The sequence below is a fragment of the Sorex fumeus genome, unplaced genomic scaffold, assembly GCF_029834395.1.
Source record: "Sorex fumeus unplaced genomic scaffold, SorFum_2.1 ptg000043l, whole genome shotgun sequence".
NCBI classification, from domain to species: domain Eukaryota; kingdom Metazoa; phylum Chordata; class Mammalia; order Eulipotyphla; family Soricidae; genus Sorex; species Sorex fumeus.
In genome coordinates this window covers 39,078,621-39,337,093 of record NW_026606100.1, presented here as the reverse complement: position 1 = coordinate 39,337,093, position 258,473 = coordinate 39,078,621, and the positions used below count along the sequence as shown (strand labels likewise).

At 40.7% G+C, this 258,473-nt stretch overlaps 1 protein-coding gene and 2 non-coding genes across 8 annotated transcripts; 2 read left to right on the top strand and 1 right to left on the bottom strand.

Moving 5' to 3' along the window:
* Positions 1 to 64,495: 64,495 nt before the first annotated feature.
* ADD3 (adducin 3) lies at positions 64,496 to 209,855 on the bottom strand. 6 transcript variants are annotated; one of them, XM_056120488.1, is made up of 15 exons: positions 209,546 to 209,855; positions 104,003 to 104,226; positions 87,560 to 87,698; positions 83,089 to 83,240; positions 81,604 to 81,684; positions 79,934 to 80,083; positions 79,304 to 79,447; positions 79,093 to 79,191; positions 77,389 to 77,571; positions 76,546 to 76,803; positions 74,250 to 74,369; positions 73,291 to 73,377; positions 69,253 to 69,376; positions 67,315 to 67,410; positions 64,496 to 66,723 (listed from the first exon to the last, which is right to left on the bottom strand). In XM_056120488.1, exons 2-15 carry the CDS (start codon positions 104,195 to 104,197, stop codon positions 66,431 to 66,433), a joined length of 2,121 nt encoding a protein of 706 aa, XP_055976463.1. In that variant the 5' UTR covers positions 104,198 to 104,226; positions 209,546 to 209,855; the 3' UTR covers positions 64,496 to 66,430. The 6 variants fall into 6 exon arrangements, with proteins under 6 accessions (XP_055976463.1, XP_055976464.1, XP_055976465.1 ...); XM_056120489.1 differs by lacking the exon at positions 209,546 to 209,855 and adding an exon at positions 207,357 to 207,614; XM_056120490.1 differs by lacking the exon at positions 209,546 to 209,855 and adding an exon at positions 133,693 to 133,771.
* A 9,670-nt stretch (positions 209,856 to 219,525) lies between these two features.
* Positions 219,526 to 219,654, top strand: LOC130029963 (small nucleolar RNA SNORA19). The gene has a single exon (XR_008793412.1). It is a non-coding gene; the product is annotated as a small nucleolar RNA SNORA19 (small nucleolar RNA).
* A 35,436-nt stretch (positions 219,655 to 255,090) lies between these two features.
* LOC130029977 (small nucleolar RNA U13) lies at positions 255,091 to 255,193 on the top strand. Its single transcript, XR_008793424.1, has one exon. It is a non-coding gene; the product is annotated as a small nucleolar RNA U13 (small nucleolar RNA).
* Positions 255,194 to 258,473: the final 3,280 nt, after the last annotated feature.

The window sequence follows — 258,473 nt, the reverse complement described above, 5'->3', positions numbered from 1 at the left end:
CCCCCTAGTCATGCCAACAACAAAAGCGAAGGTGGAGGCAGGGGGAGGGGGAGTCTTGTATTTTTTCGAGTATGACAACCTGGTACTGATGTGACAGGGACAGCCACCATTTGACATTCTAAAGCCAAAGCATTCCCATCAGGGGGTCCTAACAATCATACTCTACCGCCCTCTGGCTCATGTTCAGTCTGGTGACAAATTGTGCATTGTTACTCTCCGCATCCTTTGGCTTCTAAGAGCTGTGAGATAAAAGTTGACCTTCCATTACGAGAACAATTACTGACTTTCGGTTCCAGTCGGAACCACAGGCTGAGTTACTCATGTTTAAAAAAGTCTATAAATATCGGAGGACTCTAGGAAGGTACAGTTTCAAACAGGTTTTATCCGATGTCATTTTGTAAAGGCTGGCACTGTGGGGAACGGCCCTGATCTCCTTTGCTCCAAATGAAAGATTACAGTGAGACACTGAACTAGCCGAGTCAGAGAAAGCCTAGATCTCGCTTTCCTTTCCCCGTGGAGGCCTGGGCCAAATCTGCACACATGCCCTCCGACAACCTCCATGTGTGTCTACACGCCGAACACCTGGAGGAGGGCATACCCTACAGGAGTGCGGGGTCCTCGTGCTTCATTGTTGTTTATTCACCCGTTTCATCTCTCGTAGGTCTATGAGCTTCAGAAAGTCCAGTGGGAATCTTCAAGCTGGGCCACAGATTCGACCCAAGCCAAAATAAACAATGGCTTGAAGAAAATCTACAAAAAAGTGCTGATTTGCACTATTCCCACAGTCAGCCTCAACCCCCACCATCATTCCCATGGAAAACACCACTGCTGGTGCCAGATCGAGTCTCCCCCATCACAGGGCATTGTTTTTTGTTATTATGTGAGTTCTTAGCGTCAGACAATGGCACCACAAGAGACACAGTGGAGGCGAGAGAAATGCCTTTTTGTTTCACATAGTCTGCGCTATTGTGCCCCAGAATCTCACATATAGTTCACTTGCGTATATTCATTTTGGTAACATGTACATGGAATGATGGATGTACCAAGATAAAGGCCATCAAGTGTGAAATCACATTAGTACCATATTGCTCGCTCTCTCCTCCCCCACCGTACCTCAACAAACGGATTTCTCTAATAAAGTTGGCCCCAACAGAAAGCGTGGTATTGCAGGGGTTAGATCATGGGCCAGGCATTCAGGAGGCTGAGTTACAAGCTCAGCTCCATTCCCAATTAGCTTTGCTTCCCAGGAGGAACCATTCAAACCCGTTGTACCTCACTTTCTCTGGGGCTTTGACTTCATAAATAAACAGGCTACTTGGGAAACTTGCTGAGAATTTCTTCAGACAACAGGTAGGAAATGCGAATGCAGCCTTCCTGATAAGAACATGTAAATTCTTGGAAAGAAAAACAGTTTTTTTTTTTTTTTTGCAGAGCCCAGCAAGGCCAGCCACGTTAATCCCAAGAGTCCAAGATGTCTTAGGTGCTCCCAGTCTTCTGTCTCTGGATTTGGCCTGTTTGCTCTGCTGGTAATGTTTTTCCATCAACTTTGTTTGCATATTAAAGCAAGATCACTCTCTCTCTTATTTGTCCCTCTTACCCACCCTCCCCTCCCGACATTCTATACTCTTACATCAAAGGAGTTGTTTTGCCTGTAATTATGTCTTCAGGTACACAGAGGCTGGTTAATTACTGAGAAGGGGATAGAGTGGCCCCCAGACCTCCCCATGCCACGCGTGGGTCCAGGTGAGATGTTCTGGACCACTTGGACTTTCCTGGGCCTCCCACTGCCCTTCCTCCGCTCCCAGGTTCTCCTTCATGGGCCCTTTCTGTGAAAGTTCACCCCTCCCACTCCCAGCTTCGCCTTGGACCCTGCCAGCACCACTGGGTCAGATTCTTCTCTGCTCTTTGACCTCTGGTCTTTGCACTGAGACTTGGTAAACACCGTGAAGAGAGTCTCCGTCTCCTGCACTGTCACTTGAGTTCTGATCCCCAGTACCTTCCTAGCTGAATTTTGTCCTGGGCGCCTCTCCCTTTGGATCGCCCAGCAGTAAGCAGAGGAGCTGGACTGTCCTCTCTTCAAAGGAAGGGGTGGGCTCCTAGCAAAGCCCAGGAGTAGCTGGTGAGGGACCAAGACAGTAGCAGACAGTCCCATGGGACTCTGCACTTCCTCTGACTCCAGGCACGGCCTTAGAAGCGCTGACCAGGCCTCCTCCAACCAGTCCCCTTGCCTTCCCCCCACCCCCCACCCAACAGCTGGTATAGACAGGGGCAGAGGATAAATAGCCTTCCTCTCCATTGGAGCTTCCCCGGGTGTCACCTGCTTGAGAGGCATTATCTCTGCTCTTCTGGACTCTGCCCTCCTTTCTCCTGCACCCCTAGGCTGGCAGGCCCCTCCTCTGTCAGCCAGCTCTTGGGCTTTTCCTCACCAGCCCAGCCCAGCACTTACAGGGTTCATTAGACTATGAGCTCATCAAGGGCAGGGAGCAGGCCTCACTCTCCCTGGCGTCTCTGGCCCCCAGGCAGCGAGCACGAGGCAAGGAACAAATTAGGCCACGCAGGTGTGTGGCAGGAAGGCCCTTTCCCGCCGGACAAAACTGTGCTGGCCCTTCATGGCGTCCTTGCTCCAGTGTGGCAAGAAGTAGCACTTGGTATTGCCTGCCAAACCCTTCCTGAGTCACTCACATTAAAGTTTCAGTACTGAAGTGCTGTCTCTGTGGAGAAGCCAGAAGTCCATTGAGCCAGCTAGTTGAAAAGTTCCTTTGTCCAAAGGTGCGGGCGCTCAAAGGTCCTTGCCCTGGTCCTATGGCCCTATAGTAGTAAGAAGCCCCGATGGAGAATTTTCACAAATCAGGCAATGAAGGTGGTGGCCTGAGACCAAAGTGGGAATCATGTAAATACCACTGCCACCCCCATCCATCCACTCATATCTTCTCATTTAGTTTTTGGTGGCGGAGGGTGAAGGGAAGCACACTTAGCAGTGCTCAGAGATTACTCCTGGCTCTATACTCAGGGATTACTCTGTCAGTGCTCAGGGAACTGTGTGGGGCGCTCAGGATTGAACCTGAGTTGGTCGCATGCAAGGCAATGCCCTACCTGCTGTACTATCACTCTGGCCCTCATGTCTTCCTATTCTTTGTTTTTTTTTTTTTCCTTAAATCTGATTTTTAATTCACTGGTACACTGTGCAATTTTAATTGAAAATTACTATTGCTTAGAAACCAACATTACCCTAAAGATGTTTTACTTAGTTCCAGTGGAGGTTTGTTTTTTAATTTTTAATTTTTTTATTTATTTAAAATATTTTTATTTTAATATTTAATTTTTTTTAAATTTTTGTGCTTGAGTTTCAGTTATACATGCCTTCCTATTCTATGGTATCTTCTAGAGAGGGGATTCCCCCAGACCCCTACTTTTCTTAATGTCTCCATATTGTTTTTTTTTTTCTCCTCTTCCTTTTGTTGTTATTTCTGTGTCTTGGTTCTGGTGCTCATACATACTTGTTTGTGGGGTCCTAGGGTAATGACACCATTGCTAAGGATTGTACTCAGTGGTATGGGGGGTGCTGGAGACTGAACTCTCAGCCCACGGATGCAATGCAGGCACTCTACCACTGGGCCACGTTCCCAGGCTCAATGTCTGTGAATTTAATAATTTTTAATGAATCTAGCCAAAATTCTAAATTCAGGTACATTAAAGGACAAGCAATTGACACAAGCTCAAATATGAGCCTTAAAGATGGCCAACAGTAGACCAGAAAGATAGTATAGTAGGTAGTGCACTTGCCTTTCATGTGGCCGACCTAGGTTCTAATCCAAGTATCCCATATGGTCCCTTGAGCATTACCAGGAGCAGCTTCTGAGTGCAGAGCCAGGAGTAACCCCTGAACATCACTGGGTATAGCTCCGAAACCACAAATGAAAAAACAAACCAAAGATGGCCAACAGGGCTGAAGCCACAGTGAGCAGAGCATCTGCCTTGCATGTGGCTGACCTGGGTTTGATCCCCAGCACCCCATATAGTTCCCTGAGCCTGCCGTAAGTGATTCCTGTAAGCAAAACCAAGAGTAAAAAGTGAGCCCACTGGATGTGGCCCTAAGACTATCTAACTGACCCGTGTCTTAAGCTAAAGGAGTGAAGTTTTAACGGTGAACTATTAGGATTAGGAGTTGGAAAATCAAATTGTAAGCAGACAATGAAGTGTCTTCCTCCTGATCACTACTTGATTCAGCTTAGACTAGTCGCTTAACATCTCAGATCCTCCTCTTTTCTTTATAAAGTGGATCAAAATTTGCCTTTTCAAGGAACTTCAAAAACTAAGGGGCTCTGCACACATTAGGAAAGTATTAGACTTGAAGCACCCTGAAAGATTTTGGGCGGGGAACAGAGAGATAGCACGGTGGGTAAGGCAGATTCCTTGCATGCAGCTGAGCCCTGTATAATCTCTGGTGCACCACAGGATCCCGAGAACATCACAGGGCACAATGAAGGAGGTCCCTAGACACCGCTGGGGTGGGTGGCCCAGTATTCCCTATACCACAGGGCTGAGCTGAATCACACACTTGAGTCCTTGCATTGAATTGTGGGCCCAGTAGTCTGAAAATCTCCAGAAGGATCAAACCCTGGGCCTCCCTAGCAACACTTTTGGGAGATGCCCCACCTAACACACTAACACACACACACACACACACACACACACACACACACACACACTTTCAGAAAAATAAAACCCTTGCAAAACTGTGACCCTAAGAGTGAAAAGCTGAGTATCTGTGGGCAGGATTCTGACTTTTCTCTCATGGAATTCTGGGTCAGTCTTTCGCCATCTGCAGCACCCCTAGCCCCCCAGAGCATCACAAATTCAAGTCCCCCTTGACGTGACTGATCACAGACTGGGGTGTCACTGCCCACAGGGAATTTGAATAAGCCTGAGACAACCAGTCTGACCACCCTGAGCTGATAAAATTCTAACCCAAAACAAAAATACTGGAATATTGGACACAATTGCCCACACTTTATCTCTGGGAAAACCCAACATTTCACTGGACTATTGGAAAACCAAAAATAAAAAGGGAAAATAAAAAAAATAGTTTGGAAAGCCTTATTCCTGTTTTCAAGGATGCCTGGGGACCAGGACCACAAGCTTGTGAAACACTGAACTCAGTAACCTGGGGATGTAGCCCCCAGATACACTAGATCCTCAGGGATGAAGCAGGCCTGAAGGTTGCTTCTAGTCCCAGAGCCAGCCACTCACCTGCTCAGGACTCCTTCACCCACCTCTGTAGCCTATTTTTCCCCCTATTTTTCCTGTCACACCTGCCTGAAGTCTCTAGCTCAGATCTCCTGGGCAAAAAGGTTGATAAAATTGGCCTGTTTACTATGTATAACAAACACATGAGCACATACAGAGTATACATAGTAATTCATTCTGTCACAAGACATAATCTTGCACATGTCAGGGTTATTCTAGGAATAAGGAGAGCAAAGAGTCAAACACCCCGGCACCCGAATTCCGTGGAACGCCTTATCCAGGCACACACAGGGTGCCCAATACATACGGGCAGATCGGTGTAGACATGTAGACGCACACAGGGATAGGTTCCTTCACTCCTAGATAGTCCCATTTTGAGAGTTAGAGTAAGAGTGATTCATACAGACAAACTGTTAAATCCTGTTACACATGACAGAAATAGTTAAAAAGCAAACAGCGAGGAAGGGTTTGCCTTCATGTTGCCCTTTATCTCTTCTTGCTTACATTGGATATCGAATTTTGTTTGCTTCCAACTGACCGCTTGCTAGTTTGCACAGTTGTGAGGCATACTCCATTGTGTATCAGAATAGTTAAATTTTAAAAGTTCATATGTCATTCTAATTTGCAGAGTTCTGAAGATCTCACACATCTATGCGGCTTGCCAAAAAGTCACGTCAAAACAACTGTCGGAAATTATAACCTACCTGGAAAAGTCAGAAACGTAATCAGAGGCTATTTCCATATAACTACACCCTAAAAACTCCCATCCCAGACAGGCAGGCACATGACAATAACATGTTGGCATACAGCTGCAAGAATCTGCCTCAGACTTTTGATACTTAATTGTATCATTGTTAAAGTAGAATTGAGGAGAAAATCCCAAACACAGATGCTAAATTGGAAAATTCACCCTTCACAATCTCGGAAGAAAGTGGGCTCTACTAAATCTTACGCTGAGTTGCACAACTTGTTAGTTTTTAATATACATCTTTGGACATGAATGTATACATGCATGCAATATGGTCTGATATTTTCTGAAATACTTTAAATATACAAATACATCAGGGGTCAAGTAGATAGGTCAGGGGTCAGGGGCACATGGCTTGCAGATCAAGACCTGAGTTCAATCCCCAGAACCATGTGGACTCCTGAGCACTGCAGGGCATAGCTCTGGAGGCCCCTGACACAGCTCGGTCCAGGCAGTGCCGCATTGCTGCATCCTAATCTTAATCATCAGACAGGATTAGTTAAGTATCTCCAGACATGATTGGGGTTAGGGGTGGGGGGTGTCCTTAATCATCATCATTGTTTGGGAGCCCTCTCCCCAATGAAATTAAATATATATATAGTTTTTGCTTTTTGGATCACACCCGGTGATGCTCAGGGGTTACTCCTGGCTCAGGCACTCAGGAATTGCTCCTGGCGGTGCTCAGGGGACCATATGGGATGCTGGGAATCGAACCTGTGTTGGCCATGTTGGCTGCGTGCAAGGCAAATGCCCTACCCGCTGTGCTATCACTCCAGCCCCAAAATTAAATTTTTTTAAAAAAAAAATTGAAAGAACTAAGTCAGAGAATGCTTCTAACATTCCACACTCCGCCTGCTCTCCAAGCACAATTTTATGTCATTCTCTAAACCCTCCGGGAACTCATTAGTGCCTCCCCCATTTTACAGATGAAGAAATGGAGACTGAGGAAAAACAACAAGTACCTTGTCCCAGATGCCCAACTAGCAAGTGGCGGAGCTGGGATGTGCGCTGGTCTCCAGCCTGGGACTGTAGGACACTCCTCTTCCCGATGAGAACACACTTACCTCAACACACTTACCTCACTGGATTCGGTCAGCCACTTGAGGGTTGGGTGGAAGCTTAAGCAGTCTTGCTAATTGGATGTATGTGCATAACAAGGGTTCGCTTTCAAATCCCCAGGAGACTGTACATTTCTGCAGTAAAACAGAATTTTACCTTCTCACACAGTGCACGGCGGCTCCTGCAGTACCTGACAAATTCCCAGCAGAGAAGTACAGTTCCAGACACTGGATTGCCAGGGGTTCTGCCCATTACCTGACTGGGGAGTCAGCGGGAAGTTCAGGTTCAGGCATCAGCTCCCCAGTCTCCCATCACTGCTCACACCACCTCTCCAGCACCCATCCTCCCTTTTCCCCAGGGAGCCGCACTCCTGAGGCAGGGGAGTGGACGCCATGCCACTGAAAACCCTAAGGAAACGCAGTTGGCCAGAGGCTGTGAATGAGCTCGCTGTGTAAGTGCTCTCAGATGAGCTGGTGATCCTAGGGCCCACTTCTCTACCCGAGCCCGTGATTTACTTTTTTTCTTTCTTTTTGAGTCACACCCAGCGATGCTCAGGGGTTACTCCTAGCGCTGCACTCAGGAATTACTCCTGGCAGTGCTAGGGGACCATATGGGATGATGCGGGGGATCAAACCCAGGTCGGTCATGTGCAAGGCAAATGCCTTACCCCCTGTACTATCTCTCTGGCCCCCAAGCCTGTGCTTTAGAACTTCCAGATTTATACAAGGAAAATATTAGTGACCAACGTAAATGGGAATTTCATACAAACAAAGAACAATGTTTTGTATAAGTATGGCTTGTGCACTATTTGGGACTGATTTTTGCTAAAAAGTCTTTGTTCTTCTGGAAGTTCGCCACCTGTTCTGAATTTTATCTGGCTACCTTCATAAAGGAGATTAACCCAGGACAATTAGATTTGGATCTCTGGAGATGCAGTTCCAGGACCTTCATAAAGGTGATGTCTCCTGGGCAGAGATGTTGAGAATTACTGATACAGGGGACTTCACATCTCAGAGGACAAAGGAGAAGAAATTGGGTTTGGCCCAGGGCAGGCAGTTTCTGAGTAGCCTCAGCAGACACAGGAGATAAACCTCATCTACCTAAGGTTCTGAGTTCAGGGTGCTCTGCTGGGCCACAGCCCAGACAAGCCCAAGCAGAGAGAGCGGCGCTGCAGTGTGCAACCAAGGGTGTCTGGTGCATGCTGAGGGCTGCTCTGTGGTGCCAGCACCATCTCCAGAGAGCTCCTGTATTCTCCAGAGACCCAATCCCTTTCCCTCCCTCCATCCTCCAACAGTTAAGGGAACACTCTCAAGTTTCATTTCCCTTATGCATGTGAGTTCAGCAGGCACCCCAGTTTCAACTGCAGCCTGGGAACTCAGAATGCAGTTGACCCGGAAGAGTTACCACAGGGAGGTTAAAGGTTGTGGGTGGAGTCAGGCAGAGATGAATTCAAACTGCTTCTGTCATTTGCATGAACAGGTCTGTGAACATGAGTGAGTTATGTGAGCTCTTCAGACCTCAGGTTCTCATCTGCTCAATGGGAATGATGATGCCTACCTTACAGTGTGCAAACAAAATAATACCTGTGACTCGTTGAGCCCAGTTCTGAGCAGAAATGATGCTGTGAATAAGTAGCTGTAGGGATTTCATTGTTGGCCACTGCAGAGTCTCCTTCTCCCCAACATTGGCAGGGAAAATAGAGCAGGACCCTAGTGGGGTGTGTGTGTGAGGGGGGGGGCAAGCCATGGCCTCAAGTTCCCCAAGAAGTCCCTCTACTAGCTAGACACTAGCTCAAAATCCCCCCACCCACCTTGTTCTCACCTTTCTGGTTTGAGCCCTTGTCCAAAAGTCTCATAAGATAGGATTAGTCATCACATAAAGGGAAGGGCTGAGATTGCACAAAAGGGCTTGACTCCTTGAATCCTTGTTGTGACTTTGTCGCTAACTGGTCATAAGCTAAGGTAGGATATGGTTCCTCTTGGGGCTCTGCTTCATCTTTTTATTGGATACAGGCCGGGTAGTCCCTTCTATCCATGATGCTGTGGCTGCTGGTCATTTGTAGAAATACAGCACTGAATACCATATCCACTCTTCCCAAGGAATAAGGTTTTTTTGTTTTTCTTTTTTTTCCCTCCCGTTTACCCATTCCCCAGACTTGTGAAGTGGAGAATCAGGTTCATGCCCTGGGGAGAGCTTTAAGAGTTGTGGCTTTTCTGATTTCCCGGTTTCTCCTTCAGGGGCAGTCATGCTTTTCTGTTTCTGCTAAAAAGTACACTATCCATTTGCCCCTTTAAATTACGTTTTCCCTTCACAGCATACAAGAACTTCTCTGTTCCTTCTGTCTTTTGCCTCTTTTTTAAGATGGTCTTAGACTCCCCCACACTGGCCATTGCCCAAGTCCATGGTGTAAAAGGGAGAGAAACGAAAAGGGGTTATTTTTGAGGGCGTCATTCAAAAGCTGAAGGCTCTCCCTCCTCCTCGCTCCAAACTGGAGCACCTTGGGTACACCTGTTCTTTTTCTCTTAGGTAATCCTTTCTTAATCCTTTTCAAATTTCACCTGCCACTGAGAGTCCACTGCTGCTGTCATTTTTGAAGGACAAACCTGTTTTTCAAGTGATAATTGCCTTGGCCATCTGTCTCCATTAGCCATACCCCCCTTCCCTCTTCTTTCTCCCCAGTCTAATAAGTGGGATAATAGTGTAATAAAAGAACATCATTGCATTTCTTTCCCTGTGTGTTCAATATCAGGATGGGCCTAAGAGCTGGATGGTGAGAACAGAGAATTCTTCTTTGGACTTCCAGAACGTGTCCTATAGTAGGACTCAGCACTGGAGAAACTGCTGACTTTCACCCATGACAAAGAAAGTCATTTTATTATATGGTCTAAAGAAGAGTTGTGCTGCTTATTTACAAGGCCTGATGTTCACGCCAGTGGCTATTTTGAGAGGACCCCTAACTCCACTGGACTGGAGATTCTGAAGTTCTAATCAAAGCGCTCCTGACATTCTTTTGAAGTCACACAGGAAATCTCTGGGAAACAGTTAAAAAGACTCTCATTCAAAGGAAACTCCGCCTTTATTAATAATATTCTGAGATTTGTTCCTGATTTAGTTTGTGAAAAAAAAAAAAAGAACCAATTGGGCAATATCTTTGGGAAACAATGCCAAAAAAGACTAGGGAGGGGAACTGCAGATAATTCATCACGGAGGACACTGTCAGCCACCTGATTTTTGGCCTGGAAAAACAACAATAGTTTGCTTTTGTTTGAGATTGATGTTTTGTTTTGTTTTTAATTTTTATTTTGGGGGCCACACCCAGAAGTGTTCAGGGCTTAGTCCTGGCTCTGTACTAAGGAATCGCTCATGGCAGGTTCGGGGAACCATATGGGGTGCTGGGGATTGAACCCAGGGTCAGCTGTGTGCAAATAACCTAATGGCTGTACTATCACTACGGCCTGATATTGGTGTATTTATGGTAACTGCTTTGGGTATAAAACTATCTATACTCTCTACTTTCAACTACTAAGATAGAAAATCCTTTGGAAACAGAGTAAAAGTATAGCGTGTAGGGCACTTGCCTTGCATGAGGCCGACCTGGGTTCAATCCCTAGGACCTCATATGGTCCTCTGAAAATACCAGGAGTTATTCCTGATCCCAGAGAGCCAGGAGTAAGCTCTGATCACCACTGGATGTGGCTATAGAAATAAAACAAAATTTAAAAAGATATTACTTCCTTTGATAGGGTTAAGTTTACTGAGATACAGATTTACTCAGGGATCTTTACATAAGATCTTCTACTAGGAAAGAGCTTTGATCACATAAAAATACTGGTGAGTACCATAGAGTTAACTATGCACGCGCTTTGGACCTGTTTGCATTTGGAGGTTCAGTTCAGTCCTCAGCACTGCATGGTCTCCTGAGCACTACTGGGTGTTATCCCTGCAAAGCGAGAAGTAGCCCATGAGAACCAACAGGTATGGCCCCCAAACAAACAAACAAAATGTTGGTGAGTTATGCTAAAAGTTGATCTAATAAATTGTTTTATATTTTTTTTATTTTCTTTGTTGTGGTTAAAAGGTATAAATAAAAATAATCCTTTTATTTTTGTTTTTGCTTTTGTGTTTAAAAAAATGATCCTTATTTTAAAGATTATCTTTATGCTCTTACTAAGCACAACCGAGAAGCTTGTGCATCCTATAAAATGAAGCATAAGAAGACTCTGAAGAGCTTGGGTAAATTAGGACTCAAGAGTGTGTTTGTTCATTCAACTTCACCGTAGTTGCAGTTTTGAATATTATTCTGTACTTGAAACAATAATGCTAACATGCATTACTAATCAATAAGAAAATATGTGTATAGATCTATGGTTGAACACTATATTTGTTCATCAAGTATCCCCCAGTTTAATTTTTATTTTAATAAATAAATTTGTGTCTATTGATGGGAACTTAAAAAAAAAAGACTCTATGAGTACAGAGTGAGCCAGAGAGATAGTATTGGGGTTAAGATGCTTGCCTTGCATGAGGCTGACCCTGGGTTGATACCTGACACTGCATGGTCTGTTAGAACAGCCAAGAGAAGCCACTGAGCACTGCTGAGTGTGTTCCAAAACTCAAAAACAAATATCTAAAGGTGGAGGGAGAAAGGAGACTGGCTTAAGGAACTCAGGACCCAAGGAACGACACAGCTGTGAAGTCCTATGTTTTCCTTTCTATTTTTCATTGAAGTCGAGGACACACTCGGTGATGCTCAGGGGTTACTCCTGGCTCTGCACTTAGAAATTACTCCTGGCAGTGCTAGGGGGACCCTATGGGATGCTGGGGATGGAACCCGGGTCAGCATATGCAAGGCAAATGCCCTACCCGCTATACTATTGTTCTGAGATTTGTTCCTGATTTAGTTTTAATTTTTCTCATTTATCCCAGACTTATAGCTGAAGAAGCCCAGAAACCTAGAAACACTAAGGATAAACAGAAAGGCTCTTTACACGAACCACCTGGGTTTGATCCCTGGCACTGCATATAGTCCCTGGAGCACTGCCAACTGTAGTCCCAAACACCAACAAAAAATAAACAAAAAAGAAATTACCCAATCAGAACAATGGAGAAAAATAGATTGAGGGGGTGGTGGGCAAGCAGAGTCCCAAGAACATGTGGCACATTGAAAACGGTTATTTGTGTCACTGGAGTCCCGGGGGGGGGGGGGGGTGGGGGGGAGAACAAGACAGAAAAAGTACTTGAAGAAATAACGATCAAAAGCTTTCCAAATTTGTTAAGTTAATAAAATATTCTAGAAGCTGTATGAATCCCAAATAGGATAAATTCCTAAAGAAATCTATGCTAAGACATACTATAATTAAATTTCTGGAAACCAAAGAAAAAATTCTTGAAAAATGTTGAAGAAAAATATAGATGTAAACATGATATAACTTTCTTCTAAGCCAAACAAACTTCAGTAGTTAAAACATATTGATAAAGAAGAACAAAATACAAGGACTCAGGCTGCTTTATTTCAAGATCTATAACTCTAACACCACTCACAAAAATTATTTTGGAATATATTAGAGAATTAAGTGTAAGAGATGATAAAGTTCCTGGAAGAAAACATTGGGAAAGATTCCCTTGACAATGATCTTGGCAATGATGTTTTGAATGTGAAAACAAAGCCACAAGCAACAAATGCAAAAATAAACAAGTGAAACTAGGGGCCAGAGAGATAATACAGTGGGTAGGGTGTTTGCTTAGCATGCAGCCAACTCAGGTTCAATCCTGGTACCACATATGGTTCCCTGAGCATCCCAGGAGTGATCCCTGAGCACAGAACTAGCAATAAGCCCTGGATTACTGTCCCCCAAACCAAAACATAAAGAAACAAACAAAACCAAGTGAAACTACAGGTAGATCAAATGAATCAAATGAAAAGATTTCTACACATCAAAGGAAATCAACACATTGAAAAAATGACCAGAGGGATGGGAGGGAAAGCACCCAAATCATAAAATTTGATAAGAAGAAAACATCCAAAATATAAAAAAAACTGAGCCATAGCACAGCAGTAAGGCATTTGCCTTGCATGCAGCCAGCTCAGCCAAGCCAGGTTCGATTCCTTCACCCCTCTGGGAGAGCCCGGCAAGCTACTGAGAGTATTTCGCCCGTATGGTAAAGCCTGGCAAGCTACCCATGACGTAATCAACATGCCAGACACAGTAACAAGAAGTCTCACAATGGAGATGTTACTGGGCCCGCTCGAGTAAATCAATGAACAATGGGAGGACAGTGCTACAGTGCTATACACTAGTCAAAAGGAAAAATGAATAATCCAATTTATATAAATGATAAAAATTATGAGTAGTAAAGATATTAAATGGTTAACAAGTATATGAAAAGGTGTTCAATATCACCAATCCTGAGGATAATATAAACCAAAGTCACAGTGAGATCTCACCTTACACCTCTTAGAATGTCTATTATCAAAACATAGCAAGTGTTGGCAAGGGTGTAGAGAAGAGGAATCCCTGAGCCCTATTGGTGGGAATGTAAATTGTAATACGGAGAGCAACATAAAATTTCCTATACTGGCTTTACTCCCAGCTCCCGGAAGAGAACAGCGTAGCCTCCTGCCCCCGCGCCTGGCTGTCCTCGCTGGGGCCCCTTGGAGGGGAGTGGGTCGAGTTTCCCTCCCCGCCCTGACTTGGGCTCTGGCAGCCAAAGACCTCCAGAACCAGCCACCACCATGCTGAGACCACTCTCCACATGCATGAATGTACCGGCAGAGGAACAAAGGCATGCGGATCCCTGGGCTGAGATCTCCAAGCCTGCTCGAATTGGGGCTGAGCATCCTCCACCCAGATCCTCCAAATTCCAGTAGGCAGGGGTCACACCCACCAACTGGCCCCCTGGCGCCGTGTAATCCCACCAACGGCCAAGACCCAGAGACTACAAAACCCAGCTCCCGGGAGAGAACAGCACAGAGTCTCCTGCCCACCCCCACCGCCCCCCCCCCCCGCCTGGCTGTCTTCACCGGGGCCCCTTGGAGGGGGACGGGTTGAGTTTCCCTCCCCACCCTGAGCAGAGCTCTGGCAGCCGAAGACATCCAGAAGCAGCATCCTACAATATAACCCAGTAATTTCACGTTTACACAATATAACCAAAGAAAATAAAAGCTATCTCTTGTAAAATCAAAACTGTCAGACATTATTAAAATAAAGTGACCAATGAGATAGGTGCGTGTAGCCCAAGTACTAAAGATGTGACCATCCCCCCTGAACTTCTCCCGCCCCCCCCAAAAAAAAAACACTAAACAGCGGCCAAAGTGATATTACAGCAGGTAGGGCATTTGCCTTATATGCTGCAGATCTGTGTTCAATCCCTGGCATCCTGTATGGTCCTCCAAGACCATCAGGAGTCATTACTTAGCTCAGAGCCAGGAGTAAGACCATAGCACTGTTTTGTGTAGCCACAAACACACCCTTGTCCCCCCACCAAGGAAACTGAACAACAACAAAAATAGAATTCTCAAAAATATGAAAAACATGCAGTTTTATAAACCAGTGCTAAAATAAATTTACCCATCCAAGAGAGTTGCATCCGCATTGATTGCAGCATCATTGTCACTAGATAGCATGTAGAAATAGCCTAAGTCAACAGATAAATGGATCAAGAAATGTGAATTGGGGAACAGAGTAATAGTACAGTGGGTAGGACATTTGCCTTGCATGTAATTGATCCAGGATCGATTCCTGGCACCCCATATGATCTTCCAAGCCCTGCCAGGAGTGATCCCTGAGTACAGAGTCAGGAGTAAGCTCTGAGCACCACCAGAATTGGCTCAAAAATGAAGAAACCAAAAGAAATGTTATATATGCGCTCATAACACACGCACACACACACACACACACACACGAAATAGAATAGTATTCAATCACCAAAAAGATGAAAATCCTGCCCTCTGCTGCAGCTTGGATGAAACCTGATGGCATGTGAAATACAGTAGGCAAAGAATGAAAAATGCTATGAGATTTCATTTACATGTAGTGTCTTAGAAAAAAAATACCCTGAACTCATTCAAACATTTGGTTGATGGTTTCCAGTTGTAGCAAGGCGCTGAAGGTGGTCAAAGGAAGCAAAATTCTCATTATGAGAGAATAAATTCCAGGAGTTAATGTATAGCATTGTTACTAGGGCTGGAGCGATAGCACAGCGGTAGGGCGTTTGCCTTGCACGCAGCCAACATGGCCGACCCGAGTTCGATTCCTCCGCCCCTCCCCTCTCGGAGAGCCCGGCAAGCTACCGAGAGTATCTCGCCCGCACGGCAGAGCCTGGCAAGCTACCTGTGATGTATTCAATATGCCAAACACAGTAACAACAAAGTCTCTAATGGAGACGTTACTGGGCCCGCTTGAGCAAATCAATGAACAACGGGAGGACAGTGATACAATGACAGTGATTGTTACTAGAGTCCACAAACACAATATTACATGTAAAAGTCACTGAGATAAGAGATCTTAGGGGCTGGAGAGATAGCACAGTGGGTAGGGCGTTTGACCCGGGTTTGATTCCCTGCATCCCATATGGTCCCCTGAGCACCGCCAGGAGTAACTCCTGAGTGCAGAGCCAGGAGTAACCCCTGTGCATAGCCAGGTGTGACCCAAAAAGCAAAAAAAAAAAAAAAGAGAGATCTTAGAAGAGCTCAACATGTGTACACACACACGCACACATACACAAAAGGTAATTATATGAGGTGATGGTGTGTTAACTAATCTATTTATGGTTATCATATCACACTGTATATCAAACTTTTACATTGTGCCCCTTTTGACTTATACAATACTAAATGTCAATTATATCTCACTGAAGTTTGGAGGAAAACATCCATTGGGCAGGAGAAATGACACAAAGGATTCGAACATAGGCCAGAAGTTATTTCTAAGTATCAGGAATGATCTTCAAATAATTTTGTGACCCCCCCACCCTACCCCTACAAAGACACACATACACACAATTATATTTGTACACTTTCAACATTTTCAAGACGCTATCATTGAGAGAAAGTCAGGTAAAAAGTAGGTTTAACTAAAAAAAAAAAAAGAAAAAACAGATTGGAAGGTGTCTCTCATTCTCTGTCCCTATTCGTAAGTAAAGAATATAAGAATATATGTATGTCAAAATATTCCCATCTTATTCCACTTCTAGAAGGATAGGCACTGACTGAAATAAGAACTGAATTATCTTGTAATGCTGTAAAATTTAAGAAAAGAAAAAAAATGTGTTAGTGTTATATAGAGCTTCCTCTCACACAAATGTTTGGCATCATATATTTATTCAACATAACAAGGATTTCAGTGGTTATTGCTCTATGCCATATTTATTTTAATAATGTTATTAAATAATAATTGAACTGAAAAAACAAAACAAAACAAAACCAGAACAGGCCGGAGTTCTCTCCTCTGAGTTTTAGTTTCTCCTGGAACCCAAAATCTCTTTTTCATGAGATTGGGACAGGAATTTCTAAATTCCTTATCAGAGAGGTTTTATAGCTCATAATTACTGGTTGGGTTATCTAGGTTAGCATCTACTCTCACTAAGCCTGATGGGTTTCTGCACTGCTTTACCATTGTGACCTTCTCAGCTTGGAGTTACTTCTTGTGTGTTGTTGTGTGGTTAGGAACCTACAGTTAGGATGCCTTTGTACATTTATGGTGTGTTATGGAGAGGAGAAGAACCTTCACAGGCAGGGTTCATTCCTGACCCAGGGAGCAAAAATGGTGCTCCTGAGTTCCTGGTATAGGAATTCCCAACTCGTTCTGCTCCCTGGGGTTCCTATCACAGTTGCTCTGCATTGCTTTGCAGAAATTAGGGCCTTACTCTATTCTTTCTCCTTTCCCGACCTCCTCAAGCACAAACTGGCTTTGTGGCAGAGTCAGACGGAGGAGACCCAGCATCTACCCTGAAACAGAATCTAGTGCATGTTGACACGATCACCCTAGGGAGATTTGATTGCAGAAAATAACCTGGGCATCATGGTTTGTGCCCAGTGGGCCCGACAAGGTCATGGGCACTGAGAGGCTGCAGAGAAGATCCTGAGCAGCCACTCAGGATTTCCAATCCCTTTCTCCTCCCCTCCAGCTTTACAACCCTCCAGCCTTCTAGCTCTAATTCCCTTTAATCTTGTTCCTTAATAAGTTACATTTTAAGAATATGTGAATAATGATCACAGAAACACTGAGAAAAAAAATAAGATAAAAATATACCCATCCAGGATGGAGCCGGCCCTTTCCTCCCCACCCCAAAGAAACCCCAAGTCGCCGCCCACGAACGGCCTCTCTGGCTCCTGATCAAGCTGCTTAACGGCCATGATCCCAGAGACTCAGAAACAAATCTTGGAACCCAGCAGCTTTTGGCAGAAATGCATCTGGACCCTGCAGTAGGTTACTGTCGCCGGGCCACCCCAGGGGGGAAGGAGTGCTGTCCCTCCGCCTGCTCCCCCTTGGCGGTTCGGTGGCTGCCATCCTCCAGAGGCCATTGGACAGTCAGGTTTGGGCCCGCAGTGACGAGACACACGGGGCTTCATGGGATGGGGGTGGAGCCAGCCCTTTCCTCCCCGTCCCAACAAGACCCTGAGTCACCGCCCACAAAAGGCCTCTCTGGCTCCTGATCAAGCTGCTTAACGGCCATGATCCAAGAGACTCAGGAACAAATCTTGGAACCCAGTAGGTTTTGGCAAAAAATAGCTCTAGATTTATTTGTTAAAATTTCAAAATTTCAAAATCACGTGGCCACTACTGCAGCCACGTGACATCATATGTTATTCATAACCAGCAATAGAAAACAAGTTGTCTACTGTTGCTTTTTCAGCAGATCTGAGTGTTGGGATAAAATCCCAAATAATAATGGTGGATCTGAAGTAAAAATATTGAATGTAATCAAAGTAGAGAGAGAGAGTAATTTGGAAATCATCTGCCCCACAGGTAGGGGGAGGGTGTGGGGTGGGAGTATACTGGTTTTTTTGGTGGTGGAGAATGGGCACTGGTGAAGGTACGGCTGTTTCATTGTATGACCGAGACTTAAACCCCAAAGCTTTGTAACTTCTCACACAGTGATTCAATAAATAAAATTATAAAAAATGGAAAAAAATACCCATCCAAATCCCAAATCCCAGCTGCCACATTATAATAGATACCATTCAGGCTGATAGATGTGCACACACACACACACACACACACACACACACACACACCTTTCCCCATTTGCACACTCTCTCATCCAAGAAAGCTCAGCGAGGGGCTGGAGCGATAGCACAGTGGGTAGGGCATTTACCTTGCATGTGGTGGACCCAGGTTTGATTCCCAGTTTCTCATGTGCTCACCCGAGCACTGCCAGGAGTAATTCCTGAGTGCAAAGCCAGGAGTAATACCTGTGCATCGCCGGGTGTGACCCAAAAAGAAAAAAAAAAAGCTCAGGTTGGTGGGAGCTAGTTCAAAGGGTTGGATCACATATTTTGTGTGCGGGAGCTCTGGGTTTGTTCTCTGTCACCGCATGCTCTCCTGAGCACCCCTTCCCCCGAGAGCAATCCCCATGCATCCCAAGTATAGTTTGCCCCCCCCAAAGATAAATAAAAAATTAATCACTGGTATGCAGGACATTGTATGTAAGGACCTATCCTACCCAGGCCTCTAATTAAGTTTTGTCTAGAAGAATGTTTGCCTGAGCTACACCATATTTTTAAAAATAAAAATGAGATCATACCGTACATATTTTTTGTAGCCTTTTATCCCCCCCACTCAATAATGAGTCCTGAACATCTTTCCAGGTCAATAAATAGGCTTTTACAGTAGTTTAATGCTGCACATTATTCCATTGTATGACTGTATATAATTTATTTCACCAGCCTCCCCATGGTAGACATTTAAGTTGTTTCTAAATATTTTTGCTGCTGTAAACAATGTTCCGATAAATATCCTGTAGTGAAATCTTTATTCGAGTCTCTAATTATTTCCTTAGGATACATTCCTGAGTCGGGGAACACATTTTTAGGTTATGAAAAGGCTTTGTCAAATTGTCCTGCGGTGAAATTGCTCCCATTAGCCACGTATGGTGGTGCCCCCTCCTCTCCCCATCACATTGAGTCCTCATCACTTGGTGCCATTCTTATTTTCAAGGAGCTGCCAACTAATTCCTGATTAGTTCGTCAGTAATGCCGAGGGTTTTGGCGGATGACACAGGCCCAAACCTTTCCTCGGCAATCTATACTTGAGCGGTGGGTGTCTGAGGAGGCCGGCAGGGGCAGGCTGGCCCCTTTAACATACCTGGCCTTGGGGCTGGAATGAGAGTAATTTACCTTGCATGCAGCCAACCCGAGTTCTATCCCCCTCGCATCCTATATGATTGTCAGAGCCCTCCAGGGATGATCCCTGAGTGCAGAGCAAGGGGTAAACCCTGAGCACCACTGGGTATGGCCCCCAAACAAAACAAACAGGAAAACATGTCTGGCTTTGGGTAACCTCTGCTGCAGGCATTCGGAGATGGGGAGAAGGATCTTTGGAGGCGTCCCCAGCCCATTACATGGGAGGGCGATTTGCTGGAAGTGCACCTTTACCTCTCATCCTGCCACGGTTGGGAAGAAGAGATTCCATTAGAAACAGATGGGCCTATGTCTGCAGGGGTGGGAGGCTGGGGGGTTTGGGGAGGTGGGTGTTAACCCAACAGGAGAGTCTTCCCTCACCCACTTAGATTTCTAGGGGAGCTTGTATTGGGGGCTGTGCCCACTTCTGGGCCTCTCTGATTCCTTCTGTGGAGGAGGCCGCCATGTTTGTGGATTTTGTTTGAGGTTAGGCTGCATTTGGTCTCTGGGAGTGAGAGCACACTCGACTGTGCTCAGGGCCTACTCCTGGCTCTGTACTCAACAGTCACTCCTTGCGGTGCTCAGGGAACCATATGCGGTGCCTGAGGTTGAAACTGGATTAGCCAAGTGCCTGAACCTCTGTACTATCAAGGATGCCTTTGAGTCACAACTAGCACAAAGAGTTGCGTTTTTTTTTTCTTTTTGGGGGCGATGCACAGGGGTTATTCCTGGCTTTGCACTCAGGAATTACTCCTGGCGGTACTCAGGGGACCATATGGGATGCTGGGAATCAAACCCGGGTTAGCCACATGCAAGGCAAATGCCCTACCCGCTGTACTATTGCTCTAGCCTCCAAGAGTTTTGGTTTTTATTTTGTTTGTTTGTACGTTTGTTTTCCAATTTCCCCCCCCACTCTTGGCAGTGCTCAGGGCTTACTCTGGGTTCTGCACTCAGGGGACCATATTGGGTGCTGGGGATTGAACTCAGGTCAGCTGCATGCAAGGCAAATGCCCTACCTACTGGACTATTGCTCTGACCCCAAAAGTTTTGCTCTTGAAGCCAGGGAAATAGGGGTTCTTGGTGTCGGCTCTCCAGCAAGGCATTTCATGTGTGGAATAAAGCCTTCTCCCCCAGATTCATCCCTCTGGGCCAAAGAAGAAGGCTGCCTTCCTGCTGTAACCCAATCTAGGAGGACGGGACAGGGAGAAATGATTAGTGAGAAAGTCCGCATCATCTAGCGGACTTGCATCATCTAGAGGCACACAGCATCTAGCATCTAGCTGGTGCTTTGTGTCACTGTGGTTGTTAGTGCCACAATATGTGCCAGAGGAGACTGCCCCGGATTACCCAGTGGGAATGAGCTCATTTAATCCTAGCAACAACTCTATGGGGTGAGAACTTGTGTTAACCCCATTCTACTGATGAGTAACATAAGACCCAGAGAAGTCGCCAGGTCGCCTGGGTTCCATGGCTGGGAATCAGACCTACAGAGTCTCATTCCAGAGCTCTGGTTCATAGGCTCCAGGTGGAACTGGCAGTGTAATAATCACAGTGACATCAGCCACCAGCAGATGAACTAGGTGTTTGACCCTGGACTGTGAACACAAAATACACTCTCAGGGACTGGACAGAGAGTGCAGGGGTTAAGGTACATGCCTTGTGTGAAGCTGACTCCTGTCCAATCCCAGGTACCATATATTTCCAGAGCACCCGCGGGTGTGGCCCAGTGGGTGTGACCCGCCAGGTGCCCGATGACCAAGATATCCTGATAATCTCTGACCTTTGGGTCTGAAGCAGCACCAATGTGGGGCCCTCACGTGGACTGAGAATCTCTGGGAAGAAACTGCAGGCCTCCTGAGCACTGCTTGGGAGTCTCCTTCTGCTCCCCGACCTCACCCCAATTCAAAGGAATGCATCCTCAATTTTCCTCATTCCAGGGATCACAACCACTAATTTGCAGGTGGGTAAACTGAGGTCCTGACAGGGTCCACGGCTTGTCCCTGGCCCGGGAGAGCCCTATCCATCTGTCACACCTGCTTCTTCAAAGTGGGCTGGCAGGACCATCTCCCCGTTCTAACTACCCAGGACCCTTGGGTAACAAGCCCTTCCCACAGTTCCCAGGCTTATCTCCTAATTAAGCGTTTTGTCAGGGCAAGTGGCTTTTTGTCCCAGCCTCTGTCCTACAGGAGAAAGCAATTTCCTCCGTGTCAGAGTTGCCAATATCTTTTCATTGTGACTTCCTGGTGAGGGGGGTGGGGTGGGAGTGGGGGGGGGGGGGCTGGGTGACACTATCACAACGTGGCCAGGGCGGAGTCCCTGGCCTCCTGCCCCTCCAGCCTTCCCGAGGTCTCTGGTATAGCTTATCAGTTTCTGAAGCCAGCAGGTTTACTTGTTTGCAGAAAAAAGAGGAAAGCGAGAGCTTTGCAGCTCGTGCTCCAGATGGGTGCTAGTTTATAAACCCGGCAGGCAACAGGGTTAACAAATCTGTTCCCCTCACCATCCTGCTCCTCCCGCCCCTCTCACCCCTCCCCCGCCCCCCAGATTTGTGTTCTGAGACCAACCATGACCTCAGCTTACAAGATCCTTTTTGTTTTAAAAAACATTTTTTTTTTTTTGCCTTTTGGGTCACACATAGCGATGCTCAGGGGTCACTCCTGGCTCCGCATTCAGGAATTTCTCCTGGCAGTGCTTGGGGGACCACATGGGATGCCAGGGATCAAACCCGGGTCGGCTCCGTGTAAGGCAAATGTTCTACCCGCTGTGCTCTCACTTCGGCCCCTAAAAAACATTTTTTAAAATTTTATTTATTTTGAGGCTGAAGCAATAGCACAGGGGGTAGGGTGTTTGCCTTGCACGCGGCCAACCCAGGTTCGATTCCCAGCATCCCATATAGTCCCCCGAGCACCACCAGGAGTGATTCCTGAGTGCAGAGCCAGGAGTAACTCCTGAGCATCGCCGGGTGTGACCCAAAAAGCAAAAAAAAAAAAAAAATTATTTTTTGCTTTTTGAGCCACACCCGGCGATGCTCAGGGGTTACTCCTAGCTCTGCACTCAGGAATTACTCCTGGCGGTTCTTGGGGGACCATATGGGATGCCGAGGATTGAACCTAGGTCGGCCTTGTGCAAGGCAAACGCCCTACCCATTGTACTATCACTCCGACCCTCAAGATCCTTTTTAAATCTAAAAAGATACATAATTTTACAAATTTGAAATGATTCAGGGGGCTGGAGCGATAGCACAGCGGTAGGGCGTTTGCCTTGCATGCAGCCAACATGGCCGACCCGAGTTCGATTCCTCCGCCCCTCTCGGAGAGCCCGGCAAGCTACCGAGAGTATCTCGCCCGCAGGGCAGAGCCTGGCAAGGCGCCCATGATGTATTTGATATGCCAAAAACAGTAACAACAAAATCTCCAATGGAGACGTTACTGGGCCCGCTCGAGCCTTATATTACCCCTCTGTCGAATCACTCACTGCACTCCTTCTAGACTTTTCTTCATATATTTGCATTCACCTATGCAAATATAACCATGTTGAATTTTGTAGACATGTACCTTCCATGCACAAAAAAGTGATTTTTTTTCCACATAAAAACATATCTTGCTGTTCTTTCCATCCTTTCGGCTGAGTACATACTCAGAATACTATTCCTTTTAAAAACTGAAGTGACACTAGCTTACAACACCTTGTATGTTTTTGGAATACACAGATTGACATCTCTTTGCATGTGTGTTACTAGACAAAGCCTCCCACCAAAGAGATGAATGGTATTGAGAAAGAAGAATGTGACTCCACACTTTATTTTATTTATGCAAATGGCTGTTTTTATTTTGAAGACAATATATCCAGGGGAAATTCAAAGAGCACAGAGGTGCGAGTCTACCCTGTGTTCTCCTTGCCCATTGTTACATCCTGGGCCTGACCCTGGCAAGCCGAGGTGACTCCTAAGCCAACACAGCTACCAACTTTCCTGCCACCCTTCTGGAGCTAGTCCCTAAACACAACAGGAGCTGGACAATCCATGGTTTAAATACAGCCCTGGCCCCTCCTCTCTTCCCTCCTCCTAACCCCACCCCATAAGTTGTAGAGGGCGGGGAATGAGCGTTGCAGGAAGGAGCTACCAGCCCACGTGGGTCCTTGTCATGCCACAAGCGCTAGAGCGGCTGAAAACACTCATGGCTTTGGCTTAGGAGATAAGTAGAGTCCAGTCTCCAGGACCGACTAGCTTGTAGCCTCACAGAAGTAGCTCGCAGCTTCTGTGTCTTCTCAAGTAAGGAGGCATGAGCACAGCCCAGCAGGGGCCTGGATGCAGAGCCCTAGGCAATGTGAGTGGAAGCAAATACACAAGTCGAGAGGGGGCTGTGGGTTGAAACAGTTGACAGGACACCCAGATAGTGACTCTGCATCCTGTCCTGCCTGGCCTGCATGAGGCCAACTTTCCAGGAAGCAGGGGAGAAGTTAAAGTTTCACTTTTCTGAAATCGGAAAAGCCCTTTGAGCCATCTATTTTCCAAACAGGTTTTTTTCCCCACTAATTAATTAAGAACACATTTGAGTACAGTGGAAGGTGCTTTACCTTGCACACAACTGACCCGGGTTCGACCCCTGGCATCCTATCTAGTCCTGGAGCACAGCCGGGAGTAATTCCTGAGCTCAGAACCAGGAATAAGCACTGAGCATGGCTGGGTGTGGCTCAAAAACACAACCGCAAAATAGTTACAGAAAAAGTTAGTGCTTAAAAAGAAAAAGGGAATATATTTGAGGTCTGGAGAGATGATTCAAAGGACTGGAGTGTGTGTTTTGCATAAGGAAGGTTTGATTCCTGGTACTGTCACCAGCAAGCCAGATTACAGAGTTGAGCACCAGGAGTACACCCCTAAAACCAACCAACCAACCAACCAAACAAACAAACAAAAATCCCAACAAAATACATTTTAGGGGTTGGAAAGATAGTACAGCAGATTGGGTGCTTGCCTTGCATGTGGCCAACACCCGGATTTGATCCCTGACACCCCATATATTTCCTGGGCCCATCAAGTGCGATCCGTGAGTGCAGAGACAGGAGTAAGTCTTGGGCACTTCTGAGTGTGGCCCCCCCCCAAAAAAAAGAGAGAGAGAGGAAAAAACTAAGGGTTATCTATCACCAGGCATTATGCTAGATGCTTGAAATATAGAGAAGAAAGTTTAGATGCGAGAATCTCCCATTCAGCTTGGGATGATGGAAACGTCCCAAATTTGGTGGTGGGAAGGTGTAATGATGGTGGGATTGGTGTTTGAATATTAACTGTAATCAAATATTGTGAACCACCTTATAAAATAAAAAAAAAATTTAAAAAAAGAATCCCCCATTCTATTGGGAAATAAAGCCACAGATACTCATCAGATATTTATTGTGGCATGCAGGATACAAACAAAATAGAAAGAAAAATGCATAGAATCTTCCTCTAGAAAGGAAATGAACGGAGACAGATACTTGGGAGCGGGGCCAGCTAGATCCTCCCTAAGAGGCAGGAATAGTTTTCCACAGACACTTGAGGGCAGTGTTGAAGGATCTGGAGGAATTCACAGGCAACCCAAGGGAAAGAGGTCCGGAGTCAGAAGAAAGAGCCTCTGCACAACGGTGGGGGGTGGGGGTGGGGGTGAAGAGGGGTGGGATGTGGGCAGAGGGCCTGGGGGCTGAGGCTGGGCCAGGTCAGGTTGGCCAGAGAGGTAGAGAGGTACCTGGCACTTGTTCCTGTTCACAGTTGTAACAAACCACCACATATAAGCTGGTTTAAAAATGCATCAACAGGGGCTGGAGCAATAGCACAGCGGGTAAGGCATTTGCCTTGCACTCGGCTGACCCGGGTTCAATTCCCAGCATCCCATATGATCCCCTGAGCACTGCCAGGATTAATTCCTGATTGCATGAGCCAGGAGTAAGCCCTGTGCATCGCTGCATGTGACCCAAGAAGCAAAAACAAACAAATAAAATAGCATCAACTTATTATCTTGCAGGTCTGGAGATCAAGACTCTGGACTGAGACGATCTGAGGAATTAAAAAAAAATTGAACTAAATATATTATTTTCATCTTTAATTTTAAAAAGCTATGTAGGAGAGGCCTTTCAGCTGAAGGATCCTTTTTCTTTGTTCATGCTGCTCCAAACTGCTGACTCTAAGACAAATCCACCAGTCTCCTACCAAGCATTTGCCTGATGTCATTTTTCAGAAAAGGCACGTTTTCCCCTTCTATAGATAAATTTACATCTATTTGTTTTGGCTCCCTTAAATACCATATTGAGCTAAAAGGCGTCCTGAGCACTCTAATGATGAGAAGCTCTGATTGTCTAGGAGCCCGGTGACCAGTTGACTTTATAAGCCACCTCTAACACGTGTTCCAGATCAAAGGGAGGGGCCCTGGCATTGGGTGGAAGATCAGGGCTCAAGCCCTCAGCTCTCTGTACAGACGCACACAAGCGTGTGAGCCTGGGCAGTCACGTATCCTTGTACTCTTGGCTTCATTTCTGTGAACAGAGTAACCATCGCTCTGGCTTCTGACTGTGTTTCTGAGCTCTTCAGTTGTCACAGCCCACAATAAGCTCTGTCACTGGTAAACTACCAATTATGGGGGCTGTATTACTATGTTTTCGTGTCCAGCCATTTATTCTCTTCTGAAGATTCTGCTCCTGTCCCTGTGTAAGTGGGGAAAGATGCTCTCAGCAGACTCTGGCATTTGAAAGGTACCAAGAACCCGGGACCCAGCATTGCTTCTTTTCTCCCCCTCCCTCCTCCCCCGCCCAGGGGCTCCCCATTCCTTGCAGGGCTCTGTGTCCTCAGAGGGCTCCCAGTCAAGACTCCCAGTCACCAAATGGGTGGGGAGGAGGAAGAAGGAAGAAACCATTGCCTGGCGCATTGGTGAGTGTTGAGGTATCATTTGAGTCTGTGGGGAGCAGATTCTTCTAGAAGAAGACATATGACTCGAGACCCCCAGAGTCAGGGCCAGTCCAGGGAGGTGACTCCGTGCTGACTTCAGAGAACGAGAAGGGAGAGGGTACTGCAGGGCAAGCTGCAGCCTGGGCCAAGCGCTGGGGGCTGGGCTGGGGGTTGGGGGTGATAGAGGTGTGGGGGATGGGGTGTCATACAGCAGGTTGCAGGGACCCCATGGATGACACCATAATTCACGGGGAGTTGCCAGCTTCAGCTTGTACTGCCTGGGTTTCCCAAAGCCCATCTTTGTTCTTATCTGGCATGGGGGTCCGGCAGCGGCCTCTCTATCCCCCTCACAACAAAACTGGGGGAGCTCCCTTGTCCAAGTCAAGGTTGGCCAGTGGACCCCGACTCCTTTTCCATTGCGCACCTTTGTCTCCTGGAATCCATCTGCCTTGTAAGCAGCCCACCTGCTGTGTGAAAGAAATTTTCCCTGAAGGCGATTTTGCTATTAAGGGGAAAGGAAAAATAAAAATCCCCGTCTCCCTTTCCACCCCCCAACTCCCTGACATGAGTCCGTGTCATTCGTTCCTGGCTTTGGCAGTTTTATTATGGAAATGACATATTGAAATACAAATTGGGACGTGTACAGTATAATTACTAATACTGCATATTCATTTCCTCCCTTTGTGAGTGGTGAGCCCCCACGAATCTCTCCCCAGCCGTGGCCCTGTGTAGGTGGGTCTGTGTTTCTTTATTTCTGAGGACCAGGCGGAGCTGAGAGGGGAAATGCAGCCAGAGGAAGTACCTGCCTTCCCCCCAGAAAGGCTATTTTTGTGACAATGCTGAGTGGACACCGCAGTCTGGGCTGCTGTGGTCCCAGGGCTTCCCGGCTCTTCCCAAACAAACAGCTCACAGACGGAGTCAGACACGGGAAGTCCCAGCCAGGGAACCTTGCTAAAAAAATTCAACGGAACAATGCAAGCATTTTCAAGGAGATGTGGGCTGATGGTCCAGGCCGGGTGAGGTCATCCTCCAGAACCCTGGCCTCACTTTAGATGCAGGAGGCCACATGATTTGGTCACCGGACCACCTGCAGGACCTGCAATCAGGCACGGCAGCTCTCTGTGACCTGAACCACCTTCCTCAAGGGGCCTCAGGCAGCCCAGGGCGAACACACCTGACGGTGAGCCAGAAAGCTCTGAATTCCAATCTCCCTGCTTTCTTTTAGCAGCTGTGCCACATTGGGCAAAGTGGCTTGGTCCACCTGAAGCTGCAGCGGTCTATAATGCACATCTACTAGCTAGCTTCCATCTCACAGTGGTGTGATAGCGCCAGATGTCTTACTGTGGGGAAGCAGGAAACAAAGAACTTGGATGCACATTGGTTGCACCCAGGATCCTAGCGAGCACCTGGCCTGCCTCCAGCCATTCGCGGTACCCTCTGCAGGAACCCTCCGCCACAGTAAGAAGCTAGCCCTGGCATCCAAGCTGGCTGGATGCAAGTCAGCAGGAGTGACTGTGGACCGGTTTTGAGCCGTGTCTGGAAAGGTGTCTTACTTCTGTTCTGCTGAAGCCTGCCTCTGCCGTAAGAGCAAGCCCAGGCTAGCCTGCTGCGTGATAAGGGCGGAAGTGAAACAGAACTGAGTCAGGCTTATCGTCCCAGTCATATGAGAGAACCCAGCCGCAGGTGACCCACCACTGACATCCTGGACAAGAAAAATCATCTGCCAGTGATTTTTGGCAGACCCCAGAATGAAATACATGCATTTATCTTTCATGACCATATTTTGCAGTGGTTTGTTATACAGCAATAACTAACTGATGCATAGAATAAGCTAGTACTGTACTTTCTCCTCTCTCTAATACTGGCTATACTTCTTGATCTACACTGAAGTTCCCAGGGATACACAGAGAGCAAGATTTTAGAGCAGAGGCCTTGGAGTCAGTGTTCAAATGGTACCTCTGGCGAGTACAGAGATAGGACCCTTAGCAAGTGATTTATGTTCCATTACATGGGAGTAAAAACATCAGTGGCTAGAATTGGGGAACCCCCACAGGAACACTTTAATAGGCTGAGCTGTGTATGTAGGAGGTCCAGGTTCAATCCCTGGTATCACAAGATTACCCCAAGCATTGCCAGAAGAGACCCCCAAGCCCGGAGCTAGGAATTGCTCCTGAGCACTGCTGTGTGTGGCTGAAAACCAAAAAAAATAAATAAATAAACACACAACTAAAATATCTACCATACATGGTTGAATTAAGGATTTATTATAGTAATGGCTGGAGGTCTGGCACTCAACCTCTCTTCTTTCTGCAAGAAATTAAGTATTTTTCACATGAAGTGACCTTTAATATAGTCACTGAAATTATATTTTTTGAATAGATTGTATAATATAGACATTGAAATGATATATTTTTGAATAGGTTGAATCATTGCACTTAATTACCTAATGTTCCATGGAGAAAGCAGAGATCAAAACTCCACTTAAGAACCTGAAGGAATTTTCTCCAGGTCCCTGTAATGATCATATTCCAAGTATCATGGCACCTAGCTAGTGTTTAGAAGCAGTCTCACATATTAGGGTGTTGAATTCCACAATAACTGGGGAACCCTCAGGGTCAGCATTATTCCTGCCATACAGCTTTCAAGGAAACTCTGGTGATCAGTAGTTTTCCCTTTGAGACATAACTGGTAAGTGAGAAGGCTGGAATCCCAAGGACCCACACTGCCCCAAATATGTCAGCTGTTACAGCCCTAAGGGGCAAAAACCAATATCAATACTGGACTATTATCTCTCCTTTTCTGCTTACTGGAAGTGCATTGCTTAAAATGAAATGTCTCAGATCTGGTAAAAACTCACATCTGACTTTGGTTCAGCACTGAGAGTGTGGGATTTTTTGGTCCAGGTGCCTTTTTGCTGGGGACCAATAACTTCCGCTTGTCTTCATCAGTACCAGAAAATTAAAGGACCTAGAATAATTCTCAAGGAGCAGGATGCTTGGCTATCCTGAGTCCTTCAGCAATCACGGGAGGGTCGTCAAACCCAGTCACAAATGAACCATGTCCTGGCTGCAGAACCCTTCAAGACTAAGAGTATTTCTCAGGTAAAAATCATCAACTTCTTTCCGCAAAGAGTGTCAGTAAGGAACAGCCTTTTGTCAGATAAGGTAAAATTGGAGGCTAAAAATGAGCCTGGGGGTGGGACTAAATTCAGGCCCTCCTTTCTAGGAGCTCAGAATCCCAATGCATCCCAGGAAATGCACTTCCAAGAAAGCCATCTTTAGGAAATTGGTCAAAAGTTAAAGAGCTATTTGTCGGGGCTGGAGCGATAGCACAGTGGGTAGGGCGTTAGCCTTGCACACAGCTAACCTGGGTTCGATTCCCAGCATCCCATATGGTTCCCCGAGCACCACCAGGAGTTATTCCTGAGGGTATGAGCCAGGAGTAACCCCTGTGCATAGCTGGGTGTGACCCCCCAAAAAAAGCAGAAAAAAAAAGTTAAAAAAGCTATTTGTATAAAGACACACCCAGTGATGCTTGAGGGCTGTTCTTGGCCCAGTGGTCAGAGGTCTCTGTGTTTGTGGGGTCATACAGTGCTAAGGATTGAACCCCAGCTTCCATCTTGCAAAGATAATTCCAGCTCTTTGAGTTATCTCCCTGTCCCCTGTATAAAAGTATTTATAGTAACATGATTCAAAGTGACGAAAATTAAAAATTGCCCAAATGCCCAATAAAAGAGGATGGCTTTATCAAACTGATGAAATATTATTACTTCACCAACAAAAGAACAATAAAGTTTAAGTAAATGTATTGGAAAGTGTAAATAAAAAACAATATTGGGTAAATGAAGAATGCAACCCTTTGCCAAGTTTTGGTTTTCCCTGTATAAAATATATATAATATATATATATATATATTACTTTTTGGGTCACACTCAGCGATGCTCAGGGGTTATTCCTGGCTCTGCACTCAGGAATTACTCCTGGATGTACTTGGGGGACCATATGGGATGCTGGGGATCGAACCCAGGTTGGCCACGTGCAAGGCAAACGCCCTACCCACTGTGATATCGCTCTGGCCTCTCCCCTGTATAAAATTTTATATGCACAGTGATAATGACTGTAGGCAGACATTAAAACATTTAAATGGTAGTTATCTTAAGAAAAATTTAGGGCATGACTGCAATTTTTGGCCATGCTAGTTTAATGTTCAGTGAAAGAGCCAGAACACTGCAAGAGACACGTCCCTTCTGGGGTTCAGAACATTGCACAGCACACCAATGGTGCAACTGAGTAGAAAATGATTCTTCTCACCACATCTGTGGAACCAGGACACCCCATGATAATTCAACACTCGGATCTGGAGGGTTTTGTTGGTGGGTGACCAATGAATTTGGCATTTCCAGAGACACTGACTTCTGGGACCCCAGAAACACAAGGCCATCCCCAAAGAACACACAAGCCGTGTTGCAGTGCCACTATTTCAGGCAGAGTCAGAACGTGGGGAGGTGGGGGTGGGGGTTGGGAGTTTGCATGTGCAAGGAAGACCTGGTGCCTTTTATCTCACCAGTAACTTGGACATTCCTTTATTGTATGGAAGGCTGGGGCTTAACCTGCATTCAAATTTTTGTTTCAATTTGTCTTTTTTTTAAAATTTTTTATTAGTGAGACATCATGAGGTACAGTTGTAGACTTACAATTTTTTGTGCTTGGGTTTCAATTATACAATGATCAGATACCCATCCCTCCACCGGTGCCCATTTCCAACCACCACGGATCCCAGTATTCCTCCCACCCCGCATCCCTCCCATCCCATCCTGCCTCTGTGGCAGGGCATTCCCTTTTGTTCTCTCTCTCTTATTGGGTGTTGTGGTTTGCAAAAGAGGCAACGGGTGACAATCATGTTTGGTCTATAGTCTACTTTCAGCATGCTTCTCCCATCCTGGGATAATCCTCCCTACGCCCTTTATTTGGTGTTCCCTTCTCTATCTGAGCTCCCTTTTCCCCTAGCATGTGTGGCTGGCCTCCAAGCCATGGAGTGAAATTCCTGGTACTAATCTCGGCCATTCTTGGGTGTTAGTCTCCTATTTCAATTCGTCTTTTGATATAATGTCATAGGATGATGCCGAAGCAGAGCGGAAGGTAATCTGTGTACCCAACATGCTTCCATGAGAAGAAATTTTAGGATCAGCAGGCTCAAAGGCAGCTCAGAACATCTATATCCCTTAAATACTTTTTTGTTTGTTTGGGGCCACAACCAGTAGTGCTCAGGGCTTATGCCTGGCTCTATCCTCTGGGATACTGAGCATACTCGGATACTCCAGGTGGGGTTCTGGGGATCACGTGTGGTTCTGGGGATCAAACTCAGGTCAGCCACATGCAAGGCAAGAGCCTTCTGAGTTGTAGCATCTCTCTGGCCCTCTAATTACTTTCTTTATCCAGAGGCTGGTACTCCACGTTGCACATACTGAGATTTAACTCATCTGTTCTCAAACTCTGGTAAGAGAGGTGCTTTGCTTGGTTCACAAACATGGAGATTCCAGGGCCTTGCCAGCTGATTCTGATTCAGACCGTGAACTGTTTGTCAACAGTTGTCAGGTGATGTCAGGTGACTCTGATTCAAGTGATCCTAAACTAGACTGTAAGAACTGATTGGGAAAACAATCCCATATGTTTTTTCAAAACTTTTGAAAAACAAAGTAAAATGTTTATTGATTGTAGTAAGAAAAATAACTCAATCTGGTAAAGTGAAAGAAAGGGAGAGGGATGGGGGAGAGAGAGAGAGAGAGAAGAGGAGAGGAGAGGAGAAAGAGGAGGAAGAGGAGAGAGAGTGATGGATGATGAAGAGGAGGAAGGTGAGGAGATGAAGAAGGAGGAGGAAACACACATTTAATTCATTTTTAAGTGCAAATCCTAACCTAATCATTGCCATTACTTACATTCTCTGCTACCCCCACCCACACACACTTTATTTAAACACTCTAGTTAACAGAGTTGTTCATGATGGTTTATTATGGCATTCAATATTCCAATACCAATCCTACCACCATTGTCACCTTCCCTCTACCATTGTCTCCGTTTTCCCAACCATTCCTCAAGCCTGTCCCTGTAAACAGTCCACAATGATATATTTTATATTGCTTATTAGCAATAAACAGAATAATAAAAAATATTTCCTTACAAGAAAATGAGTGAAATTTGTCATATCTCATGATGGGGACATAATATCTTTGTCTGAGAGATTACTAAGATGTTGTTACAAGTTAAGCCTTCTGTGTTAATGTTTTTGTTGAGATTGGTTGGCTTCCATGTTATATTCCATCTATATGGTGTGCCACTACTGAATTGTCAATGCTGTAAAGTTTGGAGAAATTCAGAATTTTTACCTGAATCGTACAGCTGAAGCTAATTTTTTAACTGGGCTATGTCTGAGAAATTTTTGCACTACTTGATCTCTTTCGAGATTTATTTAAGAGTCTCTAGAATAAGGTACGGAGATGAGTTTACGTGGCGCTGGAGGTGGTTCGCGGGCCTCCCTTCAAGAGAAAGTAGGAGGGCCTTCACTATTTTTGAAGGAAGGACACCCAGTAGTACTCAGGGGTTACTCCTAATTCTGTGCTCAGGTATAACTCCTGGAGGAACTCCAGGCACCATATGTGGTGCTAGAGATTAAATCCAGGTTGGCCTTGTCAAGGCAAATGCTCTATTGGCTATCTTATCTCCCTGGCCACTGTCTCTTCCCATTTTGATGAAGAAGATGGGAGGGAGGAGGAAGGTCATAAGGACTCAAGATGCTTTGGAAGAGGGGCAGGCAAGCCCTCCTTCCCCAAGGAAGAAGCCAAGACCTGAAAGTCAAAGTCTTGTACCTAAATTGACCTATGCTATCTCATCTACCACTGACCAGAAGACTGTGTATTTTCTGGTTAGGGATGGATTGGGCTGGGTGTGCCTGGGCATTTTTATGCAAGTTTGGGGCTCAGACTGGCACAAACCCAAGAGTGGAATGTGGGTGTCTCTCTGATCCTCTAACTTTTTCAAGGTACTCACAGTTTGAGAAAGAGGGTCAACCAGATAATAGGAAAAGCGTGCAAACTAGCGAGAGAGCAGTGCAAGTCTTATGGTAACCTCGGTAGGAGGGAGTGACTAATCTCAGGGTAGAGAGGGCGGACTCTGAGGGTGATTCCTTGATGAGCGTGCCAAGGGAAGAAGGACGGTGCAAACAGTAATTTCCTCCTCACAGCAAGCCTGCGAAAGGAGATATTATTTCATCTGGGACGTGCACCCATCAGGGCAGCTCAGATCCAGCGTCCTATTAGCAGTGATTGGGACACAGCGCTGTCCAGCTGAAGCATGACGTAGGAGGTCCCCCTGGATCCATTTGGCTGTGATCTTAGGTGAGTCATTTCCCCAGAGTTTCCTCGTCTATGAAAGCAGGGCTGGGTTCCTGAGTGACGCTGCAGGGTCCTGCCCAGCTCGCGCCCTTGTGAAGCCAACCAAGATGCCAAGCAGGGACTCACTGGGCTGGGCAGGAGGTGAGCAGAGCCCTTCCTGAGCCAGAAATATTCCAGCAAATTGCCACAAAGCTACCCAGGAAAAAGGAAGGCTTTTTAAAAAAAATTTTATTAGTGAAACATCATGAGGTACAGTTGTAGACTTACAAATTTTTGAGCTTGGGTTTCAATTATACAATGATCAAATACCCATCCCTCCACCAGTGCCCATTTTCCACCACCACGGATCCCAGTATCCCTCCCACCCCCCCATCCTCCCTGTCCCACCCTGCCTCTGTGGCAGGGCATTCCCTTTTGTTTTCTCTCTCTCCTTTTGGGTGCTGTGATTTGCAGAAGAGGCATTGAGTGGCAATCATGTTCGGTCTATAATCTACTCTCAGCACGCATCTCTCATCCTGGGAGGATCCTCCCAACACCCTTTATTTGGTGCTCCCTTCTAAGGAGGACTTTCTTTCTGGTTTCAGAGTTGCCTCCTAATCTTCCATCTCAGAAACTTTACTGATCCTCAGGGCAGTGTGGGATGCAGACTTACTCATTTGTGGTTAAACAATTTGGGGGTACTGGGGAGATAGTACAAGTGGTTGAAACACAAGTGGTTTAGCACATGCTTAGTATGAGTGAGGCTGTGAGTCTGACCCTCTGGGGTGGTCCTAGCGGCTTCAAGCACTGTATTACCCCAGCACTAATGGAATAAAATACTACTGGTTGGGTATTATTTTTGGCCACTCGAGTTCCCACCTACTTCATGGCTCCACAGTGAACAGGTGGGAGGAGGGCAGAAGGGCAGGTGGTGCGTCTGATGAATCTCTGTGGAGATTCCAAGGCAGATGGAAGGAAATCAGTCCTGGGTGGCATCACTCCCTGGCTCTGCTGTTAGGAAGAGAAGACCATGGCCCCCAACCTCCCAGGGCACCAACAAATCTCTTCCACTACAAAGCCACGCCTCTTCCAGTTCCAGGGACTGGCAGGAGTTGGGCACAGGGAAGGACACAGGGGGCTCACAGGCAAAGCGCGCCAGGGCCTTGGGTGTGGTCTGGAGGTCCAATCTTGAGGTTGCACATGGGCTGAGCTCGTGGGCCGCCGCCCCTGGTGATGCACACCATGTCCAGGTGTGTGTGAGCACCACAAAACATAATGGGGGGGAGCCGGGCAGGCCATAGTGTGCACCCTAAAAATGTATGAGCCACACAGACAGGCCCGTGACACCCTAGTCATGGCAACATCAGAGAGAAGGGGAAGAGAGAAAGGGGATTTTTATAATTGGGGTTGGGGGGGGGCAGGAGAAAGGACACGTGCTCAAGGGTCATGAAGGGTCAGCAGCTCCAGGAACACCTGCCTCCCCCAGGCAGCATCTTGGGTGGGGACATCGGCTGCAGAATCTCAGCCCTTGGCCCAGAATTCCATGTCTCCATCCACAGACAGTCATCCCAGACTCCCCCAGCCAGGCTGGCACCAGGGGACCTCCTGGGAGGCTTTGATACCCAGAATTTGGAGCAAGTATTTCCTAGCTGTGTTTATGGGCGGAAGGGCCATTCATCCTCAGGCAAAAGTGAAAGTTTCACATTAGTCCCCATGCAGCTCCTTGGTCTGGGTGCAAAGCCCTAGTTCTCCCCTCTCCTTTTTATTTTTATTTTTTTATTTGTTAATGAATCGCCATGAGGTACAGTTACAGACCTACAAACTTTCATGCTTACGTCTCAGTCATACAATGATCAAGCACCATCCCTCTACCAGTGCCCATTCTCCACCACCAATATTCCCAGTATCCCTCCCCTCTCCTTTTTTTTTTTTTTTGCTTTTCGGGTCACACCCAGTGATGCACAGGGGTTACTCCTGGTTCCTGCACTCAGGAATTACTCCTGGCAGTGCTCGGGGGACCATATGTGATGCTGGGATTCGAACCCAGGTTGGTCGCGTGCAAGGCATCCGTTTCTCCAGAGTCTGGGGCGCATGAGACTATGGGAGTGAGCAAGGAGAGAAGCTGTGGGGGTAGTGACACTTGGAACCCAGGGACCTTCCCTCACTAGGTACTGCAGCCCCTCAGCTCTGACCCTGACAGGCGCCAGGCCCTTTCCCTCAGCGATCCTCCTCCCACACTAAGTTGGGGGCTAAGATGTTTCAATAGGTCGTTGGTTCCACCTGTCACCTATTACTGCCTTGGATCACAAGTGTTTTCACCTGGGCCTTCAGGGGTAACAATGTGGAGTACTGGGGCTTTGTAGCACCAGGAGATATTTGCATTGTTTGCACCGGGATGTTTCCACCCAGTCTCAAGCCTTCTCAGGTTCAAGGGGTGAGAAAAAACCTTTTTGGAGGTGGGGGTAGTTGGGTGGGGGATGGCCAAAGTACAGGAGCAATCTTTATGCGGTGTGGGGAAAGGAAGTGTGGGGTGTTTGGGGTATACAGATGCACAATAGAACAGCTTCCAACCTCAAACAAGAAGAAAATGCTGCTGTTTACAAGAATACAAGCGGGAGGGAAATAGGCTCATTAAAATCAGCCAAAGAAAGAAATCCTGCACAGACTTCTCTTAGAGGTACTATTTTGTTTTTCAATCAGTGCCATGTCTGCCAGTGCTCAGGGGCTACTCCCAGCTTGGTGCTCAGGGGTCACTCCTGGCAGAGCTCATGGGGCTGTATTCTGTGCTGGGGGGACTTGCTTCCTGCATGCAAAGCTTTCACTCTAGTCATTAGAGCTCTCTCTGATCTGAATGTAGAGTTTTGTTTTCTTTTTTTTTTTCAAGTTTAAAGCAGGGAATGGGGAGATGAAGGGTTCAGGGTGATTATTTTGCATACAGACTAAGCTAATTTGATCCTTGGTACTATAGGGACCCCAAGCACCACCAGGGAGACCCTGAGCCTACAGAACCCAAGCAACTTTTTTTATTTTTTTGCTTTTTGGGTCACACCTGGTAATGCTTAGGGGTTACTCCTGGCTCTGCACTCAGGAATTACTCCTGGCGGTGCTCGGGGGACATATGGGAAGCTGGGAATCGAACCTGGGTAGGCCACATGCAAGGCAAATGCCCTACCCACTGTGCTATCACTCTAGCCCTGACCCGAGTAACTTTATACTCCCAGGCTCTAGCATTGTGTCGCCAGCCCAGTTAGCTGAGAATCACTGGGAGTAGCCCCTGGGCTGCCTGAGCACTGCTTGGGAGCACCCCCACTACTACAGTAAACCTGCAGTAATAGAGAGTAGAGTGGTGACTGCCAGGGGCTGAGCAGGAGAGATGTTGGCCAAAAGGAACTCCAGGAATATATTCATCAAGTATAGGAGGAATAGGAGGAAACTTCCTGGACACCAAATGGACAATAGAGTGACATCACTGGTTAAAAAACGGTCCCTTTCAGGGATATGGTGCGGCCAGCAGGTTAATCTGTACCTGTGAGGTGAGTGCATCAGCATCCTCTTGGCACCTTCAAACTTTCAGATACCCCAAAATTGCTGCTGTGCCATTGGCCAGACCCCAAAAACTTGGGGCAAAGTTTACCAAGAAAGTAAATGGCCAAAAGTTAGGTATGTGGGAGACACACCTACAAACCACCTCTGGCTCAGCTACATAATTGGAGGCATGGCCTCTCTGGTTCCTGGTCGAACTGTTTAATGGCCATGATCCCAGAGACTCAGAAACAAATCTTGAAACCCAGCGGCTTTTGGTAGAAATGCGTCAGGATTGTGCAGTAGGTTACTGTCGCTGGGCCACCCCAGGGGGAAAAGGGTGCTGTCCCTCAACCTGATCCCCCTTAGTTCGGTGGCTGCCATCCTCCAGATGCCATTGGACAGTCAGGTTTGGGCCCGCAGTGACAAGGCATGCGGGGCCTCCTGGGATGGGGGTGGAGCCGGCCCTTCCCTCTCTGCCCCAACAAGACCCCGAGTCACTGGCCATGAACGGCCTCTCTGGCTCCTGATCAAGTTGCTTAACAGCCATCGTCCCAAAGACTCAGGAATGAATCTCGGAACTCAGTAGGTTTTGGCAAGAAATCCCTCTAGATTTAATTGTTAAATTTCGGAGTTTGAAAATCGCGCAACTACTACTACAGCCGTGCAACATCATGTTATTCATAACCAGCAATAGAAAACAAATTGTCTAGTGTTGCCTTTTCAGCAGATCTGAGTGTTGGGGTAAAATCCCAAATAATAATGCTGGGTCTGGAATCAAAATATTGAATATAATCAAAGTAGAGAGAGAGTAATTTGGAAATCATCTGCCCCACAGGTAGGGGGAGGGTGTGGGATGAGGATACACTGGGGTTTTTGGTGGTGGAGAATGGGCACTGGTGAAGGTAACAGGTGTTTCACTGTATGACTGAGACTTAAACCCCAAAGCTTTGTAACTGCTCTCATGGTGATTCAAAAAATAAAATTATAAAAAATGGGAAAAAAAAGTAAGATGGAGTTCATGCACAATTCAATCAGCCTAATCAGTGGCTGAACAAATAGCAGTACTCCTACATTAAAAAAAAAAAAGGGTCCCTCTCACTCCTGATGGAATTGCTGAATGACCATGATCCCAGAGACTCAGGAAAAAAATCTTGGAATCCAGCGGCTTTTGGCAGAAATGCCTCTGGACTCTGAATTAGGATTTCAGCCCTGGGCCACCCCAGGTGGGAAAAGGTGTCAATCCAACGCTCAGGGGCCGCCATCTTCCAGACACCAATGGACAGACAGGTTTGGGCCTGCAGTGAGGAGGTGCGGGGCCTCATGGGATGGGGGTGGGGCTGGCCCTCCCCCTCTTCCCCTCTGCTCCCCACCCCCTACCCCTCATTCTCCCCAAAGGAGCAGAGGAGGCCCCGAGTCACTGCCCATGAACGGCCTCTCTGGCTCCTGATGGAGTTGCTAAACGGCCATGATCCCAGAGACTCAGAAACAAATCTCAGAATCCAGTGGCTTTTGGCAGAAATCCCTCCAGATTTAATTATTAAAATTCCAGAATTCCAAAATTGTGCGACCACTATGGCAGCCTCAAAACATTGTTTATGTATGCTATTCATAATCACCAATAGAAAACAAAGTGTCTAATGTATCTTTTCGGCAGATCTAAGTGTTGGGGGGGAAATCTCAAATAACAATGGTGGGGCTGGTGTTGAAATATAGAATGTCATCAAAGTAGAAAGAGAGTAATGTGGACATCATCTGCCACACAGGTAGGGGGCGGGTGTGGGATGGGGGGGGGGGTATACTGGTGTTGTTGGTGGTGGAAGTGGGCACAGGTGAAGGGACGGGTGTTTTATTATTGTATGACCGAGTATTAACCCGAAAACTTTGTAACTGCTCTCACGGTGATTCAATAAATAAATTTAAAAAGAAAAGGTCCCTTTGCTGGCAGCCTCCTGAGCGTGTCTGCTCACGGTCTTCACTCACACATGCTCTCCAGACAGGACAAGGGCAGCGGCCAGTGCGGGTATGCATGTGAACACCCACTACTCTGTGCACCTTCAAGTACACATCGTGTTGGCCTCAAGAAAGTGCCAAAGAGGGACCGGGAAGACAGTACAGAGGTGAAGGTTTTAGCCTAGCATGAGGCTGAAGTGGAGACCCTGGTTCGAATCCCGGTCCTGCGTATGGTCCTAGAGTACCACCAGATGTAAGCTCTAAGCATTGCCAGGTTTAGCACCAAAGGGAGACAAGGTGCAATGCGGTGGGTGCCTGCCTCCAGAAGCCCAGGGTTCGGGTGCTGGAGAGACGGTACAGCAAGTGGGATGCTCTCCTTGCCTGAGGTCGTCAGGTCTGATCTCCAGCACCCCAGATGGTTCCCATCGCACTGCTAGGAGTGATCCATTGCGTACAGCAGGGTGTGGCTCCAAAAACAAAATAAAAGGAAGAAACAAACAGAAACCCGAGACTTGGGCAACAGAGCTCAGGGCCTGGGGTTGGGGCAGGCGGCAGGCAGGCAGGCAGGCAGGCAGGCGAGGCGGCGCACCTGCTGAAAAAGACTGGGGCTGCTTCCTGGAGGCGGCACTCCCGTTTTCGGAGGACCGCGTCAACCAGGAGGCTGAAAACACTTTTGTCTATAAAATGAAGCCACTCTCCGGACACCGCTGGGATGCGGCGGTAGTTGGTGCCCCCACCCCCGCCAACACTGTGCAGTGCAGCGCGGTGGAGTGAAGCCGCTCTTGCAAGCGGCCAGTGAGTGCGCAGGCGGGCGCGCTGGGGTCCCTGTCCACGCCTGGCGCCCGAGTCCACACTCTAGGCAGGTCAGCCTGTCCTCTCCAGCGGCCGGGGAGGGCCTGCAGTGATACTTAAGAGAGGCTGAGACTTGCCTGCTCCCGGGATTACCTGCCACCCCATCCCCACCCCCGCAGCTGGGTCTCGGCCTGTGTCCGACCGGCCCAAGGGCTCCCAGGATGCCCCGCTTCAGTGTGGCCGAGGGTTTGGGGCTTCTGCCTTTCTGCAGGTCCTTCCTGCACTAACGAAGGAGCGCCTCAGACTTTCTGGCACCTTTGGACGGCTCCGGGGCACCTGAGCTGTCTTCAGTGCCGCCCTGATGCCCTGGTGATATGTGGGGGTGGGAGGCCCTTGGGCGCCACGAGAAAGCGGAGGGAAACACATTTGCTGAGTGGACAGGCCCCGGGGCAGGGCCGGGGCTAGGGGAGCGGAGGAGAGGGGCACAGCCTCCCCCTCCCAGCTCTGGGGTCCTCACAGTTCTCTCCCCTCCTGCAGCTGGGGGCTGTTTCCCAGACACACCTCCCTTCCCCAGGGAATCCGGGGGGCGGTGGATGCAGGAACGGACAGAGGTGTCCCGGGACCCTGTTGCCCAACTTGGATGGGATTTGAAGGGACGGAAGTGGTAGAGATCTTGTAGATCAGTCCATGCGCTAGGGACCCCAGTGGCCCCGCAAGGAGCGCCTTCTGGGGTGCTTGTTTGCCAGTCCTGGTACACAAGCACCGCGTTTGCTCCTCCTTTAGAGGGTGGGGTGCCTGGCTGGGCCTGTACTTCCAGATGACACCCCCCTGGTCCTCACCCCAACTCTGTTCTCAGACTCTGCAGAGTAACACAGTTTCTTCCTCTTCTTTTTCTTTTCCTTCTTTCGAGTTCTGGGCCCTACCTGGCAGTACTCAGGGGTGACTCCTGGTCCTGGGCTGGGCAACAGGGCATCTGCTCTCAGTTGTGCTCAAGAGGCCATTCAGCACTGTGGTCGAACCCAGGCCTTCTGCACCAAAGCATGTGCTGGGTGGGTGGGGCTTTGTCCCAGCCCACTCCAAGTTTTCTTGACCTCCTGCCAGATCCCTGGCTTATGTTTGGTTGATTTGCTTTGGGGCTACACCTAATGGTGCTCAGGATTTACTCCCGGCTCAGTGCTCAGAGATCACTCCTGATGGACTCTGGGGTCTCTATGGGTTGCTGGAATAGAACTGCTCAGCCACCTGCAAGGCACTTAATCCTAGGGACAAGTCTTGGGAAAGTAGTATCAGTATCCCATGTTACAGATGAGAAAACTGCTGTGGAGAGGGCATGTCAGGGTCACTAACCCGAGTTCCACGCGCTCTTAGCCGCGGTGGCAGGCTCCTGCCCCCGCGGGTCTGTCCTTGATTTCAGGGGACTTGGGGCTCTTGTGAGAGTCCTCAATTGGGTCCAGTTCCAGCTTACCAATGACCAGGCTTCAGTTTTGAAGTCTTAAATTTTCTTTTATACTGATCTGTTTGTATCTCTGTGTATATGTTTAATATTTATATCTACTATTCATTCAGATTTTAATTTATGATTTTTTTCCCTCCAGGGCTGGAGATTGAACCCAGGGCCTCACACACACACAGAGTTGGCTTTTCACATCCAGGAAGCCCAGAGGTTGGAGAAGAGAAGCCTTTGGCCTGACTGCTAGGAAATTTTAACTTCTCTGGTCCCAGATCCTTGGGTCTGTGCCAAGACTGGGGGGTAGGGGCAGGTCTGGCCACACCCTCTCCTGAGTGACAATGCTGTCAGGCACCTGGGCACACCTGTCCTCCACACACCACCCCCGCAGCAAATTGTGCTTCCCTGTTGGTGGGTGGCACCAGGAAGGTGTCTGGAAGTGGGATGGGTGAAGAAAGCTCTGGAACGAATTTCTTATATTTTTGTTTACATCAGAATCACTTGTTCGGAAGCCAGCTCTGGGCCCGCTCCCAAGGAATCTGACTGCGTCCCTCTGAGGGAGAAGCCGGCAGTGAGCCGGTCCCTTTGGCAAACTGCAGTAACACAGCGCTGTGATATTCTGCATGTCCCAGGTGGACAGCGTTGGGAGCCAGCGCGGTACAGGCGACGTGAAGCCCACTGCTGAACGTGGCGTCGGGATTTTGGAAAAAGGCCTTGAGTGTTCCTGAGGAAATGGTTCACTGGCCACAACCAGAGTTCTCTGGTCTGGCCTGCTGGCGGGTATGGCCCGGAGATGACCCAAGTGGAGAAGCCCAAGGTAGGGAGGGACTGAGGAAGGAGATGGGACTTCCTAGAACTTCTTCCTGCCTCCTGATGGGGTGACCAGTTCCTGTGTGCCCTTCCCTGCTTCTCCTCCTTGTCTGGGCCTCCCTCTAAAGTGCTCTCTGCTGTGTGAGCTGCTAAGGGTGGAAGGACCGGAGCTGACAGGAGATGACATAGTTGCTGGACAAGTCAAAGGAGAAATGGAATCACAGCCTCTGAAACCCAGGGCTGTGGGGCCTAAGGGGTGGGCAAGCCAGGCGTAGGCGCCTGTATGCATGCCTACGTGTGCAAGTATGATGACATGTGTGTGCGTGCATGACGTGCATTACGCATGTGTGCATGTGCCTGTATGGTGTCTGCCCATGTTTTTGCATGTGTGTGTGATTCCCATAAGAACCCGCGGTGGATGCCGGTTGGGGGCAAGAGAGGTGACTTGAGGGAACCTTGGGAAGGAGGGTGACTCACTGATCCGGTTTGCCAGGATGAGGGGTTCCCTGGCTGCAGGGCTGTCAGCCCTAATGCACGGCCCCCCCCCCAGGGATCACAGGAGGCTCCCTCAGTGGTTCTGTGTGCGGGGTGGGGGGAACCCTTCCAACCCCCGACAGATAAGCCCACCCACACTCTTCCCACCTCATGCAAGGGCTCCGCCCAGCGCCCTCTGCAGCATTGGGGCTTCTGAACTTCTGGGCACTGCGGGCTCTTTCACAAACCTGCACAGGCAACCCTGAGGGCTGGGCCACATCACCTCAAGTTTCAAGTAAACAGATGAGTTACAACCCAGGAGGCCGAGCAGGGGTGACTAACCCAGCTCTTAACTGCACGCGCGGAGCCGAGGCGGTGACAAGCGCCTCGAGAGAAACTGTCCCTAGGCCCCACCATATCCCCGCAAGGCAGGTGGGGTCGCCCCCGCTGGTGTTCTGTTTGTTATAGTGCCGGAGACCAAATCGAGGCCCCACAGAGGCTAGCAAGTGAACGGGCATTCCCAGCCCTGGGATTCCCTGGAGGAGCAGGTCACCTGCTGATACAGTGAGTGGCCGACCTGACGGAGCAAACTCTGCCCTCCCGAAGAGCAAGGCTGCAAGAAGTCCCCCTGCTTGTGCAGGGGGGGCTCCACAAGGCCTGGCACCACACTCGCTTCTCGCAGGAGATCAGCAACCAGACGGAGGCCCCGGCTTGGCCAAGGCACAATGTTTACAGAAAGAAAAACCTAACAACCAAAGGCCAAGCGAGCACCATCTTCAGAGTATATGTTATGTTCTGGATGTCCAGGACCGAGATGCTGGAATCTCCTCGAGCCTGTTTTTCCAGGCGCAAAGGGGCCTTTTTCTGGTTGGAGAAGCTCAGCACTTTGAGAAAGGAGTGAAAGATCAGCTGCATTTCGGGAGCACATTGAATAACAAAGGGACCCTCTGTGTTTCTCTGGCTAATCCTAAAATCTAGAGGTGGCTGTCCCTCGGCTGTTCCTCGCTGTCCCCCGGCCTCACCAGGCTAGCAGGACTGTGGGCGCAGAGTGACTTTCCAGTAAGGCCCTCTGTTTGAGAAGCTTTCATTCGGGCCCAGAGCGAGAAATCCATCTCCTCTCTCTCAGCCCGGGCCTGCGAATATGCACGTCTCAGCAAACAATACTGACCCAAATGAAATGCCACGCGCTCTGGCCCTTTCTGTTCGATTCTATCTGGATTCCTTTGTTTTCGAGCTGCTTGTGGCCTGCTAAATGGATTTCATGACCCCACGAGTGGTTTCCAATGCGAGGCTTAACAAACACCAAGTGCTGGGCCAGGCGGGCCGAGACAGGAGGCAAAGGGTGGGAACCGAGTGTGGCCAGCAGCTCAACTCCTACCCTCCGATGGTCATTGGCATTCACCCTTTATCCTCATCTGCACTCCTCAACCCCCTGGATTGCTTTTATTCTGGAGAATGTAATAAACTTTTCCTCTCCAAGCGGTTCTGTGGTCAGAGAAACCTGGGCAGGGGGTCCGTGCCTAAGCCAGGACTGGCCTGTCCCTGGAGAATGATTGAAGTCAAAGCCCTGAAAAGTCCTGCAGCAAAGACTCAGCAGACTCTATCCCCATGTTTCCCAGGATGTTAACGGGCCCCAGAATCATTTTTCAGGTATAAGTCCCTCCTGCCCTTCCTCGGGGAGCCCCTGGGGATCCCCAGGAGCTACTCTAGGCCTGGTTGCATCCCTTTGTGCTCTGTGGAGCTCATCCTGTGTCTGTGCAGCAAGGAATGCTGTTGTGACTGGGACTTCGGGACAGACGGTTTGCCTACATGTCTCATCCCCGACATGGGGCAGGGGTCAGAGCTGGGCCGAGCCGGCCTCCTGTCTCTCGGGAGGATGGCAGAGCCCTTGGGCCCTTCCATGGTTCCAGAAGGGCTGAAGGCAAAATGGTTGAGCATACCAGGGATCCAAGGTTTAGCCTGAAACACCATCAGTGCCCTAGCCCTCCGGGAGGCCAGGAAGGGGAGATACGAGAGCAAAGACCAAGGAACTCATTCCCTCAGGACCTTTGCAGAGGAATGGGCGTCTGCGACCCTGACGTCCGACTCCTGTAGGCTGGTGAAATCCAAAAAAGCAGCTCTGCCCAACGTAAGCATTTTAGCGAATTGCTAAAATACCAAGGACTCTGGAGAAAGAGCTCAAGGGGCTGACATGCAGACTTTGCATGTAGAAGGCTCATGTTCCGTCCCTGGCACTGCATGGTTCCTTGAGCACAGTCAGGGGCAACTCCTGAGCAGAGCCAAAGTAGCCCCTGAGGACTGTGTGATGTGGCCCCCAAACTGAAGGTAAATAAGACACCACTGACAAGCCTTTGCATACCTATTAGATCAGAGATCCATGGCACAGACCATCCCTAGCCAAACAAGCCACCATTCTCTGCTGGTGGGAATGCAGATGGCCACTTTGAAGGACAGTGGAGCACTTTCTGTGCTCAGAGAGCTCTATGCAAGCACCTTGCATGACCCCCCCAAATGGGTTGAAGACATAAACTCCCACAAAAACCTGCACATGATGTTTGTAGGAGTTTAGTTGTAACAGCCAAAACTTAGAAGCAGCCAAGATGTCCTTCCGTAGTTGAGTGTGTAAACTGTGGTACATCCAGACAATGGAATATTATTTGATGTTGAAAAATAAAAGAGGACCCAGGAGAGAGCTTAGCTGTTGGGGCTGCATGGCTCGTACCCCACAGAAACTCCAAGCACCTCTGAGTGTGACATGGTTTCCAGCACCATCAGTCAGGCAACACTGCAGTGTTGCTCAAACTTTGAATTTAGTAACACTGGAAGTGGCCCCTGCCCCACCCCTGGTCTCCAGGGGAATGTCAGGGAGGCCGCCAAAAAAAAAAAAAAAAAAGAAAAGAAAGGAGAAAAGAGAAAAGGAAAGAAAAGAAAGGTCAGGATTCCAATTCCAAGTATGTGTCTTCCTGGGAAAGGCGAAATTACAAAGACAGAGTTGTCAGCAGTTAGGCTGAAGGGATGAACAGGGGAGCACAGAGGGTGGGTGAGATTTGGGCAACACCCGACAGTGCTCAGGGGCCACTCGTGGAGATGCTCAGGGGACCATATGTCATGCTGGGGATCAAATGGGGTTGGCTGTGTGCAAGACAAGTACCTCAACCCCTGTTCTGTCTCTCCTGTCCAGCAGGGAAGGTCACTAGAATAAGGGAATGAATCTTCATTATACTTTGCTGGTGGATACATTTATACATTTGTCAAAACCCACAGACTGTATGATTTTGTTCAAGGCTGAACAAATTCTGACTGAGGATGTAACTCAGCAGTAGAATACTGGCATGGGTGAAATTCTGAGTTCAGTCCCCACACTGGGGGCAAAAAACAGCTGAACAAACTAACGAAAACAAAGGACTTCCAACACTAAGGATGGTGTCCATGAAGGGACATCACTTGTAGCAAATGTACAACTAATGTATAAATGTACAAATGTTGCCAGTTGGTGGGCGGGGGAAGGTGTTGTAGGGGCAGAGGGCACGAAGGGGCACTTTACTTCCTGTTCAGTTTTCCTGTGGACCTCACCCTACACTAAAACACAAAGCCAGTTTTGATAAGTAACCTCAAACACGTGGACCATAACTGTATTTTCCAGCTAAACATGGAGAGACAATTAATTCAGATGACATAAAGGTTCACCATTTAAAGTATACTGTTCAGGGGCTGGAGTGATAGCACAGCGGGTAGGGCGTTTGCCTTGCACGCAGCTGACCCAGGTTCGATTCCCAGCATCCCATATGGTCCCCCAGGCACCGCCAGGAGTCATTCCTGAGTGCAGAGCCAGGAGTAACCCCTGAGCATAGCCAGGTGTGACCCAAAAAACAATAAATAAATAAATAAATAAATAAAGTATACTGTTCAGGTTTTCAGTTGATTCAAAAACTGTGCAGCCCCTACGGCCATCTATTTCTGGAACGTCTTCCTTAGAAAATGAAGAAACTAAATATCTCGGAGCTACAGTTCTCCATTCCTTTCTTCCTGCTTTCCTCTGCTAATCATGGAGCTAGTTTCGTTTCTCTTGATTGTATACCTAGGAGTGGAATTGCTGGGTTGTATATAGCTGGAGCCCAGTTACTGAAAGTGGTCACACCCTATTACAAGTTACAGCTGTGTGTGCAGGTTTTAGTTCCTCTCCTCTCCCCTCCCTCCCTCCCTCCCTCCCTCCCTCCCTCCCTCCCTCCCTTCCTTCCTTCCTTCCTTCCTTCCTTCCTTCCTTCCTTCCTTCCTTCCTCTCTTTATCTCTCTCCCTCCCATACCCCTCTTTCTCTCCCTCTCTCTTTCATTACTCTCTCTCTCTCTCTCTTTGACCATCTTTCTTTCTTTTCCCTTCTACCAGTGTGAAGTGGTATTTCATATTTTCAGGTTTTGATTTGTATTTCCTTGATGAGAATCTTCCATGTGCTTTCTAGCCAAGTGCATAGGTTCTTTAAAGAAGGGTGTATTCCGATGATTGGCTCACTTTTAAATTGGCTTACTTATCTTTTTATGACTGAATTGCAATAGTACTCAACATATGTACACTAGATAAAACACCTTGATTGATGGGCCATGGATGTGACTCAGTGGTAGAATGCATGCACGAGACCTGGGATCCATCCCCTGCAGAGCAAAAATTTGGGAGAGGGGGGAAACGTGTCTGGTTGATAAGACACATGACTTGCAAAAGTTTTCTTTCATTTGTGGCTTGTCTTTTTAATGTCTTGATGTTGTCCTTGGAACCACAAAAGCTTTTCATTTTGACGATGTCATTTTATTTTTCCCTCGACTTTTTGTGCTTTTGGTATCATATGTAAGAAATCACTGCCAAGTCCAAGGCCAAAAGATGAATGTATCCTTGTGCTTTCTTTAAGGGCTTATACTATAGCTCTCACATTTATATGTTTTCCCATCTTGATTTAAATGCTACAGATGGTTGTAAGTGAGGGGTCCAGTTTCATTCTTTGCTTATTGATTGTCATTTTCTGTAGTACAGTTTGTTGAAAAGAACTTTCCCCACAATTGAATAGCTTTGGCATCTTTGCTGAAAATCAATTGATCACAGATGCGAGGGTTTAATTCTGTAATCACAATTCCATTCCATGGATGAATGCTAGGTTTCGAGTGTTGGTAGTTGCATATCGGGCAGAATATACTGGCTCAGAACTATTTATTTATTAATATCTATTGAATACTTACCATGAGCCAGCATTCTCCTATGCTTTTTCAGGTATCCACTCAAGTAAACTTAACAAAAATCATTTGAATAAACTCTGGCATGGAGAGGTTTTACAGCTGACCTAAAATTGTCCAGCCCAGAGACTGATAGACCTGAATTCCAATATAGGGACTCAAGTTGAATTCTTCCTATATTTTATTTTTTAATCATGATTCATCTGTGATATTTTCATTAGAAATAAAATAGAAAGGGGCTGGAGCGATAGCACAGCGGGTAGGGCATTTGCCTTGCACGTGGCCTACCCGGGTTCGAGTCCCAGCATCCCATACGGTCCCCCGAGCACTGCCAGGAGGAATTCCTTGGTGCATGAACCAGGAGTAACCCCTGTGCATTTGTGTATTGCCAGGTGTGACCCAAAAAGCAAAAAAAAAAAAAAATAGAAAATATTAACATCTATCTTTGCAATTCATCTTTTTAAAATATAGCCACCATGACTAACAAAATTATTCATGATTGGGCTTTAGGCACACAATGTTCCAGCACCGATCTCTCCACCAGTGTCTACTTCCATCCACCAATGTCCCTAGTCCCTCTCCCAACCCCTTCCTCTTCTTTTTAAAATAAATTTATTCAATGGAAAAAACCTGAGTGCCCGAGAACAGATGACTGGTTAAAGAAACTTTGGTACATATACACAATGGAGTACTATGTAGCTATTAGAAAAAATGAAGTCATGAAATTTACATACAAGTGGTACTACATGGAAAGTATCATGCTAAGTGAAATGAGCCAGAAAGAGAGGGATAGACATAGAAATATTACATTCATCTGGGGAACATAAAGTAACAAAATAGAAGACTAACACCCAAGAATAGCTGTGATAAATACCAGGAGGTTCACTCCATGGCTTGGAGGCCAGCCGCACTCTCTAGGGGTAAAGGCAGCTCAGATAGAGAAGGGAGCACCAAATAAAGGGTGCTGGGAAGATGCGCCCAGGATGGGAGATGCATGCTGAAAGCAGACTATAGATCGAACATGATTGCCACCCAATCCCTCTTTTGCAAATCACAGCACCCAAAAGGAGAGAGAGAACAAAAGGGAGTGCTCTGCCACAGAAGCAGGGTGGGATGGGGGGATGGGGGGGTGGGAGGGATACTGGGATTGGTGGGGGTGGAGAATGGGCACTGGTGGTGGGATGAGTACTTGATCATTGTATAACTGAAACCCAAGAACAAAAAATTTGTAAGTCTACAACTCTACCTCATGGTGTTTCACTAATAAATAAAATAAATAAATTTATTCAGATACAATTTACAACTGTGAAATTATCCCAACCTTGCACACAGCTGATCTGGGTTCAATTCCTTCATCCCTCTCGGAGAGCCCGGCAAGCTACTGAGAGTATTCCGCTCGCAGAGCAAAGCCTGGCAAGCTACCCGTGACAGCAACAACAAGTCTCATAATGGAGATGTTACTGGTGTCCACTCAAGAAAATCAATGAACAATGGGTAGACAGTGACAATGATATGTATATGTATATTGTATATATGTATGTTTTAATATGTTCACTGCGAAGTGTGACCACCACCACAATTTTAGAATCTTGATTGCCTAAGAAAGGCTCTACCCATTAATCATAACTTCCCATTTTGTTCCAATCCCATGCTCGAGGTCACCCCGTTTTTCATTGTGGGTCGCTACCCCATACGGGCTGGCATAACTTTTCAAAACTTGTTTTACAATGAATTTCTTTGAATTCTTACCAGTGAATGTTTGATTTGTCTACCTATTTTGTATACTTATCTGCCCAGGGTCATGTCAAAATTTCTTGGATGAAATTTTGAGGTTGCAAATGGAAAAGTTTCTTAGGTTGTGAGTGAAGGAAAAGGTTCCTGCACGAGTAACTGCCAATCTAGTCTTGCTCCAGATTTTCTTATTCTGGACTTTTCATAAAACATGCCTCTGTGACAGCTTTCCCTTGCTTGGAATAATGTTTTCAAGATTAACCAAGTTGTAGTGTCTCTCTGCATGCACTTCATTCCTCATCCTACTAACTCACATGGCACTGAGTAGACACAGTGGATTCGTTGCTCATTGCATGGTCAGCATTCCAGTTGCTTCCACTTTGGGAGATTTGGAGGAAAGCTGCCCTAACCTCCTCAAGTGAGCTTTTGTGTGGCCTTGTGTTTTCAGATCTCCTGGGTTCACACCTAGGTGTGGGGTTATTGGGTCACATGGAGACTCTATGTTTCATTCGTGAGGAGAATTTTGCAAATTTTTCCATAGTGGCTGCACCATGTCCCTCTCCTTTCAGTGAGCTAACATTGATTTGTAGCATCATATGTGTTCCAGATCTACAGCATTCTAATTTCACTACATGAGGATTCCAGTTTCTCCACATTCCCTTGGATACTTGTTGGGAATCTTTGTTTATAAATATCCTAAGGGTGTGAAGTGGTTCAGAGCCCAGTGACTATATTTTAAATAAATACAAATAAACAAACACACCTGTTGTCAGTTGTGTGATCCGAATAGCGGAACAAACGGGCTTACAGCTTGCCAACAAGGAGCTTGAAGAGTAGAGAAAAGATTTTCTTCTGAAACAAAGGTTTTCCAACTCTATCACTCACCTGAGATTTCATAAAGATGACTTTTTATTGAGATAACATTGATTTGTAGCATTGTATGTGCTCCAGGTTTATAGCTTTATGCTTTGGCTTCTGTACCTACTACAAAACACTCACCACCCACCACCATCTTCTGGAGCCCTTTTTACTGTTTTCTGAGGAGCATTTGAAAACCGATTCCCAGAGAGTGGACAGACAGGCTCAGGAATCCACCTTCAGGAAAACTTCCCCAAGTAATTCTGACATGCACCAGGCTTTGGGACTCAGGAATCTCAAAGGGCATTTAGGGGATCTTGCTTGGAGTGCTTCAAGGCGGCCACTGGGTGCCTTTCCACAAGGGCTGTGGGGAGGGGGTGAAGGGCACTGGCTGGAGTTGAGGCAGGCTCTACTCTGTACCCCGTTCCTCTATCCACGCTGGAAGAGCCACCACAATGAAGCTAGAAGCCTGGCAGGTAGAGTGTGTGGTTTGCGGCGAGGTCCTGGGTGAAACATCAGGGACACAGCGGCAAGGAAGTGACTGCGTGGCATGCCTGCGCCCAGCTTCTAAGCCTCATTCAGCCCAGAGTTGCCCACAGTCAGGGAAAATGGCATGTTAGTATTCCTTAGCATTGAGAAGTCATTGCTTTCAGGCTTATTTTAAGCAGCATTTTCAGAGCAAGAAACCATGGTGCAGAGATCTTAGACAAAGTGCCTGGACCATGCGGCAAATCAGTGACAAGGCCAAGACGGAATGTCGCTTCTGCCTTCTAGTTGGGTGCTCTTTCCAACCCAGTGATTCTTCCTTTGGGGCAGGTGTGTGTGTGTGGGGGGGGGAACCCTTAGAGGTTGGGGCAACATCCTGTGAGTCTGTGCTCTGGGTTCATCCGCCATGCTCAGCCCCTGGTCAGTACTCGGTTTTGCTCACAGTTTGACGGGTCCCGTCGGGGTAACATATTAGCTCCATTCTGAGACAAAGGCAATTCACTGCAGAGAGCTGGTTCATCCCAGAGATGGGTCCCTGCTTCACAGACTCCGGGGGGACCGGAAACCATCAAAGTCTGAGGTGGGGAGCCCAGCTTCCTGCTTCAAGCCTCAGTTCCCCACCACCACCACCACCAGTGTGACCACGACAAACAAGGCCAAACCTAACCCGTCCCCTGCCCCAAGTCCCCAAATCATTCTGCTTGTGGTTTATCTCGCACTTCCTGTTGATCGAAGGCTGTTTTATGTCACCTCCTTTTGTCTGTTTGCGGACCACTGGCAACCCTGCCCTGCTTCCCTTGAGAGATAACAGTATTTTTTTTTTTTTCAAAAAAAGAAAGAAAAAGGCAGTGATGATGGAAGGTGGGAAACAGCAGGGGGCTCTGAAAGGTGGGGTCCCCTCCCCACATGCCAGTGTGGCTGCCCCTGGGAACTCTGGCACAGACCCCGTTCACTCACTCACTCACTGCCACAGTGGCGTGCTCGCCAGTTTTCATGCCTGTCCCACGAGTGGCTGTGAGGTTCTGGAAAGCTCAGTATCTAGAACTACCCCACCTTCACCGGGAAGGCATTGGGTCCAGGCCACTGGACCCTTCCCGCCCATTCCATTCGCTGTGGTGGCAATGACTTGGGGTCAATGACATGCTGGGTTCTGGGGCTCCACCACCTGGCCGCGGTGCTTGCCCGGGGACACAGTCCTTTAGTGGTGTTCTTGCATGATTTGGCTGTAACGCCTCCTGAGCTCACCATGGCGCTTGCACATGTGCTGGGCGGGGAGGGGCACCTGCCACACACACACACACACACACACACACACACACAGTCTCCCAGGGCGAGGGGGAGAAGCGACACCTCATGAGCCAGAGGTGCCCTGATTAGTCCGGATCCCTTTGTGACCCACTAATCGGGGTGCTGGCTAGGCCGGTGGTTCCTTTTATGACAAGGGCAGGGGTCGGGGGAGCCTGATAGTGGAGCCTCCGCCAGGCAGGCCACCTGCCCAGCAGCAGAGATGACGGCTTCTGTTTCCTGTGCCTCAACCTACTCTCCTGGGGCTCTCACTGCACTCTCGTGCCCTCTCAGGCCCACACTGCAGCAGCCAGCCTGCAGGGCCCCCATGGTTATACTCCTGCCCAGGTAGGCACTGCCCAGTGAGCAACCAGCCTTGATTAGGAGAAAAGGGAAACATTTCACCCTGATTGCTGACCTTGAAGCCGGGAGGAAGGCTGGGACAGGTGGACAGGAAGTTGTTAGCTTGGTGTTCAGTCCCTCTATCCTGGTGAGCAATGGCCCTGCCCTAGCTAATAGGCTACCCCCTGCCCCCCATGTGCACACACACACACACACACACACACACACACACACACACCCAGACACAAGTGCACACACACGCACACACAAGCATGGGTGGCTCTGGCTTGGGCGGGGCCGTTGACCTTGGTGCTTCCACATGAGCTAAGGCAGGAGGCGGGCCCCGCTGATAACCTCTCAGTATTTGCTTCTCCTCAGAGATGCGACAGCACAGAGAAGGGTGGAGGCCAGATGGGTGTGGTGGGAGCCGCAGTGGGCTGTGAACGCCCAGACACACCCAGAGCAGGGCCCTGCTGCTCCCCATCTTCACCTTCAGCACCAGCCTGGCCTCCACATGTTCCAGTCCAGGCTTCCTCCAAGCATGGCTGGTTGGAAAGATCCTCGGCGGAATTAGATGCTCGTGTTTTCCATCCCTTTTGCCTTTGTTACCCTTTGATCCTTGATTCTGTGATACTAATCTTACTTTTTAGAAAGTAATCCTTAAAAGTAATTCTTACTTTTTAGAAGTAGGCAATTACTGTAGCATGCTCTAGTGTTTTGATAAATTATTTTAGCTCTCGTTTGGTAAAAATTTGTAGTTGTCTTTTGGCTTTTGAATCAACACGTGTATCCCTTTTGCCTTTCTAAAGTTGGTTTCTGTGGTCCTGGTCGACTAGTGGCCTGGTTACAGCCTTCTCACCTCCTCTGACAGCAATCTGGGTTCCTCCAGGCCAGGAGCATGCTCTGTTGCAGGGGATGTGCCTTTGGGGCCAGACGTGCAAGGGCACAGAACCTCAGCAATTCTCAGCAGAAAGTGTGGACCACACAGCCGGGAGACAAGACTCTCTCAAGAGAACTGGAGTGGTCAGATGTTGGGGTGGAGGAGGAGAGGCAGGAAGTCATGGTGCCTTCTCCAGAACCCACCGCTGCCAGTACCCCCAGGCCCCACCGACTGGGTCCTGGCTTGGATTGGGCACTATTTTATAGTGGCAAAAGGCGTGCAGCTACCTTCAGAGGCCAGTGCCCTGGTGACGTGCTGTGAGGGCAGCGCTGGGAGAAATCTATATTTGGAAGCGGGCACAGCTTGGGCGGGTGATTCCCTGGCTTTATCAGGCTCCTACAGTCCAGCATGGCACTGGGGCAGATGGGCTGACCCATCTCCACCCTGTTGGGTTTGGCTCGGTCCCCACCAGGGGGAAGGCCTTGGGCTCGCACACCCCCGTGCTCAGGGTCACCCTACCCTATTGACCCCAGTGGCCTCATGTCACAGCCAGCTGCCATGGGAAGAGCATTGGCTGGCTTTCAGGGTCAGGGGTGAAATGAGGCATGGCACCGATCAGACTGGAAAATGACCTGGCAAAGCCAGGAGATGGGAGGGAAGTCTGAAGAATGAACCCATTTATTCCAGGTGGCTTAGAAATGAATCAAAAAGCTCTATCAGAATTCACTCAACCTAGGGCCAGAGAGATAGTACAGCAAACAGGACATTGGCCTCACACATAGTCAACCTGGGTTCGATCCCTGGCATCCCATATGGTACCCTGAGACTGCCAGGAGTGATCCCTGAGCACAGAACTGGGAGTCAGCCAGGTGTGGCCCTAAAACAAACGAAACAACCTCCAAAAGGAGTTCATTCAACCTGGAGCATTAACCAGTTTTCCTGGGTGGCAAAATAGTCATAGCTTGGACAAACCAAGGTAGCGAAGAGTTGAGGAGGCTTCACTTTTCCTGAGATGGGCAAAGGGACAGCCTGGCTTTAGGCTGGCATGTGCTCTGAGCTTCTCTGACATTTACCAGCGAGGTGACCTTCACAAGTTATACACCCTCAGTGTCCCCTGTCTCTCATCTGTATACAAGAATACCGCTGTGAAAGTAAACACAGCGATGTGTGTGAGATAGAGCAAAAAAGGATCCCCTTTCCGTGTTTTCACCTCATACCATCCACTTGATAGCGATTAATTCCCGTTATTACATCCTGTGGTGATTCCCCACATTCACTGACAGCCCTCTCAAAGCAACAGCATTCACTTAAGCAGACTGAGTCCCATGAACAGATGACGGAAGGAAGTTGGAGCAAGGTCCTGGAAGGCGTTGTGGTTTTTGCCTTGTTCTACACTGAGTACTGCCCACTCCTACAAGTCAGAGCCCCTGTGGGAAGTTAGATGTGCCCCCACGGCAGCCAGTGGCCACTTGCCAACCATGCTGGAAGCTAGGCTTAGGCCCTGACAGGCCTTCAGACTCCTGCCACCTGAGGAGACCCTGGGCATGGTGCTCCTGAATTTCTCATGCAAAGGAACAGCGGTGTGTACTTTTGTATTGATAGATCACTAATAACACACTCTTGCCTTCTAAACATTTCGGGTCTATGCATCCCTCAGATCACTACTACACACTCTTGCCTTCTAAATGTTTTAGGTCTATCACCCCTCAGGAATAGCTCAAATGATATTGTCCTGGAGAATCAACATGAGTCCTCCACCCACCACCTTCCCCGGCACAACTCCACCCTCCAACACTTTCACACTGGAGAAGGGCAAGTTAGATGTCCTCCCCACCCTTCCCCCATTCCCGTCCTTCTTGTTTGAGTACTAGATGTCTAGTCACTATTGTGCAAAGAATTCTGGAAACAGAGGAACGACATTTCAAGTGTGTAACAGTGATAAGGATAAGTCACCTACAGTTTCATCTTTCTCCTAAGATGCATTCTCCTCTAGCAGCAGGAAGTGAAAAAAGAGAACATAACACTACTGAGGCTAACTAACGAAGGTTTTACCGATACTGGGATCCATGTTAGGTATTGGTCATCTTGATAAATTCTTATGGCCACCCTAAGAGTTTATTACATTTTATTTTATACAAAAGAATTCTATTTTATAGAAAAGAATCAAGAATCTGACTCCAGGGATGTCCCTTATTAGACCATCTGACTTTATTATTGGACAAAGGAGAAAAAAAACCATGACAGAAAGGCCCAAAATGGACATTTCAGGGTTTCATTGGCAGTATGCAATTGATACACGTGCCATAGCTACTCAAAGTGACTGAGAAGGAAAGAAAACAAGGTTAAAAAGCAACAGTTTGTTTCACTGGCATCTGCTGTCCTCCAGTTCTAGTTAGTCCTTGGGGAGCAAAGGTAGTGATTTGAGCTCTCAAATTTAATGACAAAGCTTGAACCCCAGCTTTGCCACTTACTGAGTGATCGCAGGTGACTTCCCTGGGCTTGTTTTCTCATCTATAAAATTGGAGAGTCTCGTATCTACCACAGTGGCTTTAATCTAGAATAATAATGTACACACCATTATTACTGACAGCTATGCTCAACTAAATAAGGTTTTGAGTGAAGATCCAATGGGAAATTCATAAAATTAAAAATAAACTCTGCTCCAAGTCAGAATGTAGGTGCTAGGACCACAGTTCCTCTTGTGTGTGTGTATGAAGAAGGGTTTAGGAAGGCAAGCCCAACAGCCAGTCTTCTAGCCTGTGCAGGTCCCCTGGGAACCGTGGGTTCCTAACCCAAACCACAGTGTGGCCTCCACCGGAAGGCCCTCCCACTCTGAACTGGTGCATGCCAATGGGGCTGCCTGGGCAGTGCTTCAGGGGAGGTTCCTTCTCACCTAGAAGTCACCTGCCATGACAGACAGGTTGGAGACTATTTCTCTGGTGTTGTCGAAAGCTCTAATACCCAAATTTCTTACCTGCTGATGTAAAGATTGTTTTAGGGAGTCACCTGGCCTAACATAAGAAAAAGAATTGGAGTCTGAGTCCTGCATCTGCCACTTAGTAGGTGGTAATATAAGGTATGTAATATAAATAACAAGTATCTTAGATCCTTTCTTAGAACTGGTTTCCCCCACCCCTCACCCCCCTTCCACAGAGAAAGTCCTGCTGTGCAGGAGTGGGAATTAAATGAGATGAAGGAATTCAAACAAGCTGTTCAGCTTTACAGATCGATACAGTCATCAATAATGTTAAAGACAGACCAGACTAAGTATGATCCAAAAGTGCTGTTTGGGCTTGGCAAAGAAAGAGAGTCATTTTGATGAGAGGAAACACCCTCTCAGTGGGGCTGAGGTGGATGATGCCTGGAGAACTTTAGCCTCCCTAAAGGCATCTGAGGACATGCAAGGCCTCCGAGGGTGCGCAGGTGAAGGGGGATGAAGGCCAAGTGGCCCGATGCACTGCGGGAGGGCCGGGGTAGGCCCAGTGTTCTCTGGAAAACTGCTGGAGTCAGGAATAAGTGGCTCAGGAGGGAAGACAGATCAGTGCTCTGACAGATGAGAAAGGGTCTTCTCCTAGTGGCAGACTGGAGCAGTGAACTGAGAGATCATCATTTGGGTAAACTCAACAAGACAAATCAGAGAGTGCTTCTGCCACAGTAAAGGCTGCTAGGACGATCTGACGGCTATCCTAGACGTGCCATGTAGAACCCAAGTTGTTTTACTTCACTCCAGTCAGCATCATTTGTTTCAAGAAGGGGAGGAAACATAGGCCAACCTTTTCTAGTCAACCAGGACTCTCGAGGAGCACCACACAACGATTCCCAGTAGGGACCAGAATTATCATTAGAGGACAAATTTTTCTAGGGTGAAATTATGCCTTCAGATAGAAAAAAAGGAATCCGTTTTCAGGAAACATATGGTCATCTTCACAGCCAGTGTTTGGTACGCCTTGGCTCTTGTCCATTAGTCGTTGCCAGTCTTCTTAGGTAGGTTCTGGTGTGAAATATTAATAATCCGCTCCTGCTGCCCGCAGCACCCGCACAGGCTGACTGGCAGAGAGCTGCTTCCACTATGGAAGTCAGGCCAAGTCCAATCCTGTCTCTGCTCCTCCGCACCCCTTCTCCTGACTCGTCTCCAGGACTATTCCTGATGAGGCAGGATGAGCCTAGGTGGCCCGAGCTCCAGGCTCTGTGTTTCCTGAGCATCAAGCCACATCAGTCTCTAGGCCAGCTCTGACTTTGCACCTTACCTCAGCACTGCCTTGTGAGCCGTTTCATGTCCCTCTGCTCTGACACCAGATCCTCATCTGTCGTTCTCCTTACCTCGGACTTCCTGTGCCGAGGAACCGCTAATTTGATTCAGATCACTTAAGCCTGAGGTCCATCTGCCTTAGTCTTACCATTGCCTCACAGGAAGTAGAGGAAGCCCTGCTCTTAAAAGCAGCCCTGTGGTAGGGTACCTGCACAGGTCACTTGCATTCTAATGTCAGCTTTCCTGCTCTGGATTCCTGACCGGGACTCATATGGCCCTGAGGCAGGCCGCTTTGGACCAGATTGAGTTTTTTGGTTGATTGCCATGTTCTCTAGGTTCCATGTTTCACCTGCTGGGCTGGACTTCCAACTAGCTTCCAGCTCAAGCTGTTCCCCCAGTACCTGACTTTGCTCAGTGCGTGGGGAGAATTCCAGAGCCGGCCCTGCCCCGTCTGCCCTGCACCCCGGCAGCTGAACCATGCTCAGCCCATGCCCTCCTGCTCAATATCAACCTAAAGGTCAAACTGAGATATTAACCTAAAGGGCAAACATGAGACCACACCCAAATACAAAATCACTTCAATCCTGATATATAAAAGCATTAGAAAATAGTCTTAAAACAGAATATTCCAATCAGCACATGAGATATTTTAAAGGACTTAACATATAAACGTCTGGGTGGAGGGAGAGCCAGGTCCTCACACCTCCTGCTTACAATGGACAACTAGTTAAATTTGGAATACATTTTTGTCTAAATAGTCTCAAATGACCTTTATTTCAGTTGAAGCCATTGAAGCCCAAATAGGAATCAGGTAGAAAGTAATATTTAACCTTAACTTGTTAGTCCAGTAAACACCTTTGGAAGAGAATGCAGGTGGCTGCCAACTAGTTGGCTATATCTACACTTTCTCTCATAAAACTGAGGAGGGCATCTATTCTGAAGGCAAAGTCTATCAAACCAGTCACCAGTGAAATCCAGCCTCTGCAGTATTACTCAACAGGAAAAGGGTGAGTTATAGAGTGCAACAACGACTTCCTCCATAGCTACCGCTCAATAATAATCTCCAGAAAAAAGCTAGCCTTGTGTGTGTGTGTGTGGGGGGGGGGGGGGGGGGGAGGCGGATTAGCTGAGATCCTGTTAATGAAGAAAATGTTCTAACTTTAAGTGAGGGAGGCATTAGTCTGGCAAATAATTGAAAAAGGCCTCGCAACACTGCAGATCCAGGTGGAGAAAGTCAGTATCAACTTTTTTTGTTTTAAACCTAGAAAATATGATTATTTAAGTCAAGTGTAAGGGTGGAAAATCCAGGGCACCTTACCTTTGTATTTTTTTCATTTGATAACCAGACCATTTCCTCATTCTCCCCTTGCCACCCCATCAGTTAGGCTATAGTTGCCTTAAGAAAGGTAAGGGTTGTGGATATAGCTTAGTGTTATAGCAAAAATTTGCCTTGTGTGTGTAAGGATGGGGAAAGAGGAGATAAAGGAGAAGAAAGAGGAGGAGGAAGAGAAGAAGGAGGTGAAATAGAAGGAGGAGGAGGAGGAGGAAGAGGAGGAAGAGGAAGAAGAGAAGGAAAAAGTTAAAAATTAACTTAAGTTCGGGTTTGAAGATAGCATTGCTCCAAGCTGGGAGTAGCCCCTTACTTAAGCATTGCTCTGTGGTACTGTTCCCCCCACAAAATTTACGAATTTCTTTTAAAAAATCTCAGTTCTCAGTATCAACCAATAGGACATTGTTCGGTCTAAAGAAATATAACTTACACTCTATATTGGTCGGTCAATTGGGCTTTTATTTACTGGCTTTTGAGGGGGCAGTCTAAAATAAGTAGACAACAATAAAAAAAAACTTATATTGCCTCTTCTTTGGGATTTCAAAAGCACATTTAACAACTTTTAGAATTATTTCTTAGAAATATAACATTTTTACCACATGTTCAAATTAGAGAAGTATTATTTTAAGGCATAGATCAAGCAAGTAGTATTTAGTCTTTTTTTTTTTTAATAATTTATTTCTTTATTGAATCACTGTGGGAAAAGTTACAGAGCTTTCGGGTTTAGGTCTCAGTCATGTAAATATCAAACACATTTCCCTTTACCAATACTTATTTTTAACTACAAACCCCAATAGAACCCCACCTCCCACCCCTCCCAATTCCTGTGAGGCAGATGAGTTCTAGTTAATACTCTATCTACTTTGACTAGATACATTGTTTCGATAGAAGATGCACAATTATTGTTTAGAGTTTACGACCCCTCTCCCCCCAATCAGACATGCTGAAACAGCGTTGTGAAATGATTTGCTTTCTACAGCTGGGTTTAAGAATAAAATGATGTCGTGCGGCCGCAGTAGCAGCCGCACGGTTTTGGATTTCTGCTATTTTAATTATTAACCTTGGAAGTATTTCTATTAAAAGTTAGATAATTAAGAGATTGGTTTCTGTGCTCTGGAGTTGTGGCCGTACCGGAGAGCCGCTCATGGGGGGCAGCTGGTGACCTCGATCGGGCGTGAAGGACGGCCCAGAACGCCCCCCTTCCCATGAGGTCCCTGCCGCCCAGAAGTTGAAATTAAAGATATTTTAAGCAAGCTAGCCTGGAGAATAACAAATCCTAAAGTAGTTTCTATAGGAATAAAATAACAGCCAGCTTAATCAATGACTTTCATTTTCACTTCAGTATCAAAATTTACCCAACTAGAAATTATATAGGCCTTAAAATAATTGTGGACTGGATACATACTTTATCTTTATCTTTCTATTAGAGTAATAAAACAAACCTTTTTTATTTTTATTTATTTTATTTTGCAGTGGAACAAATAATCTACCAGGGGGGCAGGAGAGATAGTACAATGGGTAAGGCTCTTGCCTTTTATGTGTCTGACCTGGGTTCGATCCCCAGTACTCCAAATGGTACCCCCAATTCCACCAGGGGTGGTCCCTGAATACAGAGCCAGGAGAAAGTCCCGAGCATAGCTGCGACTCCAGCTGTACTCGAAAGACAAAAACCAAATTAAAAAGTACCGGTTTGTGATTAAGTATAAATGACATTTAAATAATGATAGAATATATGGGTGTGGGTCAGGATTTAGATATCTATACAGCTATAGAATGCAACAGTAAAGAAATTAGCATTTAAAAATTGAGGTAAAGTTAATATAAATGTTATATTAGTTTCAGGTGTACAGTGCATTTGTATATACTGTTAAATGACCACAATGAGTGTAGTTACCATCCATTATTGTATAAACTTATTGTTTTCTTGTGACAAGGACTTTGGATGTACTTTTAACAACCTTCACATATGACAATATACTATATCATGTTTGAATATTACAACCCAAGAGTTACTCATTTTATAACTGGAAACTCGTATCCTTTGACCTTCTTCACCTATTTCACCACATCCTCTCTGTCTCCCCACGGGGAACCACTCATGTGTTTCCAGTATCTGAGTTTAAGAAATCAACATCACACTGGTGGTGGAATTGGTGTTGGAATGAATACGGAATGTCTGAATAACTGAAACAACTGTATTGTGAACAGCTTTGTAAATCATGGTGTTTAAATATGAGAAATTGAAAAAAACCCAACAAACCAGAAATCAACATCACAGGGTTGGTTGTAGACACAGTACAGGGGTTAAGGCACTTGCCTTGCACGCAGCCAAGTTGCATTCAATCCCTGGCACCATCCATGGTCCCCACGAGCTTGCCAGGAATGATCCCTGGGCATAGAGCCAGAAATAAGCTCTAAGCACAGCTGGGTGTGGACCCAAAACCAAACCAAATCAAACCAAACCAAGCCAAAACCAATAGCTTGGTAGTGGTATGGCATACTGTATTCCTAAAAGATTAAAAATATTGTATATCCCAGTGCCTAAAATAAAAAACAAATACAAACAAGAAAAATCAGAATCTGTTTAATTTCAAAGAACACATTAAAAACTCACAGGGCACGTAACAGATTTAAAATTTTAGGAAAAAAATTGATATAGGTTTAATTATGCAGCTTGTTTCTAAATCTTAGTTTGTAGGAAGTGAGAAAACTAAGTTTATATAGCTATCCCTAGGTGATGGTCTGTTGGACTTTGAAGGCAGACTGTGGTCTAGTGGAGAGGTATTAGGCTCTGAGGACCTTTGCTTGAATCTGCCTCATATCTGTTATCTGCCTCTGAGCTGAATGATGTTAGGCAGAACTCTGGAGGACTATAACTTGTAAAGCTACAAGGAATGAGTTAATTAAATATTTATAAATGGTCCTCAACTTTAAACTGCATCTAGTGAAGCGTAATTAGAATAAAGTTCTAAATCTAAGCTCATTTTGAAATGCAAGCCAAGAAAAATAAATTTACTCAATATTGCCCCCTAGTGATAACCTCCCATAATGAAGCCCCTATGAATATAGAATTAGTAACTTGGTTTTTTTTTCTATCAAAAATTCCCCCAGAGTTTATCTTTGTTTAGATTTCTAGAATATGCACTAGGTTTTTCTCCTTGAAGGGCAATCTCCAAGTATATTCCTTTAAGTAAAGTGAACGTAGAAACCATAAAACTTCTATAGGTTATAATAATCTCATATTTAAAAAACAATTTTCTTGAGAATGTCTCTCCTTGGCCCCAATACTGGAAATCAAAAAGAAAAAGAATTAACAGTAACAAATGAAGGGTGCTACCTTGTCATCCAGTTGCCATGGTGAAGATTCCAGGGTTGGTTTTTCACACTAAAAGATGCCATCATTACAATTACTTTGTGGTATTTTCATCCATCTTCTCCCCAGGCCCCCCCCACCCCCAAATCTTCCAAACAAATAGGCAATGCTTTATCCCAAATCTACAATTATGAAAAAATATTTACATTATCCGGACTTCCTTGGTTTCCTTAGTTTGGACAGCAATTTCCAAACTAAGGAAATTGCTTTTCCCTAAAAAAAAAAAAAAAAAAATTTGCAACAACATACACTGGGCTCTGCAGGGTCTAGTATATAGGCAGCACTTGTAACTTTAAAAATCCTAATCTCTGAACTACAGAATTACTAGCACTCTTTCATCTTCTATAGGTCTTAGTGTCTTCATCTATCTACATTGTTGGGATGCTGGGAAAGTCAAATGAGGTCATATAAAAAGCAGTTAGCACAGTCTGATACTGAGAAAACAGAAAAAGGAGATATTATCAAGTATATTCCCTGTCAAAAAATGCTAGCTGTGGGGGTCAGGGAGAAAGCTCAAAGCGCTGGAGCAGATGCTTGGGTTCAGGCCTCTGGCACTACATGGTGCCCCGAGCACTAGAGGAGCTACCATTCCACTTCGAGCTCTGGTTTTAGTAATGGCTCCTCAAAAACAAAACAAAAGAGCTCATTACCGAAGCAAGCATCATATGATTACTTACAGGCACTGAAATTCCCCAAAGGAATCTTTCATACCCTGGGTTTTTCCTGAGACTGCATCTCAACATTTTTGTGTGTGTTTTCATTGGCAGCAGAGTCTCTGCTGGTGATATCTGTATTGGTGAAATGGAATCTGCTAAGACAACAAGAGTTGAGAGCAGTCTAGTGAAAAGAATGATAAGCAATAAAGAAACGTCTTCTAACTTCAGCAACATGGAGGTGTGCACACTGAAAAATGGGAAGAGCGAGCATTCGAAACATCCTGGATTGTTAGGTCTTTTCCACCCCCTAGTGGCCACAAGTAAGATTTGTTTTTAAAAAACTGTTTTGACCGAGATTACAATCTTGAGTCTGAAAAACAGCCAGCTTGCCTGTCTTGATAGGTTTACTGCCCATGTCAGAAAAAGGAGCTAGCGTGGCGTTCTTAACGTTACAATGCTAATATTAACATTACATTAACATTACAATTTGATCCACTTAATTCTCTTTACTCCCCGTGGAAGAAAATACTATGGAAAGACACAAGCAGCAGTACCTTTCAGGCAATGTGAACAGGAATGAAGATGATCACTGTGGACCTTCGGAAGAAATTTTAAAATAGGCATCTTTATGAAAATAGTTTGTCACTATATAGTTATTCAAAAGCCATGGTAATAATTAAAATCCCCAAGACTCTGAATCGATTCTTCTCTGCCTTAGCCCTTCATTTTTATAATGGATAATTATAGTAAACATTTCAACTCAAACATTCTAGAAGCTTCAATTAATAAAATTTCCTCTCTTGAAATCTATTTTTAGGACAAAATGGAAAGATAGTGACAAGAAATCATCATGCGACATATCTTGTTGTAAAATATTCTATGATGAATTACGCTAAGTGGAAAAATATAATTACCTTCACACCATGATACTCAATACAGAAAAAAATATAAGCAAACAAGGGGCTGGGAGGAAATAATTTTTTTGAATGTTAATGTGTAACCCATTTTCTATTCCTTTTTTTGATATTTTATGTGATACTGTTACATAAATAAAAATGAAAGAGAAAGGAAACCAGAAAGTATTCTTCAACATTTTATGTTCTACATAGATAAACCTAAATAGAACTGGAACCGGGAATCAGAACTCAAAATTTTTAGATTTCAGAGATCTAATTTAGATCTCAGAGATCACTATATTCCATATCAAGCTTAAAGGCAGATCACTTTTGAAGAAATATTTTCTCCATTAGCAGTTGAAACAGGAAGCAACTTATATAGCAATTTTTCAACTAATTGGAACATTTATCAGGACATCTCTTATTGAGAAGTTTCAATCTTACTCAAAGTCTCACTGCACTAAAACAGTCTATAAAGTATTGAAACTAATATTAAATATAACCATTGAATTGATACCAAATCCATCTATTTAAAATACTGTTTATTTGTGATTTAACATTAATTAGCATTACATCTAAGAGCAATATCAGATAACATTTATACATTTCCACAGGACACAAGAGGTTCATTGGCTCATTCTTTATGCCAAAGCAAGTAAATAGAGGCATTAGCAAAAGGTGCAAATAGTTCACTGTTGCGTTTAAAAAATATTATGCACATTGCATTCATTTAAGATATATATATTTAAAAAGTTATGGAAAAGCATAGTTCACAGGTTACTGTTTTCACATACGTTGTAATACAACATAAATGATGTAGAACATAGAAAAAACCCTCAAATACAGAATTAAGCAAATGAAAGTTTCCACTAAAAGATTAAAACACTGATTCCAGTAGTTAGTGAGATCAAAAAAGAAATTTCCAGGCTGTTTCAACTTTGCATCATCATACACATAACAAACAGAACCAAACCCAGAACACACTGTAATCAATGTGATTTTTTTTTTAACATGCCAACTCACCCTCCAGAAACACTTTGGATTATTTTTACCCACTGACCATTTTGGATCATTGATTTTACACTGATTTGTCACATCACTTGGGTGAACAGGGGAAAAACTATATTAAGCCTAGTTTTAATTTGTATTTACATTAGAAAGTTTACTGAAACAGAATAAAAAATTGTAAAAATCAGTAAGTGGTAGTTTTCTCACTGGGGGGAGGGGGTTTTAGAACCATTGATCTCTTTTAGTGCTGCCCTCTAAATACTCGTATGTAAAGATAACCGATTCATTTAAAAGTCAGTAGCAATGAAAAAATACAGAGAAGGAGAATTTTAGAAATTTGGGACATTTCTGAACAATTTATATTTTAGAAACTATTGTAAATATGAGTCATTACCAAGACAAAATTCTTGCCACGATACTTTTGTTCCTTCATCTTTTCACCTACTTATTCTTTTCTTTGTTTAGTTACCTCATTAGAGCTTCTTCATGTTAGCAATACTATGAGAAAATACACTTTTAAGATTCAAATACGAATCCAGTGAAACCTTTAAATGCGCTAACCCCCCTTGATACCAAGTTCCTGGATTCTTGAAATATATTTAAGTATACTTAGTACCAAGCAGCCTCAAATATGCTCTACTGTTAAATGATTGGCTAATATGCTTATGACATTTTTTTTATACTGAATGGTATACAAACATCTCAACATACAAAAATCTTTTTTTCCAGAGTTAAACTAAATAACCCATGTTATGTGTACAAAATCCCCTTTGTTGAAAAATAAGGGGCTTTCTAAACTAATATAAAAGGAAGTTTTCAAAAATTATAGTTTACTAAAAATGACCTTTTTTTGGCAAAAAAAATTACTTCATGTGAAGAAATTTTATACTATGAATAAAATTCCAAATTATTTTTTTCTTAAAATTTTTTAAAAAATTATGTGCCAGTGTATACTAATGATATAGATTCTTATCTTAGAAGCTTTTAAAGCATTCTGTTAATGCCCATTGAGACAATGGGACTCTAAAAGGTAAAGTCCATAATCATGATAAAAAATTATAATCTGATTACCAGGTGAAGAAGTATCAAGAAATAAAAATTCTCTCACTTGTTCACCAGTAATTTTTTTCCCAACAAATATTATGGAGAAGGCTTAAGTAATTCAGACAGATATCTGTTTGTGGTGAGTTATAAATATACTTTATGAGGGAGAGCAAATTAAAATAATCATTGTTTAAAAATTCAAAGCCATTTTGGACATATAAAATTAGAGATGAATTTTAAAGTATTTTTCATAATGTTTTTTAAAAAGTAAAACGTTTTCCAGTTCTTAAAAGTCCAGTTTGCTACATACCCCCAATCTGATCTACCACTGTATGTTAACGATCAACTTAAATGTGGTTTTTAAATGTGCAATGTCACACTGTAATAATAATTATTAAAAAAAGATCTTTAGGCTTCAACTTTTTCCTTTTTTTTGTTCTTTTTCAGAAAAGAAGGAGTGCGAAATTTCTTCTTTTTCTTGGATGGTGATTTTGAAGGTGAGCCTTCAGGTGACAGGACTTCTTCAATTTTTTCTGGAGACTTAATGGTAATCTCGATGTTTTCAATGGTCGTGCTTGTAGTTAACCTACTCACTCGTTTAGCAAGGTCATTTTCAACATCGTGCATATCATCCTTGCCATTCACGACCATGACAGGCACTTCCATGGACATGAAGCTCTTGGAAAACAGCTCATGGTTTTCTACAAAAGAGGAGGATTTTTTGAGTGTTAGCATCTTTATTGTACAAAATTAAAATGTTTTAGCAATGTACCAAGGCAATACTTTATTTCTATACAAATAATTGTTCTAATAAACAATGGGTCTATTAGCGTGAAGCTAATTTTCACACAAAGGGGAAGGGGACAAGGCAGTTACAGAGTGAAGGCTAGAGATATACTGTTTGATGACTCGAGAATTAATTGTACTTCTTAAAAGCCAGTATAAACAAGAAAAACTTGATTTTCTTTAATTTGGGAGGGTCATCATTTGGCAATTAAAAGTGAAAAAGATTTCATACTTCTAAATGGAAAACATACAACAGAGCAATTTTTATTTCACAAATTCTTAAGAACTGTACACTGCCAAAATTCGTTAAGTAGTCAACGGAAACACTGTACAAAAATAACACCCTCTTTAATAAAAAGGTATAAAAGTATTGGGAACTTGAAGTAAAATCCATGGCAAACTTACTGTTATGATCAGGTATTAAATTTCTTTATAAGAAAACAATGGCAGAGGGAAAGACTCTCAGGACTTACTCAGAAAATGCTATGGGAAATTACATCAAATACCTTCTAATTTTTCAGGGATATTTTGCGGTGATTGAGTTTGAGACTGAATTTGTGAAACAGATGAAGCGTCATCTGAGAGTAATTCCTGCTCAGCATCTGTTGGATAAGAGTTTGGTTAAAAAGCCATGCAAAAAATAAAGAAGCATTAAGATTTCAGAGAAGTTAGTGCATACATCAAATGCCTGCATACAGAGATGATAGTTTCTAAGCAATGAGCCAAACATGCTGACAGTTATTCTGAATATTGATAATTATGCACTAAGAGAAGGTTAATTTATTAAAATTTCTGACTTATAATAGTAATTTGACATACAGGCTTATGAAAAAGGAAGCTTAGCTAATGGCAGCCAGGCAAACAATATAAATGCATTTAGCTGTTGCTAAGAGTGTGTTAGAAAACCAAAATATATTGAGCAACCTGAAGAATTATAAAACCCTCTCCAATGATGCTCATAAATGAGGCAGAATACTTCACTAAATTTAAAAAAAAACAACGTCCAATTAGTGATTCTTATCAAAGCAGTCTTAGTGAGCTTATTCAGAAAGTCACAATTTAAAAGGGAGGTCATAATGTGAAAAAAAACTATAACGTTATATATATATATAAAATATAAAGGTAATGATTCCAGAGCATAGTATGTTACCTGACATCTTTAGGCTTTCAAAAAAAAAAGTAAACAATTAAAGAGGAATGTTTTACAAAATACAAAAACAGAAAGTTTTCAATCTTACGTTAGAATAAATAAATTCAATAAATCCACATATAACATTTAGTGCATTTATATTAATGAGTCAGGATGGTCCCTTTTTGTGACAAGGCACTAATACTGTGGCACTACAGCTGTTCTCTGGCTGATCTAGATGTCATTACTGTATCTCATCACTTTAGTCATAGATGTCATTCCAAAATTTTTTTTAGGTGGGGGGCAAAAAAGAGATCTTATGTGAAAATAAAAAAAAAACCCCAACCAAAAACAGCGCCCCAAAATATCAAATAACCCCCAACATGTCAGTATTATTAAAATAGAGGATGCAACAATGATGTTCTAAAATGTAGTAGTGACAGTTCTATGTAACAGTTAACATGGACAAAAAGTCTTTAACTCTCGGTTCTATTGTGTTTTGGATAAAAATTTCAACTACAAATTGTAGAAGTTCTAAAGCAAGGACTCTTACCCTATTCTCTTTAGGATCATAAACATGTAGCCTACCACTTAACACTCCTCACATCTTTAAATTAAGCATATATTTATAGATGACATATTTGAAGACTCAAGATTAAGAATTCTGATGTGAAAAGTCAGTTAAAAAAAGGAGCTAGTAATCAAATTACCTAGAGTGTTTTTTTGTTAATATAATCATTACAGTATAATTCATTATAATCCTTATTTAGGATTCTGAAGTCAAGAAAACACACTCTTGCTAGAGTGCCACTACCTGAAGAAAGTAACATCATAATTCAAGCAGCTTGCTTTCTGTTTTGATTTTGAAGTTAAGAATATCAGTACTTTGGACAACCAGGAATAACAAATTATACAAAGCACTAAGTCCACATTCTTGTGAATCTATATTTCATAGTAAAATATTTTTTAAGAAGTCAAACACTATGGAGTGCTTATTAATGTGCCTCCATCTACTTAGCTAGTCATCCTCTACTCATCTGGGGATTTCATTTTACTACAGAAGATTTGCTAGCAATCAGATTACTTTCTGAGAAAAAGAGTTGCCTAGATATTTAGCTAGCTGGTCTGAGGTAGCCTTTACCATTCTAGCAGTATCTACAATCCGGAAAGGACCCAGAGAAGTGACAAAGAGCAATTTATTATAAAAGAAAAATAAATATTATCTTCTTTCAGCCTATTCAAGGTGCTGCAATGCTAGCACTGTGGTTGTCCCAGGTTTATCCCCAATGCATTCTAGCACTTAAAGTTAACTAACCTTCCAGGCCTTGCTGTTTCCGTTCGATTGTCTTCTTATACTCTTCAAGTTCTCTTTCTGTGAGATGACTGAAGGGGTTTGGAGGAGCAGGTGGGGCTTGATCATCATCTTCAAACTGCATGGTCTTACCAATGAAAAAAAGTGACTTATTACCAAAAGCTTTACCTATCTCTGTATCACTGATAGCTGTACTTAAATATGCATCTACAAACAGAGAAATGTAGATATGACATTTACTCTCACCTACTTCACAACAATTTTAAGAAACGATAAAGCAACATGTTTTATTTAAAATAAATCAGGGCCCAGGGATGGTTCAATGGCCAAAGTGCCTGCTTTCGGGGTGTTAGGCCCTGAGTTCCATCCCTGGTGCTACAATGACCCAGCTATAATCTCTGGTGCAAATCAGCTATGTGCAAGCTCCGCAATGATATACCATCCCCCAGTAAGCACCAAGGCTGAGTAAGCACCACGACCAGATGTGCTAGATCTGGTGAGCACCACAACCAAGTGTGTGTATGACTGCCCAGTGATGGCAACAACAGAGGGAAGAATTTTTACAAACTGGAATTGTTTGTCATTTATCTAATGATAATGTTTGTAAAAAAATAGAATATCAGATTAATAATTTCTGACTACTGTCCAACTAAAAAATATTACTGGTGATTTTCTTTGATAATCTCATTTAGGTCAATTCCATTAACTTAAAAAACCCAAGCCAAGTTTTAAAAAGCTTTATATAACAAAGCTTCACTGTCACTGTTCTCGCGTTGTTCATCGATTTGCTCGAGCGGGCCCAGCAACGTCTCCATCATGAGACTTTGTTGTTACTGTGTTCGGCATATCGAATATGTCACAGGTAGCTTGCCAGGCTCTGCTGTGCGGGCGAGATACTCTCGGTAGCTTGCCGGGAACAAAGCTTCATTAAAAAAAAAAAGCTTCATTAAAAAAAACAACAACCCTATAAAAAAGACTTATTTCAAAGTGAAACTATCAGAAGAGCCTTTGTTTTGAGGGGGGCAACAGCTGGTGGTGCATGGGGGCTATTCCTGGTTCTGTGCTTGGGATCAAACCTTGGACTCTCGCAGGGTGTGTATGGACTCAGTCTGTTGAGCTACTTCTGCAGCCTCTCAAAAAAACTTTAAATTTTCTCTTAAAACAAATTTGTAGCTATTTCTCTTGGAAAGGAATTAATGAAACTTTCAGCTAAATCTTAATTGAACCCAGGCATCCGAAAAGGTTATCCCTCCACCAAGCCCCAATAAGATGACAGTGAAGACACAGCAACAAAAATGGTATAAAGTTTTAAGGAAGAAAGAATGGGAGAAGAGACAAGAGAGATAGAGAAACGGCAATGACACATTTTTGGGAGAAGGAAAAAAGATGGAAGAATGAGTAAGAGAAGCGAGAGCTTGGCCTTCAAGGAGGGGTACAAGTAAGAAGGATGCTCATTTTTCTGACAGAGCTCTAACCTCTAATGAGAGGCATCCCTCAGGCACCACAGGTGATAGTGAACAAAAGCTGGAAAGGAGGACAAGTTAAGGGTGACAAATCTGAAGAAATGAAGGTCCCATTTCCTATTCACACAGTCAAACATTTATCTCTTTACCATCTCTGCAGAACAGGTTTATTCTTCAGAACCACTGATTAGGGAAAGCAAAACATAGCTGAGGGCTCCCAGAACAATGACAGGAAACTGATGGATGACAGGAGAGTTCTCTAGATAAATTAAATAGCTACAGAAAAGAATTACAAGAGGCTGGGGGGATAGCTTCAAAGGGCTGGAGAGAATGCTCTGCACGCAGGAGGTCCAGGTTCATCCCCTTATATTGCCAGGAGTGAGCACCAAGTTGGGAGTAGCCACTGAGCACTGCTGGGTGGGGCTCAAACAAAAATGAACAAAACAATAGCCAAAAGCCAAAAAAGAACAGCAGATATTAATGTCTGGGGAGTCTCCGGAGAAATAAACTGGTCCATATCTAATTAATCTGGAATCCCCAAGCTGTGGTCATATCTGGGAACTAGGGCTGGGTTTCAGTGTCCCATTCTTAAGTATAAACAGACTATGATTACCAGATCCTTGGAGAAAGGTTCCAGAATGAAAGAAAATGATTAGAATAAAAAAGAAAAGGGAGCTCAAGGAAAAAGACAGTAAAGGCAGCTCAAAAAAAAAAAAATTAAAAGAAATTCCCTTAAATAAATAAGAGAAAACACTGTGTCTATGAAAGAAAGACCAAGATATTACTATTTTTTGTTACTGCTTGTTTTGGGGATGCACCTGGTGGTGTTTAGGCTTTACTCCTGGCTCTGTTCTCAGGGATCACTTCTGGAAATTCTGTTTAGGAGACTGTATGTGGTCATGTGCAAGGCAAGCACCCTACTCTACCCACTGTAATATCTCTCTGGCCCCAGGATATTACTAATTTTTTTTAAAGAAACACTAAAGAATATCTGAAAAATTAAAGAAAATTAATATCAAACTAGAAATGGAATAGGATTAGAAAATAAAGCCAAGCAAGCTTCCTAGAAAGGTTAAAAAGACAAAGAAGACAGAAAGTAGAAAAGAAAAAAGAACAATAAGAGAGCCTTGATCAAAGAGATCCAACAAAGAGTATTTCTGAACAGAAGAATAAAGAAATTGCAGGTGGGGGTGGGAGTGTTGGTTGGGAATGCTGAAGAAATAGAAAAAAACCCAACAATCCTAATACTGCCGGACGTGACTTTGCAGATTTAAAGGAGTTGCTAAATTAAAAGGGGTTGCTAAGAACAAAGACTAAAAAGAGAACTACTACAAAGTACACTGTCGTGAAATACATTTTAGAAACTTTAGAACAGCAGGGTTGAAAACAAGGCCTGTAGAACAAAAAAGAACACAAATACAAAGGTACATGAAATCACAGTGCCCTCCTCCTTCAAACGGCAGCATGCTTCTTGTGTTCAGTGGGAAAATTATTTCTCAAATCATATAATCCTAGAATTCTACATCCATTATTTGAAGGCAGAACACAGGAATTTCAGAATGCAATCTTTTTTATGTATCCTTTCGAAGAGAACTGCCAGAGAATGTGTTCCATGATAAAGTTGCATTTCCAGTAAGGAGCAGATATAAGCTAGTAAAAGGCCCTGAGAAGCACCAGGAGCCTGAAATTAGACAGTACAACTGGCCTGAAAAATTTGACCAACCCTGATGAACTAGAATTACAGAGGGCTGGAACTGAGAGGGTACCTGTTACCTCTGATCTCATGGAAATAATATTGAGAGACTTTATGCTTTTGTTGAAAAGTCTGAGGCAAAGATAAGACCCCAAATACTAAACCTAATGAAAAAATATCAATAGGGGAAGAAAAATTATGTTGGAAAGAAAATTTAATCCTGGGCTACTAAAAGTTTAGCAGTAATGGTTTAAAGATATAAATACTGAAAAAGCTGATATACAGAAGGAAGAATACAGAAGGAAGGGGCTGGAGTGATAGCACAGCGGGTAGGGCATTTGCCTTGCACGCGGCCAACCCAGGTTCATTTCCCAGCATCCCATATGGTCCCCTGAGCACAGCCAGGAGGAATTTCTGAGTGCAGAGCCAGGAGTAACCCCTGAACATTGCTGGGTGTGACCCAAAAAGCTTGAAAAAAAAAGAAGGAAGTATATGAAACAGGTTACATAAACCCTCATCTTCCATAAAAGTTGTTACCTCTATCTTATCATTAATTCTAAAACGAAGTCTGCCTTCACATTTTTCCATCTATGAAAATGGGCATCATCTTATAATTGATGGCATTCTACAGTTACAACTGTAAGAGTTTTTCTCTCTTTTTTAGTGATAGAACAATGGTATCTTTATATATCTATATATCTATATATGCTTGATCACAAGTCTGATGAAATATAGTTGTGATCCAAACCTGATTAACCAAGGTAGATGGTAGAAGCAACAACAAAACCAGAAACTGATTGAAGGTGACATTTGAACTCTTGTAACTCAACTTAAATTTAAAAATAATACCACGCTTAAATTCAATATATTGTTCCATTAACTTACAGAAGGAGGCTTATCCACAACAATTCCAGCAAGCAACTGAGATTGTGGTCCTGCTGTTTTCAAGTCATATCGGTTTTGTTCTCGAATCTGAATGGCAAGAATAGTAATAAAAATTTCTTGGAGGCAATAAGGCAGGTATTCCTTATTTTCTCTTTCTTTATAGCTTGTTGCTCTTTGACCACCTCAGAGTGAGAGCCATTTTAATTCCTACCTCTCTTCTTTCTGAGATATGAGACCCTAGTGACAAATTGTGTTAACTGAATTATATTTTTCACCAATACAAACCCATTTCCCAGTAACTAGCAGAGTTGGAAGTATTTATTTATAAGCTCAAATTATGCTGAATTAAATTTCAATGTTTTCTGTATTCGAACCCCTATCGTTGGTCTTAATCAGGTTAATCATTAAAGTTAAATATAAAACAGTATGAAAATGTCTCTCATTGTCTGTACACCCAACTGTGTTCATCACAGCTTTATAATTACCCAGTTCTGCAAATAGCCCAGTGTCCAACAACAGATGAGTAGATAAAGAGATTGTAGAATATACACACAATGGAATGTTACTCAGCTATGGGAAAAGATGAAATTGTAATTTGCTGCTATGTGGATGGAACCGGAGGAAGTCACGCTAAGTGAAGTCAGTCAGAAAGAAAATGACAAAAAAAAAAAAAGATGATCTCACAATAGATGTGTAATATGAAGAAACAAAGAAAGGGATTAGATAATCCTCAATGGAAAAAACCCAGAGATATGGCCAATAGAACTGGGATTTGAGGATGTATGAGTGCTAAGCTGGGATGGGGTGGGGAAGTCCCTTGGGATAATGGGGGATGCTGGCAGTGTGGTAGTAGGCATGAGGTAGCAGCACTGCGAATATAAAAAAGTCCCATTGGTACTATTGTTAAAAATAAAAATATATTTAAAAAATGTCTCTCCTGGGCATAGACCAGGTCTTACCTTATTTCTCTTTTCTAGTACTTCATTCGGGTTTGTGTTTAAAGGAACAAATTGATTTGGATCTTCTATTTTGATGGGTGTTCCACTACTAACTTTAGAAGAGTCCTCTGCTTTCATCCACTAAAGAATAAAAAGATTCAAGAATGAAGTTTTTTATTAAGGAAGTACAGTAGGGTTTTTGATAATGGTTTATTGACCCAAAGAGGAAGGAACATACATTGATAATATTTTATTTATTTATTTATTTAGACTTTGGTTTTTGGGCAACACTAGGCAGTGCTCAAGGCTTACTTCTTTCTATGTACTCAGGGATCACTCCTGGTAGGGTTTGGGGGCCCGTATGGGTTACCAGGGATCACACCCTCCCTGGTTGGCTGCATGCAAAACAAGTGCCCTTCCCATCTTCCTCGCCAACATTTAATAAAGAATTTCACTAGTTAGAAAAAGGCTCAGAACAAGAATTTTAAAAACTGCTTATGGTGCCAGAGACATAGTTCAATGGACTGGAGCACATGCTCTGCACACAGGAAGTAGGAGTCTGATTTTCAACATAAAGTCCCTCAGTACAGTGAGGAGTGACCCTTGAGCACAGCGGGGAGGAGATTCTGTGTACTGCTAGGTATTGTTTCAAAACTCAAAGAAAACAAACCCCCACTCCCAAAATAATTCAAAAGAAAAAAATCTACAACCTGCTCTGATTATAAACTCTTTTTCTCTTTGCTTTGTGAGTGAGTGTGTGTGTGTGTGTGTGTGTGTGTGTGTGTGTGTGTGTGTGTGTGTGTATGAGTGTGGCGAGGGTGGGGAGGTCTAGTGTCTCCCAAGAGGTGTTCAAGAGTCCTGGGGAATCCTTTCCAGAGATTCTTAGTCAACAAGCCCAGTGGTCCAACGTAATGGTTCAAGGATGTTCTGCTTCTTGGGACCTATGATGCCAGGCCTCACCCAGGTCACCCAGATGGTTCTTAGAGGGCTCCAGGGCTGCACCAGGTGTGCAGTACCAGGAAGCAAATGTGGTTGCTACATGCAGGATACATACTTTAACATTTGTACTATTTCTCTGCCTCTCTCTGCTTGGTTTTTTAAAAACAATGCTGAAAATATTTTTAGCATAGCACAAAGCATGATCTCACATTAACTCACATCCAAAAGTACTCTGGCACTAAAGTTTCACCCACTGATAATGGCCAAGATATGTCACCAAAAAGGATTAAAGAACTCTCTTTAGAGCTAGAGGAAAACTGTCTGCCACAGAGCAGGGGGAGGGAGGGGTGGGAGGGACATTGGTGGTGGAAAATGTACACCAGTGGAAAGATGGGTGTTCGATCATTTTATGCCTGAAACTCAACCATGAAAGCTTTGTAAGTCTAGCTCATGGTGATACAATAAAAAAAAAATTCTTTCAATTTAGCTTTCCAGAATTTATTTATTTTTTATTTTTTGGTCAATGGAAAACACCAAGTCCTTCATGAGCATTTTATAAAAGACTGAATTTGAGGTAACCTATAACATACCAGAATAGGGATGAAAAATTCTTAATACAATTCTCTTTTATTATACATCAGAACCTTAAAGAAGGCTAATATTCATCAAGATTAATGATGACTGGACATCAATCTGTCAAAATTAAATCTAGGACACTAATGAGTTTAATTATATTCTTCTACTAGAGGAAAAGAAATCTTATAGACAAGGGAAAAACCCACTGATTACTTTGGCATTTCCATATCGAACGTTACTGATTCATATGATAACATGAACTGATTTTAACCATCTGCAGAGTGGTGATAAGCGCTCTAAAACTGAATCAGATCCAAAACAAAATGATGAAAAAGAGAAAATAACTCGTATATCTTGACCTAAAAGAGCTCGCTTAAGGGTGGCTGTGGGCAGTAATTCAAGCAACTTTGGCATCATCGGGCACTAACTTTTTACTTTGAATTCACTGGCACAAGACAAATCACAAAGCAGATAAATGTAGTGAAAAAGAATGGAGCTCTAACTGAGACTACATTAAAATCCCACTTTACCATTTATAAAACTGTTTAAACCCTCACTGCCTCAGTTTCCTCATCTACAGAACAGAGAGAAAAAAGGCACTGTCCCTGGACTAAGAGAATTAAATGTGATAATTCATGAATAAAAGCTATAATCAGGTGTCTAACACAAATACTCCATAAATTATAGTGATAATGTTATTAATATTACACTCTACTTTCACATCATTTTTGACATAGAACATATGTTTATGAGTCAGCAGGTAAAATACTTGGTAGGCAGACCATGTTAAATAGCGACATACTGTGATTTTGGTTCTGGGACTGGTTTCCCCATTTCGAGATTCCTCAGGGACATTCACTTTCATGTATGTATTTGGTGAGTTCAGCCATCTTGTTTTTTCACGCTGCTGTCTCTGTGCCATGTATTTGAGGGGAGAGAGTGGCACTGTATCGTCTTCAAAGGAGAAGGCAGTCACAGTTGCTGGGATTTCCACATCACTCTTGTGTCTGGGCTTTTCTCGAATAAGAGGATGCCTATAAGCATAGCCTGTTCTATACCCCTAAGAGAGAACAACCATATTTTAAGTAATTAAGCCTGTACCAACATAGAATTTTGATTATAACTCTCTTTAAACAATGATTCCAAAGACTCCTTTTTATTGAAAATAAAGGGAAAGACTTCTTTCCAAGTCCCACAATAAGCTCCACCTAACACTAGAGTTGAAATGAAGCAGATTTCAAGATCTGGTTAAAACTGATTCCAGCTGACAATGCAATTTCCACTTATACCACTGTTCCTGACAAAGGTAATTTCAAAACTGCTGACCAGAAATATTTTCCTAGCTATAAACTAGTTTTCCAGAGGCCAAATTAAAGTGTTCATTTCTGTCTTGGTTCCTGGGTCTAAAGGCAATTTACCTTCCAGCCTTTTGTGGAAGAGGCAAAAATCTAACATTAGATGATATTTACATGTTTCACTGTTTGATTCTTTAAAATGTGGGAAAACTACCCTGAATGAATAGCTTTCTATGGTCAAACTCTGCTCCTGGAGGAAAAAGTATGTTCCATAACCAAAGCAAGATGGAAGTATCTACTCTTCAATTTAAAGACTGAAATACAAGATAACATTTCAACTGTTCACCTACCAAATTGTCCAAGGTCCTCATTAGTCCTTCAAACTCAATCTCGCCAACCTTCCATTTTTGATGAGAACCCAAATTCACACCACCTCCTCCAGATGCTGCTACATCGTGAGTGAAAACTTTAAACTTCTGAAGATCCAGTACAAGTAGATTGTCTACTCCACCTGCCCCTGCTAACGCTCGCACCTGTAATCAACAGTAAAACATAGAATTACACATGCTAAGGACTATCATGAGTGCTTTATGTTTTTGTGGAGTGGTTGGGGAAGGGTATGGGCCACACCTGGTGGTACTCAGGGCTTACTTCAGACGCTATGCTCAGGGCTCCACTTTTGGGGGGGCCTGGGAAACCATATGGGCAGCTGGGGATCACATCCGTGGATGGCTGTGTGTAAGGGCACTTGCCCTATCTGCTGTATAACTGCTCTGGCCCCATGAGTGCCTAACTTTTAAAAAGGAAAAACTCCCCTGTGAGCACAGAGCTGGCACCTGATTTGATCCCCAATCCAAAAACCAACAAAGGGACAATTTTAATCCAGCTAATATCCAAGACTCGGTTATTTAGAGTACTAACAACAAAACAAAGCAATACAGTACACCGTGACAGCAGGCAGCTGAAGTGTCTTTTCCATTTGTCTTGTAAAAGATCCCTTCCATTACTGCACTCTTCCTGATGGAAAACACATTTACAGTCATACCTCTGAATATATTTCAAATGACTGAATACTCCTGCCAAATTCAAAAGTTCTTTTCTAGTAATTTTCCCAAGGCTACTCAGTCAATACTTCAGTTGAAAGTTATAATTTTAAAGGACCACAGGCACATACTTGTAAGGATTTTTTTTTCCAGGCAGAAGTCAGCTTGGTATGTTAATTTAATTAGACTTTTCATAGTCTCATGTGAGAAGAGAAGAAAAAAAAAAGAGAAAAAAGAAGTTGGCAATTAAGATAGGTTAGAGATGTAGAAAAAAAATTTTGCCTGCTCTTTTGGGATGATACATCCAATGAACTAAAATCATTATTATTTGCTTTAAGAGAATCTGCTTGGCATTCTTTTTTTTTGGTTTTGTTTTGCTGTTATTTTGGGGGGGGGGGAGGCACATCTGGCAGTGCTCCGGGCTTACTCCTGGCTCTGCACTCAGGGATCACTCCTATACAGGGTGCCAGAGATGGAACCTAGGTTGGCTGAATGCAAGGTGTTTACCCTACCCACTGTTCTACTGTTGTGGTCTCTCGGTCCTGCTTGGCTTTCTTGAAGAGGAAAATTAGGTTGTTAAATACACAGTTTATTTGAAGGAAAAAAGTATTTTAAAAATAGCCAACTCTTTATAGAACCTAGTAAGAATTTTTAAATTAGAATTAAAGACTAATTCTGAACTTACAATTTTTATAAAAGTGACCCTAAAGTAAGTGATCTTCGATGATTGGCAGTGACTTTTGTTTCTCTATTGGCAACATAATGCTCGAAGGTGAAATGGAGAAATGTGCAATTAAATTATCTTTTAAATGTAGACTTGTGAGGAAAATGATACTTTTGAAGCACAGATGTATATAATTGAATCAACATAAATCTGACTAAAATAAAACAGAAGTTCTCTTAAAAGACAAAACAAAAAAACAACCAATGGAATTTTGGAAATAATTTTGCAAACTCCAACTACACAAGCAAAGAGCAAAGTGAAAGTGGAGGCATATTGATTTTTCCTACCTGAATCTCACAGGCAATCTGCGCACTAAAAATATAATGAAAAGCCTCCTCAATTGTTTCTCCAAGTGCTACCACACCGTGATTTCTGAGTACCAGCACCTAAAATAGAATCCCAAAGCAATCGCTTTAAATAACTGGCATAGCTCACACTGTTTTCATGAATAGCAACAGCAGCAAAAATAGCTCCTTAGAGAGGAACTCTACTACATACCTTACAACTTGGGCCCAAAACTTTTTGTAGTTGAATTCTCTCCTCCTGTTCATCAAGTGATCCTTGGTAGTCATAATAGGCAATATCACCCAGGATTAGAGACTCCTGGGATATTGGAAGGATCCCACACTTCATGGATGATACCTATTTGATTGGGTTCATGACAAGATAACATAGTCACTAAAAACACTTTCACAAGAACCTGATTCAGTTTAAGAAGCTTTTGAAATTCCAGTGTATTCACTGTGTTCACCATTACAGCTCACTTCCTACTTTAGATCTTTCAAAAAAGAAAAAACAAAACCAAAACAAACTCACGGGCTTATGAAACAACTCAACCAAATGCTTTACCAAATATGAGAGATGCTATGCTCCCAAGAACTTTATGACCCCCATTATGAAATGGGTTAGTTAAAAAAATGCCATCTTTCTAGTTATTTCCAGAATGGCAGGATTTAGCCCAAATCAAACCTTTTGCCCAGAGTGCATGCAGAAGAGAACATTAAAAAAAAAAAAGATTTGAATGGCAGGGTCTGAAAGAATGTAGACAGTAAAGCATCAGGTAAAGAAAGCCATGATTATAGCATACTGCCTAGAGTCACTCTTGTTTCCCACCCTTCTGTGACTTACAGCTGCTGTGGCGAGGGTATGGATGTGTATCACACACTTAACATCAGGACGTGTTGAATAGATTGCTGCGTGAGGACTGAATCCTGTATGGTCAATTTTCAAATTAGTACTTCCCTGATCAACCACTTCTCCAATTATGTTGACTTTCACCTGAGAAAATCAGAAAGATATTTGATGCACAAATATCAAAGTTTGCCTAGACTCCAGAAGCTAACTCTGGGAGTGGTGAATTCTTAGAGGTAAAGTTCATATAATAAATCTTTAGACTTTATGGGTCTATGTTGCAATTACTCAATAAGCATCTTAGTACAAAAGCAGTAATAAACAATCATAAAGGAATGGTGCAACTTTGTTCCCATAAAACTTCATTATAAAAAATAGGTAATCTCCAACAAAACTTAGCATTTAGTAAGAAACGGAATAAATTAAGCTCATCTCTGAAGGTCTATACAAGCCTGGCATTTACTGAACTGAACTGGAAATTTCCATTTGCTAACTGCACAGCAGTGAGAATACGTGTAGCTCCTATTGTTTTATAGGCCAATGACAGTGGCTCTGAGTACAAGCATGGAAAAGTAAAAGACTAGGTCAATGTTTATACACATTCTAACTCTCTGGTGTTTAAACACATGCATATTTAAACATACATGCTTAAATAAATACATACATGTGTGTGCATGGCACTAGGTATAGCCCAAAAAATAAAAACAATAAAAAATTAGAAAAAAACAAATTCTTGAGTGCACAGGATGGAAAAGCTTTAAGAGTTCCTTCAAAACATGGATAGGTTAACTCAAAAAGCCTAAACAAATTAGTCTCTTCAATACCCTGGGATTTCTTTTATAAAAATTATTAAAAAATTTGTTTGGGGGGGGCACACCTTGTAGTGCTCAGGGCTTATTTCTTGTGTTTTTTAATTTTATTGAATCACCGTGAGATAGTTACAAGCTTTCATGTTTGGATTACAATCACACAATGATCAAACACCCATTCCTTCACCAGTGCACATTTTCCACCACCAATATCCCCGGTATTGAGGGGATATTTCCCACCCTCCTCCTGCCTCCATGGCAGACAATATTCCCCACACTCTTTCTCCACTTTTGGGCATTATGGTTTGCAATGCAGATACTAAGAGGTTATTGTGTTTGGTTCATTATCTACTTTCAGCACACATCTCTCAGGGCTTATTTCTGACTGCACTTAGGGATCAATTCTGGTGGGGCTCAGGGACCATACAGGTGTCAGGGGTCAAATCTGGATTTGCCATGTGCAAGCCTGTACTATCTCTGTACCTGCTATACTATCTCTCCATCCCTACCCTGCTTTTCTTGAACCCTCAAGCTTTTCTTGTAAATCAACAAAATGTTCTCTTTCAATTAGTAAATGTTTTTTCATCCATAACATATCTTGATCTTTTCTGTGTCGACTAAAATTTATTTTGGTTTTGGTGCTCAGGGCTTACTCCTGGTTCTATGCTCAGGGATCACTCTTGATGGTGCTTAGAGGACAGTACAGGGTACTGAGGATTGAATGTGGGTTGGCTACATGTAGGTAATCGCCCTTCCCACTATACTTTCACTTGAATCCCCTGCTAATTAAAATTTAAAGTAACTATCAGAAAAGCATGAGAAAGTGCAGATACAATAACAGAGGAATAACAACTATACCAAATTGGAGGCTGTGGCTTCAGAAAATGAGAGACCTCTGGGAATTATTATAATGTGATCTTGTTCCTTACTTATTCTTACCTGGAATAAAATAAAAGAGAGAAAGAATTACTGTGAGGTGCGATATTTGGAAATGCAAACATAACTGAAAAATATATATTTGATATATATATAAAAATATATATTTGCAATCTGATGGAATACAACAATAAAATTTTCTTCCCTCAACACTCAAGAACTTGATAAAAATTATGATGTATTTATCATTTATTATATTCACCTAACGTGTTATTTGGGGTTTCTAAGATTGCTTACGATCAACTATGTTTTGGGGGGAAGAGGGGTTTGGGCAACACCTGGCAATGCTCAGGGATCACTCCTGGCAGTGCTCAGGGGACTAGCATATGCAGTGTCAGGAACTGACCGGGGTCATTTGCATGAAGGGCAACAATTCCTGTTTGGTCTCTATACGACATTCTTCTTTTTTTGAAGGGGGGTTGGTGAGGAAGTACTTGGCAGTACTCAGGACTTACTCCTAGTGGTGCTCAGGGAACAACACGGGGTGCCACAGAGGGAAGGTGGGCTAGCTACGTGCAAGACAAAGCTCCTGCTTCTACCTCTCCAGTATTCCTCAACTACATTCTTGAGAAAGAAATGCTAATTTTCTTTCAAACCAAAAAATGGTACTAATTATAATCTTGACTTACGGTCACGGTCCACCGATTTGCTCGAGCAGGCCCAGTAACGTCTCCGTCATGAGACTTGTTGTTACTGTGTTTGGCATATCGAATACGTCATGGGTAGCTTGCCAGGCTCTGCCGTGAGGGCGAGATACTCTCGGTAGCTTGCTGGGCTCTCCGAGAGGGGCGGAGGAATCGAACTCGGGTCAGCCATGTTGGCTGCTTGTAAGGCAAACACCCTACCGCTGTGCTATCACTCCAGCCCAATCTTTGACTTACAATATTAAAAATTAAGGGGAAATGGCCAGAGGAAAGAGAACAGAGTTCTCCTCAGAAGGAATTCAATGGAAGTAAAAGGGCAAAACCAAGAAATGTGGGGAAAATGGAAGAATGTAAAGATTCCACATCATATTTTATACTGTTTTTGGCCTCTAAGCATTGTCTAGCACTCAACTGTGTCAAATGGCAGCATAAAACCAAGATGATGATGAATGGGAACAACATATTTAAAAAAATCAAGTCCTGAGAGGAAATTTTCCTGGCCCCTTATCTTTTTTTTCCATTTAATATTTGTATTATTCTTTAAATTTAGATTTATGGTAGAACTTATTGAGGAAAAAATTTTTTGGCAGAATTTTCTCTCCATGTTAGCTGTATCTGAGGTGCAATAGTACTTAAAAGTATTTGAGATAAGGAAAATAGAGGAGCATGAGAACTTGAGTTATGAGGAAAGGTGAGCAAAGGCACAACTGCCTTCTATCTGGAATTTTACAGAAAGGAAGAAAAAAAAAGTCAAAGGACTCACTGAGATATATGTATTTGCCAGGTGTGCCCATCCAAACAAATCCGCAAGCCTGTAGAGGCTGGCAAGTTTACAGCGAGTAAGTTTTTCTCCCTTCACGTATGAGGATGTATCTGCCCCAGGAAGGTCATTGATAGGTGTGACCATGCCAAGACCTGAAAGAGAAAAAATTGTGGAGAGAAAGTCAGGTTGAGTAATCCCTTACCTGAATTGAGCTCCCAGGAAGTGGCAGAGTCTATGGCAAGGCCCCAGCCTTATAAACAACTGAGGAGAAACTTCCCAGCTCACACAATGTTTCATTAATTTATCTTCCTTCCCAGCAGAACACTGAGAGTGAAAATATGTATCAGTTCTATTCTTTACTTGCTTAGAAAATGCTTCCTTGTCGACTTTTTGTCAGGGAGTGCGGATATCTAAAATTCACATCCTTGGAGAAAATGGCCACGTGATCCTCAAAGCGAAAGCATTATTAATACTGATGTTAAAGTTTTGTGATAAAAAAAATCAACAGAAAGTGACTAAGATTTTATTTTAATGTATATTCAAACAAAAAAATTTAAACTGAAAAGAATACAGCCATATAGCAGTCTGACTTTTGCCTCTTCTACTTAACAAAAACTAGGCATGGTCTCTAAAGACACAACGCCAAGTTCAACTAAGTTCAACTTAGTCTCCATTCTTGCTGACTCCTTCACATTCCCCCCCCTCCCCCCCACACACTTTCCTTTTTGTGGGAGAGTCTCCAAAGCCATGCACAGGGACCTGGGGTCCACTGCTGGTAAAACCTGGCCAATCAGGTAAGATGGCTCAAGCTCGGGCCAGGAATGTGATGGTGCTTGAGCCAGTGGCCAGGGTTCCACCCCTAGTGCTGGGCGGAGGGGGAACGTGGTGCCAGGAATCAGGCCCAGGCACTGTGGCATACAGCATGTACTCCTGCTGGCTGTCTCCCGGCTTCCCTCTGCGTCATTTAGAATGAGTGCTACCTCTTTCCTACAATTCTTCTATAGGCTTGGGTAATGTTATCCTTGATCCCTTTTTAATTCCTGCAGTAGTTTTGCCCCCTGCCTTTGACCTAACCTTGGTTCTTTTTTTTTTTTTTTTTTGCTTTTTTGGGTCACACTCAGCGATGCACAGGGGTTACTCCTGGTTTATGCACTCAGGGGACCATATGGGATGCTGGGAATCGAACCCGGGTCGGCCCTGTGCAAGGCAAAGCCCTACTCAGTGTGCTACTGCTCCAGCCCCCCAAACCTTGGTTCTTTCTTTCCTAAAGCTCAGTTTCATACAATGTTACTTTCCCTTTTTTCCTTTCTTTCAGGAGAACATCATATATTCTCAAGCTTCCCATTGTTATTTCTGCGCTGTTCAGACCCTCCGCCCATTCTTTTGCCTGCTGTTTCCAAGGGCCCACAACTTAAAAGGGTCAAGGAATCAGGAAACTAGTTCAAAGATCTGTGTGAAGTCCTGGGTTTGATCCTCAGCAGCTAAAGAAACAAAGAAACGGGGCCAGAGCTATAGTACTATGGGTAGGGTATTTGCCTTGCACACCAGGGTTCAATCCCTGCTACCACATATGGTCCCCCGAGTTCTACTGGGAGTGATCCTGAGTGAAGAGCCAGGAAAGCACACACCAGGAGCATTGCCTGGTGTGCGTCTCCCTCCCTGCCACATGAGAAAAACATAAATAGATCTAGATGAGATTCCCCCCACTCCCTCCCCCCATACTTCCTCCTTCCTTCCTCCTTCCCTCCCCCCTGCCCCCCCCCCCCCCCCGTCCCTCCCCTTCCCTCCTAGGGCCATACCCAGCAGTACTCACTCCTGGGTTCTGTACCCAGGGGATCATATGTGGCGCCAGATCACACCAGGGGTGGATGTTGGGTTAGGCAAGCGCCTTATTCTCCCTGGCCCAAATATTTATCTTCTATTTTCTCCTTATACTTAAAAAATATTGATGGCATTACAATCCCCCACAGGCTTAAATGCTAAGTTCTCTTACCTCTTAACTTTTCTGGGGCCAACAAATGTAAAGCACCACAAGTTCTACTATTTTTTTTCTTCAAAAGGTCTCTCATTTTCCCATACATTTGCCATGTAATCACTATAATAAGTAGAATGCCTAGAGCCCCTCTGTAAATTCATTCTGCATGAAAAATGATCAGGTTAAGTTTCCTACGCCACCACTTTTAACCTCACTATTCCCCTACTCAAAGTTTTTTAGGAGTCCCACACTTGAAGACTTACAAGGGCCAGAAAATTAGTGCAAATGCATAAAAATGAAGTTAAACACTGGGTCTGGTATGCCAGCGGCCCACAAGACAGCACATGTGAAGGGTGCAGGTTCCAACTCATCAATCTGCTATTATCATGTGAGAATCCAGAGATGTTAAAATGTTTAAAAGAAGTCCCAGACTAACACTCTGTAAAATCCAATTTTGAAATGTTACATATTAAGAGAAATACTTTTAACAAGTAAGCCAATCAAAATATTTTAATTTCTTTTTCATATTTCTTGGTTTTTGGGCCACAGCTGGCTCTGTGCTCAGGGGTCATGCCTAGAGGTTTGCAGTGCTGGGATCTGAACCAGGGTAACAACCCAGCCACATGCTAGGTAACAGTCTTAACCTTTGTACTATCTCTCTGTCCCCCAAAACAATATAATTTCTGACAAAATTTCAGTTAGCCAATAACCTACTTCTTTTAATCTCTATCCTTCTAATTATAATTTCCACTTTTTACATAAAATGTAAATGTCCCAGATGACTCATTTCTATTCTGTGGTCTTTGTTTGGGACATCGCTTTCCTGCTGCCATCCTTTACACATTCCTGCCAAGAACCCTAGAGATCACCTTTCTTATCTAGGACACTCAGGTCAGCTCCTCTTACGTCTCTCTTGCCTCCAACTTAAAAATCTTTCAATAGACTCTTGTTTGTCCTTATCCTCTTGTGGGATTCTCTTTTTTGGAGGGGGGGAGGGGTCATACCTGGAGATACTCTGGGGTTACTCCTGCTTCTGTACTCAGGAATTATTCCTGGCGGTGTTAGGGGACATTATGGAATGCCAGGGATTGAATGTGGGCAAGACAAGCATGCTCACTGCTGTATTAACACTGTGGCCCCTGGAATTCTTTAATCAACATATACAGCTTTGAGTGATAGTTTTTTGTGTCCATCTGTGAAGCAGCTCCAGATCATAATCTTTATTTTTGTTGATTAAAGAGGCTGCCAAATTTATTCCTATCTTATATTTAAATTAGATCTTCTACCTTTTCATAGATCTTGGTATGGTGTGTTCCTTTTTGCTATTCAGGTTTCAGACTCACCTCTGATTATCCAATAGAGTCACTTAGATACTCCTATCAAATCATCATATGCCTTTCTCATCAATTAATCTCTTTCTTCTGTACCCATAATCAGCACTTTAGCTTGGGCACTTATGCCTTCAGAACATTAGGTCTCTTTCAAAGATTCTTTAGCTAACGTGCTATGTTCTAAAATACTAGTGCACTTAAGAGCTCTACAAATATTAGAAAATACTGAAATTAACTGAACTCTTAATATTAAACCTAGCCTCCCAAAAGGTGAAGGGACACAATTCTGAAGTGAATCATTATCATCTTTTGGATGCCAGGCAGCCCCTTGTAGTCCCCTTTGAAAATCTGTGTGCATGCACCTATATTACAGTAAGTTCTGTACAAATCTTATAAACTGGTAATGTACTTAAACTCTGTCCTTTTTCTTGGGGGGCGGACGAGAGGGAGATGTTGGATCCCATTTGGTGATGCTCAGGACTTACTCCTGGCTCTATACTCAGGGTTCATTGCTTGCAGGCTTGAGATACCATAAGGGGTGCCAGGGATTAAAACTGGATTGGCAGTGTGCATGGGATAAAGCACCCTATCTGCTGTACTGTCTGGCTGAACTCTGTGTCTCTTGATTCTTGGTATCCTGATGACGATCAGTTCACTAAAATGGTGTTGCAGAATGAATAAAATGTCTCAACACCCTTTTTACATAAAATACTAACTATTGCATGCTTTAACGTTTATTAAGATCAGGAATTCTTCTACAAAGTTTTCTCAGAGCACTGCAGTCAATAATTATTCCAGACCTGAGTTCAGAGCATAGTGACGTTATCAAAAGGTCATTAGGCAATTTTTTATGAGCTGTTTTATAAATCTTTTCTCAATAGCTATCTTGAAGTTTTAATCTTTTGTACATTCATGGCATTTTTCCTCAACTAAAATATAAATTATCTAGGGCAGGAACTATATCTTCTATTTTACAATCCTCATGAAGTCTAGTAAAGTGTCTGGTTGATATAAAAAGTATGAGATCATAACATATTACTCTAAGGAGAAGATGTTATGAATATAACATATGGATTGAACTGAGCAGAATAAGCTGCTAGAGACCATACAGTGTCCAAAGTAGAGATAAAAGTGTAATCTTTTAAACTTTCCAAAACAGACTTACTGAGGGGAGATGAAGTAAGGCCTGAAAAAGAATTGGCCATGATGTAATCTGCAATCTGTTGTAATGCTAATAATCCAGTTGGGTTGTGGCCTTTCTTCATCTGTTCTTGAATAAGGCATTCCAGGTCTTCCCGAAAGGCCTGAAACACACAGAAATAATCACTGAACACATGCATCTCCCTTGAAGCGGAACAACCCAAACAACTTGCTCCAATATAATCTTGACAAGCTTTTATCTAAAGTATTTGAAAACAAAAAAACCCCATAATACAATAAAAACAGTGTAAGAAGCATACTCTCCAGAAGGAAAAAATCATAGGTATTCTTATACTCAAGGAAAATAAAAAATTAGAGCTAAGGAGGTAGCTCAAATAGCTGGTGCAAAAGTCTACTGTGTACAAGGCCCTGGGTTTGATCCCCAGCTCCAGATAGCCTGAGTATTATACTATTAGGTGAAACCCTGGTGGCTCCAAGCACTGTGCCCTCCCGCTCTTGCAAGAAAATGAGATTATAACATCTACAGTAGGCAGGTACAGATAGAGACATCTATTAATATGCAATAAGAACACAGAGTACAGACTGATTAGAAAAGAGACTCATTCCTTGCATCTGATAGCCTTTTTATCTGGTAAGAACAGATCCTTCGTCTAATGACCGATAACTACAGAGTGACTCATGGCAAAAATTTTCACTAAAGTGGACTAACTCAGGGCTTCCTCCATTTTATGATTTCCATAGCAGTCTCTTAACTTTATAAACACTGGAGGCAAACTGATCAGAGTTAACGAATTACTCTTTTCCAGCAACAATATGTTAAAGAAAGAATAATTTCTTCCAGCTTTGGGATCTGTATATTCCTGTTCGGGAATTCTACTATTTTTTTAATTTTTTTTTTTTTGGTGGTGGTGGGGGGATAAGTGTGGGTAATGGGTGGGTGGTGGTAGCAGAACAGTATTTACACAATCAAAATCCTGAACATTAAGAGAAAATCTCTATTCCAGTAATCCTTGAGTCGCTTACATGACTCATCATTTGGAAACCCTTCCCAATCTCTCATAGTAGTTGAAACAGCTAGGTTTGTATTGCTATTACGCTTAACCATTGCTTAATTAAATCCATCATTTGTTTTCCTGTATACAACTATTTTCATTCATTTTAAACATGAAGGCTCTTGCACTGCAAATCATCTAAACTTTTCCCTTCCATTTGGGACTGGGTTACATGTGTAATAAAATGCTGTCAGATATTCAATTCAGTGCTTGACTATTTTACCTAAGAAGAAAAAGGCAGAAAATTGTTTCCCAAACACTCCCTCTCAGTAGGCTGGGTAGAACCAGAACACCTTGGAGATGACTGGGAAAATCTTCCCTGGAAGGGTAACTTTCCTTATAATCACTGATAGAAGTTCAGCTCCTAACACTGAGAAAAGGTCACGTTGAATCCCTGCCTAGATGTTGCCTGCTTAGAGGATGCCTAATAATTCAGAGATGTTCAGAAAAAGGAACTTTCAAAATCCTACAGGAGCTCCTGGTGGAGAAAGGAAAATGTAGTTCTGAGGTTAAGTACTGATAGAACCAGTCCTGACTCATGCTTTAAGTGTTTTTGAGAACTTCAGTTGAAGCATCTGTGATAGAAATTTCATGTAACACCCTGAGTTTAATACAGGGAGGCCATTCTTTGCTGTTGCACCATTGCGGACTACAGTGAAGAAGTATTATCTTGTCACGTGAGCAAAGGCAAATTTTCTTTTTCATTTTTTTTTCTTTTTGGGTCACACCCGGCAATTCACAGGAGTTACTCCTGGCTTGTACTCAGGAATTACTCCTGGCGGTGCTCAGGGGACCATATGGGATGCTGGGAATCGAACCTGGGTTGGGTGTGTGCAAGGCAAATGCACTAGCTGCTGTGCTACCGCTCCAGCCCCAAGGCAAATTTTCAACACCACCACCACTGCTGGTCAGAGATACAGTGGCAGTGGGACTGAGTAGCATTTAGTGTGTCTTCTTCAATGTTTACACAACATACAAGACATCTTGAATACAGAAGCCAATGAAAAACTTGCTCGGGCTGTGGGACACTGAAATTCTTGTAAAAATTAAGGACAGCAGAAATTCCAAGAGGAAGATGTTTTACTTTTTGGTAAATATATCAGGTAGAAGTTTGAGAAATTAAAAAAATACTAGCTGCAACCACCTTCATATTCTAAGTTAATAAAGTTTATACCAGTTAAACATTTTTTTTTTAAAAAAAATTCAAGGCTTGTTAAATGTAAACCACAGCACATTTACAAAAATTCTACATGGCTGTGGGTGGGGTAGAGGGGTACTCTGAGCAGGCACTTGGACACAGATAAACGGTGACAAAAAGTGGACATCCCTTTTTGTGTAAAAGAATTTTTTTTAATCATTGTGAATTACAAAGTTACAAAGTTATTCAAGACTGTGTTTCAGGTATACAATGTTCCAAAGTCAATCACTTCACCAGTGTCCCCTTCTCTCCATCAATGTCCCTAAGTTCCCTCCTTCTCCCCTCAGCCAGCTCTACTTTTTTTTTTCTTTATCTTTTTTCCTGTTACCCCTCCACCTTTGAGGCACTGTGGTTTGCAATACTGTTACTGATAGGGTACGATGCATGTCACTTTACCTCCTTCTAGCACCTGGTCCAGAGTGACCACTTTCTTCTATTACTGTCATAGTGGTCCCTTTCCTAACCTATCCTCCCCACCAGTTCTACCCCAGTGGCAAGCTTCCACCTAGGATAAGTTTTTCTGCTCTTCATTTCTATTGCCTTTAAGCTTTAGTGATTCCCCTATTATGTTTCTTTATAACCTGAATATAAGTGAACAAGTGGACATTCTGATAAAGAATGTGGTGTTGAGATGTTGTATACACGAAATCTTGTCATTAATGATAGTAAATCACGGTGCTTCAAATAAATTAGAACAATAAAAAATTAAAAATTCTAAACATCTGGTTCTATGCACTGTATCTAGTTCATTTAAAAAAGATGATTCAAACCACAAAAACTAGCTTGTAACATCTTCTTCAGTGACACATTGATCAGAAAATCCTGTACACAGATTTTCAAGATCTTCTGAACATAAAATGGTTGTGAACTATATAAAGGTGGATAGATGCCTTCATACAAAAAAAAAAAAGGAATGAGTATTTTACCATGGTTAAGGACAAAAGGAAAAGAATCTTCCAGATATGCTCATTTATCTTTATCTAAACTACAGAAAACTTCTGAACACTTGGCAAAGTTCCATACTACTCTTCTGAAATTTTATCTTCCCTTCAAAACCAAACTCTACTTAAATAGTCCTCAGTTCAAAGCAGCTATAATCAATATTCTTTGATTCAGTTAAAAAAATTAACAAATCCACTATGTACTTTCTCATTATTTACAACAACTCTAAAAATTTGGCATTATTTATTTCATTGATGAACGACTGTCCTAACTTTTTCCAAGAAGTATTTAAGGCAGATACCATAGTTTAAAAATGATACAAAAATATTTAAGAAAAATCAAGCTAATGAAAAAAAAGTAGGAAGAGGTTTAAACAGTGTCAGAAATGAAGATGCAAAGTGCATAACACAACATTATATACATTTCCTAGACATGGGTAAATCTCCCCCTTTCCCCTCCCCCCCAAATAAACATTGGTGCCAGGGGTTAAATTCAGAGACTCGCACATCAGAGATTTGCACATGTGAGGTTACCACTTGATATATGTAAAGTGTCACTGAACTATATCCTGGGCTTGATGAGTCACATTTTATCGAATTCATAGCAACCAACATGAAATAAGATAATCTGTTCCATATGCTGATTTATAATGACTTCAAGATAAAAAACTAATCAGTTGTCCAAGATAATCAGTTATTATAAAAAATAACTGAGAGATTTTTGCTGGGTGAGAAGAAAAAGTTTTATTAGAAAAGTTAAAAAGGAAGAAAGGAATGTAAAAGTTCTTCAAAAATCATCTCTGAGGGAGAGAACAAAAGAGAATGCCCTGCCACAGAGGCAGGGTGGGATGGGAGGGGATGGGGGGTGGGAGGGATACTGGGATCTGTGGTGGTGGGAAATGGGCACTGGTGGAGGGATGGGTATTTGATCATTGTATAATTGAAATCCAAGCACAAAAATTTGTAAGTCTACAGCTGTACCTCATGGTGTCTCACTAATAAAAAAAAAAGAAAAACAAAAAACAAAAAACCATCTCTGAGGGGCCAAAGAGACAGTGTAGCGGTTACAATACTAGCCTTGCTTGTGAACTCTGGTTCAGTCCCAAGCATCACATATGATGTTCTGATCTCTTCCAGGAATGATCCCTGAGCACAACATCAGGAATAAGTCCTGAGTACTGCTGATTGTGGCCCAAACTGTGCCCCTTCCCCAACAGTCAACTAACGGAAAAATTTTTCCCTTTATGGTTAGTGAATATCTTTGATTATTCTATACAAAAAAAGATTGTAAAGGAAATTAAACTTCACCAGACATTTTATTTCAGCTAAGAATATGATTACAAAAAATTAGTACTTTTCATCGTTAATTATTTTTTAATATTTTGAATGCCTTTGAAACACTGTTCAGATACTGACAGTATAGAACAACTTTGACTATTTAAAATTGTTATCAATATAAGAAGTTTATATGAATAATATTTGGTAATCATATTATTTGTTAACAAAATAATTCTTTATAGCTGATTCATCTGAATTTCACTGCGAAGTTTTTCTTTTTTGTTGGGGGGGGTGGTGTGTACCACACATGGTGGTACTGGGGGCTCCTGGTATGTTGCTTGGAGGATATTATGTGGTGTCAGGAATGAAACCCACGACTCCCACATGCAAAGCCTACAATCCAGACCTTTGGTTGAGCATCTCTCTAGAGCCTATGAGTCTCACTACAAAGTGTTGGGTGAGGCCATGATTTTCTCAAGGTTGCCAAGCTAATAACGAAATAAATAAATGCAATGAAGAACGACATCTGGAATTTTCATTTGAGCATAGGCTCTTTCCCTAATTTTATCACAGCTTGGCTATATCACCGAAACCAAATAAACCAATAATGAAGCAGGCATACTGTGATTAGAAACACTGAGTATACCTCCTAGCTAGAGTTGAGGTTGTAATGACAAAGCAAACAAAATTATATATTAACAGATGACCATCAAAGTACCTGCCCTATTAGAACAAGGAATTTTCCTATCAAAACAAAATAAGAAACTAACCTAAAAACAAGACAGCAAGTTCCCATGGTGGGCTTCTGAAGTCAGATTAAGTCAACAATTTTCTAGTGAAGAGCTATACTGAAAGATCAAAAACTGCCTCCCATCTCATACACAAAACCATAGCACAAACTCTATGTTTCTTCTCAGATATAGAAGGTCAAAAAGGAGTGGGGACTGTTATATCTTGAATATATGAACATAGATAAAGAAGGATGTCCATGATGCTTACGACCTTTAAAACAAAAATAGGGAGATAAGTCAAATCTAGAGTGTGTGTCCCAGACGTATTAGGTCTCCAGTTCAATACCCAGCATCACATGGCCTGCCATACATGTACCACCAGGAGTAGCACTGGTAACCCCTAAGTGCCACTTGGCCTGGGCACCCCTATCTCACTAGGTTCAAGCACCAAATCATCAGGCTGACTTATCACTGGAAGTAGTCCTTGAACACTGTTTGACTGTACCACCCCTTGCCCCCACAAAGAAAACCAACGTCTACCTCCCATAGCCTCTGCCATATTGACTTATCCCTTGATGCTTTTTCGTATTCATGACCAAATCTCTCCTTTTCCCTTCCGAAATCCGACATGCCATTTCGTTGGTAAAGAAGTGAACAGCACCTGGCCCAGACAAGGTCAGACCCAGACACCTGAAGAATCTGCCGCCAGTACTCATCAATACACTGGCTCGGCAATTCATATGCTACCTGTCTGAATGCAAGGTTCTGTCCCAATGGAAAACCAGCAAGACCGTTCTACTGTACAAGAAGGGAGACATCCACGATATTGACAACTATCGCCTGATCTGCCTGTTGTCCGTCGTCTACAAGCTGTTCACTTGAGTCATCCTGAATAGGATTGGCAGAACACTAGATGAAGGACAACCATGTGAGCAAGCCGAGTTAATGAGAGTAAAGACTAATTTCGGAGTTATGAACACTGGAATCTGAGTGTCTAAACAGTGCAACTCATTAGCTTATCACTTGAATGAGAAATCCCTTCCATCATACATTGGTATAAATCAATCTACTTTTTAGAAATAAACAAATCTTTGGGGTGGTGTGGGGGAAAAAGGAATGAATCTTCACTAAATGTAATTCAGTTTTAAAAGCAACATTTTAATTAAAAAAATACTGCTGGCAAACTTAGCCTGTCTTCAGATTTTAGTTTGGCTGTCCCCTCAAACACATATTTAAAAAAATACTGCAAAACATATGTCAGATAAAAATCAAAATGCTTCAATTGCATTGAGGGTAAAAGTCAGCCTTATCTTATTTACATCCATTCATTTTATACATTTCTCTCAATATTGAAAAAGTAGTCATTTAAATTTTGAATTCACAAGGAATAATAAACTTGTAAAAATATAGAAAAAACAAGGATTTGAGATTTAAGTACACCAATAGTAAATTTTAAGTAAATACATAGCCATGTATACTACACACCAAAAGTAGAATTAACTTGGAATGCCCGATCTTAAAGCTTCTACATCATTGACCAGAACTTTTAAGACACAGTGGTTATAGACAAAAAAATTTTCTTTGGGTCCACACATGGCAATGCTACTCCTGGCTCAGTAGTCTGGAGTTGCTCCTAACGGTGCTCTGGGGACCATGCAGTATAGAGGATTAAGTCTGGGGCTTCCACATGCAATGCATATACACTCCAGCCCTTTGAGCCATCTCCTCAGCCCAAGAAAAAAGCTTTTTTTCAAAAAAAAATAATAAAAGGGGCTGAAGCGATAGCATAGCGGGTAGGGTGTTTGCCGTGCACGCGTTCGATTCCTCCGTCCCTCTCGGAGAGGTCAGCAAGCTACCAAGAGTATCCCGCCCACACAGCAGGGCTTGGCTGGCTCCCCGTGGCACATATGCCTAAAACAGTAACAACAAGTCTCACAATGGAGACATCACTGGTGCCCGCTTGAGGAAATCGATGAACAACAGGAGGACAGTGCCACAGTGCTAAATAATGAAAAAGAAACTGGTTAAAAGAAACCGACATGATGCATTCATTTCAGTTATTGTGAAAACATACATACTGATTTATCAATAGATTTATCAATGTATCAATATAATTAGCAAAATCAGAAAACTGTTAAAATCTGCAGTATCAAAGATGGATTTTAGATATCCACATCTGGATGTTCTTTTACCTCATAATAATTACTAAAGAGAAACTCAAGAGGAACAGAAAAAAGATTATAGACTTGTGCTCCCAAGGTACCCTGCAATTATGTCACTAGATCTCTTCTAGAGCAGGGATTAGAAGTATAACAAACTTAGAATTTATCAACAAAGAAATGCATTCTTGGGCCAGAGAGATAGAGCACAGGGGTTAAGGTTCTTTCTTGCAGGAGGCTGATCCAGATTTGATATCTGGCACCATATGGTCCACTGACAATGCCAAGAATGATTCCTAAGCAGAGTCGGGAGTAATCCCTGAGCACAGCTGGGTGTGGTACAAGCCTCTCCCCCGCCCCCCCCCCAAAAAAGGCATGTATTCACTGGAAATAGATTACCTCTGTTCCTGCTAAAAGGAGGAAAAAGAAATAAAGCAAAAATTTTGGATGCTTTTTTTCTCTTGTATCTAAGTCTTAATATGAAACTAAAGGTTAGAATAATATATCTTCTTAAGATTGGTATATTAATAAAAACAATTAATGAAGAATACTTCTAAGATAACTAGAAAAATCATGGTAAGTCTGACCCACTGTTCTAATTAAGTAGCCTGTCAACATTTTAGATCTTAATTACGGTGATGGTTTAACATCTACTTTTCCTCCCATCTTCACTTGCCTGTAGCATTAAACTTTGTTTAATAGTACTGCCCCGTTACTGGGAACTGTGAGGGAACTGGGGGGACTGGCTCAGTGGTGAGGCACCTGCTTTGCAGCTATGGGGTACAGGTTCAATATCTGGCACACAGCAGTCAGGAGAGTGTGAGCACTGCAACTAAGAAGTGCAACCCCTGGTGAGCACTGCAACCAAGTGTCTGTGAGTTCAGATCATCGAAGCAGCTGCAACAATGAAGGGAAGGGAAGGAATGCCATGTGCTTGAGCTATCACCAACCTATGTCCTCATTGCCTCATTTTTTTCCAGAGTAACAGTGCACACTTCTCTCAACAGTCTGCACTGTTTCCTGCAGTAATAATCACTTTTATCACTTGTCATCCCGCTGGTCTTCGATTTTCGATTACATGCGGGTGCTAGTAATGTCTCCATTTGTTCCTGTCGCATGCTAGTGTAGCCCAGTGGCATCTGCATGCTCCAGGAACACGAAGAGCCTCAAATCATTCATTCAGGGTCTTAGAAGTCTGACCATCTCATAGGTGGGTGGCCACGCGTCCTTTTGACGTCCCGTGGAATCCAGTCGGTAAGGGCTCTAGTCCAGCAGTCGCTGCCAAATTGCATTACATGTTCAGCCCATCTGATTTTCGACACTCTGGCAAACAAGACAGCATCCCTGATTCTTGATCATTGACGGAGGTCGGAACTCCAGATTCCTTCTCTCACTTGAGTGAAGCATGATACTCCAAGCATAGCTCTTTCGATTCCTCTTTGGGAGACCTGAATAGCATTCCTGTCCTGTTTTCATAGGGCCCAGGTCTCTTAGGCATATGTTAGTGCAGAAAGAATGGTGGAGTCAAAATCATGTGCCTGGAGTTGGAGGTTCTTCATCCTCTTCACAACTTCTTTGACAGTCCTGAAAGCGTTCCACGCCGCTCTCTTCCTCCTGCCGCAGTTCTGTCGCCAAGTCGTTCCTCATGTTGAGTTCTCGACCCAGGTACACATAACTGCTGCATTCGGAGATGTTTGTTTCATTGAGACCAAATGGAACATCAGAGACTAGTTTGTTTCTCATGAACGTTGTTCTGGTGAGATTCAGCTGCAGTCCGATCTTTCCACACTCATGGTCAAAGTCAGCCAGCATTTGTGCTGCTTGGCTAATGTTTGGTGTTATTAGAATGATTTCATCAGTGAAGCGGAGGTGGTGTAGTTGCTGACGGTCTATCTTCACTCCCATTCCTTCCCATTCCAGTCGTTGCATGACGTTCTTGAGGGTGACACTGATGAATTTTAGTGAAATGGTATCACCCTGCTGAACCCCTCTCTTGATGTTGATGATCACTTCCTTGTAGAATGGTGAGATCCTGGTGGTGAATCCGTAAATACAGCTTGTGGAGGATCCTGATGTACTGAGTTTGAACGTACTATTTGGTTAGCGCTTCACTGACCACTTCAGTCTCAACAGAATCAATGACCTTCTTTAAATCGATGAATGTTAGACAGAGTGGCATCTTGAACTCTCGCAAAACCTCAATGAGCTTGGTCACCAGGTGGATATGGTCTATCATGCTGAATCCTTTTCGGAACCTGGCTTGCTCACATGGTTGTCCTTCATCTAGTGTTCTCCCTATTCTATTCAGGATGACTCGAGTGAACAACTTGTAGATGACGGACAGCAGGCAGATTGGGCGATAGTTGCCGATGTCATGAATGTCTCTCTTCTTGTACAACAGAACGGTCCTGCTGGTTTTCCATTGGGATGGAACCTTGCATTCAGACAGGTAGCATGTGAAGAGCCAAGCCAGTGTATTGATGAGTACTGGTGGCAGATTCTTCAGGACTGAAGAACCCTGTTCATTCCATTCTAGGCCATGGGTCCTGATGTGAAGTTCTTCGGGTGACCTTCTTGGTCCTATCTTGGCATTAAAATCACTGACAATGATTTTGTAGAAGGTGTGATCTTCTTTACAGAACTTCTCCAGTTCCATGTAGAACTTCTCAATTTCTTCTTCATCGTAGTTGGATGTTGGTGCATAGACATCGAAGACAGAAACTGCCAGTAGTGAGCCACATTTATTCAAGCATAACTGTTCGATTTGCGTTGTTAGGCATTCGAATGAATCAATGCTCATGGCCAAGTTCGTGTTGACAAGGAAACCGACACCACCGACACCTCTATTTTTGCAAGTTCTGAGGAACAGTTCTTCTCCAGTGTCGAAAATGGCGTGATATGATCAATGCCTTCTCATCTCAGTCAGACCAATGATGCCGTACATGATCTTCTGTGCTAGCACATCCTCGATTGATGCTTCCAATGCCAGCGTATGTGTGTTGAAAGTACAGACTGTCATTTTAGTCCTTCTTTGTTTTGGCAGCCTAGTTTGGCCCTGAGATTTCATCAGTCTCTCCCTGCTCATCCTTCTGCTGTATTGGGGGCTCTTTCAGGGTCAAGGGAATGAGGCCCATTGTTTGATATGACATATTGGATATGCCATGGGTAGCTTGCCAGGCTCTCCCAGAGGGATGGAGGCTTTTAGGGCGGCTTCTAATCACCCTTACAGGTGTTCCCATGGTTCACCTCATATCTGAATCCCATCAAATATGGTGTGGTAAATAATACATAAGTAATAATACATAATAATACCTAAGGTATATATTTCTTTTCCTGAAATCCCCGGTTTTCCATACTAAGCAGAAAAGTTCAGCGGGAGATTTTCTGGACAACTTTTAGTTGTTAATGACTCAAAGCCTACCCAACTATTTATATGTACATTGACCAGTCAGTTATGAATTTACTAAATAATTATTGTGACAGCAAGCTGTTAGTTTTTCAGCATCCTTTAACCTTGGTAAAGCATCACATAATTCCAACAAATTTCATTGGACACTTTAATCTAGGACAAAGAAATAAATTAAAATGTAGGCACTGTCATCCATTTTTATCCTTTTCCTTTTCCTCCCTCCCTCCCTTTCATCCATTTACCCATCTCTAATTTACACACACACACACACACACACACACACACACACACACACACGTTTGAAGAAAACTTATACTTTTAACTGAATTAACTATGTCTCTTGCCAAATTAGGTTTCTCCACTGGCATGTAAGACAACACATTCTTAAATTTAAAAAAGATATGACAATAGGGGTCAGGATAAGGCAAGTTCTCTTCTCTTAATTCCTCCCTGCCCCATATTTTCTTGGCTCAAGGTATTTTGATGTATCTGTCATCTCAATTCAAAGACACTCTGAAAACCTTGGAGACTTTTTGAACTGTATTAATTTCAAGATGAACGAAATAGCGAAAAGTATCCGCATGGATTTTCTCTTTGTTTCGAATAGTCACTTATAGGTAGGGTGTGAAGTTTCCCACCCCATTCCAAATTTTACCAGGTACTGTGATTTACAATAGTATTAACAATGAAGTTTCAAGCATACTCTACCCCCAACACCTGGTATGAATTTTGAGTTTAAATTCTGACATTGCTATTTAACTAATCTATAAAAACTTCAGCAAGTTATTTAATGTCTCTAAATTTCAGCTCACTCATCTGTAAACTAAGAATATTAATACTTCTTTGACTGAGACATTTGAAGATTTAACTTGGATTAGATATATAACAGTGGATTGGAACATTGTAAGTGCTTAATAAAAAAGTATTAAACTTTGATTTTAATTAGTTTTTCTCTTGATTTCTTCCTAAATGAACTCAAAAGAAAGAGAAGGAAAGAAGGAAAGGGAAGGAAGGAAGGAAGGAAGGAAGGAAGGAAGGAAGGAAGGAGAAAGGAAGGCAGGTAGGTAGGCAGGCAGGCAGGCAGGCAGGGAGGCAAGGAGCCAGAGCAATAGTACAGCAGATATGAAGTCTGCCTTGCATGTGGCTAACCTATGTTCAATCCCTGGCACCATGCATGATCCTTCAAGTCCTGTCAAGAGTGATCCCTGAACACAGAGTTTGAAGGAAGCCCTGAGCACTGCCAGGTGTGGCCCCAAAACAAACAAAATTAAGATAGAAGGTCCACAAATTTGTCATTTACAAAAATAAATTATCACTATCACTACCACGCTGTTGTTCATCGATTTGCTCGAGCGGGCCCAGTAACATCTCCATTCGTTCCTGTCACGTGCTAGTGTAGCCCGATGACATATTGGGGGCTCTTTCAGGGTCAGGGGAATGAGGACCATCATTGTTACTGTTTTTGGCATATTGAGTACACCATGGGGAGCTTGCCAGGCTGTGCCGTGCGGGTGGGATATTCTCAGTAGCTTGCAGGGCTCTCCAAGATGGACGGAGGCTTTTGGGGCAGCCGCTAATCACCTTTACAGGTGTTCCCAGTAAGGCATTTATGCAGGCATGATACTCTCAGTTTGCAAGTTTGTCCAAACTTGCAGGCTATCGAATGTAGCCTTCCCACAGGGCAGAGTCTGGCAAACTCCCCGTGGCGTACCAAATATGCCAAATACCAGTAAAAATGATGGGTCTCATTCTCCTAAAGAGCCTTGAATATAATCTCAGGGCTAGGATGAAAGAGACGTTACTGGGGCCTGCTCGAGGCAATCGACGAATAATCGACAATACTCTCAGTAGCCTGCCAGGTTCTCTGAGAGCGAGAATTAGAGAATAAGAGGTAACGCGGCTTCCGGGAAATTGGTTTTATAGTCTCTGGATCTTGGGGCCGTTGATGGGGTTACACAGCAGTTGGTGAGTGTAACTGTCTAGCTACTGGAAGGTGGAGGATCTAGGTGGAGGACGCCCAGTCCCGATCTGAGCAGGCTTGGAGATCTCAGCCCCAGGTCCTGCACACCTGGGTTCCTCTGTCAGTTCCTTCATGCGTGAGGCTGGTTCAAGTATGTGGAGAGTGGTCTCGGCATGGCTTTGGCTGGGTCACGGAGGTCGTCAGCTGCCGGGGCTCTGCTCGGGGTGGAGAGAGAAACTCAACCCACTCTCCTTCAAGGGGCCCTGGTGAGGACAGCCAGGTGCAGGGGCAGGAGACTCGGTCTTGTTTCTCTTCTGGGAGCTTGGTTTTATAATCTTTGGATCCTGGCCATTGATGGGGTTACACGGCAGTTGGTGGGTGCAACTGTCTAGCTACTGGAAGGTGGGGGATCTGGGTGGAGGAGGCCTACCTAATTAATTAAAATAAATTACTAACATGTTTAATATTTATTGGTTCTGGGTTTTGTCTAACAGAGTGAATCCCCAAATTCACAAGATACTACACACTTTTAATTATACTGATACAATTAAACACTTCGAACTAAACACTTCAATTAAACACTTCAAATTTAGGCTGAAAGTGATTTAAAAGAAAAGACTATTAACAAAATAGCTCTTTGAACTTCCCAAACCTGTACAAGAACAAGTAGGCTGATTAAAAGTAGTTGCAAACAAAAAAAAAAACCAAAGAACTTGTCTTCAGTAGAAAACTTACCACTGGGGTTGGGAGGGTGGTTGAGGGACCTTGGGACAAGGGTGAAGGGAAGTGGACACATTGGAGGAGGGTGTGGAGCTGGAACAGTTCATGTATAAAATCTTACAAATAACAGTTTGTAAAACATAGTGCCCCAAACTAAAAAATAACAAAACAATTGCAAATGCCTGCAATCTGGTAAATGTACTCTGCATGGATTTTGTAAGGCAAATAGCCTTAAAAATAGCCAAAGAGCAGGCTATTATTTTAATTTTAATTTTTGTTTTTTGCGCCACACACTTAAGCCTGGCTCTGTTATTAGGAATCACTCCTAGAGGGCTTCGGGGACCATATGTAGTGCTGGGGATAAAACCAGGTTCAGCAACATGCAAGGCAAATGTTTCTCTCTCTCTCTCTCTCTCTCTCAATAATGAAAGCCCTTGCATGGCAATCCAAATTTACTGAACTCTGATGCTAAGTTATACAAAACTGCACCACTTTAATGAAGGCTTTCGGTTTACATTTGGCCATCTCCAAGTTGTTGTAACATTAGGTTGGTCAATTTAAATACTATAGCTCCCTGTTGGGTAGACAGCTCTGTTATTTTTAAATAAATTATGATCATGGAGTGAACGTTCCTTCCTTCGAAAGGTGGGGGTTATTTGCTCTCTCCTTGAATATGGGCTTAATGAGTGAATCATTTCTAACTATTAACTGTGGTGGAATTAATGGAGTGTAATATTTGAAACGGTCATGAAAGTTGCAAGTTTCTCTTTTCTCTCACTCAGGTAATTGCTCTAGGTGGGAATATTCAAACAGCATTAGGTAAAGGTTCGTGAGGCAAGGAACTATATCCTTTAGCTCACAAGTTTTTTTTTTCCCCCCTGGGGGGAGGGTGTTATGGGGAGGCAGGCACAGGGCTTACTCTAGGTTCTTGGTGGAGCCTGAAAGGCGATATAGGGTACTGGGGATTGAACCTGGGTCAGTGGCATGCAAGGCAAGTCATCTGTATCTCTGGCCTAATGTCCACTGGTGTTTTACCACTGGTCTACCCACGTGCAGACAGGCTGAAAAGCCACTGGTCTATTGACTTTTTTAAAACTGCCAGTGTAACCAAGTGTGAAAAGTACTATCTTAAAATGTAGCAGGAAGAAAAATTTATCCACTTTTCCAAGTCTTTGACAAGATTTAAAATATTAGCAAAAATAAAGGGTAAGTTGAAGAGACAGTCCAGGGGTTAAGAGTTTGCATTGCATGTGGCGGAAGCCCAGTTCAATCCTTGGACACTGCATCTGGTTCTCTTGAGGACTACCAGGAACACCACTGGGTTCTCAGGGAAAAATGATCAGTAATCAAATCTTCAATATTTTAGGGGGAGATGGTTTAGGGATATACCTGGAAGTGCTTGAGTGCTATTCCTGGTTCTGTTCTTGGGGGTCACTTCTGGCAGTATTTAGGGGAACATATGATGTTCAGATCAAATCAGGATTAGTCACATAGAAGAAAAGCTCCTTAATCCCTATACTATCTCCCCAGCCCTCTATAAATCTTTTAAACCTTTATTATTCCTCACTATATAAAAAATTATCACTTGGTAAAGGAATTTCAGCATATATGTACACCTTTCCTATTATTTCATTAAATTCCCCAATACATGAATCATATTGACATTTTAAAGTATAAGAAATTAAAGAATATACTCAAGGTTATGCTGCCTTTAGATTAGTATGAAAATTACAAAACAAAACCACAGTAACTTTACAGTTAGAATGAAAAGGTCTTCTATGGAATAATTCTCAAAAAAGTGTCAATATTCACAGCCTTGAAAAAAATTTGAACTTTATCACATCCTGTCAGTTTTAATTGTTACTGGACCAGAGAGACAGTATAGGGGTGAAGGTGACTGCCTTGTGTGCTGCTGATCCTGGTCCAATGTCTGGCACTACATGGGTCCCCCGAGCAATGCCAGAGTGACCACCAAGTACAAGAGTAGACTCCAATACTTATGGGTGTGGCCCCACCCCCCTGCTTTCAATAAAAAAAATTATCTGTTACTATCATATGGCTAATAAGTTAGTTTTTGTGCTCAGGAGTGACTCTTTGCATGCCCAGGAGACCATATGTGGTACCAGGGATGAAACCATGGTCAGCTGCATGCAAGGTAAGCAGCTTACCTATTACACAATCTCTCCAGTCTCCAAAGCAGGTTTTTAGTATACATAGTTTGATATAAGTAATTGAAATTCATGTTTTCAGATATTTTTAAACATAGAAACTCAGGCTTTCACTTGAAAGAACCTGAGTGTTAACTCTTTCAGGTTGACTTCTTTAATTACCTTTGTACTGGAGAAGGATTTCTGGAAAGTTTAGCTTCAGGGACCAGATATAATATAGTGGTTCAAGTCCAAGGATGCACCTGACCTGGCACCACATGACCTTTGAAATATCTCTGAATGTGGTCCCTGAGATCTGATGGTTCCTGGTGCCACAGGGCCCTTGCACTGAACTGCTGACCTGGTTGACAAAGTATTACAGTGAGTGACCCCAGTCTCTTGAGTACCGTTTGGAAGGCACCACCCTCTCCGCAAATTAAAAATAAAGACAGCTTCAAATTTAAGCTATGTTTATATTTTTCAAAGCCTATATGCTTTTATAACTTGTAGTTATTTTTATCTAGACTCTGATATATAGCTTGTGGCTGCTTTTGTCTAGGCTTCTGGTATATAGGAATTACCCAGAATGGAATTCCTATTCAGCTTTGGACTCAATCTCTGTGAATCAACAAGGGCACAAAAAATTTACCCACTCCTGGCAGTGCTCAGGGGACTATATATGGAATGACAGGGATCAAACCCAGGCTTTGCATGCAAAGCAAACGACCTACCCACTGTACTACTGCTTCGGCGCTCTGCACCTTTTTACAATCTCTTCTCTTACTTTCTATCATTTATTATAACAAGGATTCCAGTGAGAAGGAAAAATTATGGCCCCTAATTTCAACTCACAGGACTTTGCAAGATTTGAGTAACTCGTTTTCTCTGCTCCATCATATTGAAATCTTGTCGCAGGTCAGGAGACATGTTCCGCTCCCGAATGTATTCTGGGTCATTTTCATTGATGCGGTCAAAATACCTCTCTTTGTGAGGCATGCTGGGAGGAGGAGGAGTAGTGATCACACTTTGGCTGGCATCTGCACTCATGCTTCAATTCTGCTGATTCCTCTTGTTATCTGTATTAATAAACACAAAGGAGCACATTCACGATAAATTCCTTACAAAAATTTTAATTTTATAAGGATCAAGTACAGCTTTATAACAGCCCTCAGAGTATGAAAGGTAACTTTCATTAAAAAGTAGCTTCTCAAACTGGAGAGATAATACAGGGATTAAGGTGGTTGCCTTGCATGCGGTTGACCCTGGGTTCAACCTCTGGCACTGCACAGGTATCCCGAGTGCTGAGTTCTGGAGTGACCTCTGAACACAGGGTAAGAAACAACCCCTAAGCATTTCCATGTGTGGCCCCAGGACCCTCAAAATAAAATAAAATATATTGTTAACGTCTCAAATACTTTTCATTAAACTGAAAATACGTTAGAAACTGCTAAAAATTTATATTTTCAGAGTGAATAAAAATTATGGCTCAATTATGATTATTAATGGACTTTTTAGAGGAAACAATGCCCAAAATATTTTAAAGTAAAATGCCACATTGAAGACTGGTTTATTTTCACCATTTGTGAGTACTGTGCTTAGGGCTTCTTTTTCCTCTTCCAATTTTATGTTCGACAAACTCAGTCCACATGTAATGATAGACGTATTATACAAAATATAATTATTACTGACACTTAGGATAAATCCCTGATTTTATGCCAGAGAAATAATTCAGTTGTGCTTTGCTACAGCTAAGCACCTAGCCAACTAAAGTGGATCAACAGGACAGTGACTTAGCATCCCCCTCCCCAATCTGTGATGAAGCTGATGAAGTAATCAAGCTCAGCATTTCTCAAATTATTTGTTTTTTTGCTTTTTGGGTCACACCCAGCAATGCACAGGGGTTATTCCTGGCTCTGCACTTAGGAAGTACTCCTGGCGGTGCTCAGGGGACCAAATGGGATGCTGGGAATCGAACCCGGGCTGGCTGCATGCAAGGCAAATGCCCTACCTGCTGTGCTATCGCTCCAGCCCCACTCTCAAATTATTTAGAGTGAAGAATTTTCTTCAATTAATCACCGGCCAGTATTTTTGTTTAATAATAAAAAAATACACTTGGATAGAATAACAATGTTAAATTGCAGCAAGTTCTCAATGTTTAATATCCTATTCTGAATTTGTCACTAACTTGAAACAGTTTGTAGACTGGCAGCAGAGCCTGGTCTGCACGGTACTGATGTAGTAGAGCATCCTGACTACCAACTAAAGTAATACTTCCTCCAACTTTTAGAAGAGGTGATATGGCATAAGCCTGCGCCAAGAAAAAAGGAAGACAACTGTGTACTGAGGAACGTATCTCTTCCAAGGTTTTTTTATTTTTATTTTTTGGTTTTGTTTTGTTTGTAGGACATACCAGGTGGTACTCAGAGCTTACTTCTGGCTCTGCACTCAGGAGTTATTCCTTGTCGAAGATTGAACCCAGGCTGGCCATGGGCAACGCAAATGACCTACCCACTCTACTATTTCTTAGGCCCCTCAGGTATTTTTTGTTTTGTTTATTTTGGGGGCATATCTGGCAGTGCTAGGAGACCACTCCTGCTGGTGGTCAGGGGACCATGTGGTGATGACTGAACTTAGACCTCTTATATGCAATCTATGGGATGTAGTCTCATCTTACTATTATCCAAAAACATAGTGCACAGAGTACCACCAAGTATAAGAAATTTTTTTCTGCCCATATCCTGCTGTAATATAGGCCTTAGAGGTCTAACCAGTTTGGTGTCTAATTTTCGTAGAAGCTGTTTATAACATCCATTTTTGCTCCTTCAAAGAGTTTATTGCAAGCAGATAGGAATTTCAAGGAGAATTAATTTTTTCTTTTTTTAAAAAGGGCAAACTCATCTATATAAGGAACTGTCAAGCTGTCTTTTAATAGCAAAGTACAGACAAAGCAGGTATTCAGTTACTGGAACATGATTTAATCTGGAAATGAATTGTTTTAGTTTACCAAACAAACTAAAGTTTGTTTCTTAAGCCATTTAAAAAGCACAGTACATTAATTGTTGCCTTTAATTGGATTTTATGTTTGCCTCATCTCTGAAATCATTATTTAGTTTAATGGAAAATACATTTAAGTAATAAGTTAGAGCCCAACTGAGTTTTCTGGTGCTTATAAAATAGTTTCATTTAAAAAGTAGAAACATTAATATTAGATGTATCCTGTCATTCTAGCATTGATATAAGACACTAAAAATTGAAAAACTATGAAGAAAAGCTTATAGTTCGAAGAACTCATGATGATAAAAGCATAAGTAGATGAGTAAGGTAAAGATGAACTATCTAACCATTCATTACATCAGGAATAAATTATAAATGTTTAACAACTTATAGTTCACAACATTCCTTATTCTCTCTTTAAAAATACAAAATGTCAATCTGGAGTTTAGTGGATTAAACGACCTGCCCAGAATCACACTGCTTACTTATGTCAATAGTCAAAGTCAATTTGTTCAGTATTCCACTTTACAATGACACACATTCCTTTTAAATATCATGTAACAATGGACTACAAAATTTGTGCACTATTAGTCTGTCTATACTCTGTCCTGAATATTAAACAAATGGATCTTATAGAATCTGTCAAAAAAATGAGAACATGATACCAAAAAGGGAAATAAGATTAAAACATCTCAAATATTCTGTCCTTTAAAAAGTTTATATTTATACTGGCTTTTAAATATATTTCAGTTTTATACATTTAGAGTAGGAATGAGGACTTTAGGGTATAGAAATAAAGTAAAAGCATAGTAGCTGTTCTTCTACAATCAGAAGCCCAACGAAATCTGTAATTTTGTATTGTAGCAGCACTGTCCACCCGTTGTTCATCGATTTGCTCGAGCGGGCACCAGTAACATCTCAGCAAATTGTGAGATTTGTTGTTACTGTCTCTGGCATACCGAATACGTCATGGGGAGCTTGCCAGGCTTTGTAGTGCGGGCGAGATACTCTCAGTAGCTTGCCGGGCTCTCTGAGAGGGGCTGAGGAATCAAACCCGGGTCGGCTGCGTGAAAGGCAAGCGCCTTACCCACTGTGCTATTGCTCCAGCCTGTAATTTTGTACACCAACTACTAATTGAACTGTTACTTCAACCATTGAAAACAATTTAATACATGCCAGATTATCTGAATACAAGTAGAAATTAGAAAAAGGTATGAGAAAACCTTACAACATCATGCCTATCAACATATAAATGGACTATTAAAGTAAGTAAGTAAAAGTAAAGGCCCTCCCGTTGATCATCGATTTGCTCGAGCGGGCCCAATAACATCTCCATTGGAGACTTTGTTGTTACTGTGTTTGGCATATTGAATACGTCACGGGGAGATTGCCAGGCTCTGCCGTGCGGGCGAGATACTCTCGGTAGCTTGCCGGGCTCTCTGAGAGGGGCGGAGGAATCGAACTCGGGTCGGCCATGTTGGCTGCGTGCAAGGCAAACGCCCTACTGCTGTGCTATCACTCTAGCCCTAATGGAGTGATATGGACTATGGAGTGAAATGGACTATTAAAATGCAGTGTATTAGAGTTGGAATGGGTAACCTCCCACCCACTTCTCTCTGCTTCTGGAAATTTTGGCAGCCACATCCATGTTCCACCACTGCCACCATAAACTCATCTAGTGACCTTGTTTCAGAGACTCAAATAAATCTCAAAAGAGATCACCTTGCCACAAAAATTTCTCGGATACTTGTTTCTAGCTGAGACCTATAGGGTACTCTCAAAGGGGGTTGGGTCAGCTCCTGCCTCCACAAAGCTCCCACAGCTCTCTCACACCCCAAAGCCGCAACCTAGTTAAAAAATTTAACTCCAGCCAGACTGCTCAGTTAAGGACTCTGAGTTCTCTAGCACGCAGCCACATTCACAGCCATGTGACAGCTCTAATATCTACAACACCGACATCACAGAAGTAGATGGGTGGGATATAACATAAAAACCAACCAGTTGACTAACAAAAACATTAACGCAGAAAGTTAATTTGAGACTACAGCTTAAGGGTTTATTGTTCCGATGGTGAGATATAGCAATTTTTGTAAACTTTCCTCTTGGAAACATTTTTTGATCATTCACTTAGCCACTCAGGGGTAATAATATAAAAGAAATTATTTTCAGACTGCTGTGGGGGAAGGCTTGAGGAAGGTTGGGAAAATGGAGACAATCGTGGAGGAAAGGTGACAATGGTGGTGGGATTGGGGTTGGAATACTGAATGCCTGTAAACCATCATGAACAACTTTGTAAACCATGGTGTTTCAAAGTAGGGAAAAAATATACAATGTTATGTCAAATTAGAACTCAACAGAGGTAGGGGATATTGATAAGTGTGTATACAGGAAATCTTTCTGGAAGATCATGCTATCTAATAGAAAATACTTAGTAAAGAATTTGATCCAGTACAAATGTAAGTGATTTATATGCTTAGGGGAAATCTTCAAATTAGAATGAAAAAGATAAATGAGTCATCCTGTAGAGTAGTCACAGTAAAATAACTTGATATGAATGTCATGGATTCTCTTTCTTTCATTCAACAATATTTATAGAACAGCTACCTCCTGCTGGGCACAGTACTAGAGGAATGGATAAAATGTTGGGCCAAATCCCTCTGTGGCTTCAAGTCTAATTCATAGATTTCTATAGCCCAGTGAAACAGATTCTACTAATACAGAAGGGAAGCATCCCAGAAGGCTTACATTTTCTCACACCAAAGAAGGTACATGCTCAGGGAAGTGGCAAATACCAGGGAATACAGTTAGCAACAAGAGAAATCTAGCACGTCTTAGAGGATCAGTGCTGCTCAAAAAGATTTAGTGCCTAACGTACAATTATTTTATATAAAAATAAGCTATATTTTATATAAAATACAAGACTTTAATTTTATACTGGTGACTTGAAGCATTTCAATAAACTAATTGAAAATAAAAAGTCAGAAGAGTTTTAAAGAAATGGGTGATTTTCCTGCTAGTCTAGAAGGTAATTAGGAAGGAAATCTTTCTAAAAGATATAATGCAAGTGAAGCATTTCCTATTATTTCTCAGCAGGTAGCTTTACTGTGTGTTTAAAACTGGGCTTCCAAAGTAGAAACTTAAAGAGGTATAAGGAATCACTACTTCTTAATAAACATACCAATTCCCCCCCCCTCCAAAGTTTACTAAAAGGTTTTCTCACAGAATTTTCTAATGAAGTTAAATTGTTTTAAGTAGCATAGGAAATCAAGCCTATGTCACCCAGTAATATAAAACTCAATACATTATTTTTAGGGGAGCTGGGGAAAAAGCAATTTAAGGAAAACTGCAATAATATGAGGACCCTGAAGACAGCAGTTAAGTAGACCTTTACGAATAATTTTTTTTCTACAAACTAGTTTTAGGACTCACATTTTAGGTCCTTGTGCTGGAATAAATTCAAGAGAAACTTAAAAAACTCATAAGCAGCATATGAAAAATGGACTAAGTCTCACTAAGCTGAAGATGATTTTTTTTTTTTAAATCGAGGCACTGGGGTTTACGAAATTATTCACTGAGTTTCAGGAATACAATGTTCCAACACTAATCCTTTCACCACCTTTAGGGCAGGCACTTTATTTTTTCTTTTTAAATTTGTTTTTCACTCCTAATCAGTATCATAGGAAATGTACAAGTTCATTTAAAACACATAAAAATCTTCCACACCTTTGCATCCAGTCTTCTGCTACAGTTCATATTCGAGCCGATTAAAACTTATTATTTATGTTTCATCTTTTTAAGTCTGATCTGACAATGCTCTTCTCTTTTTTAAAATTTAATGTAGCTTCTTGTCATTAGTGCATTAAAACACTACATTGCTGACATCTTTCATCCGACTTCAACATTTCTTTCACAAAGAATACAACAGCATTGTCTATATTAGAAGTCCCTCCCCATTCTAAACTTTATTAAAAAAAACTTCCAGAATAGCCCATCTAGCTATCCTTTGCAATGTTTCAGTTACAAAATATTTCACTTTTCTTCAAAACTGTATATAGATGTAAATATTTTGGTAATTCTTAAAAAGATTTAAATAATCTTTCAGGCTAGCCTTTAAAAAATGGTAGAGAAATTACTTATCCATCACAAAGAAAAAAAGAGCGAACCTTCACCTAAAGTTCATAACTCATTATAAATATCATAATTTATATCTTGTAAATATCAACTTACTTCTATAATACTTCCAAGTGAAAACAAGTATGTGAACAAAAACATGCAAATGAAATATTCATAGCTGGAAATTCCAAAGATGGAAAAACCCCAATGTTCATCCACTGAAGAGGGATCATCAATAAATATGTATATCTATATATAATAAATTATATATGCATAATAGAATTGTTATTGATGAAAAGAAGTACTGATACATCTACAACATGAATGAAAATGAAAAATATGCTACGTGAAAGAAAGCAGACATGAGAGTCATACACGATTACATTTATATGAAATATACAGAATAGGCAAATACATGGAAACAGAAAGAAAAATGGTGGTTTTTGAGGACATCAGTGAAGGGGGAGAGAAATGGAGAATTACAACTTACTGAGTGGGAACTGGGTCTAGGTGCTCAAAAAGTTCCAGGTCTAAAAAGCAGTGATGGCTACACAGAACTGTGAACAACTTATAGCCATGCTGTGCATTTTTAATTTTTTGGGAGGCACACCCAGTGATTCTAAGAGGTTATTCTTGACTTTGTGCTCAGGAGTCACTACTGATGGTGCTCTGGGGGCCATACAGGATGCCGGGGATTAAACCAGGATAGGCTATATGCAAGGCAAAATGCCCTATCTTCTGTACTCTTGTCTTATGGCCCCTATTGTGTATTTTAAAACAATTAACTGGCAAATTTTGTGTACTATGTATATTGCTACAATAAAAAATTAACTCAAAATGGGCTAGCAAGATAGCACAGATGGCGAGACTTTGCATGTGGCTGACCTGGGTTCAATCCCTAGCACCACATAGCAACCCCTGCACACTGACAGGAGTGATCCCACAGCACAGCCAGGAGTAAGCACTGTTGGGCATGGCCCTCGAACAAAAAATTTACTCAAATTACAGTCTTAAAGGTAAAATTATAAAACTTTTAGGGAGAAAAAAAGAAACTAGAGTCAGACAGTTTTACACTTGATACTAAATATATACACTACAAAAGGAAAAATGAAAAATTAGACTTGACTAAGATCCAAAATGTTTGCCGGCAAAACAGTTGAGAATAAAAAGACAAGCTACAAACCATGAGAAAATATTCATAAACCACACATCTGACAAAAGATTTGATGGGTATAAAGAATATAACAAACTCTCAAAATCAAACATTAAAAAGGACTAAATAATCCAATTATAAAAAAGACATTTTACTATAGAGGATGTACATATATATGGTAAAAGAGCATAAGAATGTTTGATGCCACTAATAGAGAAAAATTAAAATCATGAGACATTACCACATTAGTACCAAAATGGCAAACAATGACAACAAAACCTGAATGCTGGAGAAGAGATACTTCATGCACTGTTGGTAGGGACATAAAATGGTACAGCAATTCTTATCAGTTTTGTAATTTTCTTAAAATATTTAATATGAAACTACTATATATTATTTCAGCAATTGTGACTCCTGGTAATTGAACCCAGAAAAAAACATGTTCCACACAAAATATGTAATATAAATGATTTATGGTAGCTTTATTTTTCTGTAGTCAAAACCAGATAAAAATCTAGACATATCCAGAATGATTAGATAAACTGTACTATATCTATATAATGTAATGTTGTAAATATAATTGAAAAGAAATGAATTACTGATATACAAATCTCCAATGGATTATACAGAATGGAAAAATAAAAAGTCAACACAGAGGTTACATATGGCATGGTTCCATTTACATAATATTCGAATGAAAGCATTTCTGAAGTGGGGAACAGATTAGTGGTTGCCAGGGGTTGGGCAGGGAGTGTACTTGGGTGGGGAAAAAAATAGGTATGGTCATCAAAGGCAACAGAAGGGATCTCTGTAGGGATCCCAATGTTTTGTATCTTAACTATGTTGATGGATATATGATCCTATACATATGACAGAATTTCACAGAACTGCACACACCGGAGACTACAAATGAAACTAAACCTGAATAAGGTCAGTGGATTTTATCAATGTCAGTATTCTAACTGTATATCACACTACAGTTTTCTAAGATATTACCATTAGGGGATAAGGGATAAGTGTACAGAGATTTCTCTGTATTAATTCCTCCAACTACATGTGAAACTAAGTAACTCAATAAAAGGGTTTAATGTTTTAAAAGGCCATTCATAATAACAAAAAATATTACTTTTATTTCACCAAAGAATGAGGCAGAGAAAAGCTTACTTTTAGATATTTTATATACTAGGTCTTTGAAAGCACTGCTTAACTGCATCTGAATAAAAATACATATGTGACTGCAAAATATTTTTCAAGATGATCAGTGGACAGCAGATTTGGAATTTCAGCTCTGGTTATAGTAAGTTTATTCAAGTTAAGCTGTGAAGCTTCAGGAGATAAAACATTGCAAAACACAAAGCCTTTGACAGGTATGGTTGAGATTTCTGAACAATTCTTTTTGTTTGTTTTGGGCCATATCCAGCTATACTCAGGACTTACTCCTGGCTCTGTGCTTGGGGTCACTCCTCATGGAGCTTGGGGGACAATATGGGGTACCCGGGAATTCAACCAAGGTGGACTGTGTGCAAAATAAGCACCTGAACCCCTGTACTATAATTCTGGACCTCAGAACTATACTTTATAAGACACAGAGAAAATTCATTTACTCCTCACAATCTTATAAAGTTTCTATTATTATTCTACTATTGAGAAAATAGAAGTCATTAAGAAGCAATATGTCTCCAGAGATACAGTTGATAGCAAACCTGGGATGTAAATCTAGTCCATTTAATCTCCAAAACCCAAGACCTTAGTCTCAGTGCAGGCAGGGGTAGTCTGGAGTTTCTTTTCAAATACTAATCACAAATATTCACTAATCAGATATTCAGTAGCACAGTGTGGTTGGAATAGTTTTATCCTGGCTTAAGGGGTGAAAAGTCCCAGAACTGTCTTAGCTTGGAAAGCAATCATGCATCCTTCCTTCTGCCTTCCAAAATAAGGGATGAAAGGAATTAAGTGGTAAGTTCTAGTTCACTTACTTCTGAACAACAAATCGTCAGCACATTTCCTGCTCGCAGATGTTCTAAACAACTCCGTTTAATTAGTAAATTTAAAAATCACACTTTTGAGTACTTCAGAACAATGTACTGAGGCACAAACCAACAAAAATTTCATTATAGAAAAAAATTGTCTTTAAAATGTTCTTTGAATTGAAAAGGAAATAGAAAATAGATTTAAAAAATTAATGTTATAAAACTGGTTGTCATCACTTTGGGTTTTCCTTTGGAAATGCAGATTAGAAACAAGATATGAAGCATAAACAAAATTCAAGTTTTAAAAACCTTATCCAAATATTTATGCAGAAACTATCCAACATGTATGTTTAAAGAACATTAGGTTCAAGCTACAAATAGATAAAACACTCCAGAACAGAAAGCTTTCAAACATTTTAAAAATAGTAATCCACAAGAAATACATTTTTTATAATTACATATAAATACATGAGACATAACACATTATGACATTTGACTCTACTATGTGGTTAATGCTAATATTTTCTATTTTATTCTATGTCATTTTTAAATGTCAGTCATTCTGGCACCAAAGGAAAAGAAAACAAAAATAAACAAGTGGGGTTGCATCAAACTAAAAAACTGTAGAATCCAAAGGATATCAACAAAGTATAAAGACAATCTATTCAATGAGAAATAGCTGAAAACTATTTATCTAGTAAAGAGTTAATATACAAAATATATAAAAACTAATACAGTACACTCACCCAAAAAAAAAGCACACATAATAAACAATCCTACTTAAAAAAAGCAGAAGATACTGAATAGTTTTCTTTTTTTCCCCTAATTTGTAACTGTGAGATACAGTTACAAAGCTCTCATGTTTGAGTTTCAGTCAGACAATGATCAAACACCCATCCCTCTACCAGCGTATATTCTCCACCACTAATGTCCCCAGTATACTCTCCCCCACCCCCACATTTTGAACCCACCCCTGCCTCCATGGCAGACAATTTTCCCCATACTCTCTCTACTTTTGGCATTATGGTTTGCAATACAGATACTGAAAGGTTATCATGTTTGGTATTTTATCTACTCTCAGCACCCATCTCCCATCCCGAATGATTCCTCCAACCATTATTGTCTTAGTGATCCCTTCTGTATTTCAGTTGCCTTCTCCGCCAGCTCATCAGACAGGTTTCCAACTATGGGACAATATTACTGGCCAATGTGTTTACTCTTCTTGGGTGTCAGTGTGATATTATGTTATTTTGATACTGAATAGATAATTTTCCAAGATGATATAGATGGTCAACAGGTACATGAAAAAAATGATTAATATCATTAATCATCAGGGAAAGACAAAACCTAAGAGAGCTATAACTTCTAGAAATGGCTACCAACAAAATGACAAGGGATAACTAGTGTTGTCATGCAAGCAAGCAGAGAAAGGGGAACCCCTAAAAACTGGAGGGGAGGGGGCTGGAGCGATAGCACAGCGGGTAGGGCGTTTGCCTTGCACGCAGCCAACATGGCCGACCCAGGTTCGATTCCCAGCATCCCATATGGTCCCCGAGCACCTCCAGGAGTAATTCCTGAGTGCATGAGCCAGGAGTAACCCCTGACCATCGCTGGGTGTGACCCAAAAAGCAAAACAAAACAAAACAAAAAAAAAAACAAAACTGGAGGGGATATAAATTGCTGTAATCATTATGGAAAATAGCATAGAGATTTCTCATGAAATTAAAACTAACATATGTTCAGTATCTCCACTTCTGGATATTATTAAGAAAATGAAAACATTTAACTCAAAAAGATAAATGCACCCCCATATTCCATTCTGCATTTATTAAAATCGTCAGATATAAAAATCTAAAACTGTTATCAGTTTTAGATGATGTTATCTGTTTTAGATATATATATCAAGGGATATTGAACACTCTATGTAATTAACAACTCTATATAAAGTAAAAAAAGTAAAGGCCCTCCCGTTGATCATCGATTTGCTCGAGCGGGCCCAGTAACGTCTCCATTGGAGACTTTGTTGCTACTGTGTTTGGCATATTGAATACGTCACGGGGAGCTTGCCAGACTCTGCCATGCGGGCGAGATACTCTCGGTGGCTTGCTGGGCTCTTCGAGAGGGGCGGAGGAATCGAACTTGGGTTGGCCATGTTGGCTGCGTGCAAGGCAACGCCCTACCGCTGTGCTATCGCTCCATATACAAATATTAAATAGCTATAAAATGGATAAAATCTTATCTTTCTGTGACAACATGGAAAACACTGCAAGTATTACGCTAAGTGAAATATTTCAGAGGAAGAAAATACCACACGATCTAGCATAAGGAATCTTAAAACCAGTCCCTCCACACTAAACTCATAGTTCCAAACAGTAGACTGAGAAATTGCCAGAGGCAGAGGATAGAGATGAGGAAAACAGGAGAAGAGGATCAGAAGGTAAAAACTTTCAGTTATAAAATAAATTGTAAAGATGCACTTACACAGCATGTCAACTAAAATCATCTAAAAACTATATTTGAAAACTATTAAGAGTAGACCTTACTATGATCATGGGCTAGAGATACAGCGCTTACCTGAGTCTAACCCAGGTTAGATCTCTGGCACCACATATGGTTCCCTGAACCCTGAGAGGAGTGATTCCTGGCCACAGAGGCAGGAGTAAGCCCTGACAACAGCTGGGCATTTCCCTCACTAGCTCCCCTCACCCCCCAGAAAATATTCTCAGCACAGAACTAGTGAGATAGTTCAAAAGGCTTTAGAACTTACTTTGCATTGTCAGAGTCCTGGGTTTAATCCCTGGCACCACAAGTTTCCCTGAACACTGAGCCAGAAGAAAAGCCTTGTAATTATGGATGGTGACATACTTCAACTAGACTTATATGATGACACTTTTGCAACACACACAAATAATGAATCATCATACCTAAATTATTATATGACATAAAATAACATTAATGTATATCAATGATACTTTAATTAAAAATGCTGGTAAAACTGACTGAAGATCTCCTAATGGATTGTTATGTAGTTTGACAGACTTCACAATCTGATGCAGAAACATTACCCATGGTCATCAACAGAAAGCTTGTTGTGGTAGAAAGGGTGAAGGGAGGGAAGTGGGGTGCATAGTTATAAACCAGCTAAGTGGAAGGGAATAAGAAACGATTTCCTGATTTTTAAAAAGGAAATATTTATGACAGGTCATAGCAATAAGATTCTTGTGCTTGTAAGATAATTAAATTTTCTTCCATTTGGACATTTAAAAAGAACCATTTGTAGTGCTGTCATGTTACCTCCCACCCCCATTTTTCTTACTTTTTTCTAATTCTAGGTCAATTTTCTTGATCCCTGTTTATGTCTGTGGCCCCAACAATGACAGAGCACTCCGTAAGTGGTGGCTGAATTGAACTGTTTTATTTTATCACAATGCTTCCAAATCAATCTGGTTTGTATTACTTCTAGGCTGGAAATGGTAAAAACAATCTTATAAAAAGTTATTACTTACTAAAAATTTAATTTAGTTCTTGGCAGTTTAACAGTTTTTTCTAGAACACAAGCAAAAGGACTGTACTTTCAAGTACTAAGCCTATTGTTCCATATTTAAAACAATAACCAAAGATATGTCAAGACTTCAAAGTAGCATATTTGGTCAAAAAACAACAACAAATGCTGGCTTATTAAGTTACTATAATATTGTGAAAGTATTTAAAGCCTTAGAAAACAACCCCAACTCACATCCTTTGATCAACCAGTGAAATTTTATTCATTTTAAAATACTAAATGATACAAACCACTTTCAACTGCTAGTCGAGATTTTATATACAACTAAAATGGGAATTGATAGAGCTGGAAAATTGAATAGAAGTGGATGAAAGTTAAAAATAAAAACTGGCATTGTATGTACTGATTAACACAAATGACATTTTCTAAGTGCCCAGGAAGATTTAATCATAGCACAAAGCACTGACATCTTATTGCCATAATGACTACAGATTACCTAAGAGATGTCTTAGAATATTTCAGGCTGAATTCAAGGATTTGATTTTATAGGTGACTGGATACTGTATTCAGATGTGTTTGGTAATTTTGCTAAAGCCATACTGTTCCAAGTGTCATATATTATTATAAAATGATAAATGACATTTACTAGCATTACCAAATCATTCACAATTGCTCTTATGACAAAATTTACTTTTAATGAATTATAAGAAACCCAGGTCCATCACACATAACTCATAAGATTATTTGTAAATACTATTGATTAAAATAGTCTATAAGGCTAAAATTATCATCTCTTAAAATCTGAGTATTATGATATAACTGTTAGCACAGAAGCTATATGCAAATGAGTTGGCTTTAAAGTGATGTCTTCCTTGACCTAAATAAAAAAAATGTCTAACACATAGTCTTATATAACTAGATTTTTGTTGTTATTTTTGGGCACTGGGATGTAAAACATGTACTCTAATCCTTGAAGAAATCACCCCAATCCTAGGCTTAAATTTGAAACACTAAATTAACTTAGCACCGTTTTGAGAGTTAGAAGCCTTTATTTATGACAATCAACTCCCAGAAAAAAGATTACTAGAATATGCTTAATCATAGATAAAAAATTCAGATTACTAAATATTCTTCATGAATAAATTATCTATGACAATAGTTTCTCATAGGTATGGAGAGTTGTCAAAAAATATGTAATGGCTTAAAGGACTATCTTTTCCTACAAGTATATGTAGTTATTACAACCGTGACTATTGTCTTTATCTACTGGGATGTGCAGAAATATAGTTGAGAATCACAATATTCAGCACCAAAATAGAAATGGCAAATATTCTTTTTTTCCCCACCCACTGCTCCAGCCAGGCAAATATTCTTTTTTTTATCATTTTTTTTATTAGTGAAACACCATGAAGTACACTTATAGACTTATAAATTTTTGTGCTTGGGTTTCAGTTATACAATGATCAAGTACCCATCCCTCCACCAGTGCCCATCCTCCCCCACCACGGGTCCTAGCATCCCTCCCATCCCCCCCCCCCCCCCCCCCGTCCCACCCTGCCGCTGTGGCAGGGCATTTCCCCCTGTTCTCTCTCTCTTCTTTTGGGTCAGGTAAATATTCTTAAAGTAATCAAACTGTCTTATATAATTATCAAACAGAACAGGTGTAAATATAAAAACTTAACTCTCTGGTCTATTCCCAGAATTGAAGTGTGTGTGTGTGTGTGTGTGTGTGTGTGTGTGTGTGCTTAAGTGTGCATGTGTGCATGTGTGGATGTTCTAAGGGTCTTGAGACACAGGTGTCTGCCAGTATGCCAGGCACCTACTTTATTGCTGAGCCACACTCGCAGTTCCAAAACTTTGTTTTATGAATACAAACAACATTGCAAATTATGATAAACTATTTTAGAAAATGTGAAAAAATACATCCTGTGCGTATGCAACTGAAAAATAGTAGACTATAATTATAATCTATAGAATCCTAAATATTGGGGTACAAAAAATACAATAATTTCAAGCAGGTACATGCTAAATATTCAGTTGGATAAACCAAAGACTAAAAACTTTCACTTGTGGACCAAGTATGGGATGAACCCAATCTCTTTTTCACCAAAGTACCAATATTTGATGAAGAATGATTTACTGATCACATTCCCTATTAAAAGAAATAAAGGGCCTAGACTTCTGTATTTGAAAAGTGGGAAGGAAGCAAGTCAGTTACTTGTTTGGACACTCATGCAAGTGAAAATAATATTCATTGGTAACTTGAAAACAATTCATTATAAATATATCAAATTGGGGCTGGAGTAATAGCACAGCGGGTAGGGTATTTACCTTGCACGCGGCAGACCTGGGTTTAATTCTCAGCATCCCATATGGTCCCCCGAACACTGCCAGGAGTAATTCCTGAGGGCATGAGTCAGGAATAACCCCTGTGCATTGATGGGTGTGACCCCCCCCCCAAAAATAATAAATCAAATTTACCAATTATAATGCCATGCAAGAAGTAGAGTTACAAGTTAAAAAATAAAGTTCAGAAGTGTATTTTAAGTTGAAACTCAATGATTATTTAGAGTTAAATGCCAATTGTTCTCCATATGAATTATTTTGAAAAGCAAAAGTGAAACTTTAAAGAATGAATATTGTCTCATTAAATGAATTAGAAAAATATCAATTGTAGAGAGCCAATCCCTCAAGTATCCTGCAGAATCCAAAACACATGTTTTCAAGGCCTTTACCCTTTCTTATACTAAATAGAACATATATATATATACATATATGTATGTATACACACACACACACACACACACACACACACACACACACTCCCTTCAGTTATTTGTCTGCAACATGCCTTTGGAAGTGATTGGAGAAAAAAAATATCAAAAGAAAGACCATTTTTCCCCAAAGAGAAATTTGACAGACTAATGGATTGATTATATGAATGCACTTCTCAGACATTTAATTTCTAGTATTAAGTCCCCCGCTATCAGTGAAATTAAAAAAATACTGAGATCTAGGAAACGATCCAGAACTTGACAGCTCATGATAAATGAGAGGTTTTAAAAGTGGAATCACAGGAGATTATAATTTTTTTTTCTTTTTGGGTCACATCTGGTGATGTACAGTGGATACTTCTGGTTCTGCACTCAGGAATCACCCCTGGCGGTGTGGTGCTCAGGGGACCATATGGGATGCTGGGAATCAAACCCAGGTCGGCCGCGTGAAAGACAAATTCCCTACCTGCTGTGCTATTGCTCTAGCCCCAGGAGATTATAATTTTTGAAGAAAAATTCATTGCTCTCAAATTTTGAGATAGGTTAAATCTTTAGCTAGTTTGATAGCATAGCGGTAGGGCATTTGCCTTGCACGCAGCCAACATGGCCGACCCGAGTTCGATTCCTCCGCCCCTCTCGGAGAGCCTGGCAAGCTACTGAGAGTATTTCGCCCGCACGGCAGAGCCTGGCAAGCTCCCCGTATCATATTCAATATGCCAAACACAGTAACAACAAAGTCTCCAATGGAGACGTTACTGGGCCCGCTCGAGCAAATCGATGATCAACGGGAGGGCCTTTAACTTTTACCTTTAGTTTGTCTCTAGTCTCAAGTAAAGGGCTTCCCCCCCCCCCCCAAAGCAACTCTTATATATTAAAATCCATTTATTCGTGTGACTCTGAGCTTTAAAAAATGCTTTTAACATTTTCTGGAGAGCAATGTTTGAGGTCAAATTCACTCTCACCTATCACTACATCTACTCTAAAAACCTCAGGTTCCTAAGTTTCTTCCTGAGTATCAGAATACAAGCAATAAGGGAATTGTAACTCACCCAAATTCCAAGCTTATTTCTACCTACTTCTCATGGATTTTGAACCAAAGAAATTTCAGTTTCTCTGATAGATGTAAATAATTCTACAAAGCTCATTACTTTATAAAGTGCTGAGTTGGCAAAATAAAATTTCACCCAACTAATTAGTCTAGGAAACTGATTTATTACCATGGCCGACCCTTTTATTTATTTTTATTTTTATTTTATTATTTTTTATTTAGATTTTTATTAGTGAAACACCATGAGGTACAGTTGCAGATTTTTGTGCTTGTTTTTCAGTTATACAATGATCAAATACCCATATCCCTCCAACAGTGCCCATTCTCCACCACCACTGATCCCAGTATCTCTTCCATCCCCCGCCCCCCCCCCCCCCCGTCTCCCCCACCCCACCCCACCCCGCCTCTGTGGCAGGGCATTTACCCTTGTTCTCTCTCTCCTTTTGGGTGCTGTGGTTTGCAAAAGAGGCATTGAGTGGCAATCATGTTCAACGGCCGACCCTTTTAATATGCCATTCCTAATGTGATTACTATAATAAGTGAGACAAAACATATGAGGCAGGACCAAAGAAATAGTAAAGTGGGCAGGGCGCTTGCCTTGTATCAGACCCAGAGATGATCCCCAGCATCAGAAGTGATCCCTGAGCACAGAGCTCAGGCAGTAAGCCCTGAGCACCACTGTGTGTGACATCCCTTCCAACCCCATATATATGGCAAAGTGTCTTATTTTAAAATATGCAGGAAAATGAGAGCTCTCAAAGGTCTGGAGAGCATGCTTTGCAAACCTTAGTCGGGGGTTTCATTCCCCCAGTACTTCTGGAAGCACCCTGCCCTTCCCAACAGCACTGTAGGTCATAGTATAAGGTAAAACTAAATTAAGTTTCCAGAAAAAATGTACCCAAAACATTATAAAACACAAGATCTGAGTAAATACTAAGAGTTAACTTTTTGATCTATTATTTCAGATAATCCAGCGAAGTATTTTTGGCTTTTAGAGCTATAACTTTTAAGAAACAGACGCAAAAGTAAATCTAAAAGCTGCTGGCAACTCAATGCATTATGATAGAAGTCTGATTTGGAAGAGTTCCTGTCTCAAGATTTTGGCTGGTAACGATTTCAAGATCACCACAACCGCATCTGTTTTCTTCATGGAAAGTGTGATAGAGAGTGATGAAAATAGAACTTATTAAGCACAAAAACTTATTGTGCTTTAATAAATGATATTTTGTTTATTGAAAGATATTTGGTTAGAACCTACCATTTTAGAAATCTCTTAATTTTCAAAACTAGAAACCCATGAAAAAGATGTCTGTTAATCTCAGATTTACAAAAATAATCTATTTTTGTGAAATTATTTCTTAACATATGAATTAACTTTTATATCCAAAGTTTGATATATTAAATATTGGGCAGAATATTATCCCTTAAATTCATGTCATTACATCAGAAAATAACTTTATTTGATAACATATTAATTGGTCATACTGAATTAGGACATGCCCTAGGTTCAATATGTATTTATTTAATTAAAAGGGAGAGAGATGTGGAAACAGAGACACAGAAGAGATACAAGAAGGGAAGAAGTTAAGTGACCATGAAGGGGAAAACTCAACTGATGCAGCTGCCAGCCTAGTAATACTAGCATCACTGGAAACGATCAAAGGCAAGGAGAAGGGCAGAGCTCTCAGAAAAAAGCCAATCCTACTGACACACCCTCTTTTTGTCTTTCTGGTTTCAAGAATTGAAAGAATAAAAAAAAATTTTTTTTCAGCCAGTCATTTCATGGTGCTTTGTTATGGCAGTCCTAGGAAACTAATACATATCTGTTTCAATAGACTTTCCATCCCTATAATATACATCACAGGAGGTATTTTGCATTCATAACAATGTGGACTGATAGCACAATTTTACTTAATCAAAGTCAGCTCTCCAGAAATAACAAATCTTCAAAATAGCAACACGAATTACATCTGATATACTTAAGGCAATGCAACACAGATCTCTTATACAATGCCACTGATTCTGGCAAATTCATTAGACTGGGAAACATTGTTTCCAAGAAAATTTAAAGCAAAAAGGTAGGAATGTTCTTGTCACATAAAACTCTGAACAAAATTTGTTAAAAAAATCTCCTTAAAGATGAGAAAAATGAATGCCAACCATAAATGCAAACAGCACTAGGTCTTACAGGTCCCATCAGAGCTGAAAACAGATACAGTATTTATCAGATTTTAAAAAAATAGTGCGATCTGATGGCATATCTTTTTATGTAAGCAGGAGTAGATTTAAAACAAATCACTCCTAGGGCATATGGGGGACCAAATATGGTGCTACGGATCAAATCTCGGGCACTTGCAGGGAAAGTGCATTAACTCTTGCACTATGTCTCGGCCCCTATATTTCTGTCTTTTGCCCTTCTGTCAAATTAAGGATCACGAAGTATAAACCTACAGATTTAGCATCATGCTGGGCCCTGGGCCCAGGAATTAGGATAAAATAATAAAGTACGTTCAAAGCTCAGTATAAAGGTTTTTTTGTTTATCTATTTTGGTATTGGGGCCACACTAGGGTGTGCTTGGGTATTACTCCTTGGTTTGTGCTCAGGGATCACTCTTGGTGGGGTTAGGGAGTAATGTGCCGTGCTGGGAGCAAGGTTAGTATTGTTGCTGTTCTCACTCTGTTTGATTATCATTTCATTACTGCCTTTTAAATGATGCTTAGTCAAGCTCTGTTAAACTCTGAGTGAGAAACAAAGGGAATGGACAGTAATGAATGATGACAAATCCCTGACTTCTGATTACAAAACCGAGATTACCAGGCAGTCGAGGGAAAAAGTAAAGGTGGAATAAAATTGACATAAGGACGTGTAGTAGAGGATCTTGGACACTTTGGCGGTGGTGGCAATAGCTTTGTATATTAAAACCATATCAAAACCATAAACTGTATTACCTAAACTATAAAAAAATTTAAAGGGGCTGAAAGATTGTACAGCAGTGCCCAGCACTAGACGGCCTCCTAAACATCACCAAATATAGCCTTGGAGGCCCTGAGCACAGCTTGGCGGTGCTGCACACCGTGTTCTTGGGCCCTTGAATGGCTGAGTATCACTGGTGCCCAAGTACACGTGGGAGCTGCCCCATTAAAATAAAGGTCAATTACTTACTTTTCTAAGAAAAGCTTATTCTAAAAGAGATTGACTTGGGGCTGAGGGTACAGAGGGTACGGCATTTGCCGTGCACACGGCCAACCTGATTCCCAGCATCCCATATGATTCCTGAGCACCTCCAGGAGTAATTCCTGAGTGCATGAGTCAGGAGTAACCCCTGCGCATCGCCGGGTGTGACCCAAAGAAAAAAAAAGAGAGATTGACTGATAAGTCTGCAATTTTATCCTTAAGACTTTTCACTGCAAGCATTTGACAAGATCCAGCACCTGTTGGTGATGAAAACCCTTGCCAAAATGGGTACAGAGGGGACTTTCCCCAATATAGTTAAAGCCATCTACCACAAGCCTACAGTAAGCATCATCCTCCATGGGGGAAAAACTGAGAGCCTTCCCTCTAAGATCAGGGATGAGACAAGGATGCCCACTCTCTCTCCACTGCTGTTCAATATAGTACTTGCAACAGTGGTTCGGCAAGAAAAAGATATTAAGGGCATTCAGGTAGGAAAGGAAGAAATCAAGCTCTCACTATTCACAGATGATATGATACTATACTTAGAGAACCCTATAACCTCTACCCACAAACTCCTAGAAACAATAGACTTGTATAGTAAAGTTGCAGGCTATAAAATCAATACCTGAAAGTCCATGTCTTTCCTATACGCAAACAGTGAGAGAGAAGAAAATGACATGGAAAAAACAATCCCGTTCACAATTGTGCACCAGAAAATCAAGTACCTAGGAATCAGCTTAACTAAGGAAGTAAAGGACCTGTACAAAGAAAACTACAAAACACTACTTCAGGAAATAAAAGAGGACATGAGAAAATGAAAAGATATCACTTACTCATGGATCGGGAGAATTAACATTGTCAAAATAGCAATACTTCCCAAAGCATTGTACAAATTCAATGAAACCCCTATAACGATACCCATGACATTATTCAAAGAAATGGAGCAAACACTCCTGAAATTCATATGGAACAATAAGCCCCCATGAATAGCTAAAGCAATTCTTGGGAAGAAGAAAATGAGAGGAATCAACCTCCCTAATTTCAAACTCTACTACAAAGCAGTAATAATTAAAACAGCATGGTACTGGAACAAAGGCACATCTGCAGACCAATGGAACAGGGTTGAATATACTGACATCTCCCCTCAAACATATGATCATCTAATCTTTGATAAGGGAGCAAGAAATGTGAAGTGGAGTAAGGAAGCCTCTTTAACAAATTGTGCTGGCAAAACTGGACGGCTACATGCAAAAAAATGGGCTCAGATCTCTGTCTAACACCACGTACAAAAGTAAGATCAAAATGAATTAAAGACCTCAACATCAGACCGGAATCCATAAGGTACACTGAAGACAAAGTTGGCAAAACCCTCCATGACATTGAAGCTAATGGTTTCTTCAAAGATGTCACAACACTGGCTGAGCAAGTGAAAGCAGAGATAGATGGGACTATCTTAAACTAAGAAGCTTCTGCACCTCAACAGAAACAGTGACCAAAGTACAAAGACAGTCTACAGAACGGGAAAGGATATTCGCCCAATACACATCCGACAAGCGGTTGATATCAAGGATATATAAAGTACTGGTTGAACTCCACAAGAAGAAAACATCCAACCCCATCAAAAAATGGGGTAATGAAACGAACAGAAAATTTCTCAAAGAAGAAATCCGAATGGCAAAAAGCACACGAGAAAATACTCTACATCATTAATCATCAGGGAGATGCAGATCAAAACCACAATGAGATATCATCTCACACCACAGAGACTGGCCCACATCCACAAGAACAAAAGCAATAGGATGTGGCGAGAAAGGGACCCTCCTTCACTGCTGGTGGGAATGCCGACTGGCTCAGCCCTTTTGGAAAACAGTATGGACGATTCTCAAAAAATTAGAAATTGAGTTCCCATTTGACCCAGCAGTACCACTCCTGGGAATATATTCCAGAGAAGTAAAAAAGAATAATCGAAGTGACATCTGCACTTGTTTGTTCATTGCCGCACTGTTTACAATAGCCAGAATCAGGAAAAAACCTGAGTGCCTGAGAACAGATGACTGGTTAAAGAAACTTTGGTACATCTATACAATGGAGTACTATGTAGCAATTAGAAAAAAAAATGAAGTCATGAAAATTACATACAAGTGGTACTACATGGAAAGTATCATGCTAAGTGAAATGAGTCAGAAAGAGAGGGACAGAGAAAGATTGCATTCATCTGGGTAACATAAAGTAACAAAATGGAGGAGACTAATACCCAAGAATACCCAAGATAAGTACCAGGAGGTTTACTCCATGGCTTGGAGGCCAGCCACACATGCTAGGGGAAAAGGCAGTTCAGATAGAGAAGGGAGCACCAAATAAAATCACCATTGAATGACTGCCACTCAATGCCTCTTTTGCAAACCACAGCACCAGAAAGGAGAGAGAGAACAAAGGGGAATGCCCTGCCACAGAGGCAGGGTGGGGTGGGCAGAATAGTGGATGGGAGAGATACTGGGATCCGTGGTGGTGGAAAATGGGCACTGGTGGAGGGATGGGTACTTGATCATTGTATAATTGAAACCCAAGCACAAAAATCTGTAAGTCTACAACTGTACCTCATGGTGTTTCACTAATAATAATTAAAAAAAGAAAAAAAAAGACTTCACTGCATGTGAAAAACAGAATGGTTATATGATTTATCAATGTAAGGAAAGAGCCATATTCCGACGTACTTTAACCTAATTAAAATACTGTATATTAAGTTAAAAATAATTTTTATTATTAAACTATTAAAAATTATTAAAAATACACCCAATGCCTCAAAGCTCAAGGGCTTTGCAGATATATATTCAGGGTTAACATTAAGTGGGATGGGGATGCAGCTACATGATTGCATGTGTGAGGCCCTGGGCTCTACCCCTGCACTGCTCCCAGGCCACAGCCCTTCACACTCATCTGCAAAATACACAAATCAGAATTTTTATGTGTTTTCATAAAAACTTAAAACAATTTTTTAATGAGAATGCCTCTCTTAAAAGCTCCCATGGTAGTTCATGAGAAGAATAAATCTTATGACCTAGCAATTTGTGTCTACTTATCCAAATCTGAAGGGTTCACTTAAATTGTTTACTATACATTTAAATCCAAACTTGAAGTAAGGTTCTTGTGTTTCAGAGGCTCACACAGACTAGAGATTTGTAGTTTAGTTCCATAGTGCCTATTTGGCTGAACTTAAAGCTGACATCAAACACTTTACTGTCAAATAAAAAGCTATCTTCACGGAATTTAGTAACTTAAGTAGCTCTCCAGAGTTTGATAAATATTTCATGTCTACTTTTGATCTCTAGTGTCAAGGAAAAGTTCTATAGAGTTGTAAAGTGCTGGAGAGTGTTATTTTAAACATTTAAAAGGGAGTATGGATAATACAACCCTTGAGGTTCTTGCTTACAACTGAGAAGCTTAGTCACCTGCTAAAGAAGGATGAAAAGAATGAGAGAGCGAGAGTGCAAGAGCGAAAGAGAGAGAGAGAGAGAGAGAAGATACGAACAGAGACAAACTAAAAGACAGCCTAGGGATTCTGAAAATAGGATAGATTAGATATACATAGATTTAGAGGAAAATGATGACTTCCGAACAAAACCTATTTCCTTAGTGTCTTGCTCACCATCTTCCCCTTTTCCTTTCCTTCTAAAAGATTCATAATCAATTAGCCAATAAGAATTCAATGTTTGAGGGTATACAGGCAGCTTAAGGGGGTGGGGGAGCAGAGGAAGAGGGGAGAGAGCATACACAGATTAGCATTTGTCTTGTCTTATATGTGACTGACCCTGGCTTAACCCTTGAGCACAGAACCAGAAAAGCCTTTAGTTCAGTCAGGTGTGAACTCCCCCCCGCCCTCCACCTTCCAAACTAATTAATTTAAGAAACAGGTCAATCAATGTCTTACCCCTTGTACACTGGTGAAGGGTGTTGGAATATTATGTGACTGAAATCCAATCATGAACAACTTTGTAACTGTGTATCTCACTGTGATTCAATTAAAAATACAAATCAATGTCTTATTCTTAGTAAGGATTAGAGAGAACTAAAACATGACCACAAGGAAATATAACTAATTGTAAAAACTAGTTTATGACAACTTCCAAATGAAAAAGAAATTTATGATATTCAAAAATTGAGGACTGAGGCTATACAGAATTCTGAATTAAGATAAAAGGAAAATTTCAATGAAGGTCTGAATTTCATGTATAAACTAAAGTGATCTGATAAGACGATCTTCTGACTCTGAAATTTTATTGCACTCTTATCAGATAATTATAGTAGTGACTTGATATTAACTCATCACTCCTTGCATTTTCTTATTCCAAGTTATTATGAAAGCAACTGCTTTAATTTCTTCTATAAACTCTATTACTATGAGAGAACTTGAGTTTGAAGCGTTTTTCCTTCTATATAAGTTTTTTGGTGTGGATTCCAAAAGTTAAAACAGGCTTTTAAAAATTACAGTTGAACAAAGGTTGTAATAGTATTAATGTTAATGCTTTTGCTTATAAAATGCTATTGCAACTCCATCAAAGTGTCCTAGAACCTCCACCACTCTCTGATACCACTTTCATTTAAAAGTACTGATTAATTTAAAATTGTACCAATACTACTGTTTTATACTTGCACTGTTACATCATCATGCCCACCATCAGGGTGCCTAGATCCCTCCAACCATTATCCCAAAGCTCTCACCACATCCCCACTTATCTGCTGCAGATAATCAGATTACAGTTCTATTGATCAGATTTCAATGTCTGTTTACTGAGGGTTGCTAATCCCTTTTTTCTTTATACTCCACTATTTGTTTTGGGGTCACACCTCACAGTGCTCAAGTGCTATACCCAGCTCTTTGCTTGGGGTCACTCCTAGTGGTACCTGGGTACCATGCAACGTCAGGGATCAAAACTGAATCTTTTGCATGCAAAAATGTGCTTCTATCTATTGAGCTAAATATCTGGCCCTAAACAGGCTTTTGAAAACCGACATTTTTAAATACCTAATAAGTGTACTGGATATCATTTAAATTTATTCATGTCTGTAAATAATAAATAACCTAAACCTGTACCAATAATCTAAAATCACCATTATTAAAGTAAGTTTTTCTTTTGTGTTCTTTTAAACTGTCATGGCTTTCATGCACAGTAGTTATTGATGGTCAAATGTATTCTAAGTACCAGCCAACTTTTTTTTTTTAGGTTCACACTCAAAACAAAGCAAATATTGGCTTAGTTATGACACTTGTTGTTCTAATACATTAATAGCCTATTGTTCACTGTGGTTGTCTCAACAAGATAATACATTGAAAAACAGCGTTTCCTGATAGGAAGTAAATTCCCACTGTGTGTCATAGGACCCTAGCCAAAAGCTGGGCTCCAGAGAAACAGCAGTCCCTCTGGGATTGTGTAACTGACCTGAGTAACAATTAGATTTTTCCTTCCTTTCTCTCTCTGTCTCTCTCCTTTAAAATGTCTTGCTGTCTTAGCTCAAATATAATCTATTTGACTGATTTTGCTGTCATGCTATCATAGGACTGGTTTTCTAAAACAGTCAAATGTTTTAGACAACGTGTATTCAACATCCTGTAGACAGCAGTATCCTGTATATTTCTAACTATGGAGAATTTCCTTAGTTGTAAATACCACAATGGATAGTAACTTGACAAAGAAGATCTCAGGATATGTCAGCAAGACAGAGTGTGGTCACTTTCAAGGTTAGCTTCATACATCCAATTTAGTTTAATAATTACATTGGAAGAGGCACACTAACCTCAACAGGCTTTTGTATCTCATAGAAGAGAAAATTGAAGCTTAATTCAGGTATTACTTAATTTTCTTTAGAATTTGATTAGTAAGAAACTGATGTTATTAGCAGATCCACACACAGAATAGCAAGTGTATGTGACACTGTCCTAAGATGACATTAAGAAACCTCTCTCCCCCTTTTTTTGTTGCTAGGGACTAAACTCTGAAGCGGCCCCTGCATATGCAAGGCAAATGCTGTCTCTGAACTACATCCTCACCCAATATTTAAAATACTTTCATCTTTCTGATGAAAAAAAAAAGCAAATTTCAAGAATTTCTCTTTGCCCTGCTTCACTTAACAGAGGATATGAAAAGCTCTAACAATGAAAGAAATTGAAACAGTTGTCATTTTCGTGGACTGCACAATGTCTCAGTCATTTGGGTATTCCCACCATGAATGCAATGCTTGGCTCCAAGGAGATTCCTGGCAGTATACGTCTCTGAACTGAACCAGAAGTCAAATAACTGATATGAAAACTAACATGGTATATCAGTAGTATAATTATCTGGCATTTAAAAAAAATCTGAATACAGAATAATAGCGATAGCACAGCGGGTAGGGCGTCTGCCTTGCACGCAGCCAACATGGCCGACCCGAGTTCGATTCCTCCGCCCCTCTCTGAGAGCCCGGCAAGCTACCGAGAGTATTCGATATGCCAGACACAGTAACAACAAAGTCTCCAATGGAGACGTTACTGGGCCCGCTCGAGCAAATCTTAAGTTTTAGAAAAGTACTCTAGGGTCCAGCTTTCTGTCAAGAAGTTAGGATGCACAACACATACATGCATGAGCACCAATAAACATGCACCAGGCCAATAAAATGTCTTTTTTCTTTATTGTTGTGGTAACCACACCCCATCGTGCCGTGAGGCAACAGGAATGCAAGCCTGGGATGGAACCCAGGACTTCACATACATAAGGCATGTGCTCTACCACCTGAGCCGCAACCACAGCCCAAGAAAACATCTTTTTTGTCTTTCTGTTGTAGTAACAAAATTCAAATAATGAAGTTTTCCACTATTTGGCTTTCAGGACAGCTGGCATTTGACAGAACTACAAGAACAAAATTGTGAAACAGTAACGCTAAACATCCTATGTGTAATGCAATACAATTTCCTGCTTCTGTTTCTTTATAACTTTATTGTGTAGATAGAGAACTTTTGCTTAGCAGAATAATGGTTCATTTCTATAGCTGCTTACTCAGTGAAAAATCAGAAAACTTTTAACTATGTCAAGCAAAACCAATTTTAGCATTTAAGGAAACAAAAACATCAATTAGAGGGGGCTAGTTTATGAAAACAACCTAAACAAGGCAGCTGAAACCACATAAGGATCAGGGAGATAATAGAGAGGTTAAGGCTCTTGCCTTGCACACAGCCAACTCAGGTTCAATTCCCAGCATTGCATAATGGTCAATCCCCCAGTAATGCCAGATGTGACCAAAAAACTGGGGAGGGGTGGGGTGGGGTGGGGAGGGAAAAATGCCATAGAATCACCCTGAATTGCTGAATTCATTAAAAAAAAAAATCCTAAGGGTACATCTGAAAACCACCACCTCACTCGAAAAGCTCAAGTATTTAAGATAAAAGGATTTACTTTTTACTTCTCGGTTTTGTATCTCTTTATTTATTTTTTTGGGGGGGAGGGGGGACCATCTGGCAATGCTCAGGGGTTACTCCTGGCTCTACTTTCACGAATCACTCCTGACAGTACTCAGGAGACCGTATGTGGATAGAACCTGGGTCTGCTACATCCAAGACAGGTGCCTTACCGGCTGTACTATCGCTCTGACCTGATGGGTTCTGTACTTCTATAACATATATATTTTTTTTCAAGAAAAGGAAAGTTTATGTAAAATAAGTATAATATTCAGGTGCATATGCTACCTGAGCCCATGTGCTGCTGTGCCCATGTGGGGAGCACATATGGCACTCGCATCTCCCCTCTCAAGATGTGTACTTTTATGCTTTCATATTTAATGCTGGGATGAGTGTAGAGGCTCTCTCCATCCTTGGAGCAGCCCACGTTCTCTCTTGAGCAAGCTACTTTCCACTCTCATTTTCCTGTCCCTCTTCCCCTTCAAAAACCTCCAAATAAAATCTGTTTTACTTCAAAAAAAGTATAATATTCAACTACTCTACTAATACATTATTAACTTTTCAAATAGTTTAGACTAGATAGAAGGTTAAATAAATTTATAGGTCATATGATATAACATGATATATACATGTTTCAAATTTAAACAGAAATTTCATATAGTTCAGATTATACAGTTTAATATTCTAGCAAAAAATACTATGTAAATATTATACCTGGAAAGGACATTTAAACATATCTATTCCGATCTCTCATTTATAGATTTCAAAAGATTTCAAAAGTAAGGATGATCAAGATGTGTCCAATCTGAAATTACCAAACTTTGAATCCAATGTTATTTCATTGATCTGCTGAAAAATGACTCCCAGATTAAGTGCAACACTATTTGGTGGTGGTAGGAGGGGTTGTCATATCTGAATGCTCAAGACTTCCTCCTGGCTCTGTGCTCAGGGAACCACAGTAATGCTGGGATGGAATTTGGGTCAGTCAGCAAGGGTACTATCTTTCTAGCCTAGTGCAACATTATTTTCTTAGATTTCAAAGAACAGTAGAGATCATCCGCAGAGTGAATTGAAACAAATATTTTTAAAAAATTAGCAGAATGGCATTAGTGGTGTCAATATATATGTTTACTAGACTGTGAAGCAAAACATTTTTTAAAAAACCTGAAAATCACTTACTCAAGGCTATTTCATTATACAGTGAATGTAACCAAGTCTTTGTCAACCAACTGGTCCACAATGCTTGTAGATGAAGAAAGACTGCAAACCACTAGTCTACTGGTTTGGTTACTACTACCAGTCCATGGATGGTGTATCAAACCTGTGCTTGATATTATTTTATACTTGTGTTTGGATAGGAGCGTGTCCACAGGTATAAAATGGTTGAAAATTGCAGGTGAGGCTGGTATTTGAGAAAAGTTCAACATTATTTTTTTTTTGCTTTTTGGGTCACACCCAGTGATGCACAGGGGTACTCCTGGCTCATGCACTCAGGAATTACTCCTGGCAGTGCTCAGGAGACCATATGGGATGCTGGGATTCGAACCCGGGTTGGCTGCATGCAAGGCAAACACCCTACCCGCTGTGCTATTGCTCCAGACCCAAGTTCAACATATAAGAGTCACTTAGTTTCAATGTAAAATTGTATTTCTTGTCCAGGGGGCAAGAAATTGATATTCTATCAAAGCTTAATGTTTGTTATTTTTTCTAAAGTTCAATACATTTCTTTTATAATATTTGGAATATGCATGTCTTTACTTAGAGAAAGAGGATACGCTAAACCACAAACATCTTTTAAGAACTAACCCAAATTTCTAGTATTATAGGTAAAGAAACTAATATCCAAAGTCACTAATTCTCACACTAGAATCAAGTGACTAGAATCAAGAATTGCCATTTTTTCATAAAATGCCACGTATTTACTTTATTCTTACTTTATTTTTTATGATGCTAGAAATAGGTAAACACAAGTACTGGCAATTTACAGAAAAGGAAGTTAGAGCAAGGAAACGGGAGGAAGTCTAAGTTAAAAAAAAGAATGACACAACTTCAGCCACAAACTTTACAAATCTGTCATTTTCAACACTCACCTTTGATTTCAACTGAGACAAGAGGTTCAGCTTGGCTGCACCAAGCAGGTGTGTGTATTCACAATGAACACACACATAGGAAGACAACAGTCAGTACACACATCACAAAGCAGAGCCTCTCTCTTCACATGTCCACTTCAGCCAGTGCACAGTTAAATACTTCATAGGAATTTTAAGTCTTAGCTACAAACAGAATCCCGGTATGTGAGGAAGGAAAAAAGTCAGAACCTATAATGCAAAGAAAATTGCTGAACATGGACCTCATTGAACAGTAAATTCTCTTATAGTTCAACTTACCATTCATGTCACAAACTCAAGAAAGAACACAGAGGCACAGACAAGGCACGGAACACAACTTGGAGCTGCAGCCTTCCCCAACTCTTCTGACAAATACCCAATAGCAGCAGGACAAAGCATCATTATAACAGAAATAAAAGGCTCTTTAGAGACTGCCTTTTTTTTTTAATTCAATGAAGCCACTCTTACACACAAAGTTCACGCCATGATGTCTCAAAATACAGTGTGCCAGATTATGTTATTAATGAGTCCAATAAACTCAGCACAAAATGTAACATTGAGCATTTTTATGTCAAATAATTAGCACATTTGGGAAACTACAAGTACTTTCTTTCGTTTAAAGTTAATGTCACTCCCTATACAATGCAAAAACAATTTAGTAAATGGCTTAAGGGCAAAAAGCAGATTAACAAGTGCACAGATAGTGATAATTTTGGTTGAGTGATAAGGCCACAGGCTCCTCACCCAGAATACTGCATGCAGAATACTACTAGCAGCTGGCACAAAATTAACCATCTATCTTATCTGTGCTTCCCCCCTAAGCTGTAAGCTATCAGTATTAACAATAGACAATCCATTACTTACAAAAATAAATTGGAGCTGCTGTTCATTTCTTAAGCTGTTTTTTGTGTGGCAATTCTGATGCAATGCTGTCCTAAAAATGAACTTTGTTTTAAACAGCTAGATAGCCACGCTCCGTGTGGTTAGAGCAAGGGTGGAGCCCATTCTGGGGGAAGCAACACACCCAGTCAGACTTCAGAGAGCGCAAACTGCACGTTAATATGCCACAACATTTTTCAGGGCGTCAGAATCTAAATCAACCAGTTAGTTACCTCCTCAAGAAACAGGGGAAAAGTTCATGTCTGTAGATCAGTTTTACTGCCCATGAAATAAAATACGGGCGTTTCTTTTTCGTGGAGAAAGTAAAGATATAGCGCATGGGAGATCCCCCACAGCTCAATCAACAGAATGTTAGGTGGAAGCGAATTACTATAAAGGAAGTCCAACCATGCCAACTTCTAAGTTTAGCAAGAGCAGCTTCTGCATATCTCAAGGTGTTCACTGTAGAACTTGACTTTGGCCTGCATAACCAGAATTGGTACCTGAATGTTGACATAAGGATTGCTACCTTTCTTCAGAGGGTTCTAGCTCTCTTGCAACACAAGAACAGAAAGAATATTTTGATATTAACTAATCAAAAGTTGCCTTAAAAAACAGAGATATAATTTAGTTTGCTTTGGTAGAACACAGAAATGAACTATGAAGGTTGCTTTAATGAAAATTAATATGCATGCTACACTTTCAAAAAATGCAATTACGTTCTTTCTCAAATAATTTCCTAAGAGATTAATTTTTTTATCATTCCTCATAAGATATTCAGTAGGATGTATACATTCTACCTAAAAACTTTAGTTACTGAAAGTGCTACCAGAAATCTAATTATTGTTCAAAGTTATTTTAATCAATACTACTTTACATGCATATTCAGAGAGAAGCATTACTTCTAAATGAACTATAACTCATAAAATAAAATACTAAGTTTCTCAGTGAAGTTCTAAAACATGTAAAACATAAGTTGTATAATCCTTTACATAGACTTTTAAATAAACAATGGAAAAGGATTGGGAGACCAGAAAAATAATGTTTTTCATGACACATGTCACACTACCCTTGCCAACTGCTACTCTCTCATACCAGCACTATAAATCAGTCTGGAATACTGAACAATAAATATTTTGAGAGATGGTATAGTAAAAAATGTGCTCTTTTAGACGTCCAAGGAAGGAAGTCCTGACTGATTTGCCTTTTGTTAAATTATGAGGTTACTCTTATAGTATTCCATGTTAGTCCATTCCAAAAATATTCATTTTGTAGTCTATGTGACTGACTTAATTATTTTTAAGCCATATATGTGATTATGTTTCACCTGCTGCCTTCCCTTGCTGGTCCAATTGCCAAAGACTAAAAAATCTCAAAAGTCACAGTTTGGGTATTATAAAAGAAGACCGCCATCTTGATACTTTTTGTATCTGCATTGCTGGAAATGTCTGTTTTCAAGTCAAACTTCACTTTCACAGCTGCAAAGGAAATGACAAGAAAAGAAAAACACAGCCAATATATATCAGCAATTAATTCCATCCACAACTGCCCAGCTGTTTGTGCATGGAAGAATCAGTCTGTTTCCTTTTGGGGCTTTCACCACTGAAAATTGATACTGCATATTCAGGGACACAAGCTGTTTGTAACATGTCAGGAATGTGCACAAGATCACACAGAGTTGAAGATACAAAATGAAATCCAGATCTAGTTTTCTTGGGAGTTGCCAGTATTATTTCGTAACTTAAAAGAAAAAAACAAAACAAAAAACTGTAAAACACATAGCAAAATACATTAAAAAATATTCTCCCTTCTGAATATCAACCTTCCAATAAAGAGAAAAAATCTGGCAATGACATCAGATTTAGTATCAAGAATAGACACTGATTTTCTGGCATAGACAAGGTGTGACATTCTTAGGAATCTACATGTCCCCAGTATGCTGAATCCAGCCAATACTTTTTTGCACTCATGGTTGCTTGTCCAATGTGGAGTTGGTCCCTTACAAAACCCTTACGGGGCTGGAGATGTGGCTTTGTGATGGAGTGAACGCATTGCATATGAAAGACCTGCATTCAATTCCAGACATTGTGGTAAAAAATATTCTTATAAATGTTAAAGTTATTCAGAACCAATGCTTCCACCAGAGCCATGCAGAAAAGTAAGTTTTTCTTTGTCAGTTCAGGTATTATCGGCACTCATACAAACCTGCCTATTTCAAAGATCCACGTAAATTTACAGATCTAATCTAGAGTATGTTTCTCAACCTTTATCCAGCTGTGTCCCCCTCTTGACTTTGCTTTCTTTCTGAGGCCCCTCCCCTACTAGTTGGTCGCTCAGTCTTGTGCAATTTACTTTATTTTCACCTGCAGCTTGCTTGGGGTCCACAGGGATGGGTTAGATTGAGAAACTATCGTTCCAAGGCAACTATCTTGAATTTTGTTTCCCCTTCTCATCATTTATTCTATTTAAAAGAAAATTCAGTACTCTCTACTGAGTACCTATGGCTTAACAAGTACCTATGGTTTATATACAGCCAGAAAGTTTTCTTCCATTCCTTTCTAACCTCCAATGCCAATTTTATTTCAAATATTTCATTCAGTGTCGGTATAATGACATTTCACTATGTTGTATTTTCAATTCTTTGTATGCAAAATAACTTGTGCTTTGTTATGTAAAGTAACTTGATTAATTGTTAATATGAAAGTTAAAGAGAAACATGACTTTTTGAACAAATAATTCAAAACATATTTTAGCTCTTTCTGTGTTTTTATATTTGAAATGAGTTCCATGATTGATTTCATTGTTCTAAAGGCCGCAGCTTTCTGTCTTGCTGCATAAAAGATCATGTACTTCTAATGCTTTCACATTCTTAAATACAACTTGGATGGGATATTCATTCTGGGCACCACTAGGGGCTGAGGCTTAACCAATAAGACAAGATAAATTGCTCTGAATGAGGGCAAGAGTTATCCCATAAGAATGAAGAGGCTCTCAAGTGCCAGACCTCAAATCAGAACAATGAGAAGCTGTTTCCAACTGAAAGCCTATTAAAGCACAAAGTATAATTTGTTAAAGAAATATAAGGCATATCAAATGTATGACAGACTGAAGACAAAGTGAAAAACCAAAGAAAGCTTTTTTCCTTAAAAATAAATCAAGGCTATGTCTGGAGTGAGAGAAGAGAGGAAAATTTTACTTTTTGACTGATGGTGACACTTCTAGAAACAGGGTATAACTATTAGTAATTCAGTCACTTGGTTGGCAAGTTTCATCTCTGTGGGAGATTTAGACTTGCTTGAAATATCAAAGGAAAGAAACTGCCCTTTTAAAAAAGGTAGCCTAAGAATAGAAAAGGCTGGTTTGGGCAGTTTAAAATCAGGTAATTAAACTCAGGACAATCTAACTAGAATCTAATAAATGGGGTGACACTCCTGTAAGTGGAGATTGTCAATATGAAATTGTTGACTAGTTTTGAAAACTGACTTCCTCTCAATGATATAATACATATATATAATTTATAAAACACCTCAAATAAACACCAAATTTGAATTTTCAGTGAGCACCATATTAGTACTACCTAGATTCTATTATTAACACAGTATTTGCTTATTTTCATCTACCCATTCCTCTGTTCATCCATAAATCTCTCTCTTTTTTGTTGGAAGCACACCTGGTGATGCTCAGGGCTTACTTCTGGCTCTGTGTTCAGGAATCACTTCTGGTTGGTGGTGCTTGGGGAATGTTCTGGAATGCCAGATACTGATTCCAGGTTAGGACGTATTAATAATCTTTTTATTGCATTTTAAAGTATTTTCCCTAAATATACATAAGTACATACATATGTGCATGTATATATATATGTGTGTGTGTATATATATATATATATATATATATATACCTATCTCACTGCTTAGAGTTCAATATTATTTACTGAGACTTTTTTTCTACAAATGTGAAATTTACATACAATGAAGTACAGAAGTATAAGTACATAACCCAAGCTCATATTAAGACATACAACATTACTTGCATCCAGAAATTTCCCTCAGGTTACTTTCCAGGGAAATCTCAGGCAACCTCCTTTTCCACATCCCCAGAGGCAATCACTATTTTTTTTATTTTAAAAGTGATTTTAGGGCTGGACAGATAGTCCAGAGGGGTTAAGGCACTTACCCTGCATGAAGCTGCTCCTGGTTTGATTGGCAGCACCACCACAATATTTAGTTTACAGAATACAAAAGCGGGGTATTTCCTTAGCACTACTGAGAGTGTGACCTTGCAAGCCCCCCATCCACCAAAAACAATTCCATATAGCTATATCTTTGCTATTTCTGCATTATAACGTTATCCACTACATAATGTAACTATTTTTGTAACTAAATGGTCAGATATGAAATAAATGGAAAGAATTTAAGAAGAAATCACAATGTTATATTGTGAACTATATACTCGATTATAGTACCTATCTAAGAACTATAGACTCAATTGCTTCAATCCCTTTACTTCTTTAGTGAAGGAAACAAAACTTGGAATATTTTGCCGATCAGCATCAGTTATTCAGCCTGTCACTAATTTATTGGCTGCGCCTAGTTTAAAATTCTTAAAGTTTGACATTTCACTTTAGGATGAGAGAACATGATCTCTGGACTAGTCTGGTTCAAAGGGACTCCTCTATTTAAAGACTGTGCAGCCTAAACAAGTCTATTTTTGTTTTAAAAATTCCTTGAAACCAGATTTCTCATTTCAATAAGAAAAAAAAATCTTGATTCATCAAGTTATACAAATTAAGAGAAAACCCTTTGGGACTGAGGGGAGTTTTCAAGGGTCGGGAATATATGCCTTCTAAGCTCAAGGACATGTGTTTGGTCCCAAGCACTGCTTTGTGTTGCCCCTGCAAGCACCCTGAGCATGCAAAGATGGCTGGGGGTGGGCGCAGAGGCTTGCAACGAACTGTCAAGTCCAGTTTCTGATTACCAGTTTCTGTACTATCACTAGGAGTGACTACCAGACCCCTTGAAGAGGGAGCTTTCCCTCCACCCCCAACTAAAAAAAGAGATAACCTCTGCAACGTTCCAGGCATGTAGTAAGTGATCAAAGAAAAGAAACACAGAAGTTGAGGGAAAACTGACAGTAGGAGGCAAAGTTCAAGATAAGCACATTCATATGTTGCTTCTAAGCTTTCATGCTTCCCCCACCCTCTATCCTTGCTTCTCATTGTACAAAGAAAGTAACAGCACATAAAGCAGAATTTTCACTCACCATTAGAGACAGGTTTTTTTCACAGTGACTCTATCTTAATACATCTATCTCTCCCCACATTTTTATAAATAGCTCCTTTCATTGAACATAATTTTTCCTTTTATCCAACAAATGAGAATTCAGGACCCAGTTCAAACCTATCCTATATGTCTGATTCTTTTTGAACCAATTTCAAGCTCCTTCATCTAGGTCTCCAGGAGGCTTTAAGTAACAGCATTTTAGAAGTACTCATTAGCTAGATGTGTCCATGGGTTTTCCTTACTTGCACAGACATAGGTAACATGCATGCATACATACATACATACATATAGGTCACTCTGCATGCCAATCCTTGATATAGAGCCTAGGGCACTGCAAATATCTGCGAGATTCTGCTGAATGTACCCAGCAGAATGACAAATATACCCAGGTAATGGGCATTCAATTATGATCACAGTAGCAAAATAATATAAAACACAGACAACAGTCACCATAAAAGAAAAGCAAAGTACCCCCAAATTGGAGGTCTAAAAGACGATTGATCACAGGGTTTATCACAAGAAAGAAAAATATTAAAAAGAGATGAACAGCCGACAATATGCAAGTTTTTATGATTTAAAAAAGTAACTCCTGCCAAATATTTAAAGGAGCCACTGGAATAATTCAGATTCTTATGTATCTTATGTATTTATCCATCCATGAACCTCCCACAATCCTACTGGCAGTACTATTATTTTCCTTTAAGATGAGAAAAGTGCTAAGCAACAAAAGGTCAGAGTGGCAATGGAGATAAAAAGTAAAGCGATTTCCCCCCCGTTACAAGTGATTTTCAAAAAAAGGCCAAATTTATAGTGTGAGGAGACCTGTGTTATAGAAAACTCAGGCAGTCATAGGGTAACCAAATAGTACTGAGAGAATAGCCAAGGGAGCAAAACTCAAGGGGAGGAAAAAAAGAGACCTGAAAAAACGACAAACCAAAGCTGAGGTGTTAAGAGTTGAGTGAATGTTATGTAGGACTTCAAAGAATAGTCTGCCAATTTAGACTAAGAAACCTCTGTCAGAAATAGTCCTAGCATACAGGAACACTCAAAAGTGCTCTTCCTGTCTCAGATCTTTGTTCTCAGAAGCAACTATACAACCTGGATATAACACCATAATCAGGTTTTTCATGCATCAGAAGGTAATGGGCCCCTTCTTAGTTGGTGAAACACAACTTTTGTCTTACAAGCATCTCTGGCCACATTCTGTGATTTCCCACTTGAGAGCAGTCTTGGTTTTGCCACCCTTGCAAAGACAGCCTGATGAATAAAAGCTCCTGTAAGTTTACTGTGCCATATGAGGCCTCAAGCTCCAATATTAAAAACGACACGACATGACACGATCCTCCCATTGTTCATCGATTTGCTTGAGTGGGCCCAGTAACGTCTCCATCATGAGACTTGTTGTTACTGTGTTTGGCATATTGAATACGTCATGGGTAGCTTGCCAGGCTCTGCCGAATACTAAATGACAAACAAAAATACCCAAGCCATTAGAGCTCACTATCTTGTTCCCAATTTCTGTTGTGTTGTAACAGATGTATTAAAGAACCAGAAAGAAAACAGTGCATAATTGCACCAAGGAAATTATACTGAGGAATCATCTTAAAAGTAGGTATTGGGGGGCCCAAGTGATAGTATAGCAGGTAAGGAACCTGGGTTCAATCCCTGGCACCACATATTGTAGCCCCATCCTCGCCAGGAGTGATCCCTCTGCACATAACCAGGACTAAGTTCTGAGTACTACTGGGGGTGGTCATAAAACAAAAACAAAGTAGCTATTGGGGGATGGGGTGATAAGCGAAGGACTACAGCACATGATTTGCATGCAGGAGGCCTGAATTTAATCCATGGCAAATCATGATCTTTTGTGCACCACCCAGAGCAATCCCTGGGCTCAGTCAGGAGTAGCCTCTGACCTCAACTGGGTGTGGCTCATAGCACACCCTCCCTTCCTCCCCACCCCTGCCTTTAATTAGGAATTGAGACAGATATATAATCCTGGCAGAAATATATGCAAACATGAAGTATTTTATAAAAACTTGTACTCTGACACATGACTTTACTTTAAATAGAAGTATCACAGATTGAACATAGCACAAAAGGAAATTGAAACTCACTAATTAATAGTTTACAGTGGTTTGTATAATCTAAGCTACAGGAACCTACAATCCATTTGCAAATCATACATTTTTGTGTCATGTGCTTTTGTTTTCACTCTAATCTTTCAACTTGTACCCCAAGAAAAGAAACTCAAAAGCCATTTCTTGGAACAATCCTTGTTTGTACACTATAATGACTTAGAAATAATTAAGATGATTTATCAGGAAGTCAATCACAGGGTAATCTGCCACAACATCATCATAGAAAGAGGCAAAAACAATGTTCTAAATTAATGCCTAAGTCAGTAACAAAGACAAGTCAACTTGGCATAGATATAATACAAAGACCCAAGTCCTTAATGTTGTTACATGGTAGGCTTCTTTCATTTAAAAACTTTTTTCATTTTTGTTTTTTGGGCCACACGTGGCAGTGCTTAATGCTTACTCCTAAGGGGCTCAGAAGACCATATAGGATACTGGTCACTGAACCTGGGTTGGCCATGTACTAGGCAAGCGCCCTACCTGAAGTACTATCTCTCCAGCCCCAAAACAAGGTGAATCCAATGAGAGAAAAATGCAAATGATTACAAGCAATGTGTGAAAGGCATCTAATTCTAAACTTATAGACCAAGAAAAATGTTGATGAACAGGAAAAAAGTAACATTTATAGATTAGAAAACTGGACTACTCTAAGAAAGGTAAAAAGGATACCATGTAAAATTGTTGAGAATAGGTCGACTTGACTAAGTTCATACTGATGTGAAAAGGCCATAATGTTAATTAAGATTGAAATTTTGCATTTTAGTATATTTCTGTATGAAAATATAAGTGAAAAATCCCACAGTCCATGTAGATCATCATTTACTCTTTAGTTTTTCTTTTTCTTTCTTTTTAAATCCCCACCCTCCCCTCAGGTTTGTTGTTATTTGTTTCTGTCTGGGGGCCACACTCAGCTGTACTCAGGGATTAATCCTGGTGAAGTGTTCAGAGATTACTCAGGTGGTGTTTGAGGTTGAAACTGGGTCAGCCTATAAGGCAAGCATTTTACCAGCTATAGGATTTCTCAGGCTCCAAAAGCTCATCATTTAACTACACGAGTATATGGCAATCTGAGTGTAAAAACATCTAAAACATAGAAATTATGACAGGATTACTTATGTGAATTTTTTATTCTAAATATTCCAAGTTCTTTTTAACAGTAAGTTCCCTACATTTAAGAGACAATCAACTTTTTAGCAGCACATACATAGAATAGTCTCTGTACTTTAAGGTGTTCATACCTTGTACTATAATTAAATTCTGAGGGGGGGGGGGGGAGAAAACAAACCCCTGCTTTTCAAAAGGGCTAAACTGACAGGTTTAATCCTGGTGCAGAAATTCCTTAACAAGCATGACCCTTTAGACAGTGTGTAAGTAATTTCCTCAGAATATTGAGAATATGCAAACAAAAAAAAAAAACCTTGTAAAAATTTCCTGAGCCTTTTGGAGATGACTACAGCAAGGGCAAAAACACTGGGTGGAAGAAGGAAAAGGAGGAACTAACAAATCTCCTTGACAGAGACAAAAAGCCAAGAATAAAAGAGAAGAGGAGGAGCAAGAAACTGGCAGCGTAAGAGGTTGGGCACACGAGGGCAGTTCTGTGGTTCTGAGTAGAACACTAGGAGCCAGAGAACAGTTTTGGTTTTGGTTAGCTGAAAGTTTTCGGATCTCAAGGTGGCCACCGCCTCAGAGCTTATAGGAAAGCCAGATATGAGCTGGTGGTGACCAGGGCAACTGCAGTCTCATGGGAAGGGGGGGCGGTACTGGCTCAACTTTCATGCCTTACTGAGGTCACAAGTTGCCCCCCACAAGTGGCTCTCCGGCACAGCCATAACACCAGACGCACAGAAACCAATCTCATAATTATCTGGTTCTTTGCAGAAATCCAAAATCGCGGCTGCGTGACATTATATGATTCTCATAACCAGCTATAGAAAACAAGTATTTCACAATGCCTTTTCAGCAATTCTGATTGTTGGGGGGAGGGGTGGTGAATTCTAAACAAAAATGGTGCATCTTTTGTCGAAATAATGAATGTAATCAATGTAGAGAAGAGTTAAGTAGAAATCATCTGCCTCACAGGCATTGGGAGGGATGGGGGGGGGTATACTGGGGTTCTTGGTGGTGAAAAATGAGTACTGGTGAAGGGAAAGGTGTTTGATCATTGTATAACCGAGACAAACCTGAAAGCTTAGTAACTTTTCCCACAGTGATTCAATAAATAAATATAAGAAGAAGAAAATGTGAGGATAAAAAACAAGAGGTGCTTCTTCCTATGCAGAGGAAGTTTATCTATATAAAACGATTGGCTATTACTTAAAAAAAAAAACCTCAACAAAATGCATTACTTAATATAAGAAAATTAAGAATTGAGAACTTCAAAAAAAATTAAGTCTGTAAAGTTCAGAGTTTCATTATTTACTGCCATGACTTTTTATCCTGTGCATAATGCCACCTTTCAAACTACAGAACCCCATAAACTGTATCGCAAGAATTAGAGGGTATGTGAAAGGCGGTATGCCTGTTTTGTTTTTTCTTTCTTTTTGGGTCACACCCGGCGATGCACAGGGGTTACTCCTGGCTCATGCACTCAGGAGTTACTCCTTGTGGTGCTCAGGGAACCTTATGGGATGCTGGGAATCGAACCCAGGTCATCCACGTGCAAGGCAAACGCCCTACCCTCTGTGCTATTGCTCCAGCCCCAAGGTAGGCCTTTAAAAAAAAAAAAAAAACCTGCCTTTCAATTTGGCAGCTTACAGAAACAATTCTCAACTGCTGAGTTTTTAAAACTTACCCCAAGATAAGCAAGACTGACTGACTCCTATGGGCTATTTCCAAATTGCCAAGTCATTAATCTAAAACAGCTTTAAAGCCCTCTAAACTGATTCCTGCTGGTCCAATACAAAAAAAAATCTTTTAATTAAAAGAGGAGGGAGAAGGGGGGAAAGAAGGCCCAAACCTGAACCTATTAAGCTTGAAACAAAAATATTGGAAACAGAAAGCAATAGTACTCATCTAGAATATTTTTCAATCATGTCACTAGAAACGACAGAAAGAACTTTGGAAAAGCCTCCAGCCAGAAACAAATTACTTCCTTAAATTTCAAATTCAACAAGTATTTATTACCATTGTTTCGCCCTCAGAAACAAAGTTTTTAAAATATGAGAGGTTTGCTTTCTGCAGATAATTTTACTACATTATGAAATCTGTTAATGCTTATAAGCACTAATACCTTCCTAGAGGAACTGGATAAAGGGCACTGTACATTCAACAAGTCTTTGCCAACACAGAAGTCAAGATATTCCTGATAAACAAGTAAGCACCAAGACAAACCAGAGTTATTAGTACATTCAGAACAGGGTAAAAAGCTGCAGCACATTGGCTGGGTCATTATTTAAAAACAGTAATTTGTAGTCAGGGTTCAAAGAGAAATCCAAACATGCAAAACTCAAGAATACAAAGACATGGTTTATTAAGAAATGCTCATACTCTCATTTCAGTTTACAATTTACAAAAACTATGAAGATATTTAATTATTTCACAAAGCAATATAAATAATTTACAAGTTATGAAAGAACTCCCAAATAGTCATTTTACCAGGGTAAGTAAGAACATACGTAAAATGTGAAAACTTCCTGGTCTTCTGAAAATGATGAGCTCAATGTTGGTGGGGGTGGCTGGCGGGGGGGAATAGAAATCACTCAATTAGAAACCAAGTTTTCTTCAAGCTACAGTTGTAAGGGAAGACAGAGGGGTTTTTTCCCCACAGCAATGAGTTGTCATAGGCATCCCTCCATCTCCCCGTCCCCCCCCCCCCCCCCCCCCACTCACACCTACAGTTTACCAACTTCCACATACACAAATAAAGCCCAAATCCTTAGGGGTGATACCCTCAGATAAGATTTTTTTATTTTTTTAAAAAAAGAGGGAAGAACAAAAGTAAAGAGAAGAGGGTTGAAGAAAAAAAATCTTTTATGCGCCCAGGATGGGGGGTGGGGGTAGGGTGGGTCAGAAGGGAAACTGGGGATATTGGTGGTGGGAAATGTACACTGGTGAAGGGACAGGAGTTGAAACATTGTAAGACTGAAACCCAATCATGAACAACTTTGCTATTGTGTGTTTCATTGTGATTTAATTTTAAAAACTCTTTTATGTCTTTTTCATAATGCTCAGTGGGGAAAAAGTCACTCCTGAGAATTCATAACAATAGGTTTACCCTTCCAAGAATTTGGGATTTGAATTTACCCACCAGCATCATCCAGAAAAAACTCCAAGCCAAGTGAGTTCTACAAAGCGGTCTTATGTGCTAACACTCCCAAACAGCTGGTCAAAGAAAAACAAACTCTGTGGAGAAAGGTGCTGTCAAAGCAGGCAGCCTATAACTCCCACAGATAAAATCCTGCCCAATTCAAAATTACAAAGCATATATGTATACAAATATGTACATATGTATACAAATCACATAAAGTAAGAGTGAGCAGGGACAACAGAGTAGAATTTGGTATTTCTTTCCCAAGAACTGCAGACAATGGAACATTGAGAAAAGACCAGAAAGTTTGAAGTACTACTGAATAATTGAAAAAAACTTAGTGAATGCATTAAAAAGTAGACTAGACCCAAGTGGGAAATGGATTAAATGGAATACAGATTTGAGAAAACTAGCCAGAGAAAGCTTAGAAACAGAAAAAAGGAATATGTAAAGGGGAGGTCAAAAGACACTGAATAAAGAAGCCCAACACACTGGTGTCACTAAAGAGAACAGGGAAGATGTCATTCATAATCAAGGCAATAATGGCAAAAATAGAAAATTTTAAAACTGTCTAGAGACAAATCATCTACAAAATACAGTAAGATTAGCAAGAGACTTCAAAACAAAGACTATCTTATTTTCAAAGAGCTGAGAAAATAAATTATCAGCCTAGAATAGTATACCAAAGCATATTTCAAGAGTATGTAAAATAAAACAAAATTTAAGACTTCTGTAAACCTAGTAAAGGAAATTGCAAAAAATGAAATTCAGAGAGAAATCATAAGTGGAAAAAGTGAGAGAAAAGGAAAACTCAAAGAAATTTGTGAGCAACTAATTTTTAACATCTAAAATAAAATAATAGCAATAACATATTATGGGTTAGTAAAGGGCTGGAGCGAACAGCAGGTAGGGCGTTTGCCTTGCACGTGGCCGACCTGGGTTCAATTCCTCTAACCCTCTCGGAGAGCCCAGCAAGCTACCAAGAGTATCCCGCCCACACAGCAGAGTCTGGCAAGCTCCCCATGGCATATTTGATATGCCAAAAACAATAACAAGTCTCACAATGGAGACATTACCGGTGCCCACTAGAGCAAATCGATGAACAACGGGAGGGCAGTGCTACAGACAGTGGGTTAGTAAAAAACAAAACTCAATCCTGATAAATAATATATAAAATGGAACTAAAGAGTAATAGTTAATTTTTTTTTAAATTAGTGAATCACCGTGAGGTACAGTTACATACTTACAAACTTTCGTGCTTATATTTCAGTCATACAATGATGGAGTACCCATCCCTCCACCAGTGCCCATTCTCCACCACCAATGATCCCAGTAACCCTCCCACCACCCCCACGCCATATCCCCTCACCCTACCCCGCCTCTGTGGCAGGGCATTCCCTTTTGTTCTCTCTTTTCTTTTGGGTGTTGTAGTTTGTAACTGAGGCATTGAGTGGCCATTGTGTTTGATCTATAGTCTACATTTGGCATGCATCTCCCAAGCTGAGTGAGTGCGGGTCCTCCAAACACCCTTTACTTGGTGTTAGTTAAATGTTTTAAGATCCTTATATTGTTTATAAGGGAAGAGAAGACTACTTTTTAGCTTGATAAACTCTACCTAATCAAAGATTTTTCAAAATACATTAAACAACAACAACAACAAAAACCCAGGGCTGGAGCAATAGTATAAATTTGTGCCTTGCACAAATTCTGGTTCAATAACTGGCACCATATATAGTTCCACAAGTTTCTCCAGAAGTCACTTCTGAGCACAGAGCCCTAAACACCACTGGTTGTGGCTTGTCACCCCAAAGATACACCCCCCCAACACATCCTTATAAACAGGGCAGATAGCTCAGAGGGTTGGATCACATGTTTTGCATGCAGGCACCCTGGTTCCATCCCTGGCACTGCTGGTCTCCAGAACTGCAACGCAAAGGAGTGGTTCCTGAGCACTACCAGGTGTAAAAGGTGGAGGAGGAGGAAGAAAAATGACAAGATAATCAAAGGATGAGACGACAACAAAGAGAAAACAAAAAAGGGCATAAAATCCCTAATGCACAGCAAAGAATCAGGAGTCCCATACACAGGCTCCTCCCCACTCCCCGCCTTTCACATTTTCTGTAAAGGTAAAGGTAAAAGGTAAAGGCCCTCCCGTTGATCGTCGATTTGCTCGAGCGGGCCCAATAACGTCTCCATTGGAGACTTTGCTGTTACTGTGTCTGGCATATCGAATACTCTCAGTAGCTTGCCGGGCTCTCCGAGAGGGGCGGAGGAATCGAACTCGGGTCGGCCATGTTGGCCGCGTGTAAGGCGAATGCCTTACCCGCTGTGCTATCGCTCCAGCTCCACATTTTCTGTAGGGTGATGGTTCTCTGTTGGGAATATCTGTTAAACAAATTTGCCTTATTATGAGAATATTCTGGAGTCTTAATGACATAGGGACTACACTACTGTCATTTTTAATTTTGTCAAATGATCACCATCCAAGAACATGACAGAAAATGTGATATGGGAATATGTCTGCTGGCAGAATACAATTTTTCAAAGTTACTGAAAAGCAAATAGGGGATTTATAGAAAAAGAATGGAAGATTTAGTTTCATTCACTAACTAAAGTTGCTTATCACTCTGAAAAGTCCTGTGGGTACCCTTCATACTGTGAAATATATACAGTACTAAGGTTTGTATTCTCAATAGAAAACTTGTAGGAGTCAGCAAAATTAGGTTCTAGTTCCAGTTCCAACAACTGATTCTAATTTATTTAGGGTTTGGGCCAACTACTTAACTCTTTCTGGATCTTGTTTCCTCAAGTGGAAATGAACGACTGAGTTAGATATCCTTAAAACTTCATACAATGTTAACATTCTATGATGAGTTTACTGGAAAGCATTTTTCAGACTCACATGGATGATATTACTCATAGAAAAATAATAGGAACACCTAAGAAAAAGTGCATACGGCAAGTCCTCAATTTTTCATTCAACAATATTTGATGAAAAAAAAAGATTCCTGACTGAGGCCAATGTCTATCTGTGTTCAGTTTTTATGTTCAGAGCCCCCATCCCCCCGCCCACCACGCCTGTTCTCCAGCTTCCTCCAGAGACATGCACAGACACATGCTCACTAGGTACTAGGTTCACTGGTTGTCTAAATTGTCCCAGTTTGAATGAGACTGTGAATGCCTCCTGCAACATCCAGGGTTAGCTAATGACTTGTGTACTGAGCAGACTGAAAATGAGACTCCAGGCCCCCAAAACTCTAGAAAATGAGTAAATGGATGAACACAAATTATTTTATTTAACATTATGTTAGTGGTCTTTATTTAGAAGTCTGTAAATGTTTTCTGATCAGAAATATGTCATAAGAATTTAACTCTTATTTATCACGGTCACTGTCCTCCTGTTGTTCATCGATTTGCTCGAGCGGGCCCAGTAACATTGTGAGACTTGTTACTGTGTATGGCATATCAAATATGCCACGGGGAGCTTGCCAGGCTCTGCCGTGTGGGCCAGATACTCTCTTATTTATATTAGCCTATAATATAGGTAAAACAGGTTTGTCATTTCACTTCAAGTTAGTTGCCAAGAACCTACCAAGAAGGTTAACTACAGACTTATTGTAACTAATTCATCATCAGCCAGGCCATTTGTCACAATGGGCCTCCATGCAAATCCACAAGTGCATGGATTTTATCTGTGTATTACAACATCGATGTGTACTACAGTAAGAGTTACCCTGCATGAAGTACAGTACCAACTTTGTTTCACTACTTACAAAAAAAAGTACTTCTAGTAGATTTTCTTAGATTACGCTCCCAAAGGAAGGCTTTGTAGACTGTACTACACTAATAAAGGTGAGCATCACTGAATAAACTAATCCATAAAACCCTGTCCACTACTTACAATTTCAGACCATTCGTATTTGCCAGTACTACTGTGATTTCTGTTTGCAGCTCTGTTGAATGGATCTCACTCTCTGGAACTGTAGCTTCATCTTTCTAAATCACACAGCTCAATCAGCTTTCTTTCTTTTCACCATACACCTATAAAATGGGTGTTTTGGAGTAAGAAGCATTAATACAATTAGATGACTGTATTTTGTCTTAGCAGAGGCTCAGGCTCTGTGAATGTCCAAATTCTAGTGACAAGAATTTGAGGTCCATCTAGTCCAAGTTTCTCCTTTCACTTATTAAGTCACTACTCGAAAGCTATCCAATATTTTACCATTCGAGCAAAGCCGCCACTCAAGAAAGAATGCTCAAATGGAATTTTTTTTTTTTTTTTTTTTTTGCTTTTTGGGTCACACCCAGCGATGCACAGGGGTTACACCTGGCTCTGTGCTCAGGAACCACCCCTGGCAGTGCTCAGGAGACCATATGGGATGCTGGGAATCAAACCCAGGTAAGCCACATGCAAGGCAAACGCCCTACCTGCTGTGCAATCACTCCAGCCCAAATGGGAATAAATTCTTGTGATAGGAACATGTTGTCATTCTCTATCATCAATGAAATATTCCACTTCAGGTAGGGTGAGTTTATAGAAAAACGTTTTCAAGCTATCTGTGAAGATGTCAATGAATTTGAGCCAAGGGAGTTATTCAAAGAGCTGGTGTAGGCTTTTGATGCAGAAGCCCCAACTTCAATCCTGCCTGGTTCTCTGAGCACTGCAAGGGGTAGGACCCCTGCTGCCCACCCAAAGTAATAAACTTGTGCAAATGTGAACAATCTATTATTGTGTTAGGCTTCAACAGATATTAGTATATGAAATTCCAAGAAAGAAAGGAGGTCCTCACCATATTTTTCCAGTGCCAATTGAAGATTTTAAGGATAGTGAAAGAAGTAACACCCTGAAATTATTGTGAAGCTTCAAGAGAGAATAAATTGGTAGCAGAATGGTCAGAATATAGAACAAGCATTTGACTTGTTTTTTTGGTAAAGGAAGTGGGTGGTTTATAAAAGAAATAAAACTTCAATAATAACATTAGTTTAAAATATCCAAATGCCTTTGGGACTTCCATTTAAAATATTCAGAAGGCTTCCCCTTGTTATTCAGTTTTTTATAGCAAATATACCCTGTATTTAATTCACACTCTGCCTATAACCTAGTATTTAACCATTGTTAACATTTTCATCTGGGCATGTATCCAACTTGTTGCTCCATGGAACACTGGAATAAGCTTTAATATATCTTTAAATTAAAAAAATTAAATGAACAGGAGGGAAAGCAAACAGATTTTTCACACAAAGTACAGGATACAGCTGCAATCTGTCAAGCTTATAGGACTATCTCCTTAGACAACAGCAGTTTCAGGACTCTTCTTAGTTGAAAAGGAAGTAGCAATCTAAAAAATATAAACGTTCCCAAGCCCCAATTCTAGTCCTTTCGTTAATATTTTTGGAACATATTCATCAGGCCTATGCAAAAAGAAAAAGCCAAATAATAAAACCATTTCAAATAGTTTTCATGAAGTGTAAGTCAATGGATGACAAGTATTTTGAGAGTTTACAGAATAACCTTAAAATTCATGATGTCTCCAAATAAAATAGGTTGGTTGCAATTTTTTGAAGAAACTTTCAGATTATAGCAAGAATGTGAAAATCAACTTTTAAGAAATTCATACTTGTAAAAATGAACATTTCAATATCTCATCATTTTCATTAGTTTATGTTTCCACTGTAACAAATATTACTTAAAAATAGAGAATATCTTTTTTTTTTAAAACTTCCATGAGCTTCTAGGTGAGTTCATAAACAAGATACCTATCCCAGGCCAAGACAACAGAGATGGAAAGAGAGCACTTCCATTGTAAGAGTCAGCCAAGCAAAAAAGCAGTGAAAGTTTGGGAGCAAACTGTGCAAAAACAAAGACATATTTAGGGACCAATGGTAATTAACAGGAATATGACAGATACTTTTTAGGAAAACTTTTAATACTTAAAAGTGCCAGTTAGCATATGAGAGGTAGAGTAAAGAAGTTCAGGTGAATTGGTAGATCATATTTCAACTAGCAAGTCTACCTATATATATATGAGCAACTCAAAACAAAGTAGTGGTATGCTCAGATGGGTGTGTTTAGAGAAGAGGGGAAGTGGTGAACATTTAAACCAAGAAAACACTATAGAATTACTTTCAAATTAACACCCCTTCAAACACCTCATTTTTCCAGCTTACTTTTTAAATCAATCAAGAGGAGAGTAGCCATGTCGCCACAGTTGTTACAAAGAAATACCTCTATGGGTCAGATAGAAACACAAACCAGCTAACTCTCAAACAGGAAGCCCACCATCTTGTCAATCAGATGGTACACATTAAAAACAAAATGAGTTGTATGGAAAAAGCAATAAAATAACACATGGAATAAAGAAGAAAATTCTTTCTAGATCTTGCCCCCTCCCACAGCAGGCTTCACAAGATATGAACAGCTGGTATATTTCCTTTTCACAGGAAAAGGATGACTTCTTCACATTAAAATGGAAATGACAAAAATGGACTGCATTACACAGAAAAAAAGGTGTTTCCTGAAGGAAGGAGACAGAATACTGCCTTTATTAATACACACGAGAACCAAAATACATGCATACAGAAAGCGAAAGAAAACTTTCTGAGCGATAAAGGGGAAAATAAATCTAGGAAATGTTTTGTGGTAAGAATTATCTTCAGTGGGATCATCACTTTTGTCCCAGTATGTTATCTAAGTGAAAATACAACTAAGGAGTTTGATAGGAACCTATTTGTATTATATATTTTAAATTAGGATCTGGTTTAGCCTTTTCTACATCTGAGAAAAATTACATTTCACCACTAATATTGCCAGCTCTGTATCACTAACATTGTCAGCTCAGATAGTACAGATTATTTTAAAGAACTGATGTCTGAATGGTTTATTCTTTAAAGTAAGTTGTACTGATTCTAAAGAAAACAATATATTCCTGGAGTGTCAACTGAGAACTAGATATTGTTCTATATGTTGTGGAATAGTAGAGAACAACTCACGCTCTCAAGGAACTTTGATTATTTACGAATGTGAAGGATTTAAAAAAAATTATTTGTATCATGTTTTACTCACTAGGGCAGTGACTTTAAAACTTCACTACAAATGAGAATTCTGTGAAGTGCTTAAAAGAAATATACCTCAGTACTTGGGTCAGGGATGTAGCTCAATGATAGAGTGCATGCTTTACATGTATAAGGCCCTGAGTTCCATCCCTTGCACTCCCTCCCACAAAGAAGTTCTAAACCCAGGTAGGAGGAAAGGCCCAAGCATCAACATTTTTAAGTTCCCTAGGTAATTCCAAAGACAGTCATAACTGACTGCTACTGAACTGTAACAATGATTCTAATGGTTCTAAATTTTAGATCTCTGAAAGTATAGAGAAAAAAAAAGGGAATCCTTGTAGATTTCTCTTTGTTCTCCAATCCTACCAACTAGGAGAAAGAAGTTTCCATTAGATAGAAGGGCTATGAGGCTTGTCATTTCTGCCTCCTGCTTGAATATCTGGAATACATTAAAATGAGGGCAGAATAGTTATCCAGGGAAATGCTGACACAAATAAAACTTATACAGGTACTTCTATAATATGATAATCATAGCATATAGTTGTTATGGGGGGGAAGATAATATAGCAGGTAAGGAGGCTCTTGTCTTGTATGCATGCAGTTGGCCTGGGTTCAATACCTGATTCCACATATGGTCGCCCTAGCACCATCAGGAGCAAAGAGCCAGGAGTAAGTCCCGAACACTGCCAATGTGTGACCTAATGCCCCCTTTCTAAGATTACAGATGTTTTTCTTTAAATTAATTTATTTTGAAAATTTAACACTACAACATCACACCAGGATTCCAATCATCAGATAATGATTAGGCACCATTACTCAAATATATGTTTGGAAAAAACAAATAATCCCAAATCAAGATGATTTAGTTTGTCAATGGTAAGAATATAGGCAAAGCCACTGAAAATGCTGCAATCCGTTGTTGGTGGTGAAGAGGTGTGGCATATGTGTATATCTGAACCACAGAGCCAAGAACACCATAAGCAGGAGACCTAAACTACAATAACTAAACTTAAAAAATGAGCCTGTCCAGGAGGCAAGCAGTGGGGTGGTGGGGAATCTGGGGATATTGGTGAAGGGAAGTTCACACTGGTGGTGGGATTGGTGTTGGAATATTATTTGCTTGAAACTCAATTATAAACAATTTTGTAAATCATGGTATCCTAATAAAAAATTAATTAAAAAGAAAAGTATGTAATCCAAATGTTCATATCATTAATAATATTGTAGAATTAAAGGGAAAAGAAGTAAAACAAAAAACAAATAAGAGTCCTTTGTAAAGCAAATTATACTAACTGAATTATACATTTCTAATGTTAATTTAAAAACCAATGCAACTAGTGAAAAAAAAATAAAACAAATTATTCCCTAAAAGACCTTCTTTTAAAATATTTCATGAAAAATTAAAAGTTGAGGACTCTCCAGGTAGTACAACGGGCAGAGCATTTGCCTTGAATGATTCTGATCCAGGTTGGATCCCTGGCACCCCATACAGTCCCCAGAGCTCTGCCAGTGAGCACAAAGTCTGAAGTAAGCCATGAGCACCAAGTTTGGCCCCAAAACCAAAAAAGAGAAAAGTTGGTATCAATGGGTACAGCTCATACATTGCATGCAGAAGGTCTAGGTTGGATTCAAGGCACCATATATGGTACCCACAAGCACTGTCAGGAGTGATCCCAGAGCATCAAGACAGTATCCCTGAATATTACTGGTTAAGGTCCAAACAACCAAAAACTAAAAGCTGTTCTACAAAACTGCAGAGTTCCCATTCTGAACCTGCACAGATCTTTTTAGTGAATATTCTGATATCTTAAAAGCTGTACTAGAAAGTCTGTCATTCATTAATTCACAAACATTTGTGGCCTTCCAGTTCATTACAGTCAAAGCCCTCTGCCCATTAGATTATAGCCAAATCCCCAGGCAAGTTTTCAAGACAATTTTCTTTAATTTATGAATAAAGTAGTGAAAGCTCTAATATCAAAACCCAGAAACACTTTTTGGTTAAGGGGCTGAAAGGAAAAATGATTTCCTGCATCTTTCCAAAGAACTAATTTTTCAGAGCAACTATTAGGGAAAATTACTTGCAATTATTTTTGGGTAAGTAACAACAATGTCATATTCCATGCAGAGAAAAATCAGTTGTCTTAATACCTGACTAAAAAAGTATAGATTGGGGCTGAGGAATTACTAAAGGGAGAATTGGGAATGTGAGTATCTAAGTATCACAGATTTTTTTTTTTTTAAGAAAAACACGGAATCATTACTTTCACCCCACCTCTTATCAACAAAAGGCATCAAAATTTTTGCAACCAAAGGAACTCTTGAGGAAATCACTGGAAACTGTTAATAACCTAGTGTTTCCTTATACCACTGACCACAGGAATCCAAACAACTTTCTAATAAAGATATGAGTTTAGAAGGAACCAAAAGCAATTTATCATCCCAAAGCTATAATAATTGTCCAAATAATCCCCGTGGAAACTGAAGATCAATTGGAAAGCATTCTACATCTGGCTATATAAAACGGGTACATCTATGAAACATGGATTATAAAGTAACATCGTTAAATTTCATTTACTGGAGGTCTGGAGTAGTGTTCTTGGAATTTGTGCCAGAAGCAATAGTCAGGGAATCTATTCAGTGTTGACTAAATGAAAAAAAAATTATCTGTCCATTTCCTATTTCTGTGTAAATTTTTAGCCAGAGCACATTAACACTCCAAACCACAAAGTTAATCTTCCATTTTGCACTCTAAATTCTGAATTTTGCACAAAAATAAGATTTTTTTGTCCCAATGTAAGAGAAATGTATTTTACTTCCAAAAAATCAGGTCTTCTAATTGTAACGGGGAAAAGCCCTTCACTGCAGGTTGTTCTCATCAAGATAATATTATGCCCAATATTTATTTTTAAAAAGGTCAAGACTAATTTTCAAAATCATTGCTAATTCTTATTTTCACTTTCCTGACTTTTTATCTATTGAGGGCGTGGAGACCTCAAGCAGTGCTCAGAGGGACTAGGGATGGCTCCTCAAGACACTAGACTAATCAACGTTTGGGCCAATGATGTAGTGCTGTTTGGGCCCAGATGTGGCAAGTGCCACTAGGGTAACCCCAGTGTCACTTGGGGTATACCAAGTTCACCATGGCAACGCTTGAGGACCTTGTTTTGTCTGGGATCAAACTATAAGCCAGACTTGTGCTTCAGTCCTTGGAGCTTTTCACTTCCCAATCTGCCAGACCAACACTTCTCTGGTATGGTTTGTTTCAAGGTCACACACAGAAGTGCCCAGGGACTGCTCCCAGCTCTGTGCATAGGAGACCATGTGGGGTCAGGGACTGAACCCAAACTTCTCAAATTTCTAAACATGTGCCCAGCCCATTGAGCTATGACTTCAGCCAACTTTCCTGTTTTTAATAAATATTATAGTTTATGCCTGAAACGGATCAATAGAGGAATTTTTCAATTTACTTACAAAACATACCATTCAATCCAGCACTAGAAAGTTTGTGAATGCAAAATAGGATCAATTCTGGTAAGCAGTTTTATTCATGGAACTCAGCGTTTGCAATTTATTACAACCCTTTCTGAATTCTTCAGCTGGAGTATTAGGGCTTCCCTTCCAAGTTTAAACCTTGGATCTGGGCTGTGGTTATACCACAAGTCAATTCATTAAATAACATGTTATTATGTGATTTTGGATTAAAGTGTCTTCTGATTTACAAAAAAAAAAAGTTGTTTATAATTCAATAGTCTTCAGCCATAAACTCACATATATTCAATGGGTACTACAGAACATTTATGGAGGCCAAAAGATTTCATAATGGTTAGAATAAATTTACATTGTTTGTTGTACTGTTTACTGTTTCATTACATTAGGAAAATTGACATGATGGATTTCTATGAAATCAAAGAAAACATACCGTGCTAATATCATGTTCAAAATAACTCTATAAAATTATACTTCTAATACAAAAACTAACATCCACCAAGGGCATGAAAATATTAACAAGATTAGAACTGGAATGCAAGTCCTTTTTATTCTTATGCAGGCATGCTGCCATAATTTGTTCACTTAAAACCTTTAGTTTACCCATTTTTTATTCTTATTTTTGGTTCTAAGGCCACATCCAGTGCCATAAAGGGGTTACTCCTGGCCCTGCATTCAGGAATCACTCCTGGCGGTGCTCAGGGAACCAAATGGGGTTCCAGGGATTGAAACTGGGTAGCTGTGTGCAAGGCAAATGCCTTTACCCATGAACTATCTCTTTGCCCCTAGTTTATCCAGTTTTTAATGTCTTTTTCTCAGATTTCTAATACAAATAATAACAATGTTATCAATGTTTTTTGGTTTTTTGGGGGGGGAGGGGTCATACCCAGCTATGTACAGGAGTTACTCCTGGCTCATACACTCTGGAATTACTCCTGGCGGTGCTCAGAGGACCATATGGGATGCTGAGAATCGAACCCAGGTCGGCTGCATGCAAGGCAAATGCCCTACCTGCTGTGCTATCTCTTCAGGCCCTCAATGTTGAAAATATTTCTAAAGACTTTAAGACTTAGATAACATCATCTCCTCAATAGCAAATTTAACATCATTTAACATCGTCATAGATTCTTTAAAACAATTAATTTTAAGAAACAATGTACTGCAGGCTTAAAAATAACTTGCTTTGTTATGCTGATCAGCCAACAATGTATTCTTGGCCAAAACATTGTATGGAGTTTGTGTGTTCTCCCCATTTCTTTAAAAAAAAATGGTTTTTGGACTACACACTTGGTGTTCTGGGCTTACTCCTGGCTCTATTCTCAGGGATTACTCCTGGTAAGATCAGGACTAACCTAGAGAGTGCTTGGTGTCAAACAGAGCAGACCACACACAAGGAAAGCACCCACTCCTTATACCATCTGTCTGGCCCCATGCTCTCTTCATTTCTGAGTGGATTTTCTCCAAGTATATACATTTCCTTCCATATTCCAAAGATATCTTAAAATGCAAAAATTGTGTAAGTCTTCAATGTTTAAATTGTACATTTTAATTGTACAGCCTTCCATGCAGCTGACCCTGGTTCAATCTCAAGCACCACATGATCCCCTAAGCATTAATGGGAGTGAGTCCCAAGAACAGAGACAGGAAGAGTCTGCAAGCACAGTAGGTCCAACCCTCTTCCTCCCAAAATAATCTCATACAGAAAATAGCACTGTAGCACTGTCCTCCCGTTGTTCATCGATTTGCTCGAGCAGGCCCAGTAATATCTCCATTGTGAGACTTGTTGTTACTGTGTTTGGCATATCGAATATGTCATGGGTAGCTTGCCAGGCTTTGCTGTGCGGGCAAGATACTCTTGGTAGCTTGCCAGGCTCTCCGAGAGGGGCAGATACAGAAAATAAATGTTAAAAAATAAACTGTGCCAAGTCTGAGTGGACACAGGTGTGAGTACAGCCTGTGATAGAAGGGCTCCCTGAGATGCTGGAGGAAATTCTAGAATGAACAATGGAATCAAATTAATATCAAATACTAGAGGTGTTTGGGGTGTATAATTGGATGATGTTTTTGTGTCCAGAGATATGCTGAGCACCTAAGGGTAACTTGTTTATATTACTTAGCTTATAGTAAAACTGGTTCCTTTATACATCATTTCATTTAAAGTTAGTTTCCAAGAACCTAACAATGGTAACAGGTAAGAACTTACCATGTAATAAGCAGGTTCTCAAAGTTTTGTTTAAGGTATGTCAGGATTGTTCTTTTCCACTAATGTTATAATAAAATGATGTAAAATGAAACAATGTTATCCACAGGCCAGTGTATTATGAAATTTAGAAACTCTTGTACCCGACATTTTATTTTATTGTGTTAAGGTACATATAAAATGCATCTTCACCATTTTTTTAAGAGTACAAGTCAATGACATTAGATACATTGATAATACTACAAAAACAATCACCACCATCCATCTCCACAGCTTTTTCATCTTGTAAAACTGAAACCTCTACTCATTAAATATTAGCTCCCTTTTGCCCTCTGCTTCTCAACCCCAGGCAACCAATATACTACTTGTCTCCATGATTTTTCTACTTTTAAGTAGCTCATAAAAAAGAATCACAAAGCATTTATCTTTTTATTATGGGCTTACTTCACTTAGCATAATGTCCACAAGATTCATCCATGTTGTAGCATATGTCAACATATATCTGATAATATTCTATTTCATGCATATTCCATATTTTTCTTATTGATTCATTTCATAGACACTTCGACAACTCATATTTCTGATTAACTCTACCAAATATGAAACACTATACTTGGTGTTTAGTCCAAAACATGCATATTTTAAAGCTAGCTAATGTTTGGGATAGTTTTTCTGAATGAAGGATAACAGTAATAAGCAGCTAAATGATCTATGTAATGACACTGACTTAACCACAATTTTTTATATTCAAGCAATGCCAACATAATTCAGACTATCTTGCCAAGAAGTGCAGTCACTCAATCAAATGTTGTGAATACATCTGCCTAGATGTTTTATCATCATAGCTTATTCCTGTTTTTCATTTGCCCCTCCCCCAGCTTGACGGCTTGTCAATCAAGCAAGATTTCATCATTATAGTAGCTAATGTTATTGGGAAAGTACTACACATTTAAGTATTTACCTGGGGTTAACTTGAAAAAATTTGCTCTTAAAGACGGTTTTCTTCCAAAGTAATTGATAATTCTACAATAATGAACCTAGAACTTTTAATTCTAAACCCAATATTTCACTCATTTCACACAGTGTTATTAGCTAAGTAGTGCTAAACTATTTTGTGACTAAAAAGGTAAAGGTAAAGGCCCTCCCGTTGATCGTCGATTTGCTCGAGCGGGCCCAGTAACGTCTCCATTGGAGACTTTGTTGTTACTGTGTCTGGCATATCGAATACTCTCGGTAGCTTGCCGGGCTCTCCGAGAGGGGCAGAGGAATCGAACTCGGGTCGGCCATGTTGGCCGCTTGTAAGGCAAACGCCCTACCCGCTGTGCTATCGCTCCAGCCCTTGTGACTAAAAGAGAACTTATATTACATATTTGATTTTTTCATATTTATATAATACTCAATTTATATAATATTCTCTAGACAAGTTTTAATTAGTTTTCAGGTATTGTTTCATTATCTCCTCAGCATATATTCACATTTGAAATTTCTGTTTTATATTGCATATTCTGTTGCACATCTTACTTTTCTAAATTATCCATAATATAACAAACATTTCAGTCTAAGTATTTATAGAATGTCATTCTTCAACTGCTATTGTTTACTAGTTTTCCCCTTTTCCAAGTATTTTTGTTATGTATTTGTTTTGCAGAGTACTTAGGGCTTACTCCTAACTCTATACTTACAAATCACTCCAGGTTGTGCTTAGGGGACCACATGGGGTGCCAGGTATCAACTAAGGTTGACTGAATGTTAGGCAAATGCCCTATCTGCTGAGCTACTATCAATTTGGCTCTGAATATTAAATTTTCCTCGTAGCCATTACCAACACTGCTGCAACAGACATTCTTAAATACATATACTGTCACTGTCCTCCCGTTGTTCATCGACTTGCTCAAGCGGGCCCAGTAACATCTCCATCGTGAGACTTGTTACTGTGTTTGGCAATACGCCACGGGTAGCTTGCCAGGCTTTGCCGTGCAGGCTAGATACTCTGGGTAGCTTGCCAGGCTCTCCGGGAGGGGCGGAGGAACCGAATTTGGGTCAGCCATGTTGGCTGCATGCAAGGCAAATGCCCTACCCGCTGTGCTATCACTCCAGCCCAAATATATATATACACATAAAAATTTATGTAAGAGAAATAAGCTATAAAGTAAACTAGAAAATATGTTCATCAGTTTTATTTTCTTATATTGCATGCAGAGCTAATATGATCCTTTTTTCTTCTTCTCACTTTACCCAGATGATATCTTGAAGTTCTTTGCAAATGGCAAGATTTTGCATTTCTTATAGTTGAATATTATTTCATTGTGTGCAACCACAATCTCTTTACTCAGTCATCTGTCGATGGGCACATGTTGGCGGTTTCCTTATCTCAGCTATTGTGAATATTGCTGCAATAAACACTGGGGTGGATATAAATTTTAAGTTGGTATTTTCATATTCTTTGGAATCCCAGAAGTGGAAATGACGGATCACATAGCAGCTCTATTTTTAGTTTTTGAGAAAGTTCCATTTTATTTTTCAAAAAGGTTGTAGCAATTTACAAGAGAAAATCTTTTTTAAGTTGAAAACAAAGAAAACAATCAAATTATAAAAAAATTTTTAAAAGAATAATTCAACTATATCTTGTGATATAATCATCAGTGTTTTAAGTTTATACATAGAAAAAGAAGTATTGGGTATTAGAACATATGTATAAAATTGTAAGCAGTGATACTAAGAAATGCAGATATGAAATGTACTAGAAATGCAGATATGAAATGTGTCTGAATACCCAACTATGACATAACAGACTCCAGATAATCCTTTCTCATAGTAACAACCAAACATGAGAAATGCTTAGTGAGAAGTAGAAAGCAGGTGATATCCCATTGTCATTTGCCACAGAAATTAAATACGCATATTATGACTAAGCAGAAACTTGCATTAAACGCACCATTTTAAAGTTAATCTAAAAGCATTCTTTCTTTATTGCTACTAAAGATGCAGAAAGAAACAGTATGGTAAAACAGGTGAGTTTATCCTCCCCACCCCCATTCCTATCCTGCAATGATTTTACAATCTCAGCCATCTGGAACATATTTACTTTCTACTAGAAAGTTGCATTTGCTCACTAAAAAAAAGTAAAAACCCCGTCTTTTCTATTGAATTTGCAACACTACAATTCCTAAATATTACTGCTAAATAATTTTTCATGTTCCAAACGAGATATCTGATTCAGTTCAGAAGAGATTCTTAGATTTCTTGAAGGCCTTACTATATGGTATATACTTCCTTATAAGATGGTCATTCTGTTTTGCGTTTTTAAAAGGAAGGTGATGGTGGGAGCTACAGCAAGCAGTACTCTGGGGTTACTCTTGCTCTAGTGCTTGAGGGGTCAAGTAGTGCCAGATACTGTATCAACCCGTAACATAGTTGCTTTTGCACTATATTTGAACACTGGTTTCTTTAAGGTCTATAGAAATCCCTCATTTGTCTCCAAATTCTTCAATTAGCACCTGGGTCCCAGGACCTGCCCATGGGCCTAGGATGTCTATCTCTCTATATATTTATTTTTCTGTCTGTCTGTCTATCTATCGAGAGTGTTAATCTATCTATCTATATCTATATCTTTATATATACAGAGAGAGAGAGAGAGAGAGAGAGAGAGAGAGAGAGTTCACTCACTCAGGAACTGCTCCTGGAGGTGCGGGGGCGGGAGGCATACTGGATACCAAGGATCCAACCAGAATCGGTTTGCAAGGCAAACACCCTACCTGCTATACTATCACTCCAGCCCTTTGCTGAGGGAATTTAACTCATACAATCCCTTTCATTTGAATCACTGTCACTTTCTTTACGTGTGTGTGTTGTGTGTGTGTGTATACACACACATATAAAATCTGTGAATGGAACTGTCAGATATACATACATACATATGCACATATGTATCTGAAATGACTTTTAAGCTTAAAAGACACTTATTTGTGTCTTTATAATAAGCTATTTTTCAGAATAACATGTATATGGTTGTACAGAAAAGCCTAAACTTAAATTTAGCTAAGGAAGATAATGTATTAACCCAAACATCTGGTACCATTCAGTGAATTTTATTACTCATTTTCCAGGTAGGGAAGAAGTTGTGACCTCTTTTAGAGGTAATCTCTCTTTAACAACACACTATGCATTTTAAACTATTTTTAAACATATATGTCTACACGACAAACTACACAAGAACTTACAAAAGGAGTTTACTCTTCTCCCAACTTTGAATCCTCCAGAAGAAACTGTCTTAATCACTTTGATTTCCAAATATCTTCTCACCCACTTTTACTAAAACTGCAGAATGCATAATCCACATCTGTCTTTGTTCCATGTAACATCATACTTTAGAGTCTAATCTGTTTTCAGACTAGTTCCTTTTCTATTTCTAAGAAGGTATCTCACTTCTTTTCTGTAAAACTTTGTTCTAAGACTTTCCTACTACTTCTTTTTCCTACTTTCTTATAAGACCTATAAAAAGTAGTATAACAAATGATTCTCTCAAAATTAAAAATAGAGGAAACCAAAATAGCAGACTATGGAGAGCCTGTATTTACCTCTGCCCTCTACCACAGCAAATCTACACTAAAATTTGGATAATCTGCAAAGAAATTGGCCTGAACTTCCAATGAACAAAGCTTCCACAGCAGAGGGCAGAAGGAGAGCGCTCAGATAGATTGGAGACAGAGTCTCCCTTGCCAAGAAAAGAAAGCCCATCAGAGGGAAATAAGCTGTAATCAAGAAGAGACCTTTAAAAGTTCTTTTGTCCTACACTGGAATAACAACACTTGGAATAAGTGTATTCCAAGAAACTAGGGTATGAAAATGGTCAGAATTTCTGGCAGCACCATTTTGGTGACATCTCAAAAATCTAACTGGTAGACACCATCTGGCTCTTAATCTCCACAGTAACAAAACCCGAGGGCAAATTCCTGAGGACAGTTCCACCTATCTATCCCTAGCAAATAGTTTGGCTATGTGGAGGCAGAGAGACAACGTCAAGAGCACTTTCTTGGAAGTCGGGTAGGGGTAGGGGGAAGATAGCTGAAAGGGTTGGAGTGTATGCTTTGCATGCAGGAGCTCTATTTGCTCCCTGGAACCACATAATAGCTCACCCCAGCACAACTCTGCTGGGAGTAGCCCCTAAGCATAGCAGGTTGTGGTCCAGCACATACACACAAAACAAAGAGAACTTCCTTCAGTCCCAGCCACTGCCAATCAACATTTGACTGCTAACAAGTAAGCAGCATTCCTTTGGAAAGAAAGCACTTTATGGACCACCCAAAGCAAAGCCACCTAGTCAGGGAGCAACCCTTCCTGCCGTGCTCTCTGCCAGGTCCAGAGTTCATGCTGCATTACCTGCTGGAACTGAGGCCCCAGCATCCCTTATAGCTGCCCAATTGCTAGTTCTCCTGCCACTAATAAGGTCTGTAAGACTCCAGCAGCCTGGTGATGTAAGGGCGATCCTAAATTCCTGCTAAAACTCAGGATACAACCTCCCAGGCACTTGTGTTTGCACACCCCTGGATGCCACCCAGGCCTCATGAACTTAGCATACAAGTGTCCCTAAGTACTCATTATTTTGAACCCCTGGTCACCGTTAAGGCCCATTTGGACAGGTCCTATATCCCTGCCCAGGCCCATGTAGAGCACTGGACATACACCAATGGATCGCAACAACAGCTTGGAAAGAACTCAATACAACAGAGCTATATAAATTACTCAAAGAAGACTTAAAAAAACAGAAACAAAAAAACAGTTCTAATGATGCTCTCTAAAAGATGAGATAAAGAGAACATCTCTAATAAGAAATTTTGAGAAAAGTCCAGACAAATATTGAACTTAAATATACATTAGAGGATTCAACAACAGAAAAAGAACCCAAAAAATGAGTCAGTAAGCACACACTGTAAGTAATAAAAACTATTCAAGAAGACAAGCAGAAGAATTTTTAAAAAAGAATGTAACATAACAGTTACAGAGAACTGTATAGGGTCCCACTTAAGAAAATCGGCAGATTTCTCTTCAAACACTGTACAGGTCAGAAGGAAACGGCTTACAGCATTTTCCAACTTTTTTACACCTGTGAACTGGCACCTACCCTGCATGCCGGTAATCAAAATGTTCAACCTTTCTATATCTGTAGGCTGGCATCAATCTGTGGAGCAGCAGTGGAAGACCAGTGATGTATGTACAAAGTGTGGAATGGAAAAAACCCTCAAACCAAGAAAACTGTAGTAGTTTATCACTCATATTTAAAGAAATGATAAATAGCTTTTCACAAAAAAATTAATTGTATTCATTACCATAAAAGCAGTTCTCAAAGAAATTCTTAAGGGGCTTCTATAAAAGGTAAAAGGCAGAGGGGAACAACTTAGATATAGTAAGAAATGTAAAATGTGGGCAAGAAAATTTATAACAGCAAGGTGTCTTGATTTTCAAAATTACTGATTTTCCGGCTATCTCCATTCTGTTAAGAATTGTTAGATGCAGATACATTTTTCTTTAAAATAGAGTTTTAGGGGCTGGAGAGATAATATAGTGGGTAAGACACTTGCCTTACATGTGGCTGACCTGGGTTCGATCTCTGGCATCCCATATAGTCCCCTGAGCACCACCAGGAGTGAATCCGGAGCACAGAGCTAGGAATAACCTGAATATTGCCAGTGTGATCTTAAAACCAAATTAATTAAGTAAAATAGATCTTTAAGGGAAGGGATGATAGCTCAATGGACTAAATATGTACAGGTGACCTAGGTTCAAGCCCTGGCGCTGCGTGATCCTTCCAGCACCCATGTAAGTGACCCCTGAGCACTGCTGGGCATATTTCCAAAACTTAAATCAATAAAAAAAATATATATAGCTCTTTACATAGATTTATATTGAGAAATCAGTTGATATTTCACAATATTATTGTTGTTATTTTTGTTTTGGGGCATATCTAAGGGTGCTCAGGGTTTACTCCTGGCTCTGCACCCAAGTATCACTCATGGTGGTACTCAGGGGACTATACTGGGTGCTGGGGATTGGATCTCAGGCTGGCCACATGTAAGGCAAGTGCCCTGCCCACTGTACTATCCCTCCAACCCCTCATATCATTCATTATTATCTGCATATTTTCCATTCCACTATAGTAGTCACTATAAATGTTTTGTTTTTTCCCCTCAATTCAACATTTGGCTCAATCAGGGTTAGTATATATTGGTTTTCTTTTCTTTCAAGAACGAATATTGCTTAATTCTTTCTTGATTGAAAACTTTGGATTATATCCTAGATACAAACAAACAAATACTGTCCTCCCGTTGTTCATCGATTTGCTCGAGCAGGCCCAGTAACGTCTCTATTGTGAGACTTCTTGTTACTGTGTTTGGCATATTGAATACTCTCGGTAGCTTGCCAGGCTCTCTGAGAGGGGCAGAGGGAATCGAACCCGGCTTGGCCGGGCTGGCTGCGCGCAAGGCAAACGCCCTACCGCTGTATCCTAGATTATATATATATATATATATATATATATATGTATATATATATATATACACACACATATATATATAAAGTCACTGGATTCTATTTTATCCCTCTGGGTGGGGGGTTTTGAAAGAGTAATGTCTACTTTTCAATGATGACATTTTAGGCTAATTCCCTTAAAAAAGGATTTATTATAATCTAAGACTCTACTTTTGTTTGATATGCTACACCATTACAGTTAAGATCTGTAAGATTTAGAGGCCCTGAGAAATAGTACAGGAGATAAGGCACTTGCTTGCATGCAGCCAGACCCAATTTGAATTCCTTCCACCACATATACAATCCCTGGGCACAGAGCTATGAGTAAACCCTGAGCAGTGCCCAGTGTGGCCCAAAAACAAAAAAACAAGTTTGGGGAGGAAGAAAAACCCAAAAGTGCTAAGGGAGCTGGGAGTAATTTACAGTGGTAATTTACATATGGTTTGGTTATACTTGGATAACCAAACCATATGAGTCAATGCTCAGGCACTGTTTTTCTAAGGGTAACCTGTGGTACTTGCAGCTACCACAGTCACACCCAAAAGATCTCAGGGCCTCACTGTTCACAACTGAGGTGCTGAAGGCTATCAAGTCCAAACATGGTACCCTGAAGGCCTGCAAGGCTACACCTGGCAGTGCCAGGAAGAGGTGAGGGGTAATGCTAGGGGATTGAAATTAGGTTCTTGGGTATACAAACCTGTGATTACTGAACTACCTATATGTAAAATTTTATTCATATTCTTTTATTAGCTTGAAAAGTTCAAAGAATAATATTATAAAAGGTAGGGGTTATACAAATTTTAAAATAAATTTAAAATGATTCTTAATAATGGACCCATAGAAAAATGATCAGAATCTACAGAGATTCTGACTTAGAAAACCTGTAATGGGAACCAGACATTTATGTTAGTAAAATACCAGTTTCGAATTCTAATTCTAATGCATCTCTTTGCTTAAGTACTATCAGAACTTATTTGACCATGACAATTTTATGTAGTAACAATTCTGTGATAAAGTGCATTTATAGATGAGTAATCTGAGACTAAGAGTTAGCCAAGTAACTCGCCCAAGGTCATGTAATAGAATCCAAGTAAGTCCTCTACTCTCAGTATGTTACACAAACCATATAATATAAAAAAAAACTGTATATTACTCATATTTGTTGAAAGTGTATTAAATTGGTAAATTTATTAAGGCCAAATGTACTTATTTAATTTAAAACACATAACAATCTATCAGTAGAATGACTTTTAGGAAAACCCTATAAATAAATGCCAAAAAATAACTAATAATAGATTCAGGTTAAAGAGAGAGCTCATGGGGCTAGAGCACATGCTTTGTATAGTGCAGACCCAGATTCGATCCCAGTACTACACAGTTCCCAGGCCACATACCAGGAGCAGATCATGAGCATTACCAGATACCACACACACACATACACACAAAGAGGCATGCATGCACACACACTTATAGAGCAGCCGCTACTCTGAATTAGCTTCCCTGATTATTTTGGGCACACCAGTAAAGTATGATCCTCTCAAAACACGTATTGAGATATCTGGTTGAAATTTCATTCTACTTTTTGTTTCTGCAGTGCCAAGAATCAAATGCAGGGTCTCACACATGTACATAAATATAGCTAGATTTGAATGTTCTGCTCTTATAACTACTGCTTTCCAATTGACACACTTATGCACGTCCATTATAAGACAACTTTTCACTTCAAATGTCTTACTATTCAAAGCTCTTACTTTCCCTGGCCTAGAATTATATCACGATCACGATCATCCTGTTGTTCATTGATTGCTCGAACAGGCACCAGTAACGTCTCCTTCATCCTATCCCTGAGATTCTAAAAAGTGCCACATTCAAGGTTCTTTCAGGGTTAGGAGAATGAGACCCATCATTGTTACTGGTACTTGGCATATTGGGTACGCCATGGGGAGTTTGCCAGACTCTGCCATGTGGGCAGGTTACATTTGGTAGACTGCCAGGTTGTCCAAAGCAAGAATGAGATAATAATAGAATTATATAAACACATGTAATTCATACAAACCGTAGCACTGTAGCACTGTCCTCCCGTTGTTCATCGATTTGCTCGAGCGGGGCCCAGTAACGTCTCCACTGTGAGACTTGCTACTGTATTTGGCATATCGAATACGTCACAGGTAGCTTGCCAGGCTTTGCTGTGAGGGTGAGATAACTCTCGGTAGCTTGCCGGGCTCTTCGAGAGGTATGGAAGAATCGAAGTCGGGTCAGCCTAGTCAGCTCCGTGCAAGGCAAATGCCCTATCCACTGTGCTACTGCTCCAGCCCCATACAAACTGAACCAAGGAAACAGTGGCTCCCAAGCACTGCCTGATATAGCTCCAGACTGATGAATATGGTCAGGTATGGCCCTGGTGACCCCTAGCTGGGACCAAGCACTGAACATCAGGCTTACACAACCAAGTAGCTCAGTGGCTTAGAATGCCTGCCTTGTTAGCATGAAGATGCAGGTTCAATCCACAAAGTTGTCATATGTGGTGAATGATTCTTTACTTCTGCTATTTGAACCTGGTGATTTCCATCTGTACCACAGCCAGCTGAGTGTGAGCACCACAACAAAGGGTTGTGATGCCCAGTGAGCACTGCAACTAAAATAAGACTGCAACTAAAGTAAGACTTATGTGCACCATGACCAGGAAAAGAGGCTCCTGATGAGAATGTGTGTGAGCACCAGAGGACTCCTAGCAAGTATTACAGCCAAAATGAAAGAGTTTAGGCCCCAGAAGGCATGTGTGCAAGTTCAACTGAAGAAGTGCAACCCTCTCAGAGAGCACCCCAACAAGTATACATATTATCTCTGGTTAACAAAAACAAAAACAACAAAAACAAAGAGTAGGGGAGGATGAGGAAATTTTAAAAATTTATGATTCCTATTGCCAAGAGGTCAGTGGTCTAAATGGCTAGAAGACACAATAATGCAAAATGATAGATTTTCACCTAAAATATTCTCAAACTATAACTCATAAGGTAAAGGTAAAAGGTAAAGGCCCTCCCGTTGATTGTCGATTTGCTCGAGCGGGCCCAGTAACGTCTCCATTGGAGACTTTGTTGTTACTGTGTCTGGCATATCGAATACTCTCGGTAGCTTGCCGGGCTCTCCGAGAGGGGTGGAGGAATCGAACTCGGGTCGGCCATGTTGGCCGCTTGTAAGGCAAACGCCCTACCTGCTGTGCTATCGCTCCAGCCCTTCTATAACTATAACTCAAACAACCAGAAATTTGGACTGGAGTGATAGCACAGCGGACAAGGCGTCTGCACTGCACATGGCTGACCCTGGTTTGATTCCTACATCCCTCTCGGAGAGCCCAGCAAGCTAGCGAGAGTATCCCGCCTGCACGGCTGAGCCTGGCAAGCTCCCGGTGGCGTATTCAATATGCCAAAAACAGTAACAACAAGTCTCACAATAGACATTACTGGTGCCCACTCAAGCAAATCAATGAACAACTGGACGACAGTACTACAGTGCAGTGCTATTATAGAAGATTCATTCCTGGGTTGGAGTGATAGTACAGTGGGAGGGCGTTGCCTTGCATGCAGGCAACCCGAGTTCAATTCCCAGCATTCCACATGGTCTCCTGAGCACCACCAGGAGTAATTCCTGAGTGCAAAGCCAGGAGTAACCCCAGCGCATCGCTGGGTGTGACCCCCCCAAAAAAAGATTAATTCTTCTGAAACCCAAAATAATCCTTCCATTGAGCTAACAATAGTCCTTAAGACAACAAATAGTCCTTAGTTTGTCTTTCTGTTTAAGTATACAATAGCATACGTTCCCTAACCAACTTGATATTTCTTAAGGAAATATCAATTTATGATCTATCTTTATACCTTCTATCCGGCTTTGTACCAGCAAAAATTATAATATTATCTTTGTGCTTCTGCTGTAAGTGGAAATATCATCTCTGCTTCAAGGGAGCAATTGTAGTATTTAAAATTTTTCCCAATTTAATCTTGGGGGAATTAATTCAGTGGAAAAATATAGCTCTGACAGTAATGTATTCCCCCCCCCAAAAAAAAGATAATACCCTTTTCTACCATGTCATTCTTCCTAAGTCATTTATCCTTGGATAGAAAAATAAAGCAGACTGGGAAAGCTAACCATCAAAATAAAATGAACAGAAATTGGGTAAGTTAAAAAAAAATCTAGATATATTTAAAATGCAAGTGAGACTCAGTAAAGGCAGAAGTTCCTAAGAACAGGCTTACCATACTTAAATAGGGTTGTTAGAACTTAGAAGAGGAAATCAATTCCTTTACATGACAAAGTTATAGATTTCTCTAACAAATATTAACTCACATACAGCTGGAAATACTCTCAGAAATGTACATGTATAGATTTTAAACATTTTCTATTATGTAATTTTAAAGTATCAAAAATGATGAATTAATCCTATATTTTTAACTAATTGTTTTCCCCAGGGCTAAATATTTTCACTGAATTTAAAAGTGAAGACAGCATCAAGTAAAGTCATCACTCCAAGATAGGGAGCGCACATAATGGGAAAAATTATTTACCCAATATTTTTCAGATAAGGGGTTAATATCAAAGATATATAAGGCACTGGTAGAACTTTACAAGAAAAAGAAATAAAAAACCCATCAAAAAATGGGTAGAGTAAATTAACAGAAACTTACTCAAAGAAGAAATACAATGGACAAAAGGTACATGAAAAATGCTCTATATCACTAATCATCAGGAAGATGCAAATCAAAACAACAATGAGAAATCATCTCACACCATAGATTGGTACACATCAAAAAGAACAAGAACAACCAGTTCTGGCATGGACTCTCATCCATTGTTAAGTGGAAATGCCAACTGGTCCAGTCTTTTTGGAAAACTATTTGGGCATTCCTCAAAAAACTAGATATTGAGCTTCCATATGACCCAGCAGTAGTACTTCTAGGAATAAACCCTGGGGGTCCAGAAATGCAATCTGCACTTCTATGTTCACTGCAGCACTGTTCACAATAGACGGGAAACAACCTGAGTGTCAGAAAACAGATAGCTGGATAAAGAAACTGTGGTATATCCACACAATGGAATACTACACGGCCACCAGGAAAAATAGTCATGAAATTTGTTTATAAATGGGTGGACATGGAGAATATCATGCTGAGTGAAATGAATCAAAATGCGAGAGACAGACATAGGATGATTGTACTCATCTGTGGGAAATCAAAAAAAAAAAAAAAAGGTATTTTGAGACTAATACCCAGGGACAGTAGAAACAAGGGCCATGCATGGAAGCTTGCCACAAGTGGAAGAGTGGGGAGAGGCAGTTAGATAAAGTTAGAGAAGTGACCACTATGACAATTATAGTTGAAAATGATCACTCTGGACAAGATCTGAGTGCTGAAAAGTAGATCAGTACCTATTGCAAACCATAATGCCCAGAAGGAAAGAGAAAACGTAAGAGAGAAAGAAAAATCCCTGCCATGGAGGCAGACTGAGGTGGTGGTTGGGGTGGTAGCAGGAGGGAAACTGGAAGTATTAATAGTGGGAAATGTATACTGGTGAAGAGATGGAAATTGGAACACAGTATCACTGAAACCCAATCATGAACAACTTTGTAACTATGAGAGAAAAAAGGGTAGGATGAGAAGCCTATTAAAGAATAAACTGCTCAAACCATTCAGTGTGGTCTCTGCTTCCTTTGTGCACCTACTTCTTTCAAGTGTGGGTGTTACATTAAGTTGTAGAGCTAGAGGCCACGCAAGTTGCTTACCTTGTGAGAGTAATAATGGAAAGTAGCATGATGGTGCATTGAGTGATGCAAATGTAATGTTTCCTTTGTTGATGGGGATGTTGCATACAAGAATATTATTTTGGGGCTGAAGGGATAATACAGCTGGGAGGGTGTTTGCCTTGCCCCCCGCCAACCACAGTTTGATCCGCAGCACCCCATATGATTCCTCAAGCACCAGGAGTAATTCCTGAGTGCAGAGCCAGGAGTAATCCCTGAGCATCCCAAAAGTAGAGAGAGAGTATTGGAGAAGTTGTCTGCCACAGAGATAGGAGGGAGGAATGGGAAGGGGGGATACTGGGGACATTGGTGGTGGAAAATGTGCACTGGTGGAGGGATAGGTGTTCGATCATTTTATGACTGAAACTCAAACAGGAAAGCTTTGTAACTGTATCTCACAGTGATTCAATAAAAAATAAAAATAAATTCTGAGCATCGCCGGGTATGACCCAAAAAGCCATAACAAATAAAAAGAATATTATTTCACTGAAAAAAAAAAAGAATAAGCTGCTCAAATGAAACCGGGCTGTCCAACAACCACAAAGACCATGATTTCCAACACACAATTCCAAAACAAAATTACTACCCCTTCTAATTGTGGAAATAAGTTTTTAAATTAAAAAAAAATTGACACTGGATAAGAATCATTATTGGACCACCAAGTGCAAAGAGAAGATTCAGAAGTAGTCATTAGGGACCACGTGAACCAAATCCCTCATTTCATGAACAAACTTAGGTTCAAAGATTTTAATAATTTTTTCCAAATCACATAGGAGTCCTGTTACTTCAATCAATGAAACCACAAAATGGGATTAGAATGGTTTCCTATACTGGTATGTTCTTAGTCTGGATTGCGGTAAAAAAAATGATTTTATACCTTTTTTATACCCTGTTATTCAACGAAGTTCCATCCTTGGCATACTTCTCTCACTCTGCACATTCACCTTGAACAACCTTCACTGGCTCCCACAACTTCCACCTATCATTTCTCCTCTCATAATACACAAGTCTGTATTTCCTATCTTCTACAATTTCCTACTCATGCTCCAGCTCTGGATGTCCACCTGCTCACTTTTTATCTCCTCTTGCTGTCCAAGTTTCTAAACTCTCACATGTTTAAAGTCAAATTCATATGAGAGAGAGAGAACGAGAAATAGAATGTGCTAGGAAGAAAGAAAGAGTGCTGCGAGACTTGTGAGACCTTTGTCTCGTTTTTCCACGCCAGAATGCTAGAATTTCCCGACCTTTACCTCCCATTCAATTCTGTGTGGCAATCAATCTCTTCTGGTTTTACTATTTTTCATTTTCAGTCTCTTCACTTTTAGTTCTGAAACCACTGATTTATTTCAGATACTCCTTTCATTCCTAAAATACTTAATAATCTTGTCTTCAGTCTTTCATCCTTCAATTTATTTTCAGCACCCTGACACACTGAGATTTTTAAAAAAAAAACATAAGTGCCTCACTTTATTTCCTATAAATCCTTCATTAGTTCCCTATTTCCTAAACAATGAAGTCAAAATTTCTTAACATGTATGCAAATTTCCCCATGATACAATCGTTGTCATAAAACTGTTAGAGGCCAAAGAAAGCTCAACAGGCAAAGCTGTTTTGCATGTTGGTCTGGGTTCAATCCCTGGCACCACAATAAGGTACTCTAAGCATTGCCAAGTATGATCCAGGATTAGCCCTAAGCACTGCCAGGGCCCTGTGCCCCCCGCAAAATAATAATAATAATAATGATAATAATAATCAACAAATGATCATATTTGTACTAAATAGAATAATGAATGCTTACATCTGTAATAAAAACTTCTATCTAATAATGGGTTAAAAATGAAACCGCTAAAAATACAAATGAACCACACATTAATTGGTACATAACTGGTTACGCTGGATATCTGCTGTGTAATCTCACCAATGTAGTTTGTTAAATCATCTTTTAGATAAATCTATTAATTACCTTTCAATCTTGGCAAAGTTTCACATGGTATATCTTAACTAAGTGGAGAAAAGTCAAATCACAGTTCCCAATGAGTAATGGAATTCCCACCTAAACCACAAACAAGCTTTGCTGGCAATGTTTTTATATGATAAATGTTGGAAAATCTATGAAAAAAAAATTGACTTCCAGAATAGCTTACTTAAAAGCAGTACTCAGAGTAAACAATCTTTAAGGCAGTTCCTGAAGATTCCACCCTTTCAATACTCACACTCCAGGGTAGTCTCCTTCTGCTGAATCGGAATTGATCTGTGCACAACAGCATGTGACAGACCTCATGGTTACATCTACAAGATAAGGCTACAAAAACAGTGACTTCTACCTTCGATTCCTACTGCAACTCTTCCTTATCAATTTCTCTCCAACCATCTACTTGTTCTGGGGGTTACTTAGTCCTATTTTGAGGCTCCTAGGGCAAAGAACAGAGGCTCTCCATTTCAAGAGGCACTAACGGATGCCTAAGAGCAAGTGAAGGGGCTTCCTTTGAAGCAGAAGCTCCGGTTCTAGTCAAATCTCAAGATGGGTGAAGGCCCAGAATGCAGCTTGAATGCAACCTCAAGAGAGATCTTGAAACCAGAACCATCCAAATAAGCTACTCTTAAGACACACAGAAATTGTGACATTACAAATTAAAAGTGTATGTTCTCTTTAAGTTTGGGGATGATTGCGTAGTAATAGATAAACCAGAATGGAATGTTGAACTTTACATATTTTTATTTTAGCATTAAAATATGTATTTCTCTTCAAAACAAGTATCCAAATTCTCTGGTCTTCCACATCCTTATAGCAGTAATGTACTAACTAAAAACTTGAGTAATACATCAACTTTTAAAAGAATCACAAACACAACTACTAAAGAAATTTGCAGGGGTTGGAGAAATAGTACAAGGGTTAAGGTGTTTGCCTTACATGTAGCCAACCCTAGTTCAATCCCTGGCACTATATGGTCCTCTGAGCACCATCAGGAATGAACCCTGAGCACAGATCAGGAGTAAGCACTAAGCACCTCTAGTTGTGGACCAAAATGGGGGAAAAATTTGCATACCAATCCAGGTTTGAGGTTAGTTTATAAAAACTAGTATAGTTTCCTACCTGGTCTCTCTTTTCACTCACTCACTCACTGGTTGCAAAAGATGCAGATTCAGATTAGCCCAAGAACTGAAGTCCCTGAAGGATGGTGCCATTCAAGGAAGAGTCTGGGTCTCAGAACAAACCCTTCCACTGCCTAAAATGAACTGCACATAGTGTAAAGTAAACCATGCATTAAATTTTGAAGATATGTGTAGGCACAGAATACCCTTCATGTAACAGTCTATCTCTGGATGGTTTATAAATAGATATAAACAGAAATAGAAACCTATTTATAACTGTACCAGTATTTTTCAAATATTTTACAATGAGCCTGCTACTTGTTCTGGTGTTTGTGGTGGGTTGTTTTGTTTCATGGTCATACCCAGCGGTGCTGAGGAATTACTCCCGGCTCTGCATTCAGGGATCACTCCTGGCAGGCTTGGGGGACCATAGAGGTGCTGCCAGGGATCAAACTTGGGTTGGCCACACGCAAGACAAGTGCCCTACCTACTGTACTATCATTTCAGCCCCTGAGTCTGCTATTTTTAAATGTTAAAAAAATCAAACAGCTAAATACACCTAATGTGCACACTACATAAAATATGCTACAAGAGCAATTTCTTTGAGCTCAGATTAATGTGAAATCTCCAAAAACATAATTCTACAAATGAATATGCCATCAATTTTTGTTGTTTCTAGGCCATACCCAGCCCTACCCAGGAAACCATGTTGTTCTGGGAACAAAACCCAGGCCTCCTGCATAGAAAGCAAGTGCTCAGCCCATTGCACTCTCTACCCTTAACCAGGAATTTTTTTTTATTTTTTGGGTCTCCTCACCCCATATCCCACCCTCCATCCCTAGCCCATAATCTGGCTATGCTCAGGGATCCTAAGTGATCTGAGGATTCACTTAGCTCTACACTCACAGATCCCTCCTGATGCGGTCAAAGGTCCAGGGTTTGCCAGGGTTCAAACCCAGGTTGGCTGCATGCAAGACAAATGTCCATTCTACTATCAGTCTGGCCCCAAAGTCAGTAATTTCTTAAGAAATTGAACTACATGACTAGTCAATACCTGAATATACCATAAAAATAAAACAGTGTCAATGAGCAGCAGCAGCCATGCAGCAGCAAGACAGCAGAGATCAAGTGATCTGAGATTGACCTGCTGTATGATCTCGGGGAGTCCAGGAAATGTTCCATTTCCTACTGTGCAAAATGAGGAAGCTAAACTAGATGACCTCTAAGGTTCTTTTCCACTAGCATTTTACTTTATGATGTTCCTAGTACTTTAATAACTATCCACCCCTCAAAATCTATCTGCTCATTCTCCAGAGGAATACCAACATTTAGAGAAAGAAGAGATTATAAGTGTGTAAAAATACTGTCCAGTTACATTACTAAAAATTTACTTCATTGCGGAGAGGGAGTAAGGAAAAGAGTGTGCCCTGCATGCCCGAGGTCCCTTAGTTTGATCCCCCCATTGAACCGCCTCAGGGTCGGTATTACTGGGAGAGGGCCAGGGCCCCAGCACCACAAGCTGATTTCATTTTACAATGCTGACTTACTGCTTATGGCTTAAAAACAAACAAAAAATAAGAAAACTTCTGGGACAATCTATAAGATGGCAAGCTGATGAGGACAGTGGTGGCGTGAAAAATGAAAATAAAAGCAAGGAAAAGATAAGATCAAAAAGGAGTGTTAGGAGGAAAAAAAATGACTGCATTACTTACCATCAAGGATATGCAAGTCAAAACAACAGTGAGATACCATCTCACACAGTGAGACTGGAACACAGCACAAAGAACAAAAGCAGTCAATGTTGGTAGGGATCTGGGGGGAAAGGGGACCCTCATTCACTGCTGGTGGGAATATCAACTGATCCAGCTTTTTTTTTGAAAACAATATGGGACACTCCTCAATAAGCCAGAATTGAGCTTCCATATGGCCCAGCAATTCTTGGCATCTACCATGAGCCCAAAACCTCTATTCAGAAAACAACATTTGCACTCCTATGTTCATTGCAGCACTCATCACGACAGCCAAAAGACGGAAACAATCCAAGCATCCAAAAACAGAATAAAGACTAGATAAAGAACTATAGCACATATACACAATGGACTACTAAACTGGCTACAAAACAAAATTATACAATTTTCTGGAGAGTATCATGCTAGGTGAAGTTAGGAGTGGGACAGACACAGAATGATCTCTCTCATATGTGGAAGACAAAGAACCAGCATGGAAATAACAAATTCCCAAAGTCAACAGAGACTGAGAACTTGGTTAGTTGGAACCTTCCATAGCAAGGAGGATTGAGGGGGGAGGACATTAGGACAATGGTGGAGGAGGGAAGCTGACACTGGTGGAGGATACTGGAATGTCTGATGCAAGGAACCTTACCCACTAACAGTATTGTAAAACAGTGTCTGAAATAAAATTTTAAAACAGCAACAACGAAAACCAAAAAGATTCTTAGTCTATTAAACAATCATTCTCAAAATTGATCTTAGACAGCAGCATTCCTAAAATGAAAACTGTTTAGTTTCCTAAAAGAAAATACTGGGTCTTTCCCCCACACTTCCATTTAGAAAGTGTGGCAGTATGGCCCCAGAGCCTTGGTTTAACAAGCCCCCCACAAGCACCTTGCGTGTATGATGGTGATTTACTAGTCTAATAGGATTCAAGCTATTGACAGAGGTCTACACAGGCGGTTTCTCTTTAGTCTGTTACTCTAACTTGGTTTGAAAGCATGATCCATTCGGGTGCTGAGCTGTTCATTCCAGGTGTCAAAATCCTTATGCAATATTCTTCAGAATAAAGATTATTCAATTCTTCTTCACCTGTAATTCCCTTAAACTCCATTAAAATGTGAGATGATTTAACAGTGAGAATGTGAATGGAATTGGAAAGAGAATATGTATAAAGAAGAGATATTAGCAGCAAAGGGACACTGAGTGGATGGATTTGTTGAGGAAAGGAAACCGATATAAGATAAGCCCAATGTTCTATGAAAGTTTAAGGTTCTAATACTGTCTAATATAGCAAACTAAGGGAAAAATATTTTATATCTCAGTATGGAAGAATATCTCCCTCAACTGCATTTGGGGTTTATTGGTCTAGTCATAAATACCATTACACATGCTGTTTTTAGTTATTCAGCAAATGGCAATCCAAATTTAACCAAAACGTGATCTTCCAAAAACAACTAAAATAAAATACTGTCTCATGGTTTGGTTTGGTGGTTAATGGTAAAAAAAAAAAACTATTTTTCTGTTAAGGGCTTATACTTAAACATTGCATTTCCCCAAACCCAAAACATGGCAATTTAAGCTTCTTGAGTTTAATTTATGCACTAGTTCACATTTAGATGCCTAAAAATAGTATTTTCTATTACTCACAACCTGCCAGTTTTTTAAGCCAGGGATGGTTCAAGATCCACTTTTAGTTATAACATTAAAGAAAATTTTTGCATGTAACTCTAAAGGAATTCATGGAAAGCAAAGAAATGCTTAAAATCCTTGATGTATATTCAGGATAGAAAGTATAAATAGTAGGCTTTGGCACTGTAATAAGTAATTTTTTTTTAACTTAAACTTTCAATCTCCAAGTTGATCATCTTAAGTCGCAGTATCTTCAAAAATTGAAATGTTTAGTTTTCCTTTCAGTTCAAACAAAACAATTACAGATTTGTTTAATTGCATCCAAAAAGCATCTTTTTAAACTATATTTTGAATTTAAACCAATTATATTCCTATTGAAAATTAATACATTTAAATTAAAAAACAGCTTATCAAAAATCTGATCTATCAAACAAACATAAAGCTTTCAAATATAGGGGAAATTATACTTATAAAACAGCATTAACATGCCCCACAAAGAAGTCATGGTCAATTTAAAGGTATTTCCTAATGGCTGAGATTAGTACCAGGAATTTTGCTCCATGACTTGAAGGCCAGCCACATGTGCTAGGTGAAAAGGAAGCTCTGATAGAGAAGAGAGCACCAAATAAAGGGTGTTGTGAAGACTCTCCCAGGGTGGGAGAGACATGCTAAAAGTAGTCTATAGACCAAATATGATTGCCACTCAATGCCTCTCTTGCAAAACACAGTACCCAAAAGAAGAGAGAGAGAACAAGGGGGAATGCCCTGCCACAGCAGCAGGGTGGGACGGGGGGGATGGGGGGTGGAAGGGAAGCTAGGACCCATGGTGGGGGAGGATGGGCACTGGTGGAGGGATGGGTACTTGATCATTGTATAACTGAAACCCAAGCACAAAAATTTGTAAGTCTATAACTGTACCTTATGGTGTTTCACTAATAAAAAAATGATAAAAAAATAAAGATATTTCCTATATCAATTTATATTTCCATGTAAAATTACCTTATAATACTGATTGAGAACAATATTTATAAACAAAAGCATCTTATCTCCAAGCCAAGATACCTGTAACTACCAAATATAATTTTAATTTTAAGTTTTTAAAATGATTAATCACAAAAGCAAGATCTGATATTTGCTAATTCATTACTTAGGGCACTCTTACTCACAAACATACTCTAAAATCAAGAATGACATGGGATATTAGCTCATTTTATGAGACAGGCTGATTTCTCTATATGAGTTGCAATATTTGAGATAAACTGATTTGGTTTTGTTCTTATTTTTTAAAAAATACACTCAACTCAGTACTTGGCAGCACTTCGGTCTCTGTTAATGAGCATTATGAGCCTTAGTTTCACAAACACATTTATCATTATTATTAGGTTTCTAGGTCGTACCCAGCAATGCACAGGCCTTTCTCTAGGCTCTGCGCTCAGGTATTACTCCTGGCATGCTCAGGAGACCATATGGGGTGCCAGGGATCAAGCCCAGGTCATGTGCAAGGCAAGCACTTTACTCACTGTATTATCTCTCTGGCCCCACACAACCACACTGAGGAGCATTTTCCCCCGGAAATCTTTTATAACTAAAGATCTATATAACATATTGTGGAGAATGCTATTTTAGGTCATGATATTTCTAATATGAAAATTACAATGCATTATTTTTGATGTTTAAGTTCCTTTTTCTTTCATGCCAAATGGTATTTGACATGACATATTTGTCTAGCTAAAAAAGTAGTTGAGGACTAAGATTTATTAGGTCTAATACACTTCTATTTCACTATCTTTCTTATTGACAAAAATTAAATGAAAATTAAGTTGTGATCCTATTAACTCAAAATGAAAAGAAAATTAAGTACAAAAGAGTGAACTTATTGCCCCTAATATCTGTCATTTATAAAAATGTACAAAGTACTTTTACTATGTATATTTTAATGTTTATACCGTACACATTTCAATAAAGCATAGTAGCTGAGGCGTTTGCCTTGTATGCAGATGACCTGGGTTCAATCCGTGGCATCTCATATGATATCCCAAGCACTGCCAGGAGTAATTCTTGAGTGCAGAGTCAGGAATAAGCCCTGAGCATTGCCAGATGTGACCACCACCACCCCAATAAAAAGCATAAAAATTTTTTTAATTTAAAATTTAAAAAGAGCATAGTAGCATTTTTTAAATGGAAATTGTTTGGAAAGTAACTGTATCACTGTAAGAACATTTTTTCTACTACGAAATCCTATTCCTCAGAACTTGACTCATCTGGTTAGTACAATTAATCTGCAAGCTGGATAGATCCCCAAATTTTAAATGGGCACTTGTTAAATATTCCTATACCCAGCATTTAACAAGAAACACAAACAAAAGGTGCATTCTTCACTGAGAATTGAACACTGTATGTTAACAAAAATATTTTAACTTAACTGTGTTAAATTTGTTAGATGAACAATCTAAACAGCAATTTCAAATTCTGTGCCTGAATTGTGCCTATATCAATCTGTATTAGCCTGTTGGCATATAACACTAGATTAGGACAGATTGCTTTCTGGTGGTTATAGCAACTCTTTATTAATTTGGTCAAAAGCTGAAGACCAACAGCCTCAAAACAATTCTAACCCAATTGTTACTATGAATTTATCAAACTATTTTTGATAGCCATCCAACAGTGCTTTCACTTAGAGAAACATCTTGAGTATGTCTGTCTACCTATACATTACATTATCAACCTGCAAGTCAAATTTTTTAAGGGGTAAAATGATGTATGATTAAATCAGCAGTTAGGTCCATGCTCCCTTCATCCACAAAGTTACCACTGTTCCTTTTGAAAAGCTAGGGATGAGAGCCAAATTAGTTCATTTTAAAGTGGTCATTTAACTTTAATTTGCCTTCATCATAAATGTGGTTGTTCTTGGATACACGTTTCCCTCTAAATAAAGGTACAAAATAGTTTAGAGGAGGAGTAAATAACAATATGAAAATAACAACATTGTATACAGCATATGTGCATTCACAAAATATTTTCAAATTCATCATGATCTTATCAAGAGGGAAAGCGATAAAGACCAAGATTACTTCAGTTTCTATCATTTCCTAAGGTTACAGAGAATAGCTGGGCTGGGGCGATAGCACAGCGGGTAGGGCAGTTGCCTTGCACACAGCCAACATGACAGACGCAAGTTCGATTCCTTCGTCCCTCTCAGAGAGCCCGGCAAGCTACCGAGAGTATCTCGCCTGCACGGCAAAGCCTGGCAAGATCCCCATGGCATACTCGATATGCTAAACACAGTAACAACAAAGTCTCACAATGGAGACATTACTGGGCCCGCTCGAGAAAATCGATGAACAACGGGAGGGCAGTGGCAGTAACATAGAATAGCTGGTAGAACTAGGAAAACTCAATCCATATTGTCTAGTTAGAAGTTTGATTTTTCTTTGCATTATATCACAATTTCTTTAAAGAATACACCTTATATAGCTTTAAGTATCACAAATAAAATGTTTTATTTGTATACGTATGTATATGTATACATATTTACGGGCCGGAGCGATAGCAGAGCGGGTAGGGCATTTGGCCTTGCACGTGGCCGACCAGGCTGATCTGTGTTTGATTCCTCCGCCCCTCTCAGAGAGCCCGGCGAACTACTGAGAGTATCTCGCCCGCCCGGCAAAGCCTGGCAAGCTCCCAGAGGCATATTCAATATGCCAAACACAGTAACAACACGTCTCGCAATGGAGACGTTACTGGTACCCGCTCAAGCAAATCGATGAACAACGGGAGGACAGTGCTACAGTGCTACATATGTACAATTAAAACTTGGCTCAAATCTTTATGTGATCCACCTCCAAGTCTAGTTTTATTCCTTGAACCTCACTGTCTTTCCTTTCTTCCCTTATATTTCCAAAGTCACCAACTCTTGCTTTAGCGTGAGTGAATACAGCAGTGAGTAGTAAATGCAACATCCAGGCTTCCAAAGCACTTATGATTTGTGATTACATCTACTTTAATTTATGGACTAGCAGGCCAACACATGGACTATTTCCCTTTGCTCTCATTCTTAATGCAACAACATCAAGGACACAGTCATTAAGAGATGACCTTGGATTATAAGAGACTTATCCAGCTCAACATGCTTATTCTATCCCATTATTTTACTTCTACCGTCCTTGTCTATAAAAAGCTTTCCTTATATGGCCAGTCTGTGAAGTTGACGATTTAATATTCTGGCTTTTAGAGAAGAACTTCTTGTATTTCTTCTTCCTGAAGTCATCTGAAATATTCTGTTGGTTTTCAAGATGGGAAAGATGTTATTTCACAGAAGGTTTTAAATCTCTTCACTTATGTCTGGGCCACTTACTACAAGAGAGGAGAGTGCCTTGGAGCAAGGGACTCTGAAGCAAACCACCAAGACAAAGAAAAACAATTCAAGGATCTGTACACACTATTTGGCAGGAGTCTCATACATATACCACTCTCTTCTTTATGTTCAAAGACACACAATTAATGGAAAATACAATACATACAGCAGATCAGAACAATCTCTCTAAATTTAAACAGATGTGGATAAGACTCCTGATTCTGCCATTTACAGGTTGACTGGGGCAAAATGACAGGTTTCTGAATCTCTTCTTTTTATTTCAATCTTGCAAAACTGGGATAATTCAAGATTTTATGTATAGTGTACCCAGCACAGTATTTGATAAATGTCTAGTTACTAACAAATAATAGCTATAAATTATTATTATTATTTTAAATCACCTGTCTTCAAGAAGAAGCTGGTCAGGAACCAAAAATCAACAGCTATGGTAAGTAGAACATAGTAACTTTTAATACTTTATGAACAGGTAAAGTTTGAGAAACAAGGTAGTGACTGCCCTCAAAATAGCACTTTAACACATTGGCCCAGCCAAGTCAGCTGAAATAGCTGCAGTGAAAGCAACTGAGGGAAATATTACCCTGAACCTCTACAAATCCCCAACACTAAGAACATGACATAAATTCTTGCTTTAACCACCAGGAGTAATTCCTGACTGCATGAGCCAGGAGTGACCCCTATGCATTGCCGGGTGTGACCCAAAAAGAAAAAAAATTTAAAAAACAAAACAAAACAAAAAACAACCTCTTGCTTTATAAGTATCCAAGAGCTACTACGAAATTCGAAACCATTCATGGCTGACATAAATAGTTTTTAATTTCCAACTAGACCGGAAATTTTTTTTTAAAGTAAAAGAAGACCTGGAGCAAGTTAACAGTTGCTTTGCATGCAGCTGACCCAGTTCAATCCTTGGCACCCCATATCATACCCCAATCCCTGAGTGCAGAACTAAAAGTCCTGAGTACTGCTGGGTGTGGCCCAAAAACCAACCAAACAAACAAACAAGGTGAAAATATTGTGAAACTTAGTTTAATACTTAACTCAATATAAAAAATATAAGGGCTGCAGTGATAGCACAGCAGTAGGGTGTTTGCCTTGCAAGCCGCTGGCCTGGCTGAGTCAGGTTCTATTCCTCTGCCCCTCTCAGAGAGCCCGGCAAGCTACCGAGAGTATTTCGTCCGCACGGCAAAGCCTGGCAAGCTGCCCGTGACATATTCGATATGCCAAACACAGTAACAACTAGTCTCACAATAGAGACGTTACTGGGCCCGTTCGAGCAAATCAATGAACAAGGAGAGGACAGTGCTTTCCAAAAGTAATGAATGTTCAAAAACTGAGTAATTTAGAACCAAAGAACTAGATAGTACAGTGGGACAGCCTTGCACCCTGTCAATCCAGGTGAGAATCACTGGCACCACATATGTCCCAAGTACCACATATGTCCCAAGTACCACCAGGGGTCACTCCTGAGCAGACATACAAAAATAGTCATTGGGTGTGGCTCAACACAGGTCAATTAAGTTATGTTAGTATTTTCTCTTACACTAAACAGCAATTTCTATAGTTTAGATCAGCATTTCTTAATCAAGGGCCACATGGCTTCCTGTGCCTCCCTAGGATACTCCAAGAGGACCAAAAGTGAAAATCGAGTAAATGAGGGTAGAGGGAACAGCAAAAGACCAGGGAGCCAATTGATAGGACTGGGGACACACAGGAAGGAAACAAGATTAGACGACCACTGTAAGAAAAAGGTTGGGAAATGCTGACATATAGAGCATACCTCAATTTAGTCTGCCTGCATTTTTTTAAAATTTTGGTTTTGCGGGGGGGGGGGGGGGGGGAGCATTGTGTTCAGGGTTTAAACGTGGCTGTGTGTCCAGGACTTAATCTTAGTAGTGCTCAGGGAATATACTTACATTCTGAATGATCAACAGCTTCTTTGTAGTGAGAGGCTACCATACTGGACAGTGAGGTTCTAGAATCCTGGCATCATGTCTAGGTCCAGTACAAAGAATCTACCCTATGCTATTTCTTTATCTTCAGGTCTTTAATAAAAATCTACTCAAAGATTTCACTTCCAAAAAAATACTAAGACTGGAGAGACAATAACAAGAGTTAAGGTGATTAAGGTGATATTCTAGGATGCAGGCAACCTCAGTTCAATCCCTGCCACCACATATCTCTACCAAGCACAACCAGAAGTAAGCCCTGAGCATTGCTGGATGTGGCCCCAAAACAACACAAAACACAAAAATTAAATAAAGTCTAAACATTTGGAAACACAGTGAATTAATCAGCTAGCACTTAAAAGGGACTATCTGTGATAGGTCAGCCACCAGGGAGGCAAGAGTAAGAAAGTGAAGGGGTGCTGAAAGGAAATCTTATGGAAATCAAAAACATATTTTGTATAGTGTATTACTTACTCTGGAATCTAGAACCTAGTTTAGATCTATATGGAATCACATAACTTTAAAAACATTTTTTAAAAATTATTTATGATTTATCATCAGTAAAAGTTTGAACTGTATATTTACTGATGTTTTGGGCCACAACCAGCCAGAAGTGCTCCAGTATAACTTCTGTCTCTGTGCTCAGGGGGCCCATGAAATGCAGGGGATCAAATTCAGACTTCCTCATGCAAAGCATGTACTTGATGGAGCTCTCTCTCCAGCTTCATAGACTCATTTTATAAACATATATACTTTGGGCTTCATAAACATTTCTTGGGCAATAAGCAGCAATGAGTAGAAAAACATTAAGAAGTTCTGGTCTTGTAGATCCATCCACTTAAACTCATCCCAGATTTTCTCTAGCTTTCCATGTTCTTGATTACTAAATAAGACACCTGTATATTAAAAGCTCACGTAGCCAGTTATGATGAAGCAACAGCTGTTTAGATTTGTGAGAACTGGTAGAGGAATGCCAGTCACATCAATCAACACTATTTCTTCATTGCTCAGCTTCTTCAATCAGGTCAGCACCTCCAAAATTCCACAAACCTATAAGAAGTTTTAATACGTAACATCTCTACAAACGGTCACTTGAGTAAAGTAAAAATCTCGACAATTTAAATAACCTGAGGTGTCCTGATAAACCATGAGGTTGGAGAATTACACTTTTAGTTATGTTTAGCTCGTTAAAGTTTAACTATAAATATAAACAATTTTCAATCAGGTAAGAAAAATCTGAATCATATGGTTTGCTTTTTTCAGTTCGAAAAATAGTTTCAAAGTAGTTAAAGTGCAAACAGATGCTGTTGGCAAAGAACCACACTTTCAAATGTGATCAATTTCCAAGAACACTACCACAGATGTGGCCCACACATTGGGTGAATGTAAAATTTTGAAAAGTTCCTATCTAATCTAATCATACATTCAGAATTCTCTTGGATTCTCGTATTTCAATAATGTTTTAAATTTTCGAATGAATTTCTCAAAATGCACTAAAATCAGAAATATACATATGACTAAAATACCCTCTGCCTAAATAAATTTAGTACATGTCATATATATTAATGGCACAGAAAGTTCCCAATCTATCCCAAAAAAACCCCACATATCATACTGATACCTGAACAAAAATAATAGGATATTTGCATCATACTGAAAAGTTAGCTATTAAGTGGCAATTTTTCTGCCATTTAGATTTTTCCTTAGTTTTTTTTTTATTTTTCCTTAGTTTTAATTACTACACAAGCTTAAAGTCATAAGTGAGCAGTTAGTCTGTATTCTTCCAATGTAGAATCAAAATGTTTATTTGTTTATTTATTAATTTGGTTTTTGAGTCACATCTGGTGATGCTCAGGCACTGAGTTCAGGAATCACTCCTGGTGAACTTGGAGGACCATGTATGATGCTGGAGATCAAACCCAGGCTGGCCACATGCAAGGCAAATGCTCTACCCACTGTACTATTGTTCTGGCCCAGAATCAAAATGTTTAAATTTCAATAACATGTGACAAAATTATCAGAAAAATAAAAAATTATGCATTTACATCACTTCTAAAATGAAAATAACTATCATGAATAACTGAGTTTTTTCTCAATAAGTGAAACAAAATTAGAAACATTTATGATGTTATTTCTGCTAATTAATGGAAGAAGCATACTAAAAACTATCAAGATTTATATTTTACTATTTTTCATATACTGAATTAAAAATCTCAATATATCCCAACATTATTTTAGGCATGTATCCTTCTTCTACGCTTCTTAAAAGAATTGAGAAACAGGAAATCTAAGCAATCACCAACAATTCACTGAGCATCTATATGAACCACATACATGACGCACATTACAGAACTAAATCTCCTTTAATCTTACAGTAATTTAAGATACCTATTTTTAATCCAATCCAACGTATGAACAAAGTAAAAAGGCTCAGAGGAGGTAAACAAAATACTCAAGGTCAGCAGGACTCTAAAATCTGAGATAAAACCTTTCCCATCTGTACCAAATACTGACTCTTTGAGAATTGCTCGTCTCTCAAACACAAATGAATTAAAGTGTCCTCAAAGTTCTCATTCAATAACATTTGTGTTTCTTTAGCATTACTAGTTTTTGGTCACAACATTATAAAGTTAAAAAAATCAAACTAGCATTTGTGAGGAAAAATTGTTCAACTTTTCATCATCTTCCTGAAGTGATTCGTTTTCCACAAAGAAATTGATATTTCTATTATACAGGAATATACAAAGAGATGTGAAAACTTTCATCCTCCCAATTCAACTTCCAGGAGAAGAATCCTCAACACTGATGTGGAACAAAAGCTAAAGCTGTTCTAGGGCTGCACTGACTAATTTTGAAGAGTGGTAGCCAGCTGTCACAGGAGATCCTTAAGTACTTGAAATTTAGCTAATCTGAAGTGTACTGTAGTATAAAATACACAAAGGACTTCAAATACTTGATATATTAAAATGAGTAAAATAGTTCACTATAATTTTATATCAGACCAGAGAGATAGTAGATGAGGTAAGGTATTTGTCTTATTATGGCTGCAACCCAGTTCAATCCCCCAGCACCACATATGGTCCCCGATCACTGCCAGGGGCCGCTTCTGAGCAAAAGCCAGGAAGAGTCCCTGAGCTGTCACAACTGGCCCATCCTCCTAAATTTGTATCAATTATACGTTAAAAGATAATTTAAATACATTGGATTAGGTAAAATAAAATATCAGTATTTCAGGCCTTTATTTTTTTATTGTAATTGCTGGGAAATTTTCTTTTTTTAGGGGTGGGACAGAGAAAGGTTAACCAGGCAACACTTGGGAGAAGCCCAGGTGCCGCACTGGTAATTTTCAACCAGCCCGATTCAATGCAAGGGCCTGAGGATAGGGTGTTGCTAGGGTCTACAGAGCCAGTGATAACCTAGGACACTCCACCAGTTGCTGTGAGTGGTGGAAGTGTATCCCAGGCTTACACTACAGGATTCTCAAGTGACATTTGGTGTCAGAGATCGATCTAGAGTCTGCTCTATCATAGCAAGTACCTTAACCCCCTGTATTCTCTCTCCACCTGCTAGAAAATTTTTTATTTAAACCTTGTACTTTTTCTCTGCTCTTCAAAGAGCCTGTCTTCTAGGAATGGGAACAGCAGTAGACTAGGATTTTTTTTTTTTTAACAAAACTTCACATCAAACCATGCAGTTTGTTGTATCTACTCTATCTGAACAAAAACCTATCCCTGAAGACCCAATCCTTATCATTGAAACTCCTAACATAAAATTCAGCAAGGCTATGAAAAGAACACTTAGGAGAAAACCATTTAATTATGCTGGGCTGAAATTACAAATATCAATTCTCAAATAAGCCCCTTCCCACTCCCAACCCCCAAATCACAAACACCATCTATTCAACTTTTGTTCTCATATACTTTTACGAACATACTCTATGTGTATTGCTTATGAACTATGCAGGATAGAGGCTGGAAGGATAATATAGGGATTAAGATGCATGTCGTGCTTACAGACAAACCGAGCAAGGTGGGCTGGCACTGCATCTCAGGCACTGGTTCCCAAGCACTGCATCCTTGGGGCCTCATGTTCAACTTCCAAGATAACCAAGAATCTGTGAAAGGGGCTCATGGGTCTCCCAAGCATCACTTGGGAGGTACCCTTCCCCATAAGTCAATAATTAAACTAAAAGAAATATTGTGACATCTCATGAAAACTGACTGGTTTTAAATATGAGATTTTAAATACAACTATTATTACTATGAAATACCGTTAGCTCCTCACAAGAAGTTGAAATAAGCTTAATACTGAATTCAAAGTTCTTCAGTAAAACCTAGTATTAAAATTGATTTAAAGATTAAAAAGTATCTTCAATATTCAATTAAAATCTAAAAATATATTTAAAATATATTTATATTTCATTAAAACAAAATATATTTATGAAAACATTATGTAATAATCTTTTTAGTTGATAAGAAGGATGTATTGTACTAGGTCTTACTTTGAATGGAACAGGCAATCTTGAACATTGCCTTCTACAAACTGTTTGTTGTCCTGAAATCACATGTCATAACAAAACATGGAAAAAAATAATGTATCTGATAGATTCCAAGATCCTTGGAATGATTCAATATACAGAAAGTGCATTATTGGTGACTATAAATCTTACTGATAAATGAGTTCAACCACAAAATGAGATTAAAACACTAACATTTGTAATATGACAGATTTCTTACTTCAGTGTGCCTTATGTAATGGCCCACTTAGTTAAAAATAATGGAAAATTGGGGTCATAAGTACTGTAATTTATTTTACTCAAACAAATGACCTAAAACTTTTCTTTTCATTGGAGGGTACAACTGTTTCTCATTTAAACGTGTTCTTTTCCAAAAGGAAAAAAAGACCAAAGGCAGTCAAGTACATCTAGTTTAAATTTTCAATATAATGTTCTCAAACATGTCAAAAACATTTAAAATGTACATGACTTGCTTCAGTGGTGAATATGCTAAATCTAGACTGATATACAGAGGGTCAATATAGCTTTCTGTCAAGATAACAAGAAAGTTCATGACAACACAGATTTTTTTTTTTAACAAAAACAACTACTTCAGAAACTCCCAACTTCTCCACAAACTCCCTAAGTCAATAAAAGTTGTTTTTTTTTAAAAATTAAAATGAGGACAGGAACCAAATATTTCTTGAAAAGCAGTTTCAAATCCCTATAACCCTGGCTCTAGGAATAGTCAAGTAAAATTCTGGTAAACTCCCTTAGCTTGGAATGGTATGAATGGGCTAAGAGGGTTACCAGTGTGATAAAGCAGGAAAAACGGAGACAGGTACCACTGCTGTGGTTCATAGATCCATAAGTGACCTTGAACATGTTACTTCACTCAACAAAACCAGTCCTTCATCTCAAATGAGGTGAAGGCTCCCAAAGTTCAATGAGTCTGGATCAGCCATCTTCAAATACTGGTCCATGGACCAGTGCCTGTTGTCAGGTGTAAGAAGATTATAAAACACTGGTATTCTGTCTTGGACACAGCTGTCAATCAACATTAAGCAGGACAAGTGTCATTCAGCAGGTATAAAGGGTTGAAGATTACTGATCTAGACCGCATTTCATCTTTATTCTCATTTGCCTCCTCAAATTTTAAAGTTTTACAGAGAATTCCTGTGTCCACCCATACAATAAAAAGCCTAAATGATTCATACCAAGTCAGATTTTTAGCAACTTGTAAATACCGGAACCCCTACTCTTATTACTGGTGGTGTCCCACCTCTCCCATAATTATAGAACTTTCATCTTCAATCTCCCAATATAAATTTTCACAACCAAAGGGTGGGGTTCCACCCAACTTTAATGAAGCAATGATTCTTCACTTTAAAATATGGGTGACATCTGTCTTGTTAATTTAGAGCCTATTCGTATTGCTAAAATAAAATTAGCATCTTTCATACCTAATAAATAAATAAAATATGGGTGAAAGCCCTTGGACTGTACTTGTCTTGCATGTGTGAGGCCGTGAGGCCCTGAGTTTGATCCTCTGCAGCACAAAACAAAATAACGTATTAACTCCCCACTCCTCTACAGCCCCAAGAAGCTAACAAATAGGAATCAAACATGGATCTAAACAGGTTTTTAAGTAACTAAACAGGGATCAAAGGCAACAAGCTCTACGCCCTTATTTCAACTCCAGTGCATAAATGCTAATCATAAACTTTGCTGCAAAATACAGATCTAAACAGGGTTTCAAATTAAAATCTTGATTAAGTACAGGAAAATAGACTATCATGAAATTTTGATCTTAAAAATAATTTTTGATACACAAATATAGATGGAAGAACATAAAGTTAATGGGAATATAGTATCAGTGTTAAAAGATGACAAGAGTTCTAAAAGATGGATGGCAGAAATAGTTATTCATTATTATGAATGTATTTAATTATTAGGGCACTGTAGCAGGTTTAATCCCCTGTACGTCATATGATTTCCCCCAGTCTGCCAGTAGTGATTCCTTAACACAGAACCAGGAATAAGCCGTGAACACTGCTGGATGTGGTCCAGAAACCAAAAAAAAGGTTTAGCACCAGGAGGATTACTCCATAACTTAGAGGCCAGCCGGATATTCTAGGGGAAAGGGCAGTTCAGATAGAGAAGGGAACACCAAATGAAAGGTGTTTGGAGGATCCTCCCAGGAGGGGAAATGCATGTTGAAAGTAGACTATGGACTGAACATGATTGCCACTCAATGCCTCTTTTGCAGACCACAACACCCAAAAGGAGAGAGAGAACAAAGGGGAATGCCCTGCCACAGAGGCAGGGTGGGAGGGGGGGTGGGGGGAAATGGGCACTGGTGGAGGGATGGGTATTTGATCATTGTATGACCGAAACTCAGGCACAAAGATTTGTAAATCTACAACTGTACCTCATGGTGCTTCACTAATAAAAATAAATAAATAAATAAATAAATTAAAAAAAAAAAGGTTTAGATGATAAACTTTTTTTGCTGAATCCTTACTTCTCAATTAATCCTAAATGAGAATTAATCCTAATTAAGATGTAATGCTCATTGAAAGATAAATAATACAATTATAATAGATTGATTTTGTTGTTGTTGTTTTTGATCATATCCAGTTGTGCTCAGGGCTTACTCCTGGCTCAGTGCTCAAGGATCACTACTGGTGGTGCTCAATGAACCCTATGGGGTACTGGGGATTGAACTTGGGTTGGTTACATGCAATGTAAGCACCATATGTGCTGTACTATCTTTTTAGCCCTTATATATTAATATATACATATATATTTTTAAGAATTTCCCATACCAGAGAGAGAGAGTGTACAGGAGTTAAGGTACTTGCCTCACATGTGGCCAACATCAGTTCGATTCCAGAATAGCATGGTGTCCCACACCACAAAAGTGACTCCAAAGCACAAAGCCAGGAGCACAAAGGCCCTCAGGTGCACAAACCTACCAGCACCTAAAGAGCATTCCTTTAAAAAAAATTCCCCGTTCGATTCCTCTGCCCCTCTCGGAGAGCCCAGCAAGCTACCGAGAAGTATTCGATATGCCAGACACAGTAACAACAAAGTCTCCAATGGAGACGTTACTGGGCCCGCTCGAGCAAATCGACGATCAACGGGAGGGCCTTTACTTTACTTTACTTTTAAGACTATTTCACTTTTAGTATGTAGGTAGTACATACACAGTATGTAGCTCCCGGAAGCACGCAGCCGCATTTGTGGCCGCGCGACATCTTATTATCTCATTTTTACTTTGGAGAACCAACAGGCTACCAAAAGTAGCCGAAAGTACCGAAAGTACCCGCACGGCAGAGTCTGGCAAACTTCCCATGTCGTACTCAATATACCAAATACCTGTAACAATGATAAATCTCATTCTCCTAGCCCTGAACGAGCATTGAATATGCCTCTTTTAAAATCTCAGGGCTAGGAAGAAGGAGACATTACTGGTGCCTGTTCGAGGCAATCGACGAACAACAGGATGATGGTGATCGTGACTGTGATGGAGGTAGTAATGACATTCAATTAAACATCACTCAAAGGAAGGTTGGAGCAACAGCTTAAGTTGCACAGCACATGCATGTGCAAAACTCGAGTTCAATCATCATCACTGTATGGCCTTACCAAGCACTGTTTTCAGTTTCTGTGGTCCCTGAAAACAGCTGGATATACCCTAAGAATTCCCTCCCCAGGTCCCACTACAAATCTTTTTTTTTCTTTTTTTAGTGAAAGGAAAAGAAAAAGGAAACCAAGTCTGGTACCAATAATTACAGAGTTAGATAATTACAAGGTTTAGAAGAAAATCTTATGACTTGGTGGATGGACTAAGCTAGAGACAACAAAATAATGCCAAGTACAAAGAACTAAAAATCTCATATTTTAAAATTTATTATTTTTTGGTTTGGATCCATACCCAGTGGTGCTTCTGGCAGTGCTGCTCAGGGGACCACATGGTGCCTGGGATAAAACCTAGTTTCTCCTACATACAAAGCATGCACTAGCCCATTATGCTATCAATCTGTCCTAAAAGTAAAGTTCTAACTGACACAATGGGATCGATGCACAGCACCAGCAAAGACTGACTATTCCTGAACCTTTCTTTGCTCTCCTTCAAAGAGCATGTTTTTCTATGGGAGAACCCACTGGAATTTGCTTTGTTAGCCAGTATCCTCCCATATGCTACATATCTCTATTTTGCATAAAATATGAACAGACGTTTACTATTACCACCTCCCTCCTTCCATACTTCTGCCCTAAATAGAAGATACAAAAGAATACTCTTTAATAATTAAAAAAATAAATAATAGAACTGGAAATCACACCTAGAAGAACAGGGCTATTTCCTCCAATATTTTATGCAGCAATTTATCCACCACAAGTAGGCACGCAAAGATTTGATTCAAGAATTTTAAAGTAAACAATAAAATATATCTCAGGGGCTGTTCAAGGCGCTGATCTGCATGCAAAGTATCCTTCCCATGCAGGAGGTCCTGGCTCAACCACCCAAAACAAATCAAAATCTTAAAAAAAGTTCAAGAAAGTAGACCAGAGTGGTTTGAAAATGGGATAACAACTTCTTTTGATACTTGATACTGCAATGCCCAATACCTTCAATTCTTTTCTTTTTTAAAAAATTATTCTACTACAAAAGCTTAAAATAAAAAACAAAAACAGCATAGAGAGGGAGTTTCATTTGGGAACAAAAAGACTGTTCTTATGCCAAAATGATGACTATTCAACCACCTCAAAATGCACAACTGAATATAAATCCAGATAAAATAACTGGGCAATAGTTGATGTAGTAAAAAATGAAAGAAAATTAAGTCATGCTTCTAAAGTCTTTTACATATGGTAAGAAAAGAAAGATACTTCAAGATTTGATAACTCCACCTAATTTCAAGTTGAACAGCTAATCTTCCCTGTCATTAATCAGAGTATTGGAAACAGAATAAAACTCAACATTTGAATCTTTAGCCCTGGTGATGAAATATTCCTTCAACCTTTGCATTTTTCTGTTGAGCAAGTTGTACATATTCTTTGCCTCAAAAATATCCCTATCCTCCCTCAAAGCCACAATTGCTATAGTCATTTTCTTATCACTAAATGCTTAACTTGTCTCTCTGCCAACACTCTCTCCATCACAGCATTCTTCACACTACCAGATCTCAGACACATCTGATTACACCTCTCATGATCTAAAGTAACTGTCAGAATAAAATCTAAATTTCTTAAAATAGCACTCAATGCCTTTATGATCTGGTGCTCTCTGCTTAACTCTCCCGCCTCCTCCACTGCCTCCTCTCTATCCCAGACCAGAGCCTTTGCATATTCTATTTATCTTGGCTTACAATTCACTCTCCACTCCAATATTTGAAAAATCCTCCAACGCTAACTCAAATGCCATTGTCCTCCATGAATTACTTCTCCACATGAGATAAACTTTTCTTTGCCCACCTGCACTCCCTTAAATATTTTAGAAATAAGGTCCACTCTGAGCTATTTGTGTACATATGCATACACACATATGTTCCCCCAGCACCTTTTTAACTGAAATATAAATGTCATAAAATTCACTTTTTAAATTTTACTCACTTTGTGGCTCTGGAGCTACATCTGGCCATGCTCAGGGTTTACTCCTAGCTCTGTGCTCATGGATTACTTTCTGTGGTGCTCTGGGGACCATGTGCAGTGTTGGGGATCAAATGTGGTCAGCTGTGTGCAAAGCCTTAAACCCTATACTAGCTCTCTGACATCAAAATGCACCTTTTTCAAACAGTGCACTTTAAAGTTGATCAGTACATTTGCAATATTATGCAATCAGAACTATTTCTAGAACCTTTTTATCACCCCTCAGGGAACCCCAATATCCATTAAACACTCAATCTCTTATTTCCCCTCGCCCAGTTCTTGGCAACCACTACTCGCTCTATTTTAAGTCTCTATGGATATATCTATGTACATTTCATAGAAATGGAACAATACAATATGTGCCCGTTTGTGTTTGGCTTAGCACAATATTTTTAAGGTTTACCTATGTTGTAAGACCTTATTTCATTACTCCATTTTATGATTGAATAATATTCCATTGTACAAGTATACCACTTTTTTTTAATTAATTAATTTATTTATTTATTTTTCTTTTTTGGTCACACCCAGCGATGCTCAGGGGTTACTCCTGGCTCTGCACTCAGGAATCACTCTTGGCGGTGCTCGGGGGACCATATGGGATGCTGGGAATCGAACCCAGGTCGGCCGCGTGCAAGTCAAACACCCTACCCACTGTGCTATCGCTCCAGCCCCCAAGTATACCACTTTTATCAACTGATACCCAGAAGAAAAAAGACACAATGCTTATTATAAATAATATAGCTATAAATGTTTATTAAGTTTTTTATGTGAACATATTTTCAAATATTTTTAATATATACCTGAATAGAATTTGCTGGATCATAATAGGAACTAAGTATACTATTTCTAACCATTAAACTTTTAAAAGTTGAAACCATATAAACTTTTTGAGAAACATCCAAACTCTTCACAGACACTTTTTTATTGTTTTTTTTTTATTGAGCCAGAGCTGGTGGCACTCAAGGATCACTACAAGTGGGGCTTGGGGACCATATGGGATGCTGGGAATCAAACCTGAGTCAGCCATGTGCAAAGCAAATGCCCTGCCTGCTGTACTACTATCTCTCCAGCCTCACACAGGTACATTTTTAAAGAGTGGGAACAAAACTATTATTATCTTCACACTTTCAGTAAAAACAATGTTTTATCAAATTCTATCTCTAGAAAAAAATACAATTCTTTTTTTCTTTGGACTAAATGTTCTTAGAAGTTGCATGGAAGGTTTTACAAGATAGATGAAACATCTTCAACACTTAGATAATAATACATCAAATCCTTACCAGATGGAGATTTATCCTAGTTTTCAAAGGCACTAAATATACAAATATGAAAAAATGAAACAAGAAACTAAATTCTTATATTTGTGCAGTTGATGAATAATCATGCACTCATACCCATTCACAACAGCTTCCTACTCAACATCTCCAAGAACCAAGTGAACATTTCAAACTTAGTGTTTTCCTTTCAACCCCTCTTCTTTCCCACCCCTGAAAACATTTGCCTAGGCCCCAAAACTCAAATTTTGAGTTTTCTAAATATGTGTATATACACCAGTCATCACTACCTCTACCAGATACATTACCTCTCAACAAGATTATTGCTCAACTGTGGTCTCGAGTCAAAATAAAGACACAAAATAATCCTTTAAAATGAATGACATTGGGGCTAGAGCGATAGTACAGTGGTAGGGCGTTTGCCTTGCACACGGCCGACCTGGGTTCGAATCCCAGCATCCCATATGGTCCCCTGAGCACTGCCAGGAGCAATTCCTAAGTGCAGAGCCAGGAGTAGCCCCTGTGCATTGCCGGCTGTGACCCAAAAGAGCCGGGGGGGGGGGGAGGACATATGACAGATCATCTCCCACCTCTATTCAAAGTCATCCTGTGGCTTCCCAACAACTACTGTTCAGTTTCATCCCGTTAATCCATGGGCCTCACATTTTTTGAGCCTGTTTAGCTGTTCATGCCTTGATACCATACATGTGAGCCTTTATAATTCATCAAGACTTTGCTCACAGGTCACTTTTTCAGTGAGGATTCACCTTCATTCCCTTCCCTATATTCTCCTTAATTATTTCAATATGACATATAATTTACTTTAAGAATATAAACTCCAGGGGTTGAAATCATAGCTAAACGGAATCATAGTCTTCCCCAACAAAAACAAGATAATGCCATTAGAAAAAGAGTTTCACTAATTGTTAGTTTCACTTACTGCTGAACTTAGAAAAGGATGTAGTACATAAAAGGTGTTTGATCAATATTTGTGGATGAATTAATAAAAGAAAGCATAAAGTAAATCAGTAAAGGTCTATCAATGATAAACAGGTCTGAGAGATAATTTTACTAATACACTAAATAGAATAAAGCTGTTTCTACAATTTGCTTTAAGAAAGATTACTGACAAGCCTCACTTCATTGTTTGTGTGTGTGTGTGTGTGTGTGTGTGTGTGTGTGTATCTGCCAATCCACATGCCACAGCCACCACCATGTAAATGGCCCAGATTTTCAGCTTTTTGGAAGAGATACAAGCCAAGCCAATGAAACGCATAGATACATGGGTTTTGCAGCTGAAAGCTCTGGGGCACTCTTGGGAAGGGACAGGCCAGGATCCCACTGCTGCTGCCATCAAACTTCCCATCTTCAGTACTTCACAAGTGATTTCTGAAGAGACACCAAGCTGATGAAAACTCCCAGGTACACAGATTCTGGAGCCCTTGGCTGCGTACATGGCCACATAACACCTCCAAAATCTTCAATACTGACAGCCCAATAGAAGCACAACAAATTAGGAAAGAAGGATAGATGCCAATGAAGCTCAATACACAACAACACAGAAGGCTAAACTAGCAACAAACAGCTCAATAAATCCTCAGATAATGCCTTTTACAACTCCATTGTGAGATACAACAATTTTCACAAACTTTCTTTTACTGAACTATTTTTTGATAATTCCACTGATGATTTTGTTGTAACAAGCAACCTAAAATAAATTATGTTATGCCTGCCAAGGGGGTAGGCTTGGGAGTGGTGATAAACTAGGGACAATGGCGGGATTGCTGTTGAATACTGAAGAACTGTATTATTAACAACTTTGTAAATCAAGATTAAGTTTAAACAAAGTTTAAAAAAATAAGTATTTTTTTTAAAGGATCTATCTATCTTCCCTGGAAATGGGTCTAAAAGAACTAAAATAAAGTCTGAAGTTGACAAGTTTCTGGAGCAGAGGTTCCTAAACTAATTTGGCCTTTTCAGAGGTGGGGGAGAAGCATTCAGCACCTTCCCTAGAAATCTATGCTCTTTAAGCAAACAAACAGAAAAGTGCCTTCCCAATTTCACTGGAATTGAAATTGACCACACCATCCAACCTACCTCCTAGCTTATTCCAATGCCCCCAAAGACCCGGTATCACTCTGGAAAACACTGTGGGATGATGGTATACTTCACTCAACTGCCACATAAAACAGAACTAAGAACTTTAAACCTGTTTTATTCGACACATTCACCAGATCGTCACACAGTACAATCATAAGTTTGTGAGCCACCTACCAACTAAAACCATTAATCAGTCAATGGATCTTACTTGGAATAACAATAACAGCACCTCTGAACTAAAATGGGTTTTAGGATGATTGATCCTAAGGAATGACATATTTTATATACAAGAAAATTAAATAAAAATAAAGTAACTTACTCAAAATATCTCAAGCATAAGAAGTATTGTTCAACGTGTAAATGACAAGCATTACTATGTCTAAAAGAATTCAGATACTTTAGAACTAATCCTCTAAAATCCAAAAACAATGTTAGTTACAAAATTTTAACTAGAAATACCTTATAACAACTATCCTCATATTAGATTTAAAAGTTACAATGGACTCATCAACAGGATTTCTCCTTTCCCAAACATTTCAGTAAATATTGAATTAGTTCCTCATCATGTGTTTAGGTTTCCTGCTGGGAAGCATAATTAAAATTAAACAACTTACAATTCTACAGGGCTAAAGGAGACAGGGGGCTTCTCCAGTAGTCAGTTGAGCATTCCCTAAGTGAGAGCTAGAACTATTCAACATGATACCAATCACTCAGCAGATGGCACTCTTCCTTTTGAGCCCAAATTAAACAAGCTCCAAGAAATATGCTTTGTAACATGCAGGTGTGATATACAAAGCAGGTCTCTTCAATGCACTTAACTTGATTGTCAATTTCCTCCAGAACTGCACTCATCAAAAGCTGATAGTCCGGTCTAATGCTTCTTAAAATCTAGAGAAATTCACATTTTAAGAAAGCAAGCACAATAAAATATCACTGAACTTAAGTCATTGCCAATTAGTAAGCTTCTCAGAGTCTTTATTATCTAGAAGAAACACTGTTCTTACTCAGATATAAAATGTTTCCTACCCTATTAAATCCTGTTATAAAGATTAACAGCTTTTCAGTGACTATGACCAGATTCCCATCTATCAAATATTTTACTCAAATATTTAAAGATAAAGTGTGGGGCTGGAGTGATAGCACAGCCGGTAGGGCGTTTGCCTTGCACGTGGCTAACCCGGGTTCGAATCCCAGGATCCCATATGGTTCCCCGAGCACCACCAGGAGTAATTACTGAGTGCATGAGCCAGGAGTAACCCCTGTGCAATGCCGGATGTGACCCAAAAAGAAAAAAAAATTTAAAAAAATAAAGTGTTTTGAGAACAATGAACTCATCACAATCACAGTTTCACTGAGTTGAAGAAAGACTGGTCATTTTGTAGTTAAAAATAATTTTTGATATCCACATAGAAAAGTTGGGCTGGAGTGATAACACAGCGGTAGGATGTTTGCCTTACAAGCGGCCAACATGGCCGACCCGAGTTCGATTCCTCCGCCCCTCTCGGAGAGCCCGGCAAGCTACCGAGAGTATCTCGCCCACACAGCAGAGCCTGGCAAGCTCCCCGTGACATATTCGATATGCCAGACACAGTAACAAGTCTCATGATGGAGATGTTACTGGGCCTGCTCGAGTGAATCGATGAATAACGGGAGGACCATGATACCGTGATACATAGAAAAGTCAAATATCAGGTCAGAGACATAGTACAGAGGGTAAGGCACTTGCCTTGAATCGAACCACAGTTCACTCTCTGGCACCAATTATGACTCCCTGAGCACTGTCAAAAGTGACCCCTGAGAACTAATGAGGAATAAGTCCTGAGCATCACTAGGTGTGGCCCTAAAACAAACAAAAAGTTTAGGGCAATATCAATTTTTGATTCAATGATGATATGTATTTTACTTCATGTATACTAACCCCCAACTACTAGGAGATAAATAAGGTTTCTCACACTTCTGAAATCTTTCTTTGAAATTAAAAAAGCTGCTAGTCCCTGCCACAGAGGCAGGGTGGGATGGGGAGTGTAGGGGGTGGGAGGGATACTGGGATTCGTGGTGGTGGGAAATGGGCACTGGTGGAGGGATGAGTATTTGATCATTGTATAATTGAAACCCAAGCACAAAAATTTGTAAGTCTACAACTGTACCTCATGATGTCTCACTAATAAAAATTAAAAATTTTTAAAAAATTTTAGAAAAGCTGCTAGTATAGAGACAGAACTTCCTTTCAACAGAATCTCCTGTTGAAAGCCAAACTTTTCAGCATTTTATTAGGAACTGCCTCAAAATTTCTACCTTTTTCTAAGTCAGACTAAATTCAGTTCTGGCACTGTAAGTCATAGGAGGAAGGCAAAGTAAGATTAACACTTTTAAAATTCAGAAAGAACTTGAAAGTGGAGTAAGGAATGCCAATGCATCAACTTAATTGCTAATCTCTTTCCCTTTTTTACTCTCATTTGCAGCTCTCATCCTCTGCATTTAAAGACCATGTACAATTCCATCTGACTCTGATAATCATCCTTACCCAAAAATTCTTAAATATTAAAAGTTTGACCTTACAGAATCTTTTTCAAATGAGTAAAATAAACAAGATAAGTGATGACCAACCAATGCAGTTAAACAGCTCTAATTTCTGAACCACTCAAAGCAGTGTTCTTAAGGAGTCCCTAGAGAGATCTTGATCCTCTAATAAAGCTCTGTGGACAAACCAAGTAAGCCTAATTACCTTCTCCATGAGGATACTGAGTAAACTTATCTTTCTGTTACATCCTAAGTCCAATAGATAAAAGTAAGATGGGATGAGACTTTCGTATGGAAAAAAAAAGAAATGTCACTGCACAGGAAGAGCTGAGTCACTATGGAAAATCTTCACAGAAACTTTGAGGAAGATGACTTTAAAGGGAAACACCAAATGCCCAAACTTCTGAAGCTTCACACTTTTCCAAAAGGGTGGCATTCTACACTGTTGGACTTCTAGCTCCCATAGAAGACAACTAACGAGAGCCATGGAAGTTCCATGACTTTGAACTCCCCCTGCATTGTCCTTTCCTCTTCTATCCAGGGAAGTGAGCGTTTCCTTGACGAGGATAGGGAGGAGAACAATTACAAGAATAAATTTCAAAGCGGTAGAAGAAGTAGCAAATACAATAAAATAGCAGTATCAGGGGGCCAAAACAATAGTACAACAGATAAGGCACTTGCCTTGCACATGAACAACCCAAATTCAGTCCTTGACTCTACCTAACATCTCTTGAGCCCCTTCAGGAGTAATACATGAGCACTATTAGGTATAGCCTCAAACCAAAGAGAAAAGTGCTTTATTCTTCTAATGGATTTTTAAGCCACTCCCAGTGGTGCTCAGAGACAAATCCAATGTGTTCTGGGAATAGAAACTGGGTCTCACTCATGCAAAGCATGTGCTCCACTCCAGCCCTTTGAGCTATCTACCAAAAGTGTTACAAAAGCGTATCTAAGCATGGATGGCTAATGGGTTGTTGTAAAATTCTATATACATAAGGGGGAGGAATACTGGAAATCCAATGAAAGGTTTCACACACAAGCAAAAAGTGCCCTACTACTAAGAATACAGCTGATCCAAACCCCAACTGTGGACATTTTATATCTTGTGAAAATTATCTAAGACTAAAATAAAAAATGTAAGTTTTATAATCCAAGGTTCAAAAGATAGCCTTGTTTGAGGAAGCAGCAACCTGTTAGTTAATGTGCTGCCAACCCACCAATATGTTAGTGCCCTGCTCCTGCAATTTGAAACAAAGAGGTTTCAAAGTTCATTTTATATAAGGGAGTCTTACCATTTTCACTTAAGCTTTAACTAAAGTCATTTAAAAAAAGTAAATAAAAAGTTTATGGTGGTGATGCTTATCAGTTTGGGGAGTAATAAGGAGAAAGTGGAGTATGGGTGGCTTCTCAAGTGATGCTCAGGTGGCTCAGGGACCCTTCCCAGGGCATGATTCAGTGCCGTGTCCCAAAGGATGCAGTGCTGCTCAGGCCCTGAGATAACAGAGAATAACTGGGACACTCCACAAGGTGTTGGGGGCCTCCCTAGCTACACCTGGCAAAGCTTGGAGACCATTGGTGCCAGGGATTAAAACAGAGACTAGTGCATGCAAGATATGTGCATTAACCCCTATAGTCTCTCTCCAGTCCCAGTATCAATTCAGATAATATCTCATTTTAAATCTAAACTCAATAGAAAAAAGTAGATGGGTGCTGAAGCCTAAACAACTTTACAATTACAGTTCTGTTTTTTAATTATTAAAAACTAGTCTACATCAATGTTTCTCAACTTTTCCTGTCCAGTCTTATTTCCTTCCCAGGACTTTTTCACCCCCACTCCACCACCCCTGTCATAGTCCTGTCGGTTGGCCCAAGTCTCAATCCATGGCCTCCCATTTATGGAGTTTTCACCTGTGGTTCCCTGGAATATTCTGAGTGTCCACAGGGAATCATATAGCTTCCCGTTGAGAAATACTAGTCTATACTATCTTTCTGGGGGTGGGGGGGAAGCAAATTTTAAGAATAGTAAAAAAATACTTTATACCTGGCAAGCTACCTGTGACAATTCCATATGCCAAAAACAGCAACAAGTTTCACAATTTGGTGTTAGACACTACTGGTGCCCGCTCGAGCAGATCGATGAACAATGGGAGGGCAGTACTACCTTTGTGGATTATTATTACTTTTTCACATTCATTCTCGAAATTTTCTACCATACTTTTTATTATACTTTTCCGTAAGTGCAGCAATGTCCTAGAAATTTGATAGATACTATTAATACAACTTTTCAAAGATACCCAACAAAAATGTTTAAGGAAATGAGAGACTGAATCTCATTATCTATGCTATCGCCTAAGACTTTAGAGTAAGTGAAATAGTACTTTAACATCAAAATGTTTTTTCAAGTTTTTTTTTTTAGTTAAGTGTGTCCTATGCATACTGTTGGCACTCAAATACTATTATATGAATATCAGGTGGATAACTTTTAACTTTTCCTAAAGGGAAAAGTATACCCCAAACAACATTACACATGTGTCCATAACTAGATTGGATTAGAAGAAAAATACTCTAAATAGCATAGATTATGCATGGGATAAAGGAAACACCCTTTTTGTCTTGTTTTGGATTTTTGGTCACAACGGCTCTACTCAGGGATTACTCCTGTGTTCAAGGATCATTCTTGGCAATGAAGCAGTGCTGGGGACTGAACTGGCGCTGACCCTGTGCAAGACAATGACCTAACCCACTGTACTGTTTTCTCCTACCCCAACAACCTTTTTTAAATTTTAAGCTATAGTTAATAAACCTGAGTGATTTAAAGAGATTTCTTGTATATACAATTCATAACAGTAAAACTTTGAGACAGTCTTGGTTTTCAGCCAAGAGAATTTTAGTCACTGGCAAAACCCAGAAAGACCTCATAACAATCTCATCTATAAATCCTCTGGCATGGACCCAAAGATCAAATGATAGATCATTAATATAGAAGACATGAAATAAAGTTTTAGGTCACTCATATTAAATCTCAGTGGTATGACATATTCCATTATAGGGGTTGAGAATCCTTTTTCTGCCAAGGGCCATTTGACTATTTATAACATAATCCACAGGCTACACAATACATGAAAAAGGGTCACAGGCAGTGGCCGATGAGAAGCATTCATTTCTGTCCCAGCACGTACCAGGTTCAAACCACAATTTCTCAGGCCTAATATGACCTCAGGTTGGAAGTTCCCCACTCCTGCTCTACTGCTAGTCAGTTTCAAATAGGGAATCTACTGTTGAAAGGGCAAGATAGATGTCTTGATTAGATATCTAACTTTTTGTATTTAAACTACATATTTACTATTTCTAAGACTCTTCAAAAACACTGAGATGTTGAAAATAATGTTTAGTGTAAGAAAACAGGTTAGTAATTTCTGTTATCGGGTCGGCCATGTTGGCTGCGTGCAAGGCAAACGCCCTACCCACTGTACTATCTCTCCAGCCCCAAGACTTAAACAATTTTAGTAATTAAAAAAGAAACCATCTAATCAAAATCTAACATTCCAGTGAAACATACACGTGTATAGGACTGGAGAGGTAGCTCAACAGGCAGAACACATGCTTTACATGGAGAAGGCCCAGACTTGACACTCTGCCCTGCATGGTCACTGGAGCATTGCTAGGAGTGACACCTAGGAACAGAGCTGGAAGAAGACCCCAGACACTGCCAGATGTGGCTCAAAATCAAAATAAATAAATATTGTTGGAGTGAATTGGAAGAAATTCCTCTTCTAAAATCAAAAGATGATTCTACTTAATGCAAATGAATCATCCTCCTTCATATTTAAATATAAGTGTGGTTGTATACAGAAGAATGTGGTTAAACAAAGACCTGGGAGTCATGTGGATACTGTGAAGACATTTCACTGACTTGCACTATTTACAGTGTAAGAGCAGCGGGGTCCAGCAGTGATGTGGGTTCGCTCTAGCTAGAGGCAGAGTTCAGGTTCAAAGCCACCTTCTAGCTATCTACCTTGGACAAGATTTAACTTCTCTGTGTATCTTTTTAGTCACTAGGTTGTCATGATGATTAATGAAATAATATAAAACTCTGAGCCTGGCACAGCGATAGAACAAACAGATACTGCATATTGTAAGTATTTGCTGAGTCTTCCCTTTCTGGGTAGCAGAAGACAAAGCCTTCTTCAAAAATGTATTTTAATGTGTTGACAATACTAAACACATAAAGCACATACTGAGCCCCTGCCTCTCCTCTAACCATTTTACACATAACAACCTGGTTAAGCTAAGACTTTAATATTATCATTCCCTACCTTTCTAACAGAGTCAATTTGGCCAGAGTTATGTTTTCAATGTTTATGTAATTTCTTTCCTCAAAAGAAATACTTCAAACACCAAGGTGACAAAGTCTAAGTGCTGTCCAATACTGCTAATCAACTACTCTGAGATAAAGGCAATTAAATAGCTAACAACTTGCTGGCTTAGGTGTAACAAAAAGACTCAGATATGATGTAAGTTTTACTTCACTCAATGTCAAAAGTTTCACTCCACCTGTATCGAAAGTTTTTTTATGATGTAGACTAAAGTTGATGCTATACGCTCATCTCAAAAGACATTCTAGTTTTACAAAAACTAGATCCACACTTTACTATTATTATTGTTATTACTATTATTGTTAGCTTGCTTTTTATGGCCATGCCAGGGCGGTCCTCAGGGATCACTCCGGGTGGGACTCCCAGAACTGTAAATGGTGTTAAGGATCAAATTCACAGGCCCTACTGGCTGACTAGCTATCAGACCCTAGATGCATACTTTAAGCCACTGAGCAGAACTCACTTTTATCTAAATATAAAGTTATACTGAAGAAGGGTGAGAAATAGCTATATACAATATGATCTGATTCATTTTCATAATATACTCATATTCTAAAAATACAGAATCTAAGTTATATTACGAAAATACAAAATATTTTCCAGTTGCCTATGATCATGTCAAATGTTTACCTCAAGCACTTCCTAATATTATACATCTAAAAACTACAACATATTGAAAGTCTCATATCTCAAGAACTCAAATTATGTTTAACTTTCAAAACACAACTTTTTCTTTAAAAGCAGCTATTACCAAACATGCTAGTATTTTAGGTCAATTTTAAAAGTTAGCCAAAGGTTACTTAATATTTGGGGGGAAAAAAAATTTTCCGTCCCCTCTCCTTGCTTCTCATTTTAAAGGAAAAAAGGAAAAAAGTTGCAATACAATCGCAACTCAGAAAAGTTCTACAAATAGTCCAGTAGTATCAACCCTGAAAAAATGAGTTGGTTCTGCCTTGAACTTGCACAAGAATTTAATGAAAACTTACGCTACGCTCTAGCTTTTTTATTCTACCCTCATCCTCATCAGAAGCCTTCTAAAAAACCAACTTGAAAGATGTTCTCGGCATGACAGTAAACGCGCACTTAGTGGAAGGAAAACAACCATTACATCCTGCTAAGCCTTAAATGTATGAGTTCACGTTCACCGCTCGCAAGGTCTGTGCAGCTGCTCTCCACCCCGGCCCTCGTCAATTCCTCCAGGAAGTGGCCCCCAAGGCCCACCGCCAGCCTGCAGGTTGTGATCAATTCCGATCAATTCCACTTCTCCATTGCAGGTCAGTCGCCACCGCACGTTTGCCAAAGGAGTGGGCAGGTTTGCGCGACGCCCCCGTCGCCGCACCGACCTGCACTTCAATCTCAGCGACAACTGCCCCCCCCCCCCACCCTCCACATTCACCTAAGGCCATTCCCGTCCTTTTTTTTTTCTTCTTTTTTTTTTCCCCTCGAGGCCGAGCTTATTCTTCCAGGCTCTGCGGGCTAGCCTCAGCTCTGAGCAGCAAACCTCCAGTGAGGGCTGGACAAGCACCCGCACACCCGGCCAACTCTGCTGCCTGTCACCCCGGGCAGGAAGCGCAACCTAACTAACGTGCAGACGTCTGTCGGGGTGGGGTGGGTGTGTGGAGACAGAGCGCTGGGGGCGGGGGGAGCGGCGCGGAGCGGCAGGGAGAAGTGGCTCCAGTTAAAAAAAAAAAAACAACAACTTGCAACTTCCAGCACAAGTTCCAGGAGCGCTGGGGAACAAAACAAACCCGCGCTCCCAGCTCCGCTCGGCCCAAGCGCGGGAACCTCCCCGCCTCCCCGGAGCGCACCTTGTGCTCCGCGGCCACCGGCGCACCCGCAACGCTCCACGTTTCGAACTCCCCGCCCTCCCGGGGTGGGGTTGGGGGGGGGGAACGGCCGAGGAACGCCGAGAGGGTCGCGCCGATCCCGCTGCCGAGACCCTCCCGGCCGGTCCCTCCCCGTCCCGTCAGCCTGACGAGCCGGGTCCGCCGTCGGGCTGCCGAGGGGTTCACCTGAGGCCGCCGGGGCAGTCGAGACCGAGTCACCTCAGCCCCCCGCCGCGGCGCGACACCCGGGGAGGGTCGCCGCCGTCCGGCCCGCGGGGCGGGAGGGGCGGGACGCCGCCGCCTACCCTCCCCTCAGGATTACCTTTGCGCTCGCCGCCGGCTTTGTGCTTCCCTCCTCGGCCGCGGTCGCCGGGGCTGCAGCGGCCGCCCGCTCCGCTCCGCTCCGCCGCCGCCGCCGCCGCCGCCTCTTAAGCGCCGGACCGAGCCGGAGGGGAGGAGGGGTGAGACCCCGGCCCCAGCCCTGGCTGGCAGGAAGCGGCGACACCTGGATCGCCACCGACGCCACTTCTCGCTCTCCCAAATCTAACTGCGAGCCCCTTCCTTCCCCTCCCGCCCCTGGCCCCGGCGACCGTTAAGGGCTGGCGGCTCGCGCTCTGGCGGGACTGGCCGAGCGCCCCCCAGAGCGTGCCCTGGCCCCGCCCCAGGCCCCGCCCCCAGGCCCCCTAGCGCCCTTGGCCCCGCCCTCCGCGGGCCCGCCCCGCGTCGCCCCCAAGCGCCCCAGGCCCCGCCCCGCGGGCCCCCGGGCGTCCCGGCCCCGCCCCTCAGGATCACAGGACGTCCCTGGCCACGCCCCCCGGGAGCCCCGCCCCGCGACGCCCGCTTTCCCGCTGGCTCCGCCCCGAGCGCCCCTCCAGCGCCTCGGCTCCGCCCCCGGCAGCCCCCTTCCTGCCCGCTAGCGCCGAGTCTGCGAAACGGCCGCACCGGGGGTCCTCCGGCGAGCCAGGCCTGCGGCGGCCGCAGAGTTCTCCGCAGGCGGCGCCGCTCGGATCCGCAGCGTTCCCGAAGGGTGGGAGGGCGGAACGCCCCTGACGGAAACCCGACCGAGAGGGGGGGTGGGGGGGTGGAGGCGCACCTCGCAAAGGTCTCCCTCCCGCCCGAACCTGAGCGACCCCCCCACCCCAACCCCAACCCCGGCCCCCCACTTCCGAGGCCGAGCCGCAGCTTTCCAGAGCCGGCCTCTGCAGCCCACTCTCGCGGCTGGATCTTCAGGGCCGGCGGCGGCGGCGGCTGAGGCTCGGTCTTTACACGCCCCCCCACTTAGGAGGGGCCTGGATTTTCTTGCCAGCACATTTGCCTGCGGGGCTGCCTCCTCCCCCCCACCACTCACTTCCAGGGAGGGGCTGGAATTCGAGCCTACTCTGCTACGACCCACCGAGGGTCCTCGGCCCCCCACTTTCGCCCAGAGCATGTGACCTCCTAAGAAGAGCTGATCGCCTGGAGTGGGAAGCCCGTGGCCCCGCCAGCCTTTACATTGGAGCCGGGGCCGGGCAAACTCCGGCACGCAATTGCAGAAATGTGGCTCCATCCACAGGTGACACTGGGCGCCCACCGTCGCCGCCCAAACACGTTTCTCATCCCAGCCTCCGCTCGAAATAGACCGCCGGGCAACGCACGCCTTTCTCTGCCACCCACGACTTGCACATCCCTCCCGCACATGGGCACGGATCCACTCACAAGCACACTCTTCCAAGCGCCATTCTGGTTATTCAAGTCCCTTGAGTCCACCCCACCCTTGACACACACACAACAAACTTCATTCCCCACCCTTATCTCCCTGCATTTCCAAGGCTCCAGACCTCTCCATTTCCTTCCCCGGCTGCAGGCTCTTCTCTTCCCCCTCCGATACTTCTCACACACCCCACCTTCATCCCCTCCCCTCCCTCTTCGCTAAAAATGTGCTAATTAAAATGTAGTTCCCCCTTCCCACATATAAAGTGTGGAAAATGAATCTTGCCTTGGCCCAAACCAAGCGATTCATGTATCCTGGTTTTCTCTCTGCACTGGACTAAGGCTATAGAATTTTTTTGGTCTACCACCATCTCCCATCTGCTCAAAATCTACCTATGCCTGCTGGCTTTTAGAGGATCAGGCATGGGGAAGGTTTGCTGGCTTGGAGGAAAAAATATTTTGAAAATGCTCAGGCTGTCATTTTATTTGACATTTGAAAATAGCTGCAGCATTTGAGAGATATTGGGAGTGGCTGAAATGTTTTCTTGCCTTTTAAAACCGAGAGAGGAAAAATAAAAGAAGAAAAAAAAGAGAAAGCAAAGCTTCTGCATGTGGAAAGGATAGCGTTTTCATCATTAACAACAACCCAAAAGTACGTTAAGGGCACACATTAGACAATAGTCAAATAGGCATCCGCCAGTCCCAAATTTAGACCCCCTCAAAGGAAGACACATTAGCATAATCCATTTTAAGCATGTCTGGAGAGCAATCATTCCCTTTGGCACAGTTTCTGGGCGGAATGGATAAAAAAGATCTGCTCACCTTCTGAGGATCGAAGGCTTTCTGGTGTTCCAGGGTGGTAGGTGATGTGGGTCTTCGCTGTTCTGGAGGTGTGGATTCTGCAGTGCTGCACAGAAACCCACTGCAGCCTCTGACCGGTGGCGGCGGCGGCGGCGGTGGCGGAGGCAGCAGCAGCCGCAGCCGCAGAAGCAGTTTCTCCCAGTGCTGAGTAGTAAAGTGTGTGACTTGGTGGAGACTCCACAATTACCATTAGGCGCTTGCTGCTCAGAGGGGAGGCGGAATCTTTCTTAAAGGAGTGGGTTTTGTTTTTCTCCTCCGCCCTAGCTTCCTAAGAGACAGAAAGGGTGGAAGCAGCGAGTGTTTTTGGACCGAGGAAAGCAGTACAGCTGTGGGAGGTCAAGGTTAAAATTAACTGGGCGATCGAGGGAGTGATTTAGTGTGAGTCAATGAAATGCTTGGGAGCATCAGTTTTAAAGAGCCCTGTCTTCACTTCAAACATTGGGGTTCGTGGAAAAGACCAACGTGCCTTGAAACGAGTTAGGATTTTGGGCTTCTATTTAATTTCCAGTCATTGCACTAAAGTGATGACTATATAGGACTAGTTTTATTTAGTATTTAATATAAGAATGCGGAAGGAATAATAAGACTCATTTATATGACTTGGAACAACGAAGTCAGGTCTTCCCATCTTAAAAGCGTGCCTGGAATTTCAATGAATGTCAATGTTAGAAAATATATTATTAACAGAACATTAGGAAAACCAAAGTGTAATTTATAGAAACAACAGAAAGTAAGATATCTAAAGGGATTTTAGAAAAGTATTATGCTATTTTAGTGGCAGCTCAGAAGTCAGCAAAAGTAAAAAGTGAATAATTAGACGTGGGGCCCAGGCAATAGCACAGCCAGTAGGGCTCTTGATATGCACGCTGTGGACCTGAGTTCTACTCCTGACATATCCCATATGGTCATCAAAGTCCACCAGGACAGATCCCTGAGCACAGAGTCAGGAGTAAATCCTTATCCTGGGTGTGACCCAAAAACCTAAAAAAAAAAAAAGGCGGTGGTGGGGAGAGAAAGAAATGAATTAAGGAGAGTAAGCTACATTAAATGCATGTGAATCTACTACTTAGACCATTAAGATATGTCCACACATGAGCAACTTAAGAGTCTGCATTATAGCTTTAATTTTATTATGAGGGTTGGGGGAAACACCCAACAGTAGTGCTCTGGGGACAATGAGGTGCCAGGTTGAACCCCAGGCTCTCATATGCAAAGATGAGCCATCTGCCTGACAATGAGTTTGTTTAAAAAATAATATTCCTCATGGGGCCAGAATGATAGAACAGTGGGTAAGGCATTTGCCTTATATGTGGTCAACCTGGGTTCCACCTCTGGCACCCTATATGAGCCCCTGAGCTCAGAGCCAGGAGTAAGCCCTAAGCATTGCTGGGTGTGGCCCCAAAACAAAACAAAAATTCCTTAATTTAAAAAAATGAATATGATTTTTTAAGGATCATATTTTGTTTGTCTTTTTTATTTATTTTGTTTTGTGTGGTGTCAGAAATCGAACCCAGTGCCTTACACATGCAAGGCAAGTACCCTTTGGCTGAGTCACATCCCTGACCCCATATGATTTCTTTTTCTTTCCTTGTTTAAAATTTTGTATTGAGACACCATAAATAACACAGTTATTCCTAGTTGAGTTTCAGGCATACAATCTTCCAACACCAATCCTATCACCAGTGCCAACTTTCCCTAACCCCCCCCAATCCCCCGGAATGTCCCCAAGTTCCCTCCCAACCACCAGGCTGCCTCTTTGACAGGCACATTTTTAAGTTTTGAGTGTTGTAGTTAGGATCTCATACTTTTGTTTTGTTGGTCTTATGGTTGTGATACACAGATAGAATACACCTCTACACTGCCAATGTGTCTGAGACCCTGCCCCTTACTCCTGTTGCCTCTGCTTTACCTCTTCTCACGTGACCCCTCATGTTAAGCAAAATGAGTCAGAAGAAAGACAAATACCAGATGCTTTCATTTATCTGTGGTAATAGAATAGCAGGACAGGGGAATGTGAGGTATCAAAGGGAAGATATCTAGATTACCCTAGAGCTTAGCATATAAAACTGAGAAGGAGAGGAAAGGAAAGAAACTGAGAGGGGTGATTTTTTCCTTTGTGGATAAATGAAGTGGTATGTTACCAATCTGTGACTAGAGAAAGATACAGAAGATATTCTGCAACTGACTTGCTTTGAACAGCCTTTGTTAATACATGATGTTTTTGTCAGTAAGTTACCCTATTTGGCCCTTAAATTCCCCGTTTTCTAAAACTAGGATGTGGAATTGAAACTTTCCTGGAATATCCAAAGTATCATGATTTTATGACACTTATACATTTCTATTTTTTGCTATATAATGGATGTACTGTAAATTATTTGTTCTGAGAACTTGAAATAAAAATAAATCTGCATTGGCACTCTGCTCTAGGTCTCCTGCATGCCAATTCTGGGTGTGGAATCTCTTTCCAGCGCTCCACCCTGGGTGCCCATGTCCTTCTTTGGGCACAAATTTCCTTTACTTTGGCCATCTCTACTTTTCTTTTTTTTTTCTCTGGAGAATCCCAAATTCTCATTAGAATTAATATTCTCTCAATTAAATTAATTTAATTATTTTTTTTAAAAAGACCTTATTTTGGAGCCAGAGCAATAGCACAGTGGGTAGGGTGTTTCTCCTATATGCAGCCAACCAAGGTTTGATCTCCAGCATCCCCTATGATTCCCCTAAGCACCACCAGGAATGGTCCCTGAGTGCAGAGATGGAGTAACCTCTGAATAACCCTTCTCCCACAACTTTTTTTTTCTTTTTGGGTCACACTTGGTGGTGCTCAGGGGTTATTCCTGGCTTTGCACTCCGAAATCACTTCTGGCGGTGCTCAGGGAACCATATGGGATGCTGGGAATCGAACCTGTGTTGGCCAGGTGACACCCATCAAAGCTTAGGACTTAGTCCTGTCTCTGCGCTCAGGGCTCAGGGCTCAGGGGAACCATTTGAGGTGCTAAAGATCAAACCTGGGTCAGCCATGTGCAAGCAAGTGCATACCCTTCGTAACATCTCTCTGCCTCCAAAAAAACAACTTTATTTTAAATGTTTAACCTGAGTTTATTATTTACCACTACTAATTGAAAATTATTTTGCATATCCATTAAATGTTTTTGCAAATGAACAACTTTTTGTGAGTTATTTGTACTCAACTGGGACCTTGTTTTCTAAAACAAAGGCCATAGTGCTTAAAATACTGACTGAACGTAGCACATAGTTTATATTTAATAACAACAGAAACATACTTAAAATCGAACATCATCAGATAATAGAGTTGGGATAGATTTTAAACCTCATTGACTCAACCCTATAATTTCACGAGTGGAAAACCCAGAGAAGCAAAATGGGGAAAGTTGGGAACAGAGTTGATATTAACAGTGAATTTCCCCTCTTCACACACACATGCACTGTAGCACTGTCCTCCCGTTGTTCATCGATTTGCTCGAGCGGGCACCACCAGTAATGACTCACAACAAATTGTGAGACTTGTTGTTACTATTTTTGGCATAACGAATACATCATGGGTAGCATGCCAGGCTTTGCTGTGCGGGCGAGATACTCTCAGTAGCTTGCCGGGCTCTCCGAGAGGGGCAGAGAAATTGAACCCCGGGTGGCCCGTGTGCAAGGCAAATGCCCTACCTGCTGTGCTATCGCTCCAGCCCTCACACACATACACCAGACAAATAAACAAAGAATTTAAATGTGTCGATGGTTTTCCCTCATCTACATAGGCCCACCTGGACTTGTCACAATATCAAAAATGCTAAGTTCAATGACACCATTTGTACACGTCATATAAACTATCAAACAAGTAACCTACAAATATTAGCACAAATTTTGTCTTCAGAGCTGATGGTGTTTATGCTTAGAAAGTAAAGAAATTTGTTCAGGGAAGTGCTTAAAGGAACAAAAAAAAAAGTGATGGCAGAGAAAACTCTGCTTCTTTTGCAAACTCTTGCTTGCGTCACATCTCCATTGACAGGGCCTTCAATTCTGTCAGTTGTGTCCTTAAGCTTACTGGTGTCTCTTTCCCCTATGGTCTTTATCCTGAAGCTAGCCTCCTGGCAAGAGGAAAAGTCTGGGGGCAAAGCAGGAGAAAAGTATTGTAGAGACTTCATTCTAGCCTTCAAGTGCTATCTGAAATACTATTGCTTCATATATGATTGCTTTTGGAGGGACTAGATACCAATATTTCCCTTTTAATCTTAACCTGATATTCCTGTTAAGGTATCTGGATATTAATCTCGACCCACTCGCCCTCTTTTTAAGAGGACATTATAATTAGTGTGTTATATTAGATGACAGAGTAAGTTTGGTGTTTGTGCACTTGGCAGGACAATTTATCACCTTGACTAAACAACAACAACAACAACAAAAAAATAACAACAATAACAACAACAAAAACTACAAACCTCATACAAGGAGAGAATTGAAAAAAACTAGTTGTTCCGATTCTTCATCTGTTTTTGTTTCTCTTGCTCTACCACAGGAAGGCATTTTATTTTATCAACCGGGTAGTAATAGATGATGAATAAAATGACAATTATCTATATAATTTAAAACACGCCCCCCCATTAAGTACATTTTGCATGTTTCTCAAAATGCTGAGCAGTCTCATACAGAAGTACTTAATAGATACTTTAAAAAAATGAGTCCATGAATTAATGACTGAATAGCCCCCCAAATATATAGAAGCTTATTACAAAGTGTTTTTGTTTGTTTGTAATTCACATTGTCCAAAACAACTGACTTCATTCTCTACCTCCTTTTTCTAACACAGTCATGGTCTAAGTGAAACAATCCCTTTTCTGTAGAGCTCTTTAGGCATGCCTGATTTGTATTCTCCAATTAAATTGTAGCCACAAATCTCCACATGAACTCTGGGTAGATCAAGCAGTAGCTGAGGGACATTCTGCCAAGAAAACCCGGCTAAAGTTTCAAAATTCCAGTGCTCTAGTTCTAGTTGTGACACCAACTGGTTATGTGACCTCAAACAAGTTTCTTAACATGCTCATGCCTCAAAGTAGACATCTTTTAAATGGCAGTGGGGGATCCTGATACCTGCAGTACCTACTTCATCAGCATGCTGCAAAGTTCAAATAAGATAATAAATGTAGCAATGCTTTGAACTGTTCGAAGCTCTGTAAATATAAGGTATTATTATAAGCAGAAGTATTTAAAATCAATTACCCAGTTCAAGGGACTTTACCCTAAACAACCTGTTTTACTACTTATTGTTTCAGAAAGCAAACAGGTTTATCTCTCTCCTTGTGTACATAAGTGAGCATGCACGCATATGCATACACATACACACACACATGTGTGTTTGTGTGTGTGGGGGGGGGGTTGGGTAACAAACCTAGGGCCTTGCACATGCAGAGCAAGTGCCCCATCCCCAATCCCTTCTGCTGCTCCCTTCTTAACTACCTCCCAGGGTTGAGGCTTTCCTCTTGTGCTAGGAAATCAATATAAGAAATATATATCGGCAATCTGAAGAGCTAAGAATTTATCCAGAAAGTCTTCTTCATTCCCTCCCCATAACTTACCTTCTGAAAGTTCTCAGACAGAAAAGTAAACTCAGAGTAGTGCAGCGGCCTTTTCAAACTACTTGATGTCATGCATTTAATCAGTGGGGTTAGATAAGCCATTCATTTGAAACTTGGCTATGTTACATACATTCTGATCACCCTTTAATCCAAGCCTCTCTGAAAAGTACTTGGGGAGTAGAGCAGGAAGGACTGATGAAACTCATGCTAATGAGTTCTTAGTTCCCCAAGGAAACGTAATCAGGGCAATTCTCAAGGATTCATCAACTTATTTTATTAGCACTATGTGACCTATATGGTTTATTTTAAAGGAATTACCTCAGCTAAATAGCTGCTTGTCAGGCCTTTAAACAACTGTTTAAGTAATCAGACATGATAAAATTCTGAAATACCACTCTCAACGTCTTCCTCTTTTTTTCTCCTTCAAAGTATTTATTCTCATTTATTCCTTTTCCATGTAATAATCCTTTTAAAGTTATGACTTAATAAATAGCTGCAAAAATGCAAACAACTAATAAATAACTGCTGTGAATAATATAATCTAACAGAGTATCTTATAGATAAGATATAAAACTTCATAGGTAGGCCATAAAAATTCATACAAAATCAGGAATCCAAGGGGTCTGTGTCCACATTCTGTTTGTGGGAGACCCAGGTTTTATCCCTGGTATCACATGATGCTGGAGTATTGCTGAATATGGTCTTAGAGGCCCCTGAGTACTGCTGGGGTGGCCCTGGTGGTCTCTGGCACTGCAGGACCTAAGTAGTACCGCATCCTCAGTCCCTGGCACTGACATGCTGGCCGAGTTGCCAACTTACAGCAAAAGACCTTAGAACCCCTAAGTATCACTTGGGGGACACCCAAACTAAAAGAAAAAGAAATTGGTTCCAAAGAGACCTGTCCTGGAATTAGAATTGTGTGTGTGTGTGTGTGTGTGTGTGTATGTGTGTGTGCGCATGCACATGAACATGTATGTGTGCGTGTGTGTTGGAGGTGGGAAACATACTGAGAAGTGCTTCTGGTTCTATGCTCAGGGATCAGGCCTGGCGGGACTTGGGGGGACCATATGAGGTACTGGGGATCCAACCCTGGTTGACCATACGCCCGCCCTGCCTGCTGCACTATGGCTCTTGCCTGCGGGTGATATAAATTTATGCAAGAAACTTAAACTTCCCTGAATCCTGGTATCCTCATGTGTTAGATAATGCCTGTTTGATCCTGTTTTTATGAAGATTTGATAGCATAATAAGTGAAAAACTTCTATCTGACACATAGCAAAAATTGAGTATATGTTCATTCCGTTCTTTTCTTTTTCCAAAAATGAGTATCCAGGCATATTCTTTTTGTCTAGTGCCCTTAGTGTACTTGGAAAAGGAATATAAACTTGTATTTCAAAAACAGTTAATATTTTCAGTTCTTATAGTGGGCCAGTATCAGCTGCTTTAATATACATTATTTTGTTTCATACCTACACTAATCCTTAAGTTTAGTAACTGTTATTTCATCTTATAGATGAAGGAACAAAGGCTTAGAAGAGTAAGTAATTTGCCCAGATTCTCAAAGAAAAGATTTAGCAAGCCTGGGATTTAAAGCCAGGTTTTCTGACTCCAGAGACTGTTCATTGTGCTCTATGTTTTGTATCTTCTCTAAGAGCTTAGATTCCAACTTAAAACTAGTGTCTTGGAAATAATAAGCACCTCAAAATGGAGTCTATAAACATACCACAAATATAGACAAACTAATGCCATCATTACTTACTTTAAAAAATTTTCTAGTTGCCTATAAAAGAGTGAAACATAGTAAGTATTCAAAAGTATAGAATAAATAGAATGCAGAGCTTTCACCAGCATACTGTTTAAGCCTATGACATCTCTGAATCCAAGTTTTAAATGAAAATCTGTATTAATAATTTCAGATCAGTATATATTCTAACAATGCAAGTCACTACATTTCAAATCTATAGGTTTTTATATTAATAGCAAAGAAATAGCTCTTGGCCAGTTACTATGAACATGAACTAGAAACCTATCTGGTAGTGGGAAGATTATTCTGAAAGATTTTTCTGAGACAGAACCTATGCCCTAAATATCTGACTGGAAAATAAAACACTAACTTACAAAAAATATTGATTGCAAACCCACCACAATGAGATAATATATATTAAGCTTTGAGAAAATGATAAACATTCAAAAAATGTCTTATCAATAATACTTTCTGTTTTAATAATTATGGTTTTTACAATAAGACGCCAACATTTAGTTAGTGGCTATATGATTATCATCGTGCTTGGTGTTTTACATATGTTGTATTGAATCATTTAGTCCTAATAAGTTAGTATTAGTAACCAAACAAACTACAGCTCAGAGAAGTTAAACTTGCCCAAGGTACACATTTGATAAGTATGCCAGAAGTTAAATAACTTTGAGTCCAAAAATGAGTAAAGGAAGAGAGAGGTCAATTGCTACTGGAGAAAAGAGGAATGCTGTCTGAGAAGGAAAAGCAAAATTGTGGTAAAGATAGCAGAGGGATTTTAGTGACAGAAGTTAAGAGACTAAGTGTGTGAGTTTTCTGAAACAGGACCCAGAATTTTGCTTAGGGTCATGCTCACTATGTTATTTGTCTTTATTTTGTGGTCACACTTAGTGGTGCTCAGGGCTTGCTTCTGACTCTGAGCTCAGGAATTACTCCTGGTGGATACAGGGTGCTGGGAATTGAACCCTGGATGGCTGCATGCAAGGCAAGCACCCTACCCACTGCACTATCACTCCAGCCCCACCATGCTTATTATGAATGTATTGCCTAGGTCCCTTCATTTATAAGAAAAAGGAAAAGCATGAGGTATGTCAGTTGCACGACAAGTGACCCTATTTGCCTGAAATGAGAAGGGCAGAATCAGAATACCTCTAGTTCCTCAGTCCATAACCCAAAAAACTCAGACTTTGCTTACTGTTCACTGACAATCTATTTAAGTAGTCCCTTTACCATTTACTTTCCATGAATTCACTTATTTTTTAGCTCATTGTGATACTATTTATTAAATTTCCCATATATGCCAGCTACTCTTACTGATATCAGGATTGAGTGATGAATAAAACATTAAAAACCTTGTTTTTATGAAGAATTTTATTATATGGAAAACAGATGTTAATATGTAAACAAATTGATTGGGGGAAAAAAGCTTGCTTCAGATTCTAAACACAATGAAGAAAACAAAACAAACTGTTGGCAACAACAAAGTTAGGAGGTGGTACAAAGCTGGCAGATGAAGAAGAAGACTCTGAAAAGGTAACTTGCAGGCTGAGACCCAAGTCATCTATAGTTGCCAGCTATCAGAAAAGTTCAAAGATCATTGAACAGGAACAAGTTTAGTCTGTCTGTGGGTCAACAAGAAGGTCATGAACACTATAAGCAAGAGATAGAAAGGCACCATATTTGGTCAGATTTCTGGGCAGGGGTTAGATAATTGTTGGTCTCATAGATTATGGTAAGAGTTTAACTTTGGAGGTTTTAAGCAAAGGTAGGAATAATAGCCTCTTATTTATGTTTTCTGAATTTTACTCTGGCTGCTCTGTGTAGAATAAGTTCTAGCAATACGTGATGCCTGACAGAGAAGTCAGTTTAGGAGTCATTACCTGCATCACATGCAGCCAACCTGCTGTGAATCTCCACCACAGCATAGGGTTTCCAGAGCACCACCATGACTGAGCCCTGAGTACAGAGCCAGGAGTAAGCCCTGAGAACTACTAGTTGTGGCACACAAACAAATAAAACAAACAGAAAAATCAATAAAGTTATCGACACAAGAAAATTGGGTCTTGTCAGCATGGTGCAAAGATGAAGAAAAGTGAATAGGTGGGGTCTATGCTGGGAATGGAGCTGGCATGATGACTGATAGAGTGTACCCAGGGAATGGGATAAGGGAAAGAAGGAAGGGGAGTAATCAATTCAGGATAGTCTCCATGTCTTTGCCCTGAGGGTCTTGATAAATGGGGAGATGGACTTGTTTTATTATCTGAAGCAGATTTCATAGAATTAACATGACAGACAAAAAGTGACCACATCAGTTTGGTCATGTTAAGATTGAGATCACCCTCTTTTCTTTCTCTTCAGAGTGTTTTATTTGACATTATCTTACTAATTTGAGTTGTTATTTTGGAGGAGGCTTTTCCATCACTAATTTAAAAGCTACAAAAGAGTAAGAATCAGAAATCCTGCTCAGGAGACCCTCTCCTTCCTGAGAACTTTTTTCTTTCTTTCCCCCATTTCTTGAATAAAATCTTGTCTGAGTTAAAAAAAAAATAGCAAGGACCTTGTTTGTCTTGTTCATTATTGTTTCTTTAGAGTCTAGATCATTGGTGCACATTTCATTATCTTATTTTTTAATTAACAAGAACAAAGATATTTTTGATGTGCTAAACTAACCTGTGGAGGTAAATTAGTAGCATGGCTTATTTAGCCATTGCTGTCAGTCACCTTCAGCATAGTTAAAAAAAAGTCTAGAATACATACTGACTGGGACAAGGCTTATGTTCAATACATGTCAGGATTTGTTGAATCTGGTTCAGTGGTTCTTAAATTTAAGTGTACCAGGTATTAAGTTCCTAGGTATTAAAACCACCTGGGCATGGACAAAGATATAAATCAGGGGTAGAGCACTTACCTTGTATATGACACAATTAAAATAGTAAAACCACTTTGGTAACTTATTAAAATTTTAGAATTAGCCTCTACACTAACCATCCCTTCTAAACTTGTTCATTATTGCTTCCTTAGAGTCTAGATCACTGGTACACACTTCATTATCTTATTTTTCAAATAACAAGAACAAAGATATTTCTGATGTGCTAAAGTAATTTACCTCCACAGGCTTATAGATGTAAATTTATAGCATGGCTTATTTAGCCATTGCTGTCAATCACCTTCAGAATAATAAAAAAATAAATAAAAGGAGTGTAGAATACTCACAGAGACAGGGCGTATTCCCTTCTAAGACTCTGTTTTATTATAGTAGGTCTGCAGTTACATTCAAGAAACTCCATATTTAGGGAGGGATACTGGGATCCGTGGTGGTGGATTATGGGCATTGGTGGAGGGATGGGTACTTAATCATTGTATAATTGAAACCCAAGCACAAAAATTTGTAAGTCTACAACTGTCCCTCTTGGTTTGTCACTAATAAAAATTTAAAAAAAATAAATCTTACAAAGTGATAGATGGAAAATAAATAAATAAATAAAAAGAAACTCCATATTTAGACAGTACCGTATATGGGAAGTTCTCTACAGAATAAACCAGTTGTTTATATACACAAATGTTCTTTCATTTAAATATTTACCTTAGAAATCACAGTTCAGCACCATCTCAACAGACCACAAGGTATGGCTTTAAGAACTCAGTGGTAATCTCAAATGCAGTCAAGCTATAAGGTGTGGAAGAAAACTGTGAAAAGAGTACAGCAGTAACTAACTACAATACAATTTGATTAATGTGGTATTATTGCAGGCCAGGACAAGATCTCTGAGATGGCTCTTACATATGAGCAATAGTGACTACCAAAGTTCTTGAACAGTCCTTCCACACACTTCCAAATAATAAAATCCTATCTATTTATAGTTGTATTAAAATCCATTTGGAGACGTTACTGAGCCCGCTCGAGCAAATCGACGATCAACGGGAGGGCCTTTACCTTTACCTTTACCTTGTAGAACCTTCTTTGATCCCGTTGCTGCATTCTTGGTACTCAATTCTTTCTCTAAACAAGGAAGTTTGCCATAACAAGGACCAACCAAATGCTGTCTTTAAACCATTTGAATCTTAATCAGATGATCCAAAGATTTGAGAAGACGTTGAGGGGAAGGTCCCTGAGGAGAATGTGATTAGAAGTTTCTGCAAAGGATTCACAGAAATAATTTTACCCCTGTTCTTTCTAAAATCCATTTCTACTTTTCTTTGATTCAATGGGCCATGAACCTTATTCTTCTAATACATGTCCATTTCATTTAAGTTAATTAGTGGTCTCAGTTGTTTGCAGTATAATGTATGGCACAGTTAGTAGAAACCTTGCAATCTATAATTAAAGGAAAACCTTTCAAAACAAATTCTTCCTGAGCACAGTAACCCATTGATCTAAGTTTTCAATAATTCTAAATGTCTGAGAGCAGTGCTTGGACAACATACTCCATCAGGCAGAGGAGGGTGAAAGGGTTCCATGAATGATAGCAGTTCTACCACTGAGGCAGAAAATTCAAAGGTGGCTTGGACATGACACATAAATTCCACTTCAAAAATTTACCCTGTATTTACGATGAGATAAATTATTCACTTTAAAATCTCAACACTTAGTTATTACTTTATACTCAGCTCCTGAATTTCTATCTTCAGACTAAACTTTCAGGGAAGCCTTTTCAAAGCAGGGCATAATTACTGGGACACATAAACCTAAGACATCAATTTATGAACATGAGAACTCATAGTATTAAATTTAGTTCTCATTTCCTTCTATGGCCCCTAGGGGAAAAAAGAGAACATTCTGTTCATTTAATCATTTGGGTTAAATTTGAGTCTTCTACTGACCTCTTCTATCCCCCCATATGAAACAAAGATCTATAACTGTAAGACTCTTCAGGAAATTAATGACTTTACTCATGGTTTCTGAGCAAGACAAGCTTCTCACCAACTCATTTATGATGATTACCCAAGTGAAGTTAGAACAGATAGGATGCTGAACAAAGCCAATAGTATGCTGAGTGCGAACTACACCCAGGAAGAGATAAGGAGCATGTTAGAAGCAATAAAGTAATCTAATCACTTGCAGATTATATGCAGTATAAATGTAGACCTAATGTAAGAATCAGTTTGGTTAATTTCCTCATTTTTATTTTAATAGTGGTCACTATTTGTGAACCCCCCCAAAATAAGATATAAATCTATGCAGTGTCTTCACTTTCAACTGAATGTTTAAAGTAGGTAAAGATAACCTTTCAGTATCTGTACTGCAAAACATAATGCCCAAAGAAAAGAGAGAGAGAGAGAGAGAGAGAGAGAGAGAAAGAGAAAGAGAGAAGAAAAGTGCCTTCCTTAGAAGAGGTGGGGTGAGGGTGGGAGGGAAACTGGGGACATTGGTGGTAGGAAATATACACTGGTGAAGGGATGGTGTTGGAATATCATATGACTGAAACCCAATCATGAGTAACTTTGTAACTGTGTTTCTAACTGATTCATTTTCCCCCCCAATTTTTAAAAAATAAAAGGCCCTCCCGTTGATCGTCGATTTGCTCGAGCGGGCCCAGTAACGTCTCCATTGGAGACTTTGTTGTTACTGTGTCGGGCATATCGAATACTCTCGGTAGCTTGCCGGGCTCTCCGAGAGGGGCGGAGGAATCGAACTCGGGTCGGCAATGTTGGCCGCTTGTAAGGCGAATGCCCTACCTGCTGTGCTATCACTCCAGCCCTAATTTTTAAAAAAGAAGACTTAAAAAGAAAAACTTCCTGAACAAAGCTATCAAAATAAAGAGGTTTTCTGGAAACTAAATTGCTTGGTTGTTAATTGTGAGCTAAACTAAGCATTTGTGGCTGCCTTGACAAAAACTTACCTAACTTAAATTTTACATTAAGTTACAGTAGTAAGAATTTCCAGATCTAATCTAAGTCATGTTTCCAAATACATCAACTTGTCTTTTAAATTTCCTTGAAGGTTATATAGTTTGTCACAGTGAATTTAGGCTGGTAGAATGGGTGCCAATCTCTCTCAGTCAAGTGGTTTCTCTATTTGATAGATAACTTTTACTTTTTTGCTGGAAGGTAATGGAGAGGTCAGTCTGAAACCTGTGTCTAGGAACTATCTAGGTAAGGAATGCAAGTGACACAGACATGAAACAGTTTATTCTCAGATATTCAAGGGCTCTTCAAAATGTTCTGATCCAGTCTCAGTAAGTTTATTCATGACACATGCCTCCGTCCAGAAGTTGTCAGTTTCTTGAAAATCCAGTTTAGTCTTTTTCTTTTCCATGAAATGGGATATAGAACAAATAAACCCTGACTGCTTATCTAATGATTGCAAGAGTTTTACAAGTTGTACCTCTGGTTGGGCTTGGGTTTTATATTTTGAGGGATTATACCAGCCTCCCGCATTTCTTACTCTACATAAATAACATGAAATTTTTCATTACCGGATCAGGAATCCAAGGCATTACAAAAATGTTGAATGACACCAAATTATCTTGCCCTTTGTGCTTTTCATCTTAGGAGACAAGAAAGGAAAACAAATGTATCTACTCCCTGCCCCTAATCACGTATTTGTTGTGGGTATCAAGATGGAACCTAGGTTAGCCAAAGCCACAAACAATTGAGCAAAACCAGTACGTGAAATGCTAGAAAGATTGCAGCCTTGGAAGTAGGTGCTACCAAGCAGAAAGGTTAGTTGAAGAGTCACTGTGATTCTTGGGTTCTGAGATAGTTTGCTGTGAACCAGAGCACGTTATTTCATGATTCTGAACTTCTGTTTCCCTATCTGTTAACTAAGTGTGGGAGACAAATTTTACATTTTAGATTTAAAAGAGGACTCAATGGTCATTTGATTCAATCTCCAATTCACTGTCAGGATTGTATCCTTAGCATTTCCAGCATCCTGTCATGGAGAAACTCTTATCTGCTTCTCTTCTGTACACTGAGTTATATTCAACTTCTTGGGGGCATTTGTTTATTGCCTCAGTTCCCTCATCTATATAAAAGAGAATTTGCATCTACACTGCAAATTTGTTGGGATAATTAGGTATAATTTATGAAATGTCTTCACATAGAGGGTGTTTAATGAGATGGTTATTAGTATTTTTCATAGAATACAATAAAAATCAACATTTATAAAAGACAAAGAAGTTTATGGGATGATCTCATGTCCTTCTGAATTTTTTTTAACTTTCTCCCCTTATTTTAATCTCAAATATGAACTTCCATCTACTCCTTGTGCTTATCTCCCAGTAAATCTACATATTCATTATTTCTTATACAGTTAGGACAAAAGAAGGAAGGTGGGTATAAATTTCATAAAGTTGGAAGGGAGATTTATAATTAGGAAAAATGTCCACAGAGTATGAAATCATCACTACCGGAAAGCATGAATAACTCTTGAGTTCTGTTATAGAGAAATCAGTTGCTTCTAAAATAAAAGATAGCCCAGGTAGGGGGTAACTGTGCAGTGTGGACAAATAGCCTTAACAATTGAGTGAAAGGAGTTCTGCGTAACAAAAGTGAGACAATCCAGAACTAGGATCTCACAGTCAGTTGGAAGCTCATGGAAAGTTTTTGGAGGGTGGGGGAGGGGAGAAAGGTGTTGTTTGGGCCACACCCAGCATTGCTCGGGGCCTACTTCCAACTCTGTGCTGCAGGGACAATACAATGCTGGGGATGGAAACAGGTGGGCTGCTTGCAAGGCAGGTGCCTTAATCCTTGTACTCTGACCCAGAAAGTTTTAAGAATTGGAGCTTAAAAGCGTTGCCTCTTGTATTTGAGTGTGACTATTAAAAAATGCAACATGTAACTCTTTGACCAAATATGTGTACATCAGAGAAGCTACCCTAGGGAGTGGAAGATAGTTCAAAAGGCTAGAATGTATTATTTGCATGCTGGAGCCTCACATTCAATACCTGGAACTATATGTTCCTCTGAGCATCACTAGCAGTGACTCCTGAGCACTAAACCAAGAGTGGTCCCTAAGCACTGTGGCATGGCCTCAAAGAAAGAAAGAAAGATGAAAGGAGGAAGGAAGGAAGGAAAGAAGGAAGGAAGGAAAGAAGGAAGGAAGGAAAGAAGGAAGGAAGGAAAGAAGGAAGGGAGGGAGGGAGGGAGGAAAAGGAAGGATGGAAGGGAGGGAGGAAGGAAGGGAGGGAGGAAGGAAAGAGAGAAAGAAGGAAGGAAGGAAAAGGAAGGAAGGAAGAAAAGAAGGAAAGAAGGAAGGAAGGAAGAGAAAGAAAGAAGAAAAGATAATCTACAGATATCCTTGTCAAATCACAAATCACAAATCATCCTGTTATTCGTCGATTGCCTCGAGCAGGCCCCAGTAACGTCTCTTTCATCCTAGCCCTGAGATTATATTCAAGGCTCTTTAGGAGAATGAGCCCCATCATTGTTACTGGTATTTGGCATATTGGGTACGCCACGGGGAGTTTGCCAGACTCTGCTGTGTGGGCAGGCTACATTCGGTAGCCTGCCAGTTTGTCCAAAGTAGGAGTGAGATAACAAGATGTCATAATAAGATGTTGCGCGGCTGCAAATGCGGCCGCGCGGTTCCGGGAGCTGGTTTTTATAGTCTCTGAGTCTTGGCTGTTGATGGGATAACACGGCGCCAGGGGGCCAGTCCCACCCAGATCCTCCAAATTCCAGTAGGTGAGGGTCACACGCACCAACTGACCCCCTGGCGCCGTGTTATCCCATCAGCGGCCAAGACTCAGAGACTATAAAAACCAGCTCCCGGAAGAGAACAGTGCAGTCTCCTGACCCTGCGCCTGGCTGTCCTCGCCGGGGCCCCTTTGAGGGGAGCGGGTTGAGCTTTCCTCCCCGCCCCGACCAGGGCTCCGGCAGCCGAAGACCTCCAGGACCAGCCACCACCATGCTGAGACCACTCTCCACACACATGAAGGTACTGGAAGAAGGACAAAGCCACGCGGGTTCTGGGGCCGAGATCTCCAAGCCTACTCGGATTGGGGCCGAGCATCTTCCACCCATATATCCTTGTATAAATATTTAAAAATAGGTGTAAGGATGCTCGTTGTCATGTAGTTTCCAATAGCAAACAATAAATAAGAATCTGGAATTTTCAATAGAAGAATAGTAAACACAATTAGAATGGATTAATAAAATAAAATGCCACATAGTATTAATGAAACGTCTTGTTGTTATTGTATAGTTGATCCACAACATAAAGGTAAAGGTAAAGGCCCTCCCGTTGATCATCGATTTGCTCGAGCGGGCCCAGTAACGTCTCCATTGGAGACTTTGTTGTTACTGTGTCTGGCATATCGAATACTCTCGGTAGCTTGCCGGGCTCTCCGAGAGGGGTGGAGGAATCGAACTTGGGTCGGCCATGTTGGCCACGTGTAAGGCGAATGCCCTACCCACTGTGCTATCGCTCCAGCCCACAACATATTATTAAGAAAAGAGTATGCTTTAATATGATGTGCAAAAAGCACTGTCATACTTGTATATATCATATGTATATGTATATTTGTATGCATGTACCTATAATATATTATGTATGCTTTTAGAAAAGAGTTTAGAATTATTAATGTTAATAGTTCTGAAGAGTAAAACTAAGAGATTGAGACTTTTACTTTTTACTTAAAATGTTTATTTACTTGAGTACTTTTACATGTTTAAGTATATTTTGTTGTTAATAAAACAATAAAATGAGAAATAGCTAAATTTGGAAATACATATAAAGCTACTTTTCCTAAATGTCAGGAATCTTTACTTGAATGTAGGAAAAGTTAAGTCTCTATATTAACTTCTATATTTTTTATTCTATCAACTATGTATGTGGGCTGGAGCGATAGCACAGCGAGTAGAGCATTTGCCTTTCACGTGGCCAGCATGGCCAACCAGAGTTCAATTCCTCCGCCCCTCGTGGAGAGCCAGGCAAGCTACTGAGAGTATCTCACCTGCACGACAGAGCCTGGCAAGCTCCCCGTGATGTATTCGATATACCAAACACAGTAACAACGAGTCTCACAATGGAGATGTTACTGGGCCCACTCGAGCAAATCAATGAACAACGGGAGGACAGTGCTACAGTGCTACTATGTATGTATATAAAAAAAATCACAGAGGTATTCACAGTACATATGAACCTTTTTTCTCAGGGGGGCCCATACCTGGTAAAGCTCAGGAGTTGTTCCTGGCTATGCACTCAGCTATTACTCCGGTTGTATTTGGGGGCCCATATGGGATGCCAGGCAGGGATTAAACCCAGGTTCCAATCCCTTAAATATGACCATTTCACCAATAGAAATCACATATACTTTTACAGCATATTCCAGTTTTGAATAAATTCTGAATTTTTGTTTGTGTAAATAACTACTTTTAAATAATAATAATTATCAGACCTACTGTAAGACCTGTAATTGTGTTAATAAAGAAGCACATGCTCTATTGTGTTCTTAGTTTAAACATCTAAAAAGTGCTCTTGAGGGGCCGGAACAATAGTACAGCAGGAAGGGGTTCACCTTGAACACAGCCCACTGGGATTCAATCCCAGACACTCTAGAAGGTCTCCAGAGCAGGGCCAGGAGTGATTCCTGAGAGCAGAACAGGAGTAAGTCCTGAACACTTCAGGTGTGTCCCAAAAACAAAACAATGCAAAAAACGCTCTTGAAATGAGTACTAATATGTATTTACTATATATGAGGATAATAATAACATTACTATTCCTTGCAACAAAATGCCAAATACAAACTGCATGTTCATCAATAGACGAATGAATAAATCAGTAGTACATTCATACAGTGAAATACTACCCAGCAATGACAATGAATAAACAATTGTTACATTCAGCGAACCTCATAAACAAAAGATGGAGAAAAAAAGAAACCAGAATCAAAGGAAATGTACTGTAGGATTCAATTCATATAAAGTTTTAAAATAATCTAATCTCGTTTTAGAAGTTAAGATAGTATTTATCCTTTTTTGACATGGTTACTAAAGGACGTGTTGGTGGGGCTTTTTGGTTATTGATCTAGGTTTAAGTATATGAACATGTTCACTCTGTAAAGATTCATCGAGTTTCCAACTATAATTTGTGCAACTTGTAGTTGCTGTATTTCAGTAAAAATGTTCCTTTAAAAAGAGAGAATTTGGGCTAGAACAATAGAACAGCAGGTAGGGCATTTGCCTTGCACGCGGGCATGCGACCCGCGTTCGATTCCCAGCAACCCATATGGTCCCCTGAGCACCACCAGGAGTAATTCCTGAGTGCATGAGTCAGGAGTAATCCCTGTGCACTGCCGGGTGTGACCCCCTCAAAAAAAATTTAAAAAATTAAAATTCCCTAGAGGGAATCTAGGTGCTGAAGAAATTGCTTGCCTTGAGCGCGGCCTATCTGAGGTTGATCCTCAGCACTCATGGTATTTCTAGACATCCAGGAGTGATCCCTGAACAAAAAGCCAGGAGCAAACGCTGAGCATCGCTAGTTGAGTCCTCCCCTCATACCCTGCAAAAAAGGTGGTGGTGGTGGGGGGGGAATCTATAGGACTCACTAGTATGACAAAAGGCACAGAAAAGATTAAGAACCTGTGATTTATCTAGAGATATAAATGCAGAGAAATTACTATAATACAGTATATAATACATAGCCTGGATTTTCCAGACCTTTCCTAATCATAGTCTTATATCCTATTGACCTGTTAAATGTAACTTCGTACTTCTCAGACCAAGAATACTGATTTTTTTTTTTTAGCATGTAAAGTGCGGTCACTGCAGCTATAGTAAAGAAATTACAAAAATTACTCTGAAAGCATAGGAAAAGGAACCATACATTTTGCCTGTAGTGGTTAGGAAGAAATCTCATCAAGGAGGTGATATTTGAGTGGGACTTCATAGGCTAAGTTGCCTTTCAGCTTAAGAGCTTCCCGTCAAAGTAAGCAGCATCAGGAAAAAAAAATAGGAAGTGTGTGCTGTGTCTGAGAGCATTGAGTCATCTGGTGTGGTTAAATCATGGGAACGATGATTAAGGGGTGGGGGGAAGGAGAGAGGAGTGATGTGAAAGGATGTTGTCATGATGAAAGGAAGCAACCAGGGCTGTTTGTTTGTTTTACTTTTTATGGTAGGACTAGATATAGAGAAGAGAATGCAGTTGGATGAATTTTCATGAACTGGACAAATTTATTTTACTAGTACCTAGATTTAAAAAATGAAGACATGAAAAATCCCCGAAGACCCTTTCATAATCTCTGTGAATCAGTCCTAGGCTCCACCACTGCCAAGTGTAACCGCTATCCTAACCTCTTTCCTGTTTTTATTGAGGTATGAATAACTTGTAATAGCTGCATATGTTTAATATATACAACTTGATGAGTGTTGAGATCAGTTACACCCATGAAACTACTACCATCAAAGCCATAAAGGTAGGCATCATCCTCCAGGTTTCCTCCTATCCCCTCCTTTATAATTATTGTGTGTGAGCATTAAAAACATTTAACACAAGATGCATCCTCTTAGTAAAATTTAACTGCATGATGCAGTATCGAGCGTTCTAGGAACTAGGCTGTATGGCATATCTCTAGAACTTGCTGCTTTGAAAAAGCTCAATATTTGGACCTCCTAACCATAATCTCCCCATTGCCCTACCTCCTAGCAACTAGCATTCTATTTTCCACAAAACATTTGACTGTTTTACCTTCCAGATATCAGTGGGGTGATGCAATGTTTGTCTTTTTATTTCATTTCGCATAATGTTTTCCAGGTCTATTGCAAATGGCAATATTTCCTCTTCCTTTTTCTTTTCCTTTTTTTGGCCACACCCAGTGGTGCTGAGGGATTACTCCTGGCTCTGTGCTCACCAATCACTCCTGACAGGCTCAAAGGGACTATATGGTATGACAGGGTTCAAACCCCAGTCAGTTGTATGCAAGACAAGCGTCTTATCTGTTGTACTCTTTCTTCAGCCCCCAAGATCTTCTTTTTTCAAGGCTAAATACTATTCCACTGTATGTCACTGTCACTGTCCTCCTATTGTCCATCAATTTGCTCGAGCGGGCCCACTAACGTCTCCATTGTGAGACTTTGTTGTTACTGTGTTTGGCATATCGAATACATTCTGGGTAGCTTGCCAGGCTTTGCCGTGTGGGCAAGATACACTCGGTAACTTGCCAGGCTCTCCGAGAGGGGCAGAGGAATCAAACTCGGGTCAGCCATGTTGGCTGCATGCGAGGCAAACGCCCTACCCACTGTGCTATGCCTCCAGCCCTGTATGTATGTACCACATTTTTGGGGTCCATTTTTCTGTTTACAGACACTTAATTTGTTTCTGTATCTTGACTATTGAGAACAACAGTGTGATGAGCATGGCAATGCAGATACCTTTTGACGTCCTGATTTCACTTTCTTTAGCTTTCTACCCAGAAGCTGGATTGTTGACTCATGTAGTTGTTCTGTTTTAATTTGGGGGAAGTGTTTGGTCTACACTTGGAGTGCTCAGGGCTTTCTCCTGGTTCTGTACTCAAGTATCACAACTGAAAGTGGTCATAGGACCATTTATGGGGCTGGGTATCTAGCTTGGGTCAATTTTGTGCAAGGCAAAAGATTTAACCCCTGCACTATCTCTCTCATCTCTATTTTAATTTAAAAAATTTAATATTTAAATTTGAGAAAATTTTTAATTTTGAGAAACCACATGCCCCCTTCCATAAAATACCTGCATCAATTTACATTTTGACCAATGTCATACTTACTCTTTCCTTCACAGCTTCATCAATACTTGTTATCCTGTATTTTCAATAATAGCTATCCTAGCAGGTTTGAGTTGATAGCTCATTTTGGTTTTGATTTGCATTTCCATATTAGCAATTCTGAGCACCTGTTCATGTATTTGTTGCTTGTTATGGAGAATTCTTTAGCACCGTAGATCAATTTCATTTTATTCTGTGCCTTATTTAACATATGTATTCTTTTGTATCTGACTCCGACTCATGTTGATAAAGGAAGCACAATGTCACTGAAGGTAGACCTTGTAGATCTCTGCCACCTAAGTTTTAAGCTAAATAAATGGATGTGCTAATCTTTGTGTTAGAAAAATGACTTTTGCGGTTTTGGTGAGGGTGGGGTGGAAAGACAAGAAATCCTTGCAGGGAGCTAGAGAAATAATCTAGGTAAGAGGTGATGAGGGCCTGACCCAGAGTCCAGGCAGTGAGACTATAGAAGAGGCAGACAGATGAGAAAGTCACCCTGAGCTCTGGCAAAGCAATTCAAAACATATGTTCCATTTTCAGGGTCCTTCAAATAAAGAGAGGAGTACTTAATGAGAGCTCAGAACCAAAGCAATATTAATTGACCACGGCGTTTGCTTGGGTTCTTTTCAAGATTTAAATGAAATAAGTTCCATCCCTGTAAGAGTTTATTGTCACAGAGGTCAGGGATGCGACAGACAAAAAGGCCATCACAATGTGGATAACCAAAGGATGTCCCGTGAGATGTTTTAATGAACTCAAATGGTTAGTGGAAGGTTTTTGCAGTTGAGTTATTTTTCTTAAAATATTTTTTGAATAGAGGCATTTCAACATAAAATTTACATTACTTAGGAAATACAAAACTATGATGGAAGAGACAACAGGGGTAGGGAAGAGTTTCAGCAGAAATATGGGAGGAATGAGGTCTGGAGAGGGTGGGGCATCCAGATGGGAGACAGCTGAGCTTGAATGGAGCTTGAATGAGCTTGAATGGAATCCTTTCACACCTCATGGTTCTCACACTTGGGCGTTACAGCCCTGACAGTGTGTTGTGAGCATATATATAATATATACACTATATCCAGGTGGGGCCACACCTGGCAATGATCAGGGGTTATTCCTGACTCTGCACACAGGAATTACTCCTGGTGGTGCTTAGGGGACCATATAGGATGCCAGGTATCGAACCTGGTTGGCCATGACCATACCGGGTGCCAGGGATCAAATCTGGGCCAGCTGAATGCAAGGCAAGTACCCTACCCACTGTACTGTCATTCTGGCCATCGATTGTGTGTCACAGGAATTTGAGTCACTTGATAAACACAGTCCATCTTGGTGGAGTGTCTATTTTATCATGGAATTAAGGAGAAGGATGCAATTTATATCATAGTAAATAAACTAAGGAGTAAAATATAAATTTTATTCAAAGTTTCAAAATCAAACACCAGAGTTCAAATATGTCTCTAATCAATGCATGAGCCCTACCACTGAGTTACCTTCTTGGCCCCTGAAAGTAATTTTTAAAGCAGGACCATATTACTTTGATAAAAATGAAACTAGTTAATAAAATTAAATAAAAATAAAGCTGAGAATTAAAAATATATATAACATGATATACCAAGTAGATTAAAATTCTGAAAAAAATCTGATGAGAGATACTTTCCAGGAAAATTGGAAAGAAAAATGTTTAAAATATAAAATAAAAAGCAGAAGGAACTAAGAGATAGAAGAATCAAGGAGAAATTTCGGCATATATGAAAGTCATGCTAAGGCACTAAATTTTGTATTGGGTCAAACAGAAGTTCCTTGTGGACCAGAATAAGATCAGAGTCTGAGATCATGGTGTCAGCAGAGTTAGTTCCTTCTCAGGACAGAGGGAGAATCAGCTCCATGGCTCATAGCTCATATATTTTCTTTTTCTTTCTTTTTTTTTTTTGACATTCCTTGGTTTTTAGGTCTCTATCTTCATGTTTGCATGGAACATTTGTGTATTTGTGTTTTTTCAGATTTCCCCCTTTTGTGAAGGTACCATTCATACTGGATTGAAAACCTGCCCTATTCTAGTAGGACCTAATCTTTACTAATTACATTCTGTAAGGTTGCTAGTCCTGAATAAAGTCATTCTGACTATTGGGGTTTAGGACTTCAACATAAAATTATTTTTGTGGTGGGAGATAGGGAGAGGATATGATCCCACACATAAAAGTTGCTAGCAAACTATTCTAAACTGTGCCTTCTTTGTGAAGACTCAAACTCAGAAATTTTGGTTCATGCATTGTAGAGACAAATAAACTTTTTCCTATGAAATAATCAACATATTAGTTTCTAAGTTTAGTTCTATATTATATTTTATGCATAAGAACTCTGGGAATACTGATAAGTCTTGAAAAATATATATCTCCAGCTGGCTGAAGAGCAGTGAGATGTCCTGATAGGAAACCCAAGCAATTCAGGTAAACAGTATATAACCACTTTCATTTGTTTTGAGCTTGTGCTTTTGGCTGCTTTAATGTCCTGATATTTCACCAGTGAACTTCCACAGTCACAGAGTAAAGGATGAGACTAATAAAACATTCAGGGCTTAGGCACTTGCTATTATTGTTGTCTCTTTGATTTAAAAAAAAATTAAAGGGGGTGCCAGAAGATAGTATAGTAGTTATGGCACATGCCTAATATGTCAGACCCAGGTTCTGAGCCCAATTCCACATAACCCCCACCCCAACCCCCATTGCATTGACTGGTGCAGCCCTGGAGAACTCCCCAAGCACTGCCCAAGTGCCCCAGGTAACCACTGGCAACCAAGGGCCAGAGCAGATCTGCATCCTCAGGCTCTTGCGTGTACCGTATCCTGGTTGGCTGAAACTCACTAGTAAGACCCCAGAGAATTGCTTGCTATCTTTTCTGGTGTGTGTCCCCAGATTGGAGAGGCTTCCTAAGCAATTCTTGGGGGTCCCAAGAAGCCATTTGTGTGTGGTGATATTTGAACAACCAAGTCAGACCAATGCTTGGAGACATAATATAGTCCTTTTTTTTTCTTTTTGGGTCACACCCAGTGATGCACAGGGATTACTCCTGGCTCTGCACTCAGGAATTACTCCTTGCAGTGCTTGGGGATCATTTGGGATGCTGGGATTCAAACCTGGGCTGGCTGCATACAAGGCAAACGCCCTACCCACTGTGCTATTGCTCCAGTCCCCTTAATACAATCTTGATCCGGCCTAGGAGAGGCCATAGGATCACCCTGGCAGTGCTCTGGGACCTCCAAAGCTACACTTGGTGGTGTTCAGGGGGCATATGGTATGCAGTGATCAAACTCAGGGCTTCACACAGGTAAAATACATCTTCTAGCACTTTGAACTCTCTCTAAGGCCACAAAATCTTTGAAACTGTGGCAAAACAACACAAAACTTCTCATCTTCATCATTTCAAACTCTATAATTCAGTGCTGTTAAATATATTTCCATTGTTTATAAACAAGATCCATAACGTTTTCATCTTCCAAACTGAAATTGTAGATCCTTTAAATAACATCACCCTATGCCCTCCCATCCCTTCTCAGCTCTGCTAACCACCATTCCTTTTTGCCTCTATGAACGTGGCTATTCTAAATACTCTGTAGAAGTGGAATCACACACTTTTTGTCCTTTTGTGCCTAGTTCATTTTATTTATAATAATGTCTCTGAGGGCTGGAGCGATAGCACAGTGGGTAAGGCGTTTGCCTTGCGCACGGCTGGCCTGGCTGAGCCAGGTTCGATTCCTCCGCCCCTCTCAGAGAGCCTGGCAAGCTACCGAGAGTATCTCGCCCGCACGGCAAAGCCTGGCAAGCTACCCCTGACGTATTCGATATGCCAAACACAGTAACAATTGTCACAATGGAGACGTTACTGGGCCCGCTCAAGCAAATCGATGAACAACAGGAGGACAGTGACAGTGAATGTCTCTGAGATTCTTCCAAGTTGTAACATGTGTCAGAATTTCCTTTCTTTTAAAGACTGGATGATATTCAATTACACAAATCATATTTTGTTTATCCCTTCTATCATCTATAGTTTCTTGGGTTGCTTCCAGATTTGGGCTCTTGTGAATAATGTTTTCTTGCACATGGGTGCAAAAATATCTCTTTGAATCCTGATTTACATTCGTTTGGATATAATATATTCAAAAGTAGAATTGCTGAATAATAGAGTTCTTTTTCAGTATTTTGAGGAGTAAGCATATTGTTACAAGGCTTTTGGATTATGATATGCCTAGTATTTAGCTAGGAAAATAGGAGGCAAGAAGGTACTGCTTCTCAATTTATTTGTTTACTTATTTTTAAAATTTTTATTTATTCAATTTTTTTAATTTAATCACTGTGATAAACCCTTACAAAGCTGTTCATGATTAGATTTCAGTCCTACAGTATTCTAACACTCATCCCTCCCCCAGTATACATTTCTCAGCACCAGGGTCCCCTGAGTCCCCAGGTTTCTTTTTATCAGCCCCCTCACCCTGTCTGCCTCTATGAGAGAGACAGAGCCAGAGACAGAGACACAGAGAGAAGAAAAGCCCACGCGTCTCAATTTATAGATGATACAGAACTCTTGCTGTCAGTAGAATCAAGAGACTTTGAAAGAGCTTTGTGACATCTGAAGCAAATGGAGGAGCACATTTTTTTGACAATTTCTCCAAAGAAGTTCAAGGAAAAGTACTTGCTGACTAAGTTGCTTAAGCAGTTAATTATTTTCTACTGGCGAATATATTTCTGTTTGGTGGAGCTACAAGTTCTAGGGAGTGCCCTCATTAGAAAACAGCTGATGATTCCAGGAAAACTTGGAAGAATCACCATGGTGACAAAGAGTGACCCATTTAAAGTGTAAGGGCTATTGTAAGTTGAGCTTCAAAAGATGATGCCTGTTTAGAAGTTTATCTTTTGCTTTTCACTGAATATAAGATAAACAAAGTAGCAATATTCTCTTCATCCCTCTTGTAAATCTGATGTACTGGGTGGATAAACCAGGGGTGTACTAAGACAACTCCAAAGTCTCATTCTGGCTTAGCTATTCCTAAACTGTATGCCCTTACTCTGGCCACTTGACCTTTCTAGTCTCGAAGATTGATTTAAAGAGCCTGTAAAGTCCAGTATGTGGAATTTTCAAACATACACACATTATTTCAACTCCTTGTTTGCTACTGTTTTTCTCTGAATATTGGCTACCCAGTACAATATACTAATAAGACATAGCAGAGAGAAAAAAAGACCAAAGCTACTGAATGAATACATATAATATCAAAGTTCTGTGCTAAATCTCCCTCACCAAACTTCTTTACTTGGATCTTAGGTGCATTAATCACACTAACAGGAACATTCTTTCATCATTAATCTGAACATCGTTAATTCTCTTTCATTGTGCTTGATTGCTTTCTTCTCTTTCATTTTCTATCCCCTTTCTTATAACAAGGCACTATCCTTGGAAGCATAACTGCACTATTATATTTAATTTGAACAGCTACTTTATTCAGTAGATAGTGGTATAATCCCCATTTTATAAATGAGAAAACCAAGACTCAGGGAGATTAGGAGACAGAGGCAGATGATCGACCCCACTCAACAGATTCAGAATCTATACTCCTAAATATTATACCACCTCATCAAGAAAATTTGGTTAACATTCAACTTGTTTGTAAGCTGTTCCACATTGCCTAAAAAGAACCTAATTTCTCCTTTAAAAAGATGTTAGCAGATCTATATGGAGGCACTTTTCTCCTCTCTTCATCTTTTGCACAACTTTTTCACCAGAAATAATTTTATAAAACTAGGATCACCGTCTCTTTGGAATTTTCCCCTGCTCCGTTTCTCTTAAAAAAGAAATTATAATTAAACTATAATTGTCAGTTTGGGTCTTGACTCTGTTGCTTGCTAGGGACATCACATTTAAGATTTATTACATCTAAGTAATAAAGTGAGAATAGAATGAGAAAATGCTTTCTGATTGAGAAGGTTCACATAGGACTTGCAAAGGACCCAAGTCTGTGCTTGTTCAGGATCTCATCCAAAAGGTAAGAGAGAGCACCCATGCTGGTCCTCCAAATGGTGACAGGACTCCATAAATCTGAGTGAGGGCACATCCTGTTCTTAGAATCATCTCTTCACTATGTTCATCCTGTTTTAAAGGACATGCTAGCTTATCATTTGGACACAATAGTCAAAGAGATCAGTTTCTGCTTGAAACAATCATATTTTACGTGCATTGGTTTGACGGAATAAACGCTTCTCCCTTTAGTGAGCATTTTAGTCTGTGAAGTGTAGAGTCCTTGTGAAGACTTCCTTGCAGAAGATAGAAGCAGACTATCTCTAGGAATCCTCGACTTCCTACACCTTGCAAGAAAATCAGATACTCGCTTCTAAGGTCATTCAGTATCTCATCAGAGCATTCTGCTGCAATCTCTATGCAGCGTCTTTTACTTTGTACATTCATCCTCTGTAACAAACGAGCCACTGATTTTCAAAAACATTTTAAATGTATCTGGAAACTTTTTTTGGAGGAGGGTGGGGTTGTTTTGAACAGCCATTCAGAAGGCAAAGCCAGTAACCTTGTTCTTTCTCCCTGCGGCTTTGCTGTCAAGATAGTTCTCCTCTATAGGGACCACAGTGGTTTTCTTTCACAAGAAGGAACAACTAGCAACCAGCCAAACTGTTGACCCATGTGAAAGGAGGGCCTCACCAGTCTTTCTAAAATGTTGCCCAGCAATTATTTTTTAACACTTGTGTGCTACATTCTGGTAAGGACTGAAAACAATCATGAAAGAGGAACTTTAGAGACAATCTTGGTTCTCTTTGTGATTTATGAGGTATTATAGTCCAGAGTTCCTCTGGAAGCCTTTCCTTGTAAGTTTAAGTAGGGGAGGCAACTGGAGCCTTCCCATAAAACTGTGGTTGGGTACAATAAAACCCCAAGGACTAGTCAAAGACAGATTCACTTGATGCCAAATTCTTTTCTATCATCCTAGAGTGGCCAACGAGACCAAGGGTGGGAGTGAGAATTCACTAAGGTTTTCAACAAAGCATTCCAATAAATTAAAAAAACAAACAATCTTTGTTGGTGAAAAGTGTTTGTGAACGCTGGCTGTTTAGAGCGCCCTCAAGCGTCTCAGCAAAGCACTAACATTTTAGGACTTAAAAGGCATAAAATGCTCTTCTAATCACTTCACCAACACCATTTAATAGCATTCTTGTCCTTTCCATTCATTTCTAGGGCTACAAGGGAAGCACTTTTTACTTTAGATTCTAGTTAGAATTTCCAGTGCGAATTTTATTTTATTGGAGGAAATAGACATAAGTCAACTAATTATTAAGGGTCTACTTATATGCAAGTTTAACAAATACTTGCTGAATTAATGTTCTTTTAGTATTGGTTCGAGTTTCAAATACATCATCTGATGAATCAATAGATAAATTGTGTTTATCTCAACAATGGAATACTATATAGCTATAAATAGGAACGGACTAGCTGCATATGCAACAAAGAAAGGCTGTGTATTTTCCAACTAGGTGACATTCTGGAATACAGACACATCAGATCAGCTGTGGTCAAGGAAGAGGGGCAAGTCGGTGGGGTTAGGTGCAAAGGAGTACAAAGGAGAATTATGGGGAGATGAAAATATTAATCAAATATTTACTTGATTTTGGTTACCTCACCATATATATTAGTCAAAACTCATGAATCTGGCATTGCTGATATGATGTTGAGTATAACTATCTTCCAAAATTCAATAAACAGAACAGCCAAGAAAGGGTGAAATGTGCCGCATACAAATTACAGTCAATATACCTTACATGAAGTTTTTTAAAAAGATTCTTTAACGGATTACCATGGACTTCTCAAGTACAGATCCCTTGACCTCCTTTTCTTTGCCCATTTGAAAAAGACACCAAAATGTACTTTTGAGAGTGTGCAGGTCCCAGCCCATTTTGAAAGTCCTGTGGGGCCACGCCACATTCCAGAAAGTCTGATCCCTGACTTGACCATTGTGCCTGAGATGCTGAGTACAGTGACCCTGAGCCTCCCTGGCATTTGGATATTGAAAAGGAAAACATCAAAGTTCTGGCTTGTGCTAGTCTCAATACCAACAAGTGGGCCCCCCCTGGAGAGGAAATGAGATCTGGGCCTCAGGCAAGCTCGTACTGTCTGTTTGCTGGCTTACTTCTGAGGTAGACAACAACCAATTGTTCCAGGTCAGAAGTTGCTCAAAAGTTGTTTATGGATAGTTGTGCAAACTATCCATAAACTTCAGACTGAACATTCTACCCAGATGGTGTTTAACCACATGTTGATTCACGTCAGTGGTTCTTAAACCTTACTAAACTCCAGAATCACCCAACTTGCTAAAAGAGTAAATTTTAAGTTTTTCTCAACAGATACATATGCATATGCAATGTGAAATGGCAATTCTATTAATTGAATTCTTGTGGTTACCATTTTACAGTGTATATTTATATTGTCATTATATTAAATACATTGAAAAGTCTAATTGTACAACTTCAATATACACAATTTTTATTTGTCAGCCATACCCTAATGAAGCTAGGAGAAAAAGTCACCTAAGAAGTAGATTTTTACATGCCAGTTTCCAGCTGCACTATACATGAGAGTCTGGAAGTGGTTTCCAGAAATTGTGAATAAGTAACCTGGGTGATTGTGATACAGGAATATCAGAATCTTTTTCTAAGGACCTTGAAAAAATATAGATAGGTTTTTATTGTCACTTGAGAAAGCAGAACATTTATTCATTGGAAATGTTTGAACTACCAAATGGGTAAATATGAGAATGACTTATATAGGACTCTGGAGTGAGGTTTCAAAATTCACTTCAACCTATTATTGCTCATGAAATCTGAAATAGGTTACTTAACTTCTCTACAGTATGTGTATATGATGAAATTAGATCAAATGAGCTCACACTTTAAAAAGCACCCAGAATAGAGCCAGAGGGCAGCCAACAAACATTAATGATCATTATGTCCTGATCAATAAAGACTGGAGAGAATATTGCAAATTATGAACAAAGAGTTACTTCAGAGATTTTCTATTTTTACCATTTTTTATTGAGTATGCTTTGCAATACTATTAATGATATTTTGTGATGCATGCACTATTCCAAGACTACACCCACCAGCAGAATGTCTGCTTACTTCTAGTAATGTCCAAGTGATTCTCTCATACCTTCCTTTCCCCCAAGTAAGCTCAATTCTTCAGACAAAATCTTCAGTTCTTTTTTATTCTGTTTTGGGGCCACATTGGCAATAATCAGAGATTCCTTCTGGCTCTACATTTAAGAATCACTCGTGGCAGTGCCTGAGAGATCATATGGCATGCTGGGGATTGAACCCTGGTTGGTCACATGCAAAGTAAGTACCTTACTCACGGTACTGTCTCTCTGGCCCACAAAATCTCCAGTTCTGACGCCTTTTGTCATTTGCTATTCTGTTACTATTTTTTATTTATATCCCATATGAGAGAGATTTATTTTCCTTTTCTTTTTCTTTTTAATTTTTATTAGTGAAACACCGTGAAGTACAGTTGTAGTCTTACAAATTTTTGTGCTTGGGTTTCAGTTATACAATGATCAAATACCCATCCCTCCACCAGAGCCCATTCTCTACCACCACTGATCCCAGTATCCCTCCCACCCTCCATCCCCCCCATCCCACCCTGCCTCTGTGGCAGGGCATGAGAGATTTATTTTTCAACAGTGGAGGTGATGACAGCAACACATGTATGTGTAGATGAATAAAGTGAAACTCCTGAAATCCCACAAAATTACAAATCGGTAAGTTGATAAAACTTTTTCAAAAACTATATATCTTTTCTTTACAGATATATAAATTTAAAGAATTAATAATATGAATAATCCTATACTAATGCATTTTTAAATTGGCATAACATAGAAAAATCCTACAAATTTACAATTGAGTAACTGTGAGGAGAATTTTAAAAAAATTAAAGGAAAATAGAATAAGCCTATAAAGCATGGAAGTGTGCTTTATCCTAAAAAAGTAATGCTGATTTTATGTTAGAAAATGTTGTATTATAGGGATCAGGGAGATAGCAGTGAGGGCGCTTGCTTGCTCATGACTAATCCAGGTTGGGTTCCTGGATACACATATGGCTCCCAAGCACTGCCAGGAGTTCCTGAATAGTGCAGAGCCAGGAGTAAGCCCTCCCCCAAACACCACCAACAAAAAAGAACAACAGAAATAAAATATTAAATATCTACAATAATAAGTAAAAGAAAGATTTTTCTAGTTGTAGAAAAAAACTGAATAAATATAAAAAGAGCATTCAAAATAGATGAAGCATTAATTCATTTTAAAATTAATATTAAATCTGTAGCATGTTAGGAATAAACCTATTTTTCTTTGTTGTTTATAATTTAGGCCATACCCAAGGGTGCTCAGGACTTCCTCCTGGTTCTGCACTCAGGGATCACTCCTGGAGAGACTTAGGGAACCATATGGGATGCCTTGTCTGCTGTACTATCTCTCTGTTCCTGAGCAGAGCGCAATGAGCAAGTGTCAGATTCAGACATTTGCTCTGACTGAAGTTTAGAGAAGTCTGTCCTGTATTTTAAAGAAGCTCCTATAATGTTTCTTGCCAAACTGGTTTCAGCTATGAACTGCTTAAACTGATGCTTGTCCATGAAGTTGAGTCATTGGTTCAAATCTGAATGATAATTTAGCTGAATAAAATATTCTTGAAAGTACTCATTTCATTGAGTTGTTTTTATTGTTATTGTTCCCCACTGCCAACCCCCCTCACCCCACCCCCTGCACCATAACCCTGTAACATCTAACTATAGCTATATGATTCTCTTCTGGCCTAGAGTCTGATTTCATAGATCTGCAGAGTTTCTTATGGGAGTGACTCTGTAAATTACTTGTTTTGATCTTGCTGCTTTCAGTATTCTGTCTCTGTCTTTAGCTTTTGTAATTCTGATTACAATGTATCTTAGGGAGTTTTTTCTATTTGTGTCTATTTTTGCTGCAACCCTTCCAGCCTCTTGAATCTGGGTGCCTGCACTCTTCAACTCTGGGAAATTTTTGTCTACGATTTGTTTGATTAGTGGCTCGTCCTTGAATTTGCTTTCTTATTCCTCCAGGACTCAGATGATTCTTATTTTGTTCTTCTTGAACTCATCCCATAGGTCTCTGGTGTGCTTTTAATTTCTTTTCAGATTTTTTTCCCTTCTGTTGTTTTCTGGAGGTTCCTGTGTCTCATCTTGAAGCTCATCAATTTTTTTCCTCAGCTGCTATTATTCTGTGTGTGTGTGTGTGTGTGTGTGTGTGTGTGTGTGTGTGTGTGTGTTTAATTTCACCACCACACTCCAGTTATTTCTGACTGCAGTTTTCTCATTTCTGCTCTCCAGTTTCTCGCACTTCACTGACTGCCCATATCATTGTTTCTTTGAGCTCATTCAACATCCTCATCATAGTGTCTTTATATTCACCATCTGAGAGGTTATAGAGCTGGTTGATTCTGGTAGAGCAGCTCGTGCTATTATCTTCATTGAATCTGGTGGGTTTCTAGGGGTTTCCCCATTCTTTCTACTATCTTTGAAGGTGAATCTTTGCAGTTTGTCCCACTTCCCCTCCCCAACCCCTATGTGGGTTGCTCTCGCAGGCATTAGACTGAGTGTTGCTCTTTTCCTCCCCTACGGTCCTTATCTAATGACAGGAAGTGCCCAGTGTGAGGTTCAATGGGTAGAGCTTATGTGGCCTCATGGTTTAGGGTACAGACAGTGGTGAATGGAGTTATTGGTGTGGTGAGTGGATACAGACCTGTAGAGGTGACAGAGATTGGGCATAGAGGCTGCCAGGACCCAGGTTGGGGGCTGGGGTAAAGGGAATCTGCTTCTGGTTCCAAAAAGGCCCTGATAGTACCCAAGCAGAGGGTCCGGAGTCTCTAACGTCTTTTCATTTTCAACCTTAGACATCTCCAAGTACATTTCCAAATAGGCAGATGAGAGGTTACAAAGAGTGGTGAGAGTTTTGAGCACTTTTGTGGTGATGACAATATGATATATGAGGTGCAGTAAACTTGCATATGAAAACCATAACATTAACACTGTTAATGTTGTAAACACAATACCTAAACTTTAATAAAAACAATTATTAAGATTGAAGCAATAGTACAGCCATCAGTAGGGCATTTGCTTGCACATGGCTACCTAGTTTTATCAGGACTTATCTCTGAGCATAGAAATAGGAGTAATCCCTGAGTACTGCTGGCTGTGGCCGCAAAATAAAACAAAACAAAACAAAACAATTAAAAACAATACATTTCCAAATGGCAGAGGGAAATGTAACTACTTCATGTATTCCAAGTTTTTCACATTTTGAATTTCTTTGGCCTGCTTTAAATAATAAAAACACAAGCTAAGGTCAGAGAGACAGCTCACAGGGTTTGCATGCAGTAGGACCTAGTTTGCTCCCAGTACCACATGGTTCCTTGAGTACAGAACCAGGACCTCTAAGCATTGCTGGGTGTACCCGCTTCACAAAAACACCCAAAACCAAATAAATACAAAATTAAAAATATAAGCTAAAAATATAAGTTGTGCTTAGTAGCACCCTTCATTTGTGATTGTTAAGGAGATAAATACAACTCTATGTATGAGCTTGTTTATCTTTACCAATTATGCAAATTTAGACAGACATGCATATCACAATCTTATTTAGGACTCTGGAGAAGCACAAATTTGGACTCAGTAGAGATGTTTAAGATAAATCCAGAGAGCCTGAATTTTAAGAGTCTCTCTGTGTTGTGATTATGTATTCTAGGAAAAAACTACTTATGGCATGTGATGGCTGGAGTAATCCACCTTGTTTTTAGAACCTGAGAAATGGAAAGCACGCAAGTTAAATACTTTATCAAGTACTCAACAAATCATTTACAGAGAAAAGAGCTGGATTTTGGCCCATAATTCTAAGGACAATGTCCTCCCCATTATAAAATATACCATTTTTATACCTCTCCACTGTAAAATACATAAATTACTTGCATAGAGTGAGATGAGCAGAGACTTCTTACTCCCTCATTTTTCTTCTGAAAGACCACTGTGATCTGAATTAACAGGTACTTTAAATTGGAACTGCTGAGCTGGGATTTTGAATTCCTTTTAGATTACACCTTTTCCTTGCTCACCCACTTGTTCCCATACACTGATTATCCCCATTAAATTCCTGAGGGTGTAAAGGAGAGAAAACTCATGTGCAGCCTGGGTCAAATGCCTGTGGGAACTTGAGGATTTATTCTTGTTTTTCTTCTTAGAGCATAAGAGACCACAGTGACCACGTTTTCATCAGGAACAAATCCAAGCTAAACTTGTGTAATAGTTGGGAAAATGAGTATCTTCTGAGATAATAACTCTAAAGACCCTTATTCTACAACTCATCAAGTAACAAATCAGTGAAATGTGAATTATGCACATATATAATATAAAGGTAAAGGTAAAGGTAAAGGTAAAGGCCCTCCCGTTGATCGTCGATTTGCTCGAGCGTGCCCAGTAACGTCTCCATTGGAGACTTTGTTGTTACTGTGTCTGGCATATCGAATACTCTCGGTAGCTTGCCAGGCTCTCGGATATAATATAATATAATATAATATAATATAATATAATATAATATATATGTATATGTATATTCATTCTAGTGGCTGAAAACTAACATTTTAATGGCTTCTTCTCTGGGTTGAGACTTTTTTCCCCCCCTTGATTCCCTTTCCATCTTGGGAAATAAGTGTGGCCTATAAAGTTCCCCATAAGTACTTTCATAAACATCTCATCAGGGAAGAAAACCTACTAGATTGAAATGTATGGTGGAAAGACGTGGTCGTGACCTGCGAATCCTTCTACTGAACTTGAATCAAGAAACCAAATGGGGCAGGATAATTTTGCTCACAAAATGACCCAACAACCTGGAGTTCCTGTCCACAGACCTTTACCCATACACTTAGTAATAAAACAGACCCTTTTTATTTAGTTACTTCTTGGGCCCCCTTGGCTCATTTCCTTTCATTTTTTCTGTTGCCCATATTTTGATATCCTGCCTTCACATTCTCCTTTTGCTCCTTTTAAAATACTGTGTCTTTCTTTCCTTTTAAAAGATCCCTTTTAATCAGATAGCTCCTGCTGGCATGGGCTGTCAGAGGTATTCATTTCAGTGGACTCTGGCCTTATGCTGCATTACCTTGGAAACAAGATTTAGAGGCAAAGGCCCAGCCTTGAACTTGTCAGAGTCCCAACAACATGAACTCAGCACATATTACTCTCCGGCCCATCAAGTTGTCATGCCAACCAGTAACAATAAAACCCATCTCTCTCTCTTTTAGGGTTTTAATTCAATAACTTCTCAAATTGGTTCCTGCTGTAATTCGATTGCTCTGAAAACGTAATACATAAATGCATGTGCATGCATGTGTGTGTTTAGCCAGTCACTAATAGTCTTCCATGAAATGAGTAGAGATTGGAAATATCATTTAGGTCAAAAGTTCACTTAAAAGCAAAGAAAAACCCGTGTTGTATATAACAAAGCAAGCCTGCAATTTTGGAAATCCTGACAAATTGGTAACCAAACAAATTCTTTAGAGCTGACTTCTGTCCTCCAATGTTTGTAGGTGACTTCCATTGGCACAGCGGTACCACATTCTGTATTCAAAGAAAATGTACCCCCATTCACATTCAGAATTCCTTCAGTTAGTTTTCTTGTTGCTATTTGTATTATGATCACACCTGGAGGTGCTCTGAGGCTGCTTCTGGCTAGTGTTTAAGCGTTACTCTCTGAAGTGTTCTAGGACCATGTGGTGCAGGGATGGAACCCAGGGCTCCTGCAGATACAGCCTGTGCTCCAGCCTTTTGTGCCGTCTACATGGCTCTCCTTTTTTAAATCACTTTGGAATGCACAGTCAACTTAAGTTTCTTAAAAGCATCCTTCTTAGAGAGAGAACAAAAGGGAATGCCCGAACACAGAGGCAGGGTGGGGTGGGGGTGGGGGGTGGGAGGGATACTGGCACCTGTGGTGGTGGAAAATGGGCACTGGTGGAGGGATGGGTATTTGATCATTGTATAACTGAAACCCAAGCACAAAAATTTGTAAGTCTACAACTGTACCTCATGGTGTTTCACTAATAAAAATTAAATTAAAAAAATTTTTAAAAAGCATCCTTCTTTTATTTTTTCATTTAATTTTAAAAAATGGCATGAAACCATCCCATTTAAACTTACATTTCATTTCCTTTAAACCAGGAGGCTTTGTAGCAACTTGCCCTCTTTGAAAGTACCTTAATCCTTAGATTTAATCAGCATTGCGTAGTCTAGTGACAACAAGTAACTGGGCATTAGGGTTTCTCAAACTTACTTATTTCAGTGCTTTCTGGTCCTCATGCCAACTGCACAGTTATTTATTATTTCTCTCCTCTAATGGGCATATTTATATACATACATTTAGAGTGAAACTTTCCACTCTGGACCTACTACTACTCTGCTCTTGCAGAGTCTGCCACTGAAGACATGATTATTTCTCAGTTTTTAATAACCAATACCTAGAGGGTAGCTGATGTGCCAGGCAGCGCTGAAAATACATTTCACATGCTATCTCATCAAACCCTCACCTCGGGCTACCACCCTTCCAGGCATGTAACTATCATGTCAATTTCATAGAGGAAGAAACAGAGACAGAACAAAGTTAGGCAGCACATCCACAGCTCACAGCTAGCAACTGTCAGGACTGAGGATTGAACCCAGCAGCCTGTTCTAGAAAATCAGCTCTGTCTTCTGCTTTGGTGAGTTTGATTCGCTTGTTGAAATCTGTCTGCAAAGTTTTATGTAGGAAGACTAGATTATTTAAACTTGCACATGTCTCGAAGGCAGGGGCCATAACCAACACATCTATCTCCTTCCTAATTGATTGTGTGCAGAGATAATAGTTGCTCAGAAAATATCAGAACATCAAATTCAAGGCTACTTTGTAAATGTAATTTTAAAGGTGCAACAATAGGTGCTATCATCATATTCAATCTACAGGTGCCTAGAGACAAAAATCAGAAGGTCATGTTTCATGGTGTTATGGGTATTCTCTGTTGACAACTTCAGAGATGCTGTCCATCTCTGCCTAGGGCACATGGCTTGTAGAGGCTGTACCAAACGCTTTCTAGCCCTCTGGCTCTGCAATGGGGTCCAAGTCACTGGCAGGATATTAAGAGAAAATTTGGGGGTATTTATTCCTTAGCTTCCTCCATATAGAAGCACAATTTGGTTGGTAGAAGTTGTTTCCCCAGTCAATAGCCGTTGGTTCTTTTGGACAGCTCTTCTTTCACAGCTACAGCTCTTGCTTGAGTGGTAACAGCTTCCCCTTCGTACTACTTTTTGGGTGCATTGCCATTTGCTGTTGAGGTCTGGCAAGTGGCTGGACGTTTAATAGTCTCTCTGATACATCTTCTGATAGGATCCTGGCTCCGGCTCCTACTGCTGCCATCTGGCCTGTCTCTGTGCTTCATTGGAAAATCATCTACCAATCTTGCTAAAGTGTAGACTTTGATGCACGGGCCTGGGTAGGGCCTAAATTCTGATGTTGATAATAAGACTCCAAATACATAGTTTACCCACAGAAAACTTTTCTATGTAGTTAAATAGAAAAAAATCTAGTAGATGGTTTAAATATAATGGTGACTACAAAGATATTTTAAGTAGAATGAAAGAAGGATTGCCCTGCCACAGAGGCAGGGTGGGATGGGGGGGTGGGGCTGGGAGGGAGACTGGGATCCATGGTGGTGGGAAATGGACACTGGTGGAGGGATGAGTATTTGATCATTGTATAATTAAAACCCAAGCACAAAAATTTGTAAGTCTACAACTGTACCTCATAGTGTCTCACTAATAAAAATTAAATTATAAAAAAAAGAATGAAAGAAGGATTAAATGGGTGACTTGCATTCAGTGCTTCATTTGTCAACACCGGTGAAGGAAACCTTCCCCTTACCACACTCTTACAATGATGTCATCCTGAGTTCCTAGTGCAGCTACAACACCAGATCACACCTCAAATTCACAGTTCTCTGGTACTTTCTCATTGCCTGAACTATCTGGATGATTCCTAACATCCTTGGTTAAACTGTTTATTAAAAACAGCAATTGTCACAATGAAACTCCCTAATTAAATTTACACACAGAACACTTTCTCCCCAGAGATTAAAGTAGGACTGATTTCTTTTCTTTCTTTTTTTTTTCTGCTTTTTGGGTCACACCCGGCGATGATCAGGGGTTACTCCTGGCTCATGCACTCAGGAATCACTCCTGGCGGTGCTCGGGGGACCATATGGGATGCTGGGAATCGAACCTGTATTGGCCATCTTGGCTGCGTGCAAGGCAAACGCCCTACCTGCTGTGCTATCGCTCCAGCCCAGGACTGATCTATTTTCAATATCATAATTGATCTCAAACCTCTGTGCCCCTCCCCACTCCTCCCAAGGGACAGTTCTTGCAGAATGAAAGATAGTAAAGAAATTCATGATTTGCCAAACCTTAAGTATTATTTGTACAGATTCTGTATAGTCTTGTACAAACAAGTTCTATGAGGAAAAGCAAATTCCAAGAGAAATTTCAAAAGAAGATTCAAGGCAAAATACACCTAACTGTGCGGATCAAGCTCTCAGGAAATCTGAATTCTCTTCTACAGTTAGCTAGTGGCAAACATCTCTGAACACCTCCTTAATGCTGGACACTATATTTCTGAAGGCCATTATTATATCCACAGTGAAATCTTACTAACATAAAGCTGACTAATTCAACCTGAATAAATTTAATATTGTGATGATAGTCACAATGACAGATGCTAACCTGAACTGGACTATTTCACTAACTGTACAAAAAGGATTTACTATGCCAATTAGTAGATTGTTAAGCGTGTTAAAATCTCCTTAAGAAAACAATCTTCAAGATCACCAATATATTTTGGAAAGGCACACTTGGATGTTGACCATTGAGTCACCAGATTGATTAATAGTGCTGATTGTTGAGCCAATTAAAAACATTCTTCTAATGTAATATGATATTCCAGATTATATCCTGGAACACAAACCATGAAATCTAAGTATCTTATTTAGTTAATAGTAATATGCCAATGTTATCTTCTTAGTTTTGACAAATATACCACCCTGATGTAAGATGTTAAGATTTTTGAAAATCTGGGGAATGAGCGTACAGAAATTCTCTGTACTTTCTTTTCAACGTTTCCACAAGTGAAAAGTTATTCCAAAATTTAAAGTTTATTTTTAAAAGGCATCTTAAATATTCATAAAATTAGAATTTCTAGGAACTCCTAGGAGCAACAGAAATTATATATTAAACACATACTTTACTTGGCACAATGCCAAATGCTCTACTCACAATACTACTATAAAGTAGGTATGGTTAGTTATCCTCATTTTAACAATAAGAAAACAGTGGTTCAGAGTAATTAAGCAACTTGCCCAAAGATTTTCTTCTCCTCAAAAAATATTAATGGATTTAGGATGTGCATGTTCTGTCTTATCCCAAAGTCTGGACTCTCGTCAATTCCACAGCTTTTCCATTTTGCCTTTCCTAGTTTGAGATTTATTTTCTGTGAAAGAGAGTTATTACTTATTTAGACGGGTACTCTATCTTTTGTTTAACTTGGAGAAACATATGGATCCACTTATATGCCCTGCACCTTTAAATAAACTAGAGTATAATTTTAAAAGTAACCAAGTTTAACACAAGGTCAAGTCCTCCAAGTTTCTACATTGTTAAAATGGGCTTTAGTTTTCTTGGAGGAGGGATAGGGAGAAAGAAGCTTGAAATGTTTTCAGAGCTAAGCAACTGGTCCTATCCCTGGGGCTCCTGCCCACTCTTGCATAATCAAATGTTCCCTTTGGGATGCTGGGCCTAATGCCCAGGAAACTCCTAGATCTTTCCAATAGGATTCTGGTCAAGAAACGCTTACTCAGAAATGGTGTGGTCAAGAATATAAGTTGGAATGCAGATGAAGGAACTGATTCTCTGATATTTATATGTATATATAAATATATATATTTAAATTTTTTAAATGAATCACCATGAGATACAGTTACAGACTTACAAATTTGTGATTATGTTTCAGTCATGCAATGATCGAGTACCCATCCTTCCTCCAGTGTCCATTCTCCACCAACAGTGTTCCCACCCTCGCCTCCCTCTTCCTCTGTGGCAGGCACATTCCCTTTTACTCTCTCTCCTTTGGAGTATTATGGTGGCCATGGATAATAGAGATAAGGGCCAGGAGGATCACTCCATGGCTTGGAAGTCGGTCTCACATGCTGGGGGAAAAGGTAGCTGGGATAGAGAAGGGATCAGTAGTGAGTTACGCTTGGAGGGCTCACTAGCGATGGGAGATGTGTGCTGAAAGTAGACTATAAACCAAACATGGTGGCCACTTAATACCTACATTGGAACTGATTCTCTTAATGGCATTAGTACAGAAGTCTTAGAACAATCTCTGACCCAAAATTCTACTCCCTTTGGTCCATACTCCCTTTAGACATCTGTGTTCATGTAACTCCATAGATACAAGTCTTCTCACAGCACCTCAAGGTTTTGCTCTGTGTACTTGTTGACAGTGGTCTAGGTATCTCCATATCCCAGTTGGATTATCTTGGTTTAGTTCATCACTCACTCATCATGAAGGGACAAAACTATCTTTTTTCCCCCTGCCCCCTTTTTATTGGGAAGCTATACTTGGTGATATTAGGGGCTACTTCTAGCTTGGTTCTTTGTTGTCACTCCTGGTGGTCCTCAAGGGACTGTGTGGTGCTGAGTATGGGAACTCAAAATGCAAATCATGTGCTTCAGCCCATTGAGTCACCTTCTGGGCCCCCTCTCTTCCTTCTTGACAGCCAGATAGGATTGTGTATTTGTGGCTCCTTCTGCCCCCCCCTTTTTTTGTTTTTTTGGGTCACACCTGGTGATACACAGGGATTACCCCTGGCTCTGCACTCAGGAATTGCCCCTGGCGGTGCTCAGGGGACCATGTGGGATGCTGGGAATCGAACCCGGGTCAGCTGCGTGCAAGGCAAACGCCTTACCCTCTGTGCTATTGCTTCTGCCCTTTGAGGAGGTGCTGTCAGAGGCAAGTGAATGATTCTTTAGAATTTCTTAATACAAAATCAGAGGGAAAGAGGGAGAGGAGTAAAAAGAAGCACAATAACCAGTGAAAAAGAGCTTGGAGAAGTATGGGCTGTTTTAGTGAAAGCAGCATAAGAGTAGAAGTCTGCAAGGAAATATTGAAGCTTAAAGTAATATCAGTCTACATTGTTTCCTTCTTTTGGTTATCTAGAAAGTGCAGACAAAAGATCATCTTAAATGGATTAGAGTCTTGAACATAAAACCTGCAATCATGAAGCTCACAGAGGAAAACAGATGTGAAAAGCTCTCGAACATTTGGTTTGGCAATCATTTTTTAGGTATGACACCAAAAGCAAAGTAACAGAGACAAGTAAAACCACGTCAAACCAGAAAGCTTCTGCACAGCAATGAAGCCTACCAACAAACAAAAAAGATGAATGATCAAATGTGAAAATATATTTGTAGGGGCTGGAGCAATAGCACAGCAGGTAGGGTGTTTGCCTTGCATGCAGCCAACCCAGGTTTGATTCCCAGTACCCCATATGGTCCCTCGAGCACCACCCGGGGTAATTCTTGAGTGCAGAGCCAGGAGTAGCCCCTGGGCATCACCAGGTGTGACCCCAAAAAGCCAAAAAAAAAAAAGAAAATATTTTTGTAAACCATAATTCTGAAAAGATAGCATAGCGGGTAGGGCGTTTGCCTTGCAAGCGGCCAATTTGTCCAACCCGAGTTCGATTCTTCTGCCCCTCTCAGAGAGCCTGGCAAGCTACCGAGAGTATCTCACCTGCACGGCAAAGCCTGGCAAGCTACCCATGAAGTATTCTATATGCCAAACACAGTAACAACAAAGTCTCACAATGAAGTTGTTACTGGGCCCGCTCGAGCAAATCGATGAACAATGGGAAGACAGTGACAAAGACAATTCTGAAAAGGATTTAGTAGACAAAATATATAATCTATATTACTCAGTAGCAAAGAAACAAAAACAAGTAGAAAATATGAACAGCCACTTTTCTAACAGGTACAAAAAAAGGTGCTTGATATTGCTCATCATCAGGGAAATGCAAATAAAAAATGCAAGGGGACGGTATCTCCTACCTATTAGGATGGCTGTCACCAAAAAGATGAGATTCCAGGTGATTGGTGAAGATTTGAAGGAAAGGGCCTTTGTGCATCATTGCTGGGAATGTAAATTGGTGCAGCCACTATGGAAAATAAGACAGAGGTTGCTCAAAAAAATAAAAAGTGCAAGGGTCTCTGGGATCTGGCTCAGTATTAGCAACTAGCTTTTATGCATGAGACTGAGTTCAATCCCTGGCACTTACTCACATTGCTGCTGAGTGTAATGCTAGGCTATCCTGGTGAGATTCTTGGAATGTAACCAGGTGTGTGACACCCCCCCCCCCCCCGTATTATGGTATACCAAAATAGCTGAAAGAAAAAAAAAAGGGAAAAGGGGAAATGTTGAAAATGAGACTATTATGAGGGGGCTGAAGATATAGTTAAGCAGGGAGGGTGCTTGCTTGCTTTGCACACACCTGACCTGGATTCAATCCGTGGCATCCCTTAGGGTCCCCCAAGCATCACCAGGAGTAGTTCCTAAGTGCAGAGCCAGGAGTAATCCTGAGTATCACTGGGTGCAATTTAAAAAAAGAAAGAAAGAAACTATCTCATGAAATAGCAACCTAACAGCTGGGCATACATCTAAATGAACTATAAAATGAAAATTGTATTCCAAATAGATACCTGTGTATACAAATCTATTATAATGTATTTATAGTAACTAAGATATTAAATCGTCTAAGTATCTATCAACAGATGAATGGATCAAGAAATATAGCATAAATAAACATGCAACTGAATATTATATAGCCATAAAAGTGGAAAATCCCGACATCTGAGACAACATGGTAGACATTAAAGGCATTATTTTAGGTGAAATGAATTGGCTACAGAAAGACAAGTAACATATGATTTCACTTTTATGTGAAATCTAAAAAAAACAGAGCTCATAGAAACAGACCGGACAGGTAATTAGAGGAAGCAAATTCAGGGAAATGAGTGAGTTGGCTAAAAGAGACAAATTCACAGTTGTAAGTTAAGTTTTGGAGATTTGATGTATAGTATGGTGTCTATAGTTAAAATACTGTATTGTGTTAGAAAGTTGCTGGGAGATTAAATCTGAAAAGTGTTCATCACAAGAAAAAAGTAATTATTTGAGGTGATGTATGTTCATTAGGTTTATTGTGATGATCATTTCACAGTATATGATATATCAACTAATTATATAGCACTCCTTAAATCAATACTACAATACTATATGTCACGTATATCTCAATTGCTCGATAGTACTGGGGAAATTATTCTAGAAAACATAACTTCACCGTAATAGGTCTCTTAATGCTCTTTGTGGTCCCACTGGGAGATTTGTGCCAGGGGACTCAAACTTGTCCAGAAGCATCTGCTTACCAGGGACCATGATCATAACCGAGGGAACAGACCAGAGTGAAAGTTCTGAGTATTGCTTGCCTTGCGTGCAGCTGGTCCCTGTTCATCTCCAGCACTACATATAGGTCTCCGAGCACCATCAGGAGTGATCCCTGTGTACAGAACCAGGAGCAAGCCCTGAGCACTGCCAAGTGTGACCCCGCCCCCAAACAAAGCAAAAACAAAACAATCAAAAAATAGGGGAATACAAAAAACAGTGAGAGACTTAGCATTGAACACCTGTTGTAGGATAGCATTGGTTTGTCCTTTCTTCCTCGCCACAGGGAGCTTAGGCTTATTGGGTTACTCTCATCACAATGTTCCCATTTCTCTGTGTTTATTTGTAACCTCTTTTTTTGTGCTCTGTTACCCTGTAAATATTTTCTTTTCTCTTCTCCTTAAGTCTTTTGCATAGTTAATTCAGAGCACTGTTCTTTTGGCATAGACACAGGAAGACAGCTGATGCTATGCTTTTGTAACTTGGAAGTTAATTGACTCCAAATAATATTCATTCTAGGGCATCTGTCCTCTGAACCTAAGCCTCAGTTGCCCTTACTTCCTAGCACCCCCAAAGCAGGGTCCCAACAAGGGACTGGGCGGACCCAGGGCAAGCTGTGAGCTACCCTGGCATGGAAATGGGCCAAGCCAAAGCGCCACAATACTTAACTATAAGTTAAGAGCACGGTCATGAATAAATTCTGTCATGATCCAAAAAGTAGCAACTAGATTAGGACCCTGCTAGGGTTTGGAAGATTAATCTGGCCTGTAGTTTTATATGTCCCCAGGAGAGCCACCCTAAAAGCTAATATATCTCTTACTGTGTTCATACAAAATAACTAATATTAAGAAGTAGAATTAAGATTTTAATTAAGATGTTAATTAAATTATTGAACTAAAGAAAGGAGAAAAACCACTAGGTGGTGTTTAGCCCTTGAGCCAGATGGGCCACCGGGATCAGGAAGGGCTTTCATATGTTGATTGTGCTACCCTGAGTGTGTGGTTGCTACCCCCAATTGGGGAGTTGGTGAGAGACTGAGAGAGACCAAGACAGCAAGTTGGAGCGGGGAGAGATGAGCGGGAAAGACAGGAGGAGACGGGAATGAGGACCAGTAGGAGACTGGAATGGGGACCCTAGTGAGACTGGAATAGGCCCATGGAAAGAATGGAATAAATGGCAACCAACCAGCCTGACCCTCGTTTCCTCCTTCGTCCACCCATGGCATTGGCTGTCCCAGGTGGGGAAGTGACCTGAGACCACCGAAAACAGGCAGCAAGAGAGAGCCGTGGGATTTCCCAGCTACCTGGTGATTACACAACCTGTGAATACTAACAGCACACACATATACACACATGCATGGAAGAAAACTAGATGTTAGTTTCTTTTGAAGGGAGCAAAGACAGCAAAAAAAAAATCACAAAGTTGAGTCTGATCAAACGTTCAGATGCAATATCTAATATTTTTAGAAAATATAGGAGTCAAGAAGGAGTTAAAGAAATATGCTACACTATCCAGAGATGCTATACAGAGATACAGTCAGCAAAGTCCTGACAGAAGGAAACTGTCTTGAAGGGAAAAAAGGCGTTTCTTCAATACTAAGTTGCAAGTTGACAAAGGCAAGTGAAATAGAGCAAGAAACTATTGCTTTATTTTAAAAAAATGTTTTCATGAGTTTGGATCTTATCTGTATCTTAATTTATATAATCTGTTCAAAGCAAGTATGATTGTCATGAATCTATTCATGAGATATGAACACTTATTGGTTAGTGATGGTGTTAAGAAATTATTGTGACTTTTTTACTGATGATAATGGTATTGGAGTTTAGTTTTAAAATAAATGTTTATTGGATTCTTTTTCCGGTTCATAAGCATGATGACTGGTGTTCGCATGCTTGTGTGACATGTGCCTCCTTTAAAACTTGTTACTCATTTGGTGTGTTGCCCATCTGACGTGAGAAGAAAAAAAATAAATATTTATCTTTTAGATATAGTTGCAGAAAGATGAGATGAGATGAGATGAGATGATATTTTAGAGATGAGATGATATTTTGTAGTAATTTCTTTAAATAATGTTGGAGGGAGGTTAAATGTAATACAGGGAGACTGATCACAGTTGTTGAAAATTGTCATAAGGTTTTTTTATACTCTCTTTTTATTTAGCATTTGTTTGAAATTCTCCATTAAAAAACCCCAAACAAACAAAAATGAGAACATGGCTCATCATTCTACCATAATTTTTTAAAAAAAGTATTATAATGTTTTACTATTAAGAATCATACAAGTCCTAAAATTGTTTTCATATAGGACCACAGCAATAGTACAGGTCAGTTGCTGCAGACCAGGTTCTATTCACGGCACCCCATATGGCCCCCTATGCTCAAACGTTGAGCATCTCTGGGCGTGGCCCCAAAATTAAAAAAATTTTTTTCTAGTTCTTACCAATTTTTTTCTTTACTGAATAGAGTTGCAGAAGGAACCCACTATCCTTTTCTTCCCATTTACAGATAGGATTTGCATGGGGTAAAGAAAAGAACAGACTAAAAACTTGGGGAAAAGAGATAAACAAGAATTTCTTCAAAGAAGAAATACAAATGGCCAAAAAGCATATGAAAAGATGTTCTGTATCACTAACCATCAGGGAAATGCAACTCAAAACAACAATGAACTATCACCTCACACCACAGAGACTGTCAAAAACAACAACAAACAGTGTTGATGAGGATGTGGGGGGGGGGGGAAGGAAACTTCATTCACTACTGGTGGGAATGTCAACTGGTCTGGCCTTTTAGGAAGACAATATAGACATCACTCAAAAAACTAGGAATTAACTTCCATATGGCCCAGTAATTTCATTCCTGGGAATACACCCCAAGGGCCCAAAAGCACAATGTAAAAAAGACATCTATACTCCTATGTTCATTGCAACACTGTACACAAAATACAGAATCAATCCAAATGCCAATTAATAGATGATTGGATAAAGAAACTATGGTTCATAAATCCAGTGGAATACTACTTAGAAGTAAGAAAAGTCATACAATTTGCTGCAACATGGATGAATGTGTAGAGTATCGTGTTGAATGAAATTAGTCAGAGGGAGAGGAACAGACTCCAAATGATCTTTCTCAGATGTGGGAAATAAAGAAACTTGTAGGGGAGTATCATACACCCAAAGGAAATAGGATTGAAGAGTTGAGAGCTGGTCTTCAGTAGGAAGCTGATCACTGAAGTAGGGGTTGGGGGTAAGTTAGGGAAGGAAAAACTAGGATGACAGAGGAGCGGGGGAGTGCCTGCCACAGAGGCTGGCTGGGGACAGGAAGGGAAACTGGGGACATTGGTGGAGAGTAGTCAGCATCGGTGAAGGGATTGGTGTTAGAACAATATTTGCCTCAAACTCAATCAAAACTATCTTTGTAACTTTGTAATTCATGGTGATTCAATTAAAAATTAACTCTTAAAAAAAGAGATAAGAGCAGAAGATCACTCACATTGTTTTCTTATTATCAATGTTTAAAAATTGCAGAGAATGCAGTTTTCCTGTTGGTTGCCAGATGGTATTTTTTTGACCAAGACCCTTTTATTTTGGGTCACACCTGGCATTGCACAGGGGTTACTCCTGGACCATGTACTCAGGAATTACTCCTGGCATTGCTTGGGGGAACTATATGGGTTGCTGGGAATCGAACCCAGGTTGGCTTCATGAAAGGCAAACGCTCTACCTGCTGTGCTATTGCTCCAGCTCCATGACCAAGACCCTTCTTGATCTGAGGTTGGACCACATAGCATTCAACTTCAACAATAGACATTTAGCACTGAATTCTTCTCATGCCACCCCTCCACCACTAGTTTCTTTCCTAACACTGCTGAGCTGTGAGGCTGAGTTTTCATTGATTTTCTACTGCCAAAGTCAACGAATACTTCCAGCTCTTATCTGACATAACCTCATAGAACTTGTTTATTGCCAATTCTCTATAGCCATGTCCCACATTGTGATAATTCACTGGTTAAAGACTCTAGGTGCTTTCTGGTCATTGTTTATTTAATTCCTGCAACTCTAGCTGGGGGTTTTTATTTCCCACCCCACCCTCAAATTTGTTAACTGAAGAAACTGGCTCAGAAAAATTAGTAACTTTTCAAAGTTCTAAAAGATAATGACAAAACTTAAGCCTAGAACTATGCGATCTGAAATAATAAAAATTATTACTTAAACATTGTTGTTTCAAATATGAATATTTTATTATGAAAGGTTGTTTATTAACAATGACTTAATTATTAGTAAATTACTTAATAATTAAATTATTATTATTGGCTGGAGCGCTAGCACAGCGAGTAGGGCGTTTGCTTGCATGCAGCTGACCTGGCCGACCAGAGTTTGATTTCTCTGCCCCTCTCGGAGAGCCTAGCAAGCTACCGAGAGTCTCTCCGCCCTCATGGCAAAGCCTTGAAAGCTACCCGTGATGTATTCAATATGCCAAACACAGTAACAGGTCTCACAATGGAGATGTTACTGGGCCTGCTCGAGTAAATTGATGAACAACAGGAGGACAGTGCTAGTATTATGCCAATGGTTCAGCTATTAGATTTCTTGGAATGGAAAGATATAAAAAATCTTTTTGGAGTTCCATATGGGATTATTTTGGTGTATGTGTGTCTGTGTATCTGTGTGTGTTGTGTGTATGTACTTCTTAGGACATAAATAGGACTTAAAATTGTCTATACAGGGTTTAAGACACCTGTCTTGCATGCAGTCAACCTTGGTGTGAACTTCTAGCACTGCATATGCGCACCTAAACACCTTCAGAAGTGACCCTGAGCATTCTGGGTATGACCCAACTTTCTCCATCTCCTTCAAGCTAAGAAAAAGAAAAACAAACAAAAAGCAAGATACAGGATGCCACTGCTATATTAAAAGTGAGTTTCTACAAATGTATCCTCTTGAATATGATTAGAGAGAATGTTTCTTGAAGAATAAGAAATCAGGAAAAGTGACTTGTTCCTGAATTTGGGCTAGAAGGAAGTTTCCTGTGCAATCAATATAATTGATGCTTTATTAACGTTTTCAACTTTGTGCAAGGAGCATCATGGATTATGTAAATAAATGAATGGTTTGAACGAAAGTCTGCAAAAAAAAAACAGATATTACTATAGTCTAAATGCTTGTGTTCCTTCCAAGCTTATATATTGAAGTCCTATTTCCTGCTCTCTGTCCTCTGGAGAAGCCTGTGTTCTCTC

What these genes read in the sequence shown, in the direction of transcription:
- ADD3 (XM_056120488.1), bottom strand. Translation starts at nt 104,197, where the DNA reads ATGAGTGCAGATGCCAGCCAAAGTGTGATCACTACTCCTCCTCCTCCC. An exon ending in CCTTACTTCATCTCCCCTCA is followed by an intron (nt 83,241 to 87,559) that starts GTAAGTCTGTTT and finishes TTTCTCTTTCAG; the next exon opens with GTCTTGGCATGGTCACACCT. An exon ending in GAAACAGCAAGGCCTGGAAG is followed by an intron (nt 67,411 to 69,252) that starts GTTAGTTAACTT and finishes CTTATCCAACAG; the next exon opens with ATGCTGAGCAGGAATTACTC.